General features: G+C 32.1%; 7 protein-coding genes and 1 pseudogene across 27 annotated transcripts in view; 3 read left to right on the top strand and 5 right to left on the bottom strand.

Moving 5' to 3' along the window:
* Positions 1 to 13440, top strand: part of LOC126733727 (tubulin beta chain-like) — a 24186-nt gene extending 10746 nt beyond the window's left edge. The window contains exons 2-7 of the mRNA XM_050437109.1: positions 3306 to 3414; positions 7850 to 8095; positions 10950 to 11277; positions 11347 to 11579; positions 12641 to 12790; positions 12852 to 13440. Coding sequence (XP_050293066.1) covers positions 3306 to 3414; positions 7850 to 8095; positions 10950 to 11277; positions 11347 to 11579; positions 12641 to 12790; positions 12852 to 13093 — 1308 coding nt within the window. The 3' untranslated portion in view covers positions 13094 to 13440. The remainder of the gene's footprint in view (positions 1 to 3305; positions 3415 to 7849; positions 8096 to 10949; positions 11278 to 11346; positions 11580 to 12640; positions 12791 to 12851) is intronic.
* An 8179-nt stretch (positions 13441 to 21619) lies between these two features.
* On the bottom strand, positions 21620 to 33974 carry LOC126733726 (folylpolyglutamate synthase, mitochondrial). Of its 3 annotated transcripts, XM_050437108.1 has the most exons (10): positions 33814 to 33888; positions 33529 to 33592; positions 33164 to 33276; positions 32856 to 33102; positions 32665 to 32801; positions 28415 to 28595; positions 28241 to 28358; positions 28067 to 28184; positions 22686 to 22894; positions 21620 to 21971 (listed from the first exon to the last, which is right to left on the bottom strand). In XM_050437108.1, the coding sequence occupies exons 2-10, from the start codon at positions 33589 to 33591 to the stop codon at positions 21733 to 21735; spliced, it is 1425 nt and encodes a 474-aa protein (XP_050293065.1). In that variant the 5' UTR covers position 33592; positions 33814 to 33888; the 3' UTR covers positions 21620 to 21732. The 3 variants fall into 3 exon arrangements, with proteins under 3 accessions (XP_050293065.1, XP_050293064.1, XP_050293063.1); XM_050437107.1 differs by lacking the exon at positions 33529 to 33592 and having other exon boundaries at positions 33814 to 33974; XM_050437106.1 differs by lacking the exon at positions 33814 to 33888 and having other exon boundaries at positions 33529 to 33780.
* A 254-nt stretch (positions 33975 to 34228) lies between these two features.
* On the top strand, positions 34229 to 35276 carry LOC126733729 (transcription initiation factor TFIID subunit 13). 2 transcript variants are annotated; one of them, XM_050437111.1, is made up of 4 exons: positions 34229 to 34393; positions 34454 to 34635; positions 34728 to 34885; positions 35142 to 35276. In XM_050437111.1, the coding sequence occupies exons 1-4, from the start codon at positions 34367 to 34369 to the stop codon at positions 35162 to 35164; spliced, it is 390 nt and encodes a 129-aa protein (XP_050293068.1). In that variant the 5' UTR covers positions 34229 to 34366; the 3' UTR covers positions 35165 to 35276. The 2 variants fall into 2 exon arrangements, with proteins under 2 accessions (XP_050293068.1, XP_050293067.1); XM_050437110.1 differs by lacking the exon at positions 35142 to 35276 and having other exon boundaries at positions 34728 to 35058.
* Positions 35277 to 46007: 10731 nt separating this feature from the next.
* On the bottom strand, positions 46008 to 92193 carry LOC126733938 (S-adenosylmethionine synthase). 2 transcript variants are annotated; one of them, XM_050437425.1, is made up of 9 exons: positions 92045 to 92193; positions 84114 to 84497; positions 83712 to 83789; positions 75241 to 75363; positions 74974 to 75086; positions 66764 to 67126; positions 59901 to 60007; positions 56277 to 56486; positions 46008 to 47141 (listed from the first exon to the last, which is right to left on the bottom strand). In XM_050437425.1, exons 2-9 carry the CDS (start codon positions 84220 to 84222, stop codon positions 47018 to 47020), a joined length of 1227 nt encoding a protein of 408 aa, XP_050293382.1. In that variant the 5' UTR covers positions 84223 to 84497; positions 92045 to 92193; the 3' UTR covers positions 46008 to 47017. The 2 variants fall into 2 exon arrangements, with proteins under 2 accessions (XP_050293382.1, XP_050293381.1); XM_050437424.1 differs by lacking the exon at positions 74974 to 75086 and adding an exon at positions 73762 to 73874.
* Positions 92194 to 93972: 1779 nt separating this feature from the next.
* LOC126733927 (uncharacterized) lies at positions 93973 to 278775 on the bottom strand. Of its 17 annotated transcripts, none has more exons than XM_050437396.1 (30): positions 278551 to 278766; positions 271269 to 271423; positions 250854 to 251005; positions 240687 to 240763; positions 240291 to 240401; positions 218351 to 218461; positions 215949 to 216029; positions 204539 to 209923; positions 179967 to 180175; positions 162280 to 162478; positions 162135 to 162224; positions 161941 to 162074; positions 159611 to 159686; positions 154084 to 154119; positions 153540 to 153702; positions 153183 to 153300; positions 152820 to 152852; positions 152569 to 152619; positions 150887 to 150945; positions 150661 to 150833; positions 146357 to 149544; positions 138538 to 138832; positions 138226 to 138291; positions 109207 to 109385; positions 108751 to 108875; positions 106437 to 106611; positions 105800 to 106009; positions 105291 to 105399; positions 104933 to 105119; positions 93973 to 100724 (listed from the first exon to the last, which is right to left on the bottom strand). In XM_050437396.1, the coding sequence occupies exons 2-30, from the start codon at positions 271362 to 271364 to the stop codon at positions 100556 to 100558; spliced, it is 12057 nt and encodes a 4018-aa protein (XP_050293353.1). In that variant the 5' UTR covers positions 271365 to 271423; positions 278551 to 278766; the 3' UTR covers positions 93973 to 100555. The 17 variants fall into 17 exon arrangements, with proteins under 17 accessions (XP_050293353.1, XP_050293352.1, XP_050293354.1 ...); XM_050437395.1 differs by having other exon boundaries at positions 153183 to 153303; positions 278551 to 278765; XM_050437397.1 differs by having other exon boundaries at positions 109225 to 109385; positions 153183 to 153303; positions 278551 to 278765.
* LOC126733936 (uncharacterized) lies at positions 124722 to 129273 on the bottom strand (annotated as a pseudogene).
* On the top strand, positions 170456 to 171646 carry LOC126733930 (mitochondrial import inner membrane translocase subunit TIM50-C-like). The gene has a single exon (XM_050437417.1). The coding sequence runs from the start codon at positions 170542 to 170544 to the stop codon at positions 171592 to 171594; it is 1053 nt and encodes a 350-aa protein (XP_050293374.1). The 5' UTR covers positions 170456 to 170541; the 3' UTR covers positions 171595 to 171646.
* Positions 244115 to 246504, bottom strand: LOC126733931 (uncharacterized). Its single transcript, XM_050437418.1, has 2 exons — positions 246223 to 246504; positions 244115 to 246016 (listed from the first exon to the last, which is right to left on the bottom strand). Exon 2 carries the CDS (start codon positions 245223 to 245225, stop codon positions 244323 to 244325), a length of 903 nt encoding a protein of 300 aa, XP_050293375.1. The 5' UTR covers positions 245226 to 246016; positions 246223 to 246504; the 3' UTR covers positions 244115 to 244322.
* Positions 278776 to 288358: the final 9583 nt, after the last annotated feature.

Here is a 288358-nt window from a genome sequence, read left to right as displayed (position 1 = left end):
GATTTCTAATGTATGAATTTTAGTATTTTTTTGAAGTGTTAAAAGAGCCACTGAAGTATCCTTAAAATTAATAATTACAACATTTTAGCCCCTAGAAAATAAGATATTAAGTCGTCAATAAGAGACAAATTATTTTATTTCTTCCAGGCACTCCTGGGCTAAAAATGTCAATATCTTGATTTTTAGTATAAGGATTTCAAAAAGCTGACAGAGTATCACAAATATTGATAATTACAAAATTCTAACTACAAGAACTTAAGATATTTACTGGTTAGTAAGGGACAAATTATTTTATTTCTTCCAGGCACTAATATGCTCCAAAGACAATAATATGCTCAATCTCAATAAAGCAGCTGTCTAATTTGACAATTCTAGGTGATAAAACAGTTTCACAAACAAACCCCATTCTGTAGGCATCTGCCACTATGTTATCAAAAACAACAAATTATACAGAAAATGCTATGGAAAATATGTTGACTTCAATACATTTTCAGATAGTATACTGCTTTCTAACATTAGAAAAGCAAAGCTTCCCGACCTGGAATTTCTTATTAACTTCGGGGACTGACCTCTGTATCTTAAGAACTTCAATGAAAAATATCCCATTTTATCTTTGTGTGGAAGCACTGATAGTTTCGACATTTCATTACTCAGGTTTAATTTTTCTTGTTTAATTTATTTTTTTATAAGAAGCAATTTTTAGTTCATTTGGTAACATATTAAAAATAGTTATGCCAAGATGCAATAGTTAGGTATAGACTCAACAGTAGCAGAATACACCATTTTTAGAGTTTGTAACTTCATAAACTTGCGCAACTGACAGAACTTGTAAATTATTTTCCTGATTTTGTTTGATATACTCGTATACTGAACATGCTATTTTAGGTTAGAGTCCAGTATCACTCCAAGGTACTTGTATCCATCAACAGAAATAATTTCAAGTTGGCATTGGCACTGAGCAATATCTCGGCATTCATACTTGTGAACTTTTAACTTTGTGACTTGGAATGAAATAGTTTTTCCAACTGAAAAGTTCAGGAAAACTGACTTTCTGGCATTGAGTGTTAAACAATGCTGATCAAACCAGACTTTTATATGTTTAAGTGTAGTTTCAGCTTTAATTTTTGCTTCAAGCCAAGTCTTGCCTGTTACAATCAGTGCTGTGTCATCAGCAAAACATACTAACTGTTCCTGCTCCTCTTTAATTATTCCAAATAACCCATTTACATAAATAGTACAGGTCAAGCACCGTCCCCTATGGCACACGATATTCGACCGACTTGTATGTGCTCATTAAATTGTTGATTTTAACGCTTTGAGTTCTATTTCCTAGGTAAGACTGAAAAAGTTTCAGTACCATTCCACGTACACCAATTTTCTCTAATTTTTCAAAAAGAATATGGTGTGTCACAGTGTCAAACGCTTTCCCTAGAGCAAGAAAAGCTCCAATACACTTACTCCCCTAAACAAATAGATCAAGGGTTATAATTCAAGAGTGAGGATCAATGTAGTAATAATTATTTTTAAAGCGTTATGTTATATATGCTGTCAATCCAAGGCAATGTAGAATTACCATGGAAATAGAGAGAACCAAAGTTGTTTTGGAGAGGTAGAGATTCCAATCAATATCGTTTAGACCTTATTACGATGGCAAAGGAAAGTGCCTGATCTATTTAATGTTTCTTTGACCAACTTTTTCTTCTATAGGGATAAAGAAGACATTTACGGTCCCAAGACTGATCATGTCTCTTTTTTAAAGTTTTCTAATGTAAGTTTTTTGCATCTGAACCTATTTTCCTCTTATAATGACTTAAATTTCCAGTATAAATACCAGCTAGCTGTTGATGGTACAGTAGCTGCAAGTATTACGAATATTTTTATAATGATCTTGTGCCAAATACTCACTATATTCCAGTTAAGACTTATTCTAAAAGAACAAATTATTCTGTGGCCATCAGTTTGGTTTCAGACTGGGGAGGTGCATACTTATGCGAAGGACTTAGAGCACTTTAATACTAGGAAATAATAAAGATAAATACAAAACTTATGAGAACGTCCGTAATCACAACACTAGGAAAGGTTCAATTTAGTAACACCACCTATAGCAGACCGGAGAGGTGTTAATGAAGGTCTGATTTGCTGGGTGTCAGGCTCTTTAACAACTTACCTTCACTCGTTAAGAAAATTTCGTGTAATTAATTTAAAAATAGAGTAAAATCATTTTTAATTAAAAACCTAGTCTATAGCACCTCAGAGTTTCTTGAACTTAGACTCTTAGGCATGTGGTATTTTTAGGCCCTTAATAAATAATATTCATAAAACTTTTATTTTTGTTTAGAATTTCATAACTATTATTAGTTTTTTAATGTTTGCATCCTTTTTTGTCTTTATGTAATAGTATTTTTGTAGCCTTTTAACTGACCTTTATCTTAGGAACTCCCATACTTCGCCACGAATATCTTACACACCCCATATAAAAAAGACATTCCTTATATCGTATTTATAGCACATACCCAGACTCCTTTTTAGAAATTTGTCTCCGCAGGAACAATTCGAAAATAACCAACAGTCTATTCTAAGAGTCAAAAATAAGAGGAAATAAGCGATCCGCTTTTATTTATGACTCTTTAAAATGTCTCTTAGTAAATGCTTAATTGCTGTTAGCAGCCCCGGATGGGAAATAATTATTTTAGGATCTAACAGTTTTAAATTTATGACCGTGCAAGTTTAAATGTTGATTTCTAGTCAATTATTTATCTGACTTCTGCCATAATATGGCTTTATGGCATTTGAATGTAAAACCGAAAAAGAAACTTCCATTATTCACTTCATTTTCCCATAGGGTCGATTGTATGCACCTAACATTACCCTACATTTCAGATAATGATCGGCATTTGCATTTTCATTTATACGACCGTTTTGTTAACATTTTGATGATACATGGCCTTATTGCCTATGTAAGATGCAAATTTTTACGATATTCGACTTTTCTTTATAAATTTACTTGTAATTGCAATACAATAGCGGTTACTTGTATAAAAACCGCTATAAAATGTGACGCAACGGTTCCAATCAGAGGTTGGTGTTGATATTCATTGATTGTTTAATTAATTTGTTGTTTTTACGATGTAATGGGTTTTTAGAACGTATTTCCGCTGACTTTTAAGGAAACTGTAATTTTTAACCGTGCGGTCGATTTCGTGACAAAGAAGAATTCAAGTTAATTATTAAGTGTTACAGTCTACTTGATTTTTGAATTAGTAATGGATTAACGTCTATCAATAATTTATTTATTTTCGTTACAGTTTTGGGAAGTTATTTCCGAGGAACACGGTATCGACCCCAGCGGCATTTACGTCGGCGACAGCGATTTACAATTAGAAAGGATCAGCGTTTACTATAATGAGGCGACAGGTAATAATTATCTTTCTTTTCGTTTAAGTTTAAAATAATTGTTTTTTTTCGCTTAGTTTTGCTCTGATAATTCCGCTAATTCGCATGCCCCTATGGGGTTATATAGTCGAGTAAATCTTTATTATTACTTATCGTCACGCTGAAATAAATTAGTTTTTTTTATTTATTTTTTTTTATTTTATTTAAGTACAAGGCTCTCCTACAGATAGACTAAGCAATCCAATAACAGGGAAATAAAATATCTTATGAATTTAAATACAAGTAAGCGCTTTGTTAAACATAACATTTTCACCAAACCTAACAAATATGCCAAGCAATATAAACCTAACTAACTTATTTAATAGTATCTCTTATAAACAATAAAGAAGCATATACAGTGACCGCCTAAAGTTCCGCATAAATTCGATAAAAATTAGAGACATGATTTTTTGAGAAAACGCTCGGACCCGTCGATTTTTATTTTAAGTTGCGCATTATTTCACATAAATTTTTGTATACAGGGTGGAACAAAAAAAAAGATATGACGTCATCGGTCATTTTTTTAAATGGAATGCTATATTTTTTATTGTATTTATGAAATATAGGCGAAATTCCAAGCAAGTTTTGTATAACATACCTTATCTAAAAACTCAACTGTTTCCGAAATATTTACATTTAAATAACAAGAAAACAAATAAGTACGTCTATTTACAAATTAAGGTAAAGTAAAATCGAGGATAAAATAATGTTATAAACACTGCCAATTGTTTCTATTTCGATGGTTGCACTTGTAAAGAATCTCCATTTTCGAATGTCACTGTCAGTTCGAAAATTAATAGTTTTTATCAGAATAAATTATGGCTAATTTAACGGAAACCCAACGAATTGAAATTTTGATGATGCTGGGGTACGGGGATCGAGTGCGCATGCAAAAAGAAATAAGTGAACTGTTTAATGCCAAATACTCAAACCATCCTATTTCTCGGTCAACAGTTAGTAGAATAGAGTACAAATTCATTCAACTTCAGGTCATGTTAGGGATTTGCCAAGATCAGGTCGTCCAAAAATTTCTGAAGAAACAAAATTAAACGTTCTGCTTTCCGTCGAAGAAAATCCAAACAATGCCACTTCACAAATTGCAGTTGATAATAATATCGCCGGACTTCAGTAAGACGCATCTTAAAAGCAAATGTGGTATTCATTATCCTTATTCATTATTCCTTATAAAATTAGACTAATACACGAATTAAATGAGGACGATCCTGATCGAAGAAACCAATTTTACGAGCAAATGATAAACATTTGCAATAATAACCGTCAGTTTGTGTTACGAGTTTTGTTTTCGGATGAAGCAACTTTTTGTTTAAACGGTGTCGTAAATCGGCAAAATTGTCGGTACTGGTCAGTGTCAAATCCACACTGGGCAACTGAGGCTCATACACAGTACCGTAAATCTATTAATGTTTGGGCTGGTATCGTGGAAAATAAAGTAATAGCCATACTTTTTCGAAGATAACTTAACAGGACAACGCTATTTGAATTTTTTTCAAGAAGATCTCATCCCTGCTTTGGCTGCCCTATACCCAGACGAACAAGACCAGACAGTGTTCCCAGGAAGATGGATAGAAGGAAGAGGGCCAATAGAGTGGCCGGCCAGGTCACCAGACCTAAATCCCTGCGACTATTTTCTATGCGTGGGTACCTGAGAAGTAAAGTTTATATTGAGAAGCCAAACAACGTAGAAGATTTGAAAAATAGAATTATATATGAAATTAGACGTATATCACCCGAAGTAATTGATAATGTTTTACATGAGTTTGTAAACGTCTCGCTTTCTGCCAACAAGTAAATGGGGTAAATTTGAACACTTGATACATTAATAAGAGTTCTCACAGTTTATAACATTTTATCCTTTATTTTATGTTAATTTGTAAATAGACGTACTTACTTGCTTTCTTGTTGGTTAAATGTAAATATTTCTGAAACAGTTAAGTTTTGAGATAAGGTGTGTTATATATTTCATAAATGCAATAAAAAATATAGCATTCCATCGCCCAATCCATCATCCAAGTATCGCTTAAATCAAGACATACCTACTGGAGAAAAATTTATCATTATTCAAATTAGTTTCTTGAAAATTATTAAAATTACGGGCGCATCTGAACAATGGAGAGTTAGACAAATAGTTTGAAGAATATCTTGTGATGCTAAAGGTCGATCTATTACGCAAACTATAAGGATTAACGTTGATATGTAAATTTTCCAGACAGAGAGGGCAGTCTATTAAATTATTTATTTAATTTGGGATAAGTAACCAACAGCAAGACATATTAATTTTAATTTAATCATATTCATTACATATTAATTTTCTTCAACTGGTGAAAAAAGTACTTTCCGGATAGCCCTTGTAGTAAACAAATAGAACCACGTCCCCAAGGCTAGCAAACGTCACGTGATTGATTAGGCATTAATAAGCAAACGGTCACGTGACAATTTGACGTGGTGGACCAAGATGGCCGCCAAATATGACGTACCGAGGGAAGTTGAATAGTTCTCCATTTTGTGATTTAAATATGATGAAAAAATGGTTAAATTGGAAAAACACATTTTTTAAATTCTTTTACGCATTCTTTACAATTTGAAACCGTTTTTTTGAAAACATGCTATGAATTAGTAAATAAATGGTCAGGTGACATTTTTTTTTCAAAATTTATACTTTTAAATTACATAAAATATCAAACAATTTAAATAATAATTAAAAAAAAAATAATACCTAGTTTTTAACATCTGTTCATGTAATGTAAAATCTAACTATATGCCTTTATTATCTAAAATTGAGTCCACAACCAACCCATCTAACTAAAAAGTGTTCTAGACAAAATCAAAAAATACTACTGGGGACATAGTGAAGCCACTTCCATTTGTGTCAATAAGGTTGTTGTTTTATTATTCTTGTGTGTAAATTACAAAATATGTAATTAAAAGGGGTACAAAGCGATAAAAAATTCTATAAATTTACAATAATAGCCCCCAAAAAGTTCCAAAATTGCCCCAACATATATATTTTTTAATTATAGCAAAATCAAGAGCTAAAAAACCTTGTGCAAGCCGGCAATAATTACGTATTTAACGTATGTAGAAAAACCTTCATAATTTCCAAAGTTTTGTATTTTTTCTAATCATCCTCACTTTTTTATCAATATTTTGACCACACTCAACATTCTATGTAAACATTTTCAAAAAAAAATCGGTTTTTAGACGTCCTTTTAACTTTACCGGACCCAATCTATTTACTTCAGGGACCAATGTGCCTGGAAAAGAACAATATACTACTACAAGATCCAAGGTAAAGACGTTTAAACTGGGATACATTCTTTCTGAATCAAAAACAGGAAACAATTATTCAATTTACAACAAACCTAATGGCTTTTGAAGACATCTTTCCAAGTTTACTGTAACCCTACAAGGAAAGAGTAAATAATTCATTGCAAAACAACAGTGTAAAATCAGCTAAAATTAGCTTATTCCCAAGAAGTATTCTTTACAATGATTTATATATTTTTTTGTCTATGGTCATAATAATTAATTTTTTACCTCTGGTAGGCCAATTTAGCCAATTAAACCGTTAAGTCTCACTTACGTCACCCTCATATTTTTTTTTGTTATGCACCTAATTTGTATTAAAGCCGGCATAATGATAAAAAAAAACAGTGAGTCAGCAGATAAAGGCCCTATTTACCATGCAGAATTAATTAATAATCATGAAACTGTTTAGTTTGTTGGTTTTTGTCGCTTCACTGGGCATATTTTTTAATTAATTATATATTATCTTGCGGCTCCGTTTATCTAGCCTTATCTATACCGATTGGGTATGTAAAGAGAATGGTTCTAACAAAAATAGACTTTTATATGTAAATAAATAAATAAAAGGATTTATTGGCAATTAAAGTAAATTGGTAGTTAATCAGGGATCATTGTACATTTAATGGTATTTGTAAAGATCATCAGATAACTGTACTTTATACTATGCTTCAAGGAATACCCCTATCGATACTATAATTATTTCGACTCGTTTTTCATTTCTAAGAAGGAATTACAGTTGGGATTTTAATACAGGAAGCAGCTTATTTATGATATCCACAATATTTGCATGTTAGTTTAAATTTAGAAACCTTATGAGGTTCCTCATCATTTAATTTGTCACACTATGTTTAATTCCTTTTTTTTCTTGTCTGGTATTAAGTTACTTGTTATATGCCACCATGTTATTTTTGACCCTAAGTTCACTGGACTCCACTGCCGCACGTTCTAAATTTCACACTAGGCTATTTTTGTATGGTATCTTCTTCGTTGAGTAGATTAATTTCTGTCATAGGGTCTTAAGGATTTTGTTGCCTGTAATTTAAATTATACATATAGCAAATATACTAGACTTAATTAAGGTGTATTGCTTTAGTGGCTTCAAGCACAGATGGAGGCAAATATGTGCCCAGAGCTCTCCTTTTGGATCTGGAGCCGGGCACCATGGACGCCGTCCGTTCCGGTAGATATGGAAAACTCTTTCGACCGGACAATTTTGTCTTTGGACAGTCCGGGGCAGGCAACAATTGGGCCAAAGGACACTACACTGAAGGAGCAGAATTGGTGGATGCTGTCCTGGATGTAGTCAGAAAAGAGGCGGAAAATTGTGATTGTTTACAAGGTGAGTAATTTATTTGATTTATCCACGGGTCAAGTGCATTTTAAAAATTTTATAAACTTGAGAATTCAAATTAAATCAAATAGACCTAACCTAAGTACTAACTATAGAGCTGTCGCCTAAATACACTTTTATTTGAAAAACAGTCAAGCTTGTCAGCAAACTGATTCGCAAGTGTATTGAAAGCCATAGTTAGTTCGGTGCATGGATAGGAACGTAAAGATAATGGTTATGTCCTAGACGTCGAGATTAATTAAATAAATAATAATTGCAACTTTATTTAAACATTATAGTTCACTACAAGTAACAACAACCAACTTCCATACTAGCAGTCTCCCAATAAACCATAAACAAAATACCTCATCCCATTGATTCTTCCAAAAATAAATTTCTAAAATTTCTTTTAAATATATACAAACTGTCATTAAACATAGGTTTTTGACTATTATAAAAAAGAACATATAACGATGATGTTGTGACATAAATAAGTCAACTTAAATGTTAAAGAGTAATGGACCAAGATGGGAACCCTGTGTAAGTACGAAGATACAGACCTTGATCTCCATCGAATGAACATTTTTAAGTCGCACCATCAGTGTTCTATTAGTCAGGAGAGACTTCAACCATTAAAAACTGACTAAATATATATAAATAGTCTCCAACCTGCTAATTAAGATTGCATGGTTAACTCGATCAAATGCTTTGGAGAAATCTATATGAAGGGCGTTTACATGGCAACTTTCTTCCAATGATTTCAGCGGGAAATCAGCAAAAGTTCGCAAGTTAAGTTCAGTTGAACGTTGCGGAAGAAATCCATTGATCCATAAAACAGCTTTTTAGACTGGTAGATAGAAAATCATAGACCAGGTTGTTGAACACTTTGGGGATAAACCTTAAAATGCTTGGGTTTATAATTGGGTATTCCGAAACCTGATTTCCAAAATTATGACATATTGAAAATTATAGAAAGTGACCGAGCAAGTATAAAAGCATAGTGTTTGTTAAGAATAGAAGGAGTACCATCAAGACTAGGTCCCTAATTTACGTCCAGAGATAAGAGTTTTTCATAAATTATGGATATAGAGATTCTATGGCAAGACAAGTTTTATCAGGAGGATCATAGACTTTATCCATATATATTCTGTGAAAAGAATTCTGCAAATAGATTAACAATTTTCCCTTCCAAGGAAGCCGTAATTTCATTATAATAAAACACCTCAGGGAACATGCCAGTATCCTTGTTTTCGTGTTTACATATTTCCAAAAACTTTTTACGTTATCTTTAAGTAAAGGATCTGGAACAGTTACATAATTTAGGTAGCACTCTCTTTTCAATGCTTTACAATCAGCTTTAAGCTTAGACATTGGTCATTCTCAATAAACAAGCCACTTATGTAAGTCTTATGCCCTTTTTTTTCTTATTAATAATTGTTCTCTTGAGTTCCCGTTCCTGTGAGAACTAAATGGGAAATTTTATGACACAGTATTTTTTTAAAGGGACGACAGTCAACTGCTATATAAACAATGTCATAAACTAAATTAACCATGTCATCAAGTCGCTTTTTCATTAAAATGCTGTCCCAATTAAACCGAGTCACCAACAGCACCAACATCCATCGAATAAATCTCCCTATAATATCCATTACATTTTAGACCGTCATTATTTAAATGCCTGTTATTTCATCGAATTTTAAAGTAGAGGGTGGATGTTATTGGCCCCTTGGCAACAAGGAAACTTCTGTCAGTGCAAACTTCATTTACAAGAGTTACTATCATTTACAATTGCATTTGCTTGATAAAGGTTATGATATGAACACATAAACAAAAGTAACTGGATAGACTGTACCTGATTAGATGGCTCTAGGTAAATGGGTTGCCCCAGAAGCACAGCTCCCTTTGGACCATTAATTATTTGGGAGACTAAAATCACCCAAAATAAAAAGCTTGCATGTAGGATACTCTTCTAATACTGTCTCAAGACTTTCACTAAATTCAGCGTACTTTTCGAAGGTATTCCTAAAAGGAAGAAGGAGAAATGGCAGGCTAGAAAAGCAGACCACAACATTTTGGCAGATTCATAGTAGGACAATTCAGGTTTTCGCTATTATTTTAGGAACATCATTAATATATTTCAAGAAAACGTCTTTGTCACCATTTTGTTACCTTTGTCTCAAATTAACTTCGACCCGTTGTTCTTATGTCGAATCTAACTCAATAAACAATTTTCTCTGTCCAGTTTTAACTTGTTGCTCAATAGCGTAAGAAACTCTTCTGAAGACGAATTCGTATAATACGCAGAAAACGGTGACCATTTTTATTACGTTTGCCAATTCTCGATGCACGATTATATTAACTGGAACCTCAACCAAAGCAGAGATATGATTCTTAGGTCACCTTGTTTAGTATTCTTAGACAGATTAACCAACATCAAGAAACGGGATCTTTTTTGCCTTTCAGGGACATATTAAAGTCATTTCATAGGACCCTGTTTGTGCTATCGATGACGTTCTCTTCCACTCTGCCACACCTTTGCCAGAAGAACAGTTCTTAGCCTTCCTTAATATTATCAAGTGAGGATAAAAAACTAGTTCCTATGCTCTTAACTTATTCATTCATTTCTCTGACCTGTTTCATCAAATTCCCAAATTCATCGAGATTCTGGCAATTACTAAGTTTAATATCACTTAATTTTAGTGCTCCAAAGCACTAACACGGTAATTCAATTGAAATGTTTCTCTAATTTGAAGAATTAGAAAATCCTTGCATATGTATTTAAATAACAATTATATCTTACATGATAAATTATTGAAAAAAATAAAAAAGTATTAGACTTATTAAGTCTAATTATATGTTCTAGGTTTCCAACTGACTCATTCTCTTGGTGGTGGTACCGGATCCGGTATGGGTACTCTTTTGATTTCAAAAATTCGCGAAGAATATCCAGATAGGATAATGAACACCTATTCAGTAATGCCCAGCCCTAAGGTGTCCAACACCGTGGTAGAGCCCTACAATGCCACATTGTCAGTTCACCAGTTGGTCGAAAACACTGATGAGACCTATTGTATCGATAACGAGGCGCTCTACGATATCTGCTTCAGGACATTGAAGGTGCCCAACCCCAGTTACACCGACTTGAACCATTTGGTGTCTTTGACCATGTCTGGAGTTACCACATGCCTAAGGTAAAAAAAAGTTACAACACAAATAGGTAATCTATTTATATGATCGAAGGTTATTTAACTTTTTAACAGGTTCCCCGGTCAACTGAACGCTGACTTACGTAAACTGGCGGTTAACATGGTGCCATTCCCGCGTTTGCACTTTTTTATGCCCGGATTCGCCCCGTTGACGTCCCGGGGGAGTCAACAGTACAGGGCGTTGACCGTTCCCGAATTGACCCAGCAGATGTTCGACGCCAAAAACATGATGGCGGCATGCGATCCCAGGCATGGAAGGTATCTTACCGTTGCTGCCGTGTTTAGAGGTAAGACAATACTTCCTGGTATAGCGAAAGTCTTTTTTATTTTACCGCATATTCCACCGAAGGTTATGTTAGACCAAAAAATGTCGCCGAATTGCGAATTTAATTTGATCGAACAAGTGGGCTGTATATTATTTTTTTTATAATTTAGATAAGTTGGTGTAATTAGGTTTGATAAGGGCAATCCAAATATTGTATCTCCTGGTCCTTTTTTGGAAACTGAAGTCTTTTACTGTCTCAATTTATATAACCAGTTACAGAACATTTTTTTCAATGTAATTGGGTTCCATAGGTAAAAATGATGAATGTATTTAAAAGACAAAAATTAAAACAAGGGTAGCATGAAAAAGTGGCAAATTGCATGTCTTGTAAAATAGTAGTCTAATGTGTAGAGGGTACAACACTTTGCTGCTCTTTATAGTTTAAAGTTTATTATACTCTTTATTATATATTAGTTAGAACACAAAACAACACTAATAAACATAGTGTAAACAAAATGTATGTAGAGAGTTACTTATTTTATTGGGTATTACGTCACTTATAGCAAGAATCAAGTTAGAAATTACTATCTCACGCTCAAAAATTGAAAATTAGAAGAAAATAGACTTACTATTTTCTTCTTTTGCATTTATCTTTATTTAACATTTTAAATACAATTTCCTTTAGTTTACGTAATTTTGAAATTGGTTCCTTTGCTAAAATTGAGGAAGCATTCCAGTTTATTCTATGGTTACTGTCGAATGCACGCTGTGTAATGGATTTTTGAAAATCATTGTTTTTTATGCAAGATTTATGTTCATTAATTCTTTTTGGTAATTGTCTACAGGTTTCACCTATGTAAAATTTAAGTAAAAGGAATTTTATATATTACATTTTTATTAAATGCATTTTCATTGAAAGGTTTAGTTTTTGTTAATAAATATTGTAAAGTGTTTTGTGATTTAAAAATAGTTCTTATATTCTTATAAGTACATTTATTTCTGTTTTGAATGGACTATAAATAAATAAAATACTACGACAATTATGCACCGTTTAAAATTTAAAAAAAAAACATATTTTTTTAGGCAGAATGTCCATGAAAGAAGTAGACGAACAAATGCTCGCCGTCCAGAACAAGAACAGCAGTTACTTCGTCGAATGGATCCCGAATAACGTTAAAACCGCAGTTTGTGATATTCCCCCGGTGGGATTGAAAATGTCCTCCACATTTATCGGTAATAATATGACAACGAGAAAACTTTCCATCATATTATACCCCGTTATATTGACTTACAGGTAACACGACCGCGATCCAAGAACTGTTCAAACGTATCTCAGAACAATTCGCGGCCATGTTTAGGCGTAAGGCTTTCCTTCACTGGTACACCGGCGAAGGTATGGACGAAATGGAATTCACCGAAGCGGAATCGAACATGAACGACTTGGTATCCGAGTACCAGCAGTACCAAGAGGCCACCGTGGATGACGACTATGAAGCCGAAGAAGAACAAGCAGCGGACGACTTTAATTGCCAATAAAACCCGTTTATTTAATATTTATTTTAGTGCAATTTTTTGCCTATTATTTTAATTTTATGGCAATTTCCAGATTCAGTGCCTTGATCCGTGAATAACTATATAGGATTAAATAAGTTGCGTTTTATGTTATTAGGGCACTTACGCTGAGTGTTACAGACTAGTCTATGCCAAAAATTATTATAATTTTAAGGTTTCATAAAGTTCATTTTTAATTAACTGATTTAGTTATAAGTCAATTTTCGTTTTGTAATTTTGTACTTTTATGCTCTGTTTTAAGATTATTACGGTCTATATTTATATATTGTAGTTTTTTTTTTCAAAAATAAAGACTGAATTTTGCAGTAATACGCAATGACTATTTATTGGTTTAATTATTCAGCTTTGGATGAGCGTCTTAATAATGCCATGGCACAATCCAAAAATTAAAAAAATATGTCGTAAATAACAAGTTTTGTTTTTAGAGTATTAGGCCGATCGCATACTTATAACTTTATAAGACATTTGTTTCAAATGTCGTTTTATTTCCAACACGACGGTTCTTATGGCGATTCGTAGACCAAACAGATACGCCGCGGACAGGACAATACTCACAAGACTTGTCGCAAACGAATTTTATACGACTGCTGCAACTGAATGCACGCTACTCAATAATAATTTTAATAAAAATAAGTAAAATGGAAGGTAATCCAACATTTAATGTAAAATTTGTACAAATCGTTGAAAAATACAATGTTTTGTATGACCATACCATGGAAGACTACTCAAATAGGCATGTGCAAGAAAAAGTCTGGAACGAAGTTGGAAAAGAAATAAATGAAACAGGTAGTGTTTACTTTTATAATATAATATACAGCGTGTCCTGGTAACATCTTACCAAATGGGTTTTTTTTATTATTGAGTAAAAAACAAAAAATGTTCAGAAAAAGTTCTGATTTGTTAAAAAATAATATTTTCGTGCAAAATGTTTTTCTATTGTATATAGGGAGGCTCAAAAATATAAATGTCTCAAGTCTTCTTGAGTTAACAAAACAAAACATATTCAGAAAAAGTTCTACTTCGTCAAACAACATGATTTTCGTGCAAGAAGTTTTTCTATTGCATACAGGCAAAAATTGAATAAACGAAGCAGAATTTTGTTGGTTTTTTTTTAACTAAATAAAAAAACCTATTTGGTAAGAAGTTACCAGGACACGCTGTAGTTATAAACATGATTATTAATTTAAAAACCTGAAGAAGAACAGTTATAATATTATTCATTATACACAATATTTTGACTGCCAAGGTAATGCCGCATAGGGCTGATTTACATATGAACATAATCTATCTCGCAATATTATTGCCTCATTTGGGTCGCGCTAATATTGAGGGTGAACATTTTGTAATATTTGTTGTGTGTTATTATTATTATTATGTGGTAACCCGCTCATTTCAAATGTTGGCTCTGACATTTTTCCATCCATTTTTCCTATTCTTAACTTTTTGGGGTGAGCATAGAATAGGTCGCTCTAGAATTTTAAATTTTGCCACCATTATACCAAATGCACATTCTACACTTCGACGAGCTCGTAATAATCTATAGTTGAAGATTCTTTTCGGGTTTGTTAAATTTCTTGACGGAAAATGCTTTAATACATTTTTACAAAGAGGGAAGGCAGCATCTCCGACAAAATAATAGGAAAAAGCCGGCTCGTGTGGTTCTTTGGGCAAAGGCTGCGGTGATGAAAAATTGAGTGTGTTTGGAAGTTTCGTCCTATACTTGAATTTTTAAATACTGCCCCATCACCATTTCTACCGTAGTCGCCAACGTTAATTGCAGTAAAATTGCTATCTGCATCCGCTATAGCCAATAATTGCAATGAAAAATAACTTTTATATTTATAAAAGGCGGATCCCGTCTTGGCTGAACAATGTACTCTAACTCGAAAAATTCACCCATTATCCCAAAGATGCTGGTCATACACTTTTATAAAAGGTAAAAACACAAAATCTACAGCATCACAAATGGTGATAATGATGATAAATATTTGTGATGCTGTAGATTTTCGGTTTTTACCTTTTAAAAAAATGTATTCTCATATGTTTTCCATCGATACTACCAATACAATTCAGTAAATTCCAAAGTTCGTCAAAGCGTTCGGCTTTTTCAATCCATTGCAATTCACTTGGAAAAGGCATGAATTCCATTAATTTGCCAACCTGACCAAATATTGTCACAAACTTCTTCAACTAGTTGTCCAATTGTAGAGTCTCCTCTCATAAATTGTAAAGATAACTGCTTGAAACTCATTCCCGTTGCCAAGTATCTAAAACAAAATTTTATTTTTAGGAGCTGCATGCAAGGAGAAATGGAAAAATTTAAGATCTGCTTATATCCGTCCGTACGGTTGTTGTTATATTACGGCGATTGAGTGGACTGTATTACTTATATAGGCAAGGGTTCATTTTCGTAAATTTAACATTAATTTCCAAAATAAAATTTTCAACCGAACCATACAGCACCAAGATTAAAAATGGCACCTACCTTGATCTCTTGGAGCACTTGGATGGAATAAATGAGTTTCTTCTGGCGGGCCCGCACTTATATTCGACACAAACACATTAGACTAGACACATTAGACGTGGTGTGTAATGAAAATTAGATTATATTGTAGAAACTTTTCCCATATTTTTAAGTCTGGAGCCTCGATCATGGCAACGGCAAAAGCTGAAGTTGCCGGTTTACTTCTTTGATATTCAAACTCTTGATAGACCATTCGACGTCGGCGCCAAGCTTGACTTTGTATGCTTAATGTAAATTTGAAATTACGTAGTTAAAAGACGAGAAATAATTTAATATGTTCAAAAGTTGCGTATACACCGTCATTTCAGGCAAAAACCACCATCTGGATCATCAGCACAAACAAAGAAAAAATATTATTTAGCAGACTATTTGGACTTTCTCCTGCCGTTCACTAAATCTAGGCAACAAAATGGTAGCATTCCATCTTCCAAAAATATAAATGAAGAAACAAATAATATTTCGACTCAAGAAGAATCTTCGGATATTGAGCCTCCTGAAATACATGTCAAGAATGATCTAAATAGGGATGCATTTGAAGAATCCTCTACAAATGAATCTTTATTAGTCACTGAAAGCGCATTAACGCACAATAAAAGTTCTGCAAAAAAGCGCAAAGAAGTGGACCCTCTAGAGAAATGTGCCATTGATTATTTTACATTGAAAAGCCGAGGCCAATCGGAAAAACCGGAAGATGCTGACTTGCTATTTCTTAAAGGTCTTCCTTCTGCCCGATTTACAGCGAATGAAAAACGCCCAAAAACACGAATTTAAATATGAAACAATGCAAGTTATTGGTGAAATACTTTACAAACCACCACCAAATAATTTTACCCCATCACTTTCAACACATTCTCAACAGATTTGTTATAATTCAAGCAACAGTAACTTTCACCCATTTTAAAACAGTTCTCAAGCGCAAACTACGTAGGTACTCTTCAAGCCAAATAAGCACACCTATGACATCTCCAAATACCGATTATGACTATTTAAATTTGTAATACATAATGATTGATTTAGTTACTTACCTCATTGAAATAATTAGTTTCTCCTTTGGTGTAATGGATTCCCGAAATTTTGTGTATGATCTCTTGATAGAAGGTCCAATTACGTCCAAAAGTACTAAAAATGTCTCTCGTGACATTCTATAAAATGATTGAAATTTTGCTTGCTCTTCCATCATTTCTTCACCAGTACAACTTTTAAATAAATTGCGATGAAAATTAGCTGTACTATATGGATTAACCCAATATTTTCGAGTATTTTTCTTCTTTCGCCTTCGCAATATTAGTACCGATAATAACGCCATATCTTCATCCGACGATATGATGTATACTACTAAATGTGCGAACTACGGATTTTTGTTTCCTACATTTGTGTTCAACAGTGTTGAAGTGACATGTCGCAGATATGTTCGAAACAAATGTCTTATAAGTATGCTATCGGCCTTAATCAGCAGAAAAACGGGTTAACTTTACCTGTTTAAGGATCCTGGTACTAAGAGTCTTATTTAAGAATCAAGGGCTTAAAAACAATAGTGCTGTATTATTAATTTTATTTATACAGTTTGTTTCATCACACGTTCCTATCAAGATGAGTGAGAAATATTTTAACCAAAGAAAAAATCATAACCAAATTAAAAGTTTGACGATCGAAATCGGATTCTAAACTAAGAATTCTAAAATCGAAGTCGCGAAGGAAATTTTAGCTTTACTTTACCTAATTTTTTACTACCTATGGGTCTATTACTTATTTATTTATTTATTACTATTATACCTTATTGAAATATAAAGGCTTAATTTTAATACACATTCAAATATATAAAAGTAATTACCCTGTTATCTGAAGGTAAAATAATAATATTATATAAACTATATACAAACAACTTTTAATATAAATTACAGTCTATTATATTCTATAAAAATGTTTGGTTAAAAATTACCTTCAAGATCACTAACAGTTTCCATGAACTGCAACTGGATCTGTCTATGCAATCACTACATTCAACACATTCAGTTCCTGTATAAAAGCTTATATAAAGTAATATTTATTAAGATTCAGCGATAAATGGTTATTGCGTGCTCATTCTACAAAGATATTAAAATCTGACTGTAAAGATATAACTCGTTCCTACTGATTTTATTGTTTTGGAAAGTTTTAGGTCATCTACAAGAGTCTGTCCTCAACTGTATCAAATGCCTTGGAGAAATTGGTATAAATAGAAATGAAACAATTCTATCAAAAATTATAAGTGTAGCAAAGTGTATTGCTATCTTTTGATCGTTAGCGATCTGACTATGTTCCGCTAGCTTAAAAACTGTGTTTCTCCAAATAATTGAAAGCTCACATTCAATAATTAATGATGATTGTTAAAGAATATAAAGTGGTTGACTAATAGTATATATCGAATTATACAATAATAATTCTGGAATGTTATCTGGGCCATTACTATAGATATCTCGCTACTATGAAAGATTTTATCAAAGAACCTAGTATGGTTATTACCTCTCAAATCACAGTTAGGTTCGCAGTTGTAATTATAGGCATAAAAATATCAGTATTCTTTGACAAGCATACTGGAGAAAGTCTGCGAATAAATCAACAATTCTTTGGCGATCAACATTTGCATAATCAACGCATAAAACAACACATATAAAGTTTATGGGCAGCCTTTTTCCATCCAATGCCCTGCCTAAGCTCAACACTAAAATGTCTTGAAACAAAAAGTTTAACACTTCATAGAACTGATCATAAGTGGCTTTATATATATTTAGTTTTCCCAAAACAGTATTCCAATTCAGTGATATCAAAGAGTTATTAAAATCCAAATAGTCAGCGTTGCTAAAATCACGATAGTATTCATAATTTTGCAAATTTTAGGATGATAAATAGAAATTTCACAAAATAAACAGGATGGTGCTTTCCTACGGGAAATAGTACTTGCGTAGCTAGTTTTACATCTAAATCTCTTAAATTTCATAAGATGAAAGCAACATATTAAAAAACTTATAAGTATCTTTAAAATACTTTGCGTAATAATTATGTGGGCATTCCAGGGCTAGGCCTTTGCATTAGATTGAATCCATTTGGCCAAGGATAGATTGTAGTCACCAATTATTAACATTTCGGCTGATGTGTAATTAGACCAAAGATCCTTAATTGTATCGCATAATGAGCTTCATAGTACAATCTATGTACTTTCTGAGCCAGGCGGAATATAAAACCCACCTATGACAATTTTAAAAAGCCATGTTTTATAAAAATAAATAGTGGTTCAACAGAAGATTCTTTATTTTTATAATATTACAGGAACATTTTTTCTTGACTTGAATTATTAAAGCATCTCCCCTTTTTTTAATACTAGTTATAGGACGGATCTGTTACAATAATACATACTAAAACCCCTAACAGTTACCTCAGAGTCTAATACTTTATTATTCAACCAATTTGCACATAAAATAAATACGTCATAATCATAACAAAAAACAGTTCTTTTAAGCTAGAAAGCTTATTGCTAAAACCACCTACATTTCAATGGAAAATCTTCAATGGGGGTGTTTTCAGTTTCTGTGGTTTTCAAGTCTAAGGACACCGTTTTTTATAAATATTCAAGTTCACCTTTTTTTGATTCCTCTCATGCATTTGATTATAAAATGCTTTTATTATAGACAGTGTAAAACTAGCTAATATAATTTAAGCAAATTTTTCAGCTAAGGCAGCAAGTTAAATATAAATCAGCAAAATGTAAATAAATAAAAATTTAATGATAGGTACATTACATATGTATGTTGTGCAGTCGATTTTTGTGGGTCCAATGATATAGCGAAGGATCTCTTGAAGGAAATTAATACTCGTTAAAGGGTTCTACCTGTTTTAATGAAGACGAGCTTAACAACAATTTTATTAAATCAAACGAAACATTTTTAATAAACCAACATAAAGCTGATCAAGACAATTATAGGTCATTAATTATAACAATTGCTGGGTTTAAGAATTTTCTTAAACAACGAAACTATTAGAAGAAAAAACGAAACTATTAAAAAAGTATTAATTGTAGAAGCTTAAACCAGTTGCTGACCTACGTAAAAGGCATTCGATACTGTAAGTAGACATCAAAAAATGGCATTTCAAGTGGCACACAACCTCCAATAGATGACCAGTATTGGTTCAAACTAAGTCGAAATACCCATGGATTATTAATGGAAATTCTATGTACAATAAGTTTCAGCGATCCATAAGTTACAATAATCATATGAAAAAAATGTCTTTTCTCTTTTTTGTATAAACAGTAAAGATTGCAATATTAAAATAAATACTTCTTATTTAAAATATGTCCCAAATAAGATGTTTCTTAGACATTTTAAAGGTGTCACTGGGGTTTTCAAAAGGTATGTTTTTTGAGTAGTATTTCGCAATACAAAATACATTTTTCCAACACCCTGTGTTATGGATTAATAGAACTTTGTCTAGTTTGCTTTATCCTTTGGTTGACTTCATTTAGAATATATCTCTTACCCAACCAGCAAGGAACGATTGAATCAACGTTGAAAAAAGGTCGATTGGCAACCTAAACGTTGCTGTATTAAAAATCAACTTTGAAGAGACATTATAAAAGCAACATGACGATTAACATAATTTCATTCGGAGGTTTATACAACTTTAAATAAATGTTGCATGCAGGAGTGAATTTTTAAAAGAAACTTAATTTATTTTCAGATAGCAAATGATATTTAAAAATATAATTCATATAGTCAATATAATGGTGATGAGTCAAAATTGAAACATTTTGTTTACGTAGATCATCTGACATCAATAACACATTTATTCAACGTTGAATTGAGGGTTGAGATCAACGTAGAATATGACGTTGATTCAACAATTATGACATTGTGCCGTCTCATTAACGTTAATTCAACTGCTGTTACAAGTTACAACTAGTGTTGTAAAATGCTCGAGAATTTATTTTTCGAGAAGGTTCCTCGAGCATGAACGAGCACGAACGAGAATTTTCAGCACATACGAGCATAAATGAAAAAAATGCAAAGGAAACATATTAGGCAAATATCTGAAATTAAAAATGTTTGTATTTATTTATGTTCTATTTATTAAGTTAAACTTTCAAACAACCTATTTAGGAACTCTCCTCCGAACTATCCTCTCCCTCCTCGCGCTCGGTTGATTTTAAATCACTCAGAATTTCCGTTAAATCAAATTCAGACTCACCAGACTCAGAAGAATCATCTTCAATGATATTAATTTCAGCCCCAGATTTGGTAGTAGAACGTTCACATTTTTGGGGAACGTTCGGATTCATGCTCATTCGTGCTCTTGAGAATACTATTGTGAACGTTCGCGAACGTTCTTTGAGAATAAACGGGAACGTTCCATTGCTTACAACACTAGTTACAACGTAAATCAACGTCAGAAAGTTTCGGAAATTCAACGTTGATTCAACTACCTTGCTGCCTGGGTTGCATTAACCAACTATGAACCTTTATCTTTCCAAAAAGAGATTAGAGGTAAAGTTCAAAAACTCATTTGTCGAACATAATATATTTTCTAGGCAAGACAAATAGTCAATCTCGGTCAGCGAAGGTCAACTGTATCAAATGCCTTTCACAAGATAAGATACCTCACCGTTGTCCTTTTTAAGGTGGCTGTGTCAGTGATTAAATAAATGGTAGCCGAATCTGTGTATCTCCAATACTGCGAAAGCCATAGGTTAATAATTCTTTTAAATATTTTGTATATTACAGGCAGTACTTTGGTGGTTTTTACCAGTTTCCAGAAAAGTCATCTCTCTAAACAGAATACGGATACGAAGCTCTTGAACATTACCGTACACTTGTCTTATTTCCCGCATAAACAAACATAACGCTCCTTAAAAGCTTATATACTTACCTTTGAACCACCTTGTATAATTTTAGGAACGCTTATATAGTTTCTATGGGATAAAAATAAAACAACAATTTAACAAAAAAAATCGAATATATTATCACACATTTTCTTATCTATCTTTATAGGAAAAAAACACGGTTTTACGAGATTCTCATACTGTTTTCCCGCACTTACACTATGAAAATTACAAAGATCCTCCCAAAGTGGGATCTAAAACCGACATGACGGACCCTATAAGGTGTATTGAGCCGGTTATCAAAACATCCGTTTCCTTAAACGACTGATTTTGCAAATAATTTACGGTTTTAGCGAAGGAAGGTAAAACTTCTGCGGCAGATTTGCCATCCAAGCTGGTCCATATTTGTTTGTTCAAGTGGCATCGCTCTAATTGTCTTTTTACTGGTTGGATTTGGTCTTCTTGGTCTAAAAAGTAATAATAATCGAGTCATTTGATTTTATGCTAAACGTCTTTCATAAGCAAATGTCTAGACATTTTAATACGAACCTCTAGTTATTTTCTTACGAACCCCTAGATAATTTTCGATCAAGCCTTATACAATTTACTATTCTTGGTCTAAAAATCAATGATGAATATACATACGGTATTTCTTTATTACGAGGATTGTAAAATAAAATTCAAGGAAAAAACCGTTTTTATTTACGGTAACTTCATCTCACACCAGATATAGGAAATAGAACATCTTCGACGATTCACCATTATGATTCAGGACGTAATAGAGATGTAAAATGCAATAGAGTTAGAGATAATAATAAAATGACGATTCAGTAAAAACTAAATCAAACCATGATTTATGTAGTAAGGGTTAAGGGAAATGCGGTAGGACTGAAGAAATTTAACTTTTTTGCATTAAAACTCTTGTGAGACCTATGAATCATTCACGATCATAATAAAATGATGATTCACGCATAAAATGCGTTATACTACCCAAGAAACATCTTTTAAAAAGGATTCAGGGTGTAATCGAGATGCAAAATGCGGTAGAGACAAAATAGCGTGGCGAAATTTCATTTGTTTACCACTTTCAAGCATTTATACCTGTCTGACACTACTGCCAAACGCCCTATTTGTTTTTGCAATTTACAGGGTGTGATAAGAAGGGTGGTGAAAAGACGTACCGGCACTGTCGTTATCATCTCCCACGTTGGGAATAAAGACGGCAACATCGAATTGGCACTTAACAAGTAATTTTAGTAAATTTTCCGGATCTCTCTCGCCCGTGACATTAAAAACCAGCACTCTCCGGTTGGTTTCTTTTGTTTTCGATAAGAACCAGTCCGAGCACACCTGCATGCTGTCCACAGTGTGAGCCCCATCCAAATAAAACCTAAAAAAAAAGAAAATGTACTGAAAGTAGCAGTTTATGAGTAAATTAGAAAAAAAAAAATAGTTTCCTTCTCATATACTCTGTATCTGTTACTTTCAGTACATTATCATAAATTTTAAAAATACTAACTGAAAAAAAATTTTTTTAGTTGCTCTGTCTTAAAGAACCCAATAAGCAGCAAGCATATTAAGATTTTTCTTATTGTACTACATCTATTATAGAACCAGAAACTTTAGAATCATTTAAGTGTCTGTAAAATATGGAAACATTATTTTTCATCCCTGGATGACATACACATTTCGAAACTTTGAAAACAAAAAATTACTATACTGTTAATGCCTCAAAATTATTTTACAAATTCCAATTTACAACCATTTTACTGTTAACTCTTTCAGGCACAAGATTTTTCCCCGTTTCTAGTCCCATGTTACAGAGATACTAAAAGTTCTGATTTTTTAAATTTTCTCGATCATAATTGAACTAATTCATAAAAATTTAAAGATTCTTATATATTTTTTTAAATGAAATGTCAGTTTGACAGATAATTGGTGGTACGAAATGTGTACCACCGTGCAACTTGAACTAAGGCTAGGAGGCAATTATGAAAAATTAAATAACGATTATTCTACAGAAAACCAGAAGTGTTTTACTAATTGATAATCAGAATTACTATTTTACAATATCTACTTTGTTTTGTGATATTCTTGAAAACAGTCTTTATATTTGCCTAAGCATAACGGAACTTTACACACTGTACAAGACCATTCAGTACGAACTTGGCGGATTCTGGTACTACATCTGGCACATCTTCGTCTTGTAGTCCTTACAGGCTGATGATCTGATGACGTGAAACGCACTTCGTCTGGTACTACTCTTTTTATTTTCTTGAAAGCTTCCGATTGCGTTTTATGTTCTGCACTAATTTGGACGTATCGTTCTGCCAAATTACCCATTAACAACTCTTCGACGAAAATCTTTTAGGGGTAACCTTTTTAGACCTCTTAGTCGATAGAGAGTGAACGAATTGACGACGCAGCAATCAATGAAATGGAAAAAAAATCATATCAACCATTTTTTACTTTTACGATCTAGCTCATAAGATGATTTCATTTGGTCGAAACGGCCCACAAAGTTCATGTTACTATTGTAGTCCACCAGTGCCATAGGACAAGGAACAGGGATTTTACTACCATCCTTTTGTTTTCGTTGCACAGAGCTTTTTACCGTTGGATCATGATAATTGGTCAAAATATGGACTGCTTTTTTGCCTTTCCATTTAATCAAACTGATTCCATCAGAACTTATTGAAGATGTTTTCTGTTCGACTGAACTGTACCACATGCATGAATGCCCCGTTCTTTGAGAATTTTCAATAATATATACGAGTTGAAAAAGTTATCGAAGAAAAGCAGGTGATTTTTTTGTTGGAGATCCTCGGTAAGCCTAAGTATTACCTTTTCTCCTAACGAATGTTCCACGTAGTCATCGGTTTTACCGGTATAAATATCAAAGTCATATAAATATGCATTTGAGTCAGCCAAAGTCCAAATTTTGTAGCCTCGTTTTATAGGCTTTTTCGGCATATATTGCTTCAACGTACTTCGCCCCTTAAATTTTACCACTGATTCATCGATTGCGATGTTTTTTGTACAATCATAATATTTTTTAAAATTCTCCTTAATTTTATCTATAAAGGCATGACAGCTATTGTCATTGAGGTGAACGTGGCTAAGCAACCAACCGAATCTATTTACACCCTAAACTGGGAAATGTAATTATCGTGCATGTCTTCGTCGATACTCCAATAGTCTCTATAACTAGGTAGTGGTTTAATTCCCATGAGAATATTAAGACCAAGGAAAACCTTCATTTATTTTGTATTTGTAGGATTATATTTTTTGTTATTTTTTTTAAATTCTTGTTCAGCATAGAGGTTTGTTTGAAAAACAATGTCTTCTATAAGCTCGTCACTTATAAACAGATTAAAAAAAAAAGGTGACAACAGGTGATCTTCCTTTTGTAGTAACTCAAGTCATAAACCTTGATTCTCAGTCTCAGTAAACGGCTGGGCCGGGTTTATTAGATGTAAATTTTGAGTAGACCATGAAACTTTAGGTGGTATTTGATTTTTGTAAATACCTTGAAAGTGGGACGTCATCATCACTACTGATCATAATATCATTAGGCTGTATTTCACGGAAATCATTTTCATTGTCGGACTCTTCTGAAATAATTGATTCCTGATCACTTGGAACTTTATATATCATTTCTAATTCGTCGTAGAACTCTTTTTCAGTCATATCGACCAATTTTAAGTCCATAGGATATTTACTGCTGCCAGCGAAAGCCATAGCCTGAAAAAAGAAAATACCCTTATTGCATAGTGGTACAAATTAGGGACTCATTAAAATTATGTTTTTTTCAAACCATAATCCTTAATTTTTATTGCATTTATGTTTTTTACATAAATATATACATCATAAAACGCAAATAAGATACAGAATAATCCGAAATGCTTACCTTATCAAAATAAAAACAATACTAAATATTTATAAACAAAAACACGTGCTTCTTGCAACATCTAATGCGTTTGACTAGTCAAGACAGGAAATATTTATGCAGTATAGTGAAAAATCCGCATCCATGTTCATTAAATATATGGTAGGGATATGTGGTACAGAATATATGTCGCTGTGCCGAACAGGAAAATGAATTTGAAAGGTGGTTTATTTTTTGTAACACTATGCATCTTTTAGCTATTTATTTGTGGTACGATTTATGTACCACACTGCCGAAAAGAGTTAAGAAGAAAATATAGAATAAACGGAAATCCCACCGGAGTCCAAAGACCACTTTGGGGTAATCCTAACATAAAATTCCACAAATCATATTATATATTAAGATACCGTGTTTGTTGTAGTTTACAGATTGTTGTCCACAGAACAATACATAAAAATGCCTAGATAGTAGGATGCATGCAAAGTAAACAAATTAAAACAACAATAGCAGCAAAAAAAATTAAAACGAGGAACTTACTACCTAAAAAAATCTCTAAAGGAAAAATAGAAAACTTGAAGCTTTAAATAGTAGTAAGGTATTTAAAGGTGTATGTACTTGGATTCAAAATAATCATCCATTACTCTCAAAGAGACTTAAATATATGACCAAAGGAGGGAGAAAGTAAACTCAAAGTTCAAGTCTCATAAATCAAGGGTCTATTAAAGGCTACGCGTTTCGCCGCATTAGGGCATCATCAGATCTATCTAAATACAAAAACCACACACTGACTCACACTAACATAAATAAAAAATATAAAATAAAATAAGTTTACACCATCGTGTATCGTTATTATATAATATTTTAGTCAATAACGTCAGAAGTGACGGTACCGTCCGCGTGTTTCGTGCGTTGAGATTCCGGAACCACTAATTTCTGGATTCAACCCAAATACTTGATTAATCGTGTGTGGGTGATGAATTGAGTAATCGCCATTCCAGTACCCAAGTCCGATTTAGAAGCCTTATCAGGTAAGAGACTTGTGCGTATCGCGTCGCGCCGATTAAATCCAATTTTTTCTTACTTTATATTCTCATTCAATTTCATTATCTATTTCCTACATTTTCATTTTAACATCATTCACTTTCGTCAAGACCAGTGTAAATATAGGAAATAGATAATGAAATTGAATGAGAATATAAAGTAAGAAAAAATTGGATTTAATCGGCGCGACGCGATACGCACAAGTCTCTTACCTCTTGAAAGTTGATTTATGAGACTTGGACTTTGAGTTTACTTTCTCCCTCCTTTGGTCGTATGTACTTAGAGCCATCAGGATTAAAAAAACTCAATATTATAGTAGAAAATCAATTAAGTTATGTATTTTGCTTCTATGTTAATTTGATAGTCGTCGTTTTACCAGTGCCTAAAATCGGTTTATCGAGATGTATTGCTTTAAGTCATTGAGAATCTGATATAAGGATAAATGTAAGGAGACAAAACCAATTGCTGATCGTTGTAAAAATAATCTAAATTCTTAGATTCATTTGTTCCCTATGTCTTGTTCTGTATCGGTAGTCTATTATTTATAATTCATGTTTTTGCTTATGTTAAGTCAGTAGAAGATTGTAAAGGTATTATACGATCCATTATTTGAGTTCCATTGAATAGAGCATCACTAGGGTAGGTATATTCTCTATTGTAAATACATTTTAAAAAAAATGTAAGATAAGATTTTAACGTTCTGATAATAAAAAGAGAACTTTAAAATGCCGCCACCATTTTAAGGATTACTTAGAATACATAAGTCTAGAATCATATAAATAAAAAATATTTTCAAGGCCTGAAATTAAAATGAAAATTAGATGTTGGTTCTCCGGAGTAATTTCTCAGCGCCAATTGGTTTATTTTAATTCAGTTCTTAACCTGAATAATTTGATTGAAAACCAGGACTGACAGACCTGAAAAATCATTCCAAACCTATGGAAAAAAATAAAAACTATTTCCAATGCTTGGAATAAAAATAAAATTTCTTCAAGAAATTATATAAGAATAAGATAGAACTGAAATCTTCTTATAGATATAAAAAACTGCTTTAAAATGCCGCCACCACTTTAAGGATTACACGGGAAAACACATAAAATGAATTTAAAAGATTAACCTGAAAAAATTAGATGTTAATTCTCCGGGGAAATTTCTAAGAGTCAATTGGTTTATTTTAAGGAAGTTCTTAATATGAATAATTTGATTGAAACCCGTATAATAAACACTCAATTTAACAAAATAAATGTTTCGAACCTTAGAAAACATAAAAAATTCAAGTCATACAAAAATACATCAAATGCCTGGAGTAGGAAAACATAAAAAATTCCCTGGAAAACATAAAAATTAGTTCCAATGCCTGGAATAAAAATAAAAATTATTACAGGAATTATGTACCTAAGACAGGACTCTCATTTTCTGATTGTTTAAAACATTACTTCAAAATAAGGCCACCACTTTAGGAATTGCACGAAAAACATATAAAATTAGTAAAAAAATCCGAAAAAAAATATCGAGGCCTGAAATAAAATGAAAAGTTGTTCATATAAATAATTTAATTGAAAATCAATACTCAATGCGGCCACTAGAGTTCAATATTTTAATTATTCACAAAATAACTTCGGTTATACTCACGTGAAACTTTTCCTAGGAATGATTTCGTACCTGCCAGGCCACCTGGCGGTCTCTATACATTTCTTGGCCAGGTCCAAGTTAAACTCCGTAAATTTGCTTAAATTGTTATTGTTTATCCCTAAAAAGTAACGATTTCATAGCAGGATACTTCTAGAAACATTTAAATGAACTTACTAGTCATAAAAGCTTTACTGATGGCCAAAGCTAGACTGGCATTGGTTTTTCTCACCTGCCTCGGGATGCCCGAATTACTTTCTTCTGTGTATACATTTTTAATAATCTCTAAGGTGGCCTAAATGTGAATTTATATATAAGGTTTAATATATAAATGGGTAATAAAAAATTTACATTTTTTTCAATACTTCTTTGCTTTAAGACTTTGAGGGCAGCTTCTGGTTGTGGTGCAGTAAAGACTTGAGCGTCAGGTTTCATTATTCCCGCTTTATTCCACGCTATGGACTCTATTGTGTTACCAAGGAGTGTGGTGTGGTCTATATCTAAGGGGGTTATTCCAGCAACAAGGGTTTTTCTGGATAAAAATATATTAATTAGGACAAATATTTGAAGATTTTGTTAGTTCCAGCACATGTTAGGTTATTGATTTATTTTTCAACGAAATTCATTTACATTGTAATAGTTATAGAATAAGTACATAATTTAACACAACTTATTAACAAGACACCTTGTCTTGGAAAACATGGCTCATAACAGATACAAAAGTCACAAGTCAGATGTGTTGTATAGCGAGTCCTCTGACCTAAGGCAGCAGTGTAAGGTCAATCGCCAGGAGTGTTACCAGAGGTATCTTAGCCGAATGAAGAAACCCTAGTGGTCTCTAAGGATGGCCACCATACTCAAACTATTGAGGAGACGGTGAATGTTTTTTCCATGTATTTCTCCAAAGTCTATGCACCAAATAGTGCAGTTCAGATACCAGCTTGCAATTTCCAAAATAAAGTAGAATGCAATACTTATCATATTAAGTTGGCCGAGCTTTTTGATGCAATTGTTAAGCTCCCCAACAAGTACATTTCTGGTTTGGATGGTATTCCCACCTGTCAAAGACTTTGGAGAAGTCAGTGTACAAAGCATGTACTTGACACCTCTTCCCCAAGGATTCATTCAGGAAGTTAACAAAAGAAAGGACCTTCAATTTAGCCGAATGCCCAGCGATTAAACCAAATTGCTGATCCAACTATTGACCCTGAAAAGCAGGTGTAAAGAGAGCACAAAGCAAGCCTTCAAACGTTTTTGGGATGGTACCACTTTTTAGAATGTGTATTAAAAAAGTGGTCTTCCAGTAGCCAGGAAATTCATCAGATTTCAGGGATCAGTTAAAAATAATAAAAAGAGGCCTGACGATTAGGAAACTGTAGTTTTTAAGGCAAGTTAGTGGAAGACCACCTAGTCAAAGGCTCTTACTTATTTATCCATTATTTAGTGCATATATCAGAAATTAATATTTTTTTATTGGGATATGAATATTATCAGAAGACAAATCATCAGGGATAATACATGGTTTTTAGCCATACATTTTGGAAAAAAAACCGCAAACAAGTCAACAATGTCTTCACCAGTAGAACCTCTAGTGCCCTTATAAGAGAGTATATGTATATTGGCTTTTTTGGAGCGAACAAACTTCCAGAAGTGCTTTAAGTTAGTAGTTGAAAAAACTGTGTCTGTACCATAGTTAATCCACTTTGCATGTTTGCAGGGATTGGTTTCTCTGCAATCGGATATTCGGAGATTTGTGTCTGGGAGATCCACTGCCACTAACCTCGTGCTCTACCAATATTTCATAATTAATAATCTTGAATATCATAATCAGGTTGACTATGTCTATCAGATCTAGGCAGATTCCAGAACAGGATCTTAAGAACAGCCATCTTAAACAGGATAAATCTGAATGTCTTTAAATATAGCGTTTCTTCTTTTTATAGGGAAACATTTACTGCAACTGACTACAGGTTAAATGAGATTTCTCTCTCAAGATCAAACAAAGTTAAGGATCTCATTCTAACTCCAAGTTGATTCCAAATTTCTTTTACACCACATTTCCACAATATGGTCGTCAAGGCTATGGCAGCGTTAGGCTTTATTCAGCACCTTACAATGGGTCTTTCAGTAATTACTATAAAGATTTTATATTACTCTTTGGTTCGCCCTATAGTAGAGTACTGTTCTGTAGTGTGATCACCATCCAATCAGGTGCATGTTCAATATATTCAAAGAGTACGGCGAGTTCATTATTAGAATAGTTCATTATTAGAATGGCGGCCTCTAGAATGGGTTTAGTTAGAGAGAATTTTACTTATGAGGAATTTTTGTCCATACTCAAGCTAAACACATTGGAACGTAGGCGGGATATGATGGACATGTTTTTTCTACATGGTCTGCTCAATTCTCGTATAGATTGTCCTGAGATTCTGGGCAACATAAACTTTAATGTTGCGACCAGGCAAAATCGCCACACTTACATCTTCAATATACCCTTCCATTCAACAGATTATAGGCAAAATGAGTCCCTTACAAGGATTCTGCATAAGGCAAATAACTTAAGTTGAGAAAATAAGTGTTCCCTTCTGGATTCATTACTTTGCCATCTTAAGTGTATATTAAAAAATAACTTGTGATGTTTTGCAATCTATTTGTTATTTGACCTCTTCTTTTAATCTAGATATTTTAAGATTTTATTTAAAGTTTAAAGTGTATATAATGTTTTAGGATTTTAAATGTACTTGTATGTATATGTATATGTGTATTTATAATTTTAGTCTAGATATAAGCTAACTACTTTTGATAACTTTGTATTATAAATGGATGAACCGTGAATGAATAAATAAATAAAGACCATGATTGAAGAAAGAACAAATTACCAAATTTGTATTGAATTTATTTCAATTACAAGATTTGTAATTGAGATAAATACACTGCGACACTTGTCATCTATTTGGTTCATTCAAGCCATAGTTAGTGTGGTGAAATCCTGTTACAAAAGTCTCAGATTGTCAACAACTGAGGACAGTCTATAGAAGCATTTATTACTTTATGTAGAAAACATAAATTTAGTAGAATTCATTCTGAATCTAGTATAGGCAAATTTGGACTATCCCTCACCCACTGATTTATCTATGCGATAACATAGACAAGTTAACACTTGACCTCTGAATGAAATCAAGCCATAATTGTTACATGATTGATGTGACCCTTAAAAGAAAGTTTTGAATTTGTTTTAGTGCCAAATGGAAGATTATTTATTGAGTAAATGAAGTTTATATAGGTTTTCTCTGTCTTAAAAAAGTAATTTTATGACATTTATTAATATTAAATGACATCCTGTTAAAATCGCACTAATAAAAAAATCATTGAAGATGGTCTTGTAGAAGAGAAGCTTCATTGGACCACTCAATACTGCCAAAGAGTTTGGCATTATCTGAAAACATTAGAACACTGTAATTTTTAAAATTTCATGCCAAATCAATTAATAAGTGACAATTTAAATAACCATTCCAGGCATTTTTACAACTATTACTGTCAAAAGATGTATACACTGGGAATACCTCTTTTGACAGTTCAATTTTTAGTGATAGCTTATATTACTTAGTCAAGCCACTCCTAGTTGTTTTAAAACTTCATTAAAATAAAGGCTTTTTCCTCAAAAATTAAAAGTTGGTCGTATTATTCCTATATATAAGAAGGGTAATACAAGACAAATAGATAATTATCATCCTGTCATAATTTTAAATACATTAAGTAAGATATTCAAATGTATAATTAGTCTGAATGTATTAGTGAAAATCTGTCACAGAAATTTTCTAATAATAATCAAGTTGACGTTATATATACAGACATGACTAAGGCATTTGATAAGGTTAACTATATCTGGTCTATACTGGGCCCATTATTTTTCATTCTATCTGCTAATGATATATCTAGATTTATGAAAAAAAGCCAATTTTTAATATATGCAGATGATCTAAAAATATATGCGCCAATCAAAAGGACGATTGTAAAGTCTTACAAAATGATTTAAATTCATTTAAAGACGTTTGCAGAATAAATAACTTAGAAATCAATGAAAATAAGTGTAAACGCATGAGCTATTTTAATTCAAAACAGATTATTAAATTTCAATATAACATCAATGCCACAGAAATAAACATGATTGAGAAGATATCCTACTTGGGCATTATATTTACAAGCAATTTCAAATATCAGTCACATAAAGATGCAAACCATAAGAACAATGCTACCTAAAGCTTAATGTGATCTTAAGAGTTTTCCAACTATAAAACATATTTATTATTATCTTATACCTTTGTTAATAAAATCAATTTGTTCCGCACATCAATGATATATGGGAAACTTGATAGTAGAAAAATTTTGTGGTATTACTTTTATTTGGATAGGTATTATATATTTAGAGATAGATTAGATTAAGCTAGATTATAAACTATTTTTAAAATGTTGTAAAAGTATAAAATAAAATAAATAAATTTTAATAACACATTAATACACCTTGCCAGTAGGACCAAATGTTTTCAGTGTAACTACTTTTTTGTAATTATAGTTAAAAATTGTAAAAAAACCATACCTACCTGATAATATTGGTACAATCATATTCTCCACCAATTCCGACCTCTAATATAGCAACATCAACTTTTTCCGAGACAAATACATGTAGGGCCATAAGTGTTAAAAATCTAAAGTAGAGAGGCATATCGTAAGAGGCACTCTACAATACAAACCATTATGCTCTAATGCCCTTTTCAATTTAAAAAACACTCACTTTTTCCTTATCAAGCCTATTGTAAATCTTCCAAAAATATTCTGAAAATTTATCTTTTGAAATGGGGACTCCATTGAGTCTTATCCGCTCTCGCACCTCAAGCAAATGTGGCGAGGAATAAAATCCAGTTTTGTAGCCATGATGTCTTAGGATTGATTCGCAATAGGAGCAAGTTGTGCCTTTTCCATTTGTACCGGCTATATGGATTACTGGGAGGCTGTCCAGTTGTTCCAGAGACATGCCCGATCTTAAAACAGGGGAAAACATATTTTCGTTTAAAGTACATGAACAGATGGTGCTGGGGATACCTTTTAAGAAACTTATGCATTTCAACCATGTTATTTTCTTGATTATTTTGAACTTTTGCATGTTTAATGTACTCCACATTGCTCTGGAGTCTGTTTAAGGTGTCGATGGCTTCCTAAAGTTTAAGGTTAAGTTATAATCTCTTCAAGGAAAATAAAACTTTGGGGTGATGAAAAAAATTATTATAGTGAATGTAGTGGTGTGATAATAAAGAGATAACCTAAAATCATTCTCATTGAACATAAAACATGTAGTTTTTTAGGACTTGATAAACCTATTCAATGAGGCACTGTTTTTACTAAATCTAACTATGAAATGTGCTATAAATATGTAAAATATGGAAGAAAAAGTGTCACTTAAGGGTTACCTTGTAGCTGCTAGGCATGTCAACGGATAACTGCGATAATTGATGGATTTTCCTAGAAACCATTCTAAAACCACTTGTGATTGTGAAATGTGAGGAAAACATAACCACACTTAATAATTACACTGCAATCAATCGCGAATCAATTGTATATGTAATTTGATAATAATTGAAGTAGGTAGTTGACGACATACGCAAATAAATTTCAAAACCCTAACAGGCTATGATAAAAGATCACGACCTTTTTTGATATTTCTTGTGCATTTGAATAACGTTTAAAAAACTTACTTGAGAAATTTCCCTTTTTGTTGTGATCGTTGCGAATGTTATGTGAAAATGTCTGAACCTCCACATTTAATAATAAATTTAGAAAATTATGATATGATGAATGAATCAAAAGAAACAATATTTTTGCCAGGATCGTGTTTATTTTTATTTGTCAAAAAAGTAAACAAGACAAATTTCGCGCCAAAAATTCAAATTTTGCCCGCTATTGCCAGGTAAGTCGTAAAAATCTGAATGCAATAAAACATGATTTTCGTAGAAAGACTCTTTTCCCTAGAAAAACAATTTTTTTTATTATAATTAAGGAAAAATTTAAAATAATATAATACATCTTTTTAAATTAAATTCTTTTGATGAAATTGCAATTTCCAAGCTCTTCTTGGCAACACCGCCTTTATTGCGACCCAGAATCAGCTGATCATTGACAGCTGTCGTTAGTGACGTTTATATAGAAACGAAAACAAAAACAAATAAAAATAAATAATAAATTACAATTTTAACGCTTAGAAAATTCTTTATTCATTCTTCAAATATATTTAACAATTATCCTATTAAAATGGCAGCAGAAGAAAGTTTTGAAAATGTAAGTACATATAAAAATTAAAAAAAAAACTTTTTATACTACTTTGTTAAAAACTTGCAGTTTGAAGAGGACGATGGTGTAGAAACGTCGGCGGCCCTCTCAACATCTGGTAGAAAAAGACTTTTTAGCAAAGAATTGAGGTGCATGATGTACGGCTTTGGTGACGACCAGAATCCCTACACTGAAAGTGTGGATATTATCGAGGATTTGGTTATTGAATTCATCACGGAAATGACACAAAAGTAGGTTTAATAAAACTCTTAAACTCTCTCTTATTATGAAGGTTCCCATTCTTACTTTCTCTTCTTACTTCTTATTCTGCTATATTTTGTAGAGCAATGGAAATTGGACGCACAGGACGAGTTTCAGTAGAAGACATTGTGTTCTTAGTGAGAAAAGACCCCAGAAAATATGCGAGAGTAAAAGATCTGCTTACAATGAACGAAGAGCTGAAGAGGGCCAGAAAAGCCTTTGACGAAATTAAATTTGCTGGTAAGTCTCTGGAGGAATCTTCACCAGAAAAATAGATCAATCTAACAATCTATTACAGAGACTCTTATTACTTACTAATAATAATTATGGGTAGCAATAAAAGTTCCTCTTTTAGTCATTAGGTATTTGCTATTGTTGATTTTTGTTAACTTAAGTATATCTTTATTATTGCATGGATTTTTTTTTTATTCTTCCATAGAAATGCATGTCTAACTGTGCAAAACATATGTCTTAAAAAGGCATTTATTTTTTTCAGGTAAGGATGCCCTTATTTCATAACATTTTTGGCTAAATTTTCTGTTATTAGAGGGGAAAATGTCATCATCATACTTTGTAGAATCCATGCATTTGTATATGTTATCATAAATAATTAAAAGACTTTTATTTGTAAGTAAGTTGTTTTAATATTTACTTTACATATTGATTATTAATTATTATATATACTTATTGATTATTGCAAATCCTTTAAGTCTATTGCACTGTGAAAAAGCACATAATTTTGATTTAAGAGATAAGAAACTAATCAATTAAATTAAAATATGAAAAGTATAAAAAAATTAATAAATACCTCATTAACTAACAATAAAAATTTAAAATGCAGGTACTTTCGGAAACTGAGATTTTTAAATTTGACCATTTTTTAAATAATAGGTTCAGCTAATACCATAAAATTTAGTGGCATTTAAGGTGGTTATCAAATTAAATTACTATTACTGGTATTTAAAATCAAATAGTGTCCATTATAGCAAGATATTAGAATTCAGATCAACAGTTGTTTCTAACCATATATTCTAAAAGACAATGAGACCTGTGTTATTAGCAAAACATCAATTTTCCCTGTTCCTATGTTGGTATTTCTGTGGCTCACTATATGCGATAGATAGGTATATGGCAGCTTAGAGTTTAACTTAAGAGTTTTACATGTAAAATACACTATACACTATTTGAATATTTCTATTTTATTTTATTTTATTTTAATTACACCACTCCACAGAAAAAATTCCAATTATTGAGTGGGGGAAAAAATACAATATTATACAAATTACAATCCAAAACTAGAGAAAAAAAAGAATACATTATTAAAAGCAATAGTTTCCTACATACAATATTATATAATACTTGAATAAAAAATAATTTTGTTTATGTCTACTATCTAGGAAAAGTGTACTCTTTTAATTTCGGACAAACTGCAGTTGAATATGTCACATTGATCCTGAACAGAATTAAAAGTGCCACATGCTCTACGCATTGGAGAATATTTACAAATATTCGTTCTAGGTCTAGATAGGTAAAATGTGTCAGAATTTCTAGATGATATGCGGGGCACATGAAGATTTACATGTCGTAATAAGTCTGGCGAATCAATTTTATTATTAAGAAAATTAAATAAAAATTTCAGATCAGCAGATTTTCGCCTCTTCTCAAGACTACTAAAGGAGTACCTTTCTAGTAGGCGTTGATGTGAAAAACCAATTTCTGGGTACACTCCGTCACATTTATATGAAAGGAACTTTAAGAATTTACGCTGAACATTTTCTAGTTCATGTATATGATTCATATAAAATGGTGACCACACAGAAGAAGCATATTCCAGTATTGATCTCACATAAGAAAAATACAAAATTTTAAGACTAAAGATATTATTAAAGCTATGTGCGTTCCTAATGACAAAACCCAGCATTCTGTAGCTCCGATTAACAATGTCCTGAATGTGTGGCTGAAAGGAAAGAGTGCTGTCGAATGTCACCCCCAAATCCTTGAACCGTTGATCTCGGGACAGTCTCACTGTCCATAGTATAGTCATACATAATCAGGTTTTTCTTCAAAGAGTAAGAAACAACTTTACACTTGGCAGCATTAAGAGGAAGATTGTTATTTTTGCACCATGCATTGAGGAGATTAATATTATTTTGCAATTCCATACAATCTAAGATACTATTGATGCCATAATACAATTTTGTATCATCCGCATATAACAAACTATTTACAGTGAGCTGTTCCGATATACAATTAATAAATGTGTTGAAGAAGAGCGGCCCCAATATGGAGCCCTGTGGAACTCCAGACGTTGCAACAGTCTGAGCCGAACTACGGCCATAACATTCCACGTGCTGAAGACGACCCGTAAGATAAGAGCTAAAAAAGTGTATTAGGTGAGAAGAAAAACCGTAGTTTTGGTCAAGATTATTTAGAAGAATACCATGATCCAGATGGTCAAAAGCCTTCGAGAAGTCTGTATAAATAACGTCAACCTGTGACCTGGCATTTATTGACTCAGATATATGTTCTGTAAGACAAACTAAGTTTGTGGTGGTAGATCTACCTTTCATAAATCCATGTTGACGATGATCTATAAGACCCCTCATTGAAGGAAATAAGGCCGAATGCAGAATACGTTCAAAACATTTAGAAAAGTTGTTGATATATTGTAATTGGCCGATAGTTCTCGATGAGATTTTTATCATTTTTTTTGTGTACTGGAATTATCTTTGATGACTTCCAGAGGTTCGGGAAACATTCATGTTTTAGAGCCAGATTAAAGAGAACTGTTAACGGTTTAGCAAAAATACAAGCACAATCATATAAGAGAAAAGCTGGTATTTTATCAGGGCCAACTATTGATTTTGGCTTGATAGTCTTTAAGGCCAGTAAAACATCATTTTCAGTGAAATCAGACAAAATTATGGACTGTACATAAGGCTTTTGAGTTATATCAACATTATTTTGCGGCGATTCACCAGTAGTGTAAGAACTCTGGAAGTAATCGGCAAATGCATTGGCAATAAATACCCTGAGGGCTACTTAACAGCTCTCTTCTCTGATCAAACATAGATTGTGGTAACGAGCTATTTTCTTTTGAGTCCTGAATTAACTTCCAAAAATTATGAGGTTTTAATTCTAACTCATCTTTAAGCCCTCTACAATATTGCTTATAAGACAGATCAATATCTCTTTTAATCTTAGAACGTAATTCTTTAAATCTGGTTAAATCTTGAAGATGACCAAAACGTTTAAATTTTTTCCACTTGTTATGTTTTTCTTTTAGGGATTTCATTATCTCTGCGGTAAAGCATGGCGGATAGGTTCGTGTTCGTTTTACAGTTTTTGGAACAAGCTCATTAAGACAGGAATAAATTTTTTGATAAAAGAGCTCCAGGGCATTATTGACATCCCCAGCGACTCCCAAATCACTCCAATCAATTCCGAGGAAGCTATCATATAAAGCTCTAAGATCAGCTCTCGTAAAATTATAGAAAATATTTTCTACTTTAGAAGTATTACATTTCTTGCTCTTGACGTCATTAATTCTTATGAGTAAAGATGGATGAACTGCTTCCTCCTCCACCAGAATCAGAGCAACCCTCCACTGTGCAAAGCTCAGAATCAGACGAGATGACAAGATCCAATATCCTACCTTGAGAATTCCTAATAGAATTAATTTGATGCCAGTTGAAAAATTCCAAGAGGTGAATAAACTGACTTAGTCTACTGGATGAGGCAGAATTAACTGAATAAGAAGTAAACTCGGGGATATTAAAGTCACCCAAAACAAGTACTCTTTGATTATATAAATAGGTTAAAGTAGATAAATATTCAAAAATATCTTCATATACCTGGGAGTTGAGTCCGGGCGGTATATATAATAAAATAATAAACAAGACAGAAAACCCAAGAATCAACTTAGAAATATCATATATTAAAATGTGAATAAATGAATCAACATATTAAAATGCCTCAAAGAAAAAGTGGCTTTAAATGCCTGGAATAAATTGAAAACTTAGTTAATTAGAGTCTGGAATATATGAGAAATTCTTTGAACACATGAAACTGGCTTCAAGTGCTTGGAATAATGGAAAATGACCGTGAAGGCATGGATCATAAAAGAAAACATTTCAAACGTCATGAACTGCTCCAATAACGCAAACTTAGAACATTGAAAGGCCTTTCAATGTTCTAAGTTTAATAAATAGGAAATGGCTTGAAATACCAGGGAGTTGTAAAAAATTGCTTTTATCTGCTAAGAATTTAATGTGTCGATATAATTATTTAAAGTTTGTCTAACAATTAACTAGAATACTTCTAAAATTTGCAACTGCCAAATATGATCTCAGTGTTATTAAATTATGAATTATTTCCTCATAGGTGGTAAGAGGTGTTATGGTTGCACTACCGCCACCAGTTTTAAATATTTCCTGTTTGTTCTTGGCTGCTTTTTTTCTTAGATCTTTTTTTATACCCTCATACTTTGTTCGAAGATTATTCAGGGTTCGAACCACCCCTGACATAGGGTTTTTTACTTTAAACTCTGCTGTCAATTTTTCCAGGCCTGATCTTTTTGCATCAGTTTTTTTTTATTCATTGTATATTGACTTTCTAAATTACAGAGCAAAATAACTTCTTTTTCAGAAAAGTTTACCGACCTCTTTTTTTTATCAGGTTATGAAGACATTCTCTACAAAAATAATGTAAAAAAAATGATTAAAATTCTACCAAATTCACTGCACAGTATACAGTTTCTAAAAAGCTGTGTACTGTGATTCACTGGCAAATGTCTGGTGGGATACTTACAATTAGCAAAAATGCAAATACGTATTAATACTAGTACTAACAGAAAAAATATCAAGTACCTATAACTACTATTATCACAATTTAAAAACCCAACACTTCCATTATTTTTGTTTATTTTCTCAGGACCGGATATTCATAACCTTAATCTTTCTTTTTTTCTTAAGATTATTATACCGGCCACAACAATTATGTTGTTGCCAAACTGTAAACCTTCTGCTAGTTAACAACAGGTTAACATTTGGTTCATAATTCCTTCTACAGCTATTGGTAGGTTTACCGAGAGGATAGAATTTATCTGCCTGATAACACACAGGAACTTTACCAGCTGGTCCGTAATTTGGTCCTAACATTGATATTTCTACAAATATTCGTAATGGGCTTGGAAAATTTAAAAAAAAATATATATATTTTCCTAAAAATAAATACAACATAAGTTTATAAGAACAATGACGTTTATTTCAAGTTGCTGGGTTTTTTATACAGTGGCGGCTCGTGACTTTAGGAAGAGGTGAAGCGCAAAACCCAAAATATACCATAAGCAGCAAAAACAAAATTTTAAAACACATAATAAAAAATTAATATTAGAGAGACACTTACCCGCACTTATTGTTACATCCGAGGCAGTATTTATTTACTTTTTAAAGAAAGGTCTATTCTTCGGTCTTTTAAAGCTGCAAATTTATCGATGATATCGTCATAAAATGGTTCTACACTTATAAGTTCATTTAAAAGTTCCTTTTCAATAGAAATCTTTGCTAAGTTAGTAAGCCTATTTTCTGTCATTGAATTCCGTAGGTATGTTTTAATTCTTTTTAAGCAAGAAAAACTACGTTCAACTGAAACACTTGTAGAAGGAATGGTCACAATTAGACGAATTAATTTTGCAGCTTCTTTAAAAATTTCACTATTTTCGTGTAACTGTTCCAACAGTTTATCTAACTGAATATTGCGGTTATTTTCGTCATTATAGATAAAGTTTAATTCATTTTTTAGCCGTGGCAAATCAGTAAATATATTAGGGAAAGAGTCTTTTAAATTATTTAATGATTCAATGGGAAAATCCCTAGAATACTCTTTAAACTTAGTTGTATCTATCAACGTAACAAAAGCAATTTTTTCCAAATCTTGAAACCTCGTATCAATTTGTCCTAATATTGTATCTAAAAGTTCATAATATAGAACTTTGTACTTTTGAAAAAGTTCTTTGGTCGTCAAAGTTTTTCGTCCATGACGATAATTCGATGGCAATGACACTCTGAAACTCACGAAATCAAATAATGATTGGAAATTGTTTTCATTTCTCTTTTCTTTAATAAGTTGCTGGGTGTTCTGAATTTGTGACATGCAAAGGCTAATATTTAGTGAACGTTTCTGTAACGTGGCAAAAAGAATATAGGTAATTTCGAAAACGTCACTAAAAATGCTGATGAAAAGACCAAACTCAAAATCATGGAGGTGGTTCAAGAAACCAACGCTTTGAGTTATTGAAGTTTGATCCGAAGTTTTGTCATCTCTAATTTCAGCAAATACTTGTTTTAAAACATCCCATTCATTATGAATAACATTTACAATCTTAGAGTTAGATGTCCATCGCGTTATTGCTGACGTAGGTATTCTTCTTTTAATGATCTGATCAGCTACATAAGTTCTTTTTGAAGAATGATGAAAAAATGAGGGAAAACTATTCACATTTGCAAAAAAAATACGACATTGTGGTATAGTACTGCAACTCTGTTGGAGTACTAAATTAAAACGGTGGGCTGCACAGTGTACAAAAACGGCTTGTGGAGCTTCAACTTTAATTTTTGATTGCAGACCATTTACATGTCCAGACATAACACTAGCACCGTCAAAACACTGCCCCACTAATTTCGAATGATAATCATATTTTTCTATTCTTTTGGTAACTAAGTTAAAAAGAGCATCAGCTGTTCGGTCCGAACTTACATCGAAGAATCCTAAAAATCTTTCGACCACTTTCCCTGCACTATTAACAAATCTAATTATTATGCTGCATTGGGACTTTTGAAGAATGTCCGTTGAATCGTCGACTTGAATAGAAAAAAAAATTACATTCTTTTATTTCGCGGTCTATATGTTCATCGAGATAATCGGAAATGCAGTCTATTAGTTCATTTTGAATAGTTTTTGAATTGGCAGAGAAAATAGATGATACCTTTTTATAATGCTCTTGAATATCTATGTTACTAATCGATATGTACGAGTGCAAAAGTTCTCTAAAATTACCACGATTGTCCGAAGAATAAGTTTCATCATGCCTCCGAAATGCTAGCTCTTGCTTGGCTAAATACACAGTAGCACGAATAGGTAACTGCATAAACCTTCTATTTAATAGTACTTTATCGTTAAATTGTTTTATACATAACCTGGAATTTTCCTTCAGAGCGTCTTCAATAGTTGTAAGGTTTTTTTTTAAATTCACAAAGGACAAGGCAGATTGAATGTGCTCCGAAGATGCTTCATGTCTACTACAACCCCTTGTCACATTTCCAAAATTATTAAATCCCTCTTTATTCCATACACTCGATTTCACACCAATAATCAGACAGGGCAGACAAAATAGTTTTTTTAAATAAACACTACCGCACAACCACTTATAGTCAGAGTACCACTGATTTCTAAACCTACGAACGAAGGTTCTATCTTTTGATTTTCCCTGCTTTTCTATATCGAGAAAAGGCATAGGTCCCTCTGAATTTAAAAAGTCCTTTTTATCATCGTTTTTCCACCTAGAAAACGGTGTTTCTATCAAGATGCAAATTGGGTCATATAACGGCAACATTTTATAAAAAAAAATTCCCGAACGCGATGGAATTTACTTCCGATAAACAAGAACTAAGTCAATAGAATAAGAACCTGGCAGCGGCATGCATACGCAGCGCCGTTCTGTAAATTACCCCGCGTGTTTGCCCGTCCGTTGCCATAGGAACCGTCGTAAGCGCGGGGGAGGTGTTGCAGCGGATTATTGTTTCTGCTAATTGTGCTGCATTGACACATGCGGTGGCGGTCGCCGCTGCTCTTATGAGAATATGTTTAGCGCGCTCGGGTTTCTAAATACTTTTACAAATATATTCTTTATAGGATTACACTAATTTTGATAAATCAGATGAAATAAAGAATTAATTTGTTATAAAATATAAAACAAACTAAATTGTAAACGTAAAGATGTCGATTTTAAAACTCTTAAATTTTTTAAAATTTGTGGTGAAGCGGCGCTTCACCCGCGTCCCCTGACGAGCCGCTACTGTTTTTATACCTCCCGAGATTCCGTCCCAATTACGCGCTACGTCATAGACGCCGACGCGACGCGACGGTGTATTAAGGCTAGCGTCCACTTCAGACGGATCGCGGCGGGGCGGACCGGGCCGCATTTCTTGCAACTGCGTTCACTATAGACGTAGCAAGACGGATATTTTTAGGTATACTATATGTTTAGCCAGTTTCAGTTTAGTCGTTTTTGCGTTTATTGTAGATGGGGTGGGATGAGCGTTTTCGACACTATTGAAATTTGAGTTATTTTAATCATTGAACTGATAAAAAAGTCCTGAAATGGAAATAGATACGTCTGATGAAGAGTTGTTCCTGTTTCAAATATTGCTGGAAGAGGAAGTATTTTCATATGTCAGAAGAAAAATTTGAAGAATTACTGCATATTTTAAATAACGACCTTATAAACCAAAAATCTAAATTTAGAGAACCAGTAGAGCCATATGAACGACTGGCTGTCTGTCTCAGGTAAGTAGTATTCTTATTAAGAAACATGTATCAGAATAATTTTATGCAAAATGATCATAGCTCATTTTTTAATGTTCCACGGCATGAAATCAAAAACTATTATTTATGCGATGATAAACTTTAATTCATATTTTTTATACTTACTACATTTTATTCTAATTTCCATATAAATGTATTAAGTTTTTAGTCTACTAACATTAACGTTCAGGAAACGTTAGAAATTCTCCCATTTGCATATATGTCTTGTTTGCGTGATCAGCTGGTCCAGCTTGTGCGACTGGTGAGGATTGTCCAGATAAAACTGGAGAATAAACTTGCGATCCTACCGAATAACTAAGTTCATTGCTTTGGACCATAGTATTTGATCCAGTCGTTGCAATTTGACCTGTCTGTAACACTGGCATTCGGACTGGTTCTTGATAATGGCTCCGCACAGTAGGCCGATTAAAATATTGTTCATGGCTTGCTTTTCGCTGTAACATTTCCAATTCAGCGTTATTTATAATTTTAAAGACGGAACCTTTCTCACGAATTTGGATGTCTTCAGGAAAAGTTTTCACTGTACGCCCCAAATTAGTAAAAAAGTCAACAACTGTGTCAGGTTCTTGGCGAGGTTGGTCATACTTTTTCTTAATATAGGACTGAAACAGTGTTTTTGCCGAGGTTGAGGACTGGCCATATTCGTCCTGTACTTTCTTTTTTTTGAACATAAAGCAGTTAAATTGGAACTCATTTGGGATTGGGACCCTGGTGTAGATGGTGTCGACATGTTATCAAGCACAGCTTTTTCATCATCACTCGACTGTCTCGAAATGTTTGTTAAACATTTTTCCTGAGTTTCCAAATAACAAGTTAGAAATTGCATTTCTTTCTCATATTTAATAGGCTTATTCTTTGTAGCGGCTTGTCCACTCTTGGTTTTTTGCAAATTGTTTGCGCGCCTAAAGTTGTTTCTTAGCCTTTTCCAGCGGTCCCGACATTCGGATGTTAAAAAGAAAATGTATGGATATATTAAATAAACAATATTCATTTTTTTTGCGGGTATAAACACTAATAATTAAATTATTTTCCAGGTTTTTGGCGACTGGCAACTCTTTTCGATCACTTGCTTTCAGTTTTCTTTTAGGAGAAAAGACTGTAAGAGCTATAGTCTACGAAACTTGTACAGCAATATGACAGAGAATGAAAATTGATACATCTTCGGAAGAACAATGGGAAACAATAGCTTGTCAGTTTTGGGATAAATGGAATTTTCCCAACTGTATAGGTGCGTTAGACGGGAAACAAGTTGTTATAGAATGTCCCGCAAAAAGTGGATCGGAATACTTTGGCTATAAAAAAAACATTTTGTGTGGTTTTATTAGCTTTGGTAGGCGCCGATTATAAATTTCTGGTGGTCGACATTGGCGGCCTAGGGAAAAACTCCGATGGAAATATTTTTTCGAATTCCAATTTCGGAAAAGCGCTAGCAGAGAACAGACTGAACATTCCTCATGACAAACCACTTCCTGGCACTGAAGATGCTATGCCTCATGTTATCATTGGAGATGCAGCATTTCCTTTGGGAAGGCATTTAATGAGACCATATCCTGGTAACCAGACTTTAGCCTCTGAAGAGAAGAAAGTGTTTAATTATAGGCTAAGCCGAGTACGACGGGTCAGTGAAAATGCGTTTGGCATACTATGCAGAAGGTTTAGAATATACGAAAGACGATTATCCATGACCCCTGAACATATTAACATTGTAGTGGCAGCAACGTGTTGTTTACATAACTTTTTAATTACCAATATGGGGTTACAAGACGATTTAAAAGAAAATAATGAAACATTGGAAGGACTAGTCAATTTACCACACTTTGGTGGAAATGCAATTGGCAATTACAGGTCGTAAGACGAGGATTTCGTCATAACGAATAATATATACTTCGCTACCGTCTATTTTACATATATGTATCTGACATATTATTATTTAATTAGGTAAATAAATGCGTCTGAAATGCCTATGTACTTACCCCTTAATTTCATTAAATCTGCAATTTCTTGCCATACATGTTCCTCCTCTGTTCGTCGTGGTACCTCGCATCTCCCGTGTCGTACATTTCCTTATACTAGGACACTAATGATTTAATTTCCTAGTTAATTTGTGGGCAAAGCAATAAAGAGTTAACCAAAAATACTAAAATGCGTTTGTGCTGCTATCGCTCTACGTTAACTTGAGACGGGTCGCAACGTGCCGTCCGCAAAAATCCGCCTATGAAGCAAAACAAAAATTCGTTGCGTGCCGCCCCGATGCGACGCGCCTCGAGTGGACGCACTCTCATTTGTTTCCACGTGAGAGTATTATTGCGTTGCGATGAGGCCCGATGCGATCCGTATAGTGGACGCTAGCCTTTATAGAGCGCTCGCTAGCCAGCCAGCCACAGCCTAGTGCCCAGGCGTTATTTTGACAGGGTGGCTTTGTTTGTTGACATTTTGACTTTTAACTTTTATTATTGACGTATTTTGCTTGTTGACTAATTACAATGGAGCAGGGATTTGTTCGTGGTCAGTCAGACAACTTACCCATTATTGATTCCCTGGCAATGGCTAGAAAGCACTAGCATTTTTGCAAACTGCATATAGTTTAACAACATATCTGCAATAATATTGTGGTTTTCATAGTGCAAAACATGCCACTTCTCACTTTTTAATAAAGCAGCTAATCTTTGCCAGACATCGATTTATTCCCATTTTTTGGTTAATTAATTTGATAAAGTTATGCCACAGGCACCACCGAGCAGGAAATCAAAACACGTAATTTGTTTTCTGACAACTATATTTCCAAAAAAAGAAAATTTTGACAAACAATTTGTCACGCCTAAGTCAACTACAATAAGAATTAATACAAAAAGTCTGTCTGCGATGTATAAATGGATAATTAAATTTTTACATTACTGACATTCAGTATTAAAATAATTAAAACTTTTGTTTTAGTTACACTATCGGTCAAATATATATTTTTTTTGTAATAAATTAATAAATACGAGTGGCCAATAATAAAATGCGAAGGAAATACAATATAAATAGAATATGCTTAAAACTATCGAAAAAGAGTCATTTTGAAACCTGTATTTGTCCACACACAAAAAAAATTAAATGGCAGCAACTGAGAGAATCTCCGGTGAAAATTCCGTCTTTTTACGGCAAAACCCGGTGTGCAAACGACACGCTCTTTTCCCGTTTTTGGTCATTAGCACAACATAATCGTACCGATTCACCAACCCGTTTTTTCCCCTCTAAAATTTACACATAGAAAAAAAAAACAGTCACTTTAACCTTAATTGTCTCTAATATATAAAAACAGTGTTGGATCGGTGGATTACAACTATGTAAACGGAGGGTTTTTTCCATTTTATCCAGGAAAAAATACCCAAAATGATTAGGAGTGATTTAAATATAATTTGGCTGACTAGACTTACTCAAACCAGTGTAGAAATATCGCTTTTATGTATATATATAAAAAAAAAATTATATCACAGAATAAAAATCTAACGGGAATTACAATTGACGAAAAATCCCCCCCGACATAGCTGTGGTTTAGCCGTAAAAAAATACCTCCATTTCACTTACTCACTAATAACTATTTAAATTCCACGTTGGGGCCATCACAGATCAAATGATAGACCCAGTTATAAGTAAAAACCCTACTAAAACTAAAAACTGTTGTTGTTTTATAGTCTAAAGCTTACGAACTGGTATATTATTGGATCTATCTATAAATAATAATATTCATTATTATTATTAGGGTTACACGATAATCGAGGGATGTTATATCAGGCTTGAATACTGTCCAAGTTTCAATGGTTTCGGGGTTTCCCATGTGAATCCGTTGCGACCGAAGTGGCCGTATGTGCTGGTTTGTTGGTAAACTGGTTGACGAAGGTTCAATTCTCTGTAAAAGGGAATTTGTTTTTTTACATTATTAATGGCATTTTCTTAGTTTAAAGGTGGTTTCTTTATAGTTCAGTTACACGATACACTCACAACGGTATGTTCTTGCGCATCCGCCCGGCCATCGCGTGACGTAATGCGGCAGACAAGGTTCTCAGGCGCGATGCATAATTAGATGGTATATTTGATATTTCTGCGATTTTTTGAAGGATACTAGATATTTTTGGTACATAATAATTAGTATTTAATAGTTATTTAATTAATTAATACATAATATTATTAATTAGTAGGTACACATTATTTATTGTTTGCCAATTACACAAGTTCAAAAGACTTGTGCTTTTATATTAATGAGAAATAAGTATATACCACAGATATATTTAGTTTATTGTTTTAGTTGAATATGAATATTTTTTTAAACAGGAATAAATGAAACAGGGAAATCAGGTCAAAATTTTTGCCTTTATTTAATGTTGGCACGGAATTGTACTTTAAATGGTGTGCATTTTTGGGAGTGTAATTTAATAGCTTTTCTCTCAGAGGTATTTCAAAGCAGTCTTCTTTAAAATGGACTGAACATATTCGTTCTAAAATGTTAAATTAAATATTAATTTAAGGGTATACAGTGCGTCCGAAAAGTTATGTCTAAATTCATTTAAAATTCAGGGGTGTGTACGAAAAAAAAAAACGCTCGAACACGTCGATTTTTGTTTTTGGTTGCGCATTATTTGCAATAAAAACTTTGTATACAGGGTGTCTCATGTAGCCGTGGTCAATACCAACTTTCTTATTTTAAATACAACACCCTGTATGTAATAAAATTTTTGGATTCTACACAAAATTATAAACATTTTGGTGTATTACATGCCCTAGTTTTATTTACCTGTTTTTAAATACAGGGTGTGGAAAGAAAGACTTTTTATAATTTTAAGAGACTCTACAACCAATACCATTAAAGATAGAGAAAAACGGCTTTTACTTTCCTATCTTAACTTTTTAATACCTATCCTTTGATATACATGCCAAATATGACACCTCTCAATATTTTTGACAGATTTTTCTGACAAGTTTCATATTTGACATGTATCTCAAGAGATAGGTATTACAAAGTTAAGATGGGAAAGAGAAATCCGTTTTTCTCTATTTTTAAGGGTATTGGTTTTAGAGCTTCTTAAAGTCAAAAAGTGTTTTTTTCAACACCCTGTATTTAAAAACAGTTGAATACAACTAGCCACGGCACAACTAGACATTTTGATAAAACAAAAAACAACTTAATAAAATAATGCTTATCTAATTTTAAATTCACTTCTAATATAAATAAATAATAATACACAATAACCACGTAACACGTAAATAAATAAAACTCGCCAGCTTCCAAAAATTTCAGAAAAACTATACAAACAACGCCATAAAATGAAAGGAATTGGACGGTAATCAGACGCTGCTTGCCAGACTACGTCATTGCGTGAAATGAACCAATTGGTGTCAAACGAGGAACATACCGTTGTGAGTTTATTGTGGTTCAGTTAGTTCATGTAGTTGAAGATTTTAAACTGTTATTTCGCTAATTATTTATTATTTTATTCAAGTTTTTTCTGCTGTTTTCCAAGCAGTTGAAGACATAATTATATAGTCTGTCCAAGCAAAGGTTGGTAAAAATCAAAAGTAAATACTGCTTCATACAAGCGACATTTGAGCCATATTTTAGCGAGTAAGCGGCTATAAGACATCTCATTCGAGCGATCAAGTCATAACGTCATCGTATAAGGGGCTTTAAGCGTTTGTTAGCGGTCTCCCGAAGCCGCTAATAAACTTGATATGTCAAAGTCAAAGGGAAGCTATATAAACAATAATAAACAATAAATATTGATCTCAATTTTTTGATATTTTTTATAGTAGAAGCATTATATTTCTTAGTGTTAGTTTTAATTTATTTAATATTAATGTCTCATATACATTAACAGTTAAGACATCAAAACCAAATAAAAATGCAGAAAATAATAAATTATCAAAAGAGCGAATAGATTTGCAAAAAATACAGTGAAGAACGTAAAGGTGCGCGGATATTTTTTTAAATTGATTTTTTATTAGTTTGTGTTTATTTCTGTGTGAAAGAAAATATGAGTGAGGTTATGTTTACGCCAGGAACTTTTTTGTTTATTGTATTTCCTCTTGATCTGATCCTTAAAATGTATAGAATCGGATTTAGAGACAAAACGTTTTGAAAACTTAGACAAATGGGTGTTTTTCTTGGTTTAGGTCAGTCTCCAAAGCGAATGCAATACCGATAAAAGGTATAGCTAATATTTAGACTCTGACAGCTGTTAGACATGACGTCATTTGAGCGCAACCATATGATGACGTAACGCTTAAGACATTGTAAGGCAACCGAGTAAGACGCTTACTCGCTAAAATATGGCTTTGGTATTTACCGAGAGACGTCAAATGTTATCGGTTTTACCGCCAGTAACCCTGCTTAGGAGGGAAGTTATAGCGGTTGACCAAAAAATTTGAAAACTGATATAAACAAACAAAAACTAATATAATATTATATATATTTGCCAAAATATACAAAAATGTCTTAGGCCCAATATTTTTTAAGAACTGTAAAACCAGAAGAGGGTTTTGGTTAAACTCCATCCAAAAGAATAATGAAGTTTTAAGAATAACATCCATGAACACAATACAACGCCACAAAATAATAAATATAAACAAATAACCGATCGACCGCAATATTAAAATATCCCCCCGTCTAAGCGATAGCCTTAACCATGACGTCATTTGACATTTTTGACAGTAACCGTTGGTTCTTATGACGTTTTAACGCTTGGACAAGCTAATGGTTGTTTTTCAGGCATATTTTCCCTACCTGAAGACATTTTTCAGGAATAAAGAAATTTCAGAAAACCTTCAACTACCTGGGATATATTTTTAAAAGAAAATGGATTTCTTATTAAAAAAAATTATGGAGATTATAATATTTTCCATTATAACACACTCCTGTAATTTTTTTTTTTAGATTTTACAGGCATTCAATGCCAAAAAACATGTAAATGATTTTTTGGTTCTTTCAGTCCAAGTCATTTTCTACAATTTTTTTTTTCTTATAATCAATCAATTTTTCCCTAGGAATAAAAAACCTTGAAATCCCTGGAAAAAAACTGCCCGAAGGGCTAATGAACTGACTTCAGTTGACTGAAAAGACTATACTATGAATTAAATTGTAGGTGTAGTTGCTGAGAGATTTGCGGTAAAATCTCTCAGCAACTACAACTACTGCGGCTAATTATTTTAAAATATCATTCAAAAAAATATATGCAGGGGCTAATATGTAAATATCTATGCTTCGTTGTCCTTTATTTTCATCCTTAATTTGTAATACTTATATGACCCTAATCCTTTTAAAAATAACTACAAAATTAATATATAGGGGTTCATAATAGTTCATAGTATCAATATTTCCTAATTCTGTCAGTCCAAGTCAAGTCTTTTTTGCACTTAATGAAAAGCATCTAGTTTTTTATAGATATTAATAGTAAAATATAACTCTAATCCTTGCAAAATTAACGACAACATTAATATATGGGGGTTTATAATATTTCATAGCATTATTATTTCCTAATTCTGTCAGTCCAAGTCTTTTTTTTCAAGTTCTACTGGGATATTATTTTCCCACCATGCCTAACATAGGCGCCTAATGTTTTACTGAGAAAATATCTTCCGAAAGCACAAAAAGCATAAAATACTTGTTGCATGTGTTTTGAATCCTTTTGTTGATTTTTTTTTTTGAGAAAAAGAAGGTGAAATATTATTAAAAAAATTTAAGTATAGGTACATATTAGCCTTAAATTATAGTGAATTCGTGTTAAATGATTTTTAAATTTAGTCATACTGAGGTTTGAATTTATGGAAAATATGTTTAATTTTTTTTTCTTATTGATCTTTGTTAAAAACAAATAATAACTGTTTCTCATACATGATGTGGCAGCCCAAATACTTGTCCGATAAACAGTTAGAAGAGCTTCTTTATCAAGAAGATATCACCGAAACTATGGCTGTTGACTCAGAATGTGAAGGTGATTCAGATGCAGAAGACAATATGCCATTGTCAGTGACCAAAAACTTTAAAGTATCCTTTAGGAACTCTATATTAGAATCAGACCAGCAACTTCCTAATGATTCTAAGCATAGCAGCTCAGATTTTACTGTGCCTTCTTCGGAAATACTAGATATGCCATCTACATCTTCGGAAAATTCCAGTTTTTCACGACCAAAACGTCTCCAAGGAAAGAAAATATTTACTGAAGATAATTTTTCAGAAGATTCGGACTCCGTTGCAGACTGAGATTACGAGCTGACAGACCCATCCAAGTACAAAAAACTTTTTACAGAAATTTTGGAGTCTGAGAGCAGCGAATCAGAAGAAGACGTTACAAAAGATATTGAGCAAGAAATCAGATAAAGTTTTAAAACCAAGGACAAACCTGAAAAGAAATTTGAATGGACCAAAAATACCAAAATTCCAGAGATGTATAGTAAAGTTCAGTTTACCGAAAATTTAGGACTAAACGGCGATGACATTGACAGTCCACTTTCAATCTTTTTGAAATTTCTTCCTGATACATTTCTCACACTAGCGGAGTTGAAAGCTTTTCTAGGAATTTTGGTATTTATGGGAATACACCCCCTACTCAGTATAAAATTATACTGGTCAGAAGATAAAAACTTTCATGTAGATCGAATCGCAAGAGTTATGACCTTGACAAGGTTTTTTATTTATTTTGAGACACCTACATCTCAATGACAATACAAAAATGCCTGCCAAAGGAACAGATCAGTTTATAAACTCTACAAACTACGCCCTATGATTGACCATCTTAAAACTACGTTTCCGAAATGCTATAATCCTTCACGCAATATTTCTATCGATGAGTCTATGATAGGGTATAAAGGAAGGTCTAGTATGAAACAGTATATGCCAATGAAGCCCACCAAAAGGGGCTTGTTGCTGCTCTGAAAGTGGGTATCTGTTAAATTTTGATATCTACACCGGAAAAAATGAAGATACTGTATCATACTGTATCAGCACAAAGCCTGGGAGAAAAGGTGGTGTTGCGGCTATCGGAACCTTATGCTGGAAAATATTACTGTTTGTATTTTGACAACTATTTTTGTAGTATTACTCTTCTTGATGTTCTCCTTAGTAAAGAGTTATTTGCGTGCGGCACCTTACGAGTAGATAGAAAATATTACCCTAAAGATATTTTAAAACCTGATAAAAGAGTTATAAAAATCAGTTTGATTTCGCACAAACTGGCAACATCGGAGAAGTAAAATGGAAGAATCGAGGCACAAAATCTGTATGTGTTGCATCCACAATTCATGATCCTAGTGAAAAAACCAGTTTTGCGACGTATCCAAAAAGGCGAAAAAATTGCTGTAAATTGTCCAACAATGATTTCTTATTATAATAAATATATAGGCGGAGTAGACCATTTTGACCAATACGTGTCATTTTATAATATGAATCATAAATCTAGACGATGGTGGATCAAAATATTTTTATACTTACTAGAAGCATGTACTGTGAATTCTTACATACTTTATAGGTTGTCAGCAAAAATGCAAAAGAAAAAACCCATAAGTCACTTGAAATTTAGGTCCTTGCTTGTAAACCAACTCATAAACAATTTTTGCAGCAAAAAAAGACCAGGGGCCGTATTTTTGAAACCATTCGACTTTGATTCGCATACGAAATTAGAGGATTTCGCACGAAAAATCGATATTCGTATTTTCGACCGCTTCGTATGCGAACTTTTTCGCATGCGGTGTCTCGAATGGGTATATACCATTCGAATTTCAAAGTTCGTGTGCGATTCTGCCACTTGTCTTGTTTTGATTTTAAACCAGCTTTGTTTTTTTTTTGTGAGTTGGTTAAGTATTTTCGTAGTGTTTTTTTGTTGTTTATTGAAAAAAAAATAACAATAATCAAATGGCAAGATTAAACAATCTTGTGCAAAGAAACGACGTCGATGCACTGGAAGAGACTGAAACTCTGGCAGATAGAAGGAATAGGATGTACTCTCCATTTCTTGACCCATTTGAAATGTATTCTGATGCTCAATTTAATAAATTATATAGATTAAGCAAGCCTATTGCGATAGAATTGATATATTTTTTATGTGCTCCGGAGACTGTGTAATCTGTCCGCTACTTTTATCCACAAGGTTTGTGCAGTTTTAGCCGAAAAATTGTGGGTGAATTTGCCCGCCTTTAATTTCGGGTGCTCTTCCATAAATGAAATTAGTACTTTCTTGTTCTAACTCGACACAAAACCGCAATATTTTATTTATTTTTTTAATTCATTTAAGAAAAAGTCAATTCGCAAAATCCCAAGAAACGCCATGAAAAAACCTCAATATTCCCTGATGTTTTTAAACTTAAATTTTAGGTTAGGTTAAAAAAATGTTTATCGTCTTCATCCCAGTTGACATGGCCTCCAATAGCACTCGACTTTGCTACGTTGCCACTACATTTCATGTTTGCATGCGAATGAAATTTCGAATGCTGTTCAAAAATGCGCTTTTTAATTCGTGTGCGAATTTTGCCGCTCGACTTTGTTCGCATACGAAGATTCTCGCATGGTTTCGAAAATACGACCCCAGGATACCCCGCAAAAGGATGCGCAAAAAAAAAAGAAACAACCCTGATGGTACGAAGACCGTACAAAATACTGTCAGACTTACGAATGTAGGCGATCATATGCCCTCAACGATCAAAACTTACAGAAGATGCGCCCGCTGTAGTACAAAAGCCAAGGAGAAGCGGAGCAATATAATTTGCTCGGATTATGTAAAAATTGTTTTACCCCTTTTCATAGGTCTGAGATTTTGAGTTCGGTTCCTTATTTGAAATCCATAAGTTTTTGTAAAATTTTTCAAATATATAGCAATGGAACTTTTAGTTTAGTATTTGCTTGTAAGTACTTTGATAATTTTTTGATTACTTATTCGAATAAAAATCATTTTTTAGTAAATTACATTGTTTTCTAAAAATTTCATGCACATGGGAAATTATTTTCCCAGCAAATTCATAGAGATAGTCATTCGACTAAAATTTTTTTGGGATAATAATTTCCCACCTCAAAAAAAATAATATGAAAAGAAAAAAATATAAAAGAAATAAAATCTTGTCATTAGATGTCCTTTCATCACAAATCATTAAGAAATTTTCAATTAAAAAGTTTCTCAGACTTCTGCAACTTAAAGGGTTAATGAAAAGCATCTAGTTTTTTTATAGATATTAATAGTAAAATATGACTAATCCTTTCAAAAATAACGACAAAATTAATATATAGGGACTCGTAATACTTTATAGTATCAATATTTCCTAATTCTATCAGTTCAAGTCTTTTTTTCAGCCAATGAGAAGCATCTAATTTTTTACAGGAGGTCAATGTCATACGACTTTTAGTTTTATTTTGATTTTATTTCAAGCCTGAAGAAGTCATTTTACCGGATTAAAAGGAAAAGCGTCTGTCTAAGCATTCGATGCTAACTGCCTTGTATAGTATAACTGTTAGGGAATACTAGCATGAAACTGTACGTTTTAGCATGAAACTGTATAAGAGTTCATATGAAAATAACTAGAGGTTCATAAAATTTCTGTAATTGATTTTTCGATTCTGTCAGTTCAAGTAACTTGTTTCCCAGATGATCAATTTCCAGACATTTAATAGAAAACCTTCAACTGCTTGGACGAATACTAAAAATTATCGACCTCCTGAAAAAAATGACATTAAGTGTTTAGAAAAAGCGACAAGAATAGAAGAATCAATTGGACTTCTAAAATGGAATTGGCACCTTCGACAATTTTATTTCGCAACTCCTCTAAATTTGTTGGCCTACTAAATTCATGCTTGTAAATGGTCTGCTTAAGGTAACCCCACAGATAAAAGTCATTTGGAGACAAATCTGGAGATCTAGGAGGCCATTTAATATCGCCAGTCCCACTAATAAGGCGGTTAGGAAAAGTATTTGTTAAAAATTCTTTTACCCTAGCCGCGTTATGAGCAGGACAGCCATCTTGCTGAAAATACACCGATCCCAGGTCTACATCAGGTAGGATTTGAATGACAGGAAGAACTTGGTTTTGCAGCAACTCAAGGTACTTTTGGGCGTTTAAAGTGCCATCAATAAAAAATGGCCCTATAACATTGTCGCTTAAAATACCTGCCCAAACATTCAATTTCTGAGGATACTGGGTACGAAACTGAAAACTTCTGTGCTCGTTTTCCTGAGACCAATAACGAATAATGGAAGGATTGTGTTTGCCATGTAATGGAAAAGAAGATTCATCGGAAAACAAAATATTTTTTAAAAAATATTCGTTTTCATTTGCCTTTTCCATCATGGTTTCACAAAATTCCATTCTTTGCCACTGGTCTTTGTACCCATATTTTTTCCAGATACGAGCAACAGTTTTATTGCTCATTCCCAGTTCCTCTCCAACACTTCTAGTGGACCGTGTCGAATCAAGTTCTAGGGTACTGCAAACCATTTCTTCCCGCCGTTCTATATCCTGGACCACTTCATCGGGTGGTTCTTGACGTTTTGTGTGGCATTTTTTACAATCTTGAAGACAAAAAAAATGTCTCAAAAATTGTAACCACATTTAAAACCGTCTTTGCACAAGGAATCGGTCTATTCTCAAATGTGACTGAAAACAAATCTCTACATTGTACTGCCGAATTGCCTCCATAAAACCATTTAATTAGTTGAACTCTTTCGGAAGGGGTATAAACATCCATAGTGAAAAAAACCAGAAAATAACGCTCAAAAATTATTAATGCAACGTGCAGTAACACAGCAAAGTGAGGTCTGCTGACTTCCGGTTCAAAAAATAAAAGCGAAAAATTCCGCCGCCTGCAAGCCGCAACCAAGCGGTGTTGCCATTATTTTGGGTAATACGTAGCTCACGATAACATGATCTGTGTATTAAAAATTGATTTGACAATCCCTGGAACACATTTTACAAACAATTTTATTGGTTTTTCCCAGCTTGAACTGCTTTGTAGTTTTTTAAATAAATGTTTACTTCTTACTACTACAGATATGTTCTTAGACAAAATACTTACTTGACGATTTTGCCTGGCCTCAAATCGAAATTGTCATTGACAATTTCCAAAAGTTGTTTCTGGTTCAGTTTGGAGGTTCCGTAGTCGAATACTGAAATCGAAAGGGGCTCAGCTAAACCGATCGCGTATGACACTTGGACGAGGCAACGTCTGCAAACTCCGGCTTTTACCAGGGATTTTGCTACCCAACGGGCTGCGTACGCGGCAGATCTAAATAATAACAAAAAGAACATGTAGGTAAGCGTTTTATGATAATATACACTCTAAATGTGTCCGTTAATCTTACAGCAGTATTAATTGTTATAATTAAAGCAAATTTACCATGGCAGAATGTGAATTTACTATATTTATTAAATTAATCTAAATGATACTAGATTTAGGAAAATCACAGCTTTTTTACTGTCGATATAGTCATTTTGCATAAAAATTAATCCATATGTTTAAAAAACCCGGCACTCTTACAGAACGTCACGAAAATTACAGAAGCCCGTAAAACTGATTGAAATACGGTTAAAATTCCCTGCTTACATTATTATAACATCACAGGTACCTGTAAATTCGAATGTTAGGCAGCTTGCATCTTAGTAAGCCAAATGCAAGATCGAAATTGGTATATGAATAGAGGTACCAAGAGAATAGGTTATTTTATTAGACCAAACGTTCCTGCAAAAAAATTCACAAAAAGAAACTCATTAATAGAAATGCTGGGTGCTCTGCATTAACGTGGAAACCACTAATAGAAAATGATGCTAGTAATTCGAAAGTAATTATTAATAGTATTGGACCACACCAAGTTTAAAGATTTGTTAGAAGAAAGATTTCCTAACAAATACTGATCCGCCTAAAATAGGGGGTATTAAAAAAGAATGAATGTTTACTAAAAAAACTATATTTTGGCATTTTCCAAAGCTGACCCAAAAAGTTAAGTATGAGAAGTTTACCATTTTTGACGAAGATCAGGAAGAAATCGTGCTGCAGTCACTGAGGATACTGGCACATTACTTTAATTAAAGAAGATTTGTCGACCTTCTGTTATCAATTTGACGTAAGTACAGACTGTAAATATATAATTTTTTAATAGCTGAAAGTCAAGAAATATGGAATCGCATAAGTTTTGGAATTATATTAAAATTTGTATTAATATGGATATTAACGTTGTATTGTTTACATTCGTTTAGTATAAGTATCATTAAAAATAAACTTAGTGAAATTAAACTTTTAAACATTACTTTAACAAAACATGTAGTTCAAAAGGGGCCCATATTGTTTTTCCTGCATGTAAGCATGGTTATAGCTTAATAAATCCTAATATTTTAAGGTTAATTCCACTAAGTTTATCTTTCATCCTTTGTTTCACTACAAAATAAATTTGTAATGTTAAGATATGTTTAAATAAATGTATAAGGAAATATATTTTTATTTTTTCATAAAAGCTTTTAGTTTGGGATAATCCCACAATTTTTAAACGAATTTTATTTAAGAAATATTACAGCAAAAATATATTATACCTGAATATTAAATAAAAACACAGAAAATAGACCAGCATTTTTTAACCAAAAATATTATAGTAAATTTACAGGGTCTCTGAAAAATGCTTAAGCTTTTTTACAGGATTTTTACGGATATAATCGTTGAATTTGCATTAAAACCATTGTAAAAGTACAAGACTACAGTAAATCTTGAGTAATATTGCTTAAAAATTACTATAATTATTGCTTACATTTTACAGAAGACCACAGTAAAATTACATAACAAAAAATTCACATTTTTACAGATATTTAAATTTACAGTACTAAAATAAGTTTACCACTTCTTTTACTGGCAACATATGACCTACTAAATATGCTGTAAAATTACCACATTTTGATTTTCAGTGTATTGTTCATATTCTAGTTTAATTAAATAATTTTCTCTAAATTTTTGATTTCAGTGTACTTTTAGTAGAAAACAGTATAACTTATATACTATATAATAAAATCACAAGAATTTTTGTTAATGGAACCTCACATTTCCTGGTAATTGCACCATTATTCCCTATTGAAAAAACTAAATCCAGGGATTTAATGTCCTTGAAAAAAATATTTAAAAAAATATATAAATGCTAGAAGCTCGTTTTCTTAAAAAAATATTATTAATAATGCATGATATTATTTCATCTAGTGAAGCCATTGAACAAGGGAAATCCAAAAATTCATCAAAATTTGATTTTTTGAACAAAAACTTTAGTTTCTGTTAACCGTTGAATAAATTGTTCTCAAAATTCAAAATCTATAAAAATAGAAGTGATAGGATAAACTAAGAGTGATTTCAAAAGCCTAAGATTGTAAATTGGACTTTTTGAGATATTCTTTCCAATTTGTCAAGAAACTCTTTGGAATTTCTTTTATTGATATTTAATGCCATTTTCCTTATTTTAGATACTTTCAACCTTTTTTTCCTTTCTTTTTCAATTGCCTGAAAAAATTGCAAAAATGCCTGGAAGACAGGCTACTGCAACTGCTTGGAATAATGTAATTGTTGAATATATTCTGTAAATTGGACTTTTTACTACTTTTTTGTGTCTCAAAATGTCTGGAAATATTTTTAATATTTCCGATTCCAAAAACCCCACAATGACTTTTATTTTCTCAGTCCAGATAATTTCCTCCATTGGTAAACATATTCAAAAAAATATATTAAAAGTCTGAAATGAAACAGACCGTTAGTTCAAAAGACAAAAATGTATTTTCAATTCCCGGAAAAAATTAAAAACACTACTTAAACTGCTTCGAATAGTGTAATTGTTAAATATATTACGTAATTTCAACTTTTTGAGAAATTGCAATTTTTCAACAGAATCTGAATATCCCGAAATGCCTGGAATGTTATTAATATTTCCTATTCTAAAAAAACCTTGCAGTTGATTTTTATTTTCTAGATCTAAGTAATTTCCTCCATTTATCCAGACATGTAATGCCATATTTCTTCTTTTTACAATCTCCAGCTTTCTTTGCTTTATTTTAAATTGCATGGCAAAATTTTAAAAATTACCAATAGCCTGGAAGAACAAAATCACGCTCCAAGTCTGAAAAATGACAAAAAATATTTTCACGCCCTGGAAAACATTAGTAGAAAACGTCAAATGCCGGGAATGAAACAAAAAGTTACGTCATGAATTACCGTTTCCTAGAAAACATTAAACAAACTATGAAAACTGCTTGAATAAGGTAACAGTTGATTATATAGTAAATTGGACTTTTTGCAATATTCTTTCTGATTTTTTAAGGAAGTCTCAAAAGAACTTCTATTATAATAAAAATGCCTCCAAATGCTTAAAATGACTTCAAATACCTGGAAGTTAGTTCAAAGGCAAGTTCATAGCATACAATAAAGGACACTTAATGCATAAAATGTGTGAAAATTTGCCCCAAAATACCTCAGAAACACAATATAGGCTAAATCCCGAAATAACAGCTAAAAAGTTTAACAAAACCAACGATTTGTCCATTTAATTTAATATAATCATGAAAGGTCAGAGAAGTTCAACTTGCTCACCATAAACTAATATATTACTTTCGGTATATGCCATTTGGACCAATGCATGCATCTAAACCACAATATAGGAAAATGTAGATGTAGACTTACCTGTCTACTTTTGTGAAATCTTTTCCTGAAAAAGCTCCACCTCCGTGGGCCCCCCAACCTCCATAAGTGTCCACGATGATTTTTCTCCCTGTTAAACCAGCATCGCTCTGAAAGAAACATTAATCGTTGAGGTTATAAATTAATTGACTCTTTACCGGACTGACTCATCAATAAAGTCCTCAAGAAATAAAAAAAAATCTTATTATCAGTTAAACTGCTGAGTTGAGATGAAATTTAACGCCACTTAACATGATATTTTTTGCGACACAATAAAATAACTGATCTGGCAATAAACGCAGACATTAAGGTTAAATGTTATCGAGGCGTTACAAGGAATAATAGGTTCTATTGTTTAACTAAGGAATTTATTAGGTTTGGATTGTTGAAAGAAATGCATTTCAGCTGTTTGTGTGTGATATAAGGATTGGTAATGCAGTTTTGGTTAGTTTAAGGTTAAATTTTTAATGATGATTTTTTCAAGGCGTTTTTTTTTCAGTAATATTTTTGCTCTTTTTTCATGTTGTTGATTTTTAATTTTTTCAGTCCAGGTAATCTTCTTTTTTTCCAGAATTTTCAAACCATTTTCCTTCTTTTAATGACTGTCAACCATTTTTTTGCTTTTTTTTTCAAGTTTAAGCTACATTTTCTTAGTTTAAGTTGAATTTTTCACAGCAGTTAAGTTTTGTTTTTTGTCCCCAGGCTTTATTTAAATTTTGACGGATAACATTGTCTTTATTTGTTCAATTATTTAAAAGAAAAAAAACTTTAAACTGCCTAGAAAAATACAAAAAATTACCAACTGCCTAAAAGAACTAAATTAGACTTCAACTTTTGAATGTTGAATGTAAATTTGGAGTATTTGATGCATGCCAATTTTCAAACAAAAACTGGAATTTCTGATATCTAAAAGTCAATATTCTTGGAAATTTTACATTCCAATTCAGAACATACTAATTTCCTTCATTTTTCAGGCAATAAAAAAATTAAATTTGTTTTTTCTTTTTACAGGCCATTTTATTTCTTCTGACTCTTTGAATCTGATTTTCGCTTTTTTTCTAATTCTAAAAACATTTTCAGGAAGAGAAAACTGTCAACTGCCTGGAAGAGCTAAATTATGACTTTTTTTACCTGGAAAACAACCTATGCTAAATATATAATATAAAAACTTTTATTTTTATAATATACTTATATAATAAAATACTTTTTGAGACGTTCTTTTTAAGCTTTCCAAGGAAAAATATGGAAAAGTGTTATCCTGGCATTTAATATCAATGCCCAAAAAAAGTATCAAAACTCCTGGAAATTGTACCAACGTTTTCTATTATACAAAAATCCTGTCGGTATAATTAACAATTTAATGGAATATTTTGTAAAATTAAAATTTAACTTTAAATTGAACCTCTCCCTCCCTCATGTAAGTATAATCAAATACCTGTAAAATTAAACTGCAAGTTTAATGGTTTTCTGAACTGAGGTATGCAATATAAAATAAATTATATTTTTTTAGGAACATTTACAAAATAAATTGTTAATTAAAAACCACGTTAATTTGGTGTCTTTTTTAGTTCCTGGCATTTATTATCAGTATCAAAACTCCTGGAAATTACACTGATATTTTCTATTATAATAATTTTGTTCTTGGTCCAGGTAATTTAATATTTTATTTAATATTTAGAGAGCCCCATTCAATCACAATTGTGCCTTTCTCCATCATAAAATCATTTTCTAAATATAAAGAGAAAACCTTCAAATGCCTGGAAGCACTAAATCATGATTTCAGTTGCCTGGAATATTGATTTACAATATTAACTGAACATTTTATGCAAATTGGACTTTTTGGCACTGTAACCATAGCAATATTTATCAAAAAAAAACCACTGTAAATGATTTTTTAGGCAATTTTTCAGAAATAAGAGGTTTGGCTGGGAAAAAAAAACTAAAAATTACTTTTGCAACAAATTGACTGAATCATAAATGCCAAAATCTTAGACAAAAGATCTCGTTAATAAGAGGCAAAGTAAGTTGAAACAATTCGTCAATTAGCTCAAAGAGCCTTGATACAATTTATAACAAAACACAAAGTCTAGGTCTCAAAAACTATATACAGTAGTGGCAGAAAGTAGAGCAACTAATTATTTATTTTAAACACATCTATTTTATTTAGTAAGAAAATACAATCATATTGGAAATATAATACCAATAAGACCTAAGCATTATAAATCTATCAACAACTTAACTTAATATTCTTTGTTTATATTTTTTATGTACAAAAATTAATTCTGGGGAGGAAAAAAGTAGAGCAACTTTTTAAGAATTGATGTTTTTCTTTTAGTAAAAACTGAAATACAATTACAATTTTAGTATTTTGTAAAATATCCATCATTTTTGATAACTTCCTCACAACGGTGGCGCATAGATTGCAGTAACCTAGAAATTATTACTGGGTTCATATTAATCCAAGCTTCGTGTAATGCATTGAACAATTCGTCCTTATTTTTGTAAGTTTTCCCCCTTATTTTCCTATCCAAAATTTCCCATAGGTTCTCGATGGGGTTTAAATCTGGTGATTGACTTAGCCAGTCCATTACTTGAATATATTGCTGTCTAAACCAAGCCTTTACATATTTAGAAGAATGCTTTGGATCATTGTCCTGCTGAAAAATGTGCCTAAGGGGCATTTTCTCGTCTGCATATGGAACCATTTCATTTTCCAGAATATCTTTGTACATAAATCTATCCATTATCCCATCAATTTTATGAAGTGGCCCCATTCCGAAACCGGAAAAGCAGCCCCACACCATAACTGATCCACCACCATGTTTTACTGTTGGACAAGTGTATCTGGGATTTAACCTTTGGTTTGCAGGACGTCGAACATATGCTATTCCATCACTTTGAAACAAATTAAACTTTGATTCGTCGCTGAATATTATCTTTTTTCAGTCATTAATTGTCCAGTGCAAATGAGATCGAGCAAAAAGAAGACGGGATCGTCTGTTTTTTGCAGATAATAAGGGCTTTTTTGCTGGATGTCTTGCAAATAATTTGGCCTCGCATAATCTACTTCTTTTTGTCCTTGAAGATACCTGAACGCCTAATTCTTCTGATAAACGCTGCTTTATTTTACTTGAACCCAAAAATGGATCACTCTGAGATATTTTCAAAATTTGTTTATCTTGATATTTATCGGTTTTTCTTGGTCTTCCTGTTTTTTTTCTAGGTAAAACATATCCATGCTTCACATAACGTGAAATTATTCGCGATACTATAGATTTATTCAAACTAAACCTTCTTGCAATATTGATTCGTTTTTCACCATTTTTGTGACAGTCTATAATTCGTGTTTTTAAATCAACGGATAAAGGCCGTCCTCTAGGCATTGTAAACTAACTTTGCTTTTAATGCAACCGGTAAACAGCTGGAATTAAACTAATATTATTCGATTTGTAAGTTCTAAGAAAAATGTTGCTCTACTTTTTGCCAGGTACACAAATTCTTATCAGTTTAAAAATAAACAGAAATATTTAGAAAGTCAATTCTTATCTGATTTAAGACTACCTACTTGACCAAAAGTATTGTGGATAAATATCATTGTTATTCCTTTGTTAGTTGTCAAGAAATTTTATTTTTTTAAAAGTTGCTCTACTTTCTGCCACTACTGTATGTATATATATTTTTTATTTATTCAATTAGTCTTTCAAAATCACCAGGTAATTGCACTATAAGACTAAGTATAGCCTTTAGGAGTAAAGAACATACAACAAAAAACTTTGGTTATATATATAGTAGGATTCTAATCAATTTACCTATCACAGAAATAATTGCAGACTAATAATTTTAAGTAGACACAGATATTAAAATAATTAAAAGTAATAGTTTAAAAGATGTAAGTTTTTGTGGCAACTTAAGTAAAAGCTAAATGATAGTATTAAAATTCTAAGTTCACTTACTGGTATATTAAAAAAGTCAATATTATTACACTACAACTCTACAATATCATTAAACTTACAGAATGTTGTTTCCTTCTATCACAGAGTTTTTGAAACCCAGGTTTCTAACATGCTTTGATAAAAAACAAGGTAAGCAAATGCATTATTATCTTTTAGGTATAAAAATTTGATAATTTTTTTCTATACACGTTCAATATACTCTAAATGGCAATGAAATTTAGGTGACCATATTATTGCCGCATATTCTAGGTGAGGCCTAACAATAATAGCATTGTAAAGTTTTACAACAGTGCTTAAATGTTTAAAACTTTTAAAATTATTAATAATAAAAACTCAATTCTTTATATGCCTTATTGACAATAAATTCACATGGGATATAAAGTTTAAGTTGCCCTGTAAGTACACACCTAGTCAAAGTTTATAGGGTTGAATTTTCTGTGTAGGTTACTGTGACAGATTTACCAGAGTATGTTTTATGCATTTTACTATTGTAATAGACAATAAAGAGTAAGGGACCAACATTACTTCCCAGAGGAACTCCAGGGGTTGCAATGTATGGTTTTGATAATGATGATTTACCAATTTTAACTTGAGATGAGACAAAAGAACATACATGTCTTTTTGGAAAACTAATCTCCGCCAGACGTCCGATAAGGATGTCATGGTCAACCAGGTCAAATGCTTTGGCACAGTCTGAATATATTGTGCCAAATTGTGTTTGACTATTTACGGCATCAACAGCTTGTGTCGTAAATTTGCACAAATTTAAAACTGTAGACTTTCCAGTAAGAAAACCATGATGTTCATCACAAATTTATTTTATTTAATCATTGATATTTTTTAAAAGATCTTTATAAATAATACTTTCAAATATATTGGCAAGAGAATTAAGTATGTTTATTGGTTTATAATTTTCAATAACTGAGAGCCATTTTTAAAAACATTGACAATAACTGCCATTTTAATTTATCCTGAAAAAGTGCACTGCTGGATAGCCAAATTAAAGATGTGTGCAATGGGTTTTGCTAGAAAGTCCATGCACCCTTTGTATATATAAGAGTAAATTTTGTCAAAACCCGTAGATTTTTTGGTTTTCAATTTTTTATACCTTTTCTGAGCATAACCTTACTCATTGGAGTCAAGACGATATTTCCGAAGTTGCAATTAATTATTGTTCTTCAGTGAAGATGTACTGAAAACTAAACTGATTAAAAATAAGTAGCAAACTCATTTGCAATGGTATTTTCTTCACTGCATTCCTTACCATTGCATTGCATAACTTTTAGTATGCCACACAGTCTTGGTCAATATGCATACCCTCTTTATATTACTGATATTCAATTCAAATGTAATTTGTAATTTAACCCTATTTCTGAGATTTCTAAATCTAATATAGATTTCAGCAATCAGCTCGGCCCCGACCCTACACTTTTTTCCAAAGCATGGTAACAGTTTTTCTTTTTTTATAATGTTAATCAGAAAACCACACAGGAAAATTATGTCTATTGCTCTTTACTTAGTTGATTTTTTGGGAATAAACTGACTGTTGCATGAATAAATTCTAGCATAGAAAAGATCCAGACAACAATCAGGATCCATCATGCCCTCAGAATCATCCAAATTACATTTTTTATTAAATCTAGACTGAATATTATTTTTACACCTATTTATCAATTGATAATGACAGGTGATGGCTATGCTTATTTACAAATGGACTTAAGTCTCTGTAACTTTTAGTACAAAATTATCCAGTACTAAATCTAGCTTTCGTGCCATTAAAATTTTCCAAGTTTCAAAACTTTCAAAATAAGGTAAATTAAAATCGCCTACAATTAAAATAATTTTACTACTGATATAATTAAGAAACTACTAGCAATCAAATAAATTATAGGTAAAATGTTTCACTTAAAAAATTAAGCAATCATCATCAAAAGAGCTTAAATGAAAATGAAAGAATCATTTATCAACTCTATTAAGATTGTTAAAAGGTAAAATACTTACAGATACACAAATATAAAACAGAAAATAAAAAAATAAATTCATTGGAATGTTAACTCGTATACTAATAGACATAGAAACTAAATGAGGGTTTCATATGGATTTGTCAACAGAAATTTAGGTCTGAAGACGCTTAATTTTTTAAGTGAAACATGTTACCTATAATTTATTTAATCATATGCATAGTTTTTAAGACCAAGACTTTGCATCTCTAAAATATTGAGGTAAAATAAAAATATTGCAGTCTCCCTCCGCTTATCTACCTTAAACATTTAGTGATTTAAAATTGTACATGTTTCGGACAGTGACTGTTTGGTGCTTGTCAACAACAGAATGTAAATAAACAAAATTTAAAATAAATATTAAAAAAAAAAACAGTAATAATAAATAGAGGGTTTTTTGATATGGAATCAATGAAAATGGAATCAACCCTGGAGCGTATGTCTAATACCAATTTTAAACCTTTTACCCCCTGATGATGGACACCACTGTGTCCGAAACATGTAGGGAATTTTAATTCACTAAATGTTTAATAAATAAGTGGAGGGAGACTGCAAGATTCTTATTTTAGTTTAACCGACGACTCCACTGCAAGTATGGACTATTTCTTTACTCTAAAATATTGGTTCAAGGCATATTTTGAAGTGAAAATCAAGAAAAACCTGAGTGGTAGAAGCAAAGTTATGAACCAAGTTACTCACAAATGGCAGATTTGCAACAAAAGTTACAAAAACCTAGATTTTACTAATGTGTCTTAAAACTATAAAACTGGACTGGACTGGACAATAGGTGATATAGTGACCCAAAATAGAATAAAAAATTTACCATTTAACTTAAGATAAAAATTATTTTATAATGAAGAACTAAGCTATCGAATTTGTCTAACAGTCTGATTCCCAATTAAATCCAACTCACCTGTGGTCCACCAATAATAAACAATCCACAAGGATTAATATGCACCACGGTGTTCTCGTCCATATACTGAGCGGGAATCACCTCCTTAATGACCTTATTCTTGATGTCCTCCCTGAGCTCGTCCAGTGAAATTTTCTCACTGTGTTGCAGAGACACAACAATCGTGTGTATCCTCCTGGGAATGCACGCCCCATGATTGAAAGTGTACTCGGCGGTCACTTGGGTTTTGGAGTCGGGTCTCGCCCACCAGAACTCCCCTGCTCGTCGGAGATCCGCGATTTTTTCGTTCAGTTTATGGGCCAACACGACGGTAAGAGGCATGCATTCTTCGGTTTCGTCTGTTGCATAGCCGAACATTAGACCCTAAACAGGAGAGTCAAAGTTAGAGATTTGGACGATTTTTTTGAAGGGGCAGAATGGCAAATTAAGAGACTCAAGAGGCTCTAGCAGGATAAGCATCAAACGAAATCCAACCCAGGGGTTGAAAATGTGTGACTAATTCATTGTTTAGAACTTTGTCTTGCCAGAGTCTTCCATTGAAAAAGTTTTATAAAGTTAACTTTCCCTTAAGGCCTCGGGGCTCTTAGTTTGCAATCCAATTAATCTAAGAAGCGTTTTTAATCTTTAAGTATTCTGTTGATTAACTGTTGAGGTGAATACTGAACACGTTTCAAGCTAATTTATCTATTTTAGCAATTCAGTTCTTATATGCCAAATTGTTCTTCAAAAAATAAACATTTTTATACTACACAAAGTGGATTAAAGTTTAATATATCGTTACCGTCATATGAAAAGTGCCTCATATGAAAAATATAATTTTTTTTACAGCAGACAAGAAAAACCGTTTAAAACTAAGATATTTTTGCTGTTCGATTTACTGTTCTCTAATTTTGCATTATGAGTTCTTAAATCTTAATATAAGTGTTACAATCAGCACCAACAAAAATTTGGGTTTTTAGTGAAACCAATGGAATTAGGCAAATTTCACTCGTTATTTCGTCATGCTCTTTGTTCTGTTAATAATATTTTTTTTGTTTAAATTAATAAGACCTGATTAGGATAAAAAATAATACATCTTAAAGCAAAAAAATCTTGGGAACCCATTTCCTACAAAGAATTTCTAAAAATATTTCCTTTTTTATTTAAAGATAGATCAAAATAAGAGGAATATAAAAAAAACTATTATAATATTTATTGCAACAAGTAAAAACTCCATTTTCAAAGGACGGGTATACTCTAATCTATTCATGTTCAAGAGACTCATAAAATGCAAGAAAATAGTGTACCAAGGTACATTTTAGGGATTGAAGATGCTCAAATGTTCCTCGTTTTATTTCAATTTCATTTTAGTATAGTCGTGGAATATTTTCCATTGATGCAAATTTTAAGTTTTCGTTTATTCTAACAAAAAAACACTTGGAAGATTTCAGAATATTGCAATTTAATTTTATTTGATCCTTCTGGTTTATATTTTAGGTCTCTTAAGTCCCGAACCTCAGGATCGCTCTTCTTTATATATCCAGGGCGGAGTTTATTAAAAAAATTAAGTTTAGAAAAATCTTTTAAATAACTGTGATATAAAAATTTTAAACCTCATAGGGCTTTGGTATTCTTCTGGCCGAAAATAATAAACATATTCTGCTGATATGTTTAAAACTCTACCAGAACTTTCTTTCAACGGAGCAGTGCAAATTGCCATATACTCCATTTTGTGTATAGCCTTTTTCTAAGTATTTTTTAATAATGCAGATATTATTTTGAAGTGCCAAGTTTAAAAGTGCCTTAGCCAAAAAGGAGTTGCGATTTTGTGCACTGCACCCGTCACTATAACGAATTATATTAGGTTTGTTATCTGTGTCAAGAGTAGGCAAGATTTTCGTGCATAAAAAATTACAAATAACCGAAGCAAACCTTAGGAAGAGACTTAGGAAATATTCATGTTAACGCAGAAACCGGTGGACTTGCGCACGTTTCATTTGTCAGCGTTCTGGCTCGACCTATCAACGTAACCTCAAATTATTGACACCATATTTTACATATTTAAGTGCTTAAAAAGTTTACGCAGTTTTCATATGACGGTGATGATATGGTAAATAATAAATGTTTAATATGGCTTAAAAATGTAAAATTGTCACTCAAAGTTAACCAACACTGCAGAATCCCTGATAGCACAGTATACTCCATGAACATTCGCCCACACATAGCACTTAATATTTGAGTTACAAGAAACGTTTATAATTGTTGGCAATTAATGTTTTTTCTTTAGCTGAAACCCTTGTAAGAATATTCAGAGAATTAAGGGGTTATGCCACCTTGGAGACTAATCATTAAAAGAAATTGTTTTCTGGTATTTTATTTTTGATACATTAAAGTGTAATTTGAATTTTTTCTGTGTGAATACATGTAAAAATGAACGGACTATGGCCTATTTTATGCAGCACTTCTTGCGAAACAGGTACAACTGGTTGTGGATATAGTTCTTATCCTACTGCGGAAAAAAATTACAGTATTTTATGGCATATTATCTATGACCCCTCTAATGGATTTGTTGAAATATTGATTTGCTTTCGAATTATAGACTTTTTTTCCAAAAAACGCTATATTTATCCATATTTTTGTTGATAAAACAAAATATATTAAATATTTTCAGAAAATGCTACAATAGGCTTTAAAGAATATTTTAAGAAAGAACAAAAACGCTGATTAATGTTCGGTACAAGTTTTTCAATAGTGATGTTACATCGTGCGCTTTTACCATTCTTCAATTTAATTATAATTCTGGACTTTTCTAAATTCCCGAAGTATAGGCGAACATTTAAGCAACAAATAAAAAAACTATTTTTTGAAAATCCAAAGGTGGGGTAACCCTTTAAGTGAAATATTCTCTAGAATAATGGAAATTTGCTCAACTGTCCTCACTAACAAAGTTATGTACAAAATTGTCAGATAATAAAGCTGCCAACAACAAAACAAACAAAATTGCCTGTAACTACCCACTAAGCGTTCATATATGAAATTATTGGGTTAAAAAATCTCTTTCCGTTAGTACAACCGTTTAGAATATTTCGTCAAAATTTGCTAAGAAAACTCCAGGTAATCTTTTTTCTTCCAGAGTTTTTATAACATTTTATATCTTTTAACTCTTAACCATTTTTTTGCTCTCTTTCCAAGTTTATGCTAAATTTCCTTAGTTCAAGGCAGTTGAAGTTTTCCCCAGATATTTTCTGAATTTTAACAGGAATTTGACGCCGTTGTCCTTATTTTTCCAATCCTAGAAGCATATCAAGAAAAAAACCTTTACCTATTTGGAAAAATCCAGTAAGCTACCAACTGCCTGCCTGGAAGAACTAAATTATCCAGGTTAAAATAAAAACTATGAATCTACAGTATCAGTTAATGTAATAGTATTACGTTAGGAAATTAAATTCCTAGGTCACTCTGGCCGGATAATTTCGCAGGAAATCAGAGAACATAAAAATCAGTTTTTTAAATACCTTCATACCGACATAATTGTTTCCAAATTAGTTTTTGCCAATCATTTGTTCGCCGCAAAACATTCATTTTCACCAAAGAATGACATAAAATTATTACATGCATGTGATAAAGTGATAAAGCCCTGAATGATCAACAGCCGTGTAGCTCGCACTTCATTTTTAACAATATAGTAAACCAAAATAATTTTCATGTAGTACCGTGTCATGTGTAATAACGAATGCCATCTATTTTTGTTATTTTAACCAAGCTTTAAAGTCGAACGTTAAATGAGTAATCTGTAATTTGTGTCAGTATTTGATTTATGTATTTATAGATGTCACTGATGAAATATACAGTAGACTCGCGTTATACTGAACACACTGTCTAGTGAACTATTCTAAATAGTGAACAGACATTTTTTCCTTAATGTATTCTGTCAAGTGAACAAATTGATTCTCGAAATAGTAAACCCAATAGTTTTATTAGGTAAACAAACAAGTTGAGACAAGAATAAGATATTAAACGGTTTGTTTCTTTTCGGGCAATTAGTTTTTTTTAGTATTTGAGTGCAGTAGGTGGCGTCACGCCGCCAGAATAATTATGGCAAAAATTAGAAAGCAGTTAACCCTAAGCGATAAAGCCAAAATATTAGAAGAATTAAAGAAAGGTGTCGGAGTGACCGTTTTGTCTAGACAATATGGTGTTGCTAAATCCACTATATGCGCGATTCGTCACAGAAGGATAAAGATTTTGAAACGAGTCAACAGTACTTTCACATCTGGATCTGGAAAAGCGAAAACTTTGAGACAATCAGAGTGTCCTAGAATGGAAAAAGCTTTATATAAGTGGTTCTTAAAAACAAGGGAGAGAAATTTTCCGGTAACTGGTTTAATGATTCAAGAGAAGGCCAGTTACTTCACAGTCAATACAAGGAATCTCCTTCGTTTAATGCGAGCAGTGGTTGGATGCAAAAGTATAAAAAACGTTTTGGAATACGCTTCCTAACGATTTCAAGAGAAAAATTATCGTCAGAACCCGAGCTTGTTGATCCTTTTAAAAGAACTTTACGCCTAAAAATAAAGGAGCTTCAGCTAACAAAAGAACAGATTTACAATGCCGATGAAACTGGTTTGTATTGGAAACTTCTGCCCGGAAAGACATATGTAGCTCGCGAAGAAAAAACTGCCCCAGGTAGGAAAACCGAAAAACAAAGAGTGACTTTTCTAGCATGCACAAACGCGGCAGGTACTCACAAAGTTAAACCATTAATTATTGGGAAAGCAAAAAATCCACGTTCGTTTCGAAATTTTAACTGTCCCGTCTATTATAGACACTCCAAAACTGCTTGGATGACGGCAGCAATTTTCAAAGAATGGTTTCACCGAATGTTTATTCCTGAGGTAAGTTTTGTCATAGGAAGACGTTTTAAATTTTACCATCTTTGTATCTCGAGAATTAGAAAAAATGGTTTCAGTCCTTTTGGACTACGATTTTTACAAATTTACGCCCTTTTTTTTATTCCTTTTAAGAATTTAAACTGCACATTATTCTAGCATTTGTTCGTGTCTTAGGTACAGAGCCAAAACCTTCCAGTTAAAGCCATGCTTTTGTTGGACAACGCAGCAAGCCATCCACCTGCACAATAGCTAAGAAGTGATGATGGTGCCATTTTCACTGTTTATATGCCACCTAACGTTACTCCGCTAATCCAGACAATGGACCAAAACGCTATTCGTCTGACAAAACTATTTTATCGAAAAAATATGTTATCACAAATTATTGGAACTAACCAGGATATCGGAGATGCTCTTAAACATATTTCGTTAAAGGGCGCCATTCTAAATTTGGCTTTGGCGTGGAGAAATTTAAGGCCTGAAGTTATAGAAAAATGCTGGCATAATTTACTTTCACCATTAGCCGACGAAGTTGACGATGAGGAAGATAACATCCCCTTAAGTGTTTTACGGAGCCGAATAAGAAATGAAGACATTGACACACTGAGATCAGAAATCATTACTTTATTGCAGACTTTTAATCCAGAAGTTCATATTCAACCTATTGATGTAGACAATTGGAATAAAGATAACTTACCTGACACAAAAGAAACTAATGACCAAAGTGAAAGTGATGGAAACGATCAAGATGATGGAGTACAAGAAGAAATGGTAGTAAATAAGGAACGAGTGACAACAAATTCGGCAATAAAGTCGATTACCAACATCCTTCAATGGGCCGAAGAAAATGAAGATAAAGTGGAATATTCTAGTCGTTTTACAAAACTTAAGGAATATGATGGTGCAAACAGGACTAAAAACAAAAATTACTTCATTTTTTGAAAAAATAGATTAGATTGCCGTTTTTTATTTTATTTTAATTACATAATGTAATGTTTTTTCTGTTTCGCAGTAATAAAGTTAGTTTTCTAAAGACAACCGTTGCTTTAATACGTACATTAAAAAAAAAATGATATAGTGAACTGGATGTGCATTAATTAGTTCACTATATCGCGAGTCTACTGTATATAAATCCATCGAATTTATATATATTTCAATAACTGTCGGTTTTTTGCTAATCATTAAATCCTTATATTGTATTAAACGTCCGGTAAGTGTTCATTTTAAATTTTATAATTTGGGGAGCAAATTGAGTTCTAGTTCTGTTCAGGTATAGGTCTGATGAAGGCGAAACATGTCACCATAAGTACTACATTAAAGACAGTAACTGATACTATACATTTAGAGTTTTTATCTTAACCTGGATTACAAACCAGTCTCTTAGAGAACCATGAAAGACCTTTTTTTAAAAAACTAAAATAAGACTTGAACTTTGGAATATTGACTATATTTTCTATTGGGACTACTTGATGCATTATTTCCTATTAAAAAAAAATACTACCCTCAAATCCATCCTTAGGTATTTTTTTACATTAAGGTAGAAGAATTACGAAAATATTTTAATTCCCTCCGAAAAATGTGAGCTGATAAATAAAAACGTTGTAGTTACTATACGAGTATCAAAATGTTCAGTTTGGTGGTTTTTGAACTGGGCTGACAAAATTGCCTATAACTACAAAAGTTTTTGGGTTCTGAGAAACTTTCATATATGAAATTATTGTGTGTAAAAGAAGGCTGTTTCTTAACACAAAATATTCCTTTAATGTTCAGAAACTTCAAACAGTATGTTCCTGTTAATAATCTGTGCTGTCAGGGACAAAAGCTTATCACAAAATGATTCATTACATTAAAAACCACCATGCATACAAGCAGGGTGAAAAAAGTCCTTTATAAAAATCGCCAACTAAGGAGGAAATTTACTGTTGGTTAATGAATATTTGCTGCACAAAAACACCCTGCTTTGTCTTAGCTTAGATGCTAAAAAACCCCCCTTCCATAACCTTTAAAAAATTAAAAACTAAGACCGATGCATACTGGTTTTTTTTTTAGGTCTTATACAAGGTTCGACAACCCCCATGCATCCCTTGTATAAGACTTTGTCTGTCTAAGGTCTTGTTTATGAATGCTGACCTGATCACCGGCCCCTATTTCTTCTTCGTTACGATGTTCATGCACCCCAGCAGCGATATTCGGTGATTGGGCGTCCAATGCCAACATTACACTGCAAGTCTTGTAATCGAACCCTACGATAGACGGACACATATGATAGATTTGATGTTTAATGGACCAATGACTGAGATTAAATGAAGGAAATCATATAAGTTGATCGATATTAAGATGTGCACTGTTCAGGAGGTTATTTTGAGGTCCATTTACAGGATATTTACTTTCAACATTAAATCATGAAAATGTAATGGAATTAAATCAATCTTAAGTTCATAAGTTGCTTAATTGATTGTAAATTGACTCAAATAACTCCTGTGATGGTATGTTGAAATATCGATCACTCTATACAATTTTTTTTTAAATTATTGTTCTAGTTTACCAGGCATGCAAGTTTTTTTGAAGTGAAATAAAAGGTCCAGGCGAGGTGAAAAGGGATATAAATATCTGAAGCTTTGAAAATATTTTTTTTTTGTTTTTTGAGTTAAAATTTATTTTTTTTTTCTGTTCAAACAAAATTCAACTCTGGAAACTTTTAAAAGAAGTTCATAAATTTCATATTTAAAGAGTGGAAAATTAGGGCAAGAAGGTGTCTAATGATCCTGAATGGCTGTCTGAAAACAACTTGAAACTTTGGAGGGAAAGTCTATGATAAACCAGTTTTTAACTATTCCAAGAAAATTGGTGTCAAAAATGATCTACTACAATCCCAATTTAAATAAATTTGTAAAACAACTAAACGTTTCTAAGAAAATTTTGAAAAAATTCAGGAACTTTGTTTAGAACTTTAATAACAAATTTTAATTTTACTCAATCTAGTTAAACCCTTAACACCTCACACAAATAATATTTTTACAACTTAATTCAGTTTATCTGGTAACTAGACATGATCGATAACCGATGATCCAATGATTACCAACGAAAAGATATACATTAAAATCCCTAAAAAAATAAATGATTATAAGCAGCAAGCACATATTTTGCAAAAAAAAAACCACATCTTTTGTCACTGGGGGACAACACAAAGCAGATTTGTTAAGCGGGTCAAGTCCATCCTTCAGTATCGATTCCTCCTTATAAGTCCTTATGTAGCAAAAAATTAGAAATCCATTGGAGTGCCTATTAACGGATTCTTAATTTTTTGCTACATTTTTAGATAATTTGTTCCCAAATAACTACCTGGTCCCCTGCACCAATATCAACTTCGTCTCTGTCCACGTGTACTCCACCGGCAATATTCGGTGATTGTTCTTCGAGAGCAACTAGCAGGTTCAACGTGCGATAGTCTAAACCTATTTTGTTCCAATGTTAATTTTATTGCCAAAATTGTAATTTTTTTTCTTTTGGGTAAATTTTGAAAAATACATGGGGCTTTGATTATTTACAAGAGAAAAAAGCTAATAGGCACTAGCTACAAAATGAATAAATGATTGGTGTGTGGCTTACCTTTTGAAGAATCATCATATCCAATGTGTTTTATGGTATCCCTGACCACTTTTTGGTAGTCAACATTTGCTTTCGAGGTGATTTCTCCGCATAGGAGTACCATGCCGGTCTTGGTAACAGTTTCTGGAAGAAAAAATTAAAATAGTATCAAGTTATGGTATATTATAAATGTATTGGGATAGATATTTAACATTTTTCCAACATACTCAGGCATTGTGGCGGCGTGAACACGAAGTTAAAAAAGAAGATCGGCAGACAGTTATGAACAGTTTTCGTAGTGTGATGTTTGCAAAGACAATGCAGGAAGCAGAAATTAACATCTGCTAAATAGTGACAGAGTGAAAGAAAATCAGACATTAATAATTCACTTTAGTAAGTCATGGGACCGTCAATTTGTTTTTTGAAGTGGAACAAAAGGTTGAATTGGTTTAAATTAAATCAGTTTTTTTTCTAATCCAGAAATAAAATTAAAACATGAACTATTCCAGGCAGTTGAGGACATTTACAAAATCCAGGCTGCAACTGCCAGGAAAAAATAATTTATACTCTTCTAAGAACTTCAACTGCCTGCATGGGAAATGACTTTTAATACCAGAACAAGATAAAAAATGATCACAAAATGTCCATCAAAATCTGTCAATTGTTAGTTGACAGATAGGTTAATTGAAGTCAACCAGAAGTTTATTTTAGGTTTCAAATGCCATTAAAAAGCCAGAAAATACTTAACTACCTTTACGAAAAATAAAATTAAAACATTAACTATTCCAGGCATGAAGGTCATTTATAAAATCCAGGCTGCAACTGCCTGGATGAAATTTATTTATTTTCTTCGAAGCACTTCAGCTACCTGCATAGAAAATTAATTTGATACCTGAAGAAGGTAACTACCTCATTAACTATTAGGTTAGTTACAGTAATTCAGGTATTCATGCCTTTACTAATTTTTCATATGAAAATTTAACAACACAAGTAGTTTGGCTTCATATTTCTGATCATCTTGGGTAGATTGCTGATTTCAATATGGTTGAAAACTCTATAGTAAAGACCATTAAGGGCAAATATAGACCCTTTACTCAGAGGGGTACTAATAAATTCTTCCAAATTATTGAATAGATCTTTTGGGACTTTACACTAGAGGAGCAGGTTTATTTCATTTATTGAATACTTTACAAAGTGATGAGGATCCAAAATATTATAATGCATGGATAATGGCTATGGATGCAGATATGTGTATACTGTATAATCAAACAGTATCATAGATCATTAGTTATATTATGTTATTTTTTCACTTATTTGTAGAACATAAGCCAAGAAGATTACTTTGTACCTGGCATATAGTGAAAAATTGGAACATACAAGGAAGGTCTAAAATCAAGAAGTTGGAAAATAGACAGATAATGAAACATGAAATGAGGAAAATTTTAAAGGAGACTGATCCACAAAAATTTATACAGCTGAAAGAGAACTATTTTAGGCAATTAGAAGAAGAGGAGGAAACACTAAAAAATTATAAAACAAATGTAATTAATTCTTTAATATTTTAGGTACTATTTCCAAAGTCAAGAGAGAATAATGATGTGGGCACATTGTTATAGAATCAATGCCGGAATTAATACAAATATGGCAATTGAAAGCTTAAATAAAGTTCTGAAGTACAACAAAATGAATGGAAAGCAGAATATTAGGTAAAGAAATTTTAACACATTACAAAAAAAATATGAAGAAAATATATTTTCTCTTAAAAGGATTGAAAAATTGTTGGATTTACTGGATGAACTTGTTGATGAAAGAATGTGGAAAAGGATTATAAACATGGAAAGGCCAAATGCAAATAATTATCAGCACAAAATATGTCAGAGTGCACATAAAAAAGCAGAAGAAATGGTGAGTAATAATGGTAATGTATCATATTCTGGACATTTTAAGGTAAGGTCGTTTAGTGATAATCATAAACTGTATTGTGTAAATTATAATGAGGTTTGTGATGAGGACTGTAGGGCAATGTATTGTGAGAAGTGTAAAATATGCAAACATAAATATAATTGTGATTGTCCAGAATATACTGTTAAAAGTGTCATGTGTAAGCATACATGCTGTAGCTTTATTTGAGCAGAGGAGCGAATATGTTTCAGGTTTCATGGATGAAATGCAAGAAGATAATAATCTGTATGTCAATGAACCTTCAACAAGCAAGACAGTTTATGAGGATGAAGAAAATCATTTTCTTGATGAGACTGAAAATAGAATGAATGTGACAATTGATTTTTGAAAGAAAGTGTGAGGTATTTAGTTTAACAATAATTTTTTTTGGTAGTTCTATAATATAGTATGGTATAAAATTGTAGATTTGTCTAGAACAGTTTTGCTCTGAAATTCGTAATTATGGTGGTGGATTGGGTGAACATGATTTAGAAAACTTTGGGTGATTTTAGAAATTTTATGCAGACAGTAAAACAAAAAGAAATGGTGTTGAGTAAAAAAAGAAAAATAGAAAAGCAGCAGTATTATCTCAACAAAAAACCTAAATTTATTTATAATAAAATGTTTATAACTATTTCATGATGACATTGCTTTTGTGAGTCACCTATTCTGGTATTATATCTAAGTGGTGTTGGCTATTTGTACTCATGTAATTTGTTGGCTTATGGTAAAGGATACTTATCAAATATATTTTTTTAATTTTAATTTTGCCTTTGTTATAATTAAATAATATATTAGTGTTTGTTTCAAATTTATTGGTATTTGTTTTCAACTTTTGTAAATAGATCCCTTTGTGCAACTATGTTATATATATATATATTAGGTAGTAGATTGCTTAATAGATGAAGTTGATATAATAAATTTTGAATATTCTGCATCAGTGTTATGAATAAACCTACTTTACTAAAATATAATCTGGTTGTTTTATTCATATTTAATAAGCTCAGATCCTGAAAAATATTGGTCTTTTTTCATTGTTGAAAAAGAATACAAGAAATGTTTTCTTTAATAATTGCATCTGATGTATGGATCACATGAGACAAGAAAGTGTAATAGATAGGTATATCACAATAAAATAGAGTAAAGTCGGCATATATGGAATAGTCGGGTAATATAGAACTTTTCATAATTTTTAAACTGGTGGCTCCATCTCTAGAGTGATGGCGACATTAGAATTCTTGTTGAAATTCTAGACTGTTGGCATGAAGTAAAATTTCCGCATATGCCATCAACGCCGAAAAAGTTGAGGTTATGATTTTTCACATGTTCAGAGTTTGTACACGGGGTCAGTTAAAATCGTTTTGTGACTACATTTTGTTGAAACAAAAGTGTTTAAGCGCATGGTAAGTTTGTTTAGGCATAATATGGTAGAAATCTTAAAGATTTGCTTTGATATTTTTCATGATACTATATAGAGTACTTGTTTTGTTTACATATTGTGTAGCGTGTAATATGGGATATTCCATATTACCCGCCCTATCCCATATCCCATATTACCCGCTCAGTATAAAATAGAGTTTTTTTTTTAATTTTCAGACATAATGGCTGCTCCCTTCAAGCAAAAGCGTAAACAATGGAGTGAGGAAGATATGGAAAACGCCATTGAATCAGTAAGAAACAGAAATATGGGTTATTTGGCGGCAGCAAAAAGATTTAAAGTTCCACGCTCAACACTTTTTCGCCTCTGTCATACTGAAGGGCCTCCAGCAATTGTGAGTAAAACGAAGTTGGGTAAACGACCAGTTTTGTCAGAGGAGTTGGAAAAGGCATTAGTTCAATATTTACTTATAATGGATCAGAAGTTTTTTTGGTCTGACAAGAAGGGATGTCCGATCTCTAGCATTCCAACTTGCTACACGTAACAATATACCAAATCCATTCTCTCTTTTACGTGAATCTGCGGGAAAAGATTGGTTTTCATCATTCATGCACAGGCATAAGGCTACACTAAGTTTACGAAAGCCCACTGGAACTTCCCTAGCAAGAGCCGTTGGTTTTAATAGGGAAAATGTCAATGAGTTTTTAGACTTATTAGAGAGGACTATGGCGGAGCGAAATTATGGACCTCATCAAATATATAATGTAGATGAGTCGGGGTTGTCCATTGTGCATCAAGATGTCCAGAAGTGGTATCGCTTAGAGGCAAACGACAAGTTGGTACTCTCACATCAGCCGAAAGAGGTTCACTTATAACCATCGTAATGTGTATGAGTGCGGCAGGTAATTTTGTGCCACCGATGATCATCTTTCCACGCAAAAAGGCCAGTGAGCAGTTGAAAAAGGGGGCACTTCCAGAATCGCTGTTTGCTTTTCACCCATCCGGGTGGATTCAAATAGATTTATTTACAAAATGGTTTGACCACTTCCTAGAGCTAGCCAAACCTTCAGCAACAAAACCAATACTGTTGATATTAGACGGCCATCACACTCACACTAGAAATCTAGATGTACTTATCTAAGCTAAAGAAAATAATGTTAATATGTTATGCCTACCACCACATACAACGCACAAACTTCAGCCCCTTGATAAGACCGTCATGGGTGCATTAAAGACCTTCTATAACGAAGAAGTGAGAATCTTCATGAGAACGGAAAAACGTGCAGTAACACATTTTGATATTTGCCAGTTGTTTGGTAGCGCCTATCTTAAAGTGCAATCTGGGGAAAGAGCTGTTAAAGGATTTAGTGCCACTGGGATCTACCCTTTAGGAAGAAATATTTTCACAGACGAAGAATTTGCGGCCGAAATGCAAAACGAAAATCAAAATTTGCCGAACGATAATACACGTCCTCATAATGAGCAAAATAACTTGCCTTATGTTTATCCTACTGACATAATTCCAGTTCCAGAACTAACAAAGAAGCCGGCAACTCGGGGAAGAAAATGTGGGCGTTCCAAAATAATCACGTCGACACCGAATAAGGAGGAATTAGAACAATCAATTAATCTCTCAAAACAAAAAGTTACACGAAACGTTTTCGATGAACCTGGATCTAGTGGATTACAAACCAAGAAGCGTAAAGTCACGAAAAAATATGTACCATCTATACTCTATTTCAGAAGTGTATAGAGCAATAAACTGGGGAATTCCGTTCTGTTTGGCTACATTTCGTGGTAGTTCATAGGCGCAGGTACTTATAATATTTATGAATTTAATTTTCACGGATTAAATGCCTTTATTTTGAAAGAGATTAAATACTAAATAAATACTCTTAATCCTTTTGTATAGGTACCTATCTTTTAACGCTTTGTAACATGCAAAAATGGGGTCAGGTAATATATACAGACTATAAATACTTTTAAATCATATTTTAAACGTTAGTAGTCACTGCTACGCTGTAGTGTAATCACAATATTATTATCCCAATATTTAAAAAATGGAGGTATTCAGTCCAACGAAAAGATGTACTAAAAATTCTCCACTATCGCTGAGTGAAAAAGTTATTATTTTAAATGTACATGATTGCATAAAACACGATTACCCTAGTTTTACTGTGCAAGAAATTGTTGAAAAATGTTCTCGAATGAGTGGAATTGGAAAGTCCACCATTTTCAAATTGTTGCGGGAAAGAAAAGTAGCAGGTCAAGTGGAATCTCCCAAGCAAAAGCCAGGACGACCTACAAAAGTCCTTGATGAAAATGCTAAATGTATAATTCGAAGAAAAGTTCACTCTTTTTATTTTAAAAAGGAAATACCCACCCTAGACAAAATTTTAATGGAGCTTGGCCGAGATGACAGTATTCCGTTGATAAGTAGAAAACTTTTATGGAAAACTTTAAAAAATATGGATTTTGCCTGGGAAAAGCATAACCGCAAAGCACTTTTACTGGAGAGCGACGAAATTGTTTGTTGGAGACGCCAATACTTGAAAAGTATCAAGCAGTACCGCAGGGAGCAAAAGAAAGTTTTTTATCTTGATGAGACGTGGATTAACGAAGGTTATATAGTCCAAAAAATGTGGCAAGACAAAAATATAACCAGTGCTCGCCAAGCTTTCATAGAAGGCCTGTCTACGGGTATTAAAGTACCTTCGGGAAAAGGAAAAAGACTTATAATCACACATATTGGAAGCGAAGAGGGATTTTTAAAAGAAGGTCTGCTAACCTTTGAGTCGACTCGCACAGGAGATTACCATGAAGACATGAACTCAGACGTTTTCGAGGACTATTTTGGTGAAATGATAAAATTTCTTCCGGCTAATTCGGTGGTGGTTATGGATAACGCAAGCTATCATTCACGGCGAATAGAGAAGACGCCAACTTCAAGTTGGAGAAAGCAAGAAATTATCGATTGGTTGACTGCAAAAGGTATTGCGTTTGAAGCAAATTTGATAAAAAAAGAACTGCTGGCAATAGCAAACTTACACAAAACTCGTTTCATAAAATACGCCGTGGAAGATATAGCCGAAAAATATAATATAACTGTACTGGGCTTACCGCCATATCATTGCGAACTAAATCCTATAGAACTGATATGGGCGCAGGTAAAAGGATTTGTAGCAAGACAAAACACGACTTTTAAAATGAAAGATGTTAAGCTACTGTTTGATCAAGCCATTACGGAAGCAACACCAGAGAATTGGCGAAAAGCAGTCCAGCATGTAATTAAGCAAGAGGACAAAATGTGGGATCTTGACAACCTCATCGATCAGACAGTTGATACTTTAATTATAATGTCAAGAGGTGATGACAGTTCGTCAGATGACGAAGAAGACTACAATCTATTATAATTTAAAATTGTTATACACTGTTCAAAAAGTGCCAGATCCAAAAGTGACATTTTCAACTGTTTTACTCTACATATTATGTTCAATAAATTTGTGAAAAAAATATATTATTCCATTTAAACAAAAGTAACTTTCTAAAATAAAATAGCATTTAAGTACATTAATTATAAGGTAAAAAACAAGTCCCAGCTGCACGCCTTTGGCGAACCGTTTTCAATGTTTATCAGTGGGTAACAATGGGCAAAACTCATAAATTGACCCAAAACCGGGTGGCACTACCTGCAATCAACGAAAAGAAAGAATTTTACATTGAAACTAATACCCAACTAAGGTAGTGGCATAAAATATTGGTGGATCACCAGGTACCACTTTTGCATACCTAATGAGGTTTTATTGCTCTACACACTTCTGAAATAGAGTATAGTTCCTCTGATTCAGAATCTGAAGCAGTAATTGATGATTCATCTGATGATGATCTGCCATTAAGCTGCTACAATAAAAAACCAACCGGTGAAGATGTCCCATGTATTTTTTGCCTAGAAACATTTTCCTCAAGCCGAAGTAGAGAAATATGGGTGCAATGCGCAATCTGCCATGAATGGGCTCACGAAGCTTGTACCAGTGCAGAAAAAGATGTATTTGTTTGCGATTTTTGCAATTCCTAGATATACTTTTATATTCATATTGATGTTCTGAAGTTAAATAATTTTAGTAAAGTTTTTTGCGTATAATAAGTCTATTCCATATTACCCGATATGCATATTACCCTCCTTTTTTTTTTGTCGGCCAAAAATGCATTTTTTTTAAATGTTTTTGTAAAATTACCGAATATGATTTAATTTTTAATTTAGCACCTGACACTCTTTGGAGATACTTAGAAGTATATATTAATGAAATCATGCAGCTCTAAACACTTATGTTTTGATGTTATCGCTATAAAAATGATTGGTATTCCATATATGCCGACTTTACTCTAATACTTCTAGAAAATTATTCATTTTAAAATGAAAATTTTAAATAATATAATGGATTACTACATAAAATAATAACAAAATGTGTCCTTTTATTTAATAAAATTATTAATTTTTTTATACTAAATTTTAATTGAGCAGAGTTTAGAGCATGAGAATTAATTCAAAGCTATCCACTAAGTGCCTGAAATGAGATAAATTCTATTTTAGTAAAAGCAAAATTAATAAGATCATGTAACAAAATTATTTTCCATCATTTGCTGAAAATAAACAATTTCTTTAGGTAAATAAAACATTCCATATGTTTATTTTTCTCAAATACCATAATTCCTCTTATAATCAGATTTAAAATATGCGCCTTAATTAACACAGACAAAGCACCGTGATTGGCCCGCATGGGTGCAGAAATTAATGTATCCTGACAATAAGTAATAACCTCACTTTTATACTCAAATTATAACATTTTTAAAATACTAAAAATTTAATGAATGAAGTATCTAAGTGATAATTACAAGTCTGGCAACACTGCCATAAACAATAATCAAACACCAAACTGCAGGGCATTTATTTTTATCAGTAAAAGCGGTTAGGACCGGATCAACTGATTCAAAACCCCCGAATTTAATCAAGTTGTAAACTTCAAATCAAATTAATTGATAAGAACTGATTATAAATATGGCAACGACGCAATAATGTTTTTTTTTTAGCTGCGCATTTTGGGGTTAATGTTTTGATTTCAAATTAAACATTCAATTTAGGGCTTAAATAATTAAAAAAATATATTAAACCTACCGCAAGCGACCTTCGCGTCCGGATCTTGCTTGAGATGAGCGTCTAGGACGGCATCGCTGATCTGGTCGCACATTTTATCTAAAAATAACCATTAAATTAATTAAAATCAATTCAAGTGCATAAATTTATTATTAGTGCATCTTGTATACAAATTGCAACAACTGTCACATAGACATTGAATTGAAATGTCAAATATAATAAGTTTTTTTTCGCACGTGCATCTGTATGGGGGCTGATGAACGCAATTCCCTTTAATATTACGAAATAAAATGTGCATGTGCTTTTTTAGGTTATGTAAACCTCTTATAATGAATAAATCAGGGTCATCATAATATGTTGTTATTTATTATGATTGCTTTCGCTCTCTAAACGTTTGTAAACAAATCAATAAGGGGGGCTCACCTGGATGGCCCTCTCCCACCGACTCCGATGTGAAGAGAAAATTTGATCCGTCTTCCATGTCGTACGGCATGTGTCCGTTCGTGTATCCGTTGGTAATAGTGTCTGGCATCTTGTTCTTATCGAGATTTCGCCTGAATTAAAGTAGTCACTTCGAGGAGGTAATTAATAATAACACGCGGTTTTTCCAAAATAAAAGAAAAAATTTACGATCACTTAACTAACTCTTCACCGACTCGTTTACGTTTTGTGTGGGAAAAGAGAACGATGCGAAGCGGCAATGTGCTTTTATATTTCTGCGATGTCACGTGGTGTTCTCGGCATATGGCGCCGAATCGTCCGCTGTATAGAGACGAATGCTTTGGAGGGTCGATAACGTGTTCCCGGCTGAAAATAATTAATTAATTTTAATGGTTCTTGTACGTTGATTTTAGCGGAAAATGTTAAAATTATATGGGAAATATATCGAGGAACTCTGTTTTTATTACTTTTTAGTCTCATGTGATTATTAAGTGGTTTATTTATGATAATAAAATGAAATCCTAAGATTGTTATCGAAATTAAATGATGCGTGGTTGCCTATCCGTTGCCGCCATTTAAAATAGTGCGTTTACCTGGAGGTTTTAATACGTTTTCAGTTTTGACTACTTACAAAAATAAGGCTTATCGCAATGCTACTTCCTACGTGTAGTATGATTTTTAAGTATTTTATTTTCACTTGGGTTAGCCTTCCTCCTTAAATAATTATGGCTTATTCAAAAAAAAAAAAAAAATATGTATTGTCTATTATACTTGGGTGCCTGCGTTAAAAGCTATAAAAGGTATTATAAGTAGTGTGTTTACATGAAGGTCCTAATGTGGTTTCAGATCCGAATATACAGGGTGTTCAAAAAATAGACGGAGATATTTCAATGGGTGATTTCTTGTAAAAAAATGTGAAAAAAAAGTTTCTATAAACATGGTTCCGGAAATGCACAGTTTTCAAGACACAGGGTAGTAAATTTTTTTATAAATATAAATTTTTTATTAATATCGAAAAAAAATATTTACTCGATTCTTTTGAAATTTGGCAGTATTACTTGTTGAGGCTAATTTAGCCCTAATTGGATTCCCGGGGGACATCTTAGCAAATAGTATTGACAAAAAAATGTATGCCATTGTCTTTTTTCAACTTTAATATTTCTTGTTTGATTAAGCATTGAAAAATACAACTTTTTCGCCTCTTGTATTTTTTTGCGTATCTCAATTCGTTTTCAACAAAAAAAAAATTAATACCGTTTTTTTGCAAGCCACTGGACAAAATGGTTTATTAATTTTTGGTAAAAAAATCACAGGTGCATTGGAAAACAAAAAAAAAACATTTCTAGAAGCTTTTTATTGCAACAACAACTACAACAAATGTTGGAAATGTTTACCATCCATTTCTGTACACCTTCTCACTCGACTGATCATTGAACGACGCACTCGAGCTTAAATTCGAGGTCTATTTGTCACTTCTTCGCAAGCATTTACAATTTTATTTCTTAGCTCTTCTATTGTTTGTATGGGACTATCATAAACCAGACTTTCAAGTGTCCCCATAAATAAAAATCTATTAGATTTAAGTCAGGGGAGCGAGGTGGCCATTGAATTGGAAGTAAGATTCGCCGTTTAATCTTAAGGGTAAAAAGAAAGGCCCAATTAAATTGTCACCAACAACAACCATCCACACATTTCAGGACAATTGCTCTTGGTGGCGACATTGTACGTAAGCATGGGGATTTTCGTCACTTCATACATAAGAATTATGAAAATGAACAATAGCATCGCGCCGAAATCCAGCTTCGTCCGTAAAAAGTATGTTTTTATTAAAATTTCTGTTCTTATTAATTTTTTCGTAATACGGCAAAACAACAAACGGTGCAGAAAATCTCTTGGCAGCAAATAAATCATTTTTAAATTATTATAGCAGATACCGCAAGATTTACAGAAAGTCAATCAAAATGGCTAAGTGGACCTACTTTCAAAGGAAGATAAATAATTCCTCCAACAGAGCAAAAGAGTCTTGGAAGATTTTAAATGAGCTAAGGGGCAAAAATAATGTCTTGGTTATTCCAAGTACCTTTGATTCCAATGTCCTCAATTCCTTCTACTGTGATATTGCTAGTAACCTTGCAGCCAATCTCTCACAAAAAATAGATCCCAGGAGCTATCTCAGCAATATGGTAGTAGCCGAATCTTTCTTTTTTGCCCCCACGAAGCCCCCAGAAGAGCTTAAACAGTTAATGGTTAATATTAAGAATAAGAGTTTATCAGGTTGGGATGGGCTTTCTCTTAAAATATTTTCTGCTTTACCTCTTGTTGCTTTGCAAGTCTTGGCCGAGTCAATTAACTTTTCATTTATGTCTGGAGTGCTTAAAAAGAGCAATGATTGTTCCTCTTTACAAGGGTGGCGATCGCGACTGTCCTTCTAACTTTAGACCTATAGCGTTATTGCCTACTTTAGCCAAGATAGTGGAACGGCTCGTTAAGGTGAGGATGGTTTCATTTTTTAATAGGTTTGGCCTATTGAGTCTTCAGCAGTTTGGCTTTCGTGAGTCTGTGAGCACAAATGATGCTATCTTTAGCTTTCTAGAGCACCTGTACAACCGACTGAATGTTGGTGAATTTGCAGCAGCGGTATTCTGTGACTTGTCCAAGGTATTTGACTGCGTGAGTCACAGAGTGCTGCTGATGAAACTGGAGCTCTATGGTTTCAGAGGAACTGCCCTTGAGTGGTTTCGTTCCTACTTATCAAATCATGTCCAGGCTGTCAAATTTAATGGTGGTATCTCTAAGGAACTTAATATAAATGTGGGTGTTCCGCAAGGATCAGTACTTGGTCCTTTACTTTTTCTCATTTATGTGAACGATCTGCCACAACTGCAGGTAACTGGCAAATTTACATTGTTTGCCGATGATCCAACCATCCTCTGGCACGGCTCTGATGTTTCTCAAATGGAGGCCAATATACGTGCAGACTTGTTAAAAATAAAAGACTGGTGTGATGCAAATTTTTTGACATTTAATGTTTCCAAAACAAATATCCTTAATTTTAAATGTAATACAAATGATATATGTTTAAATAATGAAGCCATCACCATGCCACCGTTCAGTAAGTTTTTGGGTCTTTCCATAGACAAGTTCCTTAAATTTGAAGAACATATTGTGAATGTATGTAGAAAAGTCCCATCAGGCTGCTACGCCCTAAGGGTTATTGCCACCATCGCCAGATCTGCATACTTCGCGATTATCGAGTCGCACCTTCGATATGGAATTTGCTTTTGGGGTTCATGTTCAAATTCACTTTTTAGTTCAGTGTTTGTACTCCAGAAAAGGGCCATTAGATATCTATGTGGGGCCAAGCCTCGTGACTCATGTCGCCCGCTTTTTGTAAGTCATAATATTTTAACCCTGTGTTGTATCTTTATTTTGGAAACAGTATCCTTAGTTTTTAGAAAATATAAACAGGAACTCCACTTAGGACTGAAAAAAGTCTACGTACAAGAACGAAAATATTTCTTACTAGTAAAGCGTACTATAGTTTAAGTGAATTTTTTAATGATTAGCATTTAAGTATGTTTCAAAGTTTTATATAATTTTGTTTTATTTTAAATTAGTTTCTCGTTTTTATTCCTTTAATGTACAGTCTATTGGCTTTGTCTACAACTTCTATGTTTATATTGACAATAAAGCATTTTTGAGTTTGAGTTTGAGTTTGAGTAATGCCTGCACACGTTGAACATGATACGGATACAAAAGTTGTTCAGAGAGAACCTGCCACACAGTGCTGTTGGAATAATTATCCCCTCATCGAGCTGCTATAGTCCTGGTACTTACACCAGGATTTTCTTCCACGGCACGTAAAACTGCCTCCTCAAACTCTCGCTCTTACGGACCTCGGCCGGCCTCTATCATTGCTGAGAATAACAAAACTTCCTAAGTGACTTTATTGTCAAAAACATCACGAAAAATAAATAAGAAAATCGGAAATACGGTCTACGCTTTTAAAGGTTTTACTATATGGAAGTTGCCGTTGGGGAAACGCTTCTGAATACAGGCGTCTCGCTGCATAACAATTACTGTAAGCACATGCATACATTACATGCATATCTGTCATTTTCCCAAAACTGTATTTGCCATCACAAAAACCGAGATAAAAACTTTTTAGAGAAATTTTACCAAGAAAATTAGGTAAATAATTATTTTCTAGGAGAACTGACGCTTGTCAATGTCAAACCAAAATTTAATAAACCAATTTTGTCCAGTGACATGCAATAGAACGGTATTTATTTTTTTTTGTCGAAAACAAAGTGCGATACGAAAAAAATACAGGAGGCGAAAAAGTTGTATTAATAATACTTAATTTTTAAACATTAGCAAGCGTAATATTATGAGTTTTTACAGAGGAAATAAGAGGAATGATTCATCTTACAGTGTTGCTGGCCGTAATATTCAGTACTGCAGCACAATAAAGGACAATAAAGGATCACATTAATAATATAATCTTAAAGTCGTCCAGGGTTCTTGGCTTTGTGGTTCGCAAGTGTAGGGCTTTCTCACTGGAGACCTGCAAACGAGTTTATATCTCACTTGTAGTTTCTCTGCTTGATTATGGTTCAATGGTTTGGTCGTCATTTTACATAAACAGCTGTTTAGCCTTGGAACGGCTTCAGAACAAGTTTGTTAGATTTTGTGTATTTAAGCTAAATATGAGAATCCCTGATTCCTGTTTTTCAAATTGCCCTGAACTTCTGAAGATGATTTTCTTTAATGTGCCAACTAGAAACTTAAGACATAATCGTTTGTTTTCCCCGCCTTTTCGTGGCACTAATTATGCATCTCACTCTCCAATTGAGAGGACTTTAAGATTGTTAAACTCAGGTGAAGTGGATATTTTGGGCATTACCTTGTCTCAGTTTATCTATCAAATTAGAATAGAGAAATTATTTGAATATTTTTGTTAATTTTCTTTTCTTCAATTTTTAATATTTGTGATATTAGCTTTTACTCATTATTCTTTTTTATATTGATTTATGGGTTGTGGTTAAGTTATCAGAGCCAAATCAGTGTTAATGACAATCAAATGGTTAATATGGTTGTTAATTCTGTTAGAATTTAATAGTTTATTATTGTGGTTAGGTTAAATGAATTATTATGATGTATTATTCTTTTTTGTAATGGGGTTGATCCCGTATAATAATAAATAAATAAATGATTATCGAATTGAAAGGGTTGAAATAGTACGTTTACATAGCCATCTTAATATATTTTTAGTTTTATTGACTATGATAAAATAAAGCCAGTGACTTGCAATATTCTTTTTGGGATTTTCGTAAGTAGTTTATTTTCATGTGGTTTAAGTGGCCCTTCTATTATAAAATAAACACTTCTGAAAAGGCTAATTTCATGAAAAAAGTCGTGGATTTGTGTACGTCAAAAACCATAACCCGCATTATCAATAACACATTTTGTATGGAGCTACTACGTTTTTAAATTGAAATACGAATTTGTTACTGAAACTGACTGACAAGATTCTTATATTGCAAAAGGCATAAAAAAATTGAACTCGATTTTTATTAGTCTATTCGTTTATTTACGAGAAAATACCACAAAAGTTATAGAATTTAGTAAATGCGTAGCCGCTTACCCGTTACGGCCATTTCAACTTTACATGAAGATATTCTGAAAAACTTCCAATTCTAGGTTAATTGAATTTTGGAAACAACAACAAAGTGGACTTTTGTTGAATTATAAATGAAATATTAATGATTTAATTATTACAATAATTTAATAGTATATTTATGAAAATATCAATTATGGTATATGTACGCCTTAGTCTAGAGGTTTCGAATCGGATACAGGTCTATTGCGAACCTACATAAATAATGATGATACGTGGATTATGTTTTTTAACCTTTGAACTGGTCCTCGTCTAAAAACTTATATACTTTTTAACATTATTTATATTTAGATTATCCAACTGTTATCAACAATTTAAAAATTAAATGTAAGATTTTGCTAATCATTGCTGTATGATGTAACATTGTCCATTGATAACACTAGTATAGCATCCATTTTACGGCTGACTAATTTCATGAATATAATAAACATAATGATGACTTTCATAATACTGAAATAAACATATTATTTTTATAATAGATACCCAGGAATTAAGCAGATTATGATCATTTTACTGACTATTTCAGCTAAGAAATCCTATAGAAAAGAGGAGTCAGAAGTCAAAAAATACAGAAAAAATCCTTTTTTTACTATACAATAATTATAGGAAAAATTAGCATTGGAAAGCTAGATAAGTGCGTATTGTGGTAGGGTTCATTTGTTATTCTTGATCTCTATGCTATTATTAGCTCATTTTCATGATAATTTCCACGGGGTTTCCCAAATGAAAAAATCTGTTTTAACCTTTACTTTTATGCAAGTACAAGATATTATAAGAGTTAAATTGCATTCAATATTCTTAGGAAAATTTCTATTTAAAATGCACTGGTTGATTTTCGTAAAAAATATAGTTAAAAGAGTTGTAAACTTCAGGACCTTTCATAGTCATTTCAGTACGTTTACAGGGAGCGCTCGGAATTTTCTTTAAGTGAAAGTTTGACTTAATAATTTTCGTACATTTTCCAGTCAATTTGTATTATATGAGAAAATTACATTCGAATAAATTACATTTAATTTGGTAATAAAATTTGGTATAAAATTGATCAAAAAATAACTTTTGTCTTCCTAGTTGAACATAAAAAACATATTTCTTAAAAATTCTAGTTTGGATAAACCATATAGCAATAATTATCAAATTTATTGCTCAATTTATAAATATCGCCAATCTCTTAAAAAATAAACAATAAACTCCACCGCTTTAACGCTACATTTTTCAATTGCACAATAGATAATCAAGTTTTTTTGGAGGGGAGTTAACCAGATAAACCAGGGTTATCGCTGTGTTGCAGAGATACAAACTTTAATCCAGCTTTTATTTGGCAATCGCTATGTCATCACTTGTTTTCGAAGGCCCCGGTATAGATATATGCAGGAAAAACACTGAAATTGTTGTTTTTAGTTAAGAATTGCCTCGTTATAGGCTTGGCAACAATAAGAGGTAAAAAACCTCAAAAAAAATGCGACCTTAGCGATTTAAATTATCAGGAACAAGGATTTAATGAATCCCAAAAAATCCCCTATCGAATATAATTTACAGGTCATTGTGAAGATAACTTTTAAGAAATGCGATAAGGTTTTTTGCCTAGTCATGGTAACTGGCTATTTATAATTAAATTTCATTATTATTATTAATATTTTCAGGGTTAGTTAGAGCTGTGTTTGGTCAAGTTAAATTGGAACTTTTGACATTTCATGCTCTGCTAAAGTTTTCAAAAACACATAGTTTCTCTTCTACATTTTGCTGATACACAACCAGATAATTTATATGTTGGATATAATTTTAAATATTCTTTTTAGGAAAGTCACAAAATTAAAAAAAAAAAACAAAAATTTTGATAAATGAATATAATATGTATTTTAAATTAAAGATGTGTAATGAAATTAGATGGCTATAGAGTGTTAAGTGACATATATTTATTTGTTTTGAAATAATTAACTTTGTATAATATACCATGTGTATTAATTAAATAGAAAAATATGGATTTTACTGTTTCTTTTTTATATTTTTAATTTTTTCTATTATATAAGCAACATTAATTATTAAGTTAATAGTTTTACACATGTCAGTGGGACACATAGTGCCTTGCCATGCAGTACTAAAATTTTGTAATTACTTTCAATTAATAATAATTCCTCTTGCTCTTTTTTATATTTCTCTTTTTTAATATTCGTAACTACTGACCAGTTATTTTGTCCTTGTTATAAATTCTTTTTAACGTATTTTCGATACATACATGAAAAACGTGTACTGAAGCCAAACTGATGCAATAATAACACAAAATATCACAATAATAGAGAGCGCACAATCACTTATTACTACTAGAAATAGTTAAAATAAGATTTAACAAATGGATTCTCTGAACCGACTGATCACTTTAATTTTTTGTCTTTCGATTTTATAGTTCTCGCTCTTATCAATGACGTGCACGCACGCTGCTTAAGCTTGTGGTCGGTCTTATCAGGAGTTTTTTTTTTAAATAAGATTTAAGAAATTGTTTATTTTTATTTTCGTGCTACCTTAATATATGGGAAATGTGCTTTTTAGGAATGTATAGTGTAGACCCAAAGTTTTCCTAATTTTGATGTTTTGGTAAAGATTTAAATGTGTAAGTAGGGATCGATTATATTGAAATTACTGAATATTTTCCAGAAAATAATTCGACATATGGATTGGAATAGTGTATTTTTCTTAAGTAGTTATGCTTCCTAGAGGTGAGAAACATAATGGAGGTTGAACATAATTGAGATTTAATCGCGAATGTTACGCGTACAAAAAGTCCATTTTTCAGAGCTTCTACATCATTTGGTTTTTCAGGCAAAGCCTAAGGTTTAATAAAACGTTTTATTCTTATTTTTATTTTTTCCTACAGACAAAGCATCTTAATAAAACTTTAAAAATTCTCGAGATTGAAGTGGATTTTAATGTATAAAAATGGGTCAAAATAACTCAATTTTTTAACTATATACCATGTTTCACTCCTTCATTGTATCCTAAATTTCTATAAAATGTCAATTTTTTATATTTTCGTAAAGGCAATTCATTTTCCTATATGAGCCTCTTGACATGCTTAGATCCTTGATATCTCTCTACTTTATATTATTTAGAAGATTGTGAAAATATATATTTTATTCATAAGACCAAATTTCAAATGCATGCTATATCAAAAGAATCCCCTATATCTGCAGCCCTCCTTACCAAACTTCCTTGTTTAATGTTTTTTTCTTCTTGTTCTTTATCATCATCCTTTTCCTTATTATCATTTTTTTCTATGTCAAATTCCTTATTTTAATTTTTACAGTATTATTTTGAATTGCTATCATATGTGATATCTCTATGTGATTGTGGGCACCTTGAAACGTTAATTTCCTTTCATGTTTAGCTTATAGAGAACCAATCTCAATGACCTGAATTTTTAAAAATTTGTTTCTTGCAGTTGAAAAACAAATTTAATTAGTTTAACAAATTTATTTTATTAAATGTTCAAAATGCGCGCCGTTATTAGCAAGACAATAAAAAAGCCTATTTTCAAACTCCTTACGAACATTGGCAAGGGTCTGCCCGCTAATTTCTCTGCATTCTTGAAATATTTTATTTTTTAAATTCTCAATACTCTCAGGTGGGGTTTTATAAACTTTGCTTTTTAAGTAGCCCCAAAGAAAAAAGTCTAGTGGGGTTAGGTCCGGAGACCGCGCAGGCCATTCAATTGTACCACGTCTGCCAATCCACTTTTCTCGAAAATTTTCATCAATCCACTCTCTAACTACCAAAGTGTAGTGCGCGGGAACTCCATCCTGCTGAAAATGTATATTATGTACATTTTCAGCAGGTATATGTACAATCACCTCCTCACCTCCAGAGGAAGTGATTGACAGAACTTTAGTAAATGCATAATTAAACGTCCCCCTGTATATCTAATTTGACATGTTTTTTTTTTTTTTTTTAAGAAAGTTATTAAGGGTGGATTGTTTTGAAATGAAAGCACTGTATAAATAAATAAATTAACTCTTAATATGATGCAATTTCTCTCTATATATATGGCACGTGGACAGTTTGCTTTATAATCATTTACCCAAGGAAATCTAAACAATGGCACATTCATGCCAGTTTGATCGTTTAGTAGATAACCTCGCCGAAAATTGCATTAATTTAAAAAAAAACGCGTTCTAAAATGTTTTTTTATTATTATTTAAACAAATATACACTGCTACGAATAAATTAACAAAAAAAAAGAGGAAATGTGAAGTTAAATGAGTGCACACCTAAAAAAAATACCAGGCATATTAAGCGGACATTAATTATATATAGTTTTAATCTCTTTGTTTTTTTTTGTTTCAACACACTTTATAAATTTGACACAAGTCTAATATTAGTATATAAAACTAAATAACAAAGTTTTCTTTTTTTTTATTTACGTACAGCTAATAAACTTTTGTTACAAAAGGAAGATACAATAATCAGGAATTATTGTATGCGAAAGGCACTGTACTACGAGTAAGTCTTATGTAAAGGAAGTAATAGAGAGTAATGGAAGTTTTATTATACAGAGGCGACAAAAATTGGGTATTTTGGTAGCTCAGACAACCTTAGTCATAGGTGGAAAATATTTAAATGCCTAAATATATTTTTTTTTTTAATTTTTGATTTTTAGATATTATTTGAATGAAGTTTCATCCCAAATGTCTGGAAATTTTTGAACCTTTTTAAGTATAGTCATTGAAAAACTAGCATTAATGGAAATTTAATTATTTAAAATTCTTCCATGAATATTGAGCCTGAAAAAAAATGTTTTTTCAGTATTTTTATATGAATACCTGGAAAAATTTGTTAAAAAAAATGATTCTTTTTTAAATTTTATAACTTGTATGCCCGAAAAAAAAAAAATTTACTGATTTGTTCCAGTCAGTCGTCATATGGAAAATTTTGAATCTTCTTATGTTTTTAGCATTCAACTATCCAAATTCTACACAAAACATCTGAAAAATTGGCAAAATTTTTACCCCACATTCCTGGAAGAAATAAAAAAATTTCACTTTTTTAAAATAATTTGCTTTAAATTTCCAGAGGAAGTTCGAATGATCCAAAAGTCTGTAACTTCTAAACTAAAGACCCTGTATCCATAAAAATTCATTTATAAATAAATATACCATCCATTTATTTACACAGTGGCCCAAAAAACCTAAATTGAAAATTGAAATTGATTTGATTTGATTATTTTTTTCAAGCAATTGTCCTTAAAAATTACTAAAAAAATTAGCAAATTAAAAATTTTGCACTGCCTGGAAAAGTTTCAAATCATAAAATGCCTCATTTATTCCAGGCATTTGTAGCAAAAAAAATAATAAATCTCTTTTTTGTTCCAAGCACTTACATTGGGTAAAAATTATGAATTTTAATTTTTTTTTAAAGGAATTTTGGGTTAAAGTTGGAAAATTCATCAAAATTCGAAAATGAAAAGTTTATTATTTCTTTCAGATATTTACAATTTTCCAGGGTACTGGACAACTAAGGACTAGAAATATTCATCAAAATTATTAAATTTTTTTTTCCACAGATTTAGGTTAAAAATTATTATTCGAAAATAAAAAAAAAACAAATCATATTTTTCAGGCATTTTGAACCTGAAAGAATGAATTATTCAGTTTTTTTTATCCAGGTTTCAAATTTGATTATTGAATGTTTTCAAGGCATATGTAGTCTGAAAAAAAGGGAAATTCCTTATTTTTTGTTAGCATTTTGATTTTACCTAAAAAAAAAGAATTGGTTTGTTTAATTTGGACCTCAATGAAATGTTTATTTCTTAATTTTTCAAATGATTTACAAATTTGAATACTTGGAAAAAAAAATAAAATAGTTTATTGCAAGTCATTTAAAAATGATTATTTTATAAAAAAAATATAATTTTTCAGGAATTTAATGTTTAAATTCCTATTTCGTCCAGGTATTTGGGACAAAGATTTGAGCAAAAAAAATTAAATTTTAAATTTAAAGTTTAAAAAATTAAATTCCTATTTCGTCCAGGCATTTGGGAAAAAGATTTGAATAAAAAAAATTATATTTAAAATTTTTTTTAATAAATTTGTGGTAAAAGTTCAAGAAAAAAAAATAAATTTTTTCAGCGATTTAAAGCTTTGAAAAAATTTGTATTCTTTTAGACATTTCAACCAACATGCTAAAAAAATTAAAAATTACATATATTTTCCAGGCTTTAAATATCTGGAAAAAACTCATTGCTTTCAGACATTTAAGATTTTAAAATATCTTTTCAGTATTTTTATATGAATATCTGGAAAAATTTGTTAAAAAAAATTATTCTTTTTTAAATTTTATAACTTCTATGCCCGAAAGAAAAGAAAAATTAACTGATTTGTTCCAGTCAGTCTTCATATGGGAAATTTTGAATCTTCTTATGTTTTTAGCATTCAACTATCCAAATTCTCAAAAAAAATTTAATCATTTTTTAACTGTTGCACAAAACGTCTGAAAAATAAGCAAAATTTGTACCCTAAATTCCTGGAAGAAATAAAAAAATTTCCCTTTTTTAAAATATTTTGCTTTAAATCTCCAGAGGTTCGAATGACCGAACAGTCTATAACTTCTAAACTAAAGACCCTGTATCCATAAAAATTCATTTATAAATAAATATACCATCCATTTATCTTTTACACAGTGTCCCAAGAAACCTACATTGAAAATTGAGGTTTGAATAAAATGAAATTTTTTATTTTTTTCAAGCAATTGTCGTTAGAAATTACTAAAAAAAATTAGCAAATTAAAAATTTTGCAGTGCCTGGAAAAGTTTCAATTCATAAAATGCCTCATTATTTCTAAAATCAATAATTTTAAAATCAAATTTCTTATTTCTTCCAGGCACTTACATTGGGTAAAAATGAATTTTAATTTTTTTTTAAAGGAATTTTGAGTAAAAGTTGGAAAATATTTAATTACATTTGGGACAAAGATTTGGATAAAACAAATTAAATTTTTAAATTTTTTTTCCATAAATTTATGTAAAAGTTTGAGAAAAAAAATTTCAGGGATTTAAAGTTTAAAAAAATTCTTTTACGTAATTGGATTTATATACTATAAACATGCGAAAATTCAAAGTTTCCAGGCTTTCCAATCATTAAATTTCCCACTTTATCCTGGTATATTGGGTGAAAGAAAAAATATTTCATTCAAACTTAAAAAACCCTCTAAAATTCAAAATTTGCCATCTACCAATGCCTGATAAAATTTTAAAATCATGAAAGTATTTATTAATTCAAAACCTTTGCAGAAAAAATTCATCAAATCTGTCATTTCATCCAGGGATTTGAACCAGACTACTGAAAAACAAACACGAAATTGGAACATTCATATCTACCTAAAAAAATTCAAAATACTTAATAATTTTCAAAATTTGGACCATAATACTATAAAAAATTTCAAATTGGAAAAAAATTAGTGTTTCGTAAAAATAAATTAATATATTCAGTTTTTTCATCTCTAAAATGTCATAGGAAGTCCTATTAAAAATGTGTTAGTTTTATACATAACTTTTCCCTTTATTTACATACACAGTGGCCCAAAAAAAGATAAATAAAGTTAAAAACTTACCACATTTCCAGACATACCAACACTTTCCAATTTTTATCACATTGTAAATTTAAAGAGGGCAGTGCCATTTATATATATATATTTTTTTGGTATAAATATAAGAGAGGAGGAGGGGGGTTATTATACATATACATATAATATTTTAAATATAATATGAACTCCTTAATAATACAAATAACAAATTTGGTGTCAATATAACATGATAAACTCTACATATTTGGGGTGACTAGATTCTTTTATCAGCTACTTTTTACAGTAATAGCTCTACAAATTATACAAACGAAAAAAAAACAGGTATAAGGGTTGATAATGGAAATCATTGTAACTAGGTACGATTTAACAATGAGAGTTTTTTTACATAATACGCGGTTATGATTGGGTGTTTTTTATGTAGAATATAGGCGCAACCAGACGGGTCTATAGGGTCCTTTGAATAGATTTTCTTTTTCAGATATTTGGAATAAATATTTGAAAAAATTTAATATTCCTTCTTTCTTCCAGGCAATTGACCTTAAAATTTGAGACCATCAACTTTCTCATTACTTTCAGGCGTTTCGAGAGTGATTGAATGTGAATTTATTGTGATTCAATGTGATTGAAGTTGAATGTGAATTTATTGAGTTTTCCAAATATTTCTATTAACATTACCGAACTTTCGTTTATTCCAACATTCACATATTTTCCAGGATTTTAAATTTTTTTCCCAGGAGACTGGTCATTTATTTTAATCTTCTGAAATAACAATACCTGACTTTTTAAGTCTAGTCTAGAATGATCTGGAAAAGGTTGAACTTTCCTCAAAATAGCTCTAAAGTGGCATATGATGCAAAGGTAAGAAATATAAATTTCTCATTTCTTCCAGTTATCTGGAGCCAAATATTCCAGGAAACTCTTCAAATATTTCAACTTCCTCGAAGATTTAAAAAAATTACTATACTGGAAATGGTTCTTCTGAGATGTTTTAGAATAACCGAGTCTCCTTTGAAAATATCGCATTTTTCGAATTTTCTAGGTACTTCAAGAAAAATATTCGAAAAATTAAAGAAATGCCTATAATTTCAAATTCTCAAAATGAACTTTTTCTGGAAAAAAAGGGATGAAGGGCGAATATTTTAAAAATATTAAATTTCTTAATAATTAAATTTGTTTCAGGCGTTTGAAGCAAAACACTTCCTTCTTCCAGGGATTTGGGGTAACAATTTAAAAATCATCAATATTCTTATGTCTTCCAGGCATTTTGGAGACAAATATTTAAAAAATTTAAAATTCCTTCTTTTTCACAGGCATTTGAAGGTAAATATTCCACTGGTCAAACATTCCATCTTATTGGAATTCCTTCTGGAAAGGAAAGGACTGACGGGCAAATATTTTAAAAATATAAAATATCTTATTACTTTCATGGATTTAAAGAACAAAACACTGAAACAATGTGGCGTTTCTTCTTCAATCTAAAAATAAAATTACTTTTTGGAAAAAAAAAGGAAACTGGTCAAATATTTTAACAAATTAGAATAATTAAATAATCACTAATTCATTTACCTGAAAGAAATTCTTCTGAACTCTCAATTTTCTGGAAAGCAATACATTTCTACTAAAGCTTTTTTCGGAAGGATCTGAAAAAGGATTTTTGTTTAAAGTCCTTTATTCTTCCAGGCATTTGAAGCCTAATAATTTAAATAGTATGAAATTTCTTTTTTTTTTACATTTTATAAATTAAAAACCTTTTCATTTCGTTTAGAGATTTTGAGCCAAATATTCCAGGAATCTGTTCAAGAATTTCAATTTCCTTCAAACGTCTGATATGTTCCAGGCATATAGAATATATGGTATTATTCCAGAATACGTCACAGAAACCACAAACATTTCATTTCGACTTTTTATAAAGATAATAAATAAATAACTCTTGGAAGTGTCTAAAATGAACTGTTTCTGAAAAGGCTTAAGTTATCCCTTAATTTCTTCCAGGCATTTGGAGTAGTCCAATTCCTGGAAACTTCCTAAATATATCGGAAGGAATTAAGAAATGTCTACTTAAAATCCCTGGAATGATCCTTTTGTGGATAGGACTAAATGGCAAATATTGAAAAAAAAAAACAGACAAGCAAACATTTGGAGTAAAACATCAAAATTTAAAATTTTCATTTCGTCCAGGCACTTCCTCCATTATTTGCCTGACCTGGAATTCCTCTGGGCTTCTAAATTTGCAGTATCATTCATATTTCTCATTATTATTATTTATCTCTCTTTTCCATATCTAGCACTGCTGGTAACATGGCGTTATTTATATTTGGTACCAATTAAAATTTTAAGTCTATTGGTTTTTCTCACAGTCCCCAGACTTCTTTTGGTCGATTTTCTGAAAATCCAGACATCAAACCTCTTCAGGATGTTACAACATAAGCACTTTTTTGTTAACAATTTTGACTTAAAGTTAAATTTTTGCTACAACTGAAATTATGTTTATCATAAATTAAGTTATTACCAATCGATCTCCTAGAGTTCTAATTATTAATGTAGTTCTTCTGAATTAATGTTGGTTCTTGATATGAAAGATTAAACGTTCAGTTTTCTCATTTTAACTTCCTTTTCCTTCCTAACTTCTTAATCCTTTTTAATCTTTAAAACTTAGTAATGTCTCGTATTGTCCCTATTCTGGCAATCTCATCTATATTGTTTGAGTAATTTCAGGATATTGATGTTTCCTGTTCACTTATTATCACTATATCTCGACTGCTCCCTTCACTTACTATTTCAGGCAAACTTTCCAGGAAACTGGTCAAATACTTCAATTTTCTGAAAGAATTAAAAAAAAATTCTGTTTCAAATGCCTGGAAGGGCTGATGTGTGATGATTCTTTGCAGCAAGCTCATCAAAGATTAAAGTGAACTTCCTGGAAGAACCAAAACTACTATTTGAAAAAACTTTCTCCTCTGTCATCCATATCTCGAATGACATAAAATCCAGTTACGCCTATACACGACCACCCAAAATGGCAATGATCCATCGTTAGCTCGGTTACGTCGGCCCTAGAAAATCACCTCTTTTACGTGCCAAAAAGTGGGGTTAGATCAACACATTTCATTTTCAAATTACCGCCGTTTCCAGGTAAGTCGTTCCCTTAATATCTACCTAAATAATAAATTTTGTGCTAAATTTTCTCGACGTAGTTCCCGGGAAAGGTGCCGAAGGCTCCGGTGCGATCGCTGGAACCCACGTACCAACCGTCATCGCATTTTTCCAGAACGTAAACGGTGTCGCCCTCTAGGAGTTCTAGTTCGTCGTCGTTTTGCGGCGTGTACTTGTAGAGGGCGCGATAACTGAAATATATAATAATAATAATAATAATAATAATAATAAAACATTTCTTTATTGTAATTTACAAGGTAATGCCAAAGTTGAATCATGTTCAACCTATCCTATCTTAACCATACAGCTAACATAATAACTCGAATAATTATTTGCTCTATGAATAAATCTATAGACTATTCCTGCAAACACAATTTTTTCAAGTTTTCTTTGAACATATACAAACCATCACTAAATAAATACAGGATTTATAGTATTAAAAAGATGAACCGCATTGCAAGTAAAAAAGTGGGTTAACAGAGCTACTGAATGATACGGAACGGTAAGTGTATTTATTATGTGTGAGATGATGCCTGATTTCTTAATGATAAATAACGGCGGCATCTTCTGGTCCAAACAAGGACAGAAAACTATTAAACTAAACAATATTAATTTGGAGATAAAACAAAAGCTTCAGTAAGTTTTTTCGAGTTTTGAAGTTTAGAATTGAATTATTAGCAAAAAGCATGCGCATTAACAAATAACACCTCTGCATAATAATACTGACATAATCTCTGAAAGTTAGAGCCAGCACTTTGATATTATCAGAAAATGGAATTAATGTGTCACTCTGATACTAAAAATAGTATCATTTTGGTTTTCTTGAGGTAAATGACTAAGTTCTGTTCTTTTGAGTAGTTGAGTCGAGATTAAATTAAGTTCATTATTCAAATCAACTTATCGTCAGCATACTGGTCCATTCCTGATGAAAATAAAATTCTTGGTAGGTTTGACGTGTAAAGAAGAAATAAAAGAGACAAGCTGTCATGTATGCGTACTCTGTGTACGATTCCATAGATATGTCTTAAAAAAAGATAAAACCATATCATTACACCCATAGTATTTCCAATTTGCTAAGAAAAGGTCCTTGTCTATGACATCAAATGCCTTAAGAGTAATTAAGGGCTACCTTAATACCAGAATTTTTTTGTCAAGAGCTCTTATTATATTGTCAGTAATATTCGATAGTGCACTAGTTGTGCTCTGTCCTGCTCTGATCCAGATTGCCGTAAATGAAGAATATTATTAGTTATAAGGTAAGTAGAAAGTTGTATATAAACCGCTCGTTCAAGGATTGTAGAAATTACATTTAAAAAACTCACTGAAGTCCTGGGGATTCTAAGGATTGAATACTTTTGGGATACTCTAGGATTTTGGAAAATACCCTGTCGATAAATAACTATTTATAATGTTTGTAATGTGACTAATAATATTTACCATTGAGAGGGTTATATCATTGGGTATCGCAGCATTTGATTTCAAGTTTTTTATTATTTTCGTCAAAATGCATTAATATATCAGAGAAAACAAAACAAAGGTAAACACAAAGTCACGATATCATCAAATCCATATAATTTCTTAAAAAAGCTCAAAAGCTACACGTGTTTCGCTCCTGTTGGAGCATCATCAGGCCTAGACCTACACAGATCACATTACAACTCTGTGTAGGTCTAGGCCTGATGATGCTCCGACAGGAGCGAAAAACGTGTAGCTTTTGAGCTTTTTTAAGAAATTTTATGGATTTGATGAGACCGTGACTTTGTGTCCTTACCTTTGTTTTGTTTTCGTTTGGTCTCTTAGAGAAAAATGGATGATACGTTTCTATATCAGAGAAAAGTTAAAAATAGTATTGGTAAATTTGTTATTAGAGTTAAAGTTTATCTTCGAAGAGTAATTTTCTGACTTATTAAAAATACTTGTAAAAAGGCTATATATTAAATTTGAGTAACATAAATCACGGAAAATAATTGAATTTATGGAACATTTTCTTATATTTAGTAAGTGCTTTATTTTTTTTCATTTAATATAACGCTGAGTGCTGGCTTTTTGCTAATCCTGATATTCCAATAAGGTGCACAATTGTCAAATAATAATTAATATTTTGATTTAGAACGTCCACTTTTTCATTTATCTCGTGATTTGGTATGTCTATTCAAAATTTTGAGTAAGTCTCCAAAGTAAGTAAGATCACTTAAATGACACATAATACCACCCTTATGATAAATTAACAAAAACGTTGCATAGAAATATCTGTAATACGCGCCGTAGGCTCATTTATCAGTTGGTCGTATTCGTGAGAATTTAATAAAGAATACTGAGAGTTGAGCTTTATCATGTCGATGTCAGATTACCCAACACTATAGAGAAGCCATAACTAACTAAAATATGAGTACTGATTTAATCAATGAAATTCAATGAGTGAAATACTCGTGTGTTGGGAGATATATAAATACAGAAGGGTTATCTTCTTCTCATTTTGACGTCAAAATCTACATTACTCACGTAAATGTCAACCATTCTGCAATAAAAATCTGATCTGGTATAAATTCTACACCACCCCTGGTCTTGCCCAGGTACTATCAATTCTAAAAAAAGAATATCTCTGCAATATAATAATATCTGATGGTACAACACCATTCAACCATGCATTACATGTACAACATCATACTTATCGTTCACAAACCGATCAAAATTCATAAAACTAAGCAAAAGAGACCTCACATTAATATTGGCAACTTTCAAAAAAAAATTTATTCTGTATAATTACCATTATCATTCAACTTAATTATAGTTAGATCTAAGCTTGCTAAATAATTTGGATAAGTAGGATAATTTTTATCAAAAGCGTTCTCATCAATAGCCTATTTTGCGAATTAGCTCTAACATAATTCAAACAATTTTTGACTTCAGTACTACATTCTTTAAAATTATTGTCCTTACTACATTTAGAACAACTATCCTTTTTCTCCTTGTAGTCCTTCTTCAACCCTTGACCTTCGCTAACCAAAAAAAAACATATTCCGCATTCATGAGAAGCCTGCGAACCTGACTTTAATGACTTAATTGCTATCATTAACCTGCTTAAATTTACTAATATCTTTAATTTCAGTAGAAGCAAACTCCAAGCTGTAATTTAAATATGTGATACTAGCGATTATCTGCTCGTGGGTTTCCAATCCCTCTAATCATCCGTTACATTTCTTATGAGATACATTATATTCCTTCTTGCTAAGACAACGCCTCCACTCCACAGATTTTTCTAGTGTTATTTATGCAGGCATTAATTTTGCCTGGATTAATGTTTTTAGCTATACCTATCAGTCAAAATACTGTCCTGGCTGGATGCATCATTGCTTTTAATTATAAGGACATATGAGTTAGACCTTACGGCATCACTAAATGAATTTGTAGTATTATGATTTAAATAACCATTCTTAATAAGTTGCAAATAATTTTTTGGACTCATTAAGCTCATGTACTTCTAATACGGATTTTTGCAGACTTGTGTATTGTGTTATCAGAACTTTTAAGCAAGATCTTGGTTAACTCAGCTTCTTTTTACAATTGTCATCTTCTAGCAAGGAAATATCATCATTATGTAGCAACAGATTTAAAGATATCAGCGATTTTTGCATTCCAGTCATTGGAAAACCATTGCACATTTACGTGATCAGAAAATATTTTCAGTTATGCATCCTTAATAGCACAACAGTAAGGATTAAATTTTTTGCAAACATCGAATGCTTTTTAGAAATTTACTGTGCAGCATTGACCACACAAGTCAACATTGATATTGCATGGCATAATTAACTCAAAAAAATCATCAAATAGTCGACGTGACGGCCTATATACCATGTTAAGAGACGGCAGTTTCCCTTGACTAGACGACTGTGATCTGGTGTTCCTGATAAACTTGATATTCTACTGCTGCATGCCATCTCAAGGTGACGCACAGAGTAGATGTCTTTGACTATAAAGTAACTTTAAGTTTAAAAATGCCTTTTTAATGCTATTTTCAATGTGTTCTCGAAATCTTAAATTAACATCCAATAGTGCACCAAGATTTTTACCTACGGTAGTACATTTTACCGTTTCACATCTACACCACAAGGTTTTCATGCTTGTCTCTATGCTGAATCCTACCAAAGAGAAGAGCCTGGCATTTATTTAGATTTAAGGTTAAACAGTGATCGTTGGAGGCTCTGGTAACCAGGGAAAGGTCTCGAGAAATACGTTCGTTAGCTACTTCAATTTTATCAGGAAAAAATTAAAAGTAAATTTGTGTGTATATATGGAACAACAAGTATCTGAGATAAGAAGATAATTGCGAAGTATATAAAGTGAACAACAAAAGTCCAACGATGGACTCTTGTGAAATATCGCACCTAAATGTACTTACGGTATTGGTTCAGACTGTGTCTCTATATGCAAGGTTTGGTCCATGGGACTTCTATGGGCCGCCGAAGGTCTTGGTAACGTAGAATAAGTCCCAGCGCCAGTGAGCTGAACCGGTTTTGCGTGGTGATACCCGTTATCCCTTACCGCCACCACTGGATTAGGGATGTTGGGGGTATAAAGATGACTTCCTAAGATTTAAACAGGCATTTAGTGTTTTTCAAAATCAACAGCATCGTGAATTTTTTTATTGGTAAGGACATCACCACACCAACAATAAAATCGCGATACTGAAGATTTTAAGTTTTTTGAGGAAAGATAAATGATTTCTTTGTTTTAAAAATAGGTTTAGATCGTCTTACCCATGGATTCTTTTCCTTGGGCAGACCCATTGAGTAACAGGGAATGGGAGGCTGGCGAAGCTACTGGTTTGCTGCTAGAAGGCGGCGCTTCACTGGGGTCAATTAAGACCTGGAAGAATAGTTTCTTTTTGTGTCTATTGGGTGTTTAAATGAACTTAAGCACCCTTATAAGGTACCAATTTCGTTATTTAAAATCGGACCCCTTGTATATTATTTTACGTGAAATTCAAAGAAATTTGAGGGGTAACATGCTATACTTTTGTCACATAGTTTTTGAGATAAGATTCGCCAATATTTGTTTACAATAGTATACCAGTCCCCATGTATGTTAAACATTTTTAATAGTAATATTTGCAACCTAAACAAAATGCAATATTTAACTACTTATATCTCAAAAACTGATTCACCGAAGAATTCCCTGTGACTCCTCAAATTTCATAGAACTTTACGCTGACTTCGAAAATGTAATACTTAATATATAAAACATTCCATACAAATTCTCGACTTACATCTACATAAGACACCGGAAAAATGCCCTTTCGTCCACCAATTTTGCCCTCAAACCAGTTCTCGTCAACTTTCCGCGTGATCGTGACCAGTTCTCCCTTAGCCAGTGAAAGTTCTAAGTGAGTCTGAGCTACGAAATTGTATTTAGCACGCGCTTGTCCCTCGTGCGCCTTCCTCGTTGATGTGCTTTTCGTGTGTTCATATGGAACGATCTGGAACCAATGTCGCCATTTTGAAAGTTGCAACAGTCATTTTTTGACGTCAAAATGATCTGGTTTCATTAGTTTTGATATGTGTTACACAATGTGGCCTATTGCTCTTAAATGAACATTTTCAATTCATCATCTAAAAATCTTAAACGGAATTTACTTGAATGTCATTATTCATCTATTTTAAAAAAATTATGAATCAGTCACTAGATCCGGCAACACCACTGTAAAAATCTTGAGACCAAAAACGAGTTTATTTCATATTACAGTGAGAAGTTATTTTAGAAGTTACTACTGGCAACACCGGAATGGATTGATAGATTTACGCGTTAGTGTATTTACAGAAAAAAAATAGAGAATGCGCTCAATATTTCAAAATTAAAAGAAACAAAAACGTGTGAGGAGTTTATCGCTCTATCTTACTACTCACCTCGACGTAGTTTACAGGAAACAGCCCCACCATGGCGTTCAGTTCACCCTCATACCAATTTTTGTCCACTTGCCTCCTCACGTATATGAGATCACCCTTCCTAAAAGTCAATTCTCGTGCAGTCTGACCGACGAAGTTGTACAAGGCTTTGGCCACTAGTCGTGGTTCTGGCGACCTAAACAAAAAGAAAAGTAATAAGAAGAAGGAAAGAAAATTCAAGAAGCATAAAAGAAAAAAAGAAGAAGAAGAACAAAAACAAGAATTCCAATATACAGGATATCTAATTTTTTAATCATCTTTGAACCTAAATTTTCTCAGACTTGTAAAGACTGTGTATGCTTTTATGATTATTAGTGCCATTTTAGATGACTTCTAGGCTTTTGGAGTTATTTTTTATATCTTAAATGTATTTATTGTAATTTTTAACAGTTTCCAGAAATATATCGTAATCCCCTATTTTTTCCACGAATTTGAACTATTTTCTCATGATTTCAAGGCATTTAAAGTAATTTTTCGGGGATTTACAACAATTATTGATGCTTTTCCAATTTTTTTCGAATCATTGAATAAATTCCAAAATTGAAAACAATTTTTTATGAGTCCAAGGATTTCAAAGAATTTTATTTTGGCCTTTCAGTCATTTGACATCCATTTTTAATGTTTTTTAGGATTTTAGGGACATGTTGCTTACCATGTTTACTTTTCAGGTACCTTAACTATTTTTTCAGACCTTCCAGGATTTTGAATTCATTTTTTGGATCTTACAAATATTTAATATTACTTTTGTATATTTTCCAGAAATTTGAAATAATTTATCATATTTTCCAGGCTTTTGCAATAATTATCTGTCTTTCACGAAATGCTGAGAATTTTTTAAACTTTTGGAGTGATTCCTAATGTTTTTGAATAAATTTGAAGTAATTTTCATGTTAATTTAGGCATTTTTCATATTATTAACCCGTTTGAAAAGCGTTTGGTTTTTCAGGTGTTTGACCCACTTTTCAAGGTTTTCCAGGCATTCTATATAAATTTCCCTGTTATTCCAGTCATTTATATCATTTTCCAGAAATTTGAAGAAACTCTTAATATTTTCTTGGTGTTTCACCTATATCTCCACGTTTTTTACGAATTAGAGAGAAACTTTTATGTTTTTGCAGACATCTTAAGGCTCGTGGAAAAACTTTTTGATTCCCTGAGAAGAATGATTGTTGTGAAATTTTATGAGGCAATTGATAGTGGTAGTGAACGCTATTTTCTATTTTCTCGCAGGCAGATAAAAAAGAATCCAAATATTTAAGCTTCAATCAAGTTAAACCGTCTTAGTTATCAACTGCCTGGAATTAAAGAATTGAGGAAAGAAAAGATATTCGCAGTAAGTAAGCCATCATCACCTATTTCATCCTAGCCAGTTCAAAAAAGTCCTCTTTTCCAGGCAATTAATGGCTCTTAACTGCCTGGGATAAATCAAACTGTTGTTCTCTTCCAGGCAACTATTGCAGTCCTCAACAGCCTGGAATAAAAAACTAGTTGTTTTCTTCCAGGCAGTCGATGCAATAGAAAATGTATTTTGTGAGGCAGTTGGTAGTGGAAAAGGTGGATATTTAATTTTCCCTTTGGCAATTAGCGAAAAAATCCTTAAAAAATCCTAACAAATATATTCTTTTTTAAGAATATAACAGAATATAAGCTACCTAAATTGCCTTAACAATAAATTTTTGTTGCCTCAACTGCCTGGTAGAAGATCATATTTTTTTTATTCCAGGCAGTTGAGTAATGATTTTTTTCTTTGTTTAAGGCTCTCTGTAGGCCACTAACTCCTATGTCATCCTAGGAAGTTATAAAAGTTACGTTTTCCAGGCAATTGATGGCCTTTAGCTGTCTGTAATAAGTAAAACTAGTGTTTCTCTCCCAAGCAGTTGAGAAAAGAAAAGGTATTTTTCCACTTTAGTTCTTCAGACCAAGTTTTCAAAGCTTTTTATATAAATTTTCATGGTATTCCAGCCATTTTTCATAGTTTTCAATATTTTTTTTTGTTTTTGGAGCTAATATTTTATCTTCCAGGTATTTTTTACGATCTCTAGATTTTTCCAAATATTCCAGGCTTTCTGGAAATTAAGATAATGGTTCATGTTATTCTAAGCATTCGTCATTAAATTCCATCTTTTCCAGGATGGAAAGAGATGAAAATTTTAAAATATTTGTCAGGCCTCTTGCAGCCAAAAAACGAGTTTTCAAAATAACTGAAAATTTTTTTATACCCTAGGAATTTCCCCTTTATAAATGGCAACCCTGCAAGCCGAATAAACGCGCTTACCTGGTACGTAACTTGGGCGTGGTAGCCAGATCGTCGAAATCGTCGTATCTATTGAGTGGAATGGGTGATTTCTGGGACGGAATAAAGTTGTCGGTGTGCCTCCGGGACTTCATGTCTTGAAGTTCCTTGGAAAAAATTATTATTAAAAATAGGTTAAATTTGTTTAAAAATTAGCAAAGAAAGTTCTCTTTAAAACCAGTAGGAATTTAGTGGGAAAATTCAAACGTGGTCCAGAATTATGTATATGAAGTTCCTAACATGATTCAACATTAATTAGAAACGAAATGTCTGTTTAAAACCAGAAGCAAAAAAAAAGCCAAATTTGATCTAGAATTATCTCGATCCACACTGGATCTTGTTGATTGTTTGCATAATGTATTAGTTAAGCCTTCACACTCAAAAGAAACCGTCCACACGAGCATAGTACGATCCCACTGATCTCAAAAGGAAACTTACTTGAAGACTTTTGCTAACCTGGAGGTACTTTCGTTTTCTTTCTTCTTCGTAGATTTTTTTCATGGCCTCTGCTTGCCGGTGGGCCAGCTCGTCTTCCGAGACATACTCCTTGATCTCGGTACGAACTGGGGTTTTGTAGTGTATCGTCACCTCGTTTTCTACGTATTTCCTTGGAGATTCTACCAAGCAAAACAGAAAAACAATTAAGCTTATAATAATTATTTTTAAATTATTAGCATGCTACAAAATAAGAGTAATTTGTAGGAAAAGAAATATTCTGAAGTTATAATCTACCCTTCCTCAAAAAAAATTAAATTATGACAAAAATGTGCAATATCTTCCAACAGGTTTTATGGCAAAAATGATCTTTTTTTAAGCGTTTTAACATTAACGTTTAATTTGGAATTTTAAAGGAAAAGAACTATCTAACTTTCTTCCCGTAATAATAAACGTGCGAGAAGAAAGGAGCCAGCCATACCCAGCGCCATCTCGGGATACGCGTAGAAAGTAGGCGATCGCCGCTAGGAGGCCAGCTCAAGTACAAATATTGGCGCGACTTTTAAATCGAAATAAATAATAAGAAATAAAAACAGTGTAAATAAATGCTTGTAGGAGTCTTCAGTCATTGAGTTCAGTGTCTACGTGTTTAATAAATCAATTAACTATTTTTGTTTACCAAGTGTTTTAATTCACACGAAAACCAACTGTAAAAACTTATTAATTTATTTTTTGTCAAACTTAATAAAAGAATTAGTAGTGTAGATACTCTATTAAGTATGAATAAATAATCATAAGTCTTGGGGAAAAGAGGGAGTTTCCCTCCTTTTCCTCATAGATTCATCCCTGCTAAAATATATGCACAATTTTAACAGATATTAAAGAAAAAGGCGCAAAAAAACAGAAAACAGCAAGAGAAAATTAAACTCAATTATAGTCTTTTATTTTAGGCAATTAAATTATCATCAAGGCAGTGGTTAAAGTAATTTAGATTTTTTAAAGCAGTTTTGTCGTATTTCTTATTTAAAATATGACGTCAACTGCCTGGGAGAAACCTAAAAAAATTCCTGCCATCTGAAAGAATTTCCAAGTACTTAAATTTAATTTAAATTAATCTAAATCCAATAAATTTTTTGAATCTTCAAGGCAGTTAAACATTTTTTTATTATTTTAAAATCCTTGATAATTTATTACTACATAACCAATTGAAGTATAGGATGAAGCCCTGATTAATCAAAATTTTAAGTTCTTCAGAACCATGCTGTATTATCAGCTAATTCAAAGCATCTTGATTCATTTGGTATTACAATGGTCCTAGTACTAAATTCTGGGCTATTTCAACATTCAACAAAGTATTTATGCTCGTACTTTGATTTGCTTGCATGAATTGTTATCTATTTTTGAAATAAATGCTTCTTCACTTCTCTAAAACTATTTCTTCCAAATTTAAAATTTTTCCAAAAAAAGAATCCTTGACGATCGAAATGAAAGGCTCTCGCCTATAGAAGGTTCAATTATACGTAATAAAAGTGACATTTTCAATTTTTTGCCATAAAAACCCAGTTTAGTTTTAACAATCCTTGATGAAAATATATTCAAAGGAATGTTCATGGTTCTAAGATTCAAAAAATTCTTATGCCAAAGCTCAAAAATCTTCAGAGATCATGCTACAGGATTCTTCTTAGACTATAGAAGAACATTCTGGATTCTTTCTGTGTCCGTCTGTTACTGGTAGTGACGTTATTACATTGGGACGCTGATGACGTTTCGGGTAACGATTATAATGAATTGTAATATCTCGCCAATTACGTCATAAAAGTGGCATTTTAAAGCGATTTAGACCATAATAGAAAAATGAAATACGGTAGAAACCGAAAAAGTGGACTTTTGATCCATTTTTTCATATGAAAACCTACGTCAGTCCCAAGAATATTTGACGATCGTAATGAAATGCTGTTTCTCGTCTAAAGAAAGTCCAATTACGTAATAAAAGTGACATTTTAAGGCGATTGAGACAGTAAAAGAAAATTTAAATATTAGTAGATTTCAGTAGTAGTGTAGAAATTTAACAAGTGAACTTTTGATCCATTTTTTGACATGAAAACCTACGTCAGTCTCATGAATTTTTGAGGATCGTAATAAAATGCCTGCCTTCATTTGTAGAACGTCCAATTACAAATAAAAGTATCATTCAAGGTAATTAAGAACGTAACAGAAAATTGAAAGGTAGTTGAAATCCAAAAAATGAACTTTTTCTTGATCTATTTATCGATATAAAAACCTACTTCAGTCGCAAGAATCTTTAACGATCATTGTGATAATTATAAGCGAATTTATCCAATTTTAATATATTTCAATAAAATTACTCTAAAACTAAAATATTTCTTTTATTTCTTCTATGTGTTATTACTACTGATAGGTGGATTTAAAAATATGTGTGTGCATACCCAATGTATAGATTTCTTTCTTATATTGTATATAAATTAAATGGAAACAAACTTTATTAAAAAAAACATGAATTTCTAGAGCTAGACAGTTTTTGCACATACAACAGATAATTTAACTTAAGAAAAGCGTTCAAAAATATACTTTTGGTCCATTTAAGACCCAATATATATCGATTGATTTAAATGAGAAATTATTCAATTTATTGATTGAATGATGTTCTTTTAATGATGAGACTTTCCCTAAGTTGTGGAAGGATTTAGTGATTTTTCCTGTAAGTCGGGCAACAAAGCTGACTGATTTTCGACTGTCGTGGAATTTCTCTGATCTCTGTCATTCCTCCTGATAGTGACTGATCGATATTTTTTAAAACCTTTAGCATTTATATTGCGGAACAACAGCATCGCTTCTTAGTACAGCTTCAAGGCGTTCAAATGAGAATCATAATAAGGGGACCAAATTACAGGCGCATACTTCTGTTAATAATATCCAAAATGTGCGGCAAAAAAGTTAGCTTGCTATCGAAAAGAACACCTAAATATTTAACTGTATCAACTGACCTGAGTTCGTTATTGTTGATTGTGTATTGCTAATTAATAATTTTGTTAGAACGAAGATTTACCACATCCAACTATGCAGTGTGTTTCAGAACTTTTTCTTTCAAAATGTGGAGGGTGGTGCACCAGTGGAGGTGGTGTATACTGACCTGGCTAAAGCGTTTGACACAGTACCTCATAAACGCACAAAATATTTAACATTGATGTTCCCAATTCTGGGAGGCAATCAGTAAATTGTTAGCGGTCCTAAGGTTGAATTTGGTGGTTAAGGCAACCTATCAATGTCTAGGATGCTCTTACTAAAGTGTAAGATGGTGAGAAAGAACTGGAACAAAAGAGTTCTCAACTCCGTTAATCTGTACATCATTAAAAGATACAATAACAAGATCAAGAAGTACACAATTAGTTAAGAGAAATGAATGGCACAAGTGTATTTAAACAGCCGCTACTGAACATAACATAACTAACAATCTTAAAGTCGCCGATAATAGTAAATTCTAAATTTAGTTTACCCACGAGGTTTGCCTCAATTCTCTTCAAAAAAAGTTTATATAAATTACTATCCCTGTTAGGGATAAAATACCCTATAGATTTACAATATAGATAGACAAAAATCAAAAATTTTAATAATAATTTTGTTTCAAAAAAATATTCAAAAATATAATGTAGTTTTAATAAATAAATATACAATTATTAAGTATCTAACAATAAATAATAATGAAAACAAACTTCAAGTTGCAGGTCTCAAATTTATTAAATTGATGTCAGAGGATTACACGTGTTTCGTCCATACTAGGCATCATCAGAACCGCTTGTGTATTCACTAATAAAAAATAACAAAAAAGAAGCGGAGAACAACACTACATACAAATCAAGGGTAGAAATTATAGTAGATATATTTTGTTAATTTTTAATAAAACACATCCCTTGCATTTTTGCGCTCCGACGCGCAGTTTTCGTGCAAAAAAATTATAAGGATTTAATCAAGGATCTTTCAAAACTTTTGTCACAACGAAAAATTTAATATCGCTACAATAAAAAATAAACAATTTAACTAAACAATACAAATGCTCAAAGTATCATTCGTGCATTTCCATATATTTTCTGCAGCTGTTGACCCAAGATGCCCGTACCCAATCCAAGATAATTAATGATTAATAATTAATTTATTTACTATTAAATTAGTGATAATAATAATTTATTTTTGTTTTATTACTGTCACTCACTTTTCTCTTGTTCATGTTATCGCCTTGACATTATTTGTAATTGGGTATTGTATTATTATTATTTATTTTATGAGATTATCATAAAAAACTGGCTAAAATTTTTAGAAAATAAAAAAAAAATATTAAAATTAAAATAATAAAACAAAGAATCCTGGTGGGGATTTTATTTTTTTGCACCAAAACGGTGCGTCGAAGCACAAAAAGGCAAAAGCCGTGTTTTTTTTTAAATATTCAGACAAGTTTTTTTTTCCAAAAAAAACAGTGGCGTACCTGTTTTTTTATAAAAAATTTAACGTACATGTGCTGCAAATCCGTCCCTGGACAAGTCAAATTACCTGCAATTCCTCAAAAACTTGCTTCACCACCTATCATTTAAAAATTCATTTAAATCGCTTAAAGCGTTTTTAAATCAAAGGAAAAAAACGACTGTATTTTGGAAACCGGGAACTTCCGACCATCGATGTACTATCTCAAACTACATTTTTATGGTTCCTGTACATTCTGTAGCATTTTTGACCATTTGAAAGGGGACACCCTGTATTTAAGATAAATTGGAAAAAATAATTTCTTATGCGTCATAGTAAAGATACTAAAGATACAAAAGCTCAAGCGTACCGGAGTTTTCGGAAAACACCTTTCATGGATTGCCTCCTATTTCTGTCCAATATGTAAAACTGTTTGGTGCTGTATCTAAAAGAATAAATGTTAAGTCTGGTGTTTCTCAAGGTTCCCACTTGGAGCATATTTTGTTTGTACTCTTGATTAACGATATTAAAAAATGTAAATATTTGTTGTATGCAGAGGACCTGAAGTTATATTATGTTACAAATTCTATTACTGACTGTTTAATCATACAAAATGAAATTTCCAGGTTAGCCTCTTGGTGTGATAATAATTGTTCCAAAAAATGTAAATTTATGACTTTCCATAAGAAAAAAATCCCAATTACAATTATGAGATTAATAGGAGTCATTTGAGTAATGTTGAAACATTTAATGGTTTGGGGGTAAGTTTTGATAGTGGTCTGACTTTAAAATTTCAATTTGAAAACATAGTTGTAACCGATTGTTGGTTTTTTTGAAAAGGACTTGTTCACATATCAGTGATACCAAAGCAACAAAAAGGCTCTACAACAGTTTAATCCGTAGCCACCTTAGAGTATAAATATATTTATGATCTCCTTTTTGCAATTGCTATATTGATGATAATGTGCAACATAAGTTTGTAAAATAACTATTATATTGTTCGTTACTTTTATCTGGTATTCTATTCAATGTATGTACGTTCTATATCAATATGTTCACGGCACTTCTACAGGCTGTAAATAAATAGATGCGAAAAAATTCAGGGCGCAGATTCTTAGGTAAATTTTAAGAAAAAACTTTATATGAACGTATGTCCTAAAGGTCCTAACTTTTGAGATCCCGGGTGGTAAAGATTGAAGGAAAATATATGTTTTTTTACAATACCTGTGAAACCCCTGTAGATATTTTAGTAATATTTGGTATGCATTTTCTATGCATCAGAAGGCATTTTCTGAGGCTCACTGATTTTTTTTATTTGTATCAGTGGCGTTCGTGCAAGGTTAAAAGTAAATATTTTTGATGACAAATATGCAAAGCTTTCTTGATAAGAGAAAAGTAAAATTTATTGATTATTGGCCTTGAGATTTGCTCTTGTGTACTTGGTAAGTTAAAAATCTATCATTTGGAATTTTAATTCTGTAGTGTACCCTTACAATAAAATAGTAAGTTATGACTAAAAAACATACCAAATATGGCGTTAATCATCCTCCTCCCTCATTCCTTCCTGACCTCACCATTAAAATATACCATAAATAACAAATAAAGCAAAACTTTCTTCTACTTCTTCTTCTGTATCGCGTCGCAAGTCAACTAAAGAAAGTGTCCCATAGACGACGATATCATTGAAGAAATTGCCGTATGTGTGTTAGTTTCCCGCCAAGATTATCTTACTATTACCATTACTGTTTCTCTACGATATCAGGTATATGCATGGGAATTAATAAAAATGGATTTAGGAGGCATAAAGAGAGATGGAAGAGGTAGGATCGTATTAGTGTTATTGTAATAGAAGGAGACGAGGTTAGTCGTTTAAATATCCACACGTATAGTAAAATGATTGTCGAACAATGTCACGTCCAAAGAGACGGTCAGGGAAATTTTGTATGGTAATGATTGGCGCGGATTGTGTGCAGTTATTTATGTGACTTGAACTGTACACGGTGTCCCTGTGTATTTTTTTTTTCTACAAATTCTAGACCTATTTTATATATAATGCCTTATGCCTATAACTGTTCTTCAGTTATTATGGATTTTATGTAAAAACTGAAATTTAATAAATGACCATGAAAAAAGTACTGAAATAAAAGCTTCTTCATTTATTAATATTTGGATAATTAATAAATACAGAGTGGTCCAAAATTTGCCTCAAAAATTGCATTGACATTAACCGAAAAAGTCATTAAAATAGGACTTGAATGAGACTAAATGAACACTATTAGTAACACTAACCATAAATATTTCCTAAATTTTAAATGTAGCAAATATAATTGGGAACTTTTTATTATATACTAAATTAAATTAATTATTAATTAATTAATTAATTAATTAATTAAACTAAATATTAAATTATATACTAAAGTGACTCAAAGGAATGCCCAAAATTTCAATACCCCTATGTCAGTCTTAAAGTCTATTGATGAGTCCATTGCATAATTGGACGTAGTTATGCAGAATGCTACCAACCCACAATAGACTTAAATTCGTTCTAAGCACATAAAATTTATCAACATTTTAAATATTTTAAACTGCAGAAAAATACCAATCCACTTGGTTTGCATCAATAGTGATTTAATGCGACCAAGTGGGTTGGTTGCTTTCTGCCTAAATAAAAATCTGTCAAATGCAAGAGAATTGTTGACGATACTGCGTTGGTTGGTAGTTTTTTGCGTTATGGAATCTTCACATAACCTTAAAATTATATTGTTGTTTTGTGTATTTTGGCTAGTCATAAATTTTCAAAAATTTGAGTATTTCAATGATATTTTATAAGTAAAAAGTGTGTTATTTTGTGATACAACATGTTTAGTTCCCGTACTAGTAAGATTTTTAATCTACTCCAACAAAAAGAACAAGAGAGCAAGGAAAGAGGTAAGTTATTTTTTAGAATTTTTTAAAATAAAAATTAATAATATATTTTTTGTTGTTTTAATGAAATAGGAACGGACAAAGTACTAGACTCCTCTGAAACAAATGAAAAAGTAAGTGATACTATTACAAATCAAATTCTATGTACTAGTAAGGAAATAACAATAATAAGAGACAGGCAATTAACCAAGGAGTGTAAATCTATTAACAAAGCTATTATCAGGGAGGAAGAGAAATTATTGACTCAAACGTTTCATGATAAGAAAATTACATGTTTTTATAATTGTTTTTGATTGATCATTGCTGTTTTATTTTTTATTTTAGATGTTCACCATTTGGAAATGAACCGTTCCGGTAGTTATGATCCCAAAGATGACCAATCGGAGGATGACGATGACTCTGTTCGCGACCCAAATTACGAAGATTTAAGTGATGAATCTTCTAGCTCAGATTATGAACCAACATTTTCTAAACATGTCGTTGCTGATAGTGATTTAACAGAAATCACCTTAGAAAAAGTTTACGCGGGAAGACCAAAAAAGGAGGAAAAAGGAAATTCGAAAATCAAAACAGGACAGAAAGGAAAAAGAAAAGGAATAGCAATGAACAATATTACAACTATAAAGGAAGAGAAATTAGACCAAAAGAATTTATAAATTACGATTGTAATTACACTTTAAAATGTGCCGAACGTGTACCTGTCGAGATACGAAAGTTAGAGTTTGAAAGATTCTGCTCATCAGGGTCATATGATCGCCAGGTAAATTTTATCGCAGCGGGAGTACAGCAGCTTCCCAAAAAAACGTGTTTATGGTAGAAATCCAAAAAAAAGAAAATGCTCCAGGACCTATAAAATACAAGACAAAGTGGTATGCCGTGAAATGTTTATTAGAACGTTAAACATTACAACATTGAGAGTTAATAACGCCCTTAAGAAATTTAGAGGTGAAATTTCTTTAACTGACCAAAGAGGTATTAAACAAGGAGGGCAAAATAAAATTTCAGAGGCGAAAATTCAGGAGGTGATTGAACAAATTTAAAAAATTCCTAAATATAAATCTCACTATCGCAGAGAACAAACAAGCGCTGAATTTTTGCCCCTGGAAATGACAATACAGAAAATGTACGAGATGTATAGCCAAGAAACTGAAAAACCTGTAAGCATGCCATCCTATAAAAAATATTTTACCAACGATTTAATTTAAAATTCAAGACACTCAAAAAAGAAACCTGTAATAGGTGCAATAGATTGAAGATACAAATTGATAACGAAATAGACCCGAAAAAAAAGAAAGCATTCAAAAAGATTATACCAATCACTTAAAGGACGCAGAAAATTCTCAATATTTAAGAAGATGTGACTTTCAGTTGGCTAAAGAAAATGAAAAATATGAGTGCCTTACATTTGATTAAAAAAAACATTACCTTTACCAAGAATACCGACAAACATTGTATTCTATAAAAGGCAGAAACATATAAAGCAAGATCAGGGATTCTGTTACGTTTGGGCTGAAGGCCTTGCAGGAAGAGGGGCTCAAGAGGTAGGTTCCTGCCTTCTTAAACACATAAATGCTCACATAGAAAAAAGCGTCCAACATCTTATTCCCTGAAGTGATTCATGCGGTGGACAAAACCGCAATATTAAACTAACTCTTATGTTAAAACCTATCTTACATGAATCATCTACTTTGACTGATATTACTTTAAAATTTTTATGTTCAGGCCACAGTTTTTTACCCAATGACTCTGATTTTGCTCAAATTGAGTCGGCAATTAAAAACCAGCAAAGATTGTATCTGCCCTCCGAATATGTAAAGGTAATGAAACAATGTCGAAAAAAAACCTTTTGTGGTAACGGAAATGAATAGCTGTGAGTTTTCGAGAGTCAATATGATTGAAAAAAAATCATCAACAGAAAAACAAGCATCGACGGACAAAAAACAAACTGGTTAAAAATAAGATCGATTATATTAAAAAAAGATGAACCATTTCTGCTTATTGTTCAGCACGATTCATTTGAAGCACCTGTACACAACATTGATATTAAAAAGAAGGAAGGAAGGAATAGCATGAAAATAAAAATAGAAGACTTTTTTTTAATGAGTACGCTATGGCCCAATGGTAAGATAATCGCTGCAAAAAAACTTGCAAATATTAACGAAATGATGCATCTTATCCCATCAGCCAAGATTTCTACAAAAAAATACAAGGAGATGACAACATTGAAGAAGATATCGACGGGTATAACATAGCTAGTCTTGATTTTGAACTTGAAGATGTTTAATGATTTTTTTTAATCAATAAATGATTTTTCTTTTGTAAGGAACTTTTGAATTTTATTAATATTTTAATAATACCTAATAATGCAGAAAGCAACCAACCCCAAAAAAATGGTTGTATTTTTCAAAATATTGAACAAAATATTTTTCTCTTAGTTTCACTTTGTTAAAAATAGGATATTTTGCCGAATAAAAATAAAAAAAATTATTTTTGAAATTATTCTATAATGTATACTATTAAATTACTGTTAAAAAAATGAATAATATTGATTTACTCAAAACTCTACTTTTGGGGGTTGGAAGTTTTCTGCATAACTACGTCCAATTAGTGCTATGATGAGACAATAAGAACAGCCTATATAATCTAAGATTAAGAGAGGGAATATTGAATAGTATTCTGCTTAAGAGTTCAGGACAAATAGAATTTATATATAAAAAGCAGGTCTGAACTAATACGTCTCTGATGTAAATATTTCATATGCAATACATTCAAAGCATTATCATCAAAACAAAACATGCTTGTTTCTATAATAAGATCGGATCATCGAACCATATTCTAACACTGAGACCACCAAAGAGAGGGTTATAACCTTTTACGTGTTCGAACAGAAAGTTCTCTATAATTACACAATTGCAACCCCAAAATCTTTGATGTCTAAAGAACAGTATTGCTGACATGTAAATTAAAATTTAGTTGCTCATCAAAATATAGGGTGTTTTTATCTATAATTAGTGGGACAAACTTGGAGGGGTTGTAGAGGGCCTTAAAATAAGCAAGTTTGCGCAAAAAACCCCTATCCGACAATCATTAGATTTAGAGATACAGATAAAAAATATTATTTTTCATGATAAATTTTACATCCCTGTAGATATTTTTCTGAAAATTAGTAGGTAGTTTCTATGCATCTAGTACTATTTTTTAATACATAACTTAATTTTTTATTTTATCAGTGGCGTTCATGGAGGCTAGAACTTTTTCAAAAAAAAATGGTACGCGACAGTTTTTTTTTTAATAAAAAATATTTTTCAAATCCTCATTTAATTTAAAGTAAATTTCGTGGCTTTGTTTTGTCCGACGTACCGTTTTCGCATAAAAAAATAAAATCCATTGTTCGAAATTTATAAGTATTAATAAGCATATATCAGAAATTCCTAATAGACCATCTCGCAATTTTCCACTTCGAAACGCAGAGCATGATCTTTATGTGCCAATCCCAAGGTCAGAATTAATAAAAAGCTCTATTCTTTACGGAGCTAAAAAAATGCACAATCATCTGCCTTTGGAAATTAAATCATTGACATCTTTTCCTCGATTTCGCAATGCTTTGAAATCATATTTACTGGAGAGAGCTTTATATGCAGTAGACGATTTTTTTTTAATATTAATTTTTGAGTATCATGCACGCACTGGCTAATTATTAAATTTTTTACGATGTAGAATAGCAATATTTTGTATTGCTAAATTCCTATTAAATTTTTTAGAACTTTTTAAACATTGTATTAATGTTTTTGACTGTTTTGTTACTTTTTTTTACTTTTTTATTTTACTTTCCTATTTTCTTACTTTTTACATTTAGTATAAGAAATTTGACCAGGTACATTGATTTATTTCGAATCGCTAAAATTTAAATTTTTATTTGAATCCATTTGATAATATTTACGGTAGGTATTCATTATTAGAAAAAAAATTGCAATAAATTTTTTTTTATATAAAATATCTACTATTATCAAATTCTTAAAAAAAAAACAATTATTGTTTTGATAGCTTTTATTTGACTACTTTTTACTCGAACACCCTCACTTCACTCCAAAGTAAATATTACAAATTTATTGATGTCATTCATAGCTGATGATGTCATACCTCGATGTAATACTCCCTACTAATTTTCAGAAAAATATCTACAGGGATGTCAAATTTATCGTGAGAAGTAAGATTTTTTCTTAAATAATTATCACCTTGTATCTCAGAATCTAATCATTTTCGGATAGGGGTTTACAGTGCAAACTTGCTTATTTTGGAGCTCTCTACAACCCCTCCAAGTTCGTCCCACTAATTATGAAACACCCTGTATACCTAGATCTTTAACAATGTCAGTATACCCAAGGTTAACACCATTGATATTATATAAAGAGACAAATTTCCTATTTCTCCTAAGAAACTAATGTAATTACAATTTTCCACGTTTCAGGATAAACCGTTTTTCATGCACCAATATATTATATTAGATCTATAGAAGTTCAGATCATCAGCAAACAATAAAAATGTGTTATTCCTGAAGTAACCTATGATATCATTAATAAAAATAAGGAACAATTATGGCGAACAATGGCCACCCTGTGGAACACCACTTGCTGAACTCAAGAAAAAAGAAAACTTTCAAACCAAGAAACCATTTAATGACAAAAGCCAAATTGGGATAACTTATGCGATAGAATATTGATATCAACGCTGTCAAAAGCTTTGGAAAAGTCTATATATAACACATGAACTCATGTAATTACCGATTAAATTATTTTTCCCAGAATAAAGATAGGCATAAAAAATGTTCTTTCAGTGAGTAAAAATACTGCTGAATCTAATTATATTTTAATAGGATAAACAAAGGATAGGCAACAGTACCTACAAACTTCCTCAAAAAGTAATTTGGTACACCCTGAACTTAGCTTTGGTGGTAATCAAGATATTTTGTCAAATATTATTTCAACTGTTAAATATGTAGGAATGGACTACTCTCATTAAGATGTTCAAAAGGCACATGGTTGGCATTTTGACTAATAACTGTAAAGAAAATTGGACAAACCTTTCTTAATATAATACATCATCTCAGGATTTCAAAATATAGTTTTGGTAGTAAATCCAAGGTGTCCAAATAGGGTATCAGCACTTTATTTGTGCATTTAATCTCAGACGTGGCAACGCCGTCACATACGGTGGGAGTCAAAATGTAAAGGGTTCAAGGAATTTCAGTTGCAATCACAGAAAACAGACCAAGGATTTTCCTCTTTGTGTTCTGTGGTTGCAATGGAGCCGTTTACCGGAGAGCAACGCGTTTTTTGTGTACGTGCATTTTACCAAAACAATAATTCAATCGTGACAGCACGCCGTCTATATTGCGCTCATTACCAATTACATGATATTCAATTATCACCTAGCCCTGATGTTATTAGAAAATCGATCAGAATATTTGAAGCTATTGGGTCCACAGTGAAAATTCATAATCCCGGCCGCCCACGAATCGTAAGAAGTGCAGAAAACATCGAACGAGTACGTCAATCAGTCAGAGAGAACCCAACCTTATCTGTACGGAAGCGAAGTCAGACGACTACTCTCAAAAGATCATCTTTACATAACATTTTGACCAAAGCCTCGCATCTGCATGCATATAAGCTAAGGTTAGTGCAGGAATTAAAACCGAGGCATTACAATACACGGTTAGAATTTGTCAATGAAATGATGGCACGATTCGTCGATTTCAATAACATTTTATTCAGTGATGAGGCTAATTTTCATGTAAATGGCCACGTAAATAAATGTCTGACGTTAATCCTCGCAGCAAACATGAACGTCCACTGCATAGCCCCAAAGTGGTCGAATGGGCTGCTATGTCTGCAGGATGGTGTGACATGCCATACGTCCAATCGTGCAATTGAAGCTGTTCAACAATTATTCCCCAATAAAGTCATTTCAAGAAGAGGCAGTATTAACCGGCCTTCTAGGGGCCCGGACCTGTCGCCACTTGATTATTTCTTATGGGGTTACCTCAAAAGTAAGGTCTACAAGAATAATCCAGCTGATACAAATCAATTAAAGCAAAATATCCTGGATCAAATAAGATTAATATCAAGGGAAATGTGTGGACGGGTTATCAATAATCTTCGTTCTCGATTTGAAGAGTGCATACAGCACAACGGACACCATTGAGACAACATTGTTTTTGGTTCATAAATTTCCATTGACTGTAGAATAATTTGCCATAAATAAATGATCATAGAAATATGGTGTATTTGGTTTCTGCAAACATCACATTGCTGATACCCTTTTTGGACACCTGGTATATTTCATGATTTTACCTAACTTTAACTACATTACATTACTCATTTCTATGAGCAATTTTTTTTTGCTAAATCAAATATCTTGGGCAAAATGAGATGTTTTAAATCTCTCAAGAGGAACAAGTAAAGCTATGGTATAATATGATAAAAATCTGAGATTACTAGATTAATGTCGGATGAATTTAGAACTAAGTCCCAATTAATTCCACGCAAATAATTACTGAGTCCAATATAATCGGCATTTCTCTTTAGAGAATGAGAGAATAAAAATTCTACATAATTTAAAGATTTTTAGCAGGTTAGAAAGAGTTTTAGGCATTTTTTACTTAAATATTTTATTTACATAGGAAATATCTTTTTTATGCCTCTATACCCGCTCTTGAACCATTTAAATCTGTCTCTCTCAAAAACTCAAAAAATTACATTTAGGTATTAACAATAAACATGATATATTTTTTAATTTTACTTTTGTCTATATAATAAACCATTTTATTGCGGACTTTTCTTACGTCTGACACAACGTACTGAAGGCTAATGCATTCTAACTAATTGGAATATTCTGTATTAACGATAATGGCTATGAATTATAGAGTTAATGATTTAAAGGAAATCCTGAGAATAAGATGAAGTGTCGGTAAAACGTTCAATTATCCATATTTTTACGTTTGTTTAATAGTATGTAACTGTCTATTATTAACATTTATCAAGAACGGAAGACTATGGACTTTTTTGTACTTCATTTATATCGGGAGAACTTTTGAAAAAATTAATGATTCTTATAGAGTGTCATATAATCTTCTGTGATATAACTTTTCTTGATTAATAAAAAAATTAAAAAGAGAATTAATGAAAGATTTATCTGGATCTTCTGCACGACTTTCTTATGGATGATTTTATGGAAAACTAAAGGCAAAAATGTGGAAAATAAAAAAAAAAGTGTACTTAAACATATATTCAAGTTTGTTGAAATTTAATATTTTTTTAAGCTTTAAAATAGTAAAAGTTCTTTTGATCGCCTTAGGCGGCGTCAATAAACTCGCCATAACGAGATTATTACTACGAATTTCACTTTTACTATTATGAGTAGGTACCTTCCGCAACAAAAGTACCGGTACGCGTATATTTTATTGGGAAATTCGTTCCCATGGATTGTAAGTAAACTATGAATATGAATATAACAGTATAATAAAAATTAATTTAGTGTAACAGTGCCAAAATATACAGGGTGTTTAATTTAAAGTATGATATTTAAGGGCCAAAAATTACAAAATAAATACGTACATATAATAATATATTTTTTTAATTTTCGTTATTTTATAAGATTTGGAAAAAAGGTCGTTGTCAAAAATATGAAATTCGACACCTGAAAAAAAGTTGAATAGATGTCCATAGCTCAAAAACTAAAATACTTGCACTTGTGAACATTTGCACAAATATTGCTAAAGTTTTTTTTGTTTAATTAAAATGATTAAACACCTACTTCAGGATTTTTTTTAATTCTTTTTAATAAGAAGTTAAATAGTTTTTTTTGCCAAAAAATTATTTTTTTTAAACAATTGTCTTGAATGTAAGAACTGAAGAAACTTAAGACTTGCCAATGTCAACAACAAATGAATCGATGTAAGCAGAAAGGGCACATGTCAAAAAAACACATTTTTGGGAAATCGATAAAAACTGTTTTTTTATCAAATTAAGTTAAATTATTAATTTATTAAATTAAATTATTAAAATTTTTTGTTATAATTGATTTGTAGTTTGAATAGCACGATTTGTCTCTTTATATTTTAAATTTAAAAATTGATTTTAGCTCCCCAGAAGAATTGACATGTGCCCTTTTTGCAAATAATGCTATTTAGTAAATTTGAAAAATATTAATTTTTTTTAATATAAAGTAAAAGTCAAAAATAAACAGCTAATTTCAATAGAAGAGTACAATGTTTTGGAAAAACTAATCTTCGGATCACTCATTGATTGTTGATTGTAGGCCACTGAAGAATAGCATCAAAATATGGTTTGTGTTCTTCTGCAACAAAAGCAGTGCATTTCCTTATATGCTCCATTTTGTTGGCCTTAATAGGAACTTTTCCTAAGGGATGCGCAAGGCTCGTTGGCAAAGTTGGGCAGGCCATTCCAGGTTGTGATAAATTAAATGTATGTGACACCAAACCGTCAGTAAAAAGATAGGCTTGAACAGGGCCTTTTTGTTGGGATGTGTATTTAAAACATGAAAAGGTGATGAAAATTTGAAAGTTGACCCTTTCGTTACGAGGAAAATATTTTGTTTCTTCAGAGACACAGTTTTTTTCATAAAAAGTCACTTGTTGTAACCTCTTTGACTGAAAATTTTGTATTATTTTTTATACTGGTAATAATAATCTTGGAGATCTCGTGAATGGTGCATATTCTATCATGTTTCCTTAAATTTTTTTTCACCAACTGTCACATGGGAGAAATGAATGCCCCCTAACTGGGAAAAAGTGCCAAATCATGCTAAATTTACCAGAATCTGTAAGAGCCAAAAGCATCCTGACCATAGTATGATTCTTGTTTTGGCCCCAGCAGTTATCACTGTAAAGATGAAGCTCCGATTGATTTTCCTTGAATTCATTAAGATATTCGAGAACAAACGTACAAATTTCGTCAGCTGTTTTCTTTGCCTGCCCCTCGTGGTAAACGTACATCCTGAATTTATTTGTCTTAAGATTGTGATTACAAAATACGGACACAGTAAGCTGCTGGTAGTAAAATACCTCACCCACAGGCGTTGTGGGTAACTGGACATTTTGCATAAAATCGAAGGCCAATGACAGAACTTGCTCTTTATTTTCCTTTTCTTCAATATCTTTGATTATTTTTGAATAAAATTTTTTAGCCCTTCGTTTGTGAACTATCAATTTTGCGACGGCAGTACGCTTGGCCGTGTCATTCAAATGTTGGTCTTTTATTTTGTTATTTAGTAATTCACAAGTCGAACAAACATCAACTTGTGGTCTTCCGAAAGAGAGATTAAAATTTTCACGGAAAAAGCATCTATAAAATGAAAAGCTTACCTTTTGGTTTGGATACTTCTCTAGGTAAAGCTGATGCATTTTTGTCAAATTTAGCTGGCTATTCAAATAATGTTTTTCACGTCCTGAATAGTGGCTGATTTTTGTAGGAAATGATTGTATGTGTTCCTTTATACAATTCCGAATTTCTTATGAGAAAGTATTAGCACTTGTCATTTTTCCGCGTAAGTCATTCGGTGACTTGCCTTGTGAGGATAAGGTGTTAATTCTCCTGATGCGTTTGTACGTGATAGCATATAAATTGAAAAATGCTTTAACACAAATCTCTACTTTGGAACTTCCTTTAAATAAGTAGTACTTGAAACTTTTTGATTTGGGTTTATTTTTGTCACCTGATCGAGGACGCCGCTGCTTTACTTCCATCATATCCACAAGACCCTGTAGAAAAATGTCTTGTTCGTTTTTAGAGTTTAAAGTATAAAATCGTTGAAAAATCGCCAATCTATCGGCATCACAGAACTTTCAGAGCATTTCATTCTACAACTAAATAATGAAATTAACCGATGTGCCAAAAATACTATAAAAGAACCTACCTGCAAAGGACTCCATTATTAATTTTTTTCTTACAAACGTCTCTTCCTTTACTGTTTTTATAAGACTTTCCTTCTAATCTTGTCTTTTTCTGTATGTTGGGAGCATACTTAGAAGGCTCTGCTTTTCGTCTTTTATTAGGTGTTAATTCAGAATTGTCATCCATGTCAAATGAAACTAAAACCACGTACATGTCACTGACGTGTGCCTTTTATGCATAACGCTAGCATTATTAGCCGACATTTCTAAGACATCGGGGATGCGAACTTGTGCCCCTTATGCATAATCCGTTGCGTCTACTATAGGAGAACACATTTTAGGTATAATGGCAATTTGTCAAAACATTGACTTGTGCCCTTTCTGCTTACACCGGTTCAAATACAATTTCTATGATGTTAAAGCTCAAATTTTCAACCACTGATCAGGTCAGTTTTATAATCAATAAGGAATGTGGTTAAATGCATATCTGCCAGAATGCTAGAATGCTAAAATATGCCTTTTTATCTATTAATCAAATAATGCAAATATGAAAATCACTTTCTAAAAAAACAAACCCCAAAGAGTTCTCTGACCTCTTTATTTTGCTGATCTTTTCATAAGTATTTGCAGAATTTTTGTATAGGCAGATATACCAATTTGCATATAAACACAAAATAATCCAAAATGGGTTTAGAAAGGATTAGCCTGTGATGGGGGTGAACATGTAATATTGACTTTTTCAGATTTCTCCAAAGCATTCGACACAATTAACCACCGTCTAATGTTTGCCAAGTTAATATCATAATTACGGCTTTAAAGAATCGCTTGTTAATTTACTGAATTTCTACTTAAAAAACTGTGTGAAAACATCAAATTTCGAAGTCTATATCGATATTATCTGGAGTCGCTCAGGAAAGTGTATTTGGCCTTTTATTCTTTCTAAATTACACTTCGAGCATGTTATAATCATTAACTGAATTATATTTAAATTTTAAACCTAAAGATGTTTTATTAGCAATTACTTTGAATAATGAGGATCTGAAGAACTCCAAAAACTAGGACTATGCTAATTAGGGAGCAACTAGACTTGAATATCGACTCCCATTGAAGCTCCGCTTACAAGGAACGTTTGTAACTTCTTTTATTTTGTACACAGTCCATTAATTTAACTTTTTCTATATAAATAATATACCATGCTATAATTTTTGGTTTCTCAAATTTTTTGGGAAATTAATAGTTTTTGAGAAATTTTGAAAAAACCGGCTCGGCCATTTGGAGGACGATTTTCATCCACTTACATAAACGATTGAAACTTCTTTTATATTATAGATAGGCCACTAATTTAATTTTTATATAAAATTGTACCAGTGTTTTAATAAGTAGTGGTGCAATTTTGTCTTTAACAAATTTTATGAGAAGTTAATAGTTTTTGAGAAACGGTAAAAAACCGATACGTCCGATTTAAGGTCTTTTCATCGAAGGTCCACTTACATAGACGTTTGTAATTTCTTTCATGTTACAGATAGGCTGTTAAATTAACTTTTTTTATATAAATAATATATAGCAGTACAATTTTTGTTTTTACAACTTTTCTAAGAAATTAAATTTTGAAAAAACCGAGTCGTCAGCTTGAATATGGACTTCCAGTGACGGTCCACTTACCAAAACGCTTGTAACTTCTTTTATGTTATAGATAAGCTGCTAATTTAATATTTTTATTTTAATAATATATAGTAGTACAATTTTTGATTATTCCAATTTTCTGAGAAACTATTAGTTTTTGAGAAATTTTGAAAAAACCGAGTTGTCAGCTTGAATGTCGACTTGCATTAAAGGTTCATCTATAAAAACGTTTGTAAATTCTTCTGTTACAGGCGCTAATTTAAATATTTTTTTTTTATTTAAAAAATATACTGTGGAACAATTTTTATTTTTGCACATTTTCTGAGAAATTAATAGTCTTTAAGAAATTTTGAAAAAATCGTCAGCCTATATGTCGATTTTACTTATTATATTGTCGATTTACCTTGAAGACTCGAAAATGCTTGTAACCTATCCTCTATTATAGATAGAGTATTAGTTTCAAAATTTTTGTATAGAAAACTGGGAAAAGTCACTAAGTCAAAATAGAAATAAAGGATCAAGTGTAGTCAATTTGGTGTAGAGTTCTTGGTTAAAAACTCGTTTATAATGGCAGTTTTTTTTTTGAAACAAGATTTGTTCGTGTCTGAAATATCGACCAAATGGTACGAACTGATTCGTGTAAAACGCTAGGCCACCTTAAGCTTTAATCCATCCAAACAGCAATTCCGTCATTTCGAGCATGAGTTTTTCCTCCACCATTATTCTCTTTATACCATGTTTTTGAATTTTTTATAGAAGCCGACATTTTTAAGCACCGAAAATTCCACTGGAATCACAAGATATAGTGCAAACCCTTCTGATGAATCAAAATGTTGTAGTAAGGCATATGGTTGAACACTGATTTAAGCTTTAGTGCACATGTTGCAAAAACTACTCAGAAAGCATACTTTTCATTAAAACTGTTGTATTCTCGTAAGCATATCTTAAGCAGGAGACCTATGAGAATCTTTAGTGTTATCTCACTTTATATATGAACCGTATTTAAATATGAATACAAAATATAGAATCCAGAATGTACAGGATTCTTGTGCTAGACTCATTTGACTTGAGTAAGTACGATCGTATTAGTAGGAAGACTGAGGAGATAAGATTGCTAAGGAAAGAAGATCATATATACATACATAAATTATTAACATACTAATGTATCTTTCACTTTGAGGGAAACATGTATTTTAAGAACTATGAATACGTTACAATTGTTACAACGTACACAATTAAAATTCCATTGCATTTAATGAATTTAAAGGATTAATTGAAATTACATAAATTTATATTAAATATAGACAGCAATGTTGTTTTGCAGATTTCATGTATTTTGCTTTCTTGTAATTTGTAAAACAATTATTCAATTAAAATGATCAGACATCTATTTCAGCATTTTTCACAAAATATACTTAAAGATACCCAAGCCCACCTTAAAAAAATTAGGTTCGTCTAATAGGCTTTTAAAAAACTCACTTTTAGCATCAAAAAACCATAAAAGTACACCCTCTTAATAAAACTTACTATAAGGCAATGGTCCATATATCATAGGAAAATTGGCCACGGTGTTCCTATAAGATGCCATTTCCCTCCTTCTGGCTTCATAATCCAAAGATTTTTTTCGTAATAAAGGTTTTTCCATTTTCCTTTATGGAGAACATTCACTGCCTCATCTTTTAAACCAACTTGACACTACACTCTTTGAACAAACTGAATGATTTTGTCATGGGAAATGTCACGTGAAAATCCATCTTTGGTCTACTTTTTTATACTAAAGGTGAAAAAAGATATCACGTATCAGATAACAACTTGTATTGATTTTCGCAAAAAATTATACAAAAAACTATGAAAAGTAGGTTTTTGCGGTTTATCACGTATAAGCTTATTAGAGAGCTACAGTAGCTTTTTTTAACGCTAAAAAATAGCTCAGAAGTAGTCCTGAAGATGATCTAATAAGGCCCGAAACATCAAGGAAATATAAATTACGCCCATTTAGGAAAAAGAAAATTTAAAATAGAAGAATGTAAAAGTAGATTAAAATCAGGATTCGAACCTACGATAACCTAAATAGTTCTGCTAAAACTCTTTTTTTCTACATAAAATCTATTTATTTAGGTATTAATGATCATTAGAAACGTTATGTCGCAAACAGAGGTGTCAACATTGTAGTTTAAACGCATTTATGTGTATTTTGTAATCGCGCCTATGGCGGGAAGTAATTGGAAAAACAATATTTACATAAGGAAAACCTTGCTTAAAAGTGATTGTGTATGCTGAAAGAAAGTGACCTGTTTCTGTTTTTTAAAGCAATTTCTATGAGGTTTGTTCTTGTTCTAAATATAATTTAAAAACATCGATAAAGTAAAGAAACAATAGAAATTTTAAGGTTTTATTTTTAGTTCAGACTTTTTCTCTTTTCTCCTAAATAGCAAGCAAATAAAAAAAAAGACAGATAAAGGGGGAACACAAAAAGAAAATTAAACAAGAAAATCATAAAAACTAACAAATATTAAATAACAGCTTAATAAAACCAAGAATAAAGTTCGTAAAGCGACAATTTTAGTAGTTCTCAGTTTGGTGAATATTTATTTATTTTTCCCAGGTTTTTCGAGTGTGATAAACAATAACAACTCCACAAAAAGCACTAAATTAATTAACCGCGATTTTCTCTTCCGTAACAATGGCAATCATTGAAGAATGCGAGAAATGTCCCATATGACCGATACAGTTCCAGCACAAGGACACGAAACCGTCAAACCGTAATAAAGAATGAAAAAAAATAAATAAATCACGAGCGAGCTGTCGACTCGAAACTTGTTGAAATCCGACTAAACTCAAGTGGAATTCCGTATTTTTCTCGGTGTCATGAGGTAACTTATATGCCGCCAGTATTCAAGATCACATTGTGTATTCTTAAGGCGTGCAAAGTTCGACACAATGCTTTATTAATAAAAGATGATCTCGTATGATTGTCGTATGATTATCTTAAATTTCATCCTTTTGTGCGCGTTACTGCGAGCGTGGGACGAAGGAAACGAGAAAGAAAACCCTTTTGTTTGGTAAAAATATAAAAGCGTTTAAATGCCCGTTTCACATCATTTTATTGCCTGTCGTTATGATTTGTTACTTAAAATCAATCTATCAAGATCATTTAAAAGAAAAACATACCTGCAATAAAACTCATGCTCCAAAGGCACTTTATACGCCCAAAACCTCACGGTTATTATAATATAAAACCGAACTGGTGTTATTTTTCCTCGCAATGTTTATATTGGAAAACTCGTATAAAAATCTAAACTTAGTCTGTCCTACGCTTTTACTATTAAAGCGTTTACGCGACTACACCATGGCACCGACGGCACTCGTTTATATTTTATACCGTTGTAAAGGAGTTAAATACGTTCGGTTTAATCGATATTTGTTGTCATTTAATACCAAAAATCTTGTAAAGAATATGTCAAAAGATTGATTTTTCCAGGGTTTTATTTTCAGTTAGCAAAATTGTGCAATTTGTATTAATTTAAGGTTTTTTACTATTATGAGGGTAATTTTTGTGACTATATAGGGTAAATTTCGATACCATTCCAGAGTTGCTAGTTTGACACAACAAACACTAGAAAATTCCAAGAAAATACAGCTACGATTTCACTTTTTTTCAGGGGAGGGAAATTGTGCAATTTGCACATGATTGAGTTGTACAGGTGCTAAAGTTTGTTGCTGACCCGAAAGTAATTTTTGTGATTCCGACATTGCCAGTTTGGAATATTAGAGTAAAGTGGGGCAAAAGCACGCAGTTAATGTTTGAACTCCCCTAGTTTCCATCTTAATTAAAAAAATAAATAAAAAAACACAAATGGATGAAAGCTTCAAGTCAGTACTATAAAATATCTGATGGAAAAATGTAAATGTAAATGGTTTTAAAGTTATTAAAAAAAATATGACAAAATGTCAATTGCGTTCTTTTGCCCCAGTAGGGGGGGCAAAAGCACGCATGCCGTGGGGCATAAGTACGCACCTTGTTTTTAAAATGAATCTTCTTTTTATTGTCAATTTAACATTGCATTTAACAAAAACTAAAAAATATTTCACAACATACGAACTTATAGCTAATTGAAAACAACTTAAACTAAATAACTCCTGAACAAATAATAACAAAAAATAATGAAACATTAAGACTTGCTAATAGCAACTACTTAAAACTTTGGATTAAACACAATGGTCACATTTAAATGCACCAACGCCTTCATAAGGAGAACAATTTTCATGCCACCATTCCTGGCAATAATTGCACTGAACCCAATCATCGTTGAGAGTTTCCAAAAATGATTCCTCACAACCAGGACAAATGACATCTTCTGTTTCAGCGCTTTTTAGAGTTTCTCTAATTTCATATTTTTTTTCAAACGAAGTTTTTATTTTTTTGTTTTTAGGCCCTGTTTGTGTTTTGGTTTCAAAGACATTTCTTTTGCCTTTATTATTTTTGTTTCCTTCGCGCTTTTTTACTTCCTCCTCCAAGGCGTCTTTAACAGGTGTGCTAGTTATTATTTCTGATTTTTTCCCCTTACTTTTTCTTGTCATAGGGTCCTTTTTTTAGGAAAAGGCAAAATATCGGAGGGGCGAATATGTTTTTTGTCATTCCTTGGTTTTTCATATGCTATTGTTGCCAGTACATCAGCGATGGTTGATGTAGATGGCTGTAAATCAGTAACTGCAGATGGTTTTTGAATAGGCTCTGGAACAACTTTTGATGTAGACGGTTGCGGCTGAGGTGACTGATCATTAATCTCTGATTGTCGGAATTCAATTAAAGATTGTAGTAAATTATTTGAAGTTGATGGCTCCAAAATATTCTGAGATGTAGGGACAGAATCTTCTGGTTGAGGTAAATTTTCCTGCGGTATGGATTGTTGGTCAGTAACAGTTGATGGTAAGAAGTCTTCGTCGGTAAATACATCAGGATTGTAAGGTACGATTCCACATTTTTTAAAGCCGTTAATTGCTTTTCCTATGTACCCACAGTTTGGTATGCCTCTGCAAACAGTGAAGATATCTGAAATTGTGTAACCACTTTCCCAGGATTACTTATTAAATATCGCTCACATGCTTCAGCAAACTTGTCTTTTAAAGGCTTAAAAAAACATCTATCCAGCGGTTGTGTTTTTTGGCTACTGTGTGGCGGCAAAAACAACATATGAATATTGTGATTGCGGGCAAACAAAACGGCATCTAGATACAAATGAGAGGAATGATTGTCTAGAATGAGATGGACCGGGTTCTCTTCTGATGGCTTTACGTGTTTTGTAAAATGCTCCAGCCACTCCAAAAACAGGGGTCCATTAATATATCCAGAATATGATGTCAATAGCAGAGAGTCTGGGAGGGCGCCATTAAGAAGTTCTTGTTTACGTCTTTTTCGGGGAAATATTATAGCTGGAGGAACATAAGCTCCAGATGCCGACATGCAGCACACAACAGTGACAGTTTGTCCTCGATCAGCAGAAGAGACTTTGCCGATTAATTTTTTTGCCTTTTTTCGAAACGACTTTGGGTGTTTTATTAGGAACCGTTGACAGACCACTTTCATCCATGTTAAACATTCTGGAAACCCCAAATTGGTGCTTCTCCCAGAGAACTTTAAGGTTTGAAAAGTATCTGTCCAGTTGTACTTTATTAAAGCCCATCATTCTGGCTACACTGGTCTTTGATGGTGTTCTTAGAGACAAACGGTGCCTTTCAAGAAAACTGTAGGCCCAATCCTTCCCAGCCATCTGTTTTTCACGAGAAAAAGGATGATTTATGTTGTTAGCTTCAGCAAACTGAAAAGCTATTTGTCGCAAGCTTTTAAAAGTTAGGCCATAGAATATTTTTTCCAGGGTTTTTGCGTGTTCTGCGAGTTCATTATCAAGTTCTATCGTAAATACCTTTTTAAATCGACCTAACTGCTGAATCCCACAATCCACTTTTAGTCGCTTTCTTAGGCCACCTTCTGAAATTTCTAATTGCGAAGCAGCTTGGCGCTTGGATAAACCATTTTGAATCAGCTCCTTAGCTCGATTAAGAATTTGTGGCGTGATGGGCGTGCGCTCTGATTTTCTTTTGTAGTCCCTAAAAACATTTCTGGGTTACAAAAATTCATGGGGTAAAAGTAAGCGCGAACTTTTGCCCCACACAGCGGTGCGAACTTTTGCCCCACATGCACTTTTTTATTTTTTATTTTTTTTTTCAGTGTAAATCGACACAAGCACGACTCACAACAGGTGAATATATTTGAGATTACGATTGGGCTTTTATAGCAAATAAACGTTGTTATCGTAATTTGCACTATAAAAGCATAATACAAGAATCTGTATGCACGAAAAATAACATCAAAATAGCAAAAAATAAACTTACCTCATTTTCTCCTTTCTGTAAAGCCGAAAAACTAAACTGGTACACTTTACATTGTAGCGACAACTGACACATTGGCACTGCGTTTTTTTACCCGTCGCGTGCTTTTGCTCCACTCTACTCTAAACATTAAATTATCCCAGGAAAATGAGACAAAAACAATTTCAAGATTTCACTCTCAGTCAATAAAATTACACAATTTGTACCAATGGGCTTGTATAAATGACCAAGTTGGATCTTTTCGTTTTCTCCTGTCGTGAGCGTAATTTTTGTGACAAGAGGGTAAATTAACAAACTATTCCAGAGTTGTCAATTTGAAACAACAGACACTAGCATATACCAATGAAAAAAAAATCCAGGATCTTACTTCTAATCAGGAAAATTATCCAATTTGTACTGAGTTGATTTGTATAGGTCCTTAAACTTTTTTACTGTCGCTAGACTAATTTTTGTGATGTGATTTTAATAATGTGGCCAGTTTGAAACAACAAACACTAAAATAAGCCAAGGAAAAAAAATGGATTTTACTTTTAGTGAGAAAAATTGTGCAATTTGTACTGAATAAAGCTATAAGGTGTTAAGATTTGGCAACTATGAAATACTTAAATGTTGTATCACTATTATGTCAAGTTTAGAACGATTTGTGGTTTGATATGTTTTCTCAAGAAGACGAAAGTTCATTCAAATCTGTTTATTTTGGTTATTAAAAATATTTTTATTATTATTTACTAAATACATTAAATACGGTCCCGGATTAAATATGGTCCTTATAAAAAAAATAACTGTAATAGGTCCTAATTTAGTAGTAATTTTGCATACTATTCCAATGTTGCCAGTTTCAAGACACTAGATTATCCCAAAGAAAAAAAATTTCAGGATTTTACTTCCGTAAGGAAAATTGTGAAATTTGTACCGAGCTGGGTTGTAAAGGTCCTTAAAGTCCGCCAAAGTATTTTTGGGACTAGCAACTAAAACTATATTCTTATTCCGATGTTGCCACTTTGGAAGAATAATCTTTTTCTTAAATTGAGAAAGAAAAAACAAAAAACAATTTTAGGTTTTAATTCTCAGTGACGAAAATAATTCAATTTGTGCTCACTTGGTCATTTGTCCTTAAACTTTTTTAATGTCGCGAGAGTAATTTTTTTGACTAGCAAAGAAAATTAGATTTCTATTCCAATGTTGTCACTATCAAAGAATAAATATTAGATTATCCCAGGAAATTCAGAAAAACAATTAGTTCAGGATTTTAATCTCAGTGAGGAAAATTATACAATTTGTTCTCGCTTGGTACTTATTGTACAAGCCCTTTAAAGTTTTTTACGGTCGCAATACTACCTTTTGAAAGTAGCAAATAAAATTATATGCCCGTTCCGATGTTGCAGGTTTAAAAGAATAAACGCTCAATTAATCTAATCCCAGGAAATTGAAAAAAAAATATTATTTCTGGGTTTCACTCTCAGTGACGAAAATTATACAACTTGTACTCACTTAGCCATCTGTACAGGCCCTTAAAGTCTGTTACTGTTGCGGGACTAACTTTTGTGACTAGCAAATAAAATTACATGCTCATACCGATGTTGCCAGTTTAAAAGAATAAAAACTAGAATATCCCGAAACATTAAACAAAATTCTTCTAGAGTTCTTACTACTTACTGTGAGAACAAACCGGACAATAACTTAACTTCTTTGACAAATGACAAATGAAGGATTACCGGTTAAATTTGTATAATAAGAGACAAATGGCAAAAAGTGTAGAATGGATCGCGTTTTATAAAAATGGTTTCTATCAATTTTTGTGTAGAGTCAACTGGTTTTGAGAAATTTGGACCTTAGGATTTTTCCACTGCATACTGCCTGTGATTAGACAATTCTTTAGATATCTCAGTTACTATTGGACAAATGACAAAAAGTGTGGAGGCAAAAATTGTAGAATGGATCGCGTTCTACGAGAATGGTTTCTATCAATTTTTGTGTAGAGTCAACTGGTTTTGAGAAATTTGGACCTTAGGATTTTTCCACTGCATACTGCCTGTGATTAGACAATTCTTTAGATATCTCAGTTACTATTGGACAAATGACAAAAAGTATAGAGGCGAAAATTGTAGAATGGATCGCGTTCTACGAGAATGGTTTCTATCAATTTTTGTGTAGAGTCAACTGGTTTTGACAAATTTGGACCTTAGGATTTTTCCACTGCATACTGCCTGTGATTAGACAATTCTTTAGATATCTCAGTTACTATTGGACAAATGACAAAAAGTGTGGAGGCAAAAATTGTAGAATGGATCGCGTTCTACGAGAATGGTTTCTATCAATTTTTGTGTAGAGTCAACTGGTTTTGAGAAATTTGGACCTTAGGATTTTTCCACTGCATACTGCCTGTGATTAGACAATTCTTTAGATATCTCAGTTACTATTGGACAAATGACAAAAAGTGTGGAGGCAAAAATTGTAGAATGGATCGCGTTCTACAAGAATGGTTTCTATCAATTTTTGTGTAGAGTCAACTGGTTTTGAGAAATTTGGACCTTAGGATTTTTCCACTGCATACTGCCTGTGATTCGACAATTCTTTAGATATGTCAGTTACTATTGGACAAATGGCAAAAAGTGTAGAGACAAAAATTGTAGAATGGATCGCGTTCTACAAGAATGGTTTCTATCAATTTTTGTGTAGAGTCAACTGGTTTTGAGAAATTTAAAACTTAAGATTTTTTCATTGCATACTGCCTGTGATTAGACAATTCTTTAGATATGTCAGTTACTATTGGACAAATGGCAAAAAGTGTAGAGACAAAAATTGTAGAATGGATCGCGTTCTACAAGAATGGTTTCTATCAATTTTTGTGTAGTATAACATAACTCTTAGTGAGGAATTCTTACTGTGAGGAGATCAAACTTGACAATAACCTAACTTTTGTTGTAAGTGACAATTGATGAATGACCAATGCATGAACTTGCTTACTCATTTCGATGTTCCCAGTTTGTAACATTTAATACTAGAATAACCCAATCCACAATTAAACCCTTAGTCAGAAAAACTCTACAGCTTTTATTGTCGTGAGAACAAACATGATAAGAACCTACCTTTTGAGAAAAGTCGAATGACAAATGAATAGCGAATAAATCTTTAGACTTGTTCCAGAGTTGCCAGTTTGGTACAATAAACACTAGAAAATTGAATTTAAGAACAAGACAAAAATTATTCGAAGATTGCATTCTCAATTTTACTGTTGCAAGAACAATGTTACAATAAACCAACTTTCATGACAAGTGATTTTAATGACAAGGGCGAATAAACTTATATATTCATTCCAGTATTGCAGATCTACTTAATAAATGCTACCCAATGTGAAAATGCTCTAAATTAAGCTACTAAATAGTTTTAAGAAACTAACTGAACATACTCTGGCATATATAAAATGGTTGTGTAAATTTGTTTGCCAATAAACATATCCTTGCCCAAGGAGGTTAGTACAATTCTTAGCAAAAAGTGACGACATTGGGTTAAAAGTAGTACAAATAAGATAGATAAAACCCTTCAACCCCTCTATTCTAACGTTAATCTAAATTCACATATGACATCTGTTGTTAATGACAATAGCAATGACAACTTATCAGTGACTAAATGTACAAAACAGTTCCAATGTTGCCAGACATCGGATATTTAGTTAAAAATTGTACCTAAAAATAATTTACCTTGATCTTGGCTCCTTACTTCTCCCTGACTTTTTGGCGGTGGTGGGGGCGGCGGTAAGTCCGGCTCTAATTAAAAATCAAAAACTCTACGAATTTTACAAATTTAAAATTTTTAGTCTAAAAGTCACAAAAGACACCAGAAAAACCCTTTAAAAAAAAACAACATGCATATCGTAAGTATATATTATAGTAGTGTAAAATACCTAAAAAGAGAGAGTGGTTTAGTGTGTAATGAATGAAGAGTGAGTGAGTAGGTCTCTATTTGTGCCCTAACCAGAAGCCCCCATTAAACTGTCGTCCTCAATACCCCACCTTTAGTATACCTTGTCGATCTCTCTCCCATTTGTTTGAGGGGCGAGGAGCTCCTCACGCGATCCCTCCTCACCAAAGCGGTGTCTCTTGAGGCTATAGAGGTGTCCGGAGATGATAGAGAACGCGTATTGTCTTCGGAACGTGGGTATCGATGCGCAATCCAGTTCGCCGTGAGGTACGGAGTGATATCTCGCAGTTCTTTGAGGTTAGGCGAGGAGGTGTACATGCGACCCATCAGCGAGATCTGATCGTCTTGATCGCGTAATTTGTCGAACTTTTCCTTCATTTTTTCCACCTGGATATCCGGGAGTTTTAAAATTGTTTTTTTTTACTGTCGCGAGAACAGACCTAGTTAATCCGGTATTGCCAGTTATTTTATAGTAAAGAAACAGGGACCGATTCCGTCGTTGCCACTTTCAGCTTTTCACTACGTACATTAATCTTATTTTTTGGTCAGTTTTGGAAGTCTGTTTTGTGGTTTGGCAATATTTTGCATTTTCTTAGCGAATTTAATATTTTTGTGACATATAACATATGTTAGAGGAGAAGGTCTGAATATGGGCCGTGCTTTTATTATGGGCCACTCTATTATTGGCAACAACGCGCACCGATACGATGATTCACATAGCGTAGATTAACAGTATTTGATCAACGAACAAATCTCTAGCTTCAGCTGTCTAAACATAGATCGCATAGGAAAGCAATCGACAGGTTGATATTCCGACGGTTACACAAATTAATACACGTGAGTTAACATTTTGTATTTTCGTGAAAAATTCTTAGCCAATAAAAATTGGTAAGTGTGGTCTTGAAATGTTATTGTTTAAGATGTACTACAGAGTTTTGCCCAAAATTGTATTAAAATACTTCGTTTAAATGTGAACATTTTTGTTGTTATGTTTGGAATATGGGCCACTTAACTGTCTGAAATATGAGCCAGGCCCATATTTAGACCATATTTAGTATAGACTTATTGTTGTTGGCACGATTGTTATTTTTTAGGTAAAAATGCCCCGAACAAAGGAAAAATACTTACGCTTCAAAAAAAAAAAATGAGAAAGCAGTGGAATACCAGTGATATGGCGAAAGTTATAACTGCTGTTAAAGAAAATGTATTAACTTGTAGGCAGGCAGCAAAAACATTTTGTGTACCAAGATTTACTTTACAAAGGCTTTCTAAAGTCGATGGAGATCCTGACCGCATAACCGCAACTACCCTTGGAAGGAAAACAGTTTTAGGTAGTCAACTGGAGAAGGAGCTTGTTGATTACATTCTCACAATGGAGGCAAAATTTTATAACCTCACTAGACGAGACATTCGAATTATGGCGTACAATTTAGTTGAAAAAAATGGTAAGAATAGCCCCTTTAGGAATGAAATAGCAGGAAGAAGCTGGCTTGATGGATTTTTACGTCGCCATAAGGAAATACTTTCCCTAAGAAAGCTAACTGGAACGTCTTTTGCAAGAGCTCTTGGTTTTAATGCCGAAAACGCATCACGTTTTTTTGATAATCTGGAGCAGGAATACAATAAATACAATTTTCCACCACACAGAATATTTAATGTAGATGAGACAGGCCTATCAATAGTACAAAGTAAGATCCCTACTGTAATTGGTCGAAAAGGTAAACGACAGATAGCTGCCATCACTTCAGCAGAACGAGGATCACTTGTGACATTCGTTGCGTGTATAAGTGCTGGTGGACAATTCATACCGCCAATGTTAATTTTTCCCATGAAAAATAAAAATGACCAGTTAATTCGTGGAGCTCTCCCGGGGACAATTTATGACGTACGTCCCAGTGGGTGGATTCAACAAAATCTCTTTACGAAGTGGTTTCGTCATTTTATACAATTTGTTAAACCATCTCAAGATGACCCTGTTTTGTTAATAGTAGATGGACATTACAGCCACACCCGCAATTTGAAAGTTATTAGCTTAGCCAGGGAGAATCACATGTCAATATTGTCATTACCCCCTCATTCGTAAATTACAGCCCTTAGATAAAAGTTTTATGGGTCCATGTAAGCTCTACTATAGCGAAGAAATAAGAAATTGGATACGTGTTAATCAGCGTCCTGTTTCTGTTTTTGAAATAGCCGAGCTATTGGGAAAGGCATCCCTAAAGTCACAGACTGCACAAATAGCAATCAACGGTTTTCGAGTGACAGGCATTTATCCCTTTAATAGACACATTTTTTGTGATGCTTTTGTGATTTTATTACTGAGGAAGCTGAAGCAGCTAAAAGATGCAGCGATTTTAAAGAAAACTCCACCAACAACAATACTTCCCAAGATCAAAGTTCCTCTCCCGTGTCCAGTCCAGCAAATCAAATTAACAAAAATGCTAAATCTACTGACCCGCCATGTTCCAATAATGATCTCCAACCCGGATGCTCTAGATATGTTGATGATGTTCCTGCCTCCACTTCACCTAGTTTGTCAAAATGATCCAGGTTTGTGTCGCCTTTTGCGATTTCTCCGGTCCCTTCCATAAAAAGAAAAGTAACTAATCATGGAAAAAAAGTCTTCTAAGCCTGAAATTATAACGTCTCCTCCATACAAAAACGAGTTAGAAACTTCTATTGAAAAAACTAAAAATGTTAGTGGAAAAGGAAAACAGAATGTGTTTGGCAAAACTTTCTCCAAGGGTAAATCGAAGTCCCAGCCAAAACTTCCAAAACGAAAAAAGATTGTTGAATCGTCTGACTCTGAGAGTGAAGATGGCGAAATATTTATTCCTGATGATGAAGATAACGCAATTGAAGAATTTTATTCGAAACTCCTCCTGAAAACGAAGATGCAACGTGTATTTATTGTGAAGGACTTTTCTCTGAAGATGTCAAAGGCGAGTCGTGGGTGCGCTGTTTGATGTGTAAATATGTGGTCACATGAGGCTTGTGCAGACACAGAACGCGGCGAATATATTTGCGATTTTTGTAAATGAGTATTTTTATATCTTGTTTTTTGAAAATACATATTTTCTTACGATTAAATACGACTTTTTGTTGCTTTTATAGGGTGGCCCATATTTCAAGCACTTTTCATAAATCTTAAAAATTTATACTTTTTGATTTTTGAAAATCACACCATTCTTATTAAGTATTTTCTTAAAACCGTGTTTATAACTTTAAAGTGGATGTTTCCAGTAATTAGGTTTCCAAATTACAGGTTAATTCGTTCAATGACACCATTAATATTTTCAAAAAACAAAATAGGGCCCATATTCGGACCTTCTCCTCTAATTTTTTGTGCTATTTGCGAAAAACTGTTTTCGACCTAGTCGAATTTCAATAGACATAGAAAAGAAGTGCTCAATGATGAGGAAAATCAAGACTTGACAAATTTTTAAACGTGTGAAAAGGTGCCAAATACCTTTCAGACATAATAAAGATTTAAGAAATCATTTGCAATCAATGCATCATTTTCAAATATCTTTAGAATCTCTAAATTTTTTTGATATGAAAGGTACGCCTCGTCAATTAATTTAGTTACATAGTATTTAGTTCCATAATATGTATTATTTAACTATTTATGTATGATAGCTGTCAGGTATTTGGTATTATGCTACCAGGTGTGCACGTACGTGAATTGGTTGTGACAATTAGATTTTAATCATGGAGTGTGGTTTTAGGCTAAATAAAATACAAGACCCTAATATCGGATTACCTTCAGTTTTTGTTATAAACTTGACCAAAAGCATGAACTTAATAAATATATACCTGGACTGCTAATGCATACGGCCACGATACCCAAAAATGACCACTGCCTGGTGGCCGTCATTTTTATAGCGGTTGTGTCCTTTTGATGTTGGTCACTCTGAACATTTTTAGTGTTGCCAACAAAAAATATATTAAATAACGGTAATGAAGTTGACGACGCTGACGTTTGACGTATGAGTATCTTTACTATATAAACCCTAGCTTACAAACCCTCAGAAAATAATCTATATGTTGATTTTTATAGATGGTTAATAGGTACCTATTTTTATTATATATAAAAAAATGATAGAGGTAAAATATAAAGCTTTTAAAAAATATCTTTATCTAAAGGCTGATGATAGTAAAAAGTATTACATCGATCTTAAGAATTGTGTAAATGTGGCAGTAAAGGCATATTATTCTCATGAAATTAACAGGTGTCAAGGACCACAGAAAACTAAGGACTTTTTGAAAGAAATCTCTAATTAAAAAGTCAATAACAATGCACCTGCAGAAATACCTTCTAATTTAAGAGAGCCAACACTTGTTAATAATCATTTTCTGGATAGTATGCCTCAATTACAGATTGATAATTTGGATACATTTCTTAATTCCTCAGTCGATGGGGAGCCGTTTCATTTTAAACTAGTCTCTGAAAAGAAGTTTAAAAAACCATAAACAGTATTAGAAGTAATGCTATTGGGGTAGATGAGATCTCTATAAAAATGTTAAAAGCCTGCATTCCTATTTGCCTAAAACCTCTAGTGAACATTATTAATAATTCATTATCTTCTGGGTGTGTCCCCGACGCGACATCTGGAAAAAATCCCTTGTTACTCCAGTACCTAAAGTGAACAATCCAACCAATATTAATGAACTAAGACCAATTAGTATTTTGCCAACTTTATTTAAACTAATTGAGAAAATTGTAAAAGGTTAATTGCTGGATTATTTATTAAGCAGCAACATTATCCCAAAATTTCAGTCTGGCTTTGGACCAAATTATAGCTGTACGAAAGCTCTTCTAAAAGTAACAACAGATATTGCTCTATCTTTGGATAATGGACAATGTTGTCCCTCTGTTTTGATAGATATGACAAAAGCCTTTGACACTCTCAATGGCAAAACTAAGGCACGAAAATATTCAGGCAAATGGGTGGTTTAAAAGCTACCTTCAAAACAGGCAACAGGCAGTAAAGCTGACTAATGACGAGGGTGTGGTAACTTCTGGGGGGTGGAGAAATGTAATTCAGGGAGTCCCGCAAGGGTCGGTGTTGGTTAATTCATAAAATAATTTACTGCAGGTATCACAAGTATGCAGATGATTTGCAAATTTATCTGCCACCATTGGTTGGTTGCCTGCTTGAATCTTTGGATTTAATTAATGCTGACTTACAGAGGATCTCTGATTGGGCTGATAAAAACTCACTTTTTATAAATTCTGGTAAAACACAGGCAATCCTGTTCTCAAGAAATGAAAGTACCTCGAATAATGGAGCACCAAGTAAATTAAATATTAATGGTGTTGAATTGGAATGGGTAGATCAAGTAAAAAACCTGGGCCTTTGTATGGATAATCGAATGTCATTTAATACGCATGTAAATAAGATCTGTCGACAGAAGTATCAGAAAAATCACAGATCTGACGCAACTATCTTAAATTCTTGACTAAATGTAACTTTCTATTTTGTATTTGTAAACACAACCTCTCAAAAACTTTAATTGTTTTGTTTCCCTACAATTGGCACAACTGAAATTCGTCAGGGTGGCCAACATCGAAAGGACACAATCACGCAAAATGGCGGCCACCTAGTAGTGGTCATTTACTTTTCATTGAATTGGCAGTCGATCTATTGGCAATATACCTGTATTTATTAAGTTCGTGACCAACAAGGACAAAATAATAACAAGAGACAGTAGTCATGAATGGATACATTGCAGAAAATTGACACATACATATGTTGTAACTATTTTGAAAATGTGCCTAGCTGCTGCACTACATAGGCAAAGAAAAAAAAAAACCTCTTTTTCTCAAAAAGGCAGCCAGCAAAACAGTAACGTAAATAAAGTATGGAGTAACAAAATTGAGAATCAACGTAAGTACAACATACATGACACACTCATTAAAAGCAGTTTAACTTATGGACCAGAGACATGGAGAATAACGGAACACAATCGAAGAAAACTAGAAGCGACCGAATTTGATGTTTTTAGGAGACCACTGCGCATATCAAGAAGAGATAAAATTCAAAATGACGACGCACGACAACCAATGGAAATAGATGGTTCGCTAATGACAAACAGAGAAAAAATAGCTGATATGGTACAGACATGTCCAAAGGAGGCAAGAAACAAGACTGTCCAAAACTGCTATAAAATGGGTACCACCAAATCGCAGAAAACGAGGCAGAGTTGAACAGAAGCCAGAAACAGAGCGATGAGTTCCAAAGACCTGAGAGAGGAACAGTGGAACAAGAGAAGGGAGTAGAAGTTAGGCATTAGACAACTATAAGCTTTAACAAAAGTGAAGGATGTAGATGAAAGAAGTAAATCTTATAAAACTTTAAAACATTTGCAGGGATTGTAAACAGAGGAAGAATTTTAAGTACAGCTTCATTCATTTCTCAACATGTTATCGACAAAAAATCCTACACGGCAAATGTTCAATTATTTGAAAAACTTCTATTATAACAGAGAAAAATAGGCATATTGTAACTTATAATCAAAAAAGGCATAAATACTAATATGTTTTTGGAGAACATGAACAAGGTAATAAAATATGTTTGCACAGATTTAAGTAGACTAATAAAAATCACAAAAGGCCATATTTCCAAACACCTTAATGAAATTAAACAAAAAAATACATAGAAATGCTATATGCAGTGATTTAAAAATGTTCGTGCAGGATAATTGTTTAATTTTTTATAGACAAAAAGTATGTATCCAAAGCGAATAAATCTATATCTCTAGGACCAACAACTAAGAACTTAGTCAAACAAATGACCTTTATATGAACTAAAAAGAAGCGACAAACAAACAACATCAGAATGGCTAACCCAAATTTAAAAAACAAACAATTATTAATTAAAACTTTATCACATTCTCTTTATTATGATTATCAATACATAACCTAAATTTTTGTAGTCCAGTTTCTAGTGTAAAAAATTATTTTACAAGTTCAGTATTAATAATTAGAGAATATACGTTTCATATTTTATTTCATCCTAAGATAATGCAATTGTTAACGAAACATATATCGTGTAAATGTATTTAATGTAAAATAAATGTTTATAATTTTATTTGCGTTTTTAAAGTTGGTAAACTTGGTCAGTAGAGGCCTAAACCTAGTTAAATCAAAATATTGCTTTTTATATTTATCCCTATAAATTCTATAATTTAAATGAAATAATAAAAAAAACTAGAGGGTTAGAAGCACATATTTACAGAAAATTCTTTAATAGAATAATAGGAATCTAATTAAATACTCTATTAAAATTATAATTTCAGTTTTATATATTCAATTTACAATAATTTCAATTTAGTTTGCTCAAATGGTAATTCAAATTTCCCGCCAACATCTTGTCAAGCTGTACCTGACAACATTGGATCGGGCCCTGCAGACAGGCGCTTTTAACTGAACATACTCTGGCAACACTGGAACGGGTGTGTAACTCAATATCCAGAAATTAGAATATTTTTTTTTTTAATTGTGGGGGTTGCTTGACGTTGTTGGGTGCAATCTTGGAAAAAACATTCAAAAGCAAAACAAAATGGCGGTCTAAGTGACGCAAGGGCCGCCATTTTGATATGCTTCCAAGGAGCGGCGTCATTGTAATAAACATTGTAGTAGTTCCAAATCTAAGTAATTAGAGTAATTTTTAGGTCATTAATGTCTTGGAATTACGACTTTTTGACTTGCCTTAACAACGATTTTAAGACGTCCTATGAAAACTCCTTAGAATGTAATTTTTTACGTCAATTTAAAGTCATTTGAGAGCACGTCGTAACTATCTTTCGACGTCTTTATTTGGAACTTAAGTTTTTTTTTAAACGTTAGGGAAAAAAGGCAAAAACAGACGTCTTTAATACGTTTTAATCCGACTATACTGTACCCACCTCTCCCACGGGACACCCAAGAATCTCCGCCAACTCCTCCATACTCTTGCTGGCCTCCCTGTCCGATTTATGCTTGGAAAACGAATACAAACTGGCAATTTTACTAATAATATTAATATGAGGCATATACCGATCCTCGGGGCGAAGCCACACGGGCGACACCATGCCGCCCCTTCTAACCCTCGACCGCCCCCGTCCCGAGTACACCGGATACTCGTACTTCCTCCTCAAATCCTCCACGTGGCCGTAGCTCCTCAAATCGTTTTCGCTGCGCGATCTCTTGAACTTCTTCTCGCCGAAGAAATCCTCGAAAACCTCGAATTGCCTCCTCAGTTTGTGCACCTCGCCGGTTTTGGACAGGGCCAGGGCCTCCTCACGGTACGGTGAGGCGGAACGACTTCTCATCAGACTATCCAGGGAGTTAGCCTCCGAAATCGTCCGTATGGGGCTGATATCCAGGGCGCGTAAAGTGGGCTTTTTCGTGTATGTGTAAGGGGTTTTCCTTGTGGCTGATAGGGGTAGGGTGGCATATCTGGCTAGATCACTCTCGCCGAAAAATTCTTTAAGGTTCTGGGCAGATTTCGACTGAGGTATTGGTGATTTCTTGTCTCTGGGAGGCTCCTCGCTGCTGGAGTCTTCAGCTGGTTTGTATATGGTGGGCACATACTCCAGTTCTTTGGCTTTTTCGAAATATTCTACCTTTTGCTGCACGTCTTTTAAATTGATGACTGTTTTAGTAGACTCGTCTGTGCTGCCTGACTCAGTTTCGCTCGCTGAGGTTAGCTTAAGGGCGTTGGTTTTTACAAGGGGTTTGGGGGGCAATAGAGCCCCTTCGGTGGCCTTGGCTCCTAGAACTTCTTTGCCGATAACGAGCGGGAGCCCCAGTTGACTTTTCTTGGACACCCTTTCCAGCACCTCCTTGCTAATAGTTTGAGAAATCATCTTCTTCTCACTCTCGCTCATTAAATCATGCTTGAAGCTATCGGAGTTTCTTCTAACAGTTAGTTGGGGCACAAAGGGTTTCTTCGAAGGTACTTCCACCACATGATCGCCATAAATGTCTTGCAATTGTTTCTTCAGGTTGTTCACTTGTTCCATGGATAAGCTGCTCCAGATTCTGGAGCCGATGGTGTGAGTTATTAACTTTTCGCTGTCCAAGAGTTTTTGTTTGGCTGTTTTTACTCGGCCCTCTGATTGACTGCGTTTTTCCGTTAAAATGCTTGCCAAATTGATGACTGAGTTGCCGCGCCATAGGGGCTTATACGTGTCTTTTCTATAAGCGATTTCGCGTCTTCTGGCGACCTCCAGTGGGCTCTCTTTCAATCTTTCAAACTCCTCCTTAATGTTTTCCACGGATTTTTCTTTGATCCTTAAGCCACGGTCCAGCTCACGCCTCCACTTGTACTTGTCAACATCCTTGGGTAGAAACAAAAACCCCTTTTCCCTCTCGTGCTCTTTAAGGTGACAGTACAAGTACTTCAGCTCATGTTCCGCCTTCTCTCGACTTCTCACCTCCATCCAACGGTCATAATCGATAATGGCCTCCTCGCACTTTTTTCTCGGTTTGGAATCGAACGCCCTCTCCAGTTTTCCCACTTTTTCGATATCGCTGTAAAAGTGATTTAAGTCTTTAAATCTCTTATTGGGCTCCCCACCAAAGTCGATATCTTTCAAGTAAACTTGATAGTCGTCGCTGCGAAAGGAATCCAGGGAGGTGCTGCTCTGTTTTAACTCGGGATGAGCCTGGAGGGGCCTGGAAAGCTCCTCTAGATGCTGATGACGTAGTTGCATGATTTTTCTGCAAGAGGGCGAGCGCGGCAATAAGGGTGAGGAGGGTTTTCTTTTTATTTCCGGGGATATTGGACGGCTGGTTTCTGAGAAAAATAGCCTCGGCACCACCTCCAAGGTTTTTGGTTTTAGAATTGAGTGTTTTGACGTGATAAGTTTGTTTTGGGGGCTAGGGCTCCTCTGGGTTCGTGAGTAAACCAATTTGCTTGGTAAGCTTTTGCTTCTTTTGGCGGTAGAGCGTTCCAAAGGTAAATTGTCACTGAAAGTAACGGATTTGGGGCTAACACTCCTGGATCTAACTGCGTCCAGGCTGATGAACTTGGAGTCTTTTACTGGTCTGGTATGTTTTAGGTAGATTTTCATTGCCCCAATGCTAGTGGTTGAGGTGGTTCTTCGCCTGGTGAGTTGGTTAGTCTTTTCCACTATCCAGGAAGTTTTTGGTAAGGAAAGTGAGGCTGAATGTGGAAGGTTTCTTAGGAACAAGTTCCTGAAGAAGTGGCTGGAGTCTATGGCCTCCTTTTGCTGGCAGATTTCTGATTTAGTAAGTGGTTTTTTGGGCTTATGTTTCTTTTCTTCAACTGTTGGTTTAGTGGAACTTTGTTTACTCTTAGGAGATAAATTAGAGGCTTTCTTAATAGATGATTTTAATATTTGCCGCCCTTTTTCAGTCATTCCTACTTTTATAGGTAAACTTTTACCCTCACTAGACGATGAGAGTGGTGCCAAAGATTCTTTGTACTGTAGATCCGAGATGCTCTTAATGCCCTTTTTAACTTCAGTGGGGGAAAGTAGCTCCCCACTTTTAGGCTTCGTTTTCAAATCGAACTTTTTCTTTTCCGTTCCGAAAGTTTTCACTGGTGTGGGAGTTCTGCTTACTAAGCTTTCAGTGGAGCTTTTCTTGCTACCACTCTTGTACAACTTATCAGAGGTGATTTTGGTGGTGCTGTGCACCTTCTTAAGTGAACTTTTCGGGTCTTTAACAGTAGTTAAAGTGGAAATTATTTTTGATTTAAAATCTGGAGAGGCTGCAATCTTTTTGACCACGCTCACTTTAGCCCCCTCGCCTCTTTTTACGTTACTACTAGCCCCTGAAGTGAAACAAGTCTCGTGTCTCTTACATAAGGGGCTTCTTTCGCTTTTCACCTTCATGGTGCTGATTAGCCTCAAAGTGCTGTTGTTCCTTGAGGATTTCCTCTTTGGTGGAGAGGGGGGAGGTGTGGCTGTTAGTTGTACTGTTGTAGTGGGTCTTTTAAAGTTGGCAAATGTTTTTTGGGAATTTACTGGATAACAGAAGTATTGACGTTCGGGTATGACGAACTCTTTTGGAGGTATGATGCTTTTGTGTATGCGGATTTTCGTCAGGGTCGGAGATATGGGGAAGAATTCCACCAGGTCCGTTTCTGGAAAATGTATGAGTTTTAGTGTTTTTTTTGTTTTCAATGTTAAGTTGGTGCCACTGGTGAGGGTGAGCCGCTGTAAGGGTAGTGTCGATGGGTGTTTTAGTGTCTATTTGTACTAATTTGTAGATTAGGCTGTTTTATTCATCTTAGTTTGGTAACTGTTCTATAAAATGATTAAAACAGCCCAAACAGGGTTGTCTTACTCTATTTTAAATAAAAAAATTAAATCAGATTGCAAACCTTTAGTAGAGCCCACCACCTTTTAGTACAGGGTTCAGTAAGAAGCTAAAAACCAGCATGCAAAAAGAGATTTCATTAGTAAAAGCTTTAAAATAATATTTTATATATAATATATATGAAATGTTCTCTATCGTTTCTAGTCGGTCGAATCCAAGGTGATCCAGACTGTAACCGAGGAATGAAATGTGGTAGAAACCCAAAATGCGGACTTGGGACCCAGTTTACCACATGAAAACCACTTCAGTCCCAAGAATCTTGGACGATCATAATGAAATGCTTTCTGTCGTTTGTAGACGATCAAATTATGTAAGAAAAATTACACTTCAAGGTGATCCAGACTGTAACCGACGAAAGAAATGCGGTAGAAACCCAAAATGCGGACTTGGGCTCCAGATTACTACATGAAAACCCCTACAGTCCCAAGAATCTTGGACGATCATAATGAAATTTCTCTCTCGTTTAGAGATAGTCCAATAATGTAATAAAAATTACATTTCAAGGTGATCCAGGCCGTAACTGAACAACGAAATGCGGTAGAAACCCAAAAAGTGGACTTGGGACCCACTTTTCCACATGAAAATTCACTTCAGTCCCAAGAATCTTGGACGATTGTAATAAAATGTTTTCTCTTGCTTATAGACGGTCCAATTACGTAATAAAAATGACATTTTAACACGATTTAGACCGTAATAAAGAAATGAAATGAGGTAGAAACTAAAAAAGTCATCACCATCTTCAAACTACTCATTGAACGATACTCTAATAAGTCCAACAAAAAGATTATTGAAGCTCAAATACAAAAGTGTAGTTATATAAGATAAGTTTCATAAATAAGCGTTAAAAACAACCAACTCCTAAAAAACTACTTCGGTTTACCTTTAGGTCGCTCCGGAGCGGGTTTTCTCAGTCCCTGGAACGGTACATCCCCACCTTTCTGGATCACCTTATAAGCCTCCCGTTGCTCCTTCGGGCTAATTTGACTGACGGCGTTCTCCTCTTTCCGTTTAAACACCAACGTCGAATCGCTTTCGTAACCGTCCTTAAGAGCCCTAAAAATCCCTTTAATTTAATCATTCAATTCACCACTGTTAACTCGACTTACTGATTAATGAAGCTCCTGGGCTTATGGGGGGGCGGGGCTCTGCTCTGTTGCTCCAAATGCTACAAGAAAACCATTTGACCATTAGAACTGGAAAGAAAAGCGGGAAAAGGGAGAGTTTATCCAGAAAGAGCTGCAAGCTTATGCCCCAAATCCAAGAGTCTCAAAGGTGGATTAAATGCTTAAGAAGTCAGACAAGAAAACGCATGCTGTTGTTGCAAAATCATGCTGAACTCGTGCCCTGTTATTACCCTAATAGCACAAATGAAAGAACATTCCCTGAATTGATTGTGCTATCAGGGTAGAGGTTTTATTCGAGTGGACGAGCTGGAACAGTGAATTATACGAGGGGTGTTTCAAATAAAGTCAATTTTAGTATTGTAAGGGTTTATCTGAAATACCCTCAATATATTTGTTTTCATTTAATAAACGTGATCGCGGAATAAGGGTCAATGTAGTGGATTGTTATAAATTGCACCCATGATGGTATGCATGAAAAACGTAATATTATTGTTATATTTCAACGATGCATAAGATGGTTAAATTAAGGAAAAATGTTGCGCTTTTTATGGTTAATTATGTGCCAGATTTACAATATGACGTTTCGGTTTTTGGTAGCATCAACTTTTTACGCATATTGGTTTATAAGTGGGTTAAAGGTTTAGGGTTCACCATTTGGATTATGTCTGAATATCTTGAAAATTTTTGGACTGGTTACCACATTTTTAGAGAATTTAATTCTGAATCTTATACAATAAACCTTCATAAGATATTTTACGTAGTTTTAAAGAAAAACGGTTTTAAATGACAAAAAGTCCATTGAAGGTATGGGATTACAGGGTTCACCACTTGGTTTATGTATATCTTAAAAATTTTTCATGGAGGACTTTTGAACTATTAACAACGCTTTTAGAGAATTTCATTCAGAATCCAATACAATTTATCTTATTAAGATATTCTAAGTAGTTTTGGAGAAAACCAGTTTTAAATGATAAACAGTCTATTGAAGGTATGGGATTACAGGGTTCACCACTTGATTTATGTATATCTTGGAAATTTTTCGTAGAAGACTTTTGGACTATAAGCAATCTTTTTAAAGAATTTAATTCTGAATCCAATACAATTCACCTTCATAAGATATTTTACGTAGTTTTAAAGAAAATCGGTTTTAAATGACAAAAAGTCCATTGAAGGTATGGGATTTCAGGATTCACTACTTGGTTTATATCTGGATATCTTGAAAATTTTAATGGGAGATTTTTAAGCTGAAAACAACATTTATAGGAAATTTAGAGTTTAAAGCAGTTTGTTTTATTAAGATTTTTGAGTAGTTTCTGAGAAAATCGTCAATTTTCAATGACAAGAAGTCGGTTTAAGGTAAGTTACGACTTTACAAGTTTTATTCTTAGCGTTATTCAACATGTGTTAGCTTTCTCGATTTTCTTATTTAACCTTTTTATAACTTTTCACTGTACTTCCCTCTTTTTACATTATTTGACATTTTTTTAACAACACATTATTAACTCACAAAAATGGGACAACCCTGCCATAATTTAACCATTCTCTTATGCAACTACAACCTGTAAAAGTGTAAACATATTCAGAAACTGTCAAATAAAAAACAAAATAGCTAGGGGCATATACCAAAATGGCAAAAAATGTTACGCATGCGCCGCGCAGCTTACGGATAAGACGCCGGTGACCATGGGGGGCTGCGCAGAGTTTTCGTCTAACCACTTCCGACACCCGCGGATGAAAAGACAATTTCACTGTTAGTTACAGGTGGAAATCATGTTATGAAGGTAGTATTCAGGCAAAATATTCACTTGTTTTCTGGAAAATTTGCTAAAATACTACTTTCAGGTTTTGTTAGTGGAACAGTGTGAAAAAATTAAAACAAAATGTGGGGTTAGGAATTTAATAAAAGATGTCGTACCCCGTCGAAAATATCCATTACTTCGTCCCACCACTAAAAGAAACAAAAACTTGGTTTAATTATTCTAATATTCTAAATATTATGGGTTTTTTTATAGAACACGTATTTATATTAAGACAGTTTTGTATTCAGGATGGTCACTTAAAACATGTTCAAAATCGGCATAATTGTCACTTTACGCACCTTTTTTACACTCTTATTAATTTTTTACTTAAAGTTTGTCAACTGTTTCGTTTTTCTTAATTAATATTTTTATTGTTTTTTCTCGTTCTCTTTACTTACTTTTTTCCTTTTTTTGTTAAAGAACCACCCTGCATACAAATTATAATAAATAAACGAAAAGTATTTTTTTTGCTATTTTACCTGCTTTGCTTCCTTCTCAGATATAGAAGAATGGCCAGGACGGTAGTTCTCGATTCTTCCAGGTGTGTTTATGTATTTGTCGCTGGTGTTTCTCACGATGTCGCAGGATGAGTATGATCTACTGTAATAAAAGTAAAATAATTTGATTTGTAAATCTTCACGTAAATTGCTTGAGCATGTGAGAAGGAAATACTTGGAGACGAGTTTAAGGTAACCAACTTGGTAATAATGGGATGAAATTACCGACAGAAATAAAGAGGTATCCAAGAAAAAAAATGGAAAAATCCATATTTCAGAGTGAAGCAGCGAGGTAAGAATGACAATTGACCTGAAATAAAATTAACTACACGTATTTACCTTTCAGGTATAGTCCTGGGCATGGTCGATGTGGTATTCACGTAAGATTGCATTTGAGGTTTTCGTCTTCGGTCCAACGTTTGATACTTGTATTCGGTGAAATCACTGTCGTACGCTCCAGGTTCCGGTTCCGATAGATAACCGGAAGTATATGGATATTGGGCTAAAATTAAACATTTAATAACTAATAAAAGGCTATAAACAGTTGACCCACTAACCCAAAAATTATATAACAAAAAGTATCAAATTCACACCAAAAAACCCTTTAAATTTATTACACCAGTTGCATCCACATGGCTCCTAAAACACGTGTTAATGACACTCCAATTAAGCTGTACATCCAAACAAACCGATTTCTCGTTCACTATTTGTAAACACACACTAATCATACCTTTAAATAAACTTAATTTTACTATAAAATTTATATTTAAATCACTTCTGTTATCATTTATTAAGTCACAGATCGCACTAATGAGCATTCACTATGGGCGATAAGATAAGTCACACTTGACGTTTGATTTTCGATATTAAATAAGTCGCTTACCCCTTTTTTGTTTGTACTTGATGGTGATGTATTCATCTGAAAATATTGAGAAGAATTAATTATGGGTTTCGGAGATATAGAACAGTGGCGGCTCGTGGTCCTTCGATAAGGGTCATAACGTTTTAAAATATGGGTCTGCTAATTATTAAATAATTTGAAGGACGTAAGTTGGCATAGTATGTCTTAAAAATTGCTTGAAAGGAGTAAGGATACCGATAGTAAAATATAAAATATAATGAAGAACTTTAAATATCTGGCAGAACTGGAAAATTACCTCAAATGTCTGGAATAAAATTTAAAGTTATTACTAAAGTCTGGAGTAAGAAATAACTGTATGTTTTACTGACCTCAATTGCCTGGAACGTATTAAAAATGACCCCAACTGCTTATAAGATTTATGACTACCTGTAATTAGTAAAAATATGACTTCAACTACCTGGAAGGAACATACTTCGACTACCTGGAAGGAAATATGACTTCAACTCTGGAAATTAGAATAACTACAAATGCTAATAATAGGAATTTAGTTGGCCGATCTTACACTCAATTTATTCAATTCACTTCTTCCAGGCAACTTTATTAGTCCAGACTAAATAACACAACACTTAAATGTTTAGCCGTGTTTTTTATATATGCGAAATAATAAATTTGCCTTGGAGAAGCTAATATATTGGTTGAAACGTCGATCAATTTAATTCCACCTGGATTTTTATTTATTAATTCTTAAATTCTACCAAAGAACGAGCCTTTAAACGGAAATAAAGTATAAATTAAATATTTAGAAAATTATTACCTAAAACCCGTTTGAACCCTTAGCATGATTTATAAAGCAGATTTACTATAAAATTATCCTTTTTGTTTCATTAAAATACTTTTACTTTTTAGTTTTTGAAATCATTAATTTTGAAGTGAGTGACCACCTTGAAGACAACACCCATTCCTTGTATACCACTACATAAAAATTAACATATTTCAGAAATTAGTACTTGAAACTTTTAATTAAAAACGATGGGTAAAAATAGTCAATAACTTTAGGTGCCTGCAAGAAATCCGGATTACAATACCAAAATATAAAATAAAAGCAGCTTCAAATGCCTGACAGAAATGGAAAATGATCTCAAATGTCTGAAATAAAATTGAAAATTCTTGCTAAAGTCTGAATTAGGAAATTACTGCTTGAAAAAACTATAACCTAGTAACTTGTAAGATTTATGACTAGCTGTAATTAGTAAAAAGATTATTTTAACTGTCTAGAAGAAATCAGTAATAACTCCAGTTGCTTACAGACCTAAACTTTAAAAATGATGAGGAAATGAAGAAAAAGTGCCAGAAATAGGTAGTAAATTAATTTAATATTGACTCCTAAGTCATCCACCAATTAATTTCTGATTCACTTCTGATTCCTTCCAGGCATTTGAAGTAATTTCTCATTCCTTACAGGCAGTTGTACGCATTTTTAATAATTCCAGAGGTTTGAAGTCATTTCTTATTTTTTCCAGGTAGTAACTCAGATTTCAGAATTGGATAGGTAGTTGAAGTCGTTTTTTCTATAAAATAAGTGAACAAATCACAAATGGTTCAAAAACTGCCTGGCATTGAAAAGAAATAACTTCAAATGGCTGACGTAAATGAGATAGTGCTTTAATTCTTTGGATTTTATAGAAATTGAAATAAAAAATTTATGATAAATTATTTCAAACACCTGAAATAGGTAAAAAATGGCTCTAAATGTCATCACATCATGAACATCTTAAGTCAATTCAGATTCCTTTTAGATTATTTAGGAGTCATTTTTGATTCTTTCCAGCAATTTTAAGTAATTTCTCATTTCTTAAAGGCAGTTGAATTCATTTCTTATCGCTCCAAACTGCCTGGAATTGACAAGACATTACTTCAATTGTCTGAAGTAACTAAGCGTTAACTCTTTGGAGTTCTTAAGCCACTGAATAAATAGAATGTCGAAAAAAAAGGAAAATTATTTAAGTGTCCGGAATAAGTGAGACATTTTTTCCAAATACCTGAAAAAGGTAAAAAATGGCACTTAATATCTGGAAATGAATTTATAATTGCTTTGAAGATATTTTTTAATTAGTTTCTCGATAATATACTTTTGAATTTCAGGCAGTTGAAGTCATATCCAATTATTCCAAAGGTTTGAAGTAATTTATTATTTTTTTAGGCAGTTAAAGCCGTTTCTTTAATAAAATATTTAAATAAATAAGATATTGTTGACGAGGTCGATAAGCAACCGAAATAAGAAAACTTAAAGTGTCTGAAAGAAAAGGAAAATTCTTCAAGAATTATTGAGAAATTATTTCAAACATCTAAAATAAGTAAAAAATAACTCCAATATCTGGAAACGAATTGTCATTTCTTTAAAGTTGTTTTTTTCGTGTAATATTCTGTTGATGTCCAAACAGTTTATATCAATTAACTTCTTAAACAAGCACTATAACAAGCAATTGTAGCCATAGTTAATGACTCCAATTAAGAAGATCCCTATGTCTAGAGAAATATCGTGTACTTTCGACATTACTTAATACTCCTTAACTTACATTTTTTCGTTACCTTCAAAACTTATATTCAATTTCTTCTGCATCAAGCTGAAATCGCCGCGTGACGCCACAGTACACAAAACGCAACAAAAATTGCACTGAATTAAGCGGACGACTGTCTCGAGGTCAAGGGAGTTGTGTATTGTGACGTCATGGAGCCACCGCGGCATCTCAAACTTTGGAACGCAATAACTGTTTTATTTTTAAAGATAAATTAAAAAATCAAAAACATATATTTTTTGAAATTTTAGAACTATATATTAGGAAAAAATTTTAAAAATTAAACGTCCTAATTGCTTTAAAAACAATTACAGTGAACTCCGGTTATAACGTACCCTCTAGGGTTTTAATTAAAGGACTAAATTAACAAAAAATACATTCTAAGTATTAAATACAAAAAAAGATATAATATTAATATGTAACATATAACATTGAAATAGGATACATATACATATGTAATCAAAATAAATCTGTACTATTTATTAGTTACGATTTTTCAAAAAAATAACGTGTTATTTTTGTTTGAAATTCTCGATGTGCTTCTCAACTTTTAACGAGGCTTGTAAAATTGTATCATCAGATCCGTAATCAGTATATTGTAAGAAATTCGTAACAGTTTTGATTGCACAAAGTGCTTCACAATAACTTGGAATGGGTTCGTTCACTGGTCCATCATCATCGCCGCTTTCGTTATCGGAACTTAAATCATTCGTTGAACAGTTTGATTCTATAACTTCGGCAATAATGTCGCAATCCGTTAAGATCTCCGTTGCTCCCAGATTATCGTCGATGGTGGTAAAATTATCTAGTTCAGGAAGATATTTTTCTACAGTAGTTACATCTTGGCAGTGATTTTGCAACCAATAACTTAGCGGAATATCCCAGTCATTATCATCATCAACACTTTTATATTTCTCGTACCACTGATTCAGAGGCAAGTCATCATCTGAATCAAACTCCTCGATCGATTTCACTAGACTAGCATGTCTAAAGCAGTTTTGGATCGTTTTTTGTGAAACCTCATTCCAAGATTTCGCAATTATTTTCATCTAGTCTAGAATTTTTTGATTAAACGTTTCCTCACTATCCAATGCTTGAATTAGGCGATAAATAAAATATCTACGGTAATAGGTTTTCAGGCATTTTATTATGCCTTGATTCATTGGTTGTATGACAGAAGTGCAATTGGGAGGCAAATATTCTAATCTGATATTCATCAGATCTACATTCTTTGGATGAGCTGCACAATTGTCCACTAGAAGCAATATTTTTCTTTTTTGACGTCTTAGTTTTTCATCCCACTCTTTCAAATAATTAATAAAAATGTCTGAAGTCATCCATGCGCCTCTATTCGATTTATAAATAACAGGCAGGTTTTTAATATTTTTCATGCACCTCGGCCGTTCGTATTTACCAATGACAAGAAGTTTACCTGTCATATTTGCACAAACCCAAACAGTGTATCTTAGCTTTGATTGTTTGCCTCCCATACACTTTTCTCCTCTAAATTTCAGTGTACGGTCTGGAGTCATCTTGTAAAATAGTCCGGTCTCATCCCCATTAAAAATATCTTCACAGCTGTAATTTTGTGCAATACCTGGCCATTTCTCGGTTAACCAGTTCACCACAGCTTCCCTGCTAACATCTCCTGCTTCACCGGACACTTTGCCGACATTGATGTTGTGACGAACTTTAAAACGCTCGAGCCAACCCGTAGAGCACTTAAAATCTCCACCGTGTAATCTCTCAGATAAATCTTCCGCTTTTGCTTTTAAAAGTGGTCCACTTATAGGAATATTTTCGGTTCTTTTCACCTCAAACCATCGAATAAGAGCTTGATCCACATCTGGGCGTACGGGATTCCTAATTTTCTTAATTCTTTGGCGATTTATTTTCACTTGCTTGCTTGAGTTTTACACGATTGCTCCAAATTGTAGAAACTGTTGTTTTTGTCATATTTTTCCTTCTCGCAATTTCCGATTTGTTAATGCCACTTTCAATACTTTTAATGATGTCTATTTTTTCTTTCAAATTTATAGCTCTGCGCTTATCCGTCATTTTACCAAAACAACTACTAACACTCGCACTCGCACAGTAACGCGCAATGTCCAATCTAAAACTACCGGTCATCTCATTTTGTATGTTCTATAAAAATTCTCAGAGTCGAGAAATGGAAATCCCCGGCGGCCTCCCCGACAGAGGTGGAAAATTACTCTGCTTACCTTTGTACGTTACAACCGGAAAATTACTGTCAGTCGGGCAAAAATATTGAACGTTATAGCCGGAGTTAAAAGTTTAGTTAGTACGTTATATCCGGTAAAATGACAAGACTATTTGGGCGGGTTCCGAATTATAAGTACGTAATAACCGGAAGTACGTTACATCCCATGTACGTTATTGACGGAGTACACTGTATTCCTTATTGAGTCAAGATTATTAAGAAGTCATTTCTGACTCAATTTGTTACGCCTGAAGTATCAGGCGGTTAAAGTCATATTCCTTTTTTAGAGGCAGTATACGCAAAAGAGCAAGACGTTCAAAAGATTTGTTGACTTTTATTATTAATTCCGCCTTAAGAAACTCAGAAAGTCAAAATTCAAATTTTCTACGGACAGTTTCAACTTTCTCAAACTTTGGGACTTATTTTCAATTTTATTAAAGATTTTTATGGTAATTTTCTGGGACAGTGTTTCAATGTCTGGGACTTATCTTGTATATCCTAGAAGCTTCCTCACTTTTTCCTTTATTAAAGGCATTTGATGTAATATGTTTTAATAACTTTTTAGGGACTAAAAGCCTAGCCTAAAAAAAGATTTAATGGTGAAGCCGCCACTGGCATACAAAATACACAGAGTGGACCATAGTGAAATTGAGAATTTAACTTAAATTTCTAACTAAAATTGTGTATACTGACAATATTTGACAGGTGAACTTTGGTTCACAGACAGTATAATAAATGTAAATTTGCTTACCTCTATGCGGTTTTTGCTTATGGATAGTATCGTACATTCTCTTGTACCACTTGGACTGATCTTTCTCTTTAACTTCCTGCAAGGAAACGTCTGATGTTATTTTCATTTAAAGTACGAATTATCACTAAATGATAAGGCAGATGAAATTGACGAGAAAAATTTATGCGATTAGGGATTAATGTTTTTTTTTGATAAGATTAAGATTACGGATAAAGAAAGACTATAAAAAAAGTAACCTTTATCTGTTTATAAAGTTGCGAAATTAGTTTTTTTTTCTGAGTATATTCATTGTAAAATAGAGTTTATAATTATCTGTCTAGTAGTAGTTGACGTTTCCACCATAATGTGATCTTCTTCAGGAATAATGTACATAAACACTGTTTTTATACAGGTGAAACCCTATAATATAATAAATACAATGAAAAGTTAAAAGGTTAAAATAAGAAATAACACTTGAAAAACTTGAATTAGAAACTTGATGCTGGTAAGTTCTTAAAAAATGCCACAGATTTTTTAATTTGCAAATTTTCCTCAAAGAATTTAAGTTTTTTATTACGTTTTCTGTCTAATTGATGGTGGATGGTTTTTCCAGACTTATTAGTGGAAAAACTTTAGAAATACGATTCTAGTAGTTAGAAAAAAAAAAGAAAAATCAGAATTTTAAATTTTTGGCCAAAAAATTTGGATTTTGGACTTGTTAATGGAAGAACTGGAAAATTTGATTTTTTTTACCAATTCTGTTTATTTCCATCTTTTTCAACTTGTCAGTGAAAAAAGTTTAAAAATACGATTTTTAAAGAAAAATCATGAATGTTCAATGTATACCTAAAAACTTTGGATTTTTCCACTTTCTAATGAAAGTCAACTGGATTCTTTTTTTAATTGTGAAAGTTTCAAGTAAAAATCGTGAATCTTCAATTTTTGCGCAAAAAATTTGGACTTTTCCATGGCAAAGCTTTTAGAAACCCGATTTTGGTAATGATTTTTAAAAATCGAACAAATTCCAAGGAAAATCGTAATTTTTTCATTTTTGGCCTACAAATTTGGATTTCTCTTACTTCCTTTCTTTCTATTTTTAAAATTTGAAAAACAGTCACGATTTTTTCCAAATTTTTTCTTTTCCAAATTTTTGCCTACATATTTTCCCACGTTTTAATATTTCTTGAATATTTTCTCTATACCAAAATTTAAATTAATAGACTACAGAATTATGCGAATATTTCAATAATTTAAGAAAATAATAATTTTTTGCCTTCGTCATGGGAAAAACTGTGAGAAACTCGCATCAATATTAGATTTTAATCCAATATTTTTGTCAAAATAACTAAATAATTTTAATTTTTCATATTTTCCCTCGTAAACAGAACTCCATTTGGCAATCCTGTAAACACGCCTACAACGAACATTTTCCTATAAGGACACACCCTGTATATTTTTCCTAATTCTCAAAACACTACTCTTTTGCTTCTTCTTCAAGTGCTATCTCCTCCTAGAAGGTCAACTATCATCATAGTTATTCTCACTTTTGACGCTGCACCTCTAAACAACTTAACGGAATTACAGTTGTAACATTTTCTCAGGTTATTTAACCAAAAAATGCTTCTTCTTTTCTTGCACTGCTTCTTTTTCTCTGTATCGCTTCCAGCAAAAATACACAATTCTCTTCACTTATTGCCCAGATCTTGCAGCTTTCTTATCTTAATTGTGCTCATTATTTCCTTTTTCATTCTTTCCAAGACCTAACTTATTCTTAAGATCCTTCTATATGACCACATAATAAATGCTTCCAGTGGCTCATTTATATTCTTCTCTAAGTTCCGGGATTCTATCCCATATAGGAACACTGAGAAAACATAGCATCTCAGACTCTAAACTGTAAGTTAAACTCTCTACTGCATAACACATTTCTCATTGTGTTAAATATTGTTCTGGCTTGTCCAATTCTTGATTTAATTTCCTCAGTGTATTTATTACCTTGATTGACAGTTGTTCCTAAGTATTTGTATTTACTGACTGTCTCTGTTAGTTTCTCCTAAATTGGATGATGGTTGGTTGATGCCTTAACTAATTTTTGATATTTAAGTCCGCTCTCCTCGATGTTCGTCATTACTTGATCAATCAAGCTGTGTAAATCTTCTATTGTGTCAGCAATAAGTATGGTGTTGTCTGCATACTGGATATTGTTATTATGTGCTCGTGACAAATCGAGCGATTTTTGGGACCGGTTGGACATAATTCCTTATAACTTTTGTTAATGGTTATTCCATTAATCTTAGCATCCGATTTCTTCCGAATAAAGATGAAACAATAGCTCTTAAAAAACTACTCACAGATCTTAAAATTAACGGCATTCCATCTTTGGTCACTGGCCCCACACCTTCGAACTTCCTGGGGGTCAGATCGGCCATTTTCTTCGGTTTTTCGCTCTCTGATTCGCTCGTGTATTCGTTTTTGATATTATACACTAAAAAAAAAACAGACTTCCCAATAAATTGAACTTAAACCGAGAATTATATTCACTTACGAACTTCACCGGGGTATTTGATGGGCGGCCTGTCGTTCGGCAACTTCCTATCCTGCTCTAAATACTGCGCTCCTTTCGGCAATTGACCCTCTAAAAATAAAACAATTTTTATCAATAAATTTAGATATTTAAAAGAGTTATATACCGCGGGCTTTTTGCAAAAGTGTCACAGTGGGATTCTGCGCACGTGGTAAACTCGGACTTCCGGCAAAGAGACTTCCGGGCGTAGATTGGCTGGTAGGCAACCGTTTGTCCACCATAGATGACAAATCGGTGGCGCTGCGACCTTCTGTCAGGAGTTTCCAGGGGGGTTCAGAGACTGTAGATTCTGGAGTTGCCACTGTCTGAATGAAAATGACAAAGTTTATTTTTATAGTAGAAGTGGAAGAAGGAGAGGAGATATTTGGAAGTTGGAGAATGATAGAAAGAGGTGATTTTCAGAAATAACTGATGGTAATCATGGTTGTAATCAATATTGCTGGTATGATTCTCATACGATCTTAGAACATTGAAAGGCCTTTCAATGTTCTAAGCATACGATGTTCTATACACATTTTACCAATTCATTTTTGCACGTATGTTTTGATGGGAAAGTTTTAGCTGTCATAAAATAAAAAATCAATATGTTTAACATCACAGGATTGTAAGGTATATTTAAAAAAAAAACAGGAAAAATCTGCAAGCAGAAATAATAATGCTTTGCCTATATTATATATAGTAGAACAAACTCTACGTCTTGTCAAGGAAAGGCTTAGATAGGTAGTCCTAAATTATTTTATTAGTATTTTTGTGTAAGTAGTTTTATTTTAAACACTGTTTGTTATATGTCAATTCATTTTTATTTATTTTACTATTAATGACTTATTTTAATCAATGGCATTTAATATTTGTCATTTAAATATTCGATCCCTAGTGGCAAATTTTACTGATTTTAAAGAGTTTATTCAAAACACGGGATTTCATATAGTTGGTTTGACTGAAACGTGGCTTGCACAGAATTTTGATAAAAACATCATAGGTATTGACAAGTTTACTTTTATCTCACATAATCGAACAGATAATCGTAGGGGTGGTGGCGTTGCTCTCTATGTTGGAGAACGCATAAAATATAAAATTCTGAATTCCGGCGATTTTGTATTTGTTGAATTTATGTGGGTTGAAGTTAGATATTCTAATATAGTGTATCTACTTGGAATAATATACAGACCTCCAAATGGTAACATTGGTGATTTCTTGGACTTTTTTGAAAACAGCATGTCGAACCTCTATTCTCAATACGAAAATATTATATGTTTTGGAGACTTTAATATTAATTTGCTTCGGGCTTCTAATAATACAAAAAAGCTGGAAAATATAGCAGAAGTGTTTGAATTAACGCAAGTTATAAACGAACCTACTAGAATTACTAACCGCTCTGCATCTCTAATTGATCTTATATTTTGTAATTCAAAAATTGTTAAATCTTCTGGCGTTAGTACAGTTCAGATTGCTGATCATTTTGCCACCTATTTAGAAATAAATACTCCAAAAGAAGCATGTGAGTCGAGAACTATTAAGTATAGACCTTTAAAGAATATTAATTTAAATGATTTTAGTCGTGATTTGTCTATATGTCCTTGGGAAGAAATTTTATATATGTCAAACGTAGATGATAAGTTAGAATATCTGAATTCTCTTATTTTAAACCTTTTTGATATACATGCTCCCATAAAAACCTTTAAAACTAGCAATAAACAAAATTATGCGTCATGGATAACTGAAAATATTAAACTCCTACAGAACCTACGTAACACTGCCTTAAGACGTTATAAAAAATCAAAATTACCAGCACATTTTTCTTATTACAAAGAATTGAGAAATTATACAACATGGGCTATAAGAGCTGAGAAGAGGGCTTATTTGAGGGATAAATTTTTAATTTCAACTGTGAAGGAAAAATGGGCAGAGCTGCAGAAACTTAATTTAACAAGATCAAAGAATAATAATAGAATTCCTAAACATTTAACTGAAAACCTAAACAATATAAATTCGTTTTTTGCTAATCCAACACAGGTTACTCATCCGTTAAATAATGATCTAATTCACTTTTATAGTACTCACATTAAGGAAGGTATAACAAATATATTAACTTTTGAACCGGTAGTAGAGGCAGAAGTCACTAAAATTATATATGACATTAAAAGCAAAGCTTTTGGGTCTGATCAAATAAATGCCCACCTAATTCAATTTTGTTGCCCTCGTATTATTCCTTACATCACGCATATTATTAATGTCTGCATTGAAATTGGCTATTTTCCACAGCGTTGGAAGCATGCATATATAATTCCCTTACCTAAAGTTAATGAACCAACTGAATTTAATCATTTGCGTTCTATAAGCATTCTTCCGGCCCTGTCGAGGATCTTCGAAAAGGTACTTGAGGGTCAAGTGAGAGCATTTATTGGTGAGTTTGATATCATTCCTTCAAAGCAATCTGGTTTTCGCCCAGGATTTGGCTGCTCCTCCGCAATGGCAGCTGTTACAGATGATCTGATTAAGTCGGTTGATGACGGGAAAACAAGTGCTTTAATCCTTTTGGACTATAGTAAGGCTTTTGATATGGTAAATCATCATATTCTCATATCAATTTTGCATTACATTAGTTTTAGTATGTCATCTGCACGGCTTATTAGATCATACCTTGCAAATAGATCACAGCAGGTTATGTATCGGGACAAGCTTTCTGACTGTCTTCAAGTTATTGCTGGGGTACTACAAGGAAGCATATTGGGTCCTCTCCTTTATACAATTTATACTTGTAATTTTATTGACAGTCTTCAGTTTTGCAATTACCATCTTTACGCTGATGATACTCAGCTCTACTATTCTTTTAATATAAGTGAAGTCGACATTGCTAACGAGAATATAAACCTTGACCTTCAGAGAGTTTGTCAAACCTCCGCTGATCATAATTTAAAAATTAATCCTGCCAAATCAAATTTTATTATTTTTGGTAATGAAGTGTCAAAAAAAGTTGCCCAGGAGCGCCTAAGTCTTAAAATTGACAATGTGAATATACCTTGTGTAAAACATGCCAAGAGTTTGGGATTGGAAATAGATAGTGATTTGCGGTTTCGGGAACATATAACTTCAAAATTGAAAAAAGCTTATTCAACTCTCCGTCTTATTTATTCTAGTCGTCATTTTTTACAAAAAGATATTAAATTATTGCTATGTGATTCGTTAGTGCTAAGCCATTTCAATCACTGTGATGTTATTTATGGGCCTTGTCTTGATAGTTTTGAATCTAGAAGGATTCAAGAAGTACAAAATTCATGTTTACGTTTAATTTATGGCGTCCGTAGACACGAACACATTTCACCGTTTTCACGTAAATCAAAATGGCTTAACATGTACAATCGTAGAAAACTACACATGAATACAGTTTGCTTTAAAATTCTTAAAACAAAAAAACCAGGATATCTTTTTGAGAAACTTGAATTTAGAGTTGATGCTTGTAATCGACCATTGCGTTTTAATGATAAAGTGTCCATACCTAGACATCGAAAAGAAATATTTAAAAGATCATTTTCATATTGTGCGGCTAAAACTATAAACCTATTTTCACCGTCATTTTCAAACACTTCGCTGTTGAACTTTAAAAAACGACTTAAACAAATTCTGATTGTTGAACAAATAGGCTCTAACTGAATTATAGGGGTAAGCTTGTCTAACTGGATCTCTTAAATAGCTGTGATTTCTTGAAAAACGGTTTTTAAATTACGTGTTGAGTTATTGTATTTTTTTTTCGATTTCTTGTGTTTTTGTTTGCTGTTTTTGCTTTGTGTTTCTATTTATATCTCTGTATTTCTGTTTTACATTTTAAATTTATTCTAAGTATTTTATGGTTCTATGATTTTAAATTATGTGTTTGCTTTGGCCATTATGTATTTTTGTATTTTGCATTTATTTTTAATTATGTTTATTTCAATTTTGTTACTCTACCTTATTTTGTAATGATTACCTTAGATTCTAAATATTTAAAAATGTAAAAGTTTTAATTTATTTGTGTTTGGGCTTAAGCAGTGCCTTACAACACTTCTATTGTAAGGTGTCTGAGGAGCCTTTTAGGACATATTGCATTGAAATTTCTGTATTTTTGGTTAATATTGTTGGTCCTAATAAACGAATTATTATTATTATTATTATATAATATACAGTAAATAAATAATTTTTTCTACCGTGCGTACTCACTTTCCAGGGTTTATAAAGCTTCACTTTTTACGTACTAGTGCCTGTATCACGGAAATTGTCAATGAAGAAGAATGAAAAATTTGCCATTCATAAAAAAGGATCATTTTACACTATTCAAACTAACTATTAAATATTGAGTTTTTTTAAGTAGATATTTAAAATTATTGAGTGTCGTCGACAAATCATAAACAAAAATATAATATACTACCACTTCAGCGCAACATTTCGTTTAAATCTCTACAGACATATTACAAAACTATCTCAATATTATTTAAATTACGTATTTAAATTAACCGCCATAGAAGTGACATAGTTATTTTTTAATTATTGGTTAGAAACTAAAAGACAGCAGATTTACGTTGGCAGCACTAGGTGCAGTGACCGTTTTCACTCTCTTGGACGCATTTGAGTTTTTGTTAGTGTGACAGTGTGACGTGACAACGTGGTGCAAATGTGTTCTAATACTTTTAATGCGGTTTAATATCAGAAGAATATAGAAGAAAAATTATAGAATAGAAGTATTAATCTGTGGTTTAATATTTCGGATTTCAACGGTTTAATTTCCTGTCTATTTATTTTCGTGTTTATGAATGACATTAGTTGCAGTTTTATTAACCTAGTTATAAGGGGTCTATTGCTTCTGCAGGTAGGTAAAACCTTCTGTTACCTCTAGCTCTAAGATATAAAAAATTAAATACATTTATGTAAGATATGTTCAATTTTTGTTATGTGTTATATATTACAAAACTATGTATAAAATACATTTAATGTGATTAACTAAATATTGATTTTTATTTTAATAAGATCTAAATCAAAAATATTGGTGTTAATGTTTTAAATGAAACATTTGTGGTATATTTCCACGGTAACTATATCACGTACTAAAGAAACGTACGATATTCTAAAATATCGTAGAAACATCCCACATAAGATGTCATACAGACGTTGAAAAAGGTCACATGGTCGATGCCAGAAACATTTCTGGTACAACTGTAAGGAAGGAGGGTCATTACTGACATGTTTCTATTGTCGCAAGTAAATATTTCTGGTATGTTCCTAGTATGTTTCTGTGTTATTATGGATAGAACGTCAAAATTAGAACTGATACAAGGAGCTTCATTATTCAAAGTTTCTGTACGGAAACCCAAAAAAAAGGCGTATCTTAATTTTATTTCTGGGCAGAAAAACATAAAAAAACATAGTCAGCACTAAGATCGCTAAATGTCCTAAACTCAAATGATAGCAAGTTAAAGTCCAGTTCAGAGATCTATTAGAATCTTTGATGTGTCGCCGATGCCGCACTAAATAGTCCGTGCGGCAATGTCGTATTTATTGTCGCATGATATACATGTTTAAATGGCAAAATTTTATATAATTTATCTATGGAATTATTTTAAATATACGTAAAACCCCATGTTTTGCACTATTTTTTATTTTTCTTTCGAAAATGTCAATTTTTAGAAACAAAATAATATCACAAGAAAATAATATTAAAAAATTGACCGCGGACTAAAATCCAAGCATCCTACAAAACATTTTAAAGACTCCCAGAACTCACAGACTTCTCATCTCTTTTTAGCCAGTCTATTAAACAAAGATAAACCACCGGCGTTTTGGCGATTCCTACTTTAGGCTGTGCAAGTGATTGTGTATCTCTCTCTATCCCACTGATTTTGACGATTACGGGGCCGTACCCAAATAAATTTTTGGGCTGTTTTTTATTACTTTTGTCGTGTTTTTAAAGAGATCTTCAAGGATAAAATTAAAAGTTTAAAATAGTTCTGCTGGATGGGTCTATCACCTTTAATAGTTGGGAGGGAGGTCATGTGAGGTTATTATTTAATGGGTTTTGTCGGTTTTGCTTTTTGCGTCCTTAAATCTTATCTTTAAATTAAATATTTATCTTAGTATCAACTATCCTGAATTTCTAACTTTATAAAGACCTGAGCAAGTTTTCACGCTTGAGTGGCCGGTCTGAGGTCAGACGTCTAACAAAATAGTACGTGGGCGTCTGTAGTCAAATTTTAGTAATCAAATGTATAAATTAAAAAAAAAATTAAAATATTTAATTATTTAATAGAATGATTAAATATCGCTTATGCTAGAATATTACTATATGACTCTTACTACATAAAATTTTGCGATTTAAATATGCGTGCCGTGTGACAATACAAGCAACACCGGCACACGGACTATTCGCGGCACATCAAAGATTCTAATAGATCTCTGAACTGGACTTTACCACCTAACTTAACAGATCCAAATTTAACAAAGTGCCATTTTTCATAATTTTTTACCAACAGGTCTACTGACTGTGACAAAACTATCATGTTCATAAAACAAAACATGAAAACTAATGCTTGCGGCACAGATAAAATCACGCTATGTTAATATATTGTAATCCATTTATTGATCCTCAAAATTGGAAAACTGCAATAGTGACTACCATTACCAAAATCAAAAAAACTAGAAACCTTTAATGACTTGCGCATTATAGCAATTTTGCATGGCCTTTCTAAAATTATGGAGAAAATTTTATACACCTAGATGTACTCATATTTAAATTATAATGGTATGATTTCAGAATTGCAAAACAGGTTTCGTAAAGGTTATTCCACATCCTCCGCCTTGGCTGTGGTAACTGATGATATAATTGGACTTGGATCATGGACTTGAAAGTATTCTTGTATTCTTAGATTACTCCAAGGCGTTTGAGATAATAAATCATCGACTCTTGTTGGCAAAGCTAAGATATTACGGTTTCGACGTCGACTCATTGCATTGTATTTTTCAAACAGATTGTTAATGGTGCGTATTCAGAGTCTAGTGCCATACTATCAGAAGTACCCCAGGGCTCAATCCTTGGTCCCCTTTTTTTATTATTTACACGTCTAAACTTATAAGCTCTCTTCAAGTTGGAAAAGTACAAGCTTTTGCTGATGACACCCAGATGTTCTGATATTATGATAAGATTAAAAATTCCCTCTAAAAAAACACGACCTTCAACTGAATTCATCAAAATCAAAACTTATGCTGTTTGGCAAAAAAATATTAAGGAAATAACATTAAAATCAAAATCGACGACCAAATATTACCATTTTGTAATTCTGCTCGTAATCTGGGTGTTGGACTTAAATTTTCCAGCTTAAATTTTCCGATCACGTTAAGCAACTTCTACAAAGGTCATATATATCACTTAAACAACTATATTCCAATAGATACTTTTAAAGTACCAAGTTAAATACTATATTATGGGAAACTCTTGTACTTTCCTCTTTTAACTATGCTGATTTTATTTATGGCCCTCGTCTTTTAACTATATTGTATTCAAAAGGTGCAGAATACATATATTCGTCTAATTTTAATTCAAGAAAATCAGATGAATAATGAACTGAACTCGCTAAATATGTCTAAGCATAGAACTCATTATTTCGGTGTTTTTATGCATGGTTAACTACTAATTCAAAATTCATATTTAAATCTCTAAAAATAAATTTAAACATCCATGATATAAATAGAAGAAATAAATTTAAATATATTATTTTTCGACATAATTACAACGAGGATTGAAACCTGTAATTCCTTATAGTCCTATGGTTGAAACCTTTGGTGTGATGCTCAAATTACGAGACAGTATTACTACTAACCAAAACTCATTATTTTTACTCTCGACACGTGTTTCACTAACGATAGAAGAAGAGAGAAGTTAGAGAAACACAATCTCAAACTCAATCAAAAACTCAACAATCAGAGTTTTAATTTTCTCCCGAAGATGCTAACATCTTTATCGAAACACGTGTCGAGAGTAAAAATAAAGAGTTTTGGTTAGTGGTAAAACTGTCTCTTAATTTAATGTAATTTTTTGCCAAATAATGATTTTCTACTTTATAATTTAATTAACATTAAGTATTAATTCATTTATTAGGGTTAGGTTTGAGTAGCCTTAGGCTAGACTTCGCCCTTTTTATAAATATTTTTAATATTTTTGTATTTATTGGAAGATTTTTTTTTAATAAAATACGATTTCTTATTATCATTATTATAAGAATGAATATTGAATTTTCCAGGTCAACTTTGGACCGTGACCCCCGGACCTGTCAAGTGTCAACCTAAATTGAAAACTAACAATAAATAAATACTTACTTTAAAAACACAATGCAATGTAACCACTGAGATGCTAAGATATCCCTTTATAGCCCTAACCTGCACCAAAATAACAATAATTCATCCTAATTATGCCAGAAAATCTTTATCTCCTAGGCACCACGCATGCAGACCTTATTCAAAAGAAGCCTCAAAATTCAAAGTTATACTGCAGAAGCTTATGACCACCAAAAAACCTAAAATTTTACGTACTCCAGTAGCAAAAATTGCACTTAACCTGAGCCTAATAGGCTTAGCAGTTATTATAACGATGATCCTAGGATCTCCATGTCTTGACGACGACGGCGAAGTCATTCAGGACGAATTCACTGGAGGACCATTGATCAAAGAATACATCTTACGCACCCTTAGGGAACTCACCTTCTATATGAACCTATTAAGGCGGCCCACTAAAGAAAACCTCCTTCCAGACCCTTTGAACCACCCCTACGTCCAACCCAAGTACACACTAGTCTTGGAACTGACGGGCGTCCTGGTGCATCCAGACTGGTCCTATGGCAACGGCTGGAGGTTCAAAAAACGTCCTTTATTAGACTTATTCCTCTCGAGCATCAATGAACAATATGAAATCGTCGTTTACACAAGCGAACAAGGGCATACAGCATTCCCATTAATCGAGGCAATTGATACCAATAAGACCATTGCTCATAAACTAGTAAGGGATGCCACCAAGTGGTCCAACGGAAATCACATAAAGGACATCAGCAACCTTAACAGACCTTTATCGAAGATCATCTGCATCGATTGGGATCTGAAGAGTTACAAGTTTAACGCGGAGAATTTGTTTTGTATTAAGAAATGGGAGGGCAACGATGACGACACGACCCTGCTTGACCTGGTAATGTTTCTTAAGTCAATCGCTGACAATGGGGTGGAGGACGTGAGAGAAGTGCTGAAGGTTTACCAGCAATCCGAGGATCCTGTTGGGGCCTTCAGGGCGAAGCAGAAGCAGCTGATTGACGAGTTAGAGGCTCGGGAGGCTGCCAAGAGAGAGCAGACGAAACGAGTCACACCGAGATGGAGACAGAGGTTCTTCGGGAGGCAAGAGGACTATAATGACTAGAATAGACATTTTGTTAATTAAGTTTGTTCATTATAAAGAGTGCTAATGAGAACTTCATTTCCAGAAGATCTGGATGCTAATTTAGTAAGGTATGTTCAGGTAGTAATGGAGAAATGAGATGGGGGTGTATGACCGGAATCTTGAAAAAATTCCTGGAAGAAGTTAAAGACCGAAAATCTAACTGCGTGGAAAATGTATTTTTTCCAAAAAGTCTTCCTTGGAATCAATTGTTTATTTCTAAAGCATTCGAACAAAGGGAAGTCCGCTTGATCTTCTGCTTTTTCCAGAATATCAGGAATTTTTTTTTATGGAAAATTATTCTTTTGCTAGCAGAACACTTGCCAGGCAATCTGTTGATTTTAAGAACCTGAAAATTAGAAAATCTTTTTGGAAAATGGGATATAAAAATATTTATGGAAAAACTTATTTATTTTGCAAAATAGAATTTGGTCTGGAAATCCTGGAATTTGGCCATATGCAAATTTCTACAAGGACTGTGCCGTATTGTGAACTTCTAAATACGTGTTCAATGATTTTATTAGCAAAAGCTGTGTTGCAATTTCCAAATTGTCTCTTTCTTGATTTAAAAATTATCGGCGTTTTGTCCCTTGGAGTCTCAATTTTCTTTTTAGTAATTTTTTCAACTTACATGGTTAAATTCTCCACTTTTAAAAATATTTGTAAAAAAATCCTCAACAAGTATCCAATGGTTTTAGTTAAAATAATTTGTGTTCCAATTATCAAATTTTTCTCTTCCTTGATTTTAGAAATATGGGCATTTTGACCCTTGGAATGTCAATTTTTTAAAGCATTTTTTAAAATTTTCCAAGTTTAATTTTTTATTTTTTCTTTTAATTTTAAAGATACCGCTGAAATAAGAATCTAATAATTCAACTAGAAGAAGCTGTGTTCCAAAATATTAAAAAAAACTAAGATTTTAAACTATGTTTAAAATATTTCTCTTTCATTTTATTGATATTGTCATTTTGTCCCTTAAAGTGTCAATTTTTTTTACCCTTTAACTTCCTAGGCTAATTTTATTTATTTTTTTTAAATTTTAACTACCTAAATGGGTGTGCACAGATTTTATTAGAATACTTAGTCCTCATATAAACAAACACATACTAGTCTTGGAATTGACGGACGTCCTGGTGCATCCATACTGGTCCTATGGCAACGGCTGGAGGTTCAAAAAACGCCCTTTATTAGATTTATTCCTCTCGAGCATCAATGAACAATATGAAATCGTCGTTTACACAAGCGAACAAGGGCATACAGCATTCCCATTGATCGAGGCAATTGATACCAATAAGACCATTGCTCATAAACTAGTAAGGGATGCCACCAAGTGGTCCAACGGAAATCACATAAAGGACATCAGCAACCTTAACAGACCTTTATCGAAGATCATCTGCATCGATTGGGATCTGAAGAGTTACAAGTTTAACGCGGAGAATTTGTTTTGTATTAAGAAATGGGAGGGCAACGATGACGACACGACCCTGCTTGACCTGGTGATGTTTCTTAAGTCAATCGCTGACAATGGGGTGGAGGACGTGAGAGAAGTGCTGAAGGTTTACCAGCAATCCGAGGATCCTGTTGGGGCCTTCAGGGCGAAGCAGAAGCAGCTGATTGATGAGCTGGAGGCTCGGGAAGCTGCCAAGAGAGAGCAGACGAAACGAGTCAAACCGAGATGGCGACAGAGGTTCTTCGGGAGGCAAGAGGACTATACGGACTAGAATAGACATTTTGTTAATTAAGTTTGTTCATTATAAAGAGTGCTAATGAGAACTTCATTTCCAGGAGATCTGGATGCTAATTTAGTAAGGTAGTTATGGAGAAATGAGACGGGGGTGTATGACAGGAATCTTGAAAAAATTCCTGGAAGAAGTTAAATACCGAAAATCTAACTGCGTGGAAAATGTATTTTTCCAAAAAGTCTTCCTTGGAATCAATTGTTTATTTCTAAAGCTTTCGAACAAAGGGAAGTCCGCTTGATCTTCTGCTGTTTTCCAGAATAACGGGAATTTTTTTTTTATGGAAAATTATTCTTTTGCTAGCAGAACACTTGCCAGGCAATCTGTTGATTTTAAGAACCTGAAAATTAGAAAATCTTTTTGGAAAATGGGATATAAAAATATTTATGGAAAAACTTATTTATGTTGCAAAATAGAATTTGGTCTGGAAATCCTGGAATTTGGCCATATGCAAACTTCTACAAGGTCTGTGCCATATTGTGAATTTCTAAATACGTGTTCAATAATTTTATTAGCAAAAGCTGTGTTGCAATTTCCAAATTGTCTTTTTCTTGATTTAAAAATTATCGGCGTTTTGTTCCTTGGAGTCTCAATTTTCTTTTTAGTAATTTTTTCAACTTACATGGTTAAATTCTCCACTTTTAAAAATATTTGTAAAAAAACCTTCAACAGGTATCCAATGGTTTTAGTTAAAATAATTTGTGTTCCAATTATCAAATTTTTCTCTTCCTTGACTTTAGAAATATGGGCATTTTGACCCTTGGAATGTCAAATTTTTAAAGCATTTTTTAAAATTTTCCAAGACTAATTTCTAATTTTTTCTTTTAATTTTAAAGATACCGCTGAAATAGGAATCTAATAATTCTACTAGAAGAAGCTGTGTTCCAAAATATTAAAAAAAACTAAGATTTTAAACTGTGTTTAAAATATTTCTCTTTCATTTTATTGATATTGTCATTTTGTCCCTTAAAGTGTCAATTTTTTTTACGCTTTGACTTCCTAGGCTAATTTTATTTATTTTTTTTAAATTTTAACCACCTAAATAGGTGTGCACAGATTTTATTAGAATACTTAGTCCTCATATAAAGAAAAACACACACTAGTCTTGAAATATACGGACGTCCTGGTGGATCCAGACTAGTCCTATGGCAACGGCTGGAGGTTCAAAAAACGCCCTTTATTAGATTTATTCCTCTCGAGCATCAATGAACAATATGAAATCGTCGTTTACACAAGCGAACAAGGGCATACAGCATTCCCATTGATCGAGGCAATTGATACCAATAAGACCATTGCTCATAAACTAGTAAGGGATGCCACCAAGTGGTCCAACGGAAATCACATAAAGGACATCAGCAATCTTAACAGACCTTTATCGAAGATCATCTGCATCGATTGCGATCTGAAGAGTTACAAGTTTAGCGCGGAGAATTGTTTTGTTTTGTATTAAGAAATGGGAGGGAAACGATGACGACACCACCCTGCTTGACCTGGTGATGTTTCTTAAGTCAATCGCTGACAATGGGGTGGAGGACGTGAGGGAAGTGCTGAAGGTTTACCAGCAATCCGAGGATCCTGTTGGGGTCTTCAGAGCGAAGCAGAAGCAGCTGATTGATGAGCTGGAGGCTCGGGAGGCTGCCAAGAGAGAGCAGACGAAACGAGTCAAACCGAGATGGAGACAGAGGTTCTTCGGGAGGCAAGAGGACTATACTGACTAGAATAGACATTTTGTTAATTAAGTTTGTTCATTATAAAGAGTGCTAATGAGAACTTCATTTCCAGGAGATCTGGATGCTAATTTAGTAAGGTAGTTATGGAGAAATGAGACGGGGGTGTATGACAGGAATCTTGAAAAAATTCCTGGAAGAAGTTAAATACCGAAAATCTAACTGCGTGGAAAATGTATTTTTTCCAAAAAGTCTTCCTTGGAATCAATTATTTATTTCTAAAGCTTTTGAACACAGGGAAGTCCGCTTGATCTTCTGCTTTTTCCAGAATATCGGGAATTTTTTTTATGGAAAATTATTCTTTTACTAGCAGAACACTTGCTAGGCAATCTGTTGATTTTAAGAACCTGAAAATAAGAAAATCTTTTTGGAAAATGGGATATAAAAATATTTATGGAAAAACTTATTTATTTTGCAAAATAGAATTTGGTCTGGAAATCCTGGAATTTCGCCAAATGCAAATTTCTACAAGGACTGTGCCGTATTGTGAATTTCCAAATACGTGTTCAATGATTTTATTAGCAAAAGCTGTGTTGCAATTTCCAAATTGTCTCTTTCTTGATTTAAAAATTATCGGCGTTTTGTCCCTTGGAGTCTCAATTTTCTTTTTAGTAATTTTTTCAACTTACATGGTTAAATTCTCCACTTTTAAAAATATTTGTAAAAAAATCCTCAACAAGTATCCAATGGTTTTAGTTAAAATAATTTGTGTTCCAATTATCAAATTTTTCTCTTCCTTGATTTTAGAAATATGGGCATTTTGACCCTTGGAATGTCAAATTTTTAAAGCATTTTTTAAAATTTTCCAAGACTAATTTCTAATTTTTTCTTTTAATTTTAAAGATACCGCTGAAATAGGAATCTAATAATTCTACTAGAAGAAGCTGTGTTCCAAAATATTAAAAAAAACTAAGATTTTAAACTGTGTTTAAAATATTTCTCTTTCATTTTATTGATATTGTCATTTTGTCCCTTAAAGTGTCAATTTTTTTTACGCTTTGACTTCCTAGGCTAATTTTATTTATTTTTTTTAAATTTTAACCACCTAAATAGGTGTGCACAGATTTTATTAGAATACTTAGTCCTCATATAAAGAAAAACACACACTAGTCTTGAAATATACGGACGTCCTGGTGGATCCAGACTAGTCCTATGGCAACGGCTGGAGGTTCAAAAAACGCCCTTTATTAGATTTATTCCTCTCGAGCATCAATGAACAATATGAAATCGTCGTTTACACAAGCGAACAAGGGCATACAGCATTCCCATTGATCGAGGCAATTGATACCAATAAGACCATTGCTCATAAACTAGTAAGGGATGCCACCAAGTGGTCCAACGGAAATCACATAAAGGACATCAGCAATCTTAACAGACCTTTATCGAAGATCATCTGCATCGATTGCGATCTGAAGAGTTACAAGTTTAGCGCGGAGAATTGTTTTGTTTTGTATTAAGAAATGGGAGGGAAACGATGACGACACCACCCTGCTTGACCTGGTGATGTTTCTTAAGTCAATCGCTGACAATGGGGTGGAGGACGTGAGGGAAGTGCTGAAGGTTTACCAGCAATCCGAGGATCCTGTTGGGGTCTTCAGAGCGAAGCAGAAGCAGCTGATTGATGAGCTGGAGGCTCGGGAGGCTGCCAAGAGAGAGCAGACGAAACGAGTCAAACCGAGATGGAGACAGAGGTTCTTCGGGAGGCAAGAGGACTATACTGACTAGAATAGACATTTTGTTAATTAAGTTTGTTCATTATAAAGAGTGCTAATGAGAACTTCATTTCCAGGAGATCTGGATGCTAATTTAGTAAGGTAGTTATGGAGAAATGAGACGGGGGTGTATGACAGGAATCTTGAAAAAATTCCTGGAAGAAGTTAAATACCGAAAATCTAACTGCGTGGAAAATGTATTTTTTCCAAAAAGTCTTCCTTGGAATCAATTATTTATTTCTAAAGCTTTTGAACACAGGGAAGTCCGCTTGATCTTCTGCTTTTTCCAGAATATCGGGAATTTTTTTTATGGAAAATTATTCTTTTACTAGCAGAACACTTGCTAGGCAATCTGTTGATTTTAAGAACCTGAAAATAAGAAAATCTTTTTGGAAAATGGGATATAAAAATATTTATGGAAAAACTTATTTATTTTGCAAAATAGAATTTGGTCTGGAAATCCTGGAATTTCGCCAAATGCAAATTTCTACAAGGACTGTGCCGTATTGTGAATTTCCAAATACGTGTTCAATGATTTTATTAGCAAAAGCTGTGTTGCAATTTCCAAATTGTCTCTTTCTTGATTTAAAAATTATCGGCGTTTTGTCCCTTGGAGTCTCAATTTTCTTTTTAGTAATTTTTTCAACTTACATGGTTAAATTCTCCACTTTTAAAAATATTTGTAAAAAAATCCTCAACAAGTATCCAATGGTTTTAGTTAAAATAATTTGTGTTCCAATTATCAAATTTTTCTTTTCCTTGATTTTAGAAATATGGGCATTTTGACCCTTATAATGTCAAATTTTTAAAGCATTTTTTAACATTTTCCAAGGCTAATTTCTTATTTTTTCTTTTAATTTTAAAGATACCGCTGAAATAGGAATCTAATAATTCTACTAGAAGAAGCTGTGATCCAAAATATTAAAAAAAACTAAGATTTTAAACTGTGTTTAAAATATTTCTCTTTCATTTTATTGATATTGTCATTTTGTCCCTTAAAGTGTCAATTTTTTTTACCCTTTAACTTCCTAGGCTAATTTTCATTTATTTTTTTAAAATTTTAACCACCTAAATGGGTGTGCACAGATTTTATTAGAATACTTAGTCCTCATATAAACAAACACACACTAGTCTTGGAATTGACGCACGTCCTGCTGTATCCAGACTGGTGCTATGGCAATGGCTGGAGGTTCAAAAAACGTCCTTTATTAGACTTATTCCTCTCGAGCATCAATGAACAATATGAAATCGTCGAGGCAATTGATACCAATAAGACCATTGCCCATAAACTAGTAAGGGATGCCACCAAGTGGTCCAACGGAAATCACATAAAGGACATCAGCAACCTTAACAGACCTTTATCGAAGATCATCTGCATCGATTGGGATCTGAAGAGTTACAAGTTTAACGCGGAGAATTTGTTTTGTATTAAGAAATGGGAGGGCAACGATGACGACACGACCCTGCTTGACCTGGTGATGTTTCTTAAGTCAATCGCTGACAATGGGGTGGAGGACGTGAGGGAAGTGCTGAAGGTTTACCAGCAATCCGAGGATCCTGTTGGGGCCTTCAGGGCGAAGCAGAAGCAGCTGATTGATGAGCTGGAGGCTCGGGAAGCTGCCAAGAGAGAGCAGACAAAACGAGTCAAACCGAGATGGAGACAGAGGTTCTTCGGGAGGCAAGAGGACTATACTGACTAGAATAGACATTTTGTTAATTAAGTTTGTTCATTATAAAGAGTGCTAATGAGAACTTCATTTCCAGAAGATCTGGATGCTAATTTAGTAAGGTATGTTCAGGTAGTAATGGAGAAATGAGATGGGTCTCTTTCTTGATTTAAAAATTATCGGCGTTTTGTCCCTTGGAGTCTCAATTTTCTTTTTAGTAATTTTTTCAACTTACATGGTTAAATTCTCCACTTTTAAAAATATTTGTAAAAAAATCCTCAACAAGTATCCAATGGTTTTAGTTAAAATAATTTGTGTTCCAATTATCAAATTTTTCTCTTCCTTGATTTTAGAAATATGGGCATTTTGACCCTTGGAATGTCAAATTTTTAAAGCATTTTTTAAAATTTTCCAAGACTAATTTGTTATTTTTTCTTTTAATTTTAAAGATACCGCTGAAATAGGAATCTAATAATTCTACTAGAAGAAGCTGTGTTCCAAAATATTTAAAAAAACTAAGATTTTAAACTGTGTTTAAAATATTTCTCTTTCATTTTATTGATATTGTCATTTTGTCCCTTAAAGTGTCAATTTTTTTACGCTTTGACTTCCTAGGCTAATTTTATTTATTTTTTTAAAATTTTAACCACCTAAATGGGTGTGCACAGATTTTATTAGAATACTTAGTCCTCATATAAAGAAAAACACACACTAGTCTTGAAATATACGGACGTCCTGGTGCGTCCAGACTGGTCCTATGGCAACGGCTGGAGGTTCAAAAAACGCCCTTTATTAGATTTATTCCTCTCGAGCATCAATGAACAATATCAAATCGTCGTTTACACAAGCGAACAAGGGCATACAGCATTCCCATTGATCGAGGCAATTGATACCAATAAGACCATTGCTTATAAACTAGTAAGGGATGCCACCAAGTGGTCCAACGGAAATCACATAAAGGACATCAGCAACCTTAACAGACCTTTATCGAAGATCATCTGCATCGATTGCGATCTGAAGAGTTACAAGTTTAACGCGGATAATTATTTTGTTTTGTATTAAGAAATGGGAGGGAAACGATGACGACACCACCCTGCTTGACCTGGTGATGTTTCTTAAGTCAATCGCTGACAATGGGGTGGAGGACGTGAGGGAAGTGCTGAAGGTTTACCAGCAATCCGAGGATTCTGTTGAGGCCTTCAGGGCAAAGCAGAAGCAGCTGATTGATGAGCTGGAGGCTCGGGAGGCTGCCAAGAGAGAGCAGACGAAACGAGTCAAACCGAGATGGAGACAGAGGTTCTTCGGGAGGCAAGAGGACTATACTGACTAGAATAGACATTTTGTTAATTAAGTTTGTTCATTATAAAGAGTGCTAATGAGAACTTCATTTCCAGAAGATCTGGATGCTAATTTAGTAAGGTATGTTCAGGTAGTAATGGAAAAATGAGACGGGGATGTATGAGAGGAAATTTGAAAATTTCACCAATTTTTTGAATAGCAGAATCGTACCTCTGACCGTGTTCTGACTTTCCGACTTGGCACCGGTGACTGGAACGTGACGGGCCGAAACTCCTTCCTTTCGACCGTCGGACTGGAATTGGCACTTTTCGGCGTCCATACGGGCGAAACCGGATCTGCCGACTGATTTTGGGAACTTTGATACTGTTTGGTTGGTGATTGAGGACGGCGGGTTTGTTGGTTTGTTGGTGACCAAATACCTAAAAACAAAATTGAAAACGTTTATAAAATCCAGTCGTTGAAATCCAGTCAGGGACATTAAAAGCTAAAACATTGTATTAGTAGCCATAAAACATACTCAAACTGGATTAATATAGATATAGCGTAGCGTTACGTAAAGATGTACCTTCACGTCAGCCAGAGATGTGAGGTAATTTCGTAGTAAAACACCTTTGCAATTTTCCAGTTTTTTTTTTTAAATTTGGCTCAAATATCAGGTAAGAGAAATGAGTTATTCGTTATACCACCCAGCGGGAAACGCGTTATTTATAGAATTTGCAATTTTGTTTATATAATAAAAACCTCGGTATTGTACGGAATGGTTGCTATAAGAATGATTAAATTTTGAAATAAGAGTATTAGTTTATACATTTATGTATATAGAATATGGTAGACAGTTGCTGTCTTTCTCTCTTCTAAAAGGTGTCTCCTAAATTTTCTCCTTTTCTTTCATTCGCTTTTCTGAGGTCAAGACATGAACTTCATAGAAAGAAATCTTTCTGATGTAATTACATGGAAACAATATCACATTTGAACGGCCTGGAATCTTCTTGGAAACCTTCTTTTAGGATTTTAAGAACAGTAATGTTAAACTTCATGGAATGCATTATACCCTAGCAAAAATGCCTGGAAGAAGTGGAAGAACAGGATGCCTGTCCGGAAATGTCTTTATTCCAAAAAGTTTTATGGGTTTCGAATGATTTAAATTGAAAAAAGTTATGGTTTCCTTAACAGGAGTTTTCTCTTGAAAACAGTGACTTTTAACTGTCTGGAAAAAATTATTTATTTCTAAAGCTCTGGAACATAAATAAGTCTGCATTTCAGAACTGTATTTTCTGAATTTATTTCAAGAACTAAGTAAAATAATAAAATTATCAGTCAATGGGATACATAGATATTTGTGGAAAATTATCTACGAAACGAAATGTGATCTGGAAGCACTGGAATTTGGCCAAATGGAAATTTATACAAGGACTCATCAATATATTGCAAATTTCGAAGGTTTATTTCTCTAGTTTATTTTTTGGGCTCTCCAATGGTTCTAGTTATAGTTCTCCAATGGTCTTATAGCAAGATGCTGTGTTCCAATTTTCAAACTTTTTTTTCTTGGTTTTAGAGGCCTTTTATACCTTAAAGTGTCATTTTTTTTTAAGCATTTATTTTCATTTTCAAAGCTTTTTTTTAAATTTTGATGCAAAACCACTGAAACAGAAATTCAATCAAGTCAAAAGATTTTATAAGAAGAAGCTGTATTCCACATCTGTTTCTTTCTTGGGTTTAAAGATCTAGATGTTTTTTTGTCCTTTGAAGTATTTTTTTTAATAACTTCCAAGGCTAGATTTTTCACTTCTTAAAAAATGTTCGAAAAACCCTTAAATAGGTGTCCAATGATTTTACTAGAAGAATCTGTATTCCAATTATTTATTCTTTAACGGGATCAACCCCATTACAAAACAAAGAAATTCAAATACAAAATAATATTTTAGCATAACACCCAATTTAACACTCCATAACAAAAATAATACAGTTAATATGTTATGTTGCTACATTCCAACAAGTAATATAAACTAATAAAACAATAACAAATAACAATCCATGTTAGCCCAATATTTGAATAAAATTGACAATAAGTAAAAATATATCAAATCATTTACTATTAACTAAGATCGAACACTAATCAATAGCAAATCACTAATCCACATTATAACAACCAGGTTATGGAAATAACAAAAATATTGTAATAATAATAGAAATAATAATAAACTTTTAATTTGCCTCTTAAAACTAGGTAAAGCAATGCCCAATATTTAAACTTCATTAGAATAAATAAAAGATTTAGTGTTCGTTCAATATGAGAGTGGGATGCATAATTATTGCTATGAAATTGTAGTGAGAATAATTTATTATGCCTAAAATTCCTAGATGGTATATTGAAAGATATTGCACCAAGGAGTTCAGGACAGTTTAACTGACCATTCACCAATTTATATCAGACCACCAAATCAGCGTAAACTCTCCTTTGTAATTATCAAATCTTTCTTTTCCTTAGTTTTAGAGATATGAGAATTTTGTCGTTTAAAATTTAATTATTTTTCAATATTTTTTTTTGCACTTCAAAGGATAATTTCTCCACATTTACATATTTTTGAAAAAACCTCAAAACTGTAATCAATGATTTTGTAAGAAGAAGCAGTGTTTGAATTTTCAAATGTCTCTTTTTCTTGGTTTCAGAGATATGGGCATTTTGTTCCTCGGGATGTCAATTTCTTTTTAAAATTTTTTTTTCAAGTTCCAAGACTAATTTCTACATTTTAAATATTTTTTTGAAGGAAACGCCGAAATAGGTATCAAACGATTTTATAAAGAGAAGGTTGTGTTCCAATTTTCAAATGTCGCACTTTCTTGATTTCATACATCAGCTTAAACATTTATGTTATCATGTTTTGACAGCAGTTGTCACTCTTTCTCTCTTAAAAGGTGTCTTCTGAGCTTTCTTCCTCTCTCTCTCTTTCGCTTTTCTGGGGTAAAGACGTTTTTAATGAACTTCATAAAAAGAAATATATTTCATATACGTGCCTGGAAAAAATACTTACATTTGAACGGTCTGGAATATTCATGGAAACCGATATTGTTTTCTTCTTCCAGGATTTTGAGGGAAACAACGTTTAACTTTATGGGATGTATTATTTTTAGCATAAATGCCTGGAAGAAGTGGAATACCGGGATGGTAACTGCCCAGAAAATGTATTTATTCAAAAAAGTCCAATGGGTTGTGGATTATTATTGTGGTTTTTTCTATATGATTAGTACAGTCATTTATGTTATCAGAATATAGTTTAACAGTGGCTGTTTCTCTATACTGAACTTCAGAAACAAATCTCCCTGGTATACTTGCCTGAAAAAAATACATACAGTTGAACGATCTGAAGTCTTCATGGAAAATCAAAATTGTTTACTTCTTCCAGGGTTTTGAAGGAAATAATGTTTATGGAATTCCTGCAAAAATTCCTGGAAGAAGGTAAAGACCAAGATTCTAACTGCATGGAAAATGTATTTATTCCAAAAACTCTTCCTAGTGATCAATTATTTATTTCTAAAGCTCTCGAACAAAGAGAAGTCTGCTTGATCTTGTGCTTTTTCCAGAATATCGGAAATTTTCTTTTATGGAAAATTATTCTTTTGCTAGCAGAACACTTGCCAGGCAATCTGTTGATTTTAAGAACCTGAAAATTAGAAAATCTTCTTGGAAAGTGGGATATAAAAATATTTATTGAAAAACTTATTTATTTTACAAAATAGAATTTGGTCTGGAAATCCTGGAATTTGGCCAACTGCAAACTTCTACAAGGACTGTTGCCATATTGTGAATGTCCAAATACGCGTTCAGTGATTTTATTAGCAACTGTGTTGCAATTTCGGAATTTGTCTCTTTCTTGATTTAAAAATTATCGGTGTTTTGTCCCTTGGAGTCTTAATTTTCTTTTTAGTAATTTTTTTCAACTTCCAAGGCCAAATTCTCTACTTTTAAAAATATTTGGAAAAAATTTTAAACAGGTGCCCAATGGTTTTAATCTGTGTTCCAATTATCAAATTATTTTTCTCTTCCTTGGTTTTAGAAATATGGGCATTTTGACCCTTGAAATGTTAATTTTTTAAAGCAGTTTTTAAAATTTTCCAAGACTAATTTCTTATTTTTTCTTTTAATTTTAAAGATACCGCTGAAATAGGAATCTAATAATTATTAAAAAACTAAGAGATTTTAAACTGTGTTTTAAATATTTCTCTTTCATTTTATTGATATTGTCATTTTGTCCCTTAAAGTGTCAATTTTTTTTACCCTTTAACTTCCTAGGCTAATTTTTATTTATTTTTTTTTAAATTTTAACCACCTAAATAGATGTGCCCAGATTTTATTAGAATACTAAGTCCTCATATAAACAAACTTTCCATTCTAGCAATGAAAAACAGATGAAAATATTGCTGAACGACTTTTATATATAAGATTTTAAACACAGGTCAACCGACATATCTACACAGGTTATTTTACCGAACTCAACACATTCACAATACACGGTATTTAAATAAGTTTTCTATGCCACAATTTAGGACATCAAGTTTTCAAAAGTCCTCAATTTTTAAAGGTGTTAAATTCTGGATTGAAATACCACATAATTAAAAATTTTTAAACAGAGTGATGATGCATAAGATTTGTTGAAGTGTAAGTATAAATATGTAGTACATATATTCAAAGATATACATATATACACATAATATATATATATATATTTTATTTTCTTTTTTGATAAATACGTTTTTAGTATTTAGAAGGTTGGCATCATACCGAGGTACGCCAACATTTCGTGACTGTTCAGTGTCGTTTCTACGAGTCTGTGCATCGGTTTTATAATTGCGATATTTTCCTAATTTGTCTCATAAGCAATTCTTTAGTTGCTCACTGTACTTATGTATATATATTTGTGTTTATTTAGGCAAATAAAAGTATTTTAATTTGATTTGATTTTGATATTTCTGAAACCAAGAAAGAAGGAGACTTGAAAACTGGAATACAGTGTGTATAATAATAATGTGTTCTCTGTACGCTCAAATATCAGATGAAAATCGTAAACAAGATTTGTAATTTTTGGATCGATTCTGCCGAGTTTGCTGTCAAAGGACTACCATAAACCACATCCACATAGTCCATAATCAATAAAACTAAACTGTTGCATAAAAAATACTTTGTTTTTGGTAGTATAAGAGTTTTAACGTTTTGTAGTCTTCTTAATCTTATATAAGCTGATGCTTGAAATGACAGTTCACAGTGCAAAGTGACACCCAGATTCTTAATTTCAATGATTGGTTGAGGTCTATTATTTATTTTGGCTACAAAATTTTCTGATATCCTTTGAATTTTCTGCTTTATTCTTAAGATTTAAGGTTTTAATTTTAAGTTGTGACTTTTTAGCAATGTATTGTTACCATCTACATCTTTAATAAACTTAGTTTCTGCAGCGTGTAGCTCATATTCGGAAAAAGCTAAATAATAAATCTGTGAATCGTCTGCATACTGTTGCAGTTTACAATATTGTATACAAGCATACATATCTGCCACATATATCGAAAGGAATAGTGGACCTAAAGTAAAACCCTGTGATATGTAAACGTTATTTATAATTTCATTATTATCATTATTATAAACCGCAACATAGTGAGAGCGTTTTTTAAGATACGATGAAGGAAAATATATAAAATTTCCTGGCAGGCCAAAATATTTAAATTTTACTAAAAGCATTTATTGACTTAAAGTCTAGCAGACCAAACATGTAATATTTTTATTTTCTGCATTCTTTCAAATATCATTAATCAAATATATTAGACTAGTACTCTAGACCTATATGGGTTTTTTGTCCGTGGAGGGTAAATATTATTTCAAATTCAAAGGCAAATTTCTTTATTTTATTTTTTTTTTGAGGAAAACGCTGAAATTGGTGTCCCATGTTCGAGAAGAAGATGTGTTCCAAATATGTGAAGACCAAAGGTAGTCTCTATTATTACAGAGTGTTAAAAAATTTAACTAAACATGCAACAAATAGGAAAAAATTAGCTGACTTTTAACAAATGTCATTAAAAAGAGAAAAAGAATTTTGGAATAATGCTAAAAAAATAAATAAAAAAATATAACCAGCTATTCACTTGATAAATTAAATAAAGCAGAAGACTTAAATTCTTTTTTTTAAACTCCATGGCTATTAAAAAACTAACATCTAATAAAAAATCAATTTCTACTTAACAATTAAAAAAAATATGGAAAAGCAGGAAGAACATAAAAATAATAAATAAAGAGATAAAGCAATAAATATTATAAAAAATATTGGAACTAATGCGGTAGGAATTGATGGAATTTCTATTAAAGATCTTAGGATATGCCTTTCCTTACTGCCTGAACCTTTGGTAATTATTATTAAGTGTTTTATTTTGCAAAATAGTTTTCCAATTAAATGAAAGAAAGCTATTATTGTCCCCTTGCCTAAAGTTCCATCTCCTCAAGATTTTAAAGATATTAGACCTACTAGCATTTCACCAGTGGTTTCAAAAATTATCATCATATATTTTATAATGAAATTTCGGAGTATGTCTATAAGTTAAAAATAATCCCAGACCGTCAATCAGGTTTCAGTCTTTTGGGCATGATTAATGACATCAGAGCTAAAAACTATATTACAGAAATAACGTGTTTAACCTTGCTGTACTTTGCTACCATAGTTCATAAATGACTATTAACTAAATTACAGTACTCTGAGTTTTCATTCTTTAAATCTTGTCTTAAAGATCGCTGTCACTGTGTTCGAGTAAGAAAAGATTCAGATGTAGAATATTCAAATTTTTTGCCATTAACTACCGAGGTCCCATAGGGTTCTATATTGGGACCACTACTTTTTTCTATTTATGTGGCTGATAAGGAAGACTGCCTATAATATTTTAAATTTCATTAATACGCAGACGACTCTCAGGTGTATCTATCTTTTGACATACCAGGCATGCTTATAACTCAATAAAATTAACCGTGATTTAGAAAAATTGGCTTTATTCGCAGCAGATAATCTTAATTTAAAACTGAATGCTTTGAAGTATTGTGATATGTTTGTAATAAATAAAAATTAATGAAGTGAAGTTATGGTCTCCTTCAAACTAACCATAAAGTAAGACCTCCCTAATCACATAAGAGAAGTTTTTTATTAACACAACTTCAAACTTAGCTAATTTTGATCGAAATTATTTCTGTTTTAATGGGCTGTAATAAATATGTTATTATTAGGGATTTGCTCAACAAAGCCTATATATAATGTTGCTATTTTTAGGTTATACACTACTTAAAAATGCAATTTTCCAGGAGCCAAATGGAAAATCATAAAAATTGATGTGTGTTCGCCTCATAAAAAGTCGCTATTTTAGTTTGAAAGTTTTAATTAAAAACAGAAAAAATAGTTTGTTGGCGGACGACAGCACACTCAATATAAAACAGCCGTTATTCATTTTATTTGACAGAAAGCAGATTTAAGAAAAACATATCGCGAAACCAGAAAGTTTTTATTTTCGGTTAATTTGTAATATATCAGACGTAATGTGACGGTTTTATAGTGGATCGAATAAAAATCGAAAAATCCAATTCAAAAAGTATGAATGGATCCGCGGTTGTATAGTGGGCAGGAAAAAGATACACCGGATCTATTTTTGTTTTAGTCGATTTGTGAGTCATTAGTGACAAAAATAAGACGAAAGTGACCCTGTTTATTATAGTACAGGTAAATGTGTGATAATTGTTGTTTTTTCTGTGTAAAACCCTCCAGTCTTTCAAATGTTATTTAAGTTCGAAAATTGGAACGCAGCTTTTTGTAATAAAATTACTGGACTATTATGTCCAGTAATTTTGTTACTGGTTGATCAAATTTTTTGGAAAACAATTATTCCAAGTCTAAGGGACAGAACGCCCATATCTCTGAAACCAAGAGAGACATTTATTAAATTCATTAGCCGCCATTCCAGCAATTTTTTTCCAAATTTAATACCTAGAGACAAAATGCTGATATCCCTGAAACAATAAAGTTAGGACCTGGACAGTAGAAAGAAAAATGAAATATCCAAAGACAAAATTAAATTTAAAATAAATGTTGGAAAAGAAAATCAACCTACTAGGTGTAGAAGCGGTAGCCTTAAACTTAGGCGAAGGAGCCTTCATCATCTTCCAACTATAAAAATCCCTTTCTAGTCACTATAAGTGGCACTAAATTCACATTCTAACCGGGAAAAAAATTATTTTCAAACTTCCGGATTTTAATTAAAAGCGGAAACATCCGAAAAAAAAATTAAACAAATCGGATGCGTCCCGCGCTCGCTTGTGTGGAAAAACTGACGCGACGCGTTCGGCGTCCGGATTCGGAAAAATGAAAAAAAAAAATGAAAAACGACGGCGACGCCTGTTTGAAGCCGACGACGGAATCGGTGCTACCGATTTAGATTTTCCATCTCGCGCCGGATTTTATACCGGGGTTAAGTCGTTGGGACTTTTCGGATAAGATATTAGGCGCTTTAGGTGATTAAAGACAGTTTTCAGGTTCATTAACTCACTCCTCTCAGGAATCTTTCATTAATTTACCACAGTTCTGTAGGCTTAATTGTCAAAATAAAATAACCCAGTTACATCTCATCATCATTTGAAGCGATATCTCTTGCCAGCGGCAAGAAAGTCATATACCTTCAAACAGGAATTAAATCTAAGAATACTCCATGCAAATGTTTGCTCACTGAGAAGAAAAGAGACAGAGCTTGAGATCTTTACACATGATAAAAATATAGGTATCATTTGCCTTACAGAACACTGGATGCAGGAGGATAATATAAAAGCTATTCATGTACAATGATATTCATTGTCAGCTTTCTCTGCCAGAACTGGGTCAATTGGTGACATTCACGAAACTCAAAAATGACCACTGCCTGGGAACCGCCATTTTTATAGTGGTTGTGTCCTTTTGATGTTGGTCACTCTGAATATTTTTAGTGTTGCCAACAAAAAATATATTGAATCACGGTAATGAAGTTGCGTCGTCAACTTCATTGATGTTTGACGTGTGTGTATAGCGGATTGCCTAGTTTTTGGCGATTAGTAAACGACGCTTGGGTATGTGGTCTAGAACAGGCGATGTATCTTCTACTTATTTAATACGTGAATAATGTATCACCATCTTTATTTAATAACCAAATACATGGGTCACCGTTTCTCAAAACCGAATTATTGTGAATTGTCTGTCTTGTATCTGAATTGTCTTGTTTATGATAGAATAATATATTTTCACTATATAAACCCTTGCTCATTACAAACCCTCATAAAATCATCGCTATTTTTATTTTTATAGATGGTTGTACCTATTAATGTGAAAACACGCTGTCCATGAAAGGACAGTAAAATTCGTAATAGTAAAAATAGAAAGAAAATAAAAGTGTTTTTAACTGAAGTTGTTAAGTAAATACAAGCAAAAATTTAATTTTCATGGTATTCGGATTTATAAGATTCAAGTTTAAGCTTAGATTTATAATATTCAAGATTATCAGAATAATAAAACAAATATTTTAAAGTTTATGCATCTATTCCAAGTTGATTGAAACTTTGCCTCATTTTAGGTGAGGATTACTTTCTTTCATAAATTTTAACGAAATTCTTAAAGAAGTACCAGAAAAATCACAGATCTAACGCAACTATCTTAAATTCTTGACTAAATGTAACTTTCTATTTTGTATTTTTGTAAACATAACCTCTCAAAAACTTTAATTGTTTTGTTTCCCTACAATTGGCACAACTACAATTTGTCAGAGTGACCAACATCGAAAGGACACATTCAAGCAAAATGGCGGCCTCCTAGTGGTGGTCATTTTCTTTTCATTGAATTGGCAGTCCAGGTACATTTATTAAGTTCGTGGTAGCGTTACATGTATTTTTGTAAAGAATTCAATTATTGTAAATGTAGTAAAATTTAATTAAAATTTCATTATTTAAAAATGTTTTGAATAAGTTTAGGTTAAATGTTATTTGTCTATATCATAGCTCTTCTGGTCCTTTTGACACCTTTTTGAATCCCTGGAGGATGTTTGGAATTCTATGAATGGTGCAAAGAAAAGTCTTATCGCAGGCGTTTTTAACATTAATTTTCTTATTGATAGTGTTAGCAAACTGAGAGTTATATTAATAGCTTTAATTTGCAGGAAATTGTTTTTGAGCCAACTCGAGGAGAAAACTGCCTACTATTTGACTTCAAATGTTCATGAAATGGGCTTTTCTGATCACAGGGGTCAGCTCCTGGAGATTTTGGTTCCTACACATTAAAGCTTCAAACAGGAAAAAGTAGAGTTTACACCAATATCGCAGAAGGGCTTGTTATAATGAAGTCTCTTTTACAGAACGCTTATTTATCTGTGCCAGATCTGATCAACCACAAAATGTAAAGAGGGTTTATTAATGAATTAAAGCAAATGCGTGACCACTTAAATTTCTTCTTAGAACTGAACAAGCAGTACAAGCAATAGCATATTCATCATGCATATAAAAAATTACAAAAAGAGAATAAAAGTACTCTTTTAATATAGCAAAAATCAATGCCAAGACATTCAATAATTTTTTCACAAAAATTGCTTTCAATTTAGTAAAAAATATTCCAAAAACAAATCTAAATCCACTAGATGCTCCTATACATTTAAGATTCTAGAGGAACGGTTTTCATTTTCAGAGGTCACAGCTAATACAGTACGAGATGTTGTAAATAGCTTAAAAACAAATATAGTCAATACTTTTTCGGTTTTAATCTTATACTAATAAAAACAATAAAAGTCATTATACAGGGTGTTTAAATAGTCAAAAATGCTACAATATATACAAGAATCATAAAAAAGTAGCTTGAGGACATCAATGGTCGGAAGTGCCTTGTTTCCAAAATACAGGGTGTGTGAAATTTAAAAAAAAATACCTTTTTTTTCCTCTGTATTAAAAACGCTTTAAGCGATTTAAATGATTTTTTTAGGTTAATGGAATGGAGGAATTGCAAGTAATTTGACTTGTCCTAAGGGGAACTTGCAGCACATGCATGTTCAATTTTTTATAAAAAAAAACAAATACGCCACTGTTTTTTTGAATTTTTTTTTCTGAATATTTTGTTTATTTCTAACAAAACACAGCCCTTGCATTTTTGCGGTCCGACACACCGTTTTGATGCAAAAAAATAAAATCCATATCAGAGTTGTTCATTTTATTATTTTTATTTTATTTCCCGAAAATCTTAGGTAGTTCTTCATGGTAATCTCCATAGAAAAAATAATAATAAAATGTGTGCACAATAACAATAACAAAGTGTGTACATGTTTTTGTTATGTTTAGTTTCGGTGCATACCTACTATCGTATTTTTATACGATATCGGAGTCACTTTTTTAGGAGATCGAATCGAAGTCAATTTTTGCAGAAGATCGAGATACCATACCCAATTGCAAATAATGCTGCCACACAGAATATTAGAGATTAGAGAGAACTTTAGCACGATGGATGTCCAGCGCATTTCGCTCGTACTGTAAGGGCTTTTCTAGATCAGAACTACAACAACAGATCGATTGGTAGAGGTGGTCCAGTCCCTTGGCTAGCAAGGTCACCTGATCTGACACCTTTAGACTTTTTTGTATGAGGCGCCATGAAACAGCTTAGCTACGCAACACCTGTAACCAACAGAGAAGACCTAGTTGCTAGAGTTGTGGTGGCTACGGACTTTCTGAGGAACGATCCAGGGGTTTTTGCTCGCGTACATCTTGGGTCAACAGCAAATATGTGGAAATGCATGGAGGATACTTTGAACCTTATTTGGTTTGAATTGTTTATTGTTTAAGTTATTTAGTTATATTATTTATTTTTAATTGTAATGATATTAAAATTATTGTGACAAAAAAGCTTTGAAAGATCTTTGTATGGATTTTATTTTTTTGCACGAAAACGGTGCGTCGGAGCGCAAAAATACAAGGGGTTTGTTTTGTTAAAAATTAACAAAATATTTCGAAAAAAACAGTGACATATCTTTTTTTTATAAAAAAATAACATACATGTACTGCAACTCCGTTAATCAATTCCTCAAAAAGTTGCCTCACCACCTATCATTTAAAACCTAAAAGTTTCATTCAAATCGCTATAAGCGTTTTTAATACAGAGGACAAAAATCGTTTTTTTTTTAATTTCAACATACTGTATTTTGGAAACGGCACTCTTGCGACTATGGGTGTCCTATCTCAAACTACTTCTTTATAGCTCCTATATATATACTTTATACCAAATTAATAAACTTGCGCATCACAGAGCAAACATTTCCTGATGTTCTTGAAAAAAAGATGTAGTTTGTCCAATTTTCAAGAAGCATGGTAAGGTTGAAGGTTGATAGAAGATTGTTGAAAAACGTATGACCTTGCAAATGATGAAGTTTCTGGAAGATAATTTTGTTTCCGAAAGAGCGAAAATACTGCACTGGGTATATTGGACCTTGTATCAAATATAGTTCAGAGTTTATGCTTATGAGTATGTGTGTTTTAATGTGTGAATTGAGTAAAGCGTTTGAATGAACTATGTCAATTGTACATACTCATGATAAAAAAAACTCAAAAAATATAACTTTAGTATTGGACCCAATACTTTTTTTATTATACATAAATGATCTCCGAAATTTTAATTAACATGCTAGATACACACTTTTTGCTGATGACACCATTGTGTCCTGTATATCTAATACAGTCAAAGTGGCACAGGCGAGAGCTGACGAGTGGTTTGCAGCAAATAAATTGGTGTTGAAACTAACAAAACAAAGCAGGCTGTGTTTTCAATGAGAATCCTGGACGGTTTAAATGGGAATAATAGGGAAGATGTTTTGAGATTTCTGGGTGGTTATTTGGACCCAAAGTTGCTTTGGAAACCGCATATAGTTGAACTGTGCAAAAAGCTCAGCAAAAATCTTTCTTCTGAGAAACATCTTAAACTCTGTATCTGAGACTTCTTTGAAAACAGTATATTTCACTCCCATTTGTCTTACGTAATACTAGCTTGGCGACACGAAATAGACCATAGGTTCATAATGTAGTTTAATTTGTGATATCTGTAGTGTAAGCTAATAATTTTGTGTATATTTTTTTCTTTTTTGAATACTTGTGTTTTAGTCTTGTTTTTTTTATGCCTTATTTGAAGTTTTTTTTCTTGACGTATGTAAACATGAATGAATCAACAATTAAGCTCTGAAACCTCCAGGTTTCGATGTTATGTCGTTCAAAATAAAAACCGAAAGATCCACTAAGCATTTCTGTTTCATCAACAGACTATTCAACGATACACACTACAGAAGGTTTTTCAACGACCTTGCTAATAAAATCAACGATTTGCAAGCAAACCATTCAAGTGCAGAAATTATTATTGCAAACCAGGATCCCTGATAGACAGGGAGAGTTTGCTAGCCTTTTGGATCTATTTCTCGTGACGGATCCTGATACGTACAATATTACCATACATGCACCACTAAAAATATCAGATCACACAAATTATAACCACAATATGTAAACTAGAAATGAAAACTCAAGATCCACCTATGCCGCGTAAAGTTTGGCATTATAAATCAGGTTCTTGGACACTAATTTGAACACTGAATTTAAGACCGTTCCTCTCTTCATTTCCTTGGAATGATGTCTGTTTCAGGACCAATGATCGGAGCTCTTCCGTGGTTTGATAAAAGTTGCACCAAGGCAGTCAATAACAAAAATGCTGATTATCACAAATGGCGCCAAGCCCTGCAAATCAACTTTGCATGAGACGATTTGCAATAGCACCATGGTAATATTCTCACAATATTCTGGGATCTAGATTCTTATGATCTTCAGAATAGTATAATTTTTGGTACTATTCGTGTTGTATAAAAAAAAGCCTAAAAGAAAAACCGAAAGCGTTAAGAATCTGGTCGATAGTTTACAGCTCAGTATATTGTAAATCTTTATGCCAGGGATGTGAGGTTAAATTTACGAGTATCCTAAAAATTGTCTAAAAATTGTCGAGGCAGAATCAGACATATTGTCAAAATGGAGACAACCGGAACTGTTGTCCCTTGGACGTGGTAAACGTAAAAATACACCAAATACACTAAGCGCTGACCAAAAACATTCGATTATAAATCATATAGATGCTTTACCAAGATATCAGAGCCACTATAGCAGATAAAATATACAGGGTGTTCAAAACTAGAAATACTATTGATCAAAATTTGTAAATTGACCCAAACATACCTTAGCCCAAAAGTTAATAGTTTGCAAGATATAGGGTATCAAAGTTACAATTTTGTTTTGCATATTTCTTTACTGTTTAAGGAGCATTTTAGACTTTAGTATGAAACTCTGTATAGGAAATTTTTCTAGTATCAAAAACAAGGCTCTGTTTTTTCTTATGGTCAAACTTCTAAAGGGCACCACGTACAGTACTTTTTCGGTAATTAACTTATCTCCGCAACAAAAAAGGTCCTTTAGAAGTGTCTAAAATTAAAAGTGTTTGGATCGCCAGGAACTAGTGTTTTTCTCCCGTAATGTGTCTAATTATACCTGAAAAACATCATTTTATTATATACATGAGAATTAGTAGAAATAGATATACAGGGTGAGTTTTTTAAAGTTTTACAATGCGATATGTCAAAAACGGCTGCAAATTTTTTTTTGACATTTTGGTGATATTTCAAGTATACCGGGGGACACTTTTTGTGATATTTTTTAAATTTGTCCCTTCACCCCCCTAAGAGGGGGGGGGGGGTCACTTCCTTATTTTAAATGGAATGACGTGTTTTTTATTCTTAAATACGAATCTACATAAAATATGAAGTCTGTTTACAAAAAATTTTTAAAATTGCTCTGCTGGTTACGGAATTATGATCAAAAATGTTTTGATTAAATTTAAAAATAATTCGAATATTCTACTACAATAAAAACAAATTATTTCCTACTTTTTAACTATTTATCGTCTATGTATTATGCCTAAGGAGCTGTTCGAAGTGACCGGCTTCGACTTCCAAACACTTTCTTATCCTTTATTGACATGAGTTTCGTACCCGCTGTAACATTGCTGGTGTCACTAATGAACAAGCAAAACGAATCCTGTTCTTCATGTCCTCTGGAGTTGTAGGTGCACTAGCCATTACTTTGTCTTTTATAAATCCCCATAAAAAAAAGTCAAGGGGGGTCAAATCTGGCGAACGAGCAGGCCAGTTGACAGGACCACCTCGACCAATCCACCTGTTTTCAAAAATCTCATTTAAATAAGTACGGGCCTGTATGGCATAATGGGGTGGAGCTCCGTCCTGCTGAAACCATACGTTAGGATTTAAATTTTGGTTTAGTAGACGAGGTAACTGATTTCTTAAAAAATCTGTGTAGATCTGTCCATTTAAATGACCTTGGAAAAAATGCGGACCAATAACTCTATCCTCGAAAATACCACACCATACGTTCACAGACCAGGGATGTTGATTTGGTACAGTTCTCATCCAGTGATGATTATTTGCTGCCCAGTAATGCATGTTGTGCCTGTTTATCTTTTAGAAAAACAAACAACCAAAACTTGAATATGTTCTAATTTAAATAAGTTAAATCTTACCTGCCCGCAATTATTAAAAGAAGCCTCATCAGAAAAAATAACGTTTCTCACAAAATGGTTATTTTCATGCATTTTTGTTGAAATCCAAGTGCAAAAATTAATGCGATTATTGATTTATTGCGTCATAAGACTTCAACTTGTGACCCACCAAAATGGCGGGATTTTCAAAAATTAGTTTATAACCGTGTACTTTTGGAGTTATTCTCGTAACTGTTGGCTCATCGTGTTCCAAGCAATTAGCGCCTGGCAAGCCGTAGATCGTAATTATATTGACGTGATTGACAGAATAGTCAATTAAACCGTTTATAATGTTGTTGTTTCAAAGAAAAATGAAATAATTTGTCCTAAAATATCTTTTAATTGATACCTTGACAGGCTTTTAAAAATATAAATTTATTTAACGTGACAACTGAAGAATTAATAATTTACCCCCGTGCCCGAATAATTTAAATTAAACAATAACAAAAGTTGTGTGAAAATTATGTAAACGTGTTTTTTGGCACAAAAACTACAATAAAATTGGCACCGTCGGTCTACTTTATTGACAAGAATAGTGAAAACGATAAAAATATTTTTCACTTATCAACTAGTCCAACAAATAAAAAATTAATTTTATTTTAAATTCATATGCAAAGAATGAGGACATCGGCTATACGTGATCAAATTAATTAATTTTATACGGTTTATTCATAGTTAAATAATTTATTCAATTATTTCATTCAGGTATATAGTAGTAGGGGATATTTGTTCATAGACGTACGCATTAAAAAAGTTTTATAGGAAAAAATATATTGCGGCAGAACTTATCCGGGCGATTGTAAAAATTAGCTTCCATGACGTCATATATTACCCATATATCATGCTATATTTACTGTATGTATATTACACATTAGGAAGAACTTTATTTGGATATAAGCAAATATAAATTCCACGTAGAGCCCTCCGGATTGTCACAGTGCTGTGCTTCAAATCTCCTTGGAAGCAAAACTTTTTTTAATTATATTATTGCAAAAAAAAATGTTTTCAATTAAAAATCTGTTAATTTAATTTTTTCGTAAAATTGCGTGCAAGGATCCTCAATTTTTTCTTCTTAGGTCGCCTTACACCTATTGCACCTACACTCATAAAATAAATGGAGCAATTTCAACGGTTTATTTATAAGTGTGCAATAAGTACATTGAAATTGCTGCACTATTGAGTTTTTTTTGCAGTAACCTACATAGTTAATAATAGTTTTAAAGTAGTCAGTGGCAGGTCGTCAAGGAAATTGATCAAATTTACACTGACTGTTCACAATGTAGCTTTTTAGATGAACATTTTATACAAATTAATTAATTACAATGATGGCACGATTCGTTAATTAATTAACAAAGAATATGTACAACATGAAACGAACCTTTTTTACCGAACAAAAACCCTTTGGCCAAACTCAGCGAGGAGTCAATGTCATGCAACAGACTGTAATTCTTATTTCTGTTATTTTTGGCCATTATCCGGTAAATTCTTCTGGCGTCTTTGCAACATTTCTTATTGCAATTATGCTCCCGTTTACCTACAAAAACTAATTTAATAAAGTGATGAATTTATTCGAAGGATCCACATGTGGTTTTCAATATGAAATAACTAAAATTAATCACGTGACGTAACTGTGAAACTCCGAATAGTTTTTGTTTTCCGAAGGCTCGACGAGGTCTAAAATTAAATCTTTAAATTTAGGTTAATACGACCGACATACAACGGGCCATTGCAAAAGGCGTTTTCGTTTTGGGTGTTTTTCACGCTTAATATAAGTCTAATGGGCTTTGAGTGATCGACTTAAAAAAATGAGCAAAAGTTCACCAGAAAATACCATTTTTTTAAGCCATATGATGATTCCAAGTAGGACCCGAATAGAAGTTGCTAATTGTGACTATAGTGTAATTTTTTGTGACCAACTTCTTACACAAAAATAAACTCACTATCAGTCATAATTTAGCCACAATTGAATTTGACCTGATTAAATGATTTTGAATGTGACAAAAATGTGAGCCACAATTAATTTTTTGCTAAATATAAATGTAAGTATACAGTGAGAGCCAAAAGTCCGGAATAAATTCATTTAAAATTCAGGGGTATGTTAGAAAAAAAAACGCTCGGACACGTCGATTTTTATTTTTAACTGCGGGTTTTCTTACTATAATTTTATGTATAAAGGGTGGTCCAAAAATAAGTTACGACCATCAACTTCAATTTTTGAAATGGAAACATCTATTTTTTATTCTGTATTCTTAAAGAACAGAAAATTCTAGACATATTTCATGTACAATGTCCTATACCTATCTTCATTTGTTTTTGAGTTATTGACAGTTGAAGATCGGCATATTTGCACTTTTGACATGTTATAAAATCCAAACGGTTAGATATAGACAAATGCGGTTTGCACTTTTTATCGAAGCTTTTTTAAAACCATCTGTTGACACTAGCTAGTCAGTGTCAACAGGTACTGAGAAATTTACGGTTGAATTTCTGAACATACAATAATTCATGCAACTATGTAACACCCTTACTAAGGTTACCTTGTTTTTTGTGTTTTTTCATCCATTGTTGCAATGATGTTGTTATCATTTTTTGAAGTGACAGGTATCAAGCAGTGTTATCCTTGTTTATTGTAAAATCTAATATTGCCTGAAAAGATGAATAAGTTAAGTGAAACTGAGAGAATAGAAATACTAATTATGATAGAATGTGGTGATCGCATTAGGACCCAACACCAGGTTTGTGAAATGTTTAATACCAAGTATCCGGATAGGACAATATCTCAGTCTACCGTTAGCAAACTAGAAAGAAAATTTATTTTTTGTCCCTCAATTGCCGAGGAAAAGAAGTTAAATGTTGTTTTGTCCATTGAAGAAAATCCTCATACACCGACTAGACATGCAGCACTAGATAACGATGTTGGAAAAACATCTTTAAGAAGGATTTTGAAAGAGGAAAAATATCATCCCTATAAATTAAAATTAATCCACGAACTTACCGAAGATGATACAGATCGTCGATTAGAGTTTTGCGAAATTATAATGAATGTCTGCCATAACGACCGTCTTTTTACTCGTAGAATAATTTTTTCTGACGAGTCGACCTTCTGCCTCAATGGTACAGTGAACAGACAGAACTGCCGTTACTGGTCTTCCTCCAATCCAAATTGGATGATTGAAGCTCATACCCAATATCCTCAATCTGTGAATGTTTGGGCCGGCATGGCATATCAATGACAGAGTCGTAGTCATAGTCATAGTCTTCGAAGGTACCTTAACAGGTCAACGTTATTTGGAATTCTTAAGGAACGAACTGATTCCCGCTTTATGTTTGATGTTTCCAAATGCAAATAATCCCAATATTCCAGAAGCTTCAATTTGGTTCCAGCAAGATGGCGCGCCGCCACACTTCAGCAGAGTCGTGCGCCAATATTTAAGTGAGGTATTTCCGGGTCGATGGATTGGGCGAAGGGGTCAATTGGAGTGGCCTGCTAGGTCCCCGACTTGACTCCTTTGGACTTCTTTTTGTGGGGTTATTTAAAGCATAGAGTGTATGTAAATAAACCCAACAATTTAGAAGAATTAAGAAATAATATAAGAAATTAGATTCAACGAATACCTCAAGAAACGATACGCAACGTTCTGAGAGAATTCGAATCAAGACTCGCTTACTGTCAAGAAGTTAATGGGGCTCAATTTGAACATTTAATTCGGTATAGATTAGAATAGTTTCTTTTTGTTCAACGTTTATACAATACTTTTGATTAAATACATTAATATTTTGAATGTTTTTTTAGAAATTCAACCGTAAATTTCTTAGTACCTGTTGACACTTACTAGCTAGTGTCAACAGATGGTTTTAAAAAAGCTTCGATTAAAAGTGCAAACCGCATTTGTCTATGTCTAACCGTTTGGATTTTATAACATGTCAAAAGTGCAAATATGCCGATCTCCAACTGTCAATAACTCAAATACAAATGAAGATAGGTATAGGACATTGTACATGAAATATGTCTAGAATTTTCTGTTCTTTAAGAATACAGAATAAAAAATAGGTATTTCCATTTCAAAAATTGAAGTTGATGGTCGTAACTTATTTTTGGACCACCCTGTATACATAAAATTATAGTAAGAAAACCCGCAGTTAAAAATAAAAATCGACGTGTCTGAGCGTTTCTTTTTTTGAACATACCCCTGAATTTTAAATGAATTTATTCCGGACTTGTGGCTCTCACTGTATAAGCCAAGACAGACAGTTAAAATTAATATTTTCAGCAAAGTTGCGACTTACATTATTTAAAACCAATTAATAACTCAGCATATCAGAAAAATGACCAATTAAATCTAAGTCATAATTAGGCCAATAAATTCAATACTATTAGCAGCGTTTTTAAAACCATTTATGAGCAAGTTTTAGGCTAAGTTTGAGTCAAAAAATGTTCATTAAATAAGCAACTTTAGGGTGTTATGGCTAAAAATGCGTTTTTAATATCACTAATAATTTAATCTGTTATTAATTTGTATTTTTTAATCAATAAAGCTACATTTAGGCCAAAAAGGGTTTCTAGAACACGACCAAATAAAAATCGTCAAAAATTTAATCGAAAATAATATTCAAAGACGAGAGTTGTATAAGCCATATTATGAGCCAAAATAAGACCTGAATATGACCAGATAATTGCGATCAAAACTTATGACTTAGGATTTATTTTTATTTGAACAATAGATCAAGATATTTAATTGCATTATTTTATCACTGAACTATAAATAATATTCTAAAAATTACCGGTTAAATTTGACTTATAATTAAGCCAATAAATTCATTTATAATTGTAGCATTTTTGAAACTATGTATGACCAAGGTTTCGAGCTAAATTGGAGCGAACAGATGTTCATTAAACAATCAGTTTTGAGCCATTATGTCTAAAAATATATTTTTAATATTACAACTAATTAAATCTGTTTTTAATTTGTATTTTATTGGCCAATGAAGCTACATTAAAGCCAAAAAGCCACTAGAATAGGACCAATTCAAAATTACGAATCTTAGCCGGAAAAAGCAATAAAAAATGAGCTTTATAAGCCATATTATGAGTCAAACTAAAACCTGATTATGACCAAGGTAATATTGTGACCATAGTTAATTTTTTTGGTCAATTTTGTATTCACAAATAAGCTCAAGATTTGTTATACTTTAACTATAATTTGTTTTTTTTTGTCATATAAATCAGAATTTTAAATAATATCTTGATACAATCTTTTAATGTGATGAACCCATTTTTCTAGCAACAATTTATTATTTTAGCTTTTAAAAAACAGCATGTGACCCATAATTTGTTTTGTTTAAATAAAGTTAAAAAGAAAAAAAATTATATGACCGTCATTTGGGTAATTAATGAAGATAATTAATTGCATTATAAATAGGCTTACTATCAGTCATGACTTGGCCATATTTTTTTTTATTGGCATCGAAACTAACATTTTTAAATTAACATTTTTGGTCATATCTTAATCCAACTTTGACTATGACCAAAATGTTAACCACAACCTATTTTTTTATCAACTCTAAATCTAGCAATGTAATCCAGTTATAATTTACTTTTTTGGCCAGAAAAGCCATTTAAATCAGTATTTTAACAATAGTTAAAGACAATAAATCAAGATACTCAATTGCATTATTTTAAACCATTTAGTGATACAACATATCAGAAGAATTACCAGTTAAATTAGAGTCATAATTAGGCCAATAAATCTAATTTTTATGGCACCATTTTTGAAACAATGTACGACTAATGTTTTGGGCATACGTTTTTAATGTCACAAGTAATTAAGTCTGTTGTTCATTTATATTTTTGTGACCAATGAAGCTACATTTAAGCCAAAAAAGGCCATTTGAACAATACCAATTAAAATTCACTAACAATTACGAATTTTAATTCAAAAAAAGTTAAGACGAGCTTTATAAGCCAAAATAAGACCAGGTTGTTAATGTTAAGACCAGGTATCCAATTGTTACTAAAATCAAATTCTTTTGCCAATTTTTCGAACACAAGTAAGTTCACGATTTGTTAAACTTTAACTCTAATTTTGTTATTGGCATAGAAACCAGTATTTAGGTGTCATATCTTGTCTATTATCTGGTCATATTCATTATCTTCAACCTTTTAATCTGACCAACCTATATTTATAGCCATAATTAATTTTTTTGGCTTTTTAAAACAGCATATGCCTGAATATGATGAGCTATTTTAAGCCAGAATTTGCTTTAATTAAATATAGTCGAAACAGCTATAAAAAACAACGTTCTAAGCCTTTGAGACTTTTTTTTGGCAAATAATTTAAGTTAATTAATTGCATTAATTTAAGCCATTTAATAAATTAAGAAATCCTCATAGTCACGAGTTAAATTTAAGCCGTAATTTGGTCAATAAAGTCAAATTTTATGGCGAAATTTTTAGCAATCTTTAAAATCATGTATGACCAGTATTTGAGGCTTTGAATATTTTTAAAGCATGACTAAGAGATTTTCAAATCGATCTTATAGTTTTTATTTGTTTGGCCAATGGAGCCTATATTTTGTAATTTTAACTGAAACTAAAACCCAAATTATGCTCGTCATCTTCGAGTCATAATCTAAACTTTTTTTTACCAAAAAAAGACAAATTGTTTGACTCGAAATAAAGCTAAAAAATGCCAAAATTTAGCCAAAAAATCAATATTTGATGATTTAAAAAACAACTAATACATATAAAGTAACCCGTTAAATATGAGCTATAATTTAACCAATAAAGTTAAATTTAATGAAAATTTTTTTTGCCATTTTTAAGGTTATGCAATTTAAATTAATGCCATAGTTTGTACTTTTTTTTTGGCTGAGAGAAAGCTAAAGCTTTACTTAAAGCTAAAATTTTACCATTAAATCAAAGTAATTAATCGTATTATTTTCACCTAGTAGATAAATAGTTAAAAAAAATACCTGTTAAATTTAAGCCAAAATTTAGCCAATAAAGTCAGATTTAATGGGAAGCCATTTTAAAGACAATTTATGACCAACATTTCAGCTAAATTCAAACCGAAAAAAATATTTGAGGCCTTATGGTTATGGCTAATTATTTCTTAAATTCGTGCTATAATTTGTATTTTTTGTTGGACAATGTAGCCACATTTAAATTAAAAAAAAAAAACGTCATTGGAGTACAAAGTTTTAGCCTGTATTTGCCTAATTTTGACTAAAGCTAAAATCAGATTAGGGCTAATCGTATTTCGCCTATAATCTATTTTTTTGGACAAAAAATCTCACTCTTTGAAAGTCCAAACAAAGCCAAAAATGACCAAAATTCGGCTAATTAATATAGATAATTAATTGCATTCTTTAAGGCTTTTTGATTATTTAAAAAATAATTGGTGAAATTTGAGCCACTTATTAGTGTATAATGTGAAGTTTAATGGCGATATTTTTAGCCATCCTTGGAATTATGTATAAAAAAGATTTGAGGCTTTATGGCTAACAAGTTCTTAAATCCGTGTCATAATTAGTCTTTTTTTTATCAATGATTAAATGAATTTGAATACCGCGTTTAACTATAGCAAACTATAACCAGATTAGTTCTAGTCATATTTGGGTCATAAGCTATATTTTTTTGGACAAGAAAAGTCCAATTCTTTGCCTTCAAACAGAGCCAAAATGGCTAAAATTTTCCCAATAAATGAAGCTAATTCACTGCATTCTTTAAAACTCTTTAACGATTAAAAAAAAAAAAAAAACAAAAAAATACTAGTGAATCTGAGCCATAATTTGGCCTGTAAAGTCAAATTTAATGACCAAATTTTTAGCTATACTTCAAAACGTGTATGACCAATTGAGCTACATTTGGGACAAAAAAATGTTAAGACATTATGACTAATAAATTTTTAAATCCGTTTCAGATTTTTTTTGTTTTATGCCCAATGGAGTCCATATTTGATTAATTTTGACTCAAACTAAAACCAGATTATTACTAGTCATTCATAGTTTAAGCCATAATTTTTATTTTCTTTTACCAAAATAAGTGAAACTCTTTGATTTGAAACAGAATAGCTCAAAACTTTCTAATAAATCAAGATAATTAACTGCATGATTTTAGGCCGTTTCTTGATTTAAAAAATCCCAAAAAGTACCAATTTGACCCATAATGTGGCAATAAAAAAGTTTAAAGCCATTTGATAATTTAAAAAATCCCAGGTTACCAGTTTACACAAATGACCAGTAAAAAGTACTTAAAAACATGTCATTAAAATACAGCTTTTAACCCGTTTTGCCTAATTTTTATTTAAGCTAATTAATAATCAAAATTGACCAAAATGTGGCTAATAAATTAAGATAATTCCTGGCATTCTTTAAAGCCATTTGATGATTTGAAATATCCCAAAAGTTACCTGTTAATTTGGAGCCATAATTTGGCCAATAAAGTCAGATATAATTGTAAGATTTTTAGCCATCTTTAAAGCTTTGTATGACAAATATTTGAGCTAAATTTAAGCCAAAAAATTGAAGTAATATGGCTAATAAGTTGGTAAATCTGTGGCATAATTTTTTTTTGGTCAATGTAGCCACATTTAAGTTAAAAAAATGTCATAAAAAAGCAGCATTTTGGTTATTATTTGCCTAATTTCAATTAAATTTGAAACCAGATTATTGCTAATCATCTCTACTCATATTTGAGCTATAATGTTTTTTTTTAACCAAAAAAAATCACATTCTATGGCGGCAAGTAGAGCCGAATATAATTTGGTCAATAAAACCCCAAACATAAGACGTCTAATGCTTTATAATTCAAAAACGAGTAGAAATATTAAAGTAGGGCTTCTCCATTAATTTAGTTACTTTATAACGAATATAACAACATTAAAAAATTACCACTATTTAGTTCAGTTTTCCAAAAATTGTTTAGAAACTTAATCAAAAGGCCTTCAAAGCCCCTCCTAGATAAAACAGTTAAAACGCTAACATCACCCCCTAGCGGCGCGTTTTTCCAAAAAATTATTCATATTAAAGAAACAAAACAACATCACAGAGATTATTACAAAATCCAAAAAACAAAACGGTTAAAAAACACCAAACAAAAGAAAAATGGCACACAACCAAACACACCAAACTTACTCTCGTCCAGCTGCCGCTGCGTTGCCAAATCACCAACAAACTCCTGCAAATGTCTCGGCAACGTTTCGACACCCTTCACCCTTCCGCCATCCAAAACGATCACCGGCTCCTCCTCCACTTTCTCGCCGAAACTCGCCTCTCTCACTTCCACATCCGTACACTCCCCCACGTCATCACTTTTCAGCTTCTGTTTTACTCGATCCATGAACTCTTGTTCGATTTCTATGGGATGGAAGATCTCCTTGGTCCTTTTCTCTTGCTCTAACAAGTCACTACTCGAAGATATCTTAAAGACCTTATGCTGTTTCCGCTCCTCCCGCTCACAAAACTTATCCATATACTCCTCGTACATTTGCTGTCTGAAGAATTCGGTTGGAAACACTGGCATTGACATTGGACGCTCCCTAATGCCATCTTTTTCTCTCATCTCAGCGAAGTCACCTCTCTTAGACACGTAGAAATCATCCAACTTTTGTTTGCTAGGGGCCAGTTCAGCACGTAGCTTTCTCTTCTCCTCTTCTAACAGTTCCAACTCCCTCTGGATTTCCCGTTCTTTTTCCATTATTTCGATTAGTTGCTTCTCATAGATTTCTTGCGGTAAAGAGAGGCGGCGACGTGCGTTTGATGCCCGTACATTTTCGTTTTCACTTACTGCACCAGAAATGTTTCTGCATAAGTTATTTATAGGTATATTAGTGCGATCCAGACTGGACGTACTTTTGCTCTTATCTCTCGCTAAAACCAGCCACTCGCTTAAATTTCGCGCTTTTAATCTTTGATCCAGTTTGATTTCTTCGAATTCGGTCAGGCCGCCTTCGGGCTCTTCCTCTTTTATTATCGTTAACAACCGGTGTGGACTGCTCACGGTGTCTTCTTGAAATCGTCTCTCTGGTCTTGCCATGGTCACCTCTTCTTCTTCAGCAGCTAAAACATCACCACAATTATTAAGGCCATTAAAAGGAAGCAGGTTAGTAAAGCGTTTGGATAACTCTTCCAGGACTCTTGTTCCCCATGGAAGAGATGTCAAGGTAGCAAAGGCCAAGTCTCTAAGAGACATCACTTCTATTGAGGTAATATCTGGATTGTATTTGGCTGTACACCTGGAGCTCTCTGAGCTGTCTGTGCTTGCTGAGGCAGGCCTAGGAGGGCTTACGACGTTGCTGTATCTCATGTCGACACTTTCAGGGATTTCCCTAGTTGGAGAAAGTCCTTTTAAGGGTCTAAATCTGCGTGGTGGTGGTACAGGTGGTTGTGGTCTAGGTGGTACTGCGGGTTTATTTTCTGATTCTTCTAGTTCCTTGTTTTGTGCTAAGATTCTTTTAATGTTATCCAGAGAGTTCTGATTGGTTTCAATTGGGTTTATTTCAGGCTTTTGAAGGCTTGGAGGAACTCTAGATACTTGTTCACTTTTGGAAACCCGAGAGATATTCTTCACTATACTTGCTGGCTCATTTAACCTTGAAGAATATTCAGAGTGATTTACTTTATCCTGGATAGAGGGGTCAGTTTTATTTTTAGTATTGTCAACTCTTTTTAAAATTTCTCTCAATTGTTCAGTCATAAGCCTACATTTCCTAGATTCTTCAATAAACTTTTCCGTGATCTCCATTGTAGTCTCACTGTCTTGAACTTCAATGTGCTTAAAGTTTTTAGTGGCATTAGGAGCCTCAACTTTAATGGGAATTATTCGTTTATTATCTGAAAGTGTCTCCTTCCTTTTCCGTTCTATTGGTTCTTGTTGCCCCTTTGGGTCCTTAGGATCTCCTAAGGGCTCCTCAGGATGTCCAAGATGGTTCTGAGAGCTTTCAATGGAAATTGGAACAATTGTCACTCTTCCAGCTGATGGTTTCTCAATAGTAATTAATTTATTTTTATCAGTAACAATCTTCTTACTTGAGAGTATCTCCTTTCTATTTTCTCCTATTAGTGACGATTGATTTTTTACTCTCACAAAATCCTCTGGAGCCTTAGAACTCTTTGAAGGCTTTTCAGGAAGTCTTGTACCATTCTGAGAGCCTTCAATGATTACTGGAATAATTCTACTTATACCTTGTGCTCCTCTATCAACTTTTTCAGCAGAAGCAATAACTAAATTCTCATTATTTCTATTACTGTTGGTTTCAATATTAATAGGTACTACTCTTTCAGTATTAATCTCGTTAGTTGAGGATATATCTTTCCTCTTTTCTGTCATTAGTGAAGGTTCTTCTTGCTTTTTTACTGTCACTGGAAGCTCTGGGGCCTTACAACTCTTTGAAGATTCAGTGAAAGGCCTCTTATCTTCGTGAAAATCTTCAATAGTTACTGGAATAATCTTGCCTATTTCTGGTGAACTTCTATCAGTTTTTCGAGCAAACGAATGGAACCTCCCATTATTTCCATCTGTGTTAGTTCCAGTGTCAATAAGAACAATTTTTTTAGTATCCATTTTTTTACTTTCGGATGTCTCCCTCCTCTTTTCTCCAATCAGTGAAGGTTCTTCTTGCTTTTCACCCACAGAACCTTTTAGGACTTTGGAACTCTTTAGAGGTTCCTCATTAAGTTTGCCATGCTCCCGAAAATCTTCCATGGTAACTGGAATAACCCTGACTGCTTCTACTGATTTTTTCTTAATTTTTTCATCTGTATTTCTTTCAACAGGAATGATTCTTTCACTACTCATCATTTTCTTTTCAACTTTTAGAGGTTTTTCTTGGATCTTCTCATTCATGTTGTCTAATATCTTAAAATTCTTTTCTATCTCTCTTGATTTATCAAAATTTTGACACTGTTTAATAGTTACTGGAATAAGTCTTTCTTTTACTGATATGGCAGCAGCACCACATTTAGGATCTTTGGTGTCATTCTTTTCAACTTTAAAAGACACGATTCTTTCACTTTTAGCTTTGCTATCTCGTTCTAAGATATTCTCTTTAGTTTTTCCATTAATTTGTAAAGTTTCTTCAAGTATTCTTAAGGAATTTGGAGGTTTACATGAGTTTTTACTTCCTTGTGAATTTTCAATAGTCACTGGTATGATTCTTTCTATTGGAGGTAATACTTTTTCATATTTGGTGCATTTTTGTGAGCTTTCAAGGAAAATAGGAATAATTAGTGACTTTTTTTGCTTAGAAACTGATTTGGTACCACTGGTGTCACCATTTTCTACTTTAATCGTATCAATAGATTTAATTCTCTTATTATTAGTCTTGTTACAGCTATTTTCTTCTTTTTCCACTCCAAGTGATCCTGTTTTTTCTATTTTCATATCCTTAGGAGCTTTTGGAGTACCAGAGTCCTTTTTCAATGAAGAATCTCCAATCAATATTGGAATACATTTTTTTGATGCTGATGATTTTTCTTTAGATGTTATAGCAGCAGTACGTTTGGTTCTTTTAAAGCCATTTTCAATCTTTGCAGAAACGACTTCTTCAGCTATAACTCTCTCAGCATCTTGCTGGCAGTTTTTTGCTTCCTTTTTTATAGAAGAAGTTCTTGTTTCATTAATAATTTTGCTGTTTTGACTCACTGACTGTAATTCTTCACTTTCTCCTTTGCAAACATTTTCCAAAGATTCTTCAAGTGGTATAATTCTTACTGATTCTTCTTCAGCTTTACCAACACATCCATTTACAAGTCCATTAGATTTAACTTTATTAGCTTTGCTCTTTGATGAATCTTCATGAGAATTTTCTACATCTACACATGTCCTTAAAATCTTATCATATCCCTCAAGGGATTTATAAGAATTTCCAGTTTCCTGATTGCGTTCAAGCTTCACTGATACAATTGTTTCAGCTGCTGCGTCTTCTTCACTTATTTTATGATTTGCTGAAATTTCTTTTGCTTGTTCTACAACAGTTTTACCTCCGTTTTCATCATTTCCAAGTACTTCTTCAAGAGTTCCATTTATTTTCGTTAACTCCTTATCTCTTATTACATCTCCTATAATGCATTCATTATCAACCTTATCACAGCTGATATCACTTTTTGTCAAATTTATTTTTAAATTTTCAAGGTTTGTGATGGTTTCACTGCATGTGAGTATCTGGAGGTTTTCAACTGGTACTGTCTTATTCAGTTTAATGATGTTATCAAACTCAAGCAACTTTTGACTGTCAGTCTTGTTGGAACCGTAGCCACTCTTAAGGATGTGCCCTTTAGTATCTTCAATGCCGTTTTTAGTAGATTGTAGGTGGTGATATTCGTTTGATATTGGTTTCATTAATATTTCTTTGACTTTAGGAGCAGCATCAACCTGTGACACCTCTTCCAAAGGTTCGTCAAGATTTCCATTGTGAAGATTTTTACCCTCCGGTTCTTTTCCTGTAAGTATATTGGGTATCCTGGTATAATCAAATGATGGAGATTTCTTGTTAGTGCCATTAAGGATACCATCTGGGGTGGGAGGAGGTGTCAGCTGAGAAAAAAACGAGTTTTCTTCTATAACCGTTGATGAAGGACATAGAGGTTTTCCATTGTCATGAAGACCCTCAGAGGTTTCAGTAAAATCACCACTAGAACGTGATGATTCACTTGAATCATTCAAATAAACAACTTCAGCTTGTTCACTAGAAATGTTAGCAGTACTACAAAGGTCCTCCTCGAGCTCTTTTGCTTCCACCAAAAGGGGTTTTTCAATGAAAATCTCCTCTGCTCTCACTTTAAGTAAATCCTGTTCAGGTGTTCCTTGCTTCAAGTGATTCTTCACTGCTGGCGCTTCTTTATCACTTAAGTCACTTGCTTCTTCAGATATCGCGTCTAAGTATCTAGGGTTTTCCGCTATGGGTCTAAAGTATTCTTCAAGCTCTTTGCGTTTTTGAAGCCTTTTGGCTTTAGGGTCTTTAAGGCCACTAGTTCGTTCGTATAAATCTTTAGCGGATTCTTCTGGGGAGTTCACGAGGTTCAGACCCGATAAAAAGGTGCGTAGAGCTTCCTCTTCTTGTTGGCTCACGTGAGGACGATCTTCCACATCCTCCAAGAGGTTTTCTTCTGAAGAAGCTTCGGATATGATGACGTTATGACCTGGATATTCTTCTGTTTCACTTGCTTCCGAGAGCTCTTGGATCTTAAGGAAGTCCTCGTCGTCGAGACTTTTGCTTTTGACTATTCGCTTCTTAGTTTTTTTAGTGTTTTCGAGTGTCGTGAGTTCTTTCGGAGATTCGACTTTGTACTTGTGCTCGATCCGTTTAAGTCTTAGGAATTCTAGTTTATCGTGGGCGGGTTCTCTTATGACTTCTTCGGGTGGTTTCTCGGGTTCGGGTGCAACTTCTGTTAAGTTACGATTGCGGGTTTTTTTTCTGCGTTCTCTGCGTTTTTTGCTTTTCGACATTTTGTCTGACGGTTCGTTGTTCATTTCTTCGTTTTGTTGAAGGTCCTCGTTATTTTCGTTTTCCCGGTGGGGTCCTACATGACACGAAATTTTCTCGGTATTTGATTAAAGTGTCCTCAACACCAAAAAGTAAAGAAGTATTAAGCGGTTGGGGCGAGAAGGTTTTTTTGTGAGAAAGTGCTGTTTAGCTGAGAAATTAGTGAGAAAATAAGGGTTTTTTTTTATCGGTCAGAGGAGATGTATTGATGACGTGTATTGATCGAGAGGTACAGGTTTTTGAGATATAGCCATTTTATGAGAATTCTAATTTTTACACATTTTTAAACTTTGAAGATCGATACTTCATCTTTTAATTTGGTTTTTACAAAAAAGTTTTGAAATAGGGTGTAGCGTTTTTCCCGTTCTGTAGGTGTGAATTAAAACAATCGAAAAAAGTCAACTAACTTATTTACACACTTTACTACAAAAACACGATCACTCACGATTACTAGAGATATTTATTTTTACTGTATTTATTTATAACTATTTAAATTTCGCGCCAATATTCCGAGCTTTACTTTACTGAACTGACAACTGACAACTATCGGCGTTGCGGCTTCTTATATACTTGGCAGAAGGCCGTTTCGGAAAATTCCCGCTAACCTTCGAGACGTCTTATTATTTCGGAACGACGCAATACTGATAAATGTTTCTTTTCATGCATTTCACCATGATACAGGTGGAATGCATTATTTTTCGTTTTCTTAATTTCAAGCGTCATAGATGTTCTGGAACAAGCTAGATTTAAAAATTTGACCGTGATTTGAATATAGCTCCAAAGATACACCAAATCGGCAGATCAATTCTCTTATTAAGACGTCGACAATATTAGAGGCTTACTGGTTTGGTAGAGGGTATGCCTCAACCGATTTGCTGAAGTACCCCATCACGATCATAAACTACCATAATGTACTTATTCCCTACTTCTGATTTGGGAAACAGAACAGCAACGCCAATAGCAATCCTTTCAAAGGGATTTCCCAAGTTGTACTGACGCATCAAAGTATTCTGCTTTTTCTGCTGACCATTACTTGCCGCACGTATAACGCATTTCCTGCATCAGTCCCTTACGTCTGTCTTCCTATTGACACAGTCAAAACTGTCCCTCACCTTTTCTAGAGTCTTTGTTACTTCAAGGTGTCCTCCTGACTCACCGCCATGAATTTTCTCTATCAACTTCAAAATCCGACATTTAGACATCATGATTTCCTCTTTGCCGTCCTGTTCCACTGCAAGAATCCATCTTCCAAAACTAAAGGGAGGATGCTTGGCAACTTCTTCCTAAGTTGACTACTTCCTTTATCCGGGTTAGGACTATCTGGGTATCGGAATTATCCTCTTGGTCTCTTATAAAATCCCAAATATTGTAGACGATGGTGGTTCTTAATAACTAAGCTTTTTTCTCCTCTGCTCGCTGACAATATTTGCAGTCCTCTGGACAGGCTATTCTTGATAGAGCGTCTGCATTTCTATGAATTTTCCCTGCTTGATGTTCAGCGTTAAAGTCAAACTTCTGTAGCCTCTCTGTCCATCCTTCCACTTAACTCTCCAGATGAAAAAATAAAAGAGCCATTTTAAAGCTGCATGGTCAGTTCACAGCAGAAACTTCTTCCCACAGAGGTACCCGTAGAAGTGCTCCATTGCTTTCACAAAAGCTATCAACTCTCGGCAAGTGTCGCAATCGTTGCGCTCTGGCTTGGACAGCGTCTTACGTCTACTAGCCAATGACTTGGCCATCCTGGATTTGGCAGAACACAGCCCCTATGCTCACATCGCTAGCGTCGGTATAAATTTCCCTTTAGGTAGGGCAAAGCTTCGGATAGGCAAATCGAAGGCTTCCTGACAGTCTTGGGACCTTTCGGTCAATGTTCCTTCTCCTTCTGTCAGCCTGGTCAACCGTTTGGGATGTTGGAAAATCCCTTCATATAGCGTGAGTAGTAAGTGCATAGTCTCAAGAAACTGCGTGGCTCATGCTTGTTTTCGGGAACTGGCCAATCTTTGACAGGCTGCCATTGCCTTGTCAATCGCAACTCCTTGATCCGCCGTTTGAATACTGCACAGCTCTTTGAAACAGATGACATTTGTTTATGCTTAACTTTAATCCGGAACCTCGTAGCCTCAAGAACACTTCTTCTAGATTCATGTGGCCCTCAAACGATTTTCCTACCAAAATAATATTATCAAGGTAAACCAGGCAAGACTTCCAGGACAGTCATCAAATGGCATCACGTTAAACTGCAATAATCCAGCACCCAATATGAAAGTCGTCTTTTCGCGATCTTCAGGGGGCCAACTCAACTCAACTTGTCAGTATCCATTTTTCCAATCTTCAATCCAGGCAGGATGTCCAAAGCATCACCAATGCGAGGAAGAGGATAGCTGTCCTTTTTAGTCACGTTATTAGCTACCGGTAATCTACTCAATATCTGGTCGAGCCGTTTTTTTTTTTACCGGTACCACCGGTCAAGACCATGGAATGCTACATGGTTGGCACCTTACAAAAAGTTGCCACCTTAAAATTATTGAGAGTATGACCGAGGGGTCACACTCTCAATAATTTTATCAGCCTTTTCTCTCTTAGCCATAGGACGAGCATTTCCTGTATCGATTATGTGCTGGATTATTTTGGTCCTGCCTTTCTTCCCAGTATCAAAAACGTCTCGATATCTGTCTACTAAATGTCTCTTCTAATACTTTCGGAATGGCTTCCCGGTTAATGTACACATTCGCAACTTGTCGGAGTATTACTGAAACTGCAGAGCAGTGTCCTACTTGTACAGCAAAGGATAATGATTGATATTCATTACGCTCACAGGAATACTCCTTTCAGTGCGTACAAGGGATGCCTTGACCAACAGCATTGTCATGCAAAGCAGATTCAAGCATGACTACTTCACCGTTCGTGGTCTTGCTATCAACGCAGCCCTCCAGAACGATCTCGCTCCGTTCTGGTATCAAAGCTTCCTCCTGAAGTAGGACTCGAATATTGTCATCCCTCTCATGATGCGAAACAACTTCCTTCAGGACTCCCTGCTCAAAGATTAACTTGAAACTCTTGGTGTTCATTATGTCCGCTGATCACCACATCCTTAATCTTAGCCACTATCACAGGATGTTCAAATGTGGCTTTTCCTATGGTTAACGTAACGTTTGTTTCACCATGGACATTTGCTCGGTCCTCCGTCGCTGTTCGTAGATGCCATTTTGATTGCTAAACCTTAGCTGCAGAATGGACTATATCTTTGCGTTGACTTTCTTTAATTTCTCGAATTGGCGGTAGTAGAATTAGCGTTTTCTGGACAGTGGCTTCTTATGTGACCTGCCTTGTCATATTTTCAAGACTTCAACTTCCGGTCCTGGCGGCTGCGTCCTCCAATGACCACTCAAATGATTCGCTTTGATTCCTCGAAGTCGTGCCTGATATGAGGACATCCCACCGTCCATCATTCCTGGACATCTGGATATGTCAATCAAACCAAACGTGCAATATCGACTTAAAATTCTTGTAAGACATGTGTGGTGGTCGTACACTTCTTGTTGTTCGAGAGACATTTTTTGCAGGATGACAGCAGGGTCTTCTCTGAATGCCATCGCCTCAATTTGATGGTAATTGAGGCGATTTAAAGCGCACTAGTCCAACCGATTCCCTATTGCCACAAGCTTCGTTATTATTGTTCACCGCTGAAGGTCTACAGGGCAGCTCATCGATGACATTGATGTCCACTGAACTTATTGAATTCTGTTCTCCATCAAAGAAAAAATAGGTTTTTCAAGTAAACAAGAGTTTTTCAGAATTTTTTCTTTTAATTCTTTCTTGTTCTCTAAAATCCTTTTTTATAACCTGACAGAATTCTCTCTTAGCTTTTTCCCAAGGTCACTTTTTAAATTAGCATTGTTTTCCAAAATGTTTTCTTCCAACTTGGCATAATTCCAGGTTGACGGAATTTTTTAGCAAATCAAACCTTGCAACCATTGACCGAAATCACTTGCACCAAGAAAAACAAAGTTGTCCGGATCATCGCCTTTTTTAAGTCATTTTTTATTTAACCAAGGTTTAATCCAACAGCTTTATCTTTTTCACATACTTTAAATTTCAATTTACTAGAATTTATTTTTTATCAATGTCCAGTTGACTGACATTTTTCCGTTCGTAGTGAACAATAGTAAATAGTCATCTAATTTATTTACCCACTTCACTACGAAAACACGATCACTCACGACTAATAGAAATTTTATTTTTTCTGTATTTAAATACAGCTATTTAAATTTCGCGCCAATATTCCGAAGTTTACTTCACTAAACTGACAAGTATTGGCGTCGCGGCTCCTTATATACTCGGCAGAACGCTGTTCCGGAAGATTCCCGTCAACCTTCGAGACGCGGTGCGGTGTACTACTTGTGTCATTCCGAAATGATGAAAAATCAGGTGCTTTCTCGATGTTTACATTATCGTTACAAGAGTTTATTAATTTTTTATGAACTCCCTTTATTTTCAAATTTCAACCTAACATATTTCAAGACATATTTCTCCGATGTCTTGAAATATGGCTATTTTGTCACAGTAACATTTTGAAACTTTGAAGTTCGATTTTTCCCCTTGAACAATTTTTTTGTGAAAAAATGCAGAAAAATGTGTCCAATAATTTCATTTGAGCTACCTGTATTTAAAAATTGAATTCTCTACCTCTTTGGTTTCTTGAGTAATGGCCATTTCATGAAATAACTTAAAAATACAAAAATTCTCATTAGATCAATAATCTAGAACTAAACCAGTACCTCTCATACACAAATCTTCCATTTAATCTTTAAAAAAATCGAAAACGATAACCACAAACGTGATTTTTAAAATACGCGTGACGCGATTATTATTTACCGACATCATTATTAACTGCCTTGACATTGAACCTAAAAACTCGATATGAGAAAAATTCAATTTTAAAATAAAAAACAGCACTTTTTCACATCGGAACACTTGGGAAAAACTCCGGAAAATATTAAGAAGTTAGCGAGGAAAACACACTCACTACCACGACGGATTCGCACTCGTATAATGTTAGTGTTAAAAGCGGGTTTATAAATTGTTTATTGCTTGAAATACAGCAGGTATATTTTTAGAGATAATTCGAGTCTAAGTACGTATAATGGATTTCGGTTTGTTTTAATCGCATTGGCGTACTACTTTTTACATTTTTTATCATTTTTTTATAGGTTTTGATGATGTAAGCTAGGTGTAGAGGGCATCCGTGAGTTTTAAATTTAACCTAGTCCTCTGAACAAGTTCCAGCAATTTTGGTAGAATATTCATATCTAAGAGGGAATGTTCGTAAAGGAATTTTAAATATTCATGGAATATATTAAGAATATATTCAAAGTGTAGACAACCTACTCGCACTAAAACCCAAATTACTCAATACCTACTGGAAGAAAAAATATAAAATAAATAGCATTAGATTATAGGAGGTTTTTCCTACAAATATCATTAAGAATGTAGATCAATCCAACTCTAACTTCTTTAGTTATCCAGCTGTCAGCTCAGAAGCTGTACACAGGTGACCAATCCCACTAAAAGTTAAATTACTCAAAAACTACTTAAAGGAAACATATGAAATAAATTGAGATAGATTGAGGACAGTTGATTTTATAAATAATATTTGAGAAGTAAAACAGTCCAATAATAAGTTCTAAGGTTAATTACTCAGAAATTATGAATAGCAGAACTCAAATAACCTAAGATAAAAAATGTAGCATAAATATGAATAAGTAAAGTGTTCTCTATAAATATTCTTAAGGATGCAAAAAAATCCAAAAAAATGTATGATATTTATGTCGTTATCCAGCTCAAATTCCAGCTGAGAGTGAGAAAAGTCAAATTTCTAAAAAACCACGAAGAAGAAAAATATTAAATAAATTCCAACGAGAGTTTCCAAAGCTAATTCCTAAAAATGACATTTTAGGAAGTTGCTTTATCATTTATTTTATTGTCCTTAGTGGTTACCCTGTATAAATTGTATGCAATTAATTACTATTTTTTTCTTAATTAATTAATTATTTCTCTCTTACCTTCGTCTGGAATGGAACTGCAATTAGTATGAGACGATTGCCTGGAAGCTAAAGCCTGATCTGATGATGATATGTTTTTTCCTAAAAAATGATTTAATTAATTTAAAATGTTGCTAAAAATTAAGACACTATGGTACAGAGCAATTTTCAAAAAAAGTATTTTTTTAAAAAGCAATAAAACACATGCTTTTCTTGATATAATGGTGGAGGACCTAAGATTGATTCATTTCAATGATTTTCTTTCGATTCACCATTTCATCAGAAATTAAAATACTTAAGGCATTTATAGTTACATAGACATTTCTGGACAAATCAACCAAAATATTCTTGAATATACCTCCTGTACTAAATTATACAATACAGTGCGGTGACTTTAACTGGAATAAATCCAGTTAAAACTAATCAAAATTTATCTCGCAAAATTCCTGAGACCCGCCGATTTTTGTTTATTTTTTTTCACATTCAAGATAGTTTTTGTATTTTTTCACCTACAGGGGGGTCCAAATTAACCCCACCTTTTTTTTCCAAATAGAAAGTCACTTTTTTTAAACTCTCATTGAAAAGAGCCCTTTTTCCTGATTAAATTGCCCTATTTACTTTTGTGATTATCTAAAGGAGAAATACGAAAAAAAATAAAAACCTTTAAATTATTAAAAGTCTCGAAATATTTTGTGTTGGTAAATTTTTGGCGTGTTTGTTTATTTTATTGGTATGGAGACATTTCCTGACATTGTTGTAGTGTCCCTGTTAAAGTGAATTTCAACCAGTTGTTAAATAAGTTAACTTATTAAAGTGAAAAAATGCCTTATTTATCTGAATCCCACAAGATTGAAATCTTAATGATGATTGGTTATGGGGACAGAAGTCGTACTCAGCTAGAGCTTGTCCACTTATTCAGGCAAAAATATCCAGATTTGCCACCTATTAACCAAGGTACGGTTAGTAAAATCGAAAGCAGATTTCGAAAAGTTGGGCACGTGAGGGATGTTTCAAGACAAAGGTCTTCTAAAATCGATGAAAACGCCCAATTAAATGTATTGCTAGCGATGGAAGAAAATCCGGTAACTGCAGCCAGAAGAGTAGCTCGCGAAAACTCTATTCATCATAAATCTGTGCTACAAATATTAAAAAGTGCAAACAAACGACCTTTTAAAATGCAACCGGTTCAAGAGTTATTGGAAGACGATCCAGATCACAGAGTTCAGTTCTGTGAATTAATGATGAACGCCATTGACGAAAATCGCATATCTTCGGAGTGGATCCTTTTTTCTGATGAGGCTACATTCACCCAAAATGGCAATGTTAATAAGCAGAACTGTCGCTACAGGTCTGACGAGAACCCACACTGGGTAAGGGAAACTAATACACAATATCCCCAGAAAACTAATGTTTGGGCTGGCATAACTGGCAGGCAAGTTATAGGGCCCATATTCTTCAATTATACTTTAACTGGGGAAAGATATCTAGAATTTCTTGAACATGAACTAGTTCCAGTCTTACGTGCCTTATATCCGAGTCAGTTCGATCCAGATTTGTATGATGAAAGAATCTGGATGCAACAAGATGGTGCTCCCCCACATTATGCCCGTAATGTACGCCAGTATTTAGATGACAATTTTCCAACCAGATGGATTGGTAAAAGGGGTGCAATCGAGTGGCCGGCACGTTCTCCCGATCTCACCCTACTTGATTTTTTTCTGTGGGGACATTTGAAAAGTCACATTTATATGAGCGAACCAGGAAACCTAGACGAACTCAAAGAACGTATTAGGCATGAAATCCGACAAGTGTGAGTGAAGTGTTAGAAAATGTCAGAAACGAATTTTATTATCGTCTTGGGCTTTGCCAACAAGTAAATGGTGCTCATTTTGAGCATCTTAAACATTAAACGCAACTTTTAATAATTTAATGGTTTTTATTTTTTTTTCGTATTTCTCCTTTAGATAATCACAAAAATAATTAGGGCAATTTAATCAAGAAAAAGGGCTCTTTTCAATGAGAGTTTAAAAAAAGTGGCTTTCCATTTGAAAAAAAAAGTTGGGGTTAATTTGGACCCCCCCTGTAGGTGAAAAAATACAAAAACTATCTTGAAATATGAAAAAAATTAACAAAAATCGACGGGTCTCAGGAATTTTGCGAGATAAATTTTGATTAGTTTTAACTGAATTTATTCCAGTTAAAGTCACCATACTGTATATTACTTAAAAAATATATATATGATTTATTTGACATAGAATTGATCAATAGAGTGCCACCAAAAACATGAATTACAAAAAAAGTTAAATAGTTTAAAAGAAAACTGGGAGCAGAACCTTCATCAAAAAACGTCTATAGAACATTTGCGGGACATCTCAGAAACATCTTTTACTTAACATCTACAATAACAAATAGCTTGCTTTTACCTTCTGGCACTAAGGTACTAGGAGTAGAAGCTGTAGATGTGGATGGTGTAGACCTGGGGGTCACTGGAATGTTCGTGATGACTGTCACATCTCTGCCATTTTGTTGAGTTTCTATAAGAAAAAAAAACGTGTTTAAGAGATTTTTTATGCTTAAAGTACGTGACAACTCTTCGAGTAATAACGACAATTTTCTCGGTAAATCCTTCCAATTTAACCGGGGCTCATTGACAGATATATTACGTAACTGTTACATTCTAATTTGCATATAAAATAGCCATTTTCCCTATTGGAAAAACGCGGAATGCAACTACTACTTAAAATAATTGGATGTTTCTTACCGGGGGGCACGAGTGGACACCACGATTCTTATTTTATTATGCTTGTGTATTAGATGCCTACTTCTTAGGGCATTCCAAGTATTGGAAGTGCAATTATATAAAAAAATTTACAACACGTATTACATAGATTTAATTATATCTAAAAGCAATAAGCCTAAGATCATGTCACTGAAAAGTGATATGTGCGAAAACGTGTATAAGGAACATTCATTTGTATATAGACTTAAAAGAAGGTAAAACTCGATTTTAGGTGTTTCATGATTAATATTCCTAGTAACTTTCTTAAAATTGCCATTATAAAAGTTGAGAAATTACTCCATAAATTTCAGATATTTCCGTATAATTATAATCCAAGTATTTGAAAAAAAAATTTCATATTTTTTTAGGCCTTAAGAGTTCTTTTTTCATGTCATTTAATTTTATTGTAATTTATTATGATTTTCAAGCATGAGTAATTTTTCTTATTATTTTAGGCATTTAGGCTAATTTTTATAAATACATTTTAGTAATTCTTCATGTTATTTCAATGTTAAATTATATTTTTGTTTTATCCCTGGCACTTGGACTGCTTAAAGTAAATCTTCATTTAATTCCAGGCATTTAAAGTAATGTTTGAAAAGTATTTTCCAAAATTTACTATAAAACTATGCCTGAAATAAGTCTGAGACGTATAATTATATCTGGGAAATGAGAATGCCTTCAACTATCTGAAATAACATAGAAGGATATTTTAAATGCTTAGAAGTCATAAAAAATGCCTTCATGTGTCTAAAAAAAGAAAAAATTATCTTTAATTATCGAATGAAATGACCTGAAATATCAGGAATAAAAAAAGAAATATTTGAAATACCTGAAAATTATCTTAAATGCGTGGAAGTTATAAAATGATACTAATACATCAAATGTAATAAAATTAGCTTGTAATAAAATGCTTGTATTAGAGCTTAATAAAGTGCTTTGTTATAATTTATGCTTGTAATAAAAATAGAATTATTTGAAAGTCATATAAAATATAAAAAAATGTCGTCAAATACCTGGACTAGCCGACAAATTTACATAAGGTGCCTCAAAAATACATAAATTATTTTAAATGCCTGGAAGTCATAGAAAATGTCTTTAAGTACCTAAAATAATATGGAAAATTATTTAAAATACCTAAAAATTAAAATTATTTTAATTATTTTCAAACTCAAATTCAAAAATGCTTTATTGTCAATATAAACATAGAAGTTGTAGACAAAGCCAATAGCCAATTAAAGGAATAAAAACGAGAAACTAATTTAAAATAAAATAAAATTATATAAAACTTTGAAAAATACTTAAATGCTAATCATTAAAAAATTCACCTAAACTATAGTATGCTTTACTAGCAAGAAATATTTTCGTCCTTGTACGTAGGCTTTTTTCAGTCTTAAGTTGTCTTATTTCTAGTGGCAGTTTATTAAACAGATTTGTACCTCCATATATGATAGAGCTACGGACAAGTTCAAAATGAGGAATGGGTAGCCTCAACAAATAATTTTGTCGCGTATTATAGTGGCTTCCTAAGTGAAGTTCCTGTTTATATTTTCTAAAAACTAAGCAAACTGTTTCCAAAATAAAAATACAACACAAGGTTAAAATATTATGACTTGCAAAAAGCGGGCGACATGAGTCACGAGGCTTGGCCCCACATAGATATCTAATGGCCCTTTTCTGGAGTACAAACACTGAACTAAAAAGTGAATTTGAACATGAACCCCAAAAGCAAATTCCATATCGAAGGTGCGACTCGATAATCGCGAAGTATGCAGATCTGGCGATGGAGAAATTAAGACTGGTGGCAATAACCCTTAGGGCGTAGCAGCCTAATGAGACTTTTCTACATACATTCACAATATGGTCTTCAAATTTAAGGAACTTGTCTATGGAAAGACCCAAAAACTTACTGAACGGTGGCATGGTGATGGCTTTATTATTTAAACATATATCATTTGCATTACATTTAAAATTAAGGATATTTGTTTTGGAAACATTAAATGTCAAAAAATTTGCATCACACCAGTCTTTTATTTTTTAACAAATCTGCACGTATATTGACCTCCATTTGAGAAACATTAGAGTCGTGCCAGAGGATGGTGATATCATCGGCAAACAATGTAAATTTGCCAGTTACCTGCAGTTGTGGCAGATCGTTCACATAAATGAGAAAAATTAAAGGACCAAGTACTGATCCCTGCGGAACACCCACATTTATATTAAGTGCCTTAGAAATACCACCATTAAATTTCACAGCCTGGACACGATTTGATAAGTAGGAACGAAACCACTCAAGGGCAGTTCCTCTGAAACCATAGAGCTCCAGTTTCATCAGCAGCACTCTGTGACTCACGCAGTCAAATGCCTTGGACAAGTCACAGAATACGGCTGCTGCAACTTCACCAACATTCAGCCGGTTGTACAGGTGCTCTAGAAAGCTAAAGATAGCATCATTTGTGCTCACAGACTCACGAAAGCCAAACTGCTGAAGACTCAATAGGCCAAACCTATTTAAAAATGAAACCATCCTCACCTTAACGAGCCGTTCCACTATCTTGGCTAAAGTAGGCAATAACGCTATAGGTCTAAAGTTAGGACAGTCGCGATCGCCACCCTTGTAAAGAGAAACAATCATTGCTCTTTTTAAGCACTCTGGGAAACTCCAGACATAAATGAAAAGTTAATTGACTCGGCCAAGACTTGCAAAGCAACAAGAGGTGAAACAGAAAATATTTTAAGAGAAAGCCCATCCCAACCTGATTATTTGTTTATTATTTATGATATTATATTTGTTTCATTATTATTTGAAATACAATAAGTTATTCTAAGACTAACACGGAGAGATATAAAAAATTATTTCAAATGCTTGGAAGTTATGAAATATGACTTCAAATCCTTGGATTAACACGTCAAAATATTTAAGATAACTAAAAGTCATGAAAAATTGACTCAAATAACATGTAAATTACTTTAAATAAATTAACAATTTAATAAGAAAATATTAGTCACCAACGACTGAAGATTTTTAAAACTTAACAAACAAAACATAGAAGAAACCTTTTAATAAATAAACTGTTCACACTTTCAAATATTTAGTTTGTAAAGCTGTACAAATTGTGTTTTATAAGTCCAAATAATAAATACTTAATTGATTTATCATCTAGTGTACAGCTGGTACAAGATTTTATTATATAAGCAGCTTAAACAGGTATTCTTATAAAACCATAAGAAGATTAACCATCTTAAAACTATTACCCAACAATGATGCATCTGATATTTCCGTTTTTTATTTAACATATCTTAAATGTCCAAGAAATTTATGTTATTATTTACAGACGCGTTAAGGATTTATTATTTATTGTTAGGCGTATTAAATATAAACATTATGAGAGAAAACCCCTAAGGCACACAGGCGTATGGTATATTTAGCAACAATTATTTTAATGTTAATATGGTAAAAGGTTTCTTCTGTGTGATTTGTAGATGCTAATTAAAGAATAAAACTATTAAATGCACTCGACCAAAGATGTTTTTTTGATTATATTTTAATCTCAAAAAAGTTTTTAGTTATTTTTGTTAATTCTTCTGATGTAATTTATAATTTTATTTCAAGCACATCTTTATTAACGTATTTAAAAAATTAAATATATTTTTCATATCTGCCAAGAACTTGAGGTCATTTCTCCATTTTATTCCTTAATTTTTTATTTTTTATATCTTTTATATTCCTCCAGGTATTGGAATTAAGTTTTTTTTTATGTATTGCAGAAGTTCAAAATGTGTTTTCATACCATCCTCTTGTTTCATAACTTTTTAGGTTTTCAGGCTTTTTTATGTGTTCTAAATAAATCAAATAATTTTTTATCTCTTCCAATTTATCTTTATTTTATCTTTTTGAATAATTTTTTATATAACAGGCATTTCAAATAACTTTTCATATTTTCTTCTTTAAAATTTGAAAATATGGAATTTCTTTGTGGAATAAATAACAGAAGACTCTTGAAATATTTTTTTACTTCTTGGAGGCAGTTCAAATAATATTGCAGATTTTTTGGTCAGTTTAGGAAATTTTAATATTATTCGAGGCATATAAAATAATTTTAAGACAAAAAAAACAAAAAATCAACACTTATACAAAACCATAAAATTAATGAATATTTTTTTACATCAGTCAGGTACACGGAAATCCTACAAACTAAATTTAATTATCCCGAATCAAAGTAATATATATTTCAAATACCTGAAAAATATAAAACTTTCATTCAACGCAATGAAAGGCAAAGGCATTTCATTCAGGAAATTCAAGGCATGGAAGTCAAAACACATGACTTTAAATGCCTGGAATAATGAGAAAATTATTTCAAAAGGTTAAAAGACATGAAAAATGTATTTCAAATCCTTCCTTGAATTTGTTTGAAGTGTTTATTTCAAAACCAATAAAATGAAGAATTGCTTTAAGTGATTTAAAGACATGAAACTTTATTTTAAAGGCCTGGAATTTATTAAATATTACCACAAGCATCTGATATAATATGTCGAATTATTTTGGATGAATGAATGACGTAAAAATTATTAAAAATACTTAGAAATCAATAAGCACTCATTTGGAAGGTTCTTTTTTTATTCCAGGATTTTGGAGTAATTTTTTATATGTGTTTCAAGAATTTCATGTCATTTTTTATTTTATTCCAAGCATTTCACATCTTTTCTTTTCATTTACAAGCGTTATAAATAACTTTTCAATTTATTACGTAGATACAAAGTCATTTATAATTTTTTTTCGGGAATTCAAATTTTCAATTTTACCTAATAATATGTCTACGTAAGACTTATTTTCAGGTGTCAGTCCTGAAAATTGCATTAAAATATTTTTTTTTGAAATGCCTGAAAGTCGTGAAAAAATGCCTGGAATGAAATGAAAAATTACTTCATGAGCCAGGAATAGAGTAAAAAATTATTTCAAAGGTCATTAGTCAAGGTCATAAAAAATAGCCTCATATATCTCGAATAAAATAAACAGTTATTTCAAATGTTCGAAAATATTATTTCAAATGTTCGAAAATATTATTTCAAATGCCTGGAAACAACAAAAACCAACCCAAATTCCGGAACATGAAAAATTACTTTGAGGACCTGGAAATTTATACAAAATCAACTTGAAATTCTCATATAAAGTGAAAAAATATTTTAAATATCTGAAGTCATAAATAATAACTCGGAATGTTCTTTTTTATTTTAGGCTTTTGGAGTATTCTTTTTGTTTTCCAGAAATCTAGGGTTATTTCTTATTTTTATTGTAGAAATTTTATCTCATTTCTTATGCCTTTCAGATATGTGAAGTAGTTTTTTAAGTTCTGTAAAGCTTTACAGACATTTTTATGATATCTTTCAGGTATTAAACGTAATTTTTTATTTATTTTAAGGCATTTTCAGGGACGACAAGGCTAAAACCTCAACGTTATTTCTAAATGACTCCCAGGTCTTAAATTATTTTTAATATCCTTAAGTATTTTTTTTAGTCCGGGCATTTGGAGTCAATTTTTTATGTTCTTTAGACATTTCAAATAATTTTTTGAAATATTCTTTTTCCAGGCATTTCAGGTAAATTCTTTATGACTTCCAAACATTTAAAATATTTTACTTTTTTTGTTTTTCAAGACTTTCAAATAATTTCTCTTTTTTATTTTAAGCATTTGAGGTGATCATTTATGACTTGCAGATATTTAAGCTACTTTTTGTGTTTTTCAGTCACTTTAAGTTTCTTAAAAGAAAAAGCTCAGGTATTTGGAGTCATTTCTTTAACGTTTTTCAGAAATTTTAAATATTTTCCATCTTATATTTCATGCATTTGTGGTAATTTTTATGACTTCCAGGCATTAATTTTTTTTATGTCCTTCAGTCACTTTAGGTAATTTTTTTGACCAGGCATTTGGAGTAAATTTTTTTGTGTTTTTAAGGCATTTCAAATAATTTCTCTTTCCATTCCAAACATTTAAGTAATTTTTATGGCTTCAGATGATTAATATTTTGGTTAAATAACCAATTTTTTACTTTATTTTGTTCTTGTAGATATTTTTTATGTTTTCCAGGTATCTGAATCTCCAGTTATATCTGATAATAGGTAACATAAAATGAAATCTCAAAACTAACAAGAAAATTAAATTTTTTCATCTTAAAATGACTTTCAAGTCCCGGAATATAATGAAAAATTTATATTGAATAATAAAAAATATTCCAATAACCTGGAAAACATAAAAAGCCATTTCAAATCCGTGGAGGGTATTAAAAATTACCCGCAATACCTGAAATAAAATGATAAATATCCTGAAATACCTGAAAGACATGGAAAATTAATTCTATTAACGTCAAAAGGCTGGAATGATTTGAAAAACCGTTTTCCATTCCCAAAAAGTTGGAAAAAGTTGTTTCATATCCCCGAAAAATATAATTCTTATATATTTTTTTATTGCTTTTTAGTCCTGGCATTTGGAGTCAACTTTTTATGTTCTTGAGGCATTTCAAATATTTTCTTCAAATCTTCTTATTCCAGGTATTTCAGGTAATTTTTTATGATTTCCGGGGATTTAAAATATTTAAATTTTTCTATTTTTCAAGACCTTCAAATAATTTCTCTCTTTATTACAAGCATTTGAGGTAATCTTTTATGACTTGCACATATTTAAGCTATTTTTTGTGTCTTTCAGTCACTTTAAGTTTTTTAAAAGAAAAAGCTCAGGTATTTAGAGTAATTTAAAAAATATATAAAGGGTAATTAAAAAAAATATTCCAATAACCTGGAAAAGATAAAAAGCCATTTCAAATCCGTGGAGGGTATTAAAAATTACCCGCAATACCTGAAATAAAATGATAAATATCCTGAAATACCTGAAAGACATTAATTTTTCATCTTAAAATGACTTTCAAGTCACGGAATATGAAAAATTTATATCGAATAATAAAAAATATTCCAATAACCTGGAAAACATAAAAAGTCACTCCAAATCCGTGGAGGGTATTAAAAATTACGCGCAATACCTGGAATAAAATGATAAATGTCCTGAAATGCCTGAAAGACATGGAAAATTAATTCTATTAATCAGACATTTGGAGTCAATTTTTTATGTTCTGTAGGCATTTCAAATATTTTTTTGAAATCTTCTTATTCCAGGCATTTAAGGTAATTTTTTATGACTGCCAGGCATTTAAAATATTTAAATTTTTTTGTTTTTTAAGACTTTCAAATAATTTCTCTTTTTATTACAAACATTTTGGGTAATCTTTTATGACTTGCACATATTTAGGCAATTTTTGAGTTTTTTTCAGTCACTTTAAGTTTTAACAAAAAAAAAGCTCAGGTATTTGGAGTAATTTCTTTAACGTTTTTCAAAAATTTCAAATATTTCCTGTCTTATATTTCATGCATTTGAAGTAATTTTTATGACTCCCAGGCATTAATTTTTCTTATCCTTCAGTCACTTTAGGTAATTTTTTTGACCAGGCATTTTTTCAAGTAAAGTAGAGTAAATTTTTTCGTGTTTTTGGGGCATTTCAAATAATTTCTCTTTCTATTCCAAACATTTAAGTGATTTTTATGGCTTCAAATGATTAATATTTTGGTTAAATAACCAGTTTTTTATTTTATTTTATTCTTGTAGATATTTTTTATATTTTTCGGATATCTGAATGTCTAGTTATATCTGAAAATAAGTAACATAAAATGAAATCTCAAAACTAACAAGAAAAATATATTTTTTAAATTTTTTTATCTTAAAATGACTTTCAAGTCCCGGAATATAATAAAAAATTTATAATAAATAATAAAAAAATATTCCAATAACCTGGAAAACATAAAAAGTCATTCCATATCCGTGGAAAATTAATTCTATTAACCAGGCATTTTGAGTCAATTTTTTATGTTCTTTAAGCATTTCAAATATTTTTTTGAAATCTTCTTATACCAGGCATTTAAGGTAATTTTTTATGACTTCCAGGCATTTAAAATATTTTAATTTTTCTATTGTTCAAGACTTTCAAATAATTTCTCTCTTTATTATAAACATTTGAGGTAATCTTTTATGACTTTATATTTTATTGAAGCTATTTTTTGTGTCTTTCAGTCGCTTTAAGTTTTTTAAAAGAAAAAGTTCAGATATTTGGAATAATTTCTTTAACGTTTTTCACGCATTTGGGGTAATTTTTATGACTTCCAGGCATAATTTTTTTTTATGTCCTTCAGTCACTTTAAGTAATTTTTTTTGACCAGGCATTTAGAGTAAATTTTTTCGTGTTTTTGAGGCATTTCAAATAATTTCTCTTTCTATTCCAAACATTTAAGTGATTTTTATAGCTTCAAATGATTAACATTTTGGATATTATTATGTTCCCCAGGTATCTGAATCTCCAGTTATATCTAAAAATAGGTAAAATAAAATCAAATCTCAAACCTAACAAAAAAATTATATTTTTGAAATCTTTTCATCTTAAAATGACTTTCAAGTACCAGAATATGAAAAATTTATACTGAATAATAAAAAATATTCCAATGACCTGGCAAACATAAAAAGCCTTTTCAAATCCGTGGAGGGTATTAAAAATTACGCGCAATACCTAAAATAAATTGGTAAATGTCCTGAAATACCTGAGAGACATGGAAAATTATTCTATTTACCAGGCATTTGGAGTCAATTTTTTATGTTCCTTAAGCATTTCAAATATTTTTTTGAAATCTTCTTATACCAGGCATTTAAGGTAATTTTTTATGACTTCCAGGCATTTAAAATATTTTTATTTTTTTTGGTTTTTAAGACTTTCAAATAATTTCTCCTTTTATTACCAACATTTGAAGTTTTTTAAGAGAAAAACTCAGATATTTGGAGTAATTTCTTTAACGTTTTTCAAAAATTTCAAATATTTCCTATCTTATATTTCATGCATTTGAGGTAATTTTTATGACTTCCAGGCATTAATTTTTTTTATGTCCTTCAGTCACTTTAGGTAATATTTTTGACCAGGCATTTAGAGTAAATTTTTTCGTGTTTTTGAGGCATTTCAAATAATTTCTCTTTCTATTCCAAACATTAAAGTGATTTTTATGGCTTCAAATGATTAATACTTTAGTTAAATAACCAATTTTTTACTTTATTTTGTTCTTTTAGATATTTTTTTATGTTTTCCAGGTATCTGAATCTCCAGTTATATCTGAAAATAGGTAACATAAAATGAAATCTCGTAATTTTTGTAACTACCAGGTATTTTAAATAATTTTTTATGTTATTTTAAACATTTTAATACTTTTAGAGTTCTTTTTTATTACTTACGGGTTTTTGAAATAATTCTTTACGAATTCCAGGCATTTAAAATAATTTTCCGTATTTATAATTCATCTGAAATAATTTTTCAGTTTCTTTGACGTCATTTATGTCTTCCAGGTATTTGACTACTCAAATGGTAACATGAGTCAAAAGTACTAACCTTTTTACCTTTTTTTGCCCGGAAACGATAACATAAAATAACTCTTAATGCCTGGAACATAAAATGAGTATTTCAAGTCCCTGGAAGTGGTAGCAAATAATATGAAATGCCTAAAATAAAATGACGTTTCTTTGGCAGGAATTAAAAAATATTTCAAATATCCGCAATATGAAAAGTCATTTCAGAACCTAAAAATTTACGCGAAAAGTCTGAAATAAGATGAGAAATGGCCTCAAACACAAAAAATTGTTTAAAAAATTGAATAAAATTTTTTGTTATTAATCAGAGCAATATTTCATATAATTATTTTTGTACAAACAGTTATTGTGAAATGTAGCGTTGCCAAGTTAACCTAAAATCGTATTTTTTGAGACCAACTCGTCGAAATTACATTTAAAAATACAAATACTTTAAAAATATATTTGTTGATAAAATAGAGCTGCATAGCTAATTTCTAAACAAAAAATACAATTTGTCTGACAACAATGAGTCTTTAAAAGGGAACGACGAAAAAAAGTTCCTAATTCAAATGAACCGCTAAAAATTACAATAAATAATTCAAAAAAACACATACCAAAGAAGTACTTTCACGGAACATTTTAAGCATCAAGCGAGTCAATCACAAGGGGGGCACAACAACCATTGAACGTCAATCAATAAAACCGTCCTGCATAAGTAAAACGTTTCTAATGGATAAACTCGTTGGAAATTGTCTAATTTCGTCTCGATTTTAGCAGAACCGCAACGTAACTGAACAATAATTGTTATATGGGATGTACCACCATCCGACCATCAGTGAGTGTGATGGGCTGAAGCATACTTCCGTATCCGTTTTTCATGGGAGTGTCCCTCCCAAAAGGGCGCACCTTAAAAAATTCGACTATTTTGGCGTTATTGATGCCGTGATTTGTATATAATAATAGTTTTATTGGGGTTTTATAAGGCACTATAAGGAATTGATGCTTTTGTAGTAATGTTTTTGGATTTTAAAGGAGCGTGGGAAAAAGCATGAATGTTTTAGAACTTTCATTCAAGTGTCTCTAATGACCCAAATATATTATAGGAATTATTAGCAATATTTACTGCAGTATGCTAATGGATAGTCACAATAAATTTCTGAGATATCCTAGAAAAATCTAATTTCTTCTTGACTCCCAGAAAATCTATATTTGACTTTTGACCATCATATTCAACTTTGTAATAGATACCATATTTGTTTTTGCGTTAACTCTCAAATGAATTGAGAAAAAATATAAAAAAAAAATAAAGTAATGTGAAAATTTAAAATACCTTTGTAACAGGAAATGAGAAAATTAAATTCTAGATAAGAAAACAAATTAATTTTGGGGCGAATTAAATAATTTTTCTCTCTCTTTTTTCAACATTTTATTGTAGGTTATAAGTCCCTGGATTTAGATCATAATTTAGTTCTTTCAGGGGGTTGGAAAAGGAAACATTTTAGGTAATTTGGGTTTGTTAACCTTCAGTGGATTGAAAGACTGCAGTTTTAACTGCCTGGACGTATTGAATAATTCTTCCTCTTCTTCTTTCCGCACCTTATTAGTTTATTTACTTTAAATGCTATTTTATTTCGGGTATTTGATCTACTTTTTCATGCGATTAAAGGCATTTTTATGTCTAGAAAAATATTTTTTTAAATTTTTTTCATGTATTAAGAAGAAGCGTTTTTTTATGTCCACCAGGAAATTGGAAAAATGTTCCAGACTTTTGAAATAATTATTATTTTCAAACTTTTGAAATAATTTTCATCATATTTTTTAGGCATTTCAGGTCGTTTGCTATTTGCCCTTCTAGGTATTTAAAATCATTTCTCAATTTATTCTAGATATTTCACATTACTTTTTAAGCATTCTAAGGGTCTTAAACTGTTTTCCATGCTTCTAGAGGCTTTTTTTATATCTTTTAGGCATTACAAATAAATTTTAAAATTTTCATATCGTCCAGGTATTTCAATTAATTTTTTATTACAAGCATTTTACGTTACTTTTATACCTTCTAGTGATATGAAATAAATTCTAAAATTGAATTACTTCCAAGCATTTGAAATAATTTCTCATTTTATCTTAAGAAATTCAATTTTTTATTCACGTATTTAAAATATAGATGAATTTTTAATTCCAGGCAATGAAGGTATTATTAAAATTTATTCCAATTCTTAGTGATTTTTTATACCTTTCGGACGTCTGAAATAACTTTTTAACTAAGTCTTTACTTTCAAAAATAGATCTGAGAAATTATTTCAACTGCCTGAAATAATTTGTATGCCTTCCATGTATTTGAGACGGATATTCAAAATGTTTTACATTATTTTTTAAGATCTCTAAGGACCTGTAACTTATTTTATGCTTTAGAGGCATTTTTTACATCTTTCAGGTATTAGAAATTAATTTTACAATTTTCGTTCAGGTATTTAAATTAATTTTTCATTTCTGGCGTTTGGAGTAATTTCAAATTTTATTTCAGCCAGTTCACGTTACTTTAATGCTTTCTAGTGATATCAAATCACGTCTAAAATTCAATTACTTTCAGGAATTTGAAATAATTTTTTATTTAATTTAGAGAAATTAAACTTTTTCATTAAGTATTTAAAATATAGATTTTTTTTTCAATTCCAAGCAATCTACATAATTTAGCCAGATATTTTACTGAATTTTTTGTACCTTCCAGAAGCCTGAAATAATTCATTAACTAACTTTTCACTTTCTAAATAAGGCGTGAAAAATTACGTCAAATGCCTGAAATTAAAAAAAAAATAATTAAAATGCTAGAAAGTTGTCGGGGAATTATTCCCCGTTTTACTTTCGTAGTGGACGGTATACTTTATTTGTTTGTACAGGATCGATAAACAATAATAAGAGATTTGTTATCGATTTAAAAGTTCTGAACAAAACATAAAAAAATACTCAAAAGTTGAATGATTTGAAATGAGAAAATATTTCAAATGTCTGGGAAAGATGAGAAATTATGTTAGATACCTGGAAGATATAGAAATTACATCAGATACTTGGAATTTAATGAAAAAATATTTCAAATACTTGAAAGAAATAAAAAATTACGTAAGATGTCTGAAATACAATAAGAAATTATTTTTAATACCCAGAAAATATGAGAAATTTTTCCAGATACTATAGAAAGATATAAAAACTGACGTCAATAGAATGAACAATTATTTTAGATATCTGAAAGTCATGAGAAATTACTGCAGATGTCTATAATATATAAAAAACTATTTCAATTGTTTGGAAAAAATAAAATATGAAGTATTTAATTTAAAACTATTTTCCTTCAAAATATTTGTTTCAATTCCAGGCATTACAAATAAATTTTTTATATCGTCCTTGTATTTAAATTATTTTTTAATTCCAGGTATTAGAAGTACCCAATATCATTTTATCTTGTTTAGATCTTCCAAGGATTATGTTCAATTTTTTATATAAATTTTTCACATTTATTTTAATACTTTTTCAAAATATTAGATGAAAAATTAGGTGAAATGCCTGAGATAAAAAATTTTTAAAAAATGCTAAAAAGGCATGCAAAATGACTCAAAAACTAAATGATTTAAAAAGAGAAATTATTTTAAGTGTCTGGTAGTTATGAGAAATTATGTTGGATACCTGGAAGACATAGAAATTCCATCAGATGCTTGGAATGCAGTGAAAAATTAGTTTCAATATCCGAAAGATATGAGAAATATTGTCAGATGCTTGGAAGACATAAGGAATGACGTCAATAAAACAAAAACATAATATTTCAAACTATTTCAAAAGATCAATTATATATTCTATCGACGTGAAGATGATCTCATAGAGATCGACAACCTTTCGTGTTTTTAATAATTTTTGGACTTCTTTTTCATAAAAAGGAATGATAAATTATTTCAAATGCCTTGAAGTCATGAGAAATTACGTCGAATGTTCGCGAAATATTAGGAATGTTCTCAATTGCTTGTAGAGATAATATAATATAACCACAAATGCTTGAAATATGATTAAATAAAATTAAAAATAAATTATTTTAATAGCCTGAAAGATCTGAAAAATTATGTCAGATCCTTGCAAGACATAAAAAATGCAGTCAGATGCCTGAAGTACAATGAAAATTTATTTTAAATGCCTGAAAGTCTCTGCCTCAAGTTTCGTTTTTTATATGCCCATTTCTTTTCATCTTCCAGGCATAACAAATAAATATTAAATATTTTATATCGTCCAGGTATTTGAATTATACATATTGTGTTCCAGACATTTTACGTTATTTTTATCCTTTCTAGTGAGATTATAAAAATTACGTAAAATGCTATTAATTTAAAATTATTTTTCATTTTTGACATTACTGGAATATTCCTTTTAAATCCATGATAAATTATCTACTTATCTGTTACCTATATAATTGATATTTTTCTTCCTTTACGTATTAAAAAAGGCCTTGTATACAAATAATTAACACCATATATATACCCAGGCTACGGCAGAACGAATTTCAAAAACAAAATCATAACAGTTACAAACAATACAATGGGAAATTATTATTGGAAACAATGAAATTCGGTCACAATTCGTGATGTGTATTGGTCACCGTTGGTCCTTCGAACCGTCCAATTAACCAGTTACGGTTTTATTGTCCATTAAAAAAATTAGCCGAATAATAGAAAGCACGCACTTCGAATATTCTGTTAACGTTACGTAATGTTCTACATGGGGATTGGCATTAGGCCATTGAGTAAGGTTTAAAGGGGAAAACACGTACCTTTGTTGAAACAGATGTGGGAAAATCCTGTTAAATTAATAACGATTAACATAGTAAATCACTGTTTACGCTATTCGGCGTAATAAGAATTATTTTTTGAGTCAATAAGGATCGCTAAGTCTTTTAACATCACTACCGCTGATGAGCACATTCATAACCTTAAGGAAAAATCTTGTTTTCTAATGGTTACAGGCTTAACAACAATTGTGAAATTCAACCTCAATTACCTTTGAAAAATTTCGATTTCCTTCTGATTCCCATTTTAAAAAACATTTTCCTCCATCTCCTTTCGTTAGGACTAGTGTCACGTTTCACTTGTTCACTCTTTGTCTCACTTCGATTAATGCAAAAGGTCCACGGCAATTTCATGATAAAACTGTTTAATTAAAAATAACCACCGGCTACTAGAGAATATCCATTTGCCTTAAGAGTCTATAAGAAAATGACCCTTTAACCGTCACAAAACTTTTGACAATAAACGGTACACGCCCCTTTTGCTTCCTTTTAGGTTCTGGCGGAACAAATTTTGTGTCTCGAAGACACTCCTTGAGATATAAGATTGATAGATCCAATGGTAAATAATTTTTATTTGTTTAAATAAATTGGGGTTTTCACGTGGTTATAGTAAAGGAAGTTGTATTTTTCACCCTAGTGAGGAAAAGCCAGTTTTTCACGTTATCGCTGCATTACTTTTTTGATTGAATTTTTTGATTTGAATTTGATTCTCCACTTCAATAATTCATTTCTTGCTCTACTACACAAAATGTTCCTGGTAGATTGGATTGGATAAATTATGGATCCAGTTCTTTTGTCACTAGAATCAGAAAACTAGCTAACTTTTACTTAGCTTAGCTAGACTGGTTTGTAGGTAGAAATCAGTTTTTAAAGAAGTGTGATATAGAGTTCCTATTAGGATTCATTATCTTTTGCCTATTGTTGAGGTTTAGATTATCTTTTGAGTGTCTTGAACAATGAATTAAAGTGTAACTTTTATACTCTTTGTTAGGTGTTTATGCGATTGTGTATTGATAAATGAATAAATACAAATTTAAAATAAATCAATTGTGATTTCAACTGCATAAAAAAGTATCGAGTTGCCTGAAAAAGAATTACTAAACTGAAAAATAACTTACTGAAAAATTACTACAAATGATTAAAAACCCTCATTTTCTTCAAATTTTCTCTATACGAATGAATTTCCAGGCAATAAAAGTACAGTTCTTTTTTATTGACAGAAATATTTAAAAAGCTTAATTGTTTAAAAAAATAATTACCCATGAAAAATATCTTGAATTTTATAAAAAATTACTCATTTACTTGAAAAAAAACATGAAATACTTTTACTGTTTAAAAACTAAAAATTCCAGAAAGTTCAATTTCATCTAGAGATGAAATTTTTTACCTAAATTGCCTAAAAATAAAAAAAATAGTTTAATTCTCTGTAAAACTTTTTTTTTTAATAATTTCAGTTGCCTGGAAAATATGTGAAAAAAAAATGTAAATTGCACGAAAGATTATACAACTGGAAGAAAATTGGAATTGGTTTAACTGCCTGGAATCCTTAATATTCCTGACATTTTTCCTTTAAAAAAACAGTTTTTGATTAAAATAAAAGTTGCTAAAAAACAGGCGATTGAAGAGACTTTTTTCTGCCTTAATTTCCTAAAAATCGATTCCTAGAAAAAAATTACAGTTACCTGGAAAAATCATGAAAAGTGACCTTAGTTGTCCAGAAAAGCACTATAACTGCCGGTAATGAAACATAACTGTCTGGAAACTTAAATTTTTTAAAATGTTTTCTTTGAAAATTTAATGTCCAGCAAATGAACGTAGGTTTTTCAATTACAGTTACATGGAGTTAAAATATTTTTTTGGAAGGAGAAAATTGGAATTAATTTAACTGCCTGCAAAACTTTAATTTACTGAAATTTTCCCTCTTAAATTCTAATTAAAGTAAAGGTTGCTCAAAAACAGGGGTTGAAAATCCCCTAAAATTGTTCAAAAAATAGTTCAATTGCCTTAAAAAAAATAACTTGAATTATACAGAAAAATACGTCAACTCCCTGTACAAAAACATGAATTACTTTAACTGCCTGGAAATTTAAATTTTTTAATATGTCCATTGAATAAACGTAAAGGTTTTTCAAATACACAAAGTTGAAATATTTTTTTCATGCCTTAATTGCCTAAAATAAATAAATAACTATAATTGCCTGAAAAAGAGCAATTAAATTAAATTAATTTTTCAGGAAATAAAAGTAACGGTTCTTTAAGTACGGGAACCTGTAAAGAAATTTTCTTGCGAATAAAATATTTGAAGAAAAATAGCTCAATTGCCTAAAAAAATTGACAACAGTTGCCTGAAAAAGCCATGAAAAATACACAAATAACCTGAATTATGTAAAAAAGCAACTCAACTGCCTAAAAGCCATCATGAATTACTTTAATTGCCTGGAAATTCGAATTTTCAAAATGTTTCCATTGAAAATTTAAAGGTTTTTAGGAAATAAAAGTAAGGTTTGCTAAAATATAGGGAGTTAAAGTAATTATTTTCTTTGTTGCCTAAAAATTAAAAAAAAAATATAATGCCTGAAAATTTTTTCATCAGATCTTAGTGCCTAAAAAATAAATGTCCGGAAACATTAATAGTACCTTAATTGAAACTTTAATTTTCTTCTATAAATACATTTTCCAGGCAGTTAAAGTAACGGTTGCTTCAGTGCAGCTAAAAGGAGTTTTTAGCCATATTTTTAGAAAAAAATAGCTTAATTGCCTGAAAAAACAATAATAGCCTGGAAGACTCATGAAAAGTAACTTGAATGGTACATAAAATGACCTCAACTACCTGGAAGAAAACATGAAGTACTTTTATTGTATCCAAAGTAAGTTATAATAGTCAATTTTGGGATAAAGTCACATTTCACAATTTCTCTCTTCTTGCCACATCTTTTTTAAATCCAGAACTAAATATATCATTTTAAAAATTCAATAATTATTACCTATACATGTTAGATAAATATATTAAAAAAAAATAAATAAATTTTCTATGTCTCTGTTGGATCTATAAGTCCATTCCTTTATAATTGTTTTTAATAATCTCATCTTCGTAATATTTTTTATATAATTTTGAACTTATAACTTTGGTGCCACTAATTTTATATTATTGGTTCCAATAACTTTATGTCATCTCGATATTACACACTTTTTTCTAACCTTATTTCTTGTCCCGTGTAGATGTTGGTAATATTCGGTGTTGTCTTTTCCTTGAAATATTCTAGTAACCATTTTTTGATAAAATAATTGTCTTATGTTTAAGAAACCTGATTCTTTAAGTAGTTTTTCTGTCAAATATCTTACATTTTTATTAAATAAAACTTGTTTTACCCACTTTTGTAAGAAATTTAGTTTAGAAAGGTTATACCTGTTTACACCTCCCCATTCACTCAGTCCATCGGTAAAATGTGACTGAAGCAGTGTTTGATAAAGAATCTTTAAGTCGTTAAGGTAAATTCTAAGATACTTAAATCTAGTTATTAGGTATTTTAATTTTATAATTAGATACTGAATTTGAAAATTATATCTTAAATGCTTGTCAATTATGATTCCTAGATATATTTAGTTGACTCTGTGTCCGCATTTACTTAAGTATTGTAAAGAGAACAAAATATGTGTCGTGGAAACCACGATGTTGAAGAATGTAATGTGAATTTTGTTAAATGTGTAAATTGTGTGTTGTCTAACGAAAAATATGGTCTCAACTTAAATGTAAATCATGTTTCATGGGATGTGAATAAATTTGAATCCTACAAGAAAATAGAAGAAATTCAACGTCGTAAGTACATAAAATAGCAACTAGACTCTAATATTGTACTAAACTCCAACATTATTTATTTTAATTGTCAAGGTTATTTGAATAATAAGGATAATATTATATTGCTGGTTAACGATTGGAGGCCTAAAGTTGTTCTTTTGAGTGAGACTTACATAACACCTGATGTCGAACCATGCGAGCTGGACATAGATGGGTACAGTGTAGCAGTACTAACAGTAGAACAGGAGGAGTTATGGCTTTGATAAGGTCTGATATTAGATATAAAAGGAAAAGTGTCCTTTTTGTTAGTTCTTGTGTCTGGTTATTGTCCTTGGAATTGTCTGTGTGTAATATTAAGTATTTGTGAATGGTCGTTGGTTCAATTGTGGCTAATTTAATGCCAAATTAGCGCATCCATCTTCGATATATTGCTGGTTCTGATTACTATTAAGTTTTTCCTTATACAAATGCCCCAAACTCTCAAATCTTATTTTTTTCCAATGAAGGACCAATAAAACACTTTTTCACTTAAAATGTTTAATTAAAATATTTAAGGAAATAACGGAGATCGAGAGTCAACCGATTTCAGTAAGAATAAAAAATAAGAACGAAAGACGTAACCAATATTATGAAAGGCGAAGAGCAACTGACTCATAGAGAAATGAATATTAAATACTTTTAATTACTCTATGAGCTGACTTCTATTTTACCCCTCTTAATAGCCAAATCCCAGACACGTTTAATAATCATATGATGCTTCCCAAGAAGTATAATGAATTATGTTTTTGTTAGGGTTAAAGTTGGCCTATAAGAAATTGTCTTAGTGGTCGGTTTTTAAATTGGAAATCCAAACAATTTGTGTTCAGTGTTGTATCGTCCACCAAACAAATATGACGCCAATTTTTTAGACTTAGATGAAGTAAGCAATTTTAATGGTGCTAACATTATTGTTGGTGATTTTATTTTCGATCTACTTAAACACACCTTTTATGGCAATAAAATAAAAAATCTTATGTATTCAAAAGGATTTACACAAATAGTAAAAGAGCCTACCAGAATAGTTCATACAAGCCAAACTCTAATACATTTTATTATTACAATTGATAAGCAATTAGCACATAAGGTACATCTGACCCCTAGAATCAGTGACCACTCAATTATATCTATTTTATTTAACCAGCAAGAAAAACCACCTGTTGATACCGTGATTTATCAAATATCTTTTAAAAATTATAATTCTAATCATCTACAGGAAAAGCTGCTTGCTATTGACTGGAACAAGGATAGCTCTGATGTAAATTTACTGGCAGACTCTATGATTGGGGATATTGAGACGATCTTAGACCAAATGTGCCCTAAAGTCAAGATTATCCAAAAGAAAAATATGTGGATAAAAAATGGATAACCTCTGACATTAAAAACCTTATGCATAAAACGGATATTTTATACAAAAGGGCTGTTCTTTATAGGAGTAAGGGTGCCTGGGATGAGTATAAGGCAAAAAGAAATATTATTGTTAATAAAATTAGAGTAGAGAAGGAAAAATTATATGCAGAATGCATAGATGATAATAAAAACAACCCTAAGGAATTATGGAAAAATCTTAAGACTCTACTACCTGGTAAAAGTCAAATAGTGCCCAATCAAATAAACTTTGAAGGAGAACTGGTAAATCAAAAAGTAGTGAATGTACAAAAATTTAATAAATATTTTATAGATAGTATCGACAGTATCATTTAAAATATTCTACAATCTCCAAATATGATAACTCATTTTACCAGGGCCCCTGAACCTAATAAGTCCTTTTCCGAGTTTAAAAAAATTTCAATGAAAAGAATGAAAGAAATTATAAAAAATCTGAAAACCGTAAGAGGAGGTGAGAGTGGTATATCCAAGGCTGTGCTGCCTGATGTATCTTATGCTGTAGGTGACCGTCTGCTAAATATTATAAACAGTTCTTTAAGCAACGATATGTTTCCAGAATCCTGGAAACTGTTTACTGTTATTCCTGTACCAAAAGTACAAAATACCATTAATCACAATGAATTCAGACCCATTAACACCGTACCTGTCTATGAAAAGCTCCTTGAGGTTTGTGTAAAAGAGCAACTTCTTGATTTTTGCAACCAAAATTCAATAATCGTTTCCAATCAATCAGGTTTCCGTCAGAATCACTCTTGTGAATCAGTGGTTGTCGATATTTGTGATAATTTTCTCAGAGCCATTGACAGTGATAACTATGTTTTAGCCGTATTTTTAGACTTTAAAAGAGCTTTTGAAACGATTGATAGGAATATTTTAATTCAAAAATTAGGAATCGACATTATTATTTAATTTACCCCAATATATAATAAACCAGTTTGAAATAATACTAAATAGAGCTATGAGACTGATCCTTAAATGTAATCGATACACCCCAGTTATGTCTATGTTAAACGTCCGGGGTCCGACAGATATAATGCAACTCAGTTGCTCAAGTCAATATTATATAGGGGCTTAATAGAATTCAATAGGTTACCGGCTAGTCTTAAATCCTCTGATAGTTTTAACGTGTTTAAAAGGCTCTTGAGAAAATTTGTTCTAGATATTTAGTATTTGTCTTTTATCTTTATTCTGTGTTATGAATTTTATATTTTGTGTTATATCATTATACGTTTTGTGTTATAGGTTTAAATTTGTTTATGTCATTTTAAGTTTTATTTATTATTTATTTTACCTTAATTTTATTGTGTATTTGTGTTCTGATTTTATAAAATTTTAACTCATTTTATATTTTAAAATTTTATTTTTATAACTCATGTTTTATTATTTATTCTTTTACGTTTAGCTTAAGATTTTATTTTTACATTGTATATGTTTGTTTTTTTTACCTTTTTTTATATTCCCACTCATATGTTAATGCATAATCTTAAACATGTTTATTTGTCAACAATACTCGTACCTCATACCAGCACTATTATTGTAATATTATCCTTATTTTTTGGTTTGTTTTGGTTTTTAATTTTAGTTTATTGCTTTTTAATATTATATTAAATGCATTACTATGTATTTTATTTTTATGTAGCAGATTTTGCTAAATAAAGATTATTATTATTATTATTATTATTATTATTATTTGAAGAGAACCAGATATATTTAAATTATTAATATTCCCAAGTCATTAAAAGGTCATTAAAATCGAACCACTTCTTCTATAGGAAATTCCCATTTCCTTCCTCTTTGTTTCATTCCATAAATTACTCTTGACAAACATAAAGGTATCATCAGCAAAACTTCCAAGGACACTAGTTATTTTAAGAATTGTCTGGAAGAATTATGAAAAGTTACTTGAATTATACAGAGAAGCATTTTAATTGCCTGGAAGTCAACAAGAATTACTTTAACTGTCTGGCAACTTAGAGTGTAAATTTCCAGGGAAAAAGAAAGAATATGTTTGAAAATCAGCAATTTCCAGAAAGACTGATTCACTGATGCCTTGATAAATGCCATGACAAAATCCTTTCAGATATTCATATTTTGAATTAATAAAACTTACCATTGCCATCATACGACTCGCTGATCTTGATGGATTCAAATTCGTTGATCTTTGGGGCTCTGGATGATGATCTTTCGATTGTTTCTTTCAGTGTATAGGATACAGTGGATTCTGGAATTTATTATTTATAAACTGGGTTTTAATGCATAATTTTTTTATTAAATAAATAAAAAAAAAAAATCTGTGCCACCAAAAACCATCACTTCTCAGAGGCTGCTCAGATTATCTTGATTTTTTTAAATTAGAAGCATAATTCTATAAAGATTTTTGTAACTAGGGTTATTTATGACCAAAAATGCACATAAAGAGGATTTTTCCATATTTAAACCTTATTTCACTTACCATTGCTATAAAAAAACAACGTTTGCTAATTAAATCAGTTTTTAAAATACTCACTTTTCACAGTTTCCTGGTGAACTTCTTGGTGCTGAACGGTCCTGTACTGTCGTTTCTTCGGTGAGGCTTCAGCATCTCTACATGAATTCATAAAAGACACATAATTAGGAAATCCAAAAATCTATAAATTTACCAAGAAAACCGAATGTATTTTCGCAATTTTTTTAATTCAATTTTTCACACAAGCACCGCGGAAAATGTCGCGATCTATCTATCCCGTTACGTTAACGGCGCGACACATTCTGCTTTCAATATGCACATCTATTTTTAATTTTTTTTTTCGAAAACGCCAATTTCCACAACAAAAATAAACCCGCGATTTAACCTTGAATGGGAAAATGGATGATAAGTGGATGGAGTTGACATTAAATTACTTCATAGCTTAATTTAATTGGTAATTTGATCTTTTATAAATTACGAAAAAAAAAGTATAACTCCCATTCTATAAATAAAATTATACACAATTTTTCTCTTTTAAGTCGACTCTCATAAATCTTATATACAAAAGATCTTATCACACCTTTTTTCCCAGTATCCACCCACTCACAAGGCATTATAATAATTGTAAAAAATTGCAACAATTAGGATTAAATAATAATCAATAGATGTGTCCTTCTCTATTAAACCTTAAAAAAAGAATAATTACAAAAGGTGGGTTCGTTACATAAGCTCGATAAAATTAAATAATAATAACAACAACAAACAATCGTAAATACTGTTGAAGAAACAGTGGCGTCAAGTTAATTATTTTTGTTTATATATTTGTTATTTAAATTCATAATTTTTCTGCATAAGTAAAATTGTGGTATTTTTAGTGTCGTAAAGATGGTCTAATTTAGGTCGAAACTTTGAAAATAAATTCTCACTTAGAAAATTTAATCAAAAAGTTTGGACAGGTAAATTATTGTTTAAGATAAACAAATAAATAAATTATTAGAATTAGTGATATATATTAATTAAAGAGGATAAAAATAGTATGTACTTAAAAATTTGAAATTAAAAATATAATCCTAGATCTAATATTTTTAAATTTTTTAAAAGATCCCGAGGATGAATATATTAGTCGAAACTTTGATTGAAGGTCTAATAATATAAAAATTATATAAGGAAACCAGTTTAAACTTGAAATACTTAAAAATCATTCCTGATGATGTTCACTTATTGAAAGAAATGTTATAATAATTCATTGAATACTCGATATCCTTGAATTAATAAGAGAAAGAAAGAAGTACAAAAATATAAGAAAATTCACCGGAAGATCGAAAAACAAAAGAAGCAATGCTTAATAGCACATGAGACGAAATGAAAGGGAAAAACTAGAAAGGAAATGACAACCTTAACTTGAACAAAAATATAAGAGAGGTAGCAGGAACACGAAAAAGCAACATGATAGAATTATAAAAGATAGAAAAGGACAGCCAATGATAGACATAAGGGCTCAACTTCAAATACGTGGAAGAAATATGTCATAAACCACCAAAGATTTACCGATTATAAAGGAAGAAATTATTCATGCAACAGAGCAGATAAAGAACACAGCAAACGGGAAAGGTGCTAAACCTGCTGAGGTTATTAAACTTTTTGCCAATTAATACATTGAATATATGTTTAATATTATAGGTGTAATAACACAGGCATGGGTAACATCTAAGTTTATTCCCTTACCACAAATGCCCAGCTAAAAAAAATGCGGAAAATACACAACCATTACCTTAATGAGTCATGCCCTAAAACCATTTCTTTGGATAAATATAATGAATTGGAGAAACTTACAGGAACTAAGTACAAAAAAGCTATGTTCGCTATACAAATACCAAGAGGTTGAAAAATACAGAAATGCTAATACAAATTTAATGTATACCTATTTTTAGAGACTTTAGCAGAGCGTTTGACCACGTGAACCATGACAAACTTATTGAGGTCTTAGTGGTGTAGAGACTGCTGATCTTCGTATCATCTCAAACTTAGTAAGAATTAAAAACAATACAACTGGCAATGCCCATAATAAGAAAGCAGTAAGAGTGCATCCTGTAATCTCTACTGTTTAGTGTACGTATATTAGTTACAGAGTTATTATCAATCGCGAATGTCTGAACAATCAGCGATACGCGGATGATACGGTGTTCATGAGCAACAGCGATGAAGGTTTGCAACGGCTTATGAATCGAGTACTTATCGTCGGTGAAGAATATCGTATGAAACGTAATAAAAATAAAACTAAAATAATGCTAGTTAGTAAAAACCCAAATGCTAGCACTAAAATAACTATAAACGGAAACACCCTAATGAGGAAAATCACATATTTGGGCTGCGTATTCAATGTTAGCCAGGATCATTTGGTTACGATAAAACCTAGAATAGAAATGGCCAGAGCTAAAAACAAAGCTCTTATATCTTCAGCACATTGCTTTATGGTTAAATGTGGTTCTACCACAGGATGCTGAGAATTCTTTGGACAATTAATCCATTTTACCAACATCGAGGTCCTCAACCACATAGAGCAATAATAAATACTGTAAAACGAAGAAGAGCAAGTTACTTTGCAAAAATACAGAGTGCTACAACTCATGCTTATTGGAAAAAAACTAGACAGAAAAAGTAGACTAGGCAAAAGCTTCAATTGAATTGTTCCGAGCCGAAGTTGATAAAGTTAGATGGGCTAATGAGATCGCCACGCCGAGAAGAAGATTAGGTTATTGAATGAAAAATTTGAAATTAGATAATTGAATTCATTTTTACACTGTTTGTATCTCTGCTATATTTTGGTTCTTTCTATCTCTCAGTTTTCTCATTGCCTGGAAATAAGAAAAATATTCAATTTTTCAACCTTTTCTTTTCATCGCCACTCTATTGCACCTGAATGCTATTTTAAGTTGAAGTGGGCTCTTATAGCACTTTACCATTGAACTACAGGGCTTTATTATTAGTAAATTCATCATCATATTCATTATCATCGTTTTCTTCTTCTTCTTCTTCACTGATGTCATTTTCATAATAATTTTAGTACAGTCTTTTTTTGTATATAATACCCCTTTAACACATCTCAATAGTCTATTGTTCTACTCTAAAGTAGCTTTTTTCTTACAAAGTTTAATTAACTATATAAGATCAGCATCGTTTCATTAAAATCGTCCACGAGCCTGAGATGGTAGCACTGCATATGAGAAGATTCATTTCATAACAACCGTCCATGATGCTTGAATCTTAGATGGGTTTAATTGCATCGAAAATAAAAAAAATACCCAATTTTTTAAACTTTCTTTTTCTTTACCACATTTCTTCTCTCTTTTACGCTAAAAAACTAAAAGTCGGGAGACTGGCCTAAAATGACATACCACTTTATTTTCGCTTATTAATTTTTTATTCTTTTAATGTAAACATACAAAATCATTAGTAATTTATAATACTAAAGGTTTATAATAAGAATATAACCTAATTTTTTTTAAATAAATGAATAATCCTGGCGAAAAAAATATAAAAAGAAATATGTAAATGTGTCATTTTACCCGAGCATACTTGGGTAAAATGACATAAGAAACTTACATAGGTACATAAGGTCATTACAAGTTAAAATTAACAAAGTTCACATACATATTGTTTGCTTCTTTTAGAAATACCAGCACACTCACAATGTGCTCATTTCGAGCACGATCTAACCCATGGTTCCTTGGACTTGGACATAGAGTACAAACTGTTACAATATAGATCATCTTCGTCGTCTTCATCTTGAAACGGCTCTTCATTATCAGAGCTTTCGTCCATTGGGACAAAGTGTTCGGATGCTACTATGGCAGCCTTACGTGTTATGCGGTTTTTACTTTCTTTGGCAACTTCTTTGATTTGAATAACTTCTTTTAAACTTAAGGGACTTTCGACTAAATGAGTTAAATTTTTTTTGGTTCGTTTCGCGGCTTTGCGAAATTCAGCAGCTTGTTTTTCCGCTTCTCTAGCTTTAAGTTCCTCTAATATTGGGGTACTCGTAAGCACTTTGGTTCCTTCTGCCTTCCGCTTTCTTGGGTTTGCTTGTATCCCGGATGAACTTGGAAGAGGGGAAATGTCTTGTGGGCGAATAACTGAAATATTGTTTATATTCAATGAATGGTTAGCCACTTGAGTATCACTATCTTGATATCTATCTGTGACCATTGCAGGGTTAAACAGATAATCAGGAAATATATCTGGGTTTAGCGGCCATTTTCCTGTTTTTATAAGCCCACTTACAGCATTTTGATTTGTAGCTGCTTTTCCATATGCTGCAGCAAATAACCCACCGATCTGATATGAAGAAACAGTTCTGCCTGGATGACATTTTAGCCATTTTGTAACATCTTGATCATAAAATGTTTTTAATGGCCTAAAAAAGCACACATCTAAAGGTTGCAGCCGGTGGGTGCAATGAGGTGGGAAGCATATCATTTCTATTCCATTTTCTTTAGCAAATCTTGTAACATCTAGAGTTTTATGGCTAGCATGTCCATCAACCAGAAGTAACACTTTATTTGCCTTTAAAGGATTAGAATATTCTCTAAAATGTTGCATCCAGCTTGTCTCTTGAGCTATTCCCAATGTACCTAAGGGAGCCTCGTCGGTCAGTTCCTTTTTCCAGTTTTTTTCTGGGAAAAATTAATGATGGGGGAATATAGGCTCCTGCTGCGCTCATGCAAACCACAGCTGTAATATGCTGCCCCCTATCAGCACTTGAAATTAAGCCAACTTGTTTCCGACCTTTGGTAGCAAGTATTCGGCTAGGTTTTTGGACAGTAAACAGGCCAGATTCGTCTACATTCCAAATGCGCGTGGGGTTGATATGCTCTTTTTCAACCGTCTCTTGAAAAGTTGTAAGAAAATTAGCAATTTGCGGTTTATTGAAGGATTGTGTTCTAGCGGCCGAAGTAGCTTCAGGTTTTCTAAGAGATATATCGGGGTTTCTGGACCTAAATCCACGTAGCCAATCCCAACCAGCCATTTAAGTAGTTGAGTTGAACCTGTGTGCAATTCCATTTCTTTCTGCCAGTTAATACGCCAAGGAACGAACTTCATCGCATGATAAACCAAATAAACAAGATTCCAATAATTTGATATGTTGAACTAGGTCCCTCTCCAACTCTACGGAAAACGTGGTTTCGTATCGGCCTAGACCCCTATCAGTAGCTTTGACTCTTTTATTTTTGTCCGATGCTCGTCTTCTTAGCGTAGCCTGGGGTACGCCAAATGTTTTTGAAGCTTTGAGCCAGCCCATTTCTCCATTTTGTACTGCCGCAATAGCTTTTTGCATCTGTAACGGATCCCAAGACTGACGCGTGGTTTTTCTTGAGTAATTTCCAACCATTCTAAAAAAGATGAGAAGAAACAATTCATTTTGAGAAACTGTAAAAAAATAAGGGCAAAATGACATACTATGTCATTTTAGCCATATAGGTCCTATGTCATTTTACCCAACTTGCACCACAAACACATGTTTATTTATAAAAATGTTATTTATCAAAAAAAATGTTAAAATGTTGTTATTTTACCAATAAATAAGATTAATACATACCTGTAATTAGGTTAGAGCGTAAAAAATTAAACTTTAAATACTTTAGTTAAATCTTCTGTTTTAAAACACAAACATTTTGTAGACTTGAAAAAATACAAAGCACGCTCTATGAACGTTAACGCTAAACTAATCTCGATATTTTTAATACGCGTAATATAAAGACATGCCGTGACATAAAGTTATTCCGAAAAATACTGTTGCCAAGTTGGAGATTTTGTACCTATGTTGTTTTACCCTAGTATGTCATTTTAGGCTAGCCTACCCTAATTGCTTTTTAATAAAATTGGGTGGCGCCTAATCTAGCATTCATTCGGCAATACATGGTGAATAAAATCTACAACCATTTAACCTACTGATATATATTGATATATCGCTACAACCTGAATGATATTTGGGACTTAAGCTAGCCATTATAGTATTTCAACACTGCACTCCAGTGCTTCATTATTACCAGTATTATCATCATCATATTCGTCTTCATAGTTTTCTTCTTGCTTGAGGTGATCTTTATAATAATTTAATTAAAGTTCTTTTTTGTTTAGCCTTCTACCACATCTCAATTCTTTATTACTTCACAAATGAACGTGAAAGTAAATTTTCTTATGTAACTTCAGCTCCTACATAGAATAAACATCATTTCATTAAGATCGTCCATGATACTTGAGCCTGGAATGAGTTTTTTTGGAATTTTTTACGTTTTTGTCATCTTTCCAGCATCTCGGTTTCCATGCCGGAATTAATCAAGAAAATGTATTTTTATTAGATAATTGCCCTCGCTTTTCTCAAGTGTGTTTTACGACCCAAAATTATTTATTAAAGACTGAAGAAGTTGGAAGATTGGATAGGGGTCCAATAAATCTATAGGGGAGACCGGGGCTCGTTGGGCACCGGGGAACAGTGGTCACTTCCTTATAACTATTTTATTTACTTTACTCTAGTGACGCCATCTATAGGTTAGACGTCCAACGAACTTACGGAGCGCGGTTGCTAGCGACTCGAATGCGACGTATTGCCATAATTCGATGTATGCGGTTCATGTGCGAGTCAAAAAAAAATACAGGTGCAAATTTAAACGAAAATTTGACAGGTCTTACAGGTATGTAGAATTGATTTTATAACAAATATTTTGTGCTAATAAATTATAAATATTATATCTAAAAAAACATTAAATACTCTTTGTTTTTATTAAAATACGATTGAAAAAATATTGCGTAAACATTGAGACACAGTGGTCCAAGTTTTTTAAAAGGAGTAACCAATGAACCCCATATCAAATTGTTTGTTTATAAACCATAGTAATACGTGCTTGTTTTGTTTTAGAGCTGTAAAATGGTTCGCAATAGAAAAGTCATTTCTAGTTAAGCAATTATTGGATAAGGTGTTACGATTTTATAACTTAACAGCTATAGAATTTTAAAATTAATTTATATTATTATTTATATTTTTTATTAATTTAGGTATATATTTTTTTCATTGTTCTAGATCTTGGTTAATGGAAAATCCTGGGAAAAGGATAGCTCCATATGACATAGCGGAACTGTTAGAAATTTGCATGAGAAATATAATATCCGGGTTCCGCGCTACAGGAATATTCCCGTTTGACAAAAATATATTTCAAGATAGTGATTTTTTCTCAGCCGAAGTAACCGATCTTCCAATGGATCAGCACGTTACAGGTGAAGATGATGAAAGCTTGCAATTACCATAGACTTCAAGAATCACCTAGCTTAGTCACTCTCCGATAAATTGTGGTCATATCAGCGCCTCTAACAATGACACAACACTCAATTTAGGCACCCCAATTCATACCTCAAGTTTTTATGGAAACTCTACTCCGGAAAAACAGATCGTAACCCCCGACATGATTCGCCCATACCCGAAAGCAAAAAAGGAGCCCTTAAAGGCATTTAATAAGCGTAAACGGAAAACAACAACAATTTTGACGGCTACGCCAGAAATAAATAGATTAGAAGAAGAGGAGACTTCGAAAAAAATTAAGCAGAAACTTAAAGTAAAAGCAGTAAAAAGAGATATAGCGGGAAAATATAGTAAAACCAAGAAAAAGGACTTAAATGAAATTAGTGACAGGGATAAAAATGTTATTCTGGCAGATAGTGACGAGGATGCTTCGTGCCTAAAACCAGAACCAGATCCAGTTATTTTAGACATATTGCCGATATTTCAGCAAATAGTTTTGTGTTGGTTAAATTTGTTGCAAAAAAAAACGTTAAAGTATTATATAGGGCAAGTTACAGAGATTCATTCGGGTCAATGCGAGTTAACTGTAAATTTTTTACGTAAGCATGTTAACAATTTTATTTTTCCTATTATAGAAGATCAGTCTACTATAGATTTTGATAATATTGTGTTCTCCAGCTCAGATTGGTGGAACTGCAAGGGCAAATGGCTCACATCGATTTAATATTGATTTGCAGTCTTATAATATTGGATAAAGCATATAATGTTACATTTATAGGTGTTTTTAAGTTAAGCCTTACATATTTAGTGTCATGTCCATGGTACCCCTTTGATGTGTTCAAGGTGGTCTCACTATGGTCATATTTTGTACTTAATAAAAATGTGTGAAAATAAATCTTAAAGTTGTTTTGATGTTTTGTTTTTACGAAAACTTTATTGTCCAAATATGTAGTTTTATTGGTACTTGAAAACGAAAGCTCCAAGTCAAATTTTGTTCTTCTTATAATAGTTTTTAAAAAGTGTCCAACGTGCCCCGGTCTCCCCTAATTCTTCTTTAATTTTTATATTGACGGTTTTGACCTTTATAAAATGATATTAGACATGAATGATATTTGGGACTGAAGTGGGCTGTAATCATACTTTATCAGTGCACCCCAGTACGCCATTCTACCAATATTATCATTATTGTTTTCTTCTTCTTCAGCTTCTGCTATACAAAGTGTGTAAAACATCTCTTTGGTCACATTTCATCCTTTTCAGTGATCCTCAAATTATCAATATTGTTGCTAATTGTATATACCAAAAAAATGTGAGTAATTTAATCTTTATAAAGAAAAAAAAGCATGGTAACTTGTCTGATTTAAAAATTATCTTCAGGTATAAATTTGTGAAATCTGGTGGTAGATGGCCTCTTGAATAAATTTAAGAATGTCGAAGACGCTTTATTTTGGGAAAGAGTAGGTCTCATATGAAGGAAGAAATTAATCGATTGCTGGCAATCTTAAACCAATGGGCTTTAACGTATAAAATGAAATTTTCATTAAATACATACATTGTTACATGACTTTTGGGGCTTAACTTCCTAGAAATCCTTCAAGTAAATTGGGTAATAGAACTCAAAGATGTTCAATATCTAAGCATTAATCTTGATGAAGGCTTCACCGTCCAAAAGCATTTCAATGTTATTTGTGATAAAGCAGTCTTAAAAGAGCCTTATCAAAAGTTTATCAGTTCGAGAATGAGATGCTCTTTGAACTTTTTTTTAGCTATAGCATATTTAAAGACTATGAAAATCACTTTTGTAAGAACTTAAAAAAAAGTATGAAAAAGTAAAGGATCTGGTCTTGAGAACTGTCTGTGGTGCATACTCTACTACATAAAGAAGAACTTATTGCTAAGAACCTAGACAAGAAGAGATACAAGAAAGGAATGGATATTGATGTTATGATCAGCATTTTCGCTAATACGAGGCTCTTTAAAAGGGTTTTAAATGCAAAAATCGTACTATTAATAACTGGCAAATGAGATGGCGAGATGCAGTTGTTGGCAGTACAACTTATTAGTTTATTCCTCATTTACAAGCAATTAGATGACCCAAAGTACACCCTTGTAACAGAAATCCAGACCGGCTACATGAAGATGACTGGTGTATTGTATTATACGCCTATTAAAAGACTCAAGTTTTGTAAGAACTTTATAGACTTTATAGCTTGCTTATATTTATAACATGCTTTTGCAGGCATGGATCCCAAACAGATCCTATTGCTGTTGTTAAATCATAGGTCATTAAATATGCTCGAAAATCTCTTTTTTTCTTTTAAAGTTAGTCAGAGTATAAATCATAATAATCCATTGACAGAAACACAGTTTCTCTTAATTAAGTGCCACCATCAAGTCAATATTATATTGAGCATAACAATTGTGTATGTGTTTCCAAACCTGATGATCTGATTAAATTTGTGACTGAATGTTCTGACGGTATGCCACTGGATGGTACGTAGGTGTACTCGATGTCATGCAATATCGGGTACTAATGAGGATTTCTGCATGACATAATAACGTTCGTACATTCAGCAGAACGAAAGGGTGAGGCCGCACAAACGGCATTGAACCGTTTCGGCCTCATAATGTTAAAATACGTATCGGCGTCCCATTAAAATACGTACACAAACACGTACTTTATGGTGTATACGAACGTAAAATCTGCTTTTAATTAATTAAACGCTGCACTTCCGCGTCTTTGATTCGTGTTTATGTTGGGCGTAATGTGTGCATTACAACACACTTGTTTAATTTTTTTCATTATACCGAACGCTCTTTTGGGTTTTAAAGGTTTAAAAGGCACGTAATAAGGTTGTTTTGGGTTAACTTAGACCTAATTCATCGTTTCAAAAGTCATTAACTTTAGGATATTTATTGAAGAATCAACTTACTCATTAAGGCCTAATTTTAAAGTACTTCCGGATTTTCTTAGTAAATTATGGGCGTCGTTGTTGCTTAATGTACGAGTGCTTTCTCCATTAATTGATGAAATTAAGTCTCCTTCTCTTAGGCCTCTTTGAGCTGCTTTGCCGCCAGGATTAACCTTGAATGACCAAAAATTAGCTTTGAGATTATATATATATATAATATGTCATTAACACTTAAATTAGTTGGCAACTATTGAAGGAAAAAGGTGGAATAACGTATGATAGATGAAGGAAAATCTGATCTAGAATTGTTGATTCTAAGTTGTATACTTTTTAAGTTGTGGCTACTTTTAAAATTTTTATAGAAAAATACCTATTTTCAAAAAATATTTTTTGTCCACAATTTTGTCGGCTTTTTCAAAAACCCCGAAATAGCTCTACAATGAAATATATCAAAGAATCTTAATGCAAATTTTCAAAGCTCCAACTTGTATGGTTTTTCGGTTATGAAGTAATATTTTAACATTACCCTACGGAAAAGTTATGATGCAAGTTTTCATGGCTTTTATCTATGGGCACTTTTTAAATTTTTATAAAAAATTCGCACTTATTTTCAAAAAAAAATTTCTTATTCAAAATCTTGTCAACTTTTTGAAAAATACCGAAATAGGTATTCAATGAAATAAATCAAAGAATCTTTGTGCAAATTTTTATAGGTCCAACTTGCATGGTTTTTTATAATATATTAACTGCTACTCTCACTTTTTCAGCTTTTAGGGCAAAATTATGGTTTTTTTGAACGGATCTAAAAAAACCCTCTTTCAAACTTGTTGACCATAGAGGCCTATCATGCTTGTTAATTTAAGGACAATCGCCTTGATCAATTTTCCGGAAATATATTTTCGACGTCATTATTACAAGATTGCTTAGATAGAAATGATGTCAAATGGCATAGAAATAGAAACCTGGAAAATATGATAAAATATATTTAATTCCTGGCAGATCAATTACCTGAAAGACGTAGAAAGTTTCTTTGAACCTCTAGAGAAAACCTGTAAGATCTTAAAGCCTGTAATAAAAAGGAAAAATTGCAGTTTTTCCAATCCATGGAAATTGTAAGAAATATCGTTAAAAGGCTAAGCTATCCAGGTAAAAGTAAAAAGAATATATGGAACTTAAAGAATTTTGTCAGAATATTCCTTTCTGGTACCGTGCTTGATTTATAGATTTTTTTTGTAAATTTAGCCTAAAAGAATTTTTTATTATTTTTGCATATTGAAAGAGTAACATAAATTTGAAGAAATTCTGTAAACATATTTTATACAGTCCGGAAGCTAGATGCAATCCTTTAAGGGGGTGATAGCTGACTTAATTTCAAACATTTTAAGCTAAATATGTGTAGGTCGAAATTTGTTTATAAATTTTTTATGGCAATTTTTGCATTTTTCTCAAGAAATACCAAAATTTCACACTTAAACGGTAATAGAGCTCAAGTTACAATTAGTATCGGAGTTTCAAAGTTTATTTTGTTTTGTCTAATGTGTATTAATAAAAATACGATCAATTTCAAGCTTCTGTGTAAACTTCTTAGAAAAAATAGAGATATTGAAACGTAAAAAATAAATATGGAGTTAAAATAAAAATGCTTTGTTTTATGTTTAAATAATTGTTATGAAAATGCTTTCGTCGCTCAAACCTCTCTAAAAATATGCCTAGCTTCTGCCCTTTATTTTAAGATATCACTCATGCCGATGCCTGGCCAATTCTCAGAATTATGGCCTCTTTTGTGCGGCAGGTCATGTAAACAAAACTTACTGGATTGGTTTTCTATTATGGGACAGTTCAGGTAAATAAAAAGTAATAAAAACAAAATTAAGCAGAGGTACCTAATAGTAGATACTGTAGGGTAAGGGGTACCTGGTAGGTACTTTGGGGTGGGGGTTACAAGTTAGGTACTCGCCTAATAAATAAAAACGTGTGATTTTAGCCTCTTGTTGTTTAGTTTCACTCTCGCCTCTAATTTTGTAAGATTATCAACTTCGTACTGACTGCATCCACTGTTTTTTAAATCGAGTTTCTGCCCGTTTTATTAAACAGTATTGTAAAATGGAATTTACCAACCAAGAGTACGCTGACATTGTCTTCACATATGGACGCGCTAACGGTAATGGAGCTTTGGCATGACGCTTGTACCAGGAACGTTATCCAGATCGGAGGTTACCAAACTTCGGAGTGTTTCAAAGTCAACCCTGGCCATAATAATGTAGAGATTGAGGAGAAAATACTGGAAGCTTTTACCGCAGACCCTACTGCAAGTGTCAGAAAAGTAGCTGAAGACCTTGGCCTTTCTAGATGGAAAATGTGGACGACCATGAAGAAAGATGGACAGTATCCCTTTCATGGTACGGGGGTGCAGGGCTTATAAGAAGAAGACCCTGCAAGACGAATTCAGTTCTGCCGCTTTTTATTGAACATGGACATCGAGGACCCGTTATTCTTAAGAAGTATCTTGTGGACAGACGAGTCCAATTTTTCCAGGGAGGGTATTACCAACTTCCACAACCTCCACGAATGGGCTGCCAGAGATGCAAATCCGTACTGGAAAAAACAAAAATCATTTCAGAACAGATTTTCGGTCAATGTGTTGGCCGGAGTAATAGGTAGGACTATTATTGGGCCACATTTTCTACCAGAGAATTTAAATGGTGCCAACTATTTAGATTTTCTACAAAATGATATCCCCGTTCTTCTAGACGAAGCTGGATTATTGGAACGAGAAAGACCAAGATGGTTGTCCAGCGCATTGGTCCTTGGCTGTCAGGAATTACTTAGACGACGGTTTTTCGGACGGTTGGATCGGTAGAGGCGGAACCTTTCCTTGGCCTCCTCGATCGCCTGACCTAACTCCGTTGGATTTTTTCATATGGGGCCGGGCAAAGGAGCTTGTATACACCACCAAAATAAGAACAAGAGAAAAGTTGATTCGCAAAATAAATGAAGCATTTGACAGGATGAAAGAAGATATGACCATAAGAGTAACCATCACCGAAGTAACAAAAAGGGCTCGTGCCTGTATTAGAAATAATGGATTGCATTTTGAACATGAACAATAAATAGTTTAAACAAAATTGTGTTTTATTTAACATTAAAACCTTAAATAACCCCACCATCAGGGTTCTAATGCTTAGTAGGCTTATAAGAGGTCTCAGTCTAATAATTTTTGTTTACATGATCGCACAAAAGATAACGCCATAATTCTGAGAATTGGCCAGGCATCGGCATGAGTGATATCTAAAAATAAAGGGCGTTTCAACGTCTCTATTTTTTCTATAAGTTTAGACAGAAGCTTGGAATTGATCGTATTTTTATTAATGCACATTAGACAAAACAAAATATACTTTGAAACTCCGATACTAATTGTAACTTGCGCTCTATTACCGTTTAAGTGTGAAATTTTGGTATTTCTTGAGAAAAATGCAAAAATTGCCATAAAGAATTTATAAACAAATTTCGACCTACACATATTTAGTTTAAAATGTTTGAAATTAAGTCAGCTCCCACCCCCTTAAAGGGTTGCGTCTAGCTTCCGAACACCCTGTATAATAATCAATTTTACTAATTTTTTAAATTTGGCCTGCAATTTTTTTTTTAAATTATTTTTGCATATTTTATTTAAAGAATAACATGAAAAACATTTTGAGTATACATTTTAAAAAATATTCTGTACAAATAATTCGTAAAATAATTAATTTTGCTGAAGTACTCACCTATGGAATATTGTCAGAAAATTCTTTTCTGGTTACGTGAATGATTTATACATTATTTTCTAAATTTATATAGAAACGTTTTATCCATTTTTTTCTAAGAGACTAAACGAAAACAAAACAAAGGTAAAAACGGAAAGGCACGGTCTCATCAAATCCGTATATTTTTTTTTTTTTTTTTTTTTTTTTTAATCTACACGTCTTTCGCTCCTATCGGAGCATCATCAGGCCTAAAAATACATTAAGATATTTTTCACAAAACAAAAAGAACGCTTATAAAACTCCTATCCCATTACCTAGACCTACACAGATCATTACATGTAAGTAATGAGTTTTATAAGCGTTCTTTTTGTTTTGAGAAAAATATCTTAATGTATTTTTTAGGCCTGATGATGCTCCAATAGAAGCGAAACACGTGAAGCTTTTAAAAAAAAAAAAAATTATACGGATTTGATGAGACCGTGACTTTGTGTTTTTACCTTTGTTTTGTTTCTAAATTTAGCCTGCAAAAAATATTTTTTTATTATTTTTGCGTATTTAAAGTGTAATATTAGAATATAAATTTTTAAGACTATTCTGTAAACATAATTCATAGAATATTTAATTTTACTGAAGTACTCTTTTACTTATGGAATATTGTTAGAACATTCGTTTCTGGTTCTGTGATTGATTCGTAGACTTTTTTCCAAATTTAGCCTGCAAGAATATTTTCTTAAAATATTTGATAGAATAATCAATTTTTTCTCAAATATTCTCATATTTATGGAATATTGCAAGAATATTCTCTTCTATCTAAAATTCACTCATAGAGGGTATATTACCCAAGCAACACATAATCTATTATTATCGGTGAATATATATTTATTCAATGATGTTTTAGTAAATTTTTGATTTTGATAGAATTTTTATCAACCGTATATAGTCATATATAACAGTTCGTATATAAGTATATTTAGTAACTGTAGAATATACGTATATCATATACGATTCTGCTTACAAAAAGGAGAAAAATTGACACGGGATTTAAATATCTAGTTTTTAAACTCAAGTACTACACCTTAAATATTTGATAAAATTTTTCAGAAAAATCACTGTTTTTCGTCTGCAAAAAGATTGTTTTTTATTAACACAACCCTTACCTCCCCACCCACCCCAAACATTTGCTCAGTAAAAAATTCTTTTGAAAAATCACAGTTTTTTGTCCATAAAATCCAATTTAATAGCACTGTTTTTGTATTAAATATTTATTAATATACATATACATAATTATATCAAATTTAAATAAGCAAACTGTGTTATTAGAATAGATATTTACGACGAAAACAGTTGTTATTCATGCGTATTATTTAAAAAAATAATGATCTTTGAAAACAATTTCTTACTGGTAAGTTGTGTGGGGTGGGTGGGGGGTTAAGGGTAAGGTAAATAAAAAACGTTTTTTTTGCAGAAAATAATTATCTGAGAAAAAAATGCTTATTAAGAAAGTTTTACGTGATAAAAAAATCTATAGTTTTTGTATCTGTACTTTTCTCAAATAAACTTAACGTTTTCGAGTAAAACGTGAAAAAGTCCTATTTTATTTTTCGAAAGCAAGGCGTATGAAAATTACAGTAATTGGGCCATTTTTTATTGCAAATAAGTGAAAATTCAGTTTTCTTAACATAAGTCATTAAGTTTAAAAAAATCTTTTTTTTTTGGTTCTAAACTACTTTTCATTATCTAGGTTCAAAAATAGAGTTTTTAAATTAAAACTACATTCCTAGAATATGAAAACAATAAGTTATATTGGGATCTAAGAGTATTTTTCAAAATTACAGCAAAATTTTTAAATTTAGCATTTTTGACGATTTTTTTAGACCAAAATTCACTAACACAAAAATGCTAGATCTCAGAAACTAAGAAGGGTACGGACTCTCTGCATTATCTCTTGTGAATTTAGAACGTCGAAAATATGCAAGAGCCATTTGAATTATAAAGAAAGAACCCACTGTTTTCCCACCATCGTCTTTCAAAGTTTCAATTTCCTAATTTCCTGGAGTGGACATTTTCCGCCAAAAAAATATTTTTTTAAGTTTTTTTCTAAATACTCATTAAGCATTTTTTTAGACTAAAATTCATTAACACAAAAATGCTAGATCTACGAAACTAAGAAGGGTACGGACTCTCTGCATTATCTCTTGTGAATTTAGAACGTTGAAAATATGCAAGAGCCATTTGAATTATAAAGAAAGAACCCACTGTTTTCCCACCATCGTTTATCAAAGTTGGGAATTTCTTAATTTCCAGGAATGAACATTTTCCGCCAAAAAAAAAAATTTTTTTTTAATTTTTTTCTAAATAATTTTATGCCATAGACCCAAAAAATTGATTTATGGTGAGATTTGAGTAAAACTTACGGAAATAACTCAGTTTCAAATTTTTACATAATTTTTTGATCGTAAATAACCAATATCTCGGATCTACAAGTGGTCCAATTATTTGAATGATCTCTTTAGACCCTAATTGAGAATGATATGCAGAACCCTTTAAATTTATAATGAGAGTCCATCATTTTCATCATCTCCTAAAATTAAGGATTTTTTATTTTTTTCGTCAAATGCGTAAAATTATAATCATAAAAGTCATACTCATAAAACATTCCTTCCATTTTAAACTCTCTAATAAGAAATTAAATAATTTTAAAAATAAAAAAAATAACAAATGGTACTGAATTTATCATAGGACATACTAACCATAAACTCCCTCCGTCTCCCATAAGGCGAACAAAACTTGAGCATCTTTCGTAACTTGATCCGGGGGGGCAAATTCACACAAACACTTACTTAAGTCAATAGGGAACTTAAACTTTACACTGTTCTTGCATAGTACACATCTCAATTAATACTGTTAAGACATATGGAAAGGCCTTACTTGTGTGCTTCTAAGAATTACGCCGAAGAGACAGACGAAAAAGGCATATTAAAAGGGTATAATTTGTCTTTGGATACCGGGGTCAGCCGATTAGTTTTGAGACTAAATAAAAATATGATTTATGAAGTTTTTTAACTATTCTGTCCAATTTCTGGAGTTATTCTCTTAGAGAGGGAGATATACAAAAAATCTAAATTTTTCAAAATTTCCCTCTCCCTTTTTTTAGATTTATAAAGAATATATTAATAATAAAAAGTGAAAATTCTTATTCACCATTCAAAGTCAATAAACCGTCTGATAATATGCTTTCAAGGCACTTAAGATTCAAGTAGTTTCTTATGTACCTTGTATATAATAGGCGGATCTCTTCGGAGTGTGCTCAAAGAATTTTAATATGAAATTTAAATTTCTAGTCAATTTCGATGTTTAATTTAGAATTTAGTAAGTGAAATTGCGCTTGTTTTATTGTTGCTCACGACTGGACGATTTTCACGTTAATACTGACTCAGTACATTAAAATTTTTTAATATAGTTGCCTGTTTACGCCTCCCTTTTGTTGGGATTATGTTACATATATGCGTTTAATTGTTAATTTTTATATATAGGCTGTATTAAACTCATGATTCAGCTTTAAAATTGTTCTTAAAAATTGACTCAATATTTTAGCAAGTAGACGAGTTATAATTTTTTAAATCTCATTGGATTCAAAAGGGCGAGAATATAATGAGACCGTTTTAACTTTAAAAATTAAGTTGAGGAAAAAATTGAGGATTTTTCAGATATTGTACTAATTTTTATTTCGAAATTGAACTACACTAAGTCACGAATTTGAAGCGTATGACACTTTTAACTGGTGACTATATTTAATTACACTAATGGTGAGCATGAGTCTGACGGACCTCCTAGCTAAAAAAAATTGTAATATAACGTTATTTTTTAACAAAACAGTATCGCTATATTGCATATATTATTTATTCAAAGAAAATGAGTTATAAAGGCTGAAATACGTATGTACATACGTATTTAACATATAAAAAACTATTTTTTTTTTAATTTACATGAATTCTATAACAAAATAATCTTTAGTTTTTTATATTTTTTTGAGTATATTTTATATAGAAAGTATTAAAAACATCAAAACGCGAATTCTACAGAAAATCTGCAAATAAACAAAATAATGGTAAAAATAATTAATCTCTTTCTTAGTGTAATTTATACACAATTTTCGGGAACATTGCAAGCAAACTAGTTTGATAATAAGTATGCAAATATGAAGTCTCTCCGTAATTTTAATGGACATATCATGCATATTTTCGTATTTCGAGTTTTTCCTCATGTTCAACAGTTGTTTCTGCGGGTAGATCAAGAATGCTTCCTATGAACTCTTTAATTTTGCCTATGTACCGTTAGCATTTCAAATCTTTAATGTAAATGTGAAGAAATCAATTTATCCGCTAAATTTTCAATAAACTGAAATCGGCTTCAATTATTTTCCGGTAAAGAAGTAAAATTGTTAAATAAAAAAAAAATCTTCTCTCAATTTTCTTTTTCTCTTTATTCTATATATTTTTTGGAAAACTCTGCGACAGGTATCCAGTCAAATTATTCCAAGAATATGTGTACCAATTTTCATAATTTTTTTTTTGGCTAATTTTTGAGTTATGGGCATTTTATGAAATTATTAGAAGAAAACATTATTTTCTGCAAAAAAAATTGTTTTTCTCACTACTCTATATATTTTTCGAAAAACACTAAAACAGGTCAAAATTATTCCAGGAAGATGTTAAATCTTCAAAATTTTATTAAAAATTCTTTAATCAATGTTTATAATAATCTGGGAGTTATGAGGGTTGTGTGAAATTTTTAGAAAAAAATTACTTTCCTCGAAAAAATCATTAACTTAACAAAAGTTAAAATTAAACTTTGGAAATTTGTATATACATTCGGTAAATGGTTTAAATGGACACCTATTAAGCGTTTTTCAATATATATATATGTCAAAAAAATGATTTTGGAGGAAGGTAAGTTGTTTCTAAAAAATTGAAAAAATGCTCATAACTCAAAACCTAGTCAGAATTTAATTTTGAAAATTTGCATATTCTGTATATGTAAAAAATTGTTTTTCTCATTACTCTATATATTTGTCGAAAAACGCTAAAACAGGTATCCAGTCAAATTATTCTGAGAATATGTGTACCAATTCACAAAATTTTATTTTGTCCAATCTGGAAGTTATGAGCGTTTTGTGAAAAAAAAAATACTTTCCTCAAAAAAAATTGTTTTTTTCATTATTTTATAGATATCTTAGAAAACTTTAAAACAGATAGGCAGTCAAATTGTCCTAGGAATATGTGCATCAATTTTCAAAATTTTATTTTCGCTACTTTTTGAGTTATAGAGGATTTTGTGAAATTAACAGGAAAAAAATACCTTCAATAGAAATAATTTTTTTTCTTAACATCCTATATGTACCGGGTGTACAACTAAGAGAGGTCGCCGGCCATATCTGAGTAACTAATCATCGCACAGCGTAGGGAAAGAAATATTTCTGATAAAAGCGGCAATGAGACATTGCTGGAAATTATTTACAAGTTCGTACGATGACCGCTAGGGGGCGTAATACAACATTGAAATAGAAAAAATTGGTTTTATAGAAAATATTCAAAATGAATCCTAGAGAAGAATGATGCCATTTTAAAGTATGATAAATTCTTAAAATATTTTATTTTAAACTTTTTTTTCTAATCTGTCAAATAATAGGTGGGGGAAGGGTTTAATATTTATATCTAAAATTCTTGATAACTTTTGATTGGCCTAACGAATTTTAACGAGCTTACTTTTGTTTTAAAGGGTAATTATTAGGCTTTTATGTGGTGTAATTACTTAGTCGTTTTAGTTGTTTTATTGAGCGCTAGAGAGCGATTTGGTTTAATTTGGAGTTTTTCAGCGATTTTCTGGCTAATATTAAATACAACGATGTAATTTTTATTACATTTAGGCTAAAAGAGCATGAAAAAATATAAAAACTGGCGCAAACCGCAACTTGATATCTTATTTTATTTCGAAATATTTATATTTTATTATATTATTATTATAATTAAAATATATATTATTTATTATAATTAAAATATTTTTGAACAATAAAAAAAACTCCAGAACTCAAATTTTTGTAATAAATAAATTGTTTTATATTTTTAATGGTGTCCTAGATGCTCAATCTGTTTTCCTTTATTTTCAATACATAGTCGAAGTCGTTGTGTCGTTGACAGAACCGCTGTCTGGATTTCTGCTGTGGGTAAGGAATTTATTGCATTGCGTATTCGGTCCTGCATGTCGTTCTGTGTTGTGGGTGAGGTGGCAAAAACTAAATCTTTAATCCTTCCCCACAGATAAAAATCTAGGACAGTCAGATCCGGAGATCGAGAAGGCCAAGGAAATATACTTCCTCTTCCTATCCACAAACGATACTGCCTGGTTAAGTATTGACGAACTTGAACTGCAAAATGTGCAGGGCAACTATCATGTTGGAAAATTATTTGCCCTCTTGTTTCCAAATCAACATCTTCCAGTAGCCCCGGGAGATCATTTTGCAAAAAATTTAAATATACATTACCAGAAAGTGTTTGATTGAAAAAGAGATAGAGAAAAAGGACCAATAATTTTTCCGCCAATAATGCCGCACCACACATTAACAGTTCATCTGCCTTGGTGTTGAGTTTCGCGGATCCAACGGGGATTTTCTTCTGCCCAATAATGCAGATTATGCAGGTTTACACCGCCATCGCTGCTAAATGATGCCTCGTCCGTCCATAATATCTCCGAGATAAATCGGGTATCTTCTCTAACCATGTTCAACGGCCAATGACAAAAATTAAGTCTGTTATCAAAGTCTTTTTCGAGAAGCGCCTGGTGCAGAACCACGTGATATGGATGAAGTCTAAATAAAAAACAAATATAAGATATTAGGATGCTTATTTTAGTATTATAACAAATAAAAATAGGTACCTGTGCTCTTTCAGAATATTTTCTACTGTACCGTGGGATATTACCAATTCCCTAGAATTATTTCGGATGCTTATGTGAGGGTTTATTTCAATATATGCCAAAACATTTATAACGTTTGCCTCTAGGCGCCTCTATGCGCGTTTAGAATTTATCATACTTCAAAATGCCATCATTCTTCTCTAGGATTCACTTTAAATATTTTTAATGAAACCATTTTTTTTTCTATTTCAATGTTGTATTTCGCCCCCTAGCGATCATCGTATGAACTTATAAATAATTTCCAACGATTTCTCTTTGCCGCTTTTATGAGAAATATTTTTTTCCCTACGCTGTGGGATGATTAGTTACTGAGATATGGCCGGTGACCTCTCTTAGTTGTACACCCGGTACATTTAAAAAAAAATGCTAAAATAGGTGTTCAATGAAATTATTTCCATTGAAGGTAGTTTCTTCCTGTAAATTTCACAAAATCCCCTATAACTCAAAAATCAGCAAAAATAAAATTTTGAAAATTGGTACACATATTCCTAGGACAATTTAATTGGATACTTGTTTCAAGATTTTTGAAAAAATATATATAGAAAAAAAAATTTTTTCTAAAAATTTCATAGCTCAAAAATTAGCCAATATAAAAGTTTGAAAATGGATACACATATTTCTGGAATAATTTTTTTGGATATCTGTCTTGGAGTTTTTTAAAATATCTATAAAGTAATAAGAAAAACATTTCTTTAAAAAATTTTTTTCCTCAAAATTTCACAAAACGCCCATAACTCAAAAATAAAGCCAAAAAAAATTGAAAATTGACACACATTCCTGAAATAGTTTTACTGGACATAATTAAAAAAAAATAAAGTAATAAAAAAATTTTTTTTTTGAGGGAAGTACCTTTTTTTAAAATATTTTAAGCAATTAAAGCAAAATAATTTTTCAATGCTTAAAATAAAAATAAAACTTATTCTAAAATTGTATTTTGAAATTTATCTGCAAGAAAAATTTCAAAAAGTATTTCATTTGACTGCAATAAGGAGTTTTAACCGCCTAGAAGGAGCAATTAATTAATTAAGAATTAGTTAAAAAATTCATGGAATAATTCAATATATTTGATTAGGAAGAAATTATTATATTACCTGGAAGGACCAACAAATTAGTTAAGCTATCAGAAGACAAATTTCAAGAAAATCAAGAATTAGAAAAATTTTGAAATTGTCTAGGAAAATTAATAAAATGGCTCTAGCTACATTAAAAAATAAACTAATTAATTAAAAAAAAACTGATAATTTATTTTTTTTACAGTTTGGACTTAAAAATGGTTTTGGGACAAGAGAAGCAATATTCAGTATACAAACCTTGGTACAAAATAGTCAGGACCAAAGAAAGAATGTTTTAATGTGTTTTATCGATTATCAGAAGTTATTCGACCTTAAGGACCTGGGTCTAGATATTAAAGATATTTATTATCGATTAATTAGCAATCTATTCTGGAACGAGAAAGAGGATATTTGATTAAGCAATTTGTCAAGAATCGAGCAGTTTGATTGTAAAAAAGGATGTAAGATAAAGCTGCGTTTTATCATTGAAGTTTGTTTTTAAATCGATTTTAAATAATCCTATAGGTATTAAAGTAAACGGGATCTATATCAACAATATCAAATATGCAGATGATACTGTAATAATCGCGGATATTGCAAACGATTTTCAGGAATTATTGAATCACGTAAATGAAACAAACACTAGGTTGAGCCTAAAAATTAATATAAAAAAACGTTTATGGTCGTGAGTACGACTGATATTCTGCAAATCAGAATAATTCAGATATATGAGAAGAATATTGAGCAATTTAAGTATCTGGGATGTAACTTGGACTAAAAGTGGGATCCAGAATAAGAGATTAGATGTGAGAGTATAGTAGTAGTAGAGATAAGAATGCGTTAAAAAGTATCTATTTTTAATGTTTTTATGTTCTATTTTTTACCATATAAATAAATTTTTTCTTCCAGAAAGTTTTTTTTTATTTACGCAGTATATATTATTATTTTAGTGTTTAAAATAACACTAAAAATTAATTTATCTGCAAGAACGAACGCAAAAATATTTTAATGACTACAGGAGATGCCCCGAAGAAGAAAGAATGAATTATTTATTTTTAATTTTTTTCATATGTTTTACCTCATTAATTAATTAATTAATTTTTCGTCCAGATAGTTAGTTGATTGTTTTAAATTCACGCAGTTATAATATTAAATTTTTAATTCCTACATATTTGTTAATTATTTTTATTACAACTTACTCTACCTACCCTACTATTCAGATCACCAAGTACTATGATTTACTAGTACTTGAGGACCTGATTACTAGCAAAAAAAGGATGAGTTTTTTGAACAGGTTAATGTTCAACTTCAAAAGAAATCATAGTACTTGTGGTCTCATTTAATAGATCACGAAAACACCGGGTTATAATGATATCTGATCAAATCTGTAGTACAACAAAAGCTCTCAAAAATACCATTTTGAGTATTTTTGGTTCAAAATTGGCCAATAAGCAAAAATACCAATTTTAAAAACTACAACAGCAATCACATTGCACATAGGCCTATTAGATTTAAAAGGGCGAAAATATTTTAAAAACGTGAAATATATTAAGGAAAAACTCATAGTTTTCCAAACTTTGAGATTTTTTATTTTTTGAGTAGAAGAACTTTTTCCCAAATAGAATTAAATTCACTAGTGGCAAAATCTTATGCCATAGATCATGAAAACAGTGAAGACCTGAGAAGAGATGTCAGGGAATTTAATATCCCAGGACTTATAAGAGTTATGACATTTCGGATGATTTCGTTCAAATTTAGGAGCTCGAGATAATGTTAAGGATTTTTTTATTTGCCTACAGGAACTAGAAAAATTAAAATTATTTCTAACTTTGACCTACAAAGAAGGTACATGTGAAAATAAAAGAGAAGAACAGAACTAATAGAGACGAGAAAGAAGAACGCAAAATTGGTCACCTCTATTTTTTTTAATAATATTAATGATTCTAATTGGACATAGCACGTTATTTAAAAAACCAAAAATTTACTAAATTTAAAAAACCAATTTACTTACAAACGCACTCTTCCCAAAAACCATGCAAGAAACCTAAACATTTGCCTATTTTATTTAAATGGCATTCCAGATACGTCAATACAAGCGATTTTATTTATTTTTCTTACGACTTAAAATAGCAACTCAATATACACAATAATTTAGAAAGCTGTTTCTTTTTTAACAAAAAAAACTCTCTGATGATTAACACTGATTAAACCGAAACGCCTTATAATAATTTACCATGGCTAATAGGGTCATATGGTCTTTAACTGCGCCCAAATATCAATGATTTTTAATGGACCTTATCTAATTGAAACCATTAATAAGTCAAGAGGTTTCCAAGCAAAAGGTCACAGCGCAATAATTTGAATTAGTTTCAGTATCTTTTAAGATATTAAAAGAGTTTCCTGCTAATTTATGAAATAATAAAATTAACAAAAATAAACCAGATGCTTCCTAATACAAACATCTGATATTTATTTAAACAGCGTGCGTCTGTTTACATGTTGACAGTAAGTAATTATGTAATTATTGCGAGGTACTTAGTCATAGATCGGGATCGGCTTGAACAAACCGCTTATTATATGAATTCAAATGAGAGGTTTTGTGTTGAAAGAGAGAGTGCGCAATAGTTCAAACAGGAACTCGATTATATATTATATTTTATTAGAAAAACGTTTATGACTAAAGCCGAAGGGGGATTTGAAGTGAAAAAAAACTAGGAGTTCATTATCTTTGAGTCTTGGCTTATTTCATGTTCACTTTTAAGGTAAAGGGAGTCTTTAGTACCTAGAAAATGATATTTCTATGCCCCGAGAATTTTTACTAAACACAAAAACCTCCGTATTATTAAGACACTCCGCATACATAAGCAAACCTTAATTAACTTATTACAAAATATCATGTTTGATTCATTGATGTTAACCAGATCATTATTGTTTGTTTGAGCGCTAATATGCAAATAAGTTATCGGATTAAGTGGTCGACTGTCATTTAAATGATTAAATTAACTTATGATTTATTAACACCTTTTCCGCTTAGGCAATACATTAAAAGAGTTTCACAGCTGGCAGTAAATTAGTTAAAAAAAAAAATGGAATTTTGAAAAGGAATATCTACAAGAGAAACATCACAGAAATGTACTGTTTGTCTAAATAATTAAATTCGTATGATAGATAATAAATTATGAGAAGATCAAACGTCGCAAATATGCAAAAATTGGTTCACTACTCAAGAACATATCAATTGCCACTTGGAACGTCGAGGTCCTGGTAAATTAAATATTATTGAACAGGAAACATTAAATATCACAATAGTTAGTTTGTCCGAAACCCATTGGGCAGATCAAGGATATCTCAATATTAAAAATGATAACAGCATATATTTCTTTCAATACATGGAATGGGTGAGAATCATTAATAAGCAACTACAATCACAAACCTAATAACTCAAAAATAATCATGATCAAGATCAATGCTAAAGCGTGCAACTTAAATATAGTCCAGGTTTATGTGCCAACTGTATCCCACAGTAGCGAGAAGGAAATGTATGAATTATACCACTAATTAGAAAAAACTATTAGGTAAATAATAAGCAAAGAAGTTACATGTATACAAGGCTGTTTTAACATCAAAATTGGGCAAATACATGAAGATGAATAAATAGGGCAACTGATCGGAAGCTATAGCTTAGGCAAGAGGAATGATTCTGTTCTAAAGCTTGACATAATTAACAAAAATTATAAAATAAGGAACTCATTCGACTGTCTTAAATTATAAATGACTAAGATCATTCAACTACCTGGAATTAGAAAATAGTGAACCTATTCATCTGCCAGAAATTCAGAAATAATAAATTCATATTGCTGCCTAAAATTATCAACTAGTAAACTTTTCCATCTGCCTGGAATAATGAATGAGTAAACTTATTCAACTGCCTGGAATTATAAAGGAACGAACTCAGTCAACTTTCTAAAATTATGAATGAATAAACTAATTTTGCTGCCTGGAATCTTGAAATAGTAAACCGCAATTATGAAATAATACACTTATCCAACTACCTGGAATTATGAAATGCCTAACTCATTCATCTGTCTGAAATTATGAATGAATAAGCTGATTCAACTACCTGGAAATATGATGTAACGAACCTATTTATCGGCTATAAATTAAGAAATAATAAACTCATATTGCTGCCTGAAACTCTTGAAATTATAAAGCGGAATTTTAAAATAATATACTTCATAAACTGCCTGGAATAAATAAATAATAAACTTAACCATTTGCCTGAAATAATGAATGAGTAAACTTATTCAACTGCTTGGAATTATGAAGGAATGAACTTTTTGAACTGCTTAAAATTATGAAGTAATATACTTATTCAACTACCTGGAAATAATAAATGCTAAGCTCATTCAATTGCCTGGAACTATGAAATACCAAACTCATTCATCTGTCTGAAATTATGAATGAATATGCTTATTCAACTACATGGAAATATGAAGTAACGAACCTATTCATTTATCGGCTATAAATTAAGAAATAATAAACTTATATTACTGCCTGAAATCTTGAAATTATTAAGCGGAATTTTGAAATAATATACTTATTAAACTGCATAGAATTAATAAATGACAAACTTATTTAACTACCTGGAATTATGAAATAACGAATTCATTCAACTGTTTTAAATTATGCATGACTAAAATCATTCAACTATCTGGAATTATAAAATAGCATACCTATTCATTTGCCAGAAATTCGGAAAAAATAAAAATTCAAACTCAACTGCCTGAAATTATCAAATAAAAAAACTTATCCAACTGCCTGGAATAATGAATGAATAAACTAATTTTGCTGCCTGAAACCGGAATTCTGAAATAATATACTTATTCAACTACCTGGAAATAATAAATAATAAGCTCATTCAACTACCTGGAAATATAAAATAACGAACCTATTCATCTGTTATAAATTAAGAAATAATAAACTCATATTGCTTCCTGAAATCAACTGCCTGGAATTATGAATGAATAAGCTCATTCAACTGCCTGAAATAATAAACCGGAATTATGAAATAATATACCTATTCAACTGCCTAGTATTATTAAATGATGAACTTATTCAACAGCGTGGAATTATGAAGGAACGAACTCATTCATCTGTCTGAAATTATGAATGAGTAAGCTCATTCAACTACCTGGAAATATGATGTCACAAACCTATTTATCGGCTATTAATTAAGAAATAATAAACTCATATTGCTGCCTGAAATTATGAAATCATGAACTCATTCAACTGCCTTAAAATTATGGATGACTAAGATCATTCAACTACCTGGGATTATAAAATAGTGAACCTATTCATCTGCCGAAAATTCAGAAATAATAAACTCATATTGCTGCCTGAAATTATCAAATAATAAACTTATCCAACTATCTAGAATAATGAAGGAACGAACTCATTCAACTACCTGGAATTGTGAAATAACGAACTTATTCATCGACTATAAATAAGAAATAATAAACTCATATTGCTGCCTGAAATCTTGAAATTATAAACCGGAATTTTGAAATAATATACTTATTAAACTGTCTGAAATTAGTAAATGACAAACTTATTCAACTACATGGAATTATAAAATAGTGAACCTATTCATCTGCCGGAAATTCAGAAATAATAAACTCATATTGCTGCCTGAAATTATCAAACAATAAACTTATCCCACTGCCTGGAATAATGAATGAGTAAACTGATTCAACTGCCTGGAATTATGAAGGAACGAACTCATTCAACTATCTAAAATAATGAATGAATAAACTAATTTTGCTGCCTGAAATCTCGAAATAGTAAACCGGAATTATGAAATAATATATTTATTCAACAACCTGGAAATAATAAATGATAAGCTCATTCAACTGTCTGGAATTATGAAACAACAAACTCATTCAATTGTTCCACGAACACCCAAGACGCTGATACACGTGGATATCTCCAGGAGGACAATACAAAATCAAACTGAATTCTTCCTCATAACAGCTAGAGGGAAATCAAGCGTCAAAAACGTAAAAACTTCGAAGAAGTGACCACAAACTCCTGCTAGCTAAAGTCAGAACTTTGAAAGTAAAGAAAACAGAAAAGATAACTTGATCCTTAGGACCAGGAAGCATTGAACAATTCAAACAAGAATTGGAACAAAACCTAATAAGAGATTGGGAAATTATCTAGATCTATCAAAAAAACTCTATTAACCGCCAAAGAATATAATAATAAGATACAACAAAGCATAAGGAAAGTAAGACACCAAAAATGTTGCAAGCACGAATATAGGAGAATATATAAAGAAATACAATCACATAAAACAAATATGTAAAGAGATCCACAGCAAAGCTAATACCAATGAAACCAGAGATTTTTTTACAAGAAAATTTATACCAAAAACGTGGAAGATAGAGGATAAAGAGCTGAAAGTCATCAATGAGAGACGATAAAGTGGAGGTTTGTCGAAAATACTGATATACAAGACTAAAATAAGATCAAGGTTTAATATACTTCCTTCCATCGAGAAAATTGAACAGCAACAGCATATACTAAGAGCAGAAGTAGAACAAGCCATCTGTTACTTAAAAAATGATAAGAGTAAAGGTACATAATGTGAGCGCAGAAATGCTGTACGTTCCTATGTTTATCGATTACAGTGAAGCCTTTGACTGCGTGAAATAATCTTAAATCGGGAAAGTGTTACTAGACATGGGAATCCCGTTAAATCTTGTTATACTAATGAAACAGTAATAGGATAATGGCATAGGAATAGTTAGGGTCGATGGCAGAATTTCTAAAACCTCTAACATATTTTTTGTTATTTTAAATATATATTAAATACATACTTAGGAAAGGCTTGTAACCTACTGAAAGCCACGACTTCTATCTTTCTTCTTCTTCTATTTCAAATGGAGGGAGGAAAACAAGGAGTTTACCAAAGAACATGCTGAGAAACTAAGAAGTATATTACTTGGGCGGTTTCATGTGGAGCCAGAGGACAATATGAAATAGCCCTGGAATAAGAATAAAACTGAGGCAAGCAAAGAAACTGAAGCAGCAGCATCTTATATAGAACAAGAATAAAATATGCAAGAGCAAGAAGATGCGGCAGGAGAAGTTGATGCTGAGGAAGCTTCACACGACGAAAAAAGAGATGACGTAATGCTTTACCCAGAAGGGTTAGAAGAAAAGTCGGAAGTGGATGAGCTGAACGAAATAGCTAGAGAGAGAGAGATGGCTTCCAGAAGGAAAAAACTAAGACAAGAACAGCAAAGGAAACGTAAAGAGATCCGAGAGCTGAACGATGAAAAGTATACCACCCAGGGTGGATAAGATTGATGATATGATGGAAGATTGAAATCGGAAAATAATTTGCAAAGTTGATTCCAGGCAAGCAAGTTAAGTAACCTCCCTTACAAGAAAGCACTACACTTGCTGCTGCTAAAGAAGAACCCGACGACCCTCGAAGAAAAAAACAAAAATCGAGAAGCTGCAATAAATTGCCGAAAATTTGGCGAAAAGACCCGCGGACCAGAGGCAAGTAGAAGTTATAATATAAACCAACCTGGACCGAACAGAATTATAAAGAAGATCTTGAAGAATCGCGAGAACGAGAAGAAGTTTGGGCAGGACCAGAAAGTTAAGAATGACCTGAAAGAGATTTTCCAGCGTCAGTAGTGGGAACAAGGTGCGAAGCAAGTTTTGCAGAAACAGCAGAAGAAGAACGTGATATCAACCCCGATTTGGTCGAATTTCAAGACCCGTCAGGAGTATCTGAACAGATTCAGACTTTATCAAAACCCCAAGAGTTATCAATAGTTCTTGAACAGAGTACACTGCCAGAAAAAGATAAAAAAGATAGGAAGGAGGAAAATGTATCTAAAACTCCCAAAGACGATTTGGAAAAACCAGCAGAAGGCCAACGTCAAAAGCTGCAAAATGAGAAAACAACGCAGGAACGTCCTTTAAATCCTATACGACTCCCCTTAAAAGTATCACCCCAAAAACGATAACCAGAACAGTTTACTCAGTAAAGCAGTGAATGTTGCATTGTAGCAGACTGTCCACGACTTCTATCGTCAAAAAGTAACAAGAGTAGCAAAGTGAGTTTACGATTAAAATGGATTTTATGGACGAACCTAACATTCTTGATGTAGAAAGTGTAAGTGAAATATTTTGTCTAAATAAATATCGAGAATAACTCATCAATGGCATTGACTAAATTAACAAAAAATTATAAAGATAACCATATTACGAAGGTAATAAAATGCCAGTTAATTAGAAGACTTTTGAATGCCTTTAAAATGCTGTTGTGGGGAAAACTCCTTAGGATCTTGGACGGCATATGTAGAATTAATATTTTCATTCTGGAAGAATTGGGAATTCAGAAAAGGAGGAAGAGCGTGTGAACCACAACTTAAATGGTAACCATTAGATTACAATTCTTAAGCTATGAAGCCTACGACTAAAGACAAAAAGAATCAGACTCTTGATCACCACCTTCAATCAACTTAAAAAACTCTGGAAAATCTACATTTTTTATAATCGTTAATAATATTTCACATTTCTAACCTAAAAATTACCTGAATGCTAGTATATTATTTATTCCTTAAATAGAAAACTCCTTTAAGACTTACCCTGGTAACTTTCAATGGTGATTCGGAATCCAGGCCGCCGTTCATGCGAAATCCCCACGGTGCTCCGCCATCCAGCGTAACTTCTCTCTGTGTCATCTGAACAATTTTCGCCAGTTTTTTTTTCTCTGTTTTGTTTTTGTTTTTCGACGCGAAATCTGGAAAAAAGCCAAATGGAATTCGGTGGATTTTAGTACGTGGTCAAATGTTAGAAAAAAGTGTGTGAGTAGAACTAAGGGGAATATAAGAGTTGTTGATGTTTGGTATTTGGGATAATAGTGGTCGGTATTTTGAATAAATAATATTAACAATAATAATGATAACATTTAATATAAAAAATCAAGGGACTTCAAATACAAAAATAAATAAAAAACGAAATACTTAAGAGAAAAATTTTAAAAATAATTCAAGTTTTTGTCAGCACATAAAAAAAACAATTCCTAGTTTTTTGTTATTAATAGATTTTTCCTTTTTTATTGTAAATTTTCAGGCTACTGAAAAATTGTGACTTTTTTCTCAGTAGCTATTTAATTTTTTAATAATAAATTTATTTCATCTTCTAAATGCAATGTAACAGAGTAATTTTGTGAAAAATGGATAAAAGACTTATTTAGAGAACATAAAGTAAAGGCGATGTCTCTATTCTTTCAAGCATTCGAATATTTCCTAATTTCTTTTTCTAGCACTATAACTATTTTCTAATTAATTAATTTTTTCTTCCAGGCAATTGCAGCTATATCTTTATCCCTCCAGGCTTTCGGAACAATTTTAAAGCCTTTTTGGAATCTGAGTTAATGTTATATTTATCAATTAAAAAATCTTTTATTTCATTTTATTATTTAGGTTAAAAATTTGAAGGAAATTACAGCAATGCTTATTTTCTTTTAGGTGTTTAAAAATTATCTAATTTTTTTGTATCTTAATTAATTTCTAATTATTTTTTAATTAATTAATTTCTTTTTCGAGACATTTCGTAACAATCTTTTGGAACGACTTTTAATTTCTTTTTAGTAGCTGAATCAAAGTTTAATTTTTCATTATTAGTTAATTGATAATTTCTTCCAGGCAATTAGAGCTATATGTCTATTATTCTAGAATTTTGTGAAAAACTGCAAAGAGAAACGAATTATTTAGAAAAAAAATCTTGTTACAGGCAATTGAAGCCTATGTTTCTTATATTTCAGATTTAAATTTCTTCTTAGTTAATTAATTAATTCATTTTAGATTTATTTCTGGGTATTGCCACATTTTTGGAACAATGTTATAATGATTTTTTTCGCAGCAGATTTTTTTTAATTAACTAATTTTTTATTTTTTTGCACCTAAAATATTTTCTTACTATTTTTTAATTAATTAGTTTGTTCTTCCAGTCTTTGGGAAGAATTTTTGATTCCTTTCTTATATACCCTGCAAGTGATATAACTTTTTTATAATTTGTAAACTAATTACTTTTTCCAGGCAATTCCCATTATTTAAGTTGGTTCCTAGTTGGTTCCTAATTAACTAATTAATTAATTTTAGGGTATTTTTTTTGATTTTACCATACTAAAATAATTTTGGATTTTTTTCATTTGTTCTCAGATTTTTTTACTTTATTAATTAATTCCTTCTTACAGAAACAGGTATCCCTTTATTTGTTTAGGCTTTTCAAAATAATGTTATTTGTCTCCTAAGTATAAAATTGATTTCCAATTTGCCTTTAAATCATTAATTCTAATCATTTTTTCTTTACAATTTTAAACTCTTATTTGGCAGTTAAATTAATTTTCATATATTTTTTTTTAGTTAATTAATTTCTTCTTCCAGGCAGATTAAACCATTATTTCATTCTATCAGAATTTCGATTTTTTTTCTAAATAGCTTAAGCAATAAAAAGAACAAATTTACATGCATGAAAGAAGTGGAAATTAAAATAACTTGAATTACTTAAAAGAGATTAGAAATATCTTTAAATAAAAAACAAGTATTAAAAAAAAGATAATAATTTAAAAACAAATAAGAAAGTAACGGTACAAGAAAGAGGGAAAGAGGAGACCACTAAGAAAAAAAATCCGAAGTAATTGGCTTACTATAAGCTTAGTTGGAATTAATAGTTTTATTAATTAAATTCTAATAGATTTTTCTTATCCTTTATTAATTCAATTATTCATTATGCTAATCACAAATTATTTAGAATGCTAATAACAAATTACGTGGAAAGAGTTATTATTAATGAATAAAACAAAGTTCAAAAAGAAAACAACGGAATTTAAAATTAAAGAAAATAAAAAATGGTCTTAACTGAATGCAAGAAAAAATTAATTAAGTAGAATTAATACAAATTATTAATTCGTCTGCCTGGACAGAAGACATCGCAAATACCTGAAAGAGAAATTTAGATAATTAATTAATTATGAAAAAAATTACGAATGAAGAGAATTAGTTACAATTCCTTATATTTGTCCCGTACTAAATAATGAATGAGACGTATATATATGCCTCTAATATCTCACGCCCCATATGCAAGAATTTATTTCAGGCATTAACCAGTTCATCGTCGGAAATAGCCGGTTTTCAGCACTAATGAATTGGTGTTAATTATTTCCGTTTTTAATTTGCACTTTTTAAATTACCAGAAACGGTCTAGACACTTTTTTTTTAGAAAATGGTTTTTTCTTATTATAATTAATTAGGACAAAAAAATTAACTTGCTTTAGGATTCTGATTTAAAAAAATATATCTTAAGTAAGAAATTAATTAAATAAAAATATCTGCAGGTATTAGATGTTCCTATTGTCCTTAATTAATTTCCAGTTTATTTTTAATTAATTACTGTTCTCTTACAGGCAGTAGATTTCGAATAATTTTTAATATTTTCTTTTATTAATTTTTTTTTGTTAATTTGGATTTGCTACGCCAAATTTTTGGAATACCAGTAAGTAATTAAAAGCCAATTTAATTGCCTGGAATTTATTAAATATTACTTCTAATTAATATTTGGATTAATACTAGAATAAGAATTCTACGCCTCTGCATTTTACATGGCCATAGTCTACCCTTAAGTCACAACGTTTATATAACAAATAAAATTAATAATTAATTCATTGTTAATTGACAAAAATTTAAATAATGATTATACGTTTATATATATGCCGTAGTTTAAATCACTTAAGGAATTAACATAAATATTTGCACTTTAAGGTTATTCAGGTATCTTTGGTATAAAAATCGTCGTGTCTGGAATAATTTTTACGTTACGTAAATACGCGTCAACTTTAAAATTTGGCCTACGGCGGACAAATAGTAAATTTAAATTTACTACTGCTATAAAATGTTCATTTAGGCTGCCGTTCCTATCGTTACGTCTAAATTTATTTTATGTGAATATTTTAGGGTACATCCTGTTCCTTATTGTCTTTTGTTAAACAAAAATTAATTTGATATTTAGAAAGTAACATTAGTTTATTACGTACCGAATATGGAAAGTAATAACTTTCGTGGGAGTGATATAAAGTCACAGACAGGTGCAAAACGTATGGGAAAGACCTTATGGGTCTATTAGGCAATTTTTTCACACTTGTGTGCGAAAAACTATTTTCTAGTGATTTTTTTAAGTTTATTTTGAGAGGGTAAACTAAGAAATAAAAAAATATTTCTTCTTTCAGGCATTTGAAAGGCCTTTTTTAAGTTTTTTCAGTTGGTTTAATTTCATGTTTTAAAAAATCAAAATAATGTTTTTCTTAATTAATTAACTCCTTGTTTCAAATAAATAATGCTACTTTCTTTATTTCTTAAGCTTTTAGAATTATATTGATATTTTTCCAAACTGTGATATTTTCCCAGGCATTTTCAATTTTTTCCCTCATGATAACTAAATTAGTTTTTTCTTAATTATTTGTTGTTAAGTATTAATATAAAATTAATTCTTTCTTCTCGGCAACTAGAACCAATTTTTTAATTTATTTTTATATATTTTTTTATATTAATCAAAGTTATTTTTTAATTTTTCCTAATTAATAAGTTTACATTACAAGCAGTTCACGCCGTTTCTTCATTCTTTTAGGCTTTTGGCATAATTTTTATTTTTTTCTTGTACCTAGTTAATGTTTATTTCCAAGTAGCTTAGGTTTTTATATGTTTTGCCACGCTATTGTAAACATTCACAATTTGTTTACTTATGATAACTAAATTAGTTTCTTTTAATCGACGTATTCCTAATTACTTTTTTAATTAAATCTCATTTATTCTTGCGCATAGTAAAAACAATTTAGGTTTTATTTTTAATTAATTAATTTATTACTTTTACACAGTTCATATCATTTTTTTAAACCTTTCAGGCTTTAAAAAATTTTTGGGAAAATTTTGATTTTTTTTTAGTCATGGCAACTACATTAATTTCTTTTTAATGAATTAATTTGTTCTTTCAGGCAATTAGAACCATTTTTTTATTTTAAGGTTTTTGCAGTAATTTGTCTAAGTATCTGAATTATTCTTTTCTTCCAGGGAGCTGAGGCCTTTATTTATTTTTCGAGGAAATTTGATAAAGTTTTAATTTCTTTCCTCATGGTAACTGTATTAGCTTCTATTTTTTTTATTTCTTCTTTCAGAGCAGTAGGAATGATTTTATATTTTATTCTTTATAGCTTAATTGATTTCTTCCAGGCAGCTAAAACCATTTGTTTATTCGTTCAATTTTTCTAGGCTAATATTTTTTTTTCCTCGTTAATTACTAAATTATATTGTAAACTATTAAAATTAATTTATTTTTCTTTTCTGGCAACTATGACTATTTTTTATTCCTTCAGATATTTGGAAAAATTTAATTTTTGTTGCTGTAGCTGAATTTATTCTTTCTTGATTAATTCATTAATTAAAACTTTTTTTTTTCGAGCAGTAGGAATAAAAGATAATTTTGATTTTTTTTTAGGCGTGATAACTAAATTAATTCCTATTTTTTTAAATAAATTAATTTTTTCTTCCAGGCAACTATATCCATTTTTTATTTTTCTAAACTTTTGGCATTTAAAGCAATTTCTTTATTCTTTCAAGCTTTTGGAATAATTTTGAATATTTTTTACTTATGAACAATAAATTTAATTCTGTTCCTTTTAATTAATTAATTCGTTTTTATTGGCAACTGGCTATTTTTTACGCTTTTATTTTTTTCGAATAATTTAGATATTTTTCTTGTAGCTAAAGTATTTTTTAATTAATTCCTTTTTTTAGGCAAGTGGAACCGATTTTTCAATTTTTGTAATAAATTTGTATTTTTATATACTAATTAAATTAGTTTGTGATTTTTCCTAATTAATAAATTTACATTACAGGCAGTTTAATCCGTTTCTTTATTCCTTTAAGATTTTGGCATAATAATTTGATTTTTTTCTTGTATTTATTTATAGGCTTTTATTTATTTTTCCTATTCAGGCTATTGGAGACATTTAAAATTTATTTCCTTATAATATCGCGACTGTCCTTTAACTTTAGACCTATAGCGTTATTGCCTACTTTAGCCAAGATAGTGGAACGGCTTGTTAAGGTGAGGAGGGTTTCATTTTTAAATAGGTTTGGCCTATTGAGTCTTCAGCAGTTTGGCTTTCGTGAGTCTGTGAGCACAAATGATGCTATCTTTAGTTTTCTAGAGCACCTGTACAACCGATTGAATGTTGGTGAAGTTGCAGCAGCGGTATTCTGTGACGAGTCCAAGGCATTTGACTGCGTGAGTCACAGAGTGCTGCTAATGAAACTGGAGCTCTATGGTTTCAGAGGAACTGCCCTTAAGTGGTTTCCTTCCTACCTATCAAATCGTGTCCAGGCTGTCAAATTTAATGGTGGTATCTCTAAGGAACTTAATATAAATATGGGTGTTCCGCAAGGATCAGTACTTGGTCCTTTACTTTTTCTCATTTATGTGCATATACTTAAAATCACTTCAGTTGAAATAAAAGCTGATTGAAGTGTTGTAAGTAAAATAAATAAAAATATTATATTAAGTTAATTTATAGTTTTTTTAAATTTATTAGTTCTTAATTAGTTCATTAACTAAACTTTCATTTCAAGCAATAAGCATAATTTGAATCTACTTCTAGACAATTAAAACGATTTCTTTATTTTTTCAAACGTTTGGATTTATTTAAAAATTTTTACCTTATGACAATTGAAATAATAATAAATAATAATATATATAATAATAAATATATATTATAATAAATTTTTTCTAACTCTGGCTTATTCCTCCTTTTGGAATAATTCAGATATTTTCCTTGTAGTTGAATTAATTATGAATTAATTCTTTCTTTCATTCAGCTGATACTGATAATTAATAAGGTTCCTAATTAATTCTGGGAGAAATTATATACTTCTTAAACCATTTCTTTGTTTTTTTCAGGTTTTTGCAATAATTTTGATTTCTGTCTCTTGTAACTGAATTAATTAATTCTTAATTAGTTCAATAATTAACATTTTTTTAATCTTTGAAGCTCCTGGAATAATTATGATTTTTTCAACTGATAATAACTAATTTTAATTTTTTCTTCCAGGCAACTAACGCCTATTTTTTTGTTTTTTTTTAATAAATTTTATATTTTCCTATATCAACTAAATTAATTATTAATTTTTCTTTATTAATTAATTTCTTATTCCAGCCAATTGAAGTAGTTTGGAGTAATTTTTTTCTCATGATAACTTAATTAGCTTCTATTTTTTCTTCACTGATTAATTCTTAATTACTTAACCCTTTAATTTTTTTCTTTTCTGCACCTTTTTATTAATTAATTAATTAATTCCAGGCAGTTAACACTATTTCTTTATTTTTTTCAGGCTTGCGGAATAATTTAGTTTTTTTCTTTGTAGCTGAATTAATTTTACAATATTTATTTCTTCCAGGCAACTGAAACCGATTTTGTAATTTTTAAATTATTAAAATATTTTTTCTATTTTTCTTAATTAATTAAATTTTGTATCCAGGCATTTGGAGTGGTTTTCTTATTCTTCCAGGTTTTGGGAATATATTTTTCTGATAGCCAAAAATTACTTTTACCACCAGAAAAAAAAGAAAAATGATTTTCATTACCTAGTATTAAAAATTTCTTTAGATGCCTGTAAGAAGACCTTAATTAATTAAGTAGGGTTAGTTAAAGTTAATTTAAGCTTAAAAAAATCCCATAACCAAAGTCACATTTTTATGGATTTTTAAACAAACTGAGCCTGTTGGCATTCCTGTTGACATACTTTCCCACACATTTTCCTGCCAAAAACCTTTTTCTGACTATCAATTTCTAATTAGCACCTCCATAAGCAAACGTACCTCTAAAACCCGATACTTCTCCTTAGTTTACGGCCCATTAAACCCAAAACCATAACGGAAATGAACACTTTTCGTGTACAAAGCACGTTTCTTTTCTCACTTCTTTCACATACGATTTTCCCGCGGTTTTTTTATTTAAAAAAAAAAAAAAAAGAAAAAACGTCCGCACTTTCGTCGCACACTTTCGATGGTGTTTCGCGCCTTTGAGCGACTAATTCCGCACCATGAAACCGGACGGAGAGCGGCGTGCGAGAGTCTGTTCCTTGAGATCTGTTTATTTTACCGAACGTGTAAACACAGTAAATTCATGTTGGTTTTTTAAATGGCCGTATTAAAAACAATTAGGGAACCCACGAACTCTTTGTCGGCAAGAAAGGCAATAAAAAATTGTAATATTAGGTTTTATTAGTCGTGTTTATAACGTGGGCCATGATACGCTGTAATATGCTCTCTTAGATTACGTCTTAAAGATAAATTCAGTATTAATATTTCATATCTTCGAGTTAACCAGTCTATGTAAAAATCCTGATCATTATCTCTGGCTGAGCCTCAGATCCCTACACTAAAAGGTTTTCCTCGATTTTATCCCAGTTAGGTTGTAATTTTCAGGAATCCCTTTGCATGACGCTGAGTGGTTGAGTCGCGAATATCTCCTCCAAAATTCACATCTCCAGGTTCACCAAGCTGACTCTCACACTCTTAGTTTACATTCACACTTTCTCAAAAACCAATTTTTAAGTTAATTTAAGAACATTGGGCCTTTATTTTGCGTGTGTGTGAATAAGCATGGTCAAACAATGAAAAGAACAATGACAACATGCTATTATATAACTTCCAGTTCTAATACCTATAATGTCTCTCATCAACTATTTGATGACAAGTTTGGCATTCACATTTCACAGTTGACAGATAGGCAAGCACTTCATACAAATGAAGATTTTACATAAATGGAACTGACATGAAACTATAGTAAATGTATTTTTCTATTTGTTGACAATAAGACAGATCATGCCTTTATTTTTTCTTGCAAAAACAGCACAAACAACAGATGATGCTTTGTTTTTGAAGGTAAGATTAGACAAAAGACTTGACTAGATAATGCATGTAAAAGAAATGGCTGTTTGTTTATCTAAATACTGTTATGCAATAAGGCCAATTGTTGAAAATGTAGGTAGAAATGCAGCATTGTCAGCATATCGTGCATTTGTACGACCCAAAATTAGGCATGATTTGATATTTTGGGTTAATTCTTCAGACATCGAGAGTTTTTATTTGACAACAGAAATGTGTTAGGATTATATTTAGAATTCAGCCATGTAAGTATATACTTCTTCTATCTGGGTTAGATACTTGTCCAGATTCTAGCCCAGATAGGGTTGTAATTGTTAAAAATCCTTTTGCATTGTGCTGAGTGTTTATGTCGAGAATATCTCCTCCAAAATTCACATCTCCAAGTTAACCAGTTTATTTAAAATCCTAATCATTGCCTCTGGCTGAGTCTCAAATCCCTAGACGAAAACATTTCTTCTCGACTTTATCTCAGTTAGGGTTATTATTCTCAAAAATCCGTTTGCATGATGCTTAGTAGTTATGCCAAGAATATATGCTTCAAAATTCAGATCTCCATGTTAATTAGTTTATGTAAAATGTTAAATATTGCCTCTAACTAAGTTTGAAATCTCTGGACGAACAGATTTTTCATAATTTTATCTCAGTTAGGGTTGTTATTTTCAAAAAATCTTTTGCGTGGTACTGAGTGATTAAGTCGAGAATATCTCCTTCAAAATTTACATCTTAAAGTTAACCAGTTTATTCAAAATCCTAATTATTGCCTCTGACTGAGTCTTAAATCCCTAGACGAAGAGATTTTTTCTCGATTTTATCCCAGTTAGGGTTGTTATTTTTAAAAATATATTTGCATGATGCTGAGTTGTTGTGTCGAGAATATTTCGTTTAAAATTTACATCTTTAAGTTAACCAGTTTATTTAAAATCCCAATTATTGCCCGTGGCTGAGTCTCAAATCCCTAGACGAAGAGATTTTTTTCGATTTTATCGCAGTTAGGGTTGTTATTTTTAAAAATCCTTTTGCATGATACTGAGTGATTGTGTCGAAAATATCTGCTCAAAATTCACATCTTCATGTTAACCAGTTTATGTAAAATCCTAATTATTGCCTCTAACTGAGTTTCAAATCTCTAGAAGAATAGATTTTTCGCGATTTTATCCCAGTTAGGGTTATTATTTTCAAAAATCCTTTTGCATGGTACTGAGTGGTTCTGTCGAGAATATCTTCTCCAAAATTCACATCTTTAAGTTAACCAGTTTATTTTAATCCTAATTATTACCTCTGGTAAGTCTCAAATCCCTAGACGAAGAGATTTTTTCTCGATTTTATCCCAGTTAGGGTTGTTATTTTCAAAAATATATTTGCATCGTGCTGAGTCGTTGTGTCGAGAATATCTACTCCAAAATTCACATTTTAAAGTTAACCAGTTTATTTAAAATCCTAATTATTGCCTCTGGATGAGTCTCAAATCCCTAGACGAAGAGATTTTTCTCCATTTTATCCTAGTTAAAGTTGTAATTTTCACAAATTTCTTTGCATGCTGCTGAGTGGCTGAGTCCATAATATCTCCTTAAAAATTCGTATCTCAAAGTTCAGCAGGTTAAAAGAATCCTGATTATCATCTTAGGCTGAGTCTTACATTTTTAAACGTAGATGCATGTTTAGGTTCTAACTCAGTTAGGGCTGTAATTTTTTAAAATCCATTTGCATGATACCGAGTGGTTGAGTCAAGAATATCTCCTCTAAAATTCACATTTCTACGTTAGCCAGTTAAAAAAACAAATCCGTATATGTTTCTCTAGATTTTAACCTAGTTACAGTTGCAAATAATAAAAATCCGAGCTTTAATTAAGAACCTCTCCTTGGAACTTTAAGTCTCCAAACCAGTTTAGGAGAAATAGAGAAGTCTCAGATACTTAGGCGAAGAGATTTTCTTGGATTTGAACCAAGTTATGGTTAGAATTTTAAAAAATTCTTTTGCATAAAAGATAACGTACTAACTAGCAGTAAATCAACCAAGAATTTAAATTGAAATCGTTAACTTAATGATTATTCCAGGCAATTGAGTCTTGTTTTTTCAATTTTTTAGACAACTAGAAAAGTACTTTCATGTAAACTTAGTAGTTTGTCACGCTATTAAACTGAAACTTTATTAATTTTTTAGGCAATTTTGTCAATTTTTTCATTCTTCTAGGCAACTGAAATAGTTTTTAATTTTCTTTTTTTACTAAGGAATTTTTTTCATTCTTAAATGTGGTATGATTTTCTCTTCTTTTATGCAGTTTTGGGGACATTTTGTCACTTTTCCAGACAGTTTTCAAGTATTTTTTTTTTCTGGCAACTGAGCTCATTAAATCTACGTTTTCACAACCCAAATTAATAAACACTATTAGACCTTCAATTGCATTTTTTAAAATGCACCAGACTTACGGAACTAGTAAACCAAGAAAGTTTTGAAATCATTGTTCCTAGAAGTTTTATCCATTTCTTAATTCCAGGAAGTTGGAATAGTTGCCGATTAACTTCGGGCTGCTGAGGTAATACAGTGATTTTCTCATTTTCCAGGCATGTATTATAATGTTAAAATCTTAACTTTTATTTTAAGTAAATTCCTTATCACATACGAAATTTAGGGTAATTTTTCAAGTAGTCAAAACCTCAGTCGGATTTTCATTTTTTATTCTCATAAAATTCTTTTTTTTTAATTAGTTAATTAATTAATTAACTGGTATTTCAAACAATTGCTTTTTTATTCCATTAGACTTCTTCATTAACAACTGAGTTTTTTCTTCATAAACATCTGCATTAGTTTCTATTCCTTTTTTTTAATAAATTGTTTCTTTTTCCAAGTCTGTCAAGTTAATTCCCTGCTTTTCAGGAAACTTTGGGGTCATTCTTTAATTTTTTTAGGCAGTTTTCAATTTCTTCCAGAAAATTAGACTTTTTTAATTTTATTTACACGTATGAGGAAATTTCGTGTTTTTCCAGGAGGTTTGGTAAATTTCATTTATATTCCAAGTAATTATATTTAGTTTAATTTTTTTTTCTGTCTTTCAAGTGAATCCCTTGTCTTCTACAAAACTTAGGGTCATTTTTCCAATAAGTCGAAATCATTTTTATTTTTCTTCTCTGTGACAAGTTAATTTCTTGCTTTCCAGCAAATGTTGGTAATTCTGGCATGTTTCAATAGAGTTTGAGAAGTGTTTTTTTAGGAAATTAAATTTTAAGGTTTTGGGGCCATTTTTCTTGACAGGAATTCAAATTTCAAAAATTTGGAAGTAATATAAAAATAGCCCCAACTGCCTGAAATAAACGAAAAAATTTGGGATAATTATATTTTTTCAGGCAGTTGCACTCACTGCTTTGCTAATTTCTTATTTTCCACTAAGCATTATAATAACTTTTCAGGCAGTTAACCACTAGCAATCCCTAAACCAAATTCTTTATGGAATACACTCTACCTCCCTTTCTTGGCAAATAAAAGGGTCCCATTAGTCCACGCAAGGGTTGGAAAAATATCAGGAAGGATGTGTCCCAGTTTCGTCCTCACTTAGCCTTTTGACATTTCGCTCCTGGATATACAAACTCTGCGATAGGATATTAAATGGAAGCCGAGACCTTTTGCCTCGTCGTGTTTCCTTTAAAAGGGTAGTAAATATTGAAAAAGTGGGTTTTTTGGGTTCGTTGGCCTATATTTCATCCCCTGTATGAGTTTAAATGGGGTTTCTAATTACCGGTGGTGGATTTAAAGGATAAAGGGTTGTCCAGGGTCATTTGCTTTTTGCCCGGAGAGATAAAAAATTTTAAATTAAAATTAATTATGAAAGTTTGAAATATGAAAACTAAATTCTTCGAAAAATTTATTATTTCAGCTGTCAAGAAAAATCTAGTCATTTTTTCTGAAAAAGAATTGGCTTCTTATTAGAAGCTTGGAAGGATAAATGAATTAATTAAGAAAAAAATTTATTAATCAGTTATCAAAAATTTGAAATAAATTTAACTGGCAGAATAAAAAAAATATTCCAACTGTCTGAAATTGAGTAAAATGTACCATAAATTCTTCGAAACGTTTTTAAAAATTCAGCAGACAAGTAATTACTTATTCAGAAATAATTTTAAATAATTATTAGAAATCTGACAATATAACGAAATGTCTCCAACTACCTGAAAGTATAAATTAATTATATAAGAAATAAATTTGGCTGAAATTTGAAATTTCAAAAAATTTCAATTATCTGGAAAAATTAGGAAAACATTAGAAATAACCAGGAATATATTTATTTTAACTTCCTGGAGAAGAAACACAAAATGCACTTCATACAGTAAAAAATTAATCATTATTCCATGTGTCTGGAAAAATTTAAAAATTGTTCCAAAACTTCTAATAATTCCAGAAATTTGGATTAAATTGTATAACTGCCCTGTAATTTTTATGATAAAATGAAACTTATCATAAAAGCTCGTAATAATAATAAACCTGAATAGAATACTGCAGGTTTTATGAAATCACGGGTATAATTAGAAATTACGGTTTGGGTTCAATAATGTTATTATTAGAAGCTTCTTACAAGTACGAGATAGAAATTTGATTTGTATGAAGTTTGGCAGGAGTTCAAGTGTTTTGTAAAGCTTTTTAAGCAATTACATTTGTTTCCCAACGTTTTAATTAATTAGTTCTATTAAGAATAAAAAATGGATAATTCAGACCCACGGAGATTCATCCGGATACATGGATATAAAAAACCTTAAATCTGTCATCGACTATTTACTGGTAAGACAAAATACGATGTTACAAATAAATGATGTATGAGCATTCAGATGTTAAAAGTTCACAGATAATATGGAATCGAGAAGTGCACAAACAGACAAACAATATAATGTAGACAGTCTAACCAATGAAAGAATCCAGATTTTGTACCAGAACAGACTAGACGAGTAGAAGAAGTATAATGACAACATAGTTAAAAGTATAAAAAGAGAAGAAGAAAAATTAGTTCTCGAGTTATGTGCATTTAGTGATGAGTTCTCAAAAAAAAATTATTCGTCAATAATCCGATTTTCCTCAATATCCTGTACATTAACCAAAAAATAGACATAACCTAAAAAACCACCCAAAATACAGGACTGAAATTTTGTAAACACATTTCTCAAATAATTTTATTAGGCCAAAAACGGCACAGCGTAGTAAGAAACTCTCGTGGAATTCAACAATTGGTATATCAGAAATAGTGGAGCACCCAGCACGAGAAAGACAGAAACCAAAACCTTGAAATAAAAAGAACAACTAGAAGATCTATAAGTATAGCGCTAAAAAAGATGTGGAACAAAAACTGTAGGGAAATTAATGACTGATCAGTATCAAAAGCTGATGACTGAAAACGAATTAAAATATTTGTTAAACACACCTACCGATGTGATAGTAGAGGATAATACAATTATGGTTAAATTTGGCCAAATCAAGAGTGCAGTACGAAATTTCAAAAACGGTCAGTCTCTAAACTAGTCAAATGTAAGTCAGAAAAACTGTTTTAGCAACTCACTTGGTGCATCTACCAATTACTAAACTTCTGGTCCTTGCAAGTAGAAAACAGCATATGTATCGTTTATCCATAAGAAAGGGACTTGACTGGATATTCAAACTATAAAGGTATATCTGTAACCATAGATTAGAGAATTATTGGAGATTTTATTCAATAGGAATATATCAACACAGAAGAAGAATAATCAGGATTTCGATCTGGAAGAACGCGTACGGATAACATTTTCTGCTTAAAGTAAATTATAGAAAAAAGGTCAACGGTCAACCAAGAAACCCATCTTATATTTATAGATCTCTAGAAAGCCTGTAATCAAGAAATATTGTCAACCAAATCAATTACACTCAGTATAAAACAAATAATTTCTACTGTTATTATTTCAAATTCAAACAATAACTTAATTTCAAACTTAAACAATTAATAATTACTTAACGAGTTTGCGAAGCACAAAATGCAATCTTAGCAATTGTACGTATTTCATCTTTATTTTACTATGGGTTATTGACATAATTTTCAGGCATAAATACAAGCTCGAAATCTAGGGAAATCATCAGTTTTTCGATAACCACTTCGTGCTGATCCTCTACCCTCAAGTAGGCACCAGTTGGACTACCCCTGGCCTTTTGTGGTAAAGCCCTTGGTACAGCCTAAGGTGACACAATAAATTTGTCAAACAAACTAAGTCATTTTCCTCGAGTCATCTGTCCCCCATCTCCGTACGCCGCGTATAAAAATGGAAAAAGATCAAGATCATTCTTCAGATGCAGACTCAGAAATGGACACTTATAACAACACAACAACACATTATTAAGTTTCACCGATAAGTCCGAGAATAAGTTGGATACAAATAATTCATCAGCATCAGTCTGCTTTGAGGGTAAAGTGTTCCCATGTGTTTCTCCTATTTCGCTTGATTTAATAGATAAAGGAACTTGGCTTCTGGTGTGTTTTCCAATAAAATATCGAAATAGACAAAGAAATAAATATTTTATCGAACAAGTCATTAATATTACAGAAAATTACATTGAAGCCACTTTCTTAAGAAGTCGCCCCACCAAACACTCGTCAGGATATATTTATGGATTTCCAGAAGTTCCGGATGTTTCCACCTTTCATTTTAGCCAGGTTGTTGGAGAGGTTTTCCCAGTTCATGACGAGATAGAAGCATCTACGTGTCAAGAAGAGACATTTTAGAACTTAATTTGCATCAAAGTTATTTAATTTAAATAATATGTTTAAACTTGTTACATTTCTATAGAAATAAATGTTTTTTTTTTGTAAAATTGGTGTTTTTGTCAGTTTTGCTGTTTTGTTTGTTTTTATCAATTTAAAATTTTTTTCAGGTCTTCCTATTCGACCAATTTGACCAATTTAAATGGCTGTTTCTATTCACCCCACATTAAGGGTGAATAGAAAAAGAGCGTTTTTATTTTTTTTTGTGGAAAACCCTCTATTTAAAAAAATCTATTATGCGCTTTTTAATCTACAAGTCGAGACCTGTAGATTCCTTATTTTTTGTTGCCAAAAAGGTGACTACCATATTAGCAACAGAGTAGGAAAGGTTCGAAACTGTTTCTATTCACCCCGCATTTTACGGTACCAAGCTACCTTTTCTACGAATTAATTTTTTTTAGGGTAAATAGTTTTTAATTTATTTAGAATAAACCTTCATTAAAATAATCAGAAAAAAAATTGAGATGACAATTAATTTTTTTCTTCTTATAGGCAGTTGAACTAAGGCTTTAAAATTAGTGAAGTGTTTCCTAGTACTTTCACCGAGTTTTGTGGTCATTCAATAATTCTTCCAGAAAGCAAAAAATACTTACTGTTTTTCCAGAAAATCTTGGAGTAATTTAATTTATTTATATTTTTATCATCAGAGTTCGTTTTCTGCTTTTATTAAGAGTTTTGGGATTACTTGCTCATTTTCCAGGAAAATGGAGTCATTTTTTACCTCTTGCCGGCAGCTTATATAATCGTAATATATAATTCTCGAAATTATTGAAAACTTCCTTGCTACTTTAAAAAACTCTAAAAATCCAAAATTTTGGAAGATCCCAATGATAAACTCCTAGGACCAACCAATTACTATACAAAACAACCGAAAAATTGTCCATTCAAATTTTCAAAATATTCCTACTTACCCCGAAAAAACTGACTATTCAATCCAAAAAAAAACCCTCTTAAAACTACATTTTAATTAAATTAAATAAAAAAACAAAAAACACTTTTTGCCCCTCGTACGTCAACATCAGGACTGTTTAGTGTTTGGTTATGTTACGGCAAAGGGAGGGGAGTCCCCACGTTTTCCCGAAAGATCGATAAGTGCATGCCAGCTGATTCTCACTTTTCAGCAGGGAGATTTCAGGGATCTTTCAGCGGCCAAAGTAATGGGAGAAAGTGAAATAGATGATAAAAATAACAGTTAAATAGTTGTATATTATCTGGAATTTTATACAGGAGGAGTATTTTATTTTTATAGGGAATTTAGTACAGGACTGTTTATAGTAAATGATTAATGTTATTAGCTCTTCTTGAGGATCAGAATCTATAATATCAAATGTTAAAGGAAAATGTGGAATAAATCCTTCTTTTCTCAGAGTTAGGTATTTTTGACATATCTCATAACTACTTACATCGACAATTGACAGAAGGGACAAATGACGTGGATGACACGTAATAACCACATTTGACCTAAGTATTTTTTCCTGGCTGATATTGGCCAGAAATGCCTGGAATTTGATAATTATTAACATAATGACATGGACAGTTCTTAATAAATGGTAATGACAATGACAAAAATGCCTGACCAAATGAGGATTTTTAACCCTGGAATGCTACACTTATTTCCGACTCTGCATATGCTACACCACAGGGGTACAACCGTACCCCAAATAAAACACGTCGTATTTTAGAAAAACGAAAAATTTATTCACTTATAGAAAAATAATAACTTAAACCGAGTCTCTAAGAACACTTTTAACGCACATCCAGAATAAAATGTTCATGCGGCACACACTGAGCATATTTTTTTTTGATGTTGCAAACACACGAACTTTTTGCATACAGCACAGCTTACTCTCGATTTTCGATCCTCTCTTCTGGGACAAAGCACACACCTACTCACTGTTTTCACGTCAAGTGCTGTAGTCATATTAAATATTAAAGCATACTTAAATTCGGGCGGAGCTCTTATCACATCA

The sequence above is a fragment of the Anthonomus grandis genome, chromosome 3 (genome assembly GCF_022605725.1).
Source record: "Anthonomus grandis grandis chromosome 3, icAntGran1.3, whole genome shotgun sequence".
In the NCBI taxonomy this organism is placed as follows: domain Eukaryota; kingdom Metazoa; phylum Arthropoda; class Insecta; order Coleoptera; family Curculionidae; genus Anthonomus; species Anthonomus grandis.
Note: the sequence above shows the minus strand (reverse complement) of the source record. Positions and strands in the feature narration are given on the sequence as shown.

What these genes read in the sequence shown, in the direction of transcription:
- LOC126733931 (XM_050437418.1), bottom strand. Translation starts at nt 245,225, where the DNA reads ATGCAACATTTTAGAGAATATTCTAATCCTTTAAAGGCAAATAAAGTG.
- LOC126733927 (XM_050437395.1), bottom strand. Translation starts at nt 271,364, where the DNA reads ATGACACAGAGAGAAGTTACGCTGGATGGCGGAGCACCGTGGGGATTT. An exon ending in TCACCAGGAAACTGTGAAAA is followed by an intron (nt 240,402 to 240,686) that starts GTGAGTATTTTA and finishes AATAAATTCCAG; the next exon opens with AATCCACTGTATCCTATACA. An exon ending in CCAAGGAAAAGAATCCATGG is followed by an intron (nt 105,120 to 105,290) that starts GTAAGACGATCT and finishes TTTAAATCTTAG; the next exon opens with GAAGTCATCTTTATACCCCC.
- LOC126733938 (XM_050437425.1), bottom strand. Translation starts at nt 84,222, where the DNA reads ATGCCAGACACTATTACCAACGGATACACGAACGGACACATGCCGTAC. An exon ending in ATATGATGATTCTTCAAAAG is followed by an intron (nt 75,087 to 75,240) that starts GTAAGCCACACA and finishes GGAACAAAATAG; the next exon opens with GTTTAGACTATCGCACGTTG. An exon ending in AGGCCAGGCAAAATCGTCAA is followed by an intron (nt 47,142 to 56,276) that starts GTAAGTATTTTG and finishes TCCCTTTTACAG; the next exon opens with AGAATTGAACCTTCGTCAAC.
- LOC126733930 (XM_050437417.1), top strand. Translation starts at nt 170,542, where the DNA reads ATGCTAAGATATCCCTTTATAGCCCTAACCTGCACCAAAATAACAATA.
- LOC126733726 (XM_050437106.1), bottom strand. Translation starts at nt 33,630, where the DNA reads ATGTTTTCCTCACATTTCACAATCACAAGTGGTTTTAGAATGGTTTCT. An exon ending in ATTCCTAGGAAAAGTTTCAC is followed by an intron (nt 22,895 to 28,066) that starts GTGAGTATAACC and finishes CTTTTTTTTTAG; the next exon opens with GTTTTATTTGGATGGGGCTC. An exon ending in AGATGATAACGACAGTGCCG is followed by an intron (nt 21,972 to 22,685) that starts GTACGTCTTTTC and finishes ATTACTTTTTAG; the next exon opens with ACCAAGAAGACCAAATCCAA.
- LOC126733729 (XM_050437110.1), top strand. Translation starts at nt 34,367, where the DNA reads ATGGCAGCAGAAGAAAGTTTTGAAAAT. An exon ending in CAGAAGAAAGTTTTGAAAAT is followed by an intron (nt 34,394 to 34,453) that starts GTAAGTACATAT and finishes AAAAACTTGCAG; the next exon opens with TTTGAAGAGGACGATGGTGT. An exon ending in ATCACGGAAATGACACAAAA is followed by an intron (nt 34,636 to 34,727) that starts GTAGGTTTAATA and finishes TATATTTTGTAG; the next exon opens with AGCAATGGAAATTGGACGCA.